Source organism: Plutella xylostella, chromosome Z (assembly GCF_932276165.1).
Source record: "Plutella xylostella chromosome Z, ilPluXylo3.1, whole genome shotgun sequence".
In the NCBI taxonomy this organism is placed as follows: domain Eukaryota; kingdom Metazoa; phylum Arthropoda; class Insecta; order Lepidoptera; family Plutellidae; genus Plutella; species Plutella xylostella.
The window spans coordinates 3,987,415-4,275,772 of NC_064012.1; the positions used below are offsets into that span (position 1 = coordinate 3,987,415).

General features: G+C 37.4%; 6 protein-coding genes and 3 long non-coding RNA genes across 10 annotated transcripts; 5 read left to right on the plus strand and 4 right to left on the minus strand.

Moving 5' to 3' along the window:
* Positions 1-2,912: 2,912 nt before the first annotated feature.
* LOC125491323 lies at positions 2,913-3,307 on the plus strand. The gene is made up of 2 exons (XR_007268228.1): positions 2,913-2,973; positions 3,251-3,307. It is a non-coding gene; the product is annotated as an uncharacterized LOC125491323 (long non-coding RNA).
* Positions 3,308-59,150: 55,843 nt separating this feature from the next.
* On the plus strand, positions 59,151-61,903 carry LOC125491280 (formin-like protein 3). The gene is made up of 4 exons (XM_048632845.1): positions 59,151-59,888; positions 60,055-60,180; positions 60,882-60,960; positions 61,658-61,903. The coding sequence occupies exons 1-4, from the start codon at positions 59,758-59,760 to the stop codon at positions 61,901-61,903; spliced, it is 582 nt and encodes a 193-aa protein (XP_048488802.1). The 5' UTR covers positions 59,151-59,757.
* A 929-nt stretch (positions 61,904-62,832) lies between these two features.
* LOC119694714 lies at positions 62,833-69,808 on the plus strand. Its single transcript, XR_007268198.1, has 3 exons — positions 62,833-63,282; positions 68,733-68,888; positions 69,076-69,808. It is a non-coding gene; the product is annotated as an uncharacterized LOC119694714 (long non-coding RNA).
* Positions 64,750-66,059, minus strand: LOC125491233. Its single transcript, XR_007268197.1, has 3 exons — positions 65,818-66,059; positions 65,538-65,703; positions 64,750-65,234 (listed from the first exon to the last, which is right to left on the minus strand). It is a non-coding gene; the product is annotated as an uncharacterized LOC125491233 (long non-coding RNA).
* A 32,278-nt stretch (positions 69,809-102,086) lies between the features above and the next one.
* LOC105394929 (SET and MYND domain-containing protein 4) lies at positions 102,087-136,296 on the minus strand. 2 transcript variants are annotated; one of them, XM_011566853.3, is made up of 15 exons: positions 136,023-136,296; positions 135,657-135,915; positions 135,057-135,237; positions 134,341-134,488; positions 132,990-133,151; positions 132,252-132,389; positions 131,930-132,140; positions 131,630-131,825; positions 131,271-131,373; positions 127,210-127,396; positions 126,619-126,766; positions 116,941-117,078; positions 103,873-103,952; positions 103,591-103,667; positions 102,087-102,679 (listed from the first exon to the last, which is right to left on the minus strand). In XM_011566853.3, exons 1-15 carry the CDS (start codon positions 136,166-136,168, stop codon positions 102,484-102,486), a joined length of 2,370 nt encoding a protein of 789 aa, XP_011565155.3. In that variant the 5' UTR covers positions 136,169-136,296; the 3' UTR covers positions 102,087-102,483. The 2 variants fall into 2 exon arrangements, with proteins under 2 accessions (XP_011565155.3, XP_037977867.2); XM_038121939.2 differs by lacking the exon at positions 136,023-136,296 and having other exon boundaries at positions 135,653-135,789.
* Positions 136,297-139,146: 2,850 nt separating this feature from the next.
* Positions 139,147-143,724, plus strand: LOC105394941 (lariat debranching enzyme). Its single transcript, XM_011566863.3, has 5 exons — positions 139,147-139,654; positions 139,877-140,043; positions 140,365-140,590; positions 140,801-141,130; positions 141,266-143,724. Exons 1-5 carry the CDS (start codon positions 139,458-139,460, stop codon positions 142,194-142,196), a joined length of 1,851 nt encoding a protein of 616 aa, XP_011565165.3. The 5' UTR covers positions 139,147-139,457; the 3' UTR covers positions 142,197-143,724.
* A 1,251-nt stretch (positions 143,725-144,975) lies between these two features.
* Positions 144,976-229,152, minus strand: LOC105394950 (P-selectin). Its single transcript, XM_011566873.3, has 19 exons — positions 228,774-229,152; positions 196,835-197,020; positions 189,055-189,264; positions 187,564-187,659; positions 175,037-175,159; positions 173,399-173,562; positions 172,553-172,679; positions 171,855-172,004; positions 166,374-166,550; positions 162,356-162,654; positions 160,345-160,579; positions 159,211-159,384; positions 154,240-154,419; positions 149,986-150,152; positions 149,643-149,712; positions 148,185-148,364; positions 147,085-147,270; positions 146,495-146,783; positions 144,976-146,294 (listed from the first exon to the last, which is right to left on the minus strand). The coding sequence occupies exons 1-19, from the start codon at positions 228,865-228,867 to the stop codon at positions 146,018-146,020; spliced, it is 3,384 nt and encodes a 1,127-aa protein (XP_011565175.3). The 5' UTR covers positions 228,868-229,152; the 3' UTR covers positions 144,976-146,017.
* Positions 229,153-246,866: 17,714 nt separating this feature from the next.
* On the minus strand, positions 246,867-250,110 carry LOC105395429. Its single transcript, XM_011567385.3, has 3 exons — positions 249,905-250,110; positions 248,883-249,052; positions 246,867-248,745 (listed from the first exon to the last, which is right to left on the minus strand). The coding sequence occupies exons 1-3, from the start codon at positions 250,026-250,028 to the stop codon at positions 248,017-248,019; spliced, it is 1,023 nt and encodes a 340-aa protein (XP_011565687.3). The 5' UTR covers positions 250,029-250,110; the 3' UTR covers positions 246,867-248,016.
* Positions 250,111-256,998: 6,888 nt separating this feature from the next.
* Positions 256,999-269,234, plus strand: LOC119694294. The gene is made up of 3 exons (XM_048632846.1): positions 256,999-257,196; positions 257,443-258,501; positions 269,158-269,234. The coding sequence occupies exons 1-3, from the start codon at positions 257,046-257,048 to the stop codon at positions 269,232-269,234; spliced, it is 1,287 nt and encodes a 428-aa protein (XP_048488803.1). The 5' UTR covers positions 256,999-257,045.
* Positions 269,235-288,358: the final 19,124 nt, after the last annotated feature.

A 288,358-nucleotide genomic window follows, 5' to 3' on the forward strand; every position in this document is an offset into this window, starting at 1 on the left:
ATTAAGACACGAGCAGTCTTAAAAGCGAAACTGCGTACAAAACTGCAAATTACATAGAAACTGTGAATAATATGTTCGAAGTATTATACAGTAGAAAAAAATATTTGAAGAAAATGTGTAGAGGTTTTAATTCATTAACCAAGAAATTAACGCATGCTAGGAAAGCTATTATAAAAGGAAAATATGTTTTGAAAACAATAAGAACAATTAAAACACCTCGTTTTGATGGCATTCAACAGACCATTGAAGAAATCCTTCAATTATTTAATGAAGAGTTTACAGAAGAATCTACAAAATTCATGATTACAAACAAAGAAAATCAATATGTTTTAGAAAATTTGTTTGTATTATTTAGACAAAATGGCGGGAATGAACAGAAATCCCAGGGCGAGTATTCTTAGCACAATATTTATAAGTAATTTGGTGAACTCATCTTTAAAATTGCCGTCAACCAAAAACTGCAAGGAAGATGGTGATAAATTTGTAAAAACTAGTACTACAAAGGAATCTTTCATTCAGACCCCACCAACTGAGTCGGATGGTTACGAGACTCAAGTAACGGAACCAGTATTAGATGTTGTTACCAATTTAACTGTACAACCTCTACAAAATAAACCTGAAGCAACTTTAGAAGATTACGCTGTAAGCTATTTTGCTGGCTACTTGGCTAAAGTCTGCTTAGATAACTTTAAATGTCATACTTATCAAAAGGCATTGAAGATTTTGAAGATAAAATACAACTTTTAATATTGAATAAAACATTCGCGAGTGAAATATTGGGAAAATCTATCGATTTAGTGCTAAGAGAATTTAAAAATATTGATAAAATGATTCACTTAAGAAATGTAAAGGTCTAAAATCTGTTTAAAAGTTATTTAATATATTTGAGATGCAAGGCAAGATTGAGATTTGATTGGATTTTTATGCCAAGGACATATTATGAAATATATTACGTTCCTTATTGATCATTTAATATTAGTAATAATATATTTTTACTGTAAAAGAGACAAAATTCGTAAGTCCGTTGTATTTAAGCCTCAATCTAAGATAAATAAATTTTAATGAGCATGTGAAGGAACAAGATTTTGAAATGAATACTTTCATCACAAACATACGAACATTCATTCATTAACGAACATCTAAAAAGAAATGAAAAAATGATAATAAATGAATTAATTGAAAAATATCAAACAGTATTTGCCAAACATAAATTTGATATTGGTACAGTTAATGGTTACGAAGCTAAAATTTTATATTCATCATCATCAGCGTAGGCTGTAGAGCAGTCCACTGCTGGACGTAGGCCTCTCCCAAAGCACGCCACTGGATGCGATCTTTAGCTTTCCGCATCCAATTATAACCAGCCACCTTTCGCAAGTCCACCCATCTAGCCGGAGGGCGTCCCACACTACGTTTGCCTAGTCGCGGCCTCCACTCCAGAACACGTTTACCCCATCGGTCATCGGTTCTTCGACAGATGTGACCAGCCCACTGCCACTTAAGCTTACTAACTCGGTGAGCTATATCGGTGACTTTAGTTCTCTGTCGGATTACTTCGTTGCGGGTGCGATCTTTCAGAGAGACTCCGAGCATAGCTCTTTCCATAGCTCGCTCAGTGACCTTCAGTTTGTGAACCAGTCCCACTGTAAGTGTCCCCGTTTCAGCCCCATGGGTCATAACCGGTAGGACACACTGATCAAAGACTTTCGTCTTGAGACTTTGTGGTATGGGCGACGAGAAGACTTGACGAAGTTTGCCAAATGCTGCCCAGCCCAACTATATTCTTCTATTGACCTCTGATTGGAAGTTGTTTCTACCCAGCTGCAGAGTCTGTCCAAGGTAGACATATTGTTGAACAACTTCTAAGGTCATGCCATCAACGGTTATTGGACACGGAATTTGGACACAAAAGTCTTTGCTAGGCGACTTGAGAGCACCCTAATGACCAAACTGCAAACCAGCGATGCACAAAGGGGTATTTGAACGATCTACGCGGCCAAAAGTCAATTTATCAAAATATTAAATACTTCCACGAAATCGGTACCTTACTACCTAATCGGGTACCGGAAGGGTCAGGTACCACACCTGACCCTTCCGGGAACCAAATACAATGCCTCTAATTAACCTTAAGTGCATGTCGCACCGTTAATGTCAGTCGGAATTCAATCGTGTTACCTCGTGTACGTTATCTGTTCTCGGCGCTCTTAGGAAACCTGAAGTTTGAAAGTGAAATTTTAAGTTATTAAGTTCCTCGGTGTTGAAAAAAACTAATGGATCCCCTAACACAAGGTAAATACTATACAAAATCAATTTAATATTTCGAAATTTACTGTTAGTAACGTATATGGGCCATTATTTTATTTTAGGGACCATTATCGGTCCCCTACAAAGAAACATTTTAAAAAAATTAAATAATGAAATTCAGGAATATAGCTACCGTCTGTAGCAATTAAATAAGACACCGGTCACAGAAAATATAATGAATTTATGTAAAATACTTTATTTATTTACAAATTACGGTAACTCTGTTGTTGTTTTTGGTAACGCAATTGTTTTTCATACAAAAATTGTCGGTCCCTCGGAGCGAGTCATATGAAACAAGCACAACGTGTGTAAAAAATTATAATGGAAACAATTTTTTTGAATATTATAACGAATATGCCATAATTTAAACTTTACTTCACGGTAATATTCATGATTTTATATGAACATATTATGGGACAATTAATATTCCTGGCCGAGTCCCCAAGCCTAAGCAAAAATACACCTACACTAGGTTACCCTAGGAAATTCAACCATAAATAAACTTTTTTTCACTTTCTTACACCTAAGATCATTTGAATGGCTGTGTATTTGTATCGGAGTGCAGGAAGGAGAGCGGGACGGATAAAATGACCAAGTCTTTCGGATGAAGAGTCCTGGAGAGAAGCGCGTGTATTTATTGTGACGCCACTGAGTTACCGGCGACATACGGTGAGTTTTATAGATATTTATTATTTTATTTCATGCAATATATGTAATAATTAGTAACAATTATTAGGGCATTTTGATATCCCATGTATGTGTATTCATTTAAGTACTAACTTCAAATAGGTTATTGTTTTACAAGTGCGTTACCGCTACACTTCGTTACTTTTTCAGTAACGCAGTTGTAGCTATAGTAACTCAGGGGTTTTTCTTATAGTTTTCAGGTATCTGTTTCTCAATTTATGGTACAAATATAACATTTGAGCATATTATATTGTTACAGTATAACATTTCAGACTCAATGGCGTAAACAGCGGCTGAAAAACAACGGCTTTATAGGCAAAAAAAATGAGAAATATTTCTTAGTATTAAGTTGTTATATTTTCAGCGATTGTAATGTTTGATATTAAACAAAGAGTTCTGTTAATTTTAGTTTGATAGTTTTTTTCACATTATGATTAGTTTTAATTGAAGAAAGTATAAAGATTGTGATTGAGATACCACTGTGTTACCAATTAACCACAGCGTTATCTATTTGTCCCTCGTTTCCTGAGAGTATTCACAAACATTTTAGCTACTCTATATTAGAAAGAATGTTAAACTAAATATAATAATTATAATTCACCTTATTTAGAGCTATTTCTAAAACTTTGAGCAAAAAATTATGATTATTTTGTCCTTTTTTCGAAAAGTATTGCATTAAAACTTATTGATTGGTAACGCAGTGGGAAACTTTATTATAGAATGAATAACAAAACTGAGAATATTTTGTAATTTAAACTGTTAGATAAATGTTTTTTTTCTTACTTTTTATCTGGTATATGTTTACGAACCAAAATATATGTTCCTATCAATAAAACATAATTTTGTATGAAAGTAACGCAGTAGTATTTTTTTCTCATCGTTCCTCGATTAAACGTCAATAACTTTAAGAAATAGCAAGAAAACATCGCTGCAAATGTATTTAATGAATAATATAAATGTTAATTAACATAAATAAATATTGAAAGGTTAATTAATAAGAAGTTTATTTTTGAAAAAAATATCTGTAAAAGTATGTCAAATTGTACCCAAAATAAAATAATGGCCCATATATTGACCTCTAAAGTAGACCCTGTCACTCAGTATTTAAAAAAAAACTTCTTTTTCTTGTATTATCAAGGTACTCGTAGATCAAGCAAAAATTTTATTTGTATTGTTTAGTTTGTAGTTTCACTTAATAGAAAATCAAAAAATTTGATCCGGATTCGTCCGGATAGACTAACTTTTTGTACTTTGAACATTCTTAATAAAATTGTATCAAAAAATACTTTTTCATTTTATGGTACTAAACGCATTGTTTTTTTTGTTTTAGGGTCACTGGGTACATCGGGGATGAGAATCGTGACTATAAAGTACCTGTTTGACCGAATGACGAGTGCAAATTTACCCAACTTAAAAGCGAAATTTGATTTCTTGAAAGGTCAACTTTTCTCTACTGAAGGAGGTTGTAACAATGACCAAATTGAGACATTGAAACAAAACTTTGCGTATTTTAAGTCACAGTTTAAAAGTCGATGGACTAAAGCTCACAATAAAGAAGACGTACTCCTTAAATACAATGAATCTTGGCTGAACGGAACTTTCGCAACTCCTGTTGCCGATAGTCCGTTAAATCGATCAAGCCGACCGGAGAAATCTTTCGAAGAGCTGAGCGAGAGAAGTAAAAGGAGAAAAACTGAGGCGATTCGCTCCAACTTTGATAATGAAATCATAATACATGCAGCGCAAGTAGAGCTGAGAAAGTCAGGAAAGCGGGATGCTTCGAATGTGCTGAAAGAAATAACAGCTTCACCGACTTGTGCAACTAATTATAAGAGGGCATATTTTCGAACGAAGTCCTCAAAAGATAAAACTAGCCCCTTAACTGTCCAGAAAGCAATCCAAATGTTCACCGATGCGGACCTAACACGAGAAAAATATGAGATTATAAGTCGAACAAATAAGAAATTCTTTCCTTATACTTCCGCAAGTTACGGAAGAAGAAATCAATCACATTAACAACAGCATAAACGGTCTAACTGCAACTGAATTCGATTTATGTGGCAAACATTTTACAGTGTACCATACATTCATAATGACTATGGTGGATGGAAAAGTCTGAAATGCCGCCACAGGGACCACATCGACAAGTAGATGTTATATTTGCGGTGCAACCTCAAAAGACTTTAACAATTTGGATACTGCAAAAGATGTTAACTTCGAGGCTATTCAGTTTGGCCTCTCAGTATTACATGCTAGAATAAGATTATTTGAGAGTATTCTACATTTAGCGTACAAATTGCCGGTGAAAAAATATAGGGAACGGAAAACAGAAGATGAAAAAAAACTTGAAACAGAAAGATAAACAAATAAAGAAAAAAAAAGATATACAGCTAAAGTTTCGCGAAGCCAAAGGCAAATTTTTCGAACACCAATGATGGTAATACAAGTAGGAGATTTTTTGAGGATCCCAAACTGGCATCTGAAATAACGGACATCAATTATGATCTGATTTATAGATTAAAAGTAATTTTAGAGACAATTTCGAGCGGACATAAAATGTATGCGGAAAAGTATGACACTTACGCAACAGAAACTGCTCATTTATACGTCGAATTATATACATGGCACCCCATGACACCCACTACGCACAAAATTCTCGTCCATGGCTTGATAATTATAAAGAGTGCTCTGTTGCCAATAGGACAGTTATCGGAAGAGGCAGCAGAAGCGCTAAACAAGCATTTCCGATCTTACCGACAAGATTTCGCACGTAAATTTTCACGGGAAAGCTGCAATAGAGGCATTTTTAATCGTCTACTTTTAAGCTCCGACCCTCTAATAAGCTCCAGAAGGAAAAGAAAAAAAGAAAACTGCATTTTCTACCAGAATCTTTAGAAATGCTCATAGTTGCCGACCCGAACCCATCACATTTTTCTTCAGGAAGCGACGAAGAAAATTAATTTTAAGACCAATATAATATATATTTTTCTGTCAATGTAATATTTTATAACATCCTTTTTTTATTGTGTATGAATTAAGATTTGTTTGTGTTTAAAAGTGAAATAATTTAATATTTTTTATACTATCTGAATATATGCTAAATATGTAAATTTTATGTAAACCAACGATTTATATTAAATAATTAATATGGTTGTTTTATTTTTTTATATAATATTTAATCACTTTTTTTTTTGGTGTATTCATTAAGCTTTATTTGTGTTTAAAAGTGTTTATTTTTTTTTAATTTTATTTTTTACTCTCGGAATATATACTAAATATGTAATTTTTTGGTAAATAAATGATTTTAATTAAATAACACACGGGAGGTCGCTAGTGTGGGATGCCACGTGCGTCTACACACTGGCGGCGTCACACGTCCCACACACATCCAGGGCGGCGGGAGCGGCGGCTGGTACTGCTGAAAACCTGAAACGGGAGAAATACAGGTCGCTCGACAGCACATACCTATTTCTCCCGTTTGGCGTTGAAACAATGGGGCCATGTGGTCCGGATGCCAAAAGTTTGGTCGAAGAGATCTCTTCCCGGCTCGCAGACGTCTCAGGGGACAAACGAGCCGGGGCGTACCTCCGCCAGCGCCTGAGTCTGGCGATCCAGCGGGGCAATGTCGCCAGCGTGTTGGGAACCCTCCCACAGGGACCAGGCTTAGAAGGTCTCTTCTACATATAGTTTTAGTTATGTACTTAGGTTTAGTTTGTATAATATATAGGTAGTTTAGTTTGTAATTGTAAATTATATAAATTATGTAAAAAAAAAAAAAATATATGAAGATTAAATAACTATTATTATATTATATTCTCTGTGGGGGTGAAAGTGTAACACCATTATTTTTGTAACTTAACATTTCGTTTATTGTTTACAATAAACATTCTGTTTGTTGCACAGGAGTATAATCGTGACAGTTGTGACATTGCGAAAAAGAGACGCTTAGCTACATTAAGCGTAAGAAAGAAACGTTAAGCTGTAAATGTTTTTTGTCCTTTTTGCTGTGGCGCCTGTTTACGTCAGTTCTCTGTGCCAAACAATGAAACAAATGAAAAATCTGTGCCAAACAAAGGCTGACAGTTACAACAAAATTTTCTAAATGCTATTTATTTTTGATTTGCTAGTGATTTGTGGGTGTTTATTAAGTTTATTAGACTATTATCATCACTTAACGAGTGTGTGACATGGGTGGGTGGATTTTGTTCGGTTGTATAGAGCATATTGAACGAAAACACGATGGAATGATGGATGAGATATATTTTCACATGTAAGTAGATACTATCAAGTTTAACAAGCTTACATTCATCATAGTACTATCTATTGGCTCGATTTTAGTATAAAACGATACTAATTTTAATACTGTAAGGTCTTTTAGTATCAGTTTTAAGTAAAAATTACGAGGTACCATATCATAACAAATCACTTGGTGTTGCAAGTTATTGAAAATTTATTTTACCCACAATATGTATGCAAAGAAAATACTAGAAATTGTGACTCGGGTTGGGTTTACAAATGGGGCGCACGAATTCGGTTTTTGTGTAGATTGTATTTTGTAGAAGTCATTCTCCTGTTTCAAATGAGGTGCCTCTCATTGTGAGGAAACGTTCCTTTGTTTTTTTCTTCTATGGCCTGCCTCACCATGTGTGATTTCTTCTGTATAATATAAAGTTTATTGTATTGATACGAAATACGTGTTTCCTTTAAAAAAAACCCCATCACATATTTGGCCCACGATTATAATGCTCATGCTCATCCATTTATCTCTGCTTCATAGGTTTCCGACAGAAAAAAATATATCAAGAAAATGGATAGACATTACCGAACGCACAAATTGGGAACCAAAGAAACATACAAAAATTGTGTTCGGCACATTTTGAAGAGGATTGTTTCGATTGGACGAAGACAATGAATCATACAATCCACTCAGTTTGTGTATATTAAATAATTATATTGAAATCAAATAAGTATGAGTAAAGTTTTTTTTCTTATATCGTCGGTTGACAGGAAAAACTCACTAAAGTGTCAAACCTGAGGCCACTGCAGACCAATTAAGATTACAATTAACAGAATTAGCTACGCGGATGCCTTCGGACGAGGTTATCTACTTTGAGGGAGATGTTACCTGAGAGTTAGAAAAAGTTAAAAACAAACTTAAAGACTTGCAGAGCTCACTTTCAAAACCAAATTTGCAGTTAAAACACATCAAGCGTTGCGAATCCTTAGCAAACCATTTATATCACCGCTTAGGTCGTATTAATGCCGTCAGTAAGGAGGAGACTTGTATGCTCGGGGACTTGCTCTTGCAACTCGAATCTAGGGACAGCGAACTGAGGAACATTTCTAAAGCTTATCAGGAGCAGGAAAAGAAACAGGATATCCCTGTCGTAGGGTGTATAGAGCCACCATGTCCTAAGGTGGACCACACACAGATCCAAAAACTGAACCTTGTCTTTAACGGCAGTGATAGTGTGCAGGCATTCGTGCAGCGACTGGAGGAGCTTTGCCTTTCTCGAGGTATCTCTGAGGAGACGTTATTTAATTCCGTCGCAGAAATTTTTAGCGGTGACGCCTTGTTTTGGTTTCGGGGTGTCAAGGAGGAAGTCTCGAGTTGGAAAGAGGTTAAGGCTCGTTTGTATGAGGAGTTCCTGCCATTCGATTATAATCGGCGTTTATTACAGGAGGTGCGGTTGCGGACACAAGGTTCTGATGAATCCATCATAAAGTACTTAAGCACAATGCGGAATTATTTTTCTAGGCTCAGCGTGCCGTTACCGCAGTCAGAGCAGCTGGAGATAGTACGAGGTAACCTTAGACCGTTTTACACAAGTCAGCTTGCTCTCTCAAACGTCGAGAACTGGAACGAGCTGAAGGAACGCTGTAGGCAGCTGGAGTACGCCAAATACCGAGCAGACTCTTTTGCGGAGCCGCCCCGAGTTTCTGCGAATTCGGTAGCGCCGGACTATCAGGTGGACTTATTTTGCGTTCGTTGCAGGGTTCTTGCACATGGCCTTTGGCAATGTAGTGCACCACCCACCCAATTGTGTTACTCTTGTGGATTAAAGGGTGCCACCTTGAACACGTGTCCACGGTGTGGTCCGTCAGTCGCTGAGCCTCCGAAACCACAACAAAAACCAGATTCTGCTGGACCAACCGTTGCTGGGGTAAGCGTGAACAACGAGCAGCCTGGAACCAAATCCTCCGGCAGTAGTAGTCGTCGTCGTCGCCGTCGCTGCCGCCGTCGTCGCCGCCGCTGTGAAGAGGCAGGTGATGGAGACGCGGACATTGGCTTGCGACCTTATTTAGATGTCGCGATTTACCACCATCGTTGTAGAGGGTTGTTGGATTCGGGTTCTACAGTTTCGGTTATTGGCGGAAAGGCAGCCCAATCCCTCTCCAGTTGTGGTACGTTGTATCCAGCTGAGGAGAAATCCATTATTACGGCTAATGGATCACATTCTCCGGTTTCTGGTTTTAAGATTTTACCGGTGACTGTAGAGGATGTTACGGCTTTCGTGAAATTTTATGTCGTTCCTGATATTTCTTCAGAATTGCTGTTAGGTATAGATTTCTGGCGTGCTTTTAATATTGCACCTGATGATCTGAACCTACTCAATAAAAGAGGAGTCTCAAAAATTAGGGAACCGTATGCAAGTGAGGTTAGACATTTGAACTCATGCAACGAGTTGAGTGCTTCGAAGTGTGTACCGGCTGATAACGCTACTGCCAGTTTGGTAGTTCGTGGTCGTCGCTCACAGGATTGCCAACTCGTCCGGTCAGTGATCTTAACCTTATTGATATTCACTGGGTTTTCCAGCTATTATCTTTGATTTAGGTTTCTCTTAAATGAGTGACCCACATATTCCGATTGTTTAAGGCGTTTAGGATTTAAAGATGGAGGGCCATCTTTGAATTTTTCTCGTACCCTCGAAAAATTCTGGTGGGGACGGGGGTACTGTAACACCATTATTTTTGTAACTTAACATTTCGTTTATTGTTTACAATAAACATTCTGTTTGTTGTTTACTTTGTTAGTCTGGTCAAGTATCAGCTGTCAAATTCGACACACAGGATATAGTTTCAGTTGTTGTCTGTGGTCCTTTGAGACAACTCGTGCTAGATCGTCCTCGGACAGTGGTCAGTGGCGATATGACGCTCAGAACAATGATCGTGTTGACTGGCCACAGAGTAGTTTTGTGAACTGGTATCTGACGATGAGTTGACATCCCCGGTGACAGCTTTTCGATTTTCGTTTTTTTTTTGAGAAGAGGCGATTCATTCTTTGTCAGAACGTCTCGAGTTTAACGTGGTTGGTTTTGATTTTGTGCCCATCCGCGTGGTGCAGGCCGTATTGGTACCAAGTTCCTTGCTTCATATTTCCTGGTGAGTATTTCGATCGTGGGTTCAGGTTATCTGATTGGTCTACGAGATAGAATCTGACTAAGTGGTTTCTTTGCAGTTACCAGATACGTGCCACAGACACCCACGAAACATCACACCACGTGTGCCTAACCAGAATTGCCGACGCTGTTATCCTTGCCCGGTGAAGCGTGGATTGCCAGACGCGTCTCACCTGACCCCAACTCCAAGGTAAGCGCCACGACCTTCCACGTGTCGATTAGGTTATTTTACAAGTGTTGCGTTTAAACAGCAAAGCTACAAGATCTAACCTTCCCATAATCGTTTGGGTTAGTGATTGACCGTAGGTTAGAAATACCCAGGGGCCATTCAAGACACGTCACTTGAGACATGTTAGCTAGGCCTTCACTGTCCTTACCCGACCCATCCTTGACCCAAGGCTGTTTCTCGCAATTCCAGGAGGTGTCGTTGGTGACTAGAGTCGTCAGCGAGTCGCGAGCCATCCGGAGCTCCGATCCGTCTGTCCTGGCCCCGTCCAGCAGTCCAGGTTGGCCGTTATATGTTCGTTGGGCGGATACTGAGGAATTTCCTTAGGATTTCGTTTATCTTCATCGGCATCAGCCTTCTGACGCCCGCTGCTGAGTGTAGGATTGCAAAGGCAGAACCCGGGTGGATTCTAGCGGGTTAAAACCTTTTTTTTATTTTATTTATCGTTTTATTTCTTATGGAGCCCCGCCAGAACGGGCGGTGGTATCTAAATTACGATTTGAATACTTTGTAGATGCTAGGCTATCAACGTCCTTAGATTACACAAGCTTAACGTTCAACCAGCTATCCCATTGAAGTAATGTAGAAGTTTCTTTGTGGTTAATACCAGCTTTATATCACCGCGGCGTGAAACACGGTGATATGAATCTTGGTTTCCCCACTCTTAATATAATTTTCTTGTAATACCTTGGGTACTTCAACCATACAATTCTAAGGACTTAATGGTCTCATTTAAGTAGTATATAAGTTTCTTTGTGGTTAATACCAGCTTTCTGCCACCATAGCATGAACTGCAGTGACAGAAATCTGTGTCAACTAATTTTAGACCTGTTTTAATTAGAACATACTGTGTGAGGCGGGATGTTGATGAATAAATGATAATAATTGTACAACACTCTGATATTTTAATTTTTTACTTCATTGTCCATTCACCACCCGCAATACAGTAGAAAATAGGCTTACATTTGGCGCCCGAACAAAGTTTAATCCGTTAGCTTATAGTCTAATCTATCGCTTAGACAGGCCTGAATCCACCCCTGGGGGGGTAATTAGAAATTAATTTGTGTCTTATAATTTCTTGTGTGTGTTTTGTATGTGTCATCGAGACGTGCTGACAGAGAATAACTGCATGTAAGGCCATATTTTTTGTGTGGATATTGTGTTAAAATTTTTAACCTCTAATTTCCGACATTTCATTTTATTGACTTAACATGCCTTATTTTTTTTGGTTCGGATTGCGTTAAATTTGTATAACCTCTTATTCCAAACGTTATTCAAAGGAAAACCTTCTGCTGGAATCGTATTTTATTCATTATTGAACAATTAAATATTGAACAGTTGGTGATTGTTTTTAAACAATTTTGCTGAGACATTGTTATTGTCTGTTTAACGTAAACACTCAACTTTTAATAATTACAGTTTTGTTTTATCAATTTTTTATAAAAAATATACAATTTTTTTTACTAGGTCAATCTTTTATGAGGTAATGTATTGTTTTACCTAGGGAGGTATAGTTTATAACGTGTTATCACAAAGGTCATGTCAACTAAAGAACTTTTAGGTTGATTAATTAATATTTTCTTTGGAACATAAATCTTATTGCATACTTGTTCCGCTTTTACATTGAACGTTGCTTGTTTTACACATCATTTAACTGTCAGTTATAACTTAACCTTAATATTGTACTTAGACTTACTGAAACACACTTTAATGGGAAAGCATTTATTTTTATATTGGTGTTTATTGTTCGACCTTTACATTGAACGTTGATACAGCCTGGGGTCACAAATTGATTTGAACGTGTGCTACCTTAGGGATTAGATCCATATTGTTGTAACATCATGGGGGAACGTCCGATATGTTTCAACCTTTTATTAAAAGATGAATTGGCATACGAGGCCACAGTCCGAGGTGTCAAACCTGAGGCCACTGCAGACCATTTAAGATTACAATTAACAGAATTAGCTACGCGGATGCCTTCGGACGAGGTTATCTACTTTGAGGGATATGTTACCTCAGAGTTAGAAAAAGTTAAAAACAAACTTAAAGACTTGCAGAGCTCACTTTCAAAACCAAATTTGCAGTTAAAACACATCAAGCGTTGCGAATCCTTAGCAAACCATTTATATCACCGCTTAGGTCGTATTAATGCCGTCAGTAAGGAGGAGACTTGTATGCTCCGGGACTTGCTCTTGCAACTCGAATCTAGGGACAGCGAACTGAGGAACATTTCTAAAGCTTATCAGGAGCAGGAAAAAAAACAGGATATCCCTGTCGTAGGGTGTATAGAGCCATGTCCTAAGGTGGACCACACACAGATCCAAAAACTGAACTAAGCTTCAAAATGACATATTCCAATCTAAAATCGATTAAGGTATGACCAAGATATAGCCAAAACAACCGCATAGGCGGGCAAATCTCAGTAGGGAAACAAACAAGATTTTGTTCAAATTTTAAGGTAAAAAGTATTGTAACTGGACTTATCCGAACCGTTTACAAATTATTGTGTTCCAATAGTGCGGTTCCTCAAATGCACTGATCTAGGACAAGGTTGTTTCACCGAAATAATGCTTGTCCGATAACACCGCCGATTGTAATTTTCAATTATGATAGGTAAAACAAAATAATTCTTCACAACCCTACTGAGATTTGCCCGCCTATGCGGTTGTTTTGGCTATATCTTGGCCCAATTTATTATACTCGTTAGCTATATTGCACACTTAAATTCATTATAATATTCAATAACGAGCTGCAAAGAAATCCGAACGAGGTACGATTATTCAGATAAAGTACTTCCACTTCTTAAATATTTATCACCAGAAGAAGCTGTGCGTCAAAGTGGCAGAGAAACATTTCCGTCATTGCTGCCGCCACTGACCAAGCAATTGCCACGAATAGTAAGTGAATTGGAAATGCAACAAATACATAGATGATGAATGGAGGTTTCTACCAAATATGTACATTTACAGGGTTAGAAATAGGCACATGGAAAGTAGATGAATTTTGGGCAAATGTCCACGATGAGACGAATTGCAAGACTTTAGCAAATTTTGCGCTTGACGTATTACGTCTACCACATAGCAATGCAGATTGTGAACAATATGAAAACAAAATCGAGAAATAAGTTGATAACATCCACTGTTAACGGAGCTCTACTAGCAAGACAAGCAGTTAAAAATCAAGGAGATTGTGCAAAATTTCAAGCGTCAAATGACATGTGTAAGAAAATGAAAACTGCATAAAAAAGATAGTGAGGTTTTCGAATCCATTAGAAACCTATACGGTGAAGATATTACAGATAAAATATGCAAGCTGAAGTGGCAGTGGGCTGGTCATATCTGCCGAAGAACCGATAACCGTTGGGGTAGACGAGTTCTCGAGTGGAGACCACGAACAGGCAAACGCAGCGTGGGACGCCCTCCTGCCCGCTAGACTGACGACCTTAGGCGGGTGGCGGGTAGTGGTTGGATGAGGAAGGCCGAGCACCGAGTGTTGTGGCGCTCCTTGGGAGAGGCCTACGTCCAGCAGTGGATGATTATTGGCTGATGATGATGATGATTACAGATAATAATATTATGTAACATATTTTCTAATTACTCGTAGAAAGAAAGTACACTCACGTGCAAGAAAACAGTTCCACTAACAAAATGCAGACAACAAATAACCTCAATTTTTTAAAACATTGAATAGGATTTTTTTACGAAATATTTACGTTTTTAGTTGGTAATCTTCTGATGCGCCATAAAATATACTTAATCATTGCAGAAAGAGTTATTAAGCTTTTTCTGTTTAGAAGTAATTTGGTGATTTTCTCAATGGAACTTTTTCATTGCCTCTGTCACTCCGCTCGCGGGCGGCGCAGGCGTCTGCGTGGCCAATCTAGTCGTCTGCCGCAAGCGAAAGACGACACACGCGCGCGCGCTATTTAATTTTGTTCGACTACGTTTAACTTTATATATAAAAAAAAGAATTAAAGAAGAATGGCGAAACATGACCCGCTTTGCATAAGTTAGCAGCCACTAACCAAACCTATTTTAAGTTATTGATAAAAATGTCTACGATCAGGGAAAAATATTTAAAAAAATCTAAACCATGGGGTTCTTGAGATATTAGGGTTCAAAAGTAAATTAATTAAATATATTTTTTTCGTAAAATAAGATTTAGATGAATAGTACACGCACAGATAAGTTTTATAATCTAAATCATGGAATTCCCAATACATAGCGCATCACAAAATGTATTACATGATTTTATTTATGCAAATAATATCATAATTATTTTTGCACATTTCACACTCAGAAACCTATTTTTATAAAGAGACCAATTTCAAAAATTATTTCATTTTATTCAAGTTCCCGTTATCCCGAAGTAACATAAAATACTTTTTATCCAGGAAGTCCCACGGGAACACTTTTAAAATTAATTTTTAGCTCGAGGGTAACATCTAGTACAGTAGAAAGACTTGATCTTTCAGCACCTATATCTTCGTTCTCCCATGACTCATAATAATAAAATTAATACCAGTATATGCTGTAGTCACGGACTACACATCAGTGTATGTTTCATCAATGGCCGCTCTGGGTCATGGCGCCATAGAAAAATGGCCATTCTCCTTTACAGACACAAGACTTCCCTCAAAATGTATTAATGAATCGATTATAAAATGTGAGCTGAGTGGGATTCGTGCTCAACTAAACTAAAACAGAACATCATGATCAATTTCATCTCAATATTATCACACATTATGAAGAAAAAAATCATTTTTTGACTGAAGTAAATGTTTTAGGTAGATATAGGTACCCATCTACCTCTTTCTTTTACTTTTACTTCAAATAATAGATCTATGAATAGGTCTTTAACTATGAAATTGCCGTAGCTTTTACTAGTCATTTCTAATATGCCCACTTATACAAAGTCACTGCAAACAGTTTACATCTAATCATCAGCATGGATTCTTTGAAGCTAGATCCACAAACACTAATTTGGTAACCTTCGAGAGCATCCTATCGGAGACCATAGATTCCCACGGACAAGCAGATGTGATATACACTGATTTTTGCAAAGCTTTCGATCGAGTATCACATAAAATTCTCGTCAGAAAGCTGGAATGCTTTGGATTTGCGGGTCCATTGTTGAAATGGTTAGAATCGTATCTCAGTAATCGTAGTTTCTATGTTGTTGTTAACGGATACGCTTCTGAATGTAATCAAATTAGCTCTGGAGTTCCGCAAGGTTCACATATTGGTCCAATTTTGTTTAACTTATTTATCAATGATCTACCACTATGCTTTTCTAATTCCATTCCTTTTATGTATGCCGACGACCTTAAAATTGTCAGAGTAATTGAGTCTCTACAGGACTCAATTTTGCTACAGAATGATCTAAGTATTTTGTGCGAATGGTGCGAAAGAAACGGAATGCAGTTGAATCCCTCTAAGTGCTACCATGTAAAATTTACTAGGAAACATAACGTTATTAATTCAAATTATCAAATAAGTAATTCCCCGTTAGAAGAACTTGAAATTATTAAGGACCTAGGGGTTTTCTTTGATAAAAAACTATCCTTTGTTGCTCAAATAGATAGTGTTTGCAAGAGAGCATCCAGGATGTTAGGCTTCGTAATTAGAAATTCAAAACAATTTAAAAAGGCTAAAACCAAGATAACATTGTATTACTCACTCGTTCGAAGCATCTTGGAATATGCCTCGGTTGTGTGGAGACCACACTACGCTACCCACGCATTGCGGCTGGAACGAGTTCAAAAAAGGTTTGTACGACATCTACTTTACTCGGAAGGCATGGCTAAGAAAATAAAGTCCTACAACGAAGCGCTAAAACACTATAAAATGGTCCCAATTTCCAAAAGATTTGAACTCATTGACATGTCATTCCTATTTAAATTATTTAATAACAAAATCAACTGTCCGCAACTGCTTTCAAAATTCAACTTTAGAATACCTCGTACAATTCCTCGTAGGCCCGTCACGCCACTCTACCCTCCCTTAAGGAAGACAGTTCTTGGGGCCAACTCGGCAATTCCACGCTTATGCAAGCTACTTAATCATCATAGTGGATCTATAGATATTTTCGCAACCACAATAACTAATATGCGAAAAAGTATTTTTAATTAAACTTTTTATATGTACCAACTTACTTCATTTGTTAATAACTTAAGTAGTAGTCACTAAGCACCTTTATTATCAGGCATGCTGTGTTTATTCTTAAGTAGGTAGTGTATTTAGCCCTATTATTTAAAAGTATGTGTGAATGTACCTGATACACTATCTGTGAATAAACCTTAATAAATAAATAAAAATAAATAAATAAATAGAAAATAAGTTTGGAATAGCTTTGTATTCTAAATTCAAATAAATTTTGTTTTAAAATCATGAAATTCTTCTTAGTTTAGTAAACGTTGTAGACGTTGTACTCGTTGTAGTCTGTGGTACACACCACGTCGCAACGACATAATGTGGTCAAGCTGTGGTTACGTGTGAATAGTGTGACAGCGGCTTTTTCAGTTGCGTTGTGGCAGCGACAAAATGTCGATGTGGTTGCGTTGTCGCTGTGTCGTTGCGATGTGGTAACCACGTGGTCGTGTGCAGTAGGGAGCGCAGGCATGTGCAGTTATACTCCAGCTTTAGTAGAGGTAACACGGCTGAACTTAGTCATGGAGGAAAGATTGTTGTTGCTATCCTTGTTATGGGTTTTATTAATAAGAAGAAGATGACGAAATAAGCGTATTCGACGAAATAGAATTTATTGGGTACATCCTTTATTGGAAAATAAAAATCAAAGCCAATTCCGTACTGATTATCCTAAACTTCGAAGGTTCAAGATTAAATTTTATAAAAAATTTAGAATGAGCAAGAATACATTTGACTATTTGTTAAACGAACTGAATAGTGAGTAGCATAAAAAAGACACGGCCATGAGAAAAAGCATACCACCTGTGGAACGTCTGGCAATGACATTGAGGTGAGTAATTATTTTTATAGTTAAATATTTTTAAGTTCTTAGAAAATATAATTAGTTCCATCTACCGGGACGGACTCACTGGGCTGATGAAATTAATTTATATAGTGTAGTATAGTGGCGCTAGCCGTACCTACCTGATTTTGCTCGTGGCACTAGCGCCACTTTCATTAAAAACAAGGTATATTTATTTAAGACATAAATAAAAATATTTAATTATTTTTATGAAAGTGACGCTATTGTTGCGAGCAAAACCATGTACGGCCTCTTAATTCATTAACAATAATAAGGAAGATTGTGATTGTGGGCACGTTTCATTGACATAGTTTCCTATTTTTACAACAATCGTCCTACCCTTATCTGTAAAATTACTGCAACTGAATTTCAACCTAATTTTAAACGTGAGATCAATATCAGCTGTGGTTTTTTCACTTTTGTAGGTCAATATGTCGCTGACTGTACATGCATACTGTTGTAATAATAGGAAACTATAATATGAAACGTGCCCACAATTACACGTGGTAGAGGGGATAGAAAGCGAAAACAAAGAGCATACTTTATATATTTTTATTTATTTTGTCATAACAAAATCAACAGACTTTAACTTATCTCTCAAGTCTTAACTTTAAAACTTACACTTATCTCTAAGTATATATTTTCTAAACTAATACTTGCTTTTATATTGTCCTGGTGGATGAGCGTGGTACCTAGTAAGACAGGCTACCGCCTAGTACAAGGGCCCTTGCCACTTTCGAATGTAACGTGTTTATAATTTTGAACAGAGGAAGGTAATTAATCTCCAAAAATATCCGTTAAAATCTGAGAAGAAACGCTTAGTGGTGATGCTGGCTCTGAAGCATCTCTTGGTGTGGATGTAGTACCAATCGTACGAGCGCCCATCAACGTCTGGGTCGTATACCCCTGTCCATATTCACTGTAATTATCATTACGTGTAGGTGTCTGATATTTTTGAATTACATTCAATATATCTGAGCATTCAGTTTCGAATCATCGCGAATGGATTTAAATCTATCGTATAAACATAGCAAAAAATGCATATCACTGTCACAGGACTTGTCAGTTTCCTGTGTACGAGTAGTTACATGATCGCTCAAATGACTTGTTATTTTTTTTATAAATCCATATTCTCCATCATCTTTTTTTCTTTGGATATATTTTGGTCTCTTCCAAACTTCAGAGTCACTCGTTTCAGTAGTATTGTCGTCTTCATTATCGATTTGTTCAATGTCATCGTTTTTGTTTTGTGCTGGTAGAGACGATGTTGTATTTCGATTTTCAGACAATGGCTTTAAAAATAATAATTGACTAAAGTAGTAGTATCTCTTTGTACTACCTGCTGAACCGCTTCTTTGTGAATTTTGTTTTTCAAGGTCTCTGTTGAAAGAGTCTCTTAAGCTTCTCCATTTTCTTTGTAAGTTGAAAGCTGAAAAAATAATAGTTAAATGAAAATTTGTAAAAAAGATACCTACATGGCCTAAATGTATAAAACAGCAGATTTTTCCATCCGGTGTTATTTATTTCAACCTTTTGTAACTAACAACCTGTATCACTTTCATTATATATTGTATACTAAGTATTTGTTTTAATTTTTTTTTTGTTACAGATATTTGGCAACGGGATGTTCGTTTAAAGATCTCGCCGATTTTTTTAAATGTGGTACTTCAACTGCTAGCAAAATTGTCCACGACGTGTGCCGTCTGATTTGGGATAAATTACAGCCTATTCATTTACCACCATGTAATAAAACAATGTGGATTGATATTGCGAACAAATTTAAAAAGAAAGCAAATTTTCCAAACTGCTTAGGGGCTGTAGATGGTAAACATATTAGAAATATTCATCCACCACGCAGTGGTTTATTATTCTTTAATTATAAACATTTCTTTTCATGTATCATCTATATCGACGGCTTCATGCCAGAGGGGCGTATGCGCAAAAAATCGATTTTGCGTTTTTCATGCTAATCGATTCCTATACTAGTAATACACGTTCTGTAATTTTTTTGAAATTTTCAGTAAACTAGATTTTGAGATATTAATAAATAACATAAAGGCGTATACGATGTATCAATAATTTTGTGTCGTGTCAAAAAGGCGTATACACGGCGCATAAACATCAGTGGGGCGCGTTCAAATAATTATCGCCATGTCATATAGACGTATGTGCATATTGCTAACAAAATATAATTTTATTTATTTATTTATTTAACTCTTTATTGTACAAATATTACAAATAAAAGTACAAAGGGTGGACTTAACGCTAAAAGCATTTTCTGCCAGTCAACCCGCGGGAGGTACAGGAAAAATAGGTAATAAGGTGTACAAAAAAGAATAAAAAAAAAAGGAAAAGAATAGTAAACCTAAGTCACTTAATAATGACAATATGCTTTCACTGTTGATATTGATGCCTAGTCCTTTCCAGTCCAGAGTTTTAAAATACATCTTCCAATGCATCACGGAACAGTATCGGAGAAATTACGTCCTCCTCCCTCACGCCCCTTTGCCTATGGATAGATCTTGTTGCTGGTTCTATACTTGGACAGTAATCGTTTCAGTGTCATTAGGCATTTCAGCGCCTCGATGTATCGTCAATCTATTTGGGATATCTGCAAGGATGCCAGAACAACCCAGATCTCGACGGAGTCAAAATTTTCATAGTCTACGAAAGCTAGGCACAAAGGCCGATTATATTCTTTCTTCTTCTGTATATTCTGCCGAACTGTGTGTATGTGGTCTACGGTGCTATAACCCCCACGAAATCCAGCATGCTCCAGCGGCTGAAATTCATCAAATCAAGTCTCGTGATGACTGTTATAAATGTACATAAACATCTTATTCACGTGGTCAAGAGTGTGATCAGTCTATAGGTTTTTAAGAGAAATTTGTCTCCTTCGTTGAAAAACAATAGACCTTCACATCTGGGGTTCTGGCTGTTGCGCATGTGAAGCGTACAGTCGGGCATAGAAGTCCTTGATCGCTGCGAGTATCTCCAGCTTAGGATCGTCGATTTTGCTATGACTGGTTGACATAGCAAAATCGACTGGTCTTGTCTGGTTGTTTTGTCATTAGGGTCCCTTCAAGTTGCTTAGAAAAGACATTCGATCCCCGGTTTTGTTTAATAGCTTCTTCAATCCGCTGTGTATTGAAGCACCGGAGGTCACGATGAATAGCCTTGCGTATCATTTATTGAGAGCCTCTAGTTCTGACGGAATGGTCCAGCACAAGCCGTTTTATCTCCGTAAGTCCAAGTCTCCCCTGATAGACTTCCTTCCCGTGTGTTACATTGCACAGAATCTAGTGCCTGTAGTGGATTGACCACTTCGTTGTAGGCTTCTTCAATGTCTGTTGTAGTAGTTTCAAATTCGTCAAATATATTTTTTAGCTCCAGCAATGAAACCGTTCGGACCCTGCAGTGGTCTAGCGCAGAGTTGGTCAGAGGGTGGACTTCATCAGTCACCGTTCTTCAAGCTTTAGGTAGATATTCAGAGTTCCTCTGAGTATACGGTGATTAAACCGATTGATCACTGATATATCTATGAATATGTGTCATCTTACCAGTCATTTCATTTTTCGTTTTTCGTGACTGAGTTCGGCTTGCACCAGGTCCACCATCTTTGCGGCTTCTTTTTGAAAAAAGAGTTCATCAAGGAAAGCCCCTGAATTTCTGCGAAGTTTCAGCTGTCATTTCTTTAAGTATTTTTATGTTCACTTAATTTAGAGTTTTTTTTTAAGTAACAGTCGCTCTTGTTTTATTTTGTACTCTTATTGTTCCTAATGAATTATTCTGTGTTTTTTACAGCTTTGTCATCTATTAATTAGGTCCTAAAATAGATTGTTTATTTTTTATAGGCGTATCATCTCTCTTAAATTGAGAACATCCGTTGAATTACGCCATGGCAATTGCAAGCAGTTAATAATTAAAGTTAATAAGCAGTTATATTTTTGGTTATATTTTGCTATCAGTATATTAAATAATTTAAGTTTAAGGGTCGGTACAGGGGAATCGAGGGTTGGCATTGTCATAGAATTATGTAGTAAAAGATGCTCTAAAACCTTGAAAAAAATCACACAGGTAGCCGAAGAGTCTAGCTAGGTTCTGAATGATTCGAATTCAAGCAAATGCTTATAGATAACTGTAAATAAAGTTCAGAATATCACGAAAAAGCAGTAAATCACACTCCCGTATTGTAACAACTGTGTCGTAATTATCAAGAATTTTCATATGATTTTTATCAAATTATAAAGTTAAATGCTTGGACTAGGCGCTAAATACCTTGTTTTTTAATAAACACACACTTATTTTGTGTAAATTAATCCCAAACATGAGCCATTTTTTTCCCTCAAATCTTCATACAAATATCTATGGCGGCTTTCTGTGTTATAAAATCATAAACACAAGCGACTTGAAGCGACGTTTGACTCAGTCGGCCGCTGGCCTCCAAAGAAGGGTCACGTCGGTTTAGGTAGCACTGACAGCTCGCGATCTTATCGTGTACAAACACAAAATCACTGCACATTGGTTGTCATTGCACTTTTTCAACTTTTATGACTCCAACATAATTTGATTTGAAATTGAGGAAGCATAATTCTTATAGTATGTTCAATACATTAAATTAAATTAGATAGTGGGCAATGTTCTCGTGACTTTACAGTCTCGTAAAGGTCTGATGAGGAGCAGGAATATAGAGAATGGATCTAAGTGATTACAATACGTAGGAACATATTAAAGGAATATTTATTATAACCTAACGTAAGTACTTTTTAGTATATTTACTTAAAAAATGAAAAAAAATATGAAAAAATATTTATTTAAATTTAAGATTATGATACAAAAAGTATAGGTATAACATTAGATTAGGATTCAAAAACACAGTCTCATGGTGATGGTTGAGGTATGGTCTCATGAGGATCTGATGAGGGCAGTAACACGGTGGTTACTGAATTTTATTTCAAAGATGTTAATAGCTAAAAGCATCGAGTGTGGGCTATTATTACTTAAGTATGTTTTTCAGAGAGAGAGAAAGATATTTTAGATTTCTTCTGGATTAGTTAGGTTTAATGGGTTTACTAAATTCATTCGTACCGTAAAATTGTCAATGACTGAATTTCTTCTATAGACAGTAGGCACTAAAAAAACCAACGATAGATGGCGTGATTCGCAGAAGTACCTATCTAGTCACCCTGCCACGGGATGACTTCGGTGGGTAACTCAGAATAAATACTATATGTTAATGCATCAATAATAAAGTAAACAAGAAAATATTCAAAGTTGTCATCCTCGCTTTTCACGCACACAAATCACAAACTAATGCCTTGTTCTAGGAGCAGGGTCTACCCTGGTGCATTTCCATGACTACTTTTCACTAGTGTCCCACCGGTTTCGGTGCTCAGCGGAATAGCACCATTAACCATATTATTCTGAGATATCATCACTTCTTATTCTGAGTTACCCAACATAAAATCACGCCATCTATTGAAATCATTTTTTAATTAGGATTTGTCTATGGTGTGATCCCCAAATTTAAAGGTAAAAGCATAATAATTATATTTTAACCTTTTTTATACCTATTATTTTAAAAGACCAATTTAACGATACCCTACCTACACCATCAACATAACCGGAAAAAATATCAGCCCCAATTTACTTGTATGGGAGAGGGAGTACCAATATTTTTTTTTGGGAAGAAAAATTGATATGCTGCCACCAAAAAATATACTATAATATTAACAGTGTAATATTATTAATAATGTAATATTTACAGCGGTATCAAAAAGCGGTAAATACCAAACAAATTATAAACAAACAAAAAACCAGACTGCACGCTAAAAGATGAAAACAATTCCCGATGCTAATGGAAAGTATCGTAGGCGGGGACCAGTAGAGGGTTCACCATTTAGCTGAATGTTACTTAAAAAGGTTGGTCCCCGCCTGCAATACTTTCCATTAACATTGGGACTTGTTTTCATCTTTTTAGCGTGCAGTCGGGTTTTTTGTTTGTTTATAATTAGGTATATATTTTTATTTGTAACTTTTTAGTTGTTTTTATTTTATGAAATAGTCAGGTTTTAGTTCATGAACATTTTTATTTCAATAATTTTGGTGTTGTTATTTAAATACCTAAAATATGCATATTTTTTGTAATGTGCAAATAAAGCCCTTTCATTTTATAGGCTACAGGAGGGAACAAAAAACAGACAAACATACAATCGAAAAACATTACGTTTCATCATTATTAAAAAAGGAGTGAGACAGAGTTCTACGAGTTTCGGAAATTAACAAAAAAAAACCTTTTTCATGGATAGAAACTTTGTTGGACACGTGGCTTTTTACCATGGAAAACGAATGTTTTTTTCGCGAATTTGCAAAACTCGTAGAAAAATAGTTGTTCAGAATGACCCCTTGAGTCATCCCCTTTCGGCTTAGTATACCCTTTTTGCGACACTCGGTATTTACTTTGCTTTGTCGTCGGGGTTCAGTTGGCTGGAGGATGTCCGAAACTTATTATACACTTTAATACACGTAGTTACCTTTCTGCAAGAAAATACCACATTTGTTTGAGAAAGCCAATCCGGTTTCGAGTGTGGAGAAAAGTGGCACCCCTATTAATTTCTAATCTTTCCTGGTGCCTACCAGTGTAAGTAAAAATTATACTTACCTACCCTAAAATCACCCAAAATGTACTTGAAAATAATTGTCAATAAAGTTGGCGAGTAAAAGATTATCGACCCACTGTGCAAACTTACATGTGTGCGTGTGCTGTGTGAAGAGCATTGAAAACCCAAATTTGGCGCGGCACGTCACCTGTACCGGCCCTTAAGGCTGCCTTCAATAGATCGCTCGCTCAAGAAGGTCGTGTTTGTGCTGAACCTATTTGGCTGATAAGTGGTTAGGAGGTAGCTACCTACTTTTTATGCCGGAATTCGCGGGAAACAGCTACTCCTATATTTAATAAATATGTATTTTATACCTACTTTGCTTCAAAGAGGTTGGTGTCACGACACAAAAAATAATAATCTGTGAATGAAGGAATGTGGAACACTCCAGGAAAAAAACGAGCACATAAAAGTTCAGTGTCAGATTTAGATTCTTCTGATATTGATGCAATAAGAAACAAAATCAAAATGAATATTATCTTGTAAGGAAGGAGTTCCCGACATTGAGCACATTATTAGAGGAAATGCATTCTAGCATTGGTTTTAGGGGATGCAAAGAAACTTTGCGTAAAATATTAATTGCCAATGGGTATGAGTTTAAGAAAAATAAAAATGAACGAACAGTTCTTATCGAGCGTTTTGATATTGCTGCTTGGAGACACCGATATTTACGAGAAATTGCTGTTAAACAAGCGGAAATAAAACCAATGATCTATTTAGATGAAACATAGGTCCACAAAAATTATAAGACAAAAATGTCATGGCAAGGACCAACAACGAGTGGTGCCCCACAACCGAGTCCATTGGAACTGGTTCTGTACCAAATGCACTCTTAATTTTTTGTACAATGTCACGGTTGGCTAACTACCGTCATGACATGAATGCTGAAAATTTTAATAAATGGTTACAAGAAAAAATTATACCAAATCTCAAAGAGCCCAGTGTCATTGTCATGGACAATGCGAGCACCCACTACACAAAATAAAAATGGTGATGAACAAGAGTGGCTCGATTCCCATGAAATAAACTACGATGTTAGTCTAACAAAAGCCGAATTATTATCCTTAGTTAAAAAACATAAACCCGAGCCCATGTATGTTGCCTACGAACTTTTTAAAAATTCGGCCATGATGTACTCAGATTGCCACCATATAGTGCGACATTTACGACCTTAACCCGATCGAGTTTATATAGAGCACCGCTAAGCGTATGGTGGCAAAAAATATATGAATCTGTCTGGAAAAGAAACGGAAAAATTAATAAAATCCACATTTGACTGGATAACTGCAGAAGACTGGAAAACTACGACAGACCATATCATACACGTTGAAATTAAGTACAAACAAAGAGATCACATAACAGAATAAGAATTGGGTAAAATTTACGTGGGTGGTCTGAAAAGTTTCCGACCTAACATACAAGATTTTTTTTCTTAAAATGTATTTTTATTCTTCTACATAGCCTGTAAAACAGTAATTAGGCGGCGCCAAAACACGGATTTAGTGCGCCTAAACTGCGCCAACAGAGCATTGGAAATGTTCATTCGAACACGTCGTTGGTCTGAAGAGCAAACGCGGCAGCCAACGCGCGGACAGCTTTCTCATGCCTAAATCTTGATTTAATATGTGATAAACACGTTTTCTGGACATTTTCATTGCCTCTGCTATCTCTCTCACTTTAATTCGGCGGTCGTCTAACACCATTTGGAGAACTTTAGCGATGTTATCGTCAGTAGTTACAGTTTTTGGACGTCCCGAACGTTCATCATCACCGAAGCTCTTACGGCCACGTTTAAATCATTTGTTAGTCGTATACCTCGAAATCAAAAAATCCTTGTAGCTTTTCACCTATTCGCATTTCGCCGCGATAGCGTTTTTTGTTGTAGCGTATAATATCGGTAGTATATTTTGTTACTAGCATATATTTTTAACAGATTTTTACAACAGTAGCAAATTTTTATGTAGCATGTATTATCAATAGCTTATTTATTAAGTTGCATATATTTTGAATAGCAAGTAAGTATTTTATGTCGCATCTTATTTGGGTCGCATATTGTTGTCGTGTAAAAGAAATATCGCGATATGTACCTAATAATGCATTACAAACAAATATCCATCAAGGTGAAAAGCGACTACAGTGAAGGCAGGCAGGAAAGTAAATCTATTATGATTTTTTCAGACAATTGTCAGTAGCGATCAAAACTTATACTACAGGAATAAAAATCTAATCAGAAATTTTGATATCGCGGCGAAATGCGAATAGGTGAAAAGCTACAAGGATTTTTTGATTTCGAGGTATACGAATAACAAATGGTTTAAATTCGGCTGCCCAAAATTTTACAGTGGTAAATGACGGTGAAGAGTCCCCGTACACAGAATCAAACTCATCTTTGATTTGCGTAGGGGTATTCCCTTTCAAAAACCAATATTTTTAGACAGCTCGATACTCGATTTTTTCAATTTTCACAGAAATGCTCACATCGACTCAAACGACTGTAAAATAAAAACCACGCGTCAAAAATGGCTGAAACTTTGAAGTGTTGCTGTCAAAAGATGCACAGTTACATTCCCTGACTTTAATTGATGTGTGTTGCCATCTTCACGTTGAGGTCGGAAACTTTTCAGCCACCGATACAGATGGCTATGAGGCTGAATTTTTGGATTCTGATTTTGAAAATGATTCAAGGGCTTACCCAGGATTTCAGCTAGGGAGGGGCAGCTCATAATTGTTTCGAGATGATGGTCGGTTGAAACTCATGAAAATTTACTTTTATGGTTGATTAACTGCCAGTTTCTATATCTCTATCTATCCATAACGGGTAGTTACTTTCATACGATTTTGACATAATCAAAAGTAACAAATCTGTCAAAATCGTATGAAAGTAACTACCAGTTATAGATACACAAAACAAAATATTACACCGTAATCTTCTCGGATTTGCCGAAAATTTTTCTATGACAATCATTTCAATAAACTAAATAACAATTAAAAAAATATTTTCAAAAAACAAATGTTGTTCAATATTTAATTAGGTATATTAACTTTAAATCTCCCTCGAAACATCCCTCGCCATCTCGAGACTTGGATTTCAGATTGGATTTTATATTCCCCCTTCCTCACTGTTTCCGTAGCTAATGTCAAAGAGGCCCACCTTACCTCATTTCTCTTTTCACAACGGTTTCGCAGTTGGCTTGGATGGTCTTCGACCAGAACACATAAAGGCTCACCACAGCATAAATTCTAGACAAAAGCTACTGAATAGTCTCACAAAACTGTGCAACTTTCTTCTCAAAGGTTTGCTCAACAGAGAAGTATGCCCATACTTATATGGAACTTCATTGTGTGCTTTAGGGCGAATTCGTCCAAACATCATCTTACACGAGAATAAAATTTATACGCGAGTAAATATCTAGGATAAGTACATTTGCATTCTACCAAGTTATACCATGATTAATTGAATGAACGAGGAACGAAACTGTAATGCAACTAAAATAAAAATAGTTGCGTTTCAAAGCATGCAATAGAAATGACATGCCAACTTAGTTTGAATGGATTATAATAGTATGAAATTGTTTATGTTTTAATATTTTATTCGCTGTTGTTATTTTGAGAATTTGCCTATTAACTTACTTTTGTTTATGTTTTGACAGATGTGCTTATATGTCATTATGACGGTTTTCTAATCAGCTGATGTGCCGCCGCCATTACAAAATTACTCTCGGATAAGCTCGTTACACGGTCAATTTTGGCGGTATAACATTTTATTCTTGGGATAAGCTACTTATCTTGGTTTCGGGTTTGGTAGAATGCAAAATCGGCTTACTCGCGAGTAACTGGTAGTTTACTCGTGAGTAAAAAATTACTCGACGTTGGTCGAATCCACCCTTAGTAGTTTTAAGCGCTTACATTATTTGTTTAAACTTGCATGCACAATTTATTCAACACTTATCACACACACGCGCGCAAACACACCTATACATATTCATCCATTGTTTCAGAAACATGAAAACACTATAATTGTTATATAATCATAAACTAAAAAGTAAAATAAAAATTTACACATCCTACACTGACTTTATATACAGTAAAAATATTTTAATAGGAAACTATTATCGTATAACTACCCAACTTGCAACACATCTCCCTTTTTTACACTTTTGTCACACTACAGTCAATACAATTATTGCCACAAACATTCTTATAAAAATAACTTTTATTTATTTTTATCACTAATGGACAATGAAATCTCAAATATTATGGACAAAATAGATAACTACCAAGTTTCGCTTCCTATAGTTTAAACCTGAGGACTGCTTAAGTCATTTAACTATCAATCCATCCAAGCAACTTCTATTAATTAATCAAAACATTAGGAGTATTATAGCTGTAACGATGCAGGTTTTAGAACTCTCCTACATAGATCGAAACTAGACCCAGATATTATGCTGTTTACAGAATGTTGGCCAAATAGTCCATCAAACAGTATTCTGCCCCATTATAATAATTACACACACTACAGTACGACGAAAAACAAGTACCAAAACGACGGGGTAGTTGTTTATATAAAAAATGTTATTAAGGTGCAATGTTACGAACCTACTTTTGAGGAGGCAAATTGCCTGGTAACAATTCTAAATAACAATATTGCCCTTATTTCAATTTATAGGTCTGCCTCATATAAGTAAATTGATAATTTTCTAAAATCCATGAATACTGTTCTAAGTTCCTTACAAAAGTTTCAAACAGTACTAATCGCAGGTGACATAAATATTGATATTTCACCAAAATCACGTGACAGTCATGCCACTTCATACCTAGAGTTAGTGGCATCCCATGGACTACTTGCAGCTCTCGCTGTACCTACACGAATTAATACCTGCGTAGATCATATTATGATTAAATCTCGATTAAATTCAAAAACTATCATAATGGACAACAGTGTTACCGATCATAACGGAACCACCTGTCTTGGACCTCATACAACGTAGGCATTTCTCTATAACTAATAAAACTATACTCAATTTCCAGGGTATTACTGACGAAATATCAAAAACTGATCTAAAACAAGTAGTGGATAGCACTGATTGTAACCAAGCTACAATCCTTTTGATTAATTGTCTACAAAACATAATTGAAAACCACACCACCACCATCACTCTCTCGAGACGTAAAACGCCTATTAAACCGTGGATTACAGAGGGATTACTGCGTTGTATGAGGACCAGAGACAAAATGCCTAAAAACCTCAGGAAAGACCCCCATAATGAGATACTCAAAACCAGTTATCGGCGGTAAGTATAGGAATTTCTGCAATGGTGTCCTCAAAAAAGTGAAACGCCAGTAGAACAAATTCTAAACAAATGTGGCAACAACAAAATCTGTTGCTCGGAACGGAGCTCGCAGTGGACACCATCGAAGTCCGTAGCAGTGAAGAGTCCATCTACGTCATCAGCTCCCCCCCCTCCCCCGCGCGGACTCTAATCGAGTTAGACGTTTGTTTGTTTTTACTCCTACAATTTAATTGAAAAAACTTGTTTATAATAAGTATTAACGAAATCAAACTGTTACTACGTAATCAGTGTGCGAAATTCTAACGAAACCAGTGCATAGAACTTAAGATTGTGCGTAACTAGTGCTTTAAATGTGAAACTAATTGTGGCTAAACGGTCGATCGATGGTCTACTTTTATGTCACCTACCGCACGACTATCGTAAACAGTAGCGCCTATTAAATTAATAACAGCAACAACGTGAGACTGTATCAAAGCGCCTGAAAAGGATGTCATATAATTTTCTACTGCTATTTAGGCGGGATACGAATCTCGTTGATTGTAATAATGAATGTGCAGCGAACACCTCCAGCAGAAAGCCTACAAAAACCTAGTCCACTTTCGGCATCGGACCCGAATATCTCTATGGCACTTCTCTGTAACACAAGTGATGCGCCAAAGCGATGAGCGAGACGCAGCGACGCTACAGTGTGTACGACCATGAACTGCTAGCCATGTACACAGCCGTGAAGCACTTTAGACGTCTAATAGAGGGATGTGACGTCACCATTTATACAGATCACAAGCCACTCACCTACGCAATGAGCAGACCGGCAAGCAGCAGTGACACACCTCGGCGAGAGCGGCAACTCCACTTCGTGAGCCAATTCTGCACGAAGATAGAGTACGTGAAGGGGGAAGACAATGCAGTGGCAGACTCTCTATCACGTATAGAGGAGATACTCGGTAGCATGTCCATCGGCCATCGACTACAACAAACTGGCCGCAGATCAATCGTCGATTGAGGGATCGTCGTCGACGAGGAATTAAGATAGCTCAGATCACAATCTAATCTTATGTTCACAGATATCACACAGCCGGGGCTGAGGCACGCCATTACCTGCGAGACGTGTACAGCGACGCCCAGACCGTACCTGCCGCCGGCATACCGTGGTGCTGCATTCAAAGCGCAACACGACCTGTGCCACCCGGGGATACGAGCCACCAAGAAGCAGATGGCAGCGAAGTTCTTCTGGCCATCGATGAACAAGGACGTGGGCGAATGGACGAGGACGTGCATCAGCTGCCAGCATGCCAAGGTACACCGGCATGTCGTCACTCCACTCGGCGAGTTCCCGCCATCCGCACGGTTCAAGCACGACCACATCGACATCGTCGGGCCGCTCCAACCATTAAACGGATACCGCTACTGTGTGACCATGATCAATCCTAAGACCAGTCCTAAGTGACAGTACAAATATACCTAAGCAGGTACAGTTCACCAAAATTTATAATGCGCATAGAAATCTTCGACATTGTTCGGCAACGGACGTTTTTCCCGAGCGTTAGAAAACTATATGTATAAAGAGTGGTTAAGTGCATTTTCTTAATGCAATTTTAGTTGTAGCAATTGCCAACTTTACCTATTGGATAACCACGATTGCAAATATCACAGATAATGTAATTAACTATTAGCTTTGTATCAGGCGCAATTCTCTTCACTTGACAAAAAACTCGTTTTGTCGGTCATCGTCCGGTGGCGGAGGGGCGAGCGCACTTTGCATCGCGACACCGAGCAGTTGTTTTCGGACCGTTAACGGTGTTTCCAAGCTACTCCGCTTGTCTTCAAACCCGTGATCCGAGCAATAAAATATTGATATAATATTATAAAATTACTTAAATACTTTAATTCTTAAACTTGAACAAAGTTTTATGCTGTGAGTTATCCTAATTTATGTTCTTACCACCCCAGACTTGGGTAAGTGTTGCACAATTTATTAGGGTAGTGTTAACGTTATATTTTAATATTTCTTTTATGATTTACCTTAACGGCTTTCAGATCGTTAAATACTAGGACATCCTAAGCTTTAGCAATTGAAATATGCTTGCATATGTCTTATTTTAAGTAATATCTGAACCTTAACAAAGTGGCTGTAACGATTTTATACCTTTATTATAGTTTTATTTTAGTGTAATTGGTATTACCTGTAATTAATTGCCTATTATAATTTATTTCCTAATTTAATTTAGTTCGTAGAGTGCGCCTCGGCCAACTTCGGGTGTTTTCGGAAGAAGTCGGCTCGCGCGGAGTGGTAGGGCACGTTAGCGTCGGGCACACAATTTTTACCTCATCATAGCGTCGTTTTCCGTGCGTTCACAAGTTCCAAGCAAGCGCTGCTAAAATTATTTTTCTAAAAATAAAATTCAAATAAAACTACCCACTTTAAAAAATTAATTTGTGAAAAAGTGAAAGTGAAGTTTTTAAAACTGCTGGTTCCCTTCGTCATGGAATCGGGATCTAACCATGAGGCCCAGGATGATGCTGTATCGCGAAAGCGAGCTATCGAAGAATCAAGTTCGAGCAGTTCGTCATCGGTGGATACAGACGATGAAGAAGATGCTGCCTCAGCCGGGGAGCCGAGGGCCGAATAATATACCCGTAAGTCAAAACGAGCTCGCCAAGTAAGTGATCCACAATTTGAATTTTTGTCGCAACAAGTCGCATTTTTGACCAATTTAATAACCAAGTCACATGCATCGGGATCGCTTCACGGTGCCAGCAATAATATTAACGAAACAATACAAAACGAGGTTTCAAACAACGCAACTCCAAACAATAATACAGCATTAACTTTGATGCCACCAAATACTGAAGAGAAAGACCAAAATCTATTGAAATTATCAGATCTTAGTACCGTGGTCAAAGATCCGATTTATCCTCCATCTAATGACGTTCATTTGAAAAAACTGTCAGAACTACAAAGATTCAATACAAAAGACTGGAACGGTATACGATTTGCTGAAGTACAAAAGAAATATGTGACTACCCCCGGTTTCGTTGAAGTAGGAATAAATGATGAATTGAAGCGTTTTGAATCACAATCCAGCGAAGAAAATAGACTATATCTACTTGAGCGCTCTTTTGCTGCCATGACCAATGCCCTTCTGACACAGAAGGACGAGTTGTGCAAATCCTTGCAAGAATTAATTAATTGGGCAGGTAATAAAGAAACGGTGCTTAATCCTAACTCACTTTTTCAAAAAGTTGAGGAGCTATTTAGTAAACAATCCGCGTACATGAAGGTTAGTGACGATATTTTGCAAATGACCTGTGGCCGACGAGCTGATTCTATTCAGGCCCGTAGAGAGTTGCTGCTAAAGCATATTTCAGATGAATACCATCGTGAGGCACTGAGGAAAAATTCCACCAAGTTCTGAATTACTTTTTGAAGGTGAGTCAATTAATTCATATATTCAAAATTGGGGGCGGCGAGAAACTATCACCTTTGGCTTCAGCTGCCACAACTAGACGAACGCCACAAAGCGGATACAGTCACCAATATAGAAAAAACGATGATTTTTTAAAACCCTCAACAAGTAAGCAACCAAATGATAAATCATTTCGAAACAATCCTTACAAAAAAAGACAAGACTAACAAGAGTAGACCATCAGCAAACAACAAACCAGCTCAGAAAGGTCGCCACTCCTTCAAAGGTAAGAAGCCTCGATCTAACTCACCATCAAGAGACAGAAGCCGTCGCGCATGACTCGCAACAGTTTCGGGGTGGCTGTCTTCGGCAATATCGTCATGTCTGGGAGCAAATGGGAGCACCGAAGGAAATACTACAACTTCTGGAAGGTATTCGGATCCCATTTGTGTTAAAGCCACCTCTGATTTATCCCAGCAAACAAGCGCTGAACTGCTTCAAAACACGGGTAAGCAACCAAATGTCTCAACAAATAAGAAAGATGATGGCCGAGCAAATCCTGGAGGAAGCAGAGATATCACCAAGCTACCTGTCAACCTTCTTCCTTGTTCGAAAACCAGACGGATCATATCGCCCAATATTCAATTTGAGATCCCTGAACCAGTTCATCAAAACAAAGCAGTTCCAGCTGTTCAGTCACTTCCGAGTACCCAGCTTCTTACAAAAGCAAGATTGGATGGTAAAACTAGATCTCAGTCATGCGTATTTTCATCTGAGCATATCTTCAGATCACCGTCGCTTCCTAAGGATGAGCTACGAAGGAAAACTACTGCAAATGACGTGCCTACCCTTTGGCCTATCGTCAGCACCCAGGACATTCGCATCGGTAACGAACTGGATGGCCGAATACCTACGATCTCACGACATCAGGTGCGTAGTATACCTGGACGATTTTCTCCTAGCAGATCAGAATCGGCAGCGACTCATCAACCACGCCACATTCACCACCAACATGATGCAGAAACTTGGGTGGATAATCAACTTCGACAAATCTGTTCTGACTCCGACTCATCGACTGGAGTTCCTGGGCATAACGTGGGACCCCGAGCTCAACACCAAGTCGTTGTCAGAGCCGAAGTGCATAACGCTCCGCAATGTACTTCGGCAACAGATGTCAAAAGGCAGTTGGTCCCTCAAACAGGCCCAGTCCCTACTGGGGAGACTCAACTTTGCCACGTTCGTGATTCGAAGAGGAAGGCTACACTGTCGTTCAATTCAATACCACAGTCGACAGCTGGCCAGAATGCCACCCCATCATCAGGTAAAAATTCCAGAACAGGTCCAAACCGAACTGAGATGGTGGTCGGCTGCTCTTTCGGGGACAATGCCAATTCACAACGACCCGATCACTCACCTGCTCACAACGGATGCCTCCGACGTCGGGTGGGGCGCTCAGCTGGGCGAATCGATGATGACAGGTCAGTGGACGATACCTCAACAGAACTGGCATGTCAATCTCAAAGAGCTATATGCTGTTCACGCAGCAATACAGGAGCAAAGCCATCTACTAAGAAACGCTCATATACTCGTTCAGACAGACAACCGCACAGTGGTCGCCTACATCAACAAGGAAGGTGGGACCAAATCCAAGAAGCTTCTGAGGTTAACAGAACAGTTACTAACCCTACTAGATCAACTGAACATTTGCCTCACAGCCCAGTACTTCCCGGGCAGATACAACGCAGAAGTAGATGCCCTGTCTCGTCAGAAACCAGCTCCGGAGTGGCACCTCACGGACGAAGCCACAGCAATAATCTTTCGCAAATGGGGAGTCCCGGAAGTAGACGTTTTTGCCTCGGAGACGGCTCACGTAGTGGAGAAGTATGTGTCGAGAGACCCACAGGACATGGCGGCTCTATTTCACAATGCATTTTGTCGCCAGTGGAATTTCCGCCTAGCTTGGATATTTCCCCCACCAAATTTGATTCCGCAAGTACTAAACCATTTGAACACAGCTCACGGACGTTACATAATAATAGCACCGAGATGGATAAAGGCATTTTGGATGGCGGACCTCAAGCGACGAGCCCTCGAACTTCCACTGAAAATCAGAAATCTGCCACAAGTACTGATAGACACGCGGACCGGTGTGCACCCACCACAAATTCAGGACATTCACCTAGAGGCTTGGCTGATTTTGGGTGGTCAGAGATGATGAATGATTGGACCGAGCAAGAGAAATCACTATTAATGTCAAGTTGGCGTTCATCTACACTTAAAACTTACACACCCATATGGAGAAAATGGAAGATCTGGTGTTCGTCAAATTCTATAAATTTCAAACATCCTACACCCCCAAATGTAGCACGATACTTAGCTTATTTACATAACGTTGAGGGCTTAGCTTACCGTACTATATTAGTATACAAGTCTGTTATTGCTACTTTTACCAATATTGATTGTAACGTCGACCTTTCAAATAACTTTTTTATAAAACATGTTCTTAAAGCTATTTCGGTTTCAAAGGAAAAGACAGTCAAACCGCCAATATGGAATCCAAAGTTAATGTTACAGTACCTAACTAACCATACACCAGATGAAACTAATCTTTACCAAGTCTCTAGACGGGCTGCGATCCTGTTGCTGCTTTCATCTGGTAGGAGAGTGCATGACCTAACACTGCTGCAGGTAAGCCCTGAATCTTTAATTGATGAAGGAGACTCAATCACACTATGGCCATCCTTTGGCTCAAAGACAGACAATGCTAGACACCGACAGTCTGGTTGGAAGCTACTTGAAAATGCCGACAAAAACTTGTGCTGCTTATACTGGCTCCGACGATTGATCCAGGTCTCAAATGATCTTCGGAAACCAAGTAAGTTGACCAATTTGTTCATCACTGTTAGAGGTGAGTGTAAACCAGCTTCCAGAACTATAATCGGAGGCTGGGTAAAGTCTGCACTTCGAGATGCAGGTATAGAGGCACCACCTGGCTCAGTACGATCTGCAGTGGCTTCTTTAAATTGGATCGAAAATTTTACAATAGAACAGATTTTAGCCACTGGAAACTGGAAACAAGAGCATACTTTTAGAAAATTTTACCAAAAACAGTTAGAACAATGTACAAATTATTCCAATACCAGCGTTTCTTTATCCAATTACTTTAATGCAGTCAATCATTCGTAAACAATTGTATATAATAATGTTAATGATTATCAGATTATCCATGGTTAAGATTATTATTATAATAATTGTTCCTAAGAACGTGTGTTGATTATAACAATAATAAATACATTGAAAACAGTGATAAAGTATTTACTTAATTCTAAATATTTACAAGAACACATTATAGCGTCTCTATACCGAAAGTACCAGGAGATATCAAACACATCACTCAATTATGGATTCCGGATATCGATTACGGAACAAATAATAGAGAGTTTTAACAAACAATAAAACTTACCTATTATTTTTCCTGAGATATCCGGAATCCAGGTAATTCCTACCTGGTACATCATTGAGTTTTATAATGAGGTAAAAATTGTGTGCCCGACGCTAACGTGCCCTACCACTCCGCGCGAGCCGACTTCTTCCGAAAACACCCGAAGTTGGCCGAGGCGCACTCTACGAAGGGAACCGGAAGGCGCTGAACTTGGACAAACGGAAACGGTGTTGACTCAATTATGGATTCCGGATATCTCAGGAAAAATAATAGGTAAGTTTTATTGTTTGTTAAAACTCTCTATTTTATTCTTTAATTTGTTTATGAAACAAATTAAAGAATATATAAGGAGGAAATAAGGCGTCATCAACAATAATTTTATTAAAGTCGAAATTAAATTCACATTTGAAAACAAAACCAAGAACGATGTGTAATAACAGCTCTATAGTGCGACAAACTTATCTGTTCCGGTGAGAGCGAACTAAATTGATCCATATCTCATTATTTACTAATGAATTGTATATTAATATAGATTAGATGGGTTTATTGAAACCACAAGAGCGAATTACCACTACTGGCACACTTAAAATCTTATACAATGAAGAAATATTACACATTTTCGTGAGCTGTCACCGAAACAGATAAGTTTGTGGCACTGCATATACATATAATTCCACAGAACTGACTGTCAAGAACTGAAGAACCTTTGACTGATAGGTGACAGCCGCCGACAGCCCGAATTGTTTTCGATTATGTACACATGATATTGACTCCTATTTCTTTCAATCAAGGTGCAAAATCCAAGTGCATTGTTTAAGGCTCTTACGATTCAATGATTCGGGTGTTTCCGGGCAGTTTGCGAAGATTTGCATGCGCATTATTAATACGGGAGAACTGTACCTACTGTTCTTTTTTGATGTTGGTGCGGTGACAAAGTAATCTGAAGAAATATAGCACCAGTACCTGAGGCGCGAGCATAGGATTCGATACTATTTCGAATCTACACGAAGGGTCGCTTTTACCAAACGCTAAATTTTAAATACATTTTGTACTAACTGACAGACGTATGACAGGCTACTAAATACGTTTAGCGTTTGGTGAAATTCCACCTAACATGGAAAAACAAATGCCACTTTTGGAACTAACAAATTTGCCTTACATTTTGACAGTGACATTTGACGATACGCAACGTAAACGGAGGTTTCGAATCCTGTGCTCGGGCAACTGCTAAGGTAAATTTCATTAGAATCGGATGATAAGTGCCCGAAATGGAAATTTATACCCGCGGTTTTACCCCTTTACCCACCCTTAGGGGTGGAATAAAATTCTGAAAAAAATGGGACCACCCCTGAGCTGAACCCAATACATCAAAAAAAGAATTTTCAAAATCTGTCCATAAATGCCCGAGTAATCGGTGAACATACATAAAAAACATACCTACATACAGACGAATTGAGAACCTCCTCCTTTTTTCGAAGTCGGTTAAAAATGGCCCACATAAGGTAATATACAAAATAGGATCGAAAACCGTCATGAGATAGATAAGGTAGGAAACCGAAACTAAATATCCGAGTATAATAAAGAATCAGGCGAAAAATTAAATTTGCCAGGAAAAACCCGCTGGGGTGGTTATTGTACGGCACTTAAAAGCATAAGGAATTCAAAAGTAGCATTACAGACATTAGCAGTACACGAAAATGCAGTTATTACCCAGGAAATAAAGTTGAATTTATTAGATCTCAATTTCTGCACCATGACTGAACATTGCATTAAATTGTTGGAACTGATAACGGACAAAGTTTTCAAATTGGAAGGTAACGGGATACTAACAAACGAGGTATTCATGGCTTTCAGAGACATTAAATCGACATTTAATTTTATAATACCCAAAATTAGCCTGTTAAATGATGGGCATAAAGAGTTTATTACTGAAGCTCTAACCAGAAGAACAAATAATTGCATAAAATCAATTTATTATGCTGCATATATGTTAGATCCAAGATCGCAAGTCATTGAACTGAATGAAGAGAGTGAGGTGGATGCTATGGAATAGAAAATTTAACGAAAATGGGCCACAAATTAAAGCTCGTGACTGTACCATATTCACAGCAAATCGGCGATACCATTACGAGATGGAGTTCATAGTTCATTGCGGCGCGGGAAACTGATTTCTATTCGTAGTCATCGCTAAAGCGTCTATGAACTACGAACTCCGTCTCATTATGATTTCGCCGATCGGGTTTCTATGAATACGATACCTGGTAATATGTTTAATCGCAGTGTACAGTATTTTTCACATTGCCGCGGGTAGGTTCTTACAGTCAAAATACGTAATAGTAACAATTATGAAAATACCCGTTGTTTTCCAAATGGGAAAAAACCTGGGTATTTTCATTTAGAAGTTGTTAAGAATAAAAACAAAGTGGTTGTCGGGAGCATGTCTTATCGACAATTTGGTACCCATGTAGTGTATGCATGTATGCATGTCTAATCAACAATTTGGAATTGTGTAAACAAGAAGCATCTGTAACGTTAAACTCTGACATGGATCGAGTACTACGAAAATATTCACACACTTGCACCCCAGATTTTAAAGGAGAGGAAATATAGTGTTTATTGGACGAGTTATTTAAAGAATCAGCCAAACCTATACCTGCCTATAAAGTGTATGAGGAAAATAAATAACATAAAACAGAGAAATATATCGATGAGCTCCCGAACTTCGATTCCCTCCGCAGTTCTCTTTATAGAGCGCGAAATAAACATTTGAAAGTAAACCACGCAAGCTCCTTCAAAAATTTGGCTGAAGTGGAAGTTCCCGAAAAAAATAATTTTGTATTATTTGACGTATAGATACAGAAGACCGCATAATTTGTTTTGTTACACAAAAGGCTTGAGATATGTTAAACTCAAGTACTCATTAGATAAAGATAAAATGATAAAAAGTCTTATATAAAAAAAGATTAAGATAAAAAGCTATGCTTTTTAAATCGACCAGTAGAAATAATGATAAGATAGATATTACTATCGACTGTACGGGCAAGGCACGCACACAGCAACAGCACATCATTTCGCCGCATCATCATTTTACACTTTAACCTAATTTCATTACTTTCAGTACGTTTGTAGACATCAATCACGTCGCGCGTCACTCATTATCATTTAGAAATAGTATCAAGTAATTATTTCTCCCAATAAACTCTGGTAAACTTATACATACAGTTTTATCATTTATCAACAATCTATCATCATCGGCTAGTACCCGAACATTGGTCCTTCGAGCCGGATAAGATAGATATTACTATCGACGGTAATAAAATAGAAAGTGTCGAATCTGTTAAATTTCTGGGCATACATAAACAGGGTGTTAACTAGAATGCGTTTGAGCGGGAAATGGGGGTTAGTATTAGTCTAACCAAGCACGTTTCTAAGAAAAAAAACATCAGAATCTCGAATATTTATGTTTAAAGTCTAAAGTAAAGTGGAAAGTTTTACCTTAATCAAAAACATGGTCACCCTACACAAACACATAACCAATGAGACATTCGATTGCAAAAGAACACACACTGTAAATTTGTTATCAACTTCACTTTTCATAATTTATTTGATGTAACTATGATTGTAATTAATTACACAGTAGGTAATAAGAATTATTAAATAAAATTGAAATTATTCATGGTGATTAATGACATACTAATCAACAATTAAACAGCTGATGTGCATAAAGTTTCATAGATCGTACAGAATATAATTTATGACTTTCTAGGAGCTCAGAACAATAGTTAAACCTTTTTACTCAGAATAAGGTAAGCGTTTAGTATTCACCCTTGATACTCACCACGTTTTATTTTTCTTTTATTACCTAAAGATGCGTACAGACCGGCCCAACGAATGCCCACCGATGGACATTTATCATACATAATACAGGGGCAGATTGAGCAACGAAGGTCAACAAAACCCGTTCGTTGGCGTTCGTTTGGCCGGTCTGTACGCAGCTAAAGATAAAAGACCACAATGCATAACAGGATGATAACAGGGTCTACTTCAATGACGAATTGGTTTACTTACACTCGCTCATCTAGATTTGTGTTGTGTACTTGCGATTGAGACGTCTTTGATGACGAATAGTACGGAAATCCTCATAATAAGTATGGCCTCACTTTGAGTACCAGTAGAATAATAACAATCTCGCGTATCATAACCATCGAGTATTTATGATAGTCATTACCTTCTCTGTGGATCTAGTCTGTCCAATGACAAAGGACAAATGAGTCTGTCAGTCAGTCATTGTTGTTTACTTGTTTACAATCATTTTTTACAATTATTACCTAAAAGGGAAAAGGTACCTACAATTCTATCTTTTGATTACCAAGCCTTGTTCCTCATCTCGTTTTATGTTGTGCTGTGCTGTGAATACGTGTGACCTATGTTATGAAGCATAAAATGAAACTGTTCTGTATTCATAAAAGATAATTATTGTGTATCAATAAAGTGATACTAATGGAGTAAAATGAAATGTCTACAATGGATCGGGTACTTTGAGTACCCAAAATCTCGGTAGGTACCTTGACGATGTGGCTCCAAGTGTGGTGCAGATGCACGCATACTTTTTTATTGACCTTGGCTTTGATTTTTTTGGCCTTGACATTGGCTTTCAAGTTCATGGTCATTCTGTCAAACGTACCTAAACATGAATAGGGTGACTATGAAATTTTAAAATGAACTAAATAAAACTGTTTTATGTTGGTCAGCTTGAAGCAAATAAAATACGTTTTTTAATGTCTTATCGTGTTCAGTATCATCAGCTGTATCTACCATTTCCCGCTCCAACGCAATTAAGTTAACACCCTGTAGATGCCAACTTAAACTGGAAGAAAGAGCTCAATGCGATTGGCAGTGTCTTGAGCTCTTCTTGCTTTGCCTTACGTAGTCTAAGGGACGAATTAGATATAAAACACCTCCTACAGGTGTATTATGCATTAGTCGAATCAAGACTACGCTATAGTATCCAGTTCTGGGGAAATAGTTATTAATACAACATCTTTTTTGTATTATAAGCAAGGCATTTATAATACAAAAAAGAGCAATTAGGACTATGTTGCGCATGTCACAAAGACAATCATGTAGAGAACATTTTAAAAAACTAAAAATTTTAACAGCGCATTGTCTCTACATCCTAGTGTGTACAACAGACCTAGTAAAGCACTTGCACAGATACGAGTCTGCTACAGATAGAAAGGATAGACTGAACACAAGAAGGAAAGACTTAAAAGTTGACATATTATATCCACGTCTAAATATTGTGAAGCACTCTCCAAGGTATCAGGCTGTCCTTCTTTTCAACAGGTTGCCCTTGGAGTTCAAACAGATTCTTTCCACTAATCAATTTAAAAATAAACTTAAAAAATACTTGGTGGGCAAATGTTATTATAGTGTGGATGAATTTTTACATGAACGTACACATTAATTTTATTTTTACATAATTTTTAATTAACCTGAAATAATAATTATTTCTTAAATTATTTTATAAATTTTTACTTTTAAATGTGACTTAAATGTGTTTTTATTTTATTTTTAAATTGTATATTATTTAATTGTGATGAAACATATAGGTATTGAAATGAAACTGTTAATAGTTTTAGTATTTTTAAATTTAATTTTACTCTAATTATGGTTATTTTTATTGACCTTTTAGATGTAATTCTCACAGTGTTTTAATTTGAAATTGTATTGTATATAATATTGTAAATAGTTTTAGAAATTTTCAAATACAATGTACATTGTTCATGAAATAAATAAATGAAATGAAAAGGAAAAAGTTGAAAAGATGCTCGAGGAGTTTATTTCGCCATTTCTTTCCTCCTAAATGACGGAGCCTTTGTGAAATGGTGGTAGATTATGACTTTTGACAAGTAATTCTAATATTCTACGTCGAAAAAATAAACGATTTCATTTCATTTCGTTGTTCAGAAAGAAGAGCTCTAAAACCTACTTTCGGATATGCATCCATGAAAGATTCACCTGTATATTTTAAGTAGGTACTTTGTAGGTACTTACATATTTACCTCTCCATAATCCGTAGAGCAATGGTAGCTCAGTCGGGTTTGCCCGCTTCTCATGCCTGAGATACGTGTTCAAATCACGGTGCGTGAATTTAAGTACAATGTATACCATCACTTTTACTGTGAAGGAAAACATCGTGAGGAAACCTGGACATCTGGATTCTAGATGTGTAACCGAAAAGTGCATTGTTTATTTATTTATTTAAAGGAAACCTTACAGCTAGAGATATCAGTAAAAATATCCAAGTATGAAACAATATCTACCTACTTAATAAATTTTGAGCTGAATTTGTCGGTCAGACAAAAGTATGCCATTTTAGGGTTATTAATAAGTCAAGACCTGGGTATTCTCTGGTCAGGGAGTTAAATGATCGTGAGGCTTTTAAAAGAAATGAGTTCTGTCGGTAGTTTGTGTGAACTACTGGTATATGCAAAATAGTCTTTTGTCTCATTGGACGATCGGGGGCTAATATGTTAATTTTACCTAATAAATCCGGACAGTCAATTTTATTTTGAGCGATCTTTAAAATAAATGCAATGTCTGCTGCGTCACGCCGTATATAGAGGGGCAATAAATGAAATTTGTTACACATAAATTCGTATTGACCTTTAGGGATTCTGAATTTATAACCTAAAAATTTAATAAATTTTCTTTGAATTGATTCGATCTGTGATATATAAACATTATATAGTGGATTCCAAACCTGACTCGCGTATTCAATTATTAAATTACTCCTGAAAAGGGAGCAGTATAGAATTTTTATGGACTTCATCATTTTGTAAATTTCACAGGAGTGAATAAGGGACCACAATGCTTTGTAGGATTTTTAGTTTGAACATGTGTATCAAACATAAGCTTGGAATCCATTGTTACTCCTAGGTCTCTTATTTCGGAACAATTGGAATTTGATTGGTGGTTCAGCTTGTAACTATTTAAATATACATTTCCGACTAAATGTAATAGAAAAGCATTAAGATACGTTGATGTCTAATTTGTTTTGGCGACAGTATTGTTCCACTCTATCAAGGCCATCCTGAAGCAGAGAGCAATCTAGATCATTAACTACTCTAAATACTTTCATATTGTCCGCAAAGAGGAGAAAGTCGGAGTAACGGAAGCAAGTATCTATGTCATTTATGAAAATAACGAATAATAAAGGTCCCAACAATGATCCTTGAGGAACTCCTGACGGAATATTTGTCCATAAAGATTTAATGAGATAGGATCGTACTCACTCAAAAACGGCGATACGGCTCGCGACCTATCACGTGATTACAAATGTACTTACAGCAAAAAGCGGGAGAAACCTGCACATCTAGATTCTAGATGTGAAACCTGAAAGTGACTCGATGATGATGACAAAAACCATTATTTTCGTTTTATGATATCCACGAAATACCTACTCAGCCTTGCAAGCAATTGTAAAATTAATCACGCTGATGCTGTAAATTAATCTGGCAGGGTTTTCCAGTACTCATCGTAGGTACAACTGATCGTGACAAAAGCTTTCACCCATTCGCTTTAAGCGTAACATCCTCTGAGCGAACTGCAGACTTTGCCTTTTTATTTATGGCACTCAAGAATAGTCTCTCAAGAAAACACAATGAAAATTTAACTCCGCATGTGTTCATATCTGATGCAGCCAAAAGCATACAAAATGCGTTCTTAAGTCTTTACAGAGGCAGGTAACGTGATAAGGATGTGTGGGCACATGCAATAAAGAATATTTAGAAAAGAGTTGAAAGATCCGTTGACAAATCATTACACAAATACAATCTTGTCTGGCATAGAAGCTTTACAGTGTTCATCATCAGCTGATGACTTCGCCCGTGCGAGTGAATTTTTCCTGAGAAAGTGTAAAGACCAAGAGGAATTCATTCAATAATGTTGGTTATGAATAGCAATTTGTACTTAGGAGCACTTCCAGGTTGTAACGCTAAGCCAGCCAAGCCAGCCAAGCCAGCCACGAAGCTAAGCCATACCACGTCACGAGTCACGTGACCAAGCGACGCCGCAGCGTCCCGCCACGCTAGCTGCCCGCCTCCGCGCCTGCGCCCCACTACTCGGCGTTTGCTATAAATAAACTGCGAGCTGATCATTCGAGCATTCATTTTTTATTGCCCATATATTCTTTCTCAGTTTGTACCCATAATATTTTTGCCAAATAGTTATGTAACTTGTAGGCACAGAGTAGAGAGCCATCTCTTGTAGGCAAATTATTTTATCCTACCATTATTCTGTGGAACAAACAAAGATTTTTGCACTGGCTCAAAAGGACTCGAATCCAGTCCGGTCATAGAAACCAATAAAAAATACAGTGCTGTTGATTACTTGAGTATTAAGGTTAGGTGACCTTAATACTCATAAGTAAGTCTTAGAGTTGTTTCTCCTATAAAGTTGTAAAAAGACTGATGCAATGGACAACATTTCAAAAAACTAAAGCTGCTATAAATCGAAAACCATTTCGAGATTTAGCTCTAAAGGTCACAAAAAAAATGTTTTTGTATTTTTTGGATGTATCATTTTCGAGAAAATCATGAAATAGTAAAAAAGTGCTGATGACGTCATGCATCAGGTGCGATGCATTTTGATGATCAAAGCCTATAGATTTAAAAACAAAGTAACTGTCACTTTCATTTTTGATTGACGTTGACGTTTTATCGTGAAGTTTTTGTTTATTTGGGTCATTTTCATAAATTCTGTTCTGACACTTTCTGACTATTTGTTTATTTATTATATATAATGGTTAGTACGTATTAAGAGATGACCTCTATATAATATGTCCCAGAGCATGCCACCGCCTACACAGCTGAAAAAATGCTTCTGAAAAATGCTTCTGGTTATTTTTTACATGATAAGTACTTTGTATCATCAATGTCACATTTGAAAATGACCCATTTATTGGTTGGCATGTAAACAAAGTTTAAATGTCACTTGTCAGTGTCATTTATGTTTTTTTCGAGACTAAGGCAATAGACAAAATTAAAAATTGAACCTAATATGTGACGATACTTCCGGTTTTAAAATAATTAACTTTAAAGTTTAAAATAACATGCAAAAATTAATGTATATACAAAATAAAAAAATACGGGACCTCTAATTTTCTATAAATTTTCCGAATAGATAATAAAAATATAGGGTAAAGAAAATGAAATGTTGTCCATTAAAAGTATTCAATCCTTATTCTGAGGTTTGTACGTATATAATTTTCATCCTAACGTCATCCAAACGTTGTCTCGACATCAGATCTATTGGCCTACACAAAAACTCAACTAGTAGCTGTTAAGGAAAATGGTTCATTATGCGTATCATATTAACTTTAATTAAAAATATATCGTTATACTGGCAACATTTTCTTCATTTAAAACCATTAACCATAGACTACTTTTTTAAACTCTTTTGCCGCCAATAAAAAAAATATTAACTTATTTCCCGCCTATAATTTTTTTTGTGATAATTTTAATTTCATTGCGGTGTGTGTAAATTTTTTTAAAATTTTGAAATTTTATAAGTACACACGACCTACAGAACGACCTGCAATACAAAGGTACAAAACTAACTCAAACTTAAGAATGAATATCATGGGATTTTATATTTAACTTTATTTCATCTTCATAAAATGAAGAGTGCTGATAGCTGACTGAATAAATTATTTTTTTTATTCAAACACTTTTTTTCTTTTTTTTCGCGCCCGCGCGCTGTTAGGGAAGCACCTGTTTCTGTTAGGCTCCTATAATAAATTCAAAATAGTTGTTCAAAGTGACTTATCCAACCAGTGACTTATATCCACGTATGGACAGTGAAACCAGCTACATTGTGGTGCAATTAGTTTTGTGATCAGTTACCGGGAACCAAAGTTATAAACCTTAGCATCTTTTCAAAATTTTAACTTTCCAAAAATTTTGAGTTGTAACTGTCAAGGTCGTTGCAACCGCGCGACGCGAACCGACGTGAAATTAGCGGTAGAAGCAAATTTTTATAAGAGCGAATATGTTTTCATTATTATGAAGAAATAAGTAATTTCAGCAGTATACTGTTATCACGACATGCTAGGGAAAGCTGCAATGAACCTATATACATATTACACATTTAACAGTTTGCCCGAAATTAGTCAAAATTATTAATTATAAGGACACTCAATACGGCCGAATATTATTCATGTTTATGAAGAAATAAGCCAATCCAGCGGAATACTGTTATCACTACATGCTAGGAGATGCTGCAATTAACTTACTAACTACTATTACACCATTCAGAGCGCTCCGACAGATTAATAACCTAACAAGTTAATGTCAGTCATTAAAATATATATACACTGCCGGGCAATGAAATAGTTCCACTGATATAACATCAAATTACTCCTAAACGGAAAATGCTAGCTTAATGACGCCTTCTGCAATATTGAAGAATATTTAATTGCGCATCAGAATATTCCCATGTATTAACTTAAATATTGTAATAAAAATTTAAATTCAATGTTTCTCAAAAAATGGGGCATTTGACAAATAAAACAAAATCTCTAATTATGCGTTTATTAGGTGTAAACGTGGTATTTTGATAACTCAGTACTTGGTGTTTCCTCCACGTGCTCTCAATACAGCTTCTACGCGATTGGGCATGCTGAATACCAGATTCCTCAGCATATGCTGAGGAATGTTCTCCCATTCTTTGATGAGCGCGTCTTTCAAGCCACGAAGTGTAATTGGAGGTGGAACTCGGTCTCTCACAGGTCTGTCAAGCTCGTCCCAAGCAAGCTCAATGAGATTTAAACCGGGGCTCCTTGCAGGCCACTCCATTTTGTGGATTCCTACGTCATGAAGATACTCATTTACAACTTGAGCAGTGTGCGCCCGTGTATTATCGTGCATGAACATTGCATTCTCGCCCATATTGGCCAAAAACGGACCAGCATGTTCATTGAGGACCTCATTGATGTATCTCACAGTAGTTAGGTTCCCGTTCTCGATCGGAACTAACGCTGTTCGACCCTCTGCAGAGTTACCCGCCCGCACGCGAAAACTGCCTCCGACGTGTGCCACTTTTTCTTTAAAACATACTTGTGAAAAATGTTCTCCTGGTTGTCGGTATACTCTTTTCCTCCCATCACGATGGTACAGCATGAATTATGACTCATCTGAGAACATCACTCTGCCCCATTCGTCCTCACCCCATTCTGTATGATTACGGGCGTATCGCAATCGGGCAACTTTATGATGCCGTTCCAGTTTTGGGCCATTTGCTGGCTTGTAATGCTTTAATCTTCTTTCGGCAAGACGTCTCCTGACTGTCCACTCGCATATTGGCTGCCTTCGAACTTGTAGAAGTTGTTGTTGAACGGCTACTCCCGTCTGATGTCGATTTCTTAACATGATTTCCGCAGTGAATCGATCTTTTCGGACTGTTGTGCACCTTGGCTTGCCAGTACCTGGTCTTCTCAGGTTTAATCGAGTCTCCCTAAACCTTTAGATCACTCGTTGTACAGTAGTATGAGTCACGCCCATTATTCTTGCCGCATTTCCTTGACTGGTTCCCATGTCCACCATGGTGATGATTCTCGCACAATCCTCGCGTGATACAGGCATAATTTATGGGTACGAGAGCCGCAAGACTTTACAATTTCATAATTATTTCACAACGACAAAAAAAAGAATGAAATAAAAAGCAAAACTAAAAACGAAGCAAATGTTTTCCTAAACTTTCAAACCCGAAAATTTTGCTTCTTATCTTGTTTTGTCCATGGCTTCGAAAATAACACTATTAAAAAGAGTTTGCATTTAAAAATGTTTGCATAATAAACTATATTTCATTAAACTTTTTAATTCATGAATCTAGGTTCTATATCTTAGGAGATATTAAGGTGTTTGTCGGCATTTTGTGGGTGGAACTATTTCATTGCCCGGCAGTGTATATAACTAAATCCACCCAGATGAATGTGCAAATAACGGATAGACGATGGTACATATATATAAATCTATGTATGTCATCTTTAGGTTTGCTCAATTGACTTCAAAATAATCAATCAAAGATAATAATCAATCGAAGCGCCTGAATAAATTGTACAGGCAAAGAAGTCATAAAGTTGCTGTTATGTCGCCGTAAAGTAATTTTGACGTAATTAATCTCTCGGGGCACGCTGTTAAATGTGTTTCATGGGTTCTACCTTTTTTGGCCTAAGATTTATTTGCCTAATCTCGTATTGCATAGTAACGTTTGGTCAAAATCTCGTTTCGCCGAAAATCGTATGGCATAAATCTCTTTTAGTAAAAAGTTATTTCGCATAATCTTGTTTAGCCTAATAATGATATAGCCAAATCTTGAATAGCCTAATAATGCTATGGCATAGGTAATATAAAGTAATCATATTCGTTTGGCTTTAACTTTGATGGAGCGTCTCCCTACATAGCGCAAACTGGTGCCTTGTATTTGTGGCCGCTATGTGGGAAACGCTCCGCTCCGCTTCGCTGCGCTCCGCTTTGCTTTTGACGATAATGTGCACCTAACACGCTCCTCCTCGCTTTGCTCGTCGTCGCACCTATCTTTAGGTTTCGATCCCATGGGGTTTAATGGCGTTTGTAATAATTATAATGGTCATTCACTTTCGATATTTTGATCATTTAATATCGTGATTTACGGGATGTAGGAGAAAAACACCACAATTTGTACATTTATAACATACTTAATATAGTATTTGTAAAGATAATATTAGGAAAAATAAGATTATACCAATACGAACAATTTGAGCATACGAGACTTAGGTGTTTCAAGTTTGTGCCAAAAGAGTTTTAGACGAAACGAGTCTTATGCCACATAAGTCTTGACGAAGTAATGATTCTACCAAAAAAGTTTAGACCTTACGAGTTATGCGAAACGAGTTTAGGGCAATAAAGATTAGGCCAGATGAGGGGAACCGGTTTCATGTCTATAAGTTAATTCAAGTATTGCAGTGCTAACAGAATTGGGGTGGATTGGCTTTTTCTTCATAATTATGAAACAATAGTCGCCCATATAGGAATTTCCATTATTATGTTATGTTAATCAAGTTAAAACTTGATAAGAACTAAATCTACCACTCATCGAGTGCATGTAATAGATAGAGGATGGTATATAGATCGTAGCAATAACTACTTTATGTACGTATGTGGTCAAGGGACTTCAAAATAATGAATTAAGTGTAAGCAGAAAAGCTTTTGGCTCGAAAAGAAAGTGAAGGAATTTTTCACCAAAACAATTATCAGAACCGTAGCCTAGTTGAATTTAGCTCCATTTGATCCTTGAGGTTCGTGGATCGAATCCAGCTGATGATCTTTTTTCTTTTTGTATTTTATTTTAATGGACGTTACTTTCAACTTACAGTGAAGGAAGAATATAATCGGCCTCTGTGCCTAGCTTTCGTAGACGGACGATACTGTTCCGTGATGCATTGGAAGATGTATTTAAAACTCTGGACTGGAAAGGACTAGGCATCAATATCAACAGTGAAAGCATATTGTCATTATATTTTGTTAGAAATATGCACATACGTCTATATGACATGGCGATAATTATTTGAATGCGCCCCACTGATGTTTATACGCCGTCTATACGCCTCTCTGACATAGCGAAATTATTTAAATGCGTCCTACTGATGTTTATACGCCGTCTATACGCCTTTATGCACGACACCAAAATTATTGTTACATCGTATACGCCTTTATGTTATTTATTAATATCTCAAAATCTAATTTACTGAAAATTTCAAAAAAATTACAGAACGTGTATTACTAGTATAGGAATCGATTGGCATGAAAAACGCTAAATCGATTTTTTGCGCATACGCCCCTCTGGCATGAAGCCCGCGATGTTAAGAACCCGAAATAAGTCTATATAAGATAAACTGGTCACATTCACATTATCTTTTGAGAAATTCATCTATTGTTTTTCAAGAAAGGACACAAATTGCTCTTAAAAACCTATAGACTGATCACACTCTTGACCACGTGAATAAGATGTTTATGTACATTTATAACAGTCACGAGACTTGATCACAACCACCTTACAACCAAAGTGATGATCGAACATTCCTAATTTGGAATATTTTTTTCCCCCAAAGAGAACGCACGCTAAAATTTTTATTGAATTTTAATCAATTTAAATCGCACGCAAAAGTGTATTTTTTTTCAAGTATTAACTTTTATTTTATTTATTTTGAGAGTAGTGTATTTTATTTTGTATATATTTAGGCTTATTTTTATTTATTTTCGTAGTTATTGTGTTGTGAAAGGTAGGTGCAGTGCCATAGTGCAGTGTATTTATATTTGGTAAGTAACATCGTTACAATTCTTGTAAAATAAGCTGATAATTATGAACCAAACTGACAAAAAATATCGACTGTTATCGGACTTATTACTTCATAATCACAAATTCTAATGTTAATTCGGTAACTAGAGAAACTTGTGTAAAGATTGGTACAGTTCAAAAAAATAAAAAAGTACACTCTCCCGAATTTATCACAATCCTAAATACTTACGAACACTTTTAAACACAATTTTTTTTTAGATTATCATATAAATAGACATTAACCCGAAATTTTTCAAAATTTGCAGCCTGAAAACAATGCTCTAAATCAGTGTTTTTCAACCTTTTTCATGACGCGACCCCCCTGGTATTGAAAAATATTTCGCGAACCCCTTGACCCTTCGGTTTTTTTTAACATATAGGCATATAAGTACTTGTAAAGGGGCCAAAAAAAAAATTGGGTTTTGTTTTATTGGCTACCATTTAAAAGGACCTAAATATAGTAAAAGTATCTTATTAGTAATGTTAAATACAGGGCGTTGCAAAAAGGGAATACTTAGCCGAAACCTACATGGTGCATCATGGTATATCTAAGCCCAAAAATGAAATCCGAATTTCAAAACTCGCAAAAAAAACCCTTTTTGCAATACCCTGTATAATTCAATTATGTTATTATTAACAGCCTCTGGATTCACTTTGAAAAATCTGAGAGTTGTTCATGTAGAAGGTAGAAGTAATTTTGAAAACCATTATATTTTAATAAATTTAATATTATTTTCTGCCCTCATTGGAAGCAAACATGACCTGAATCAATCAAAAAACCTTCTCTTATTTATAATTTACGGTGGGCAAGTAGGTAGGTAGTAGGCAAGATTTGAAGTAAGAGTAGACTCGAGCTAATTGTATTCTTCTTCTGTATGAAGGTAGGTATCAACGAAAGATTTCTCGGGAAAACTACAGATTTTGGCCAGATTTAGTAGTAGTTTGCTGTAAAAATCCATGCTTGGAAGGATGGAGCAAAATGCCCAGGGGGTCGCGACCCACAGGTTAAAAAACACTGCTCTAAATCATACCATAAATAATTCCACTGTTTACACTCCACTTGGCAACATCAATTCGCCACAGGATTTGGACCACATTGACTGTGGCAATAAAAATAAAGAAATACACAATGCTTGTTTACAGCCTGAAGGCAGTCATGCTCTAAATCATAGCATAAATAATTCCCCTGTTTACTCTCCACTTGGCAACATGAATTCGCCACAGGAATTGGACAATATTTACTTACAGCCTGAAGGCAGTCAATCACAGTACTCTAATTGTTACGATAGTATCTGTACTAATCACACACAATCCTCTTCAGGAAGAATCTACCCTGAAGTCAGTCAATTTGAGAACTGTGAGGAGAGCAAACTGTATTTAAATGCTCCCGCAAGTTTATCGTCTATAATTATAGATAGTTTTAATACTTTTAAACATATCAATCATACAGAATCCACTCCATTACCAATAACAAGCTCTACATCACTACTATTAAAAGATCAAGATATTATAGATGCACCAATATTTGACAACAGTCATTTGAATGATCATGTCTTACCCACTTGTACTGTAAGTAAATGCTACTTAGTTGACGGTAATCAGCCTAACCATTCAATAGTTAACAATAATAATGATATATCAGATGTAATTTTTGACATACCAAAAGAAGTTCAAAATTTAACAATAAATACAAAAAATGATAAAATTTTGCCTCTTAACTCTAAAAATATTTCACCTACAGCTATAGATAAAAAATCAGCACTAGATTATGTAGAGGGAACATTTATTACAAATAATTCACTTTACAATGTCATTGTTGAAGAAAATAAATTAGTTGAAAAGTATTACCCGTATGTGATAAAGTCTTTAATACATAACTACGTCAAAAATACATGTACCTTTAATATATGCTATAAAAGCTATAAAAAATGTTGTCAATTTAAAATTGTGATGGAATGTATTCATACAGATTGTAAAAAAGTCAAAGTATTATTAAAAACAAGTGAGTATTCAGCTGAAGTAAAAAGTAACATTTTAAATTTCATCCACAAAAGTCCTATGACAGGTTGGGTTAAAGGTGTTGAAAGAGAAATTCTTAAAAGAAGGTTACATAATGATAAAGCATTAAATGTAAAAAAATAAGGATTTAAATGACTGTATAGATGAAAAATTAAAAAAAACCAAAAAATTTGGTTTGGTGAAATCAGATGAGGTTTACAGAAAAGCACGATCTGAAGCTCTAGCAATCAATGACAGGTCCAATAATGATTTACTTGACCTGTTGGCATATCAAAGTAAACATGCATCATTTGTTCAACGTATTAGTATTCCATTTCAAGTGATAATTTTTAGCCTTGAACAGCTACAAGTTTTGATACAGGCACCACCTACAATGCTACATTTTGATGCAACTGGCAGTGTTGTACGAAAGCCCAAACTTAGTAAAGGAAGTGAGGTTGAATGTAATAAAGTATTGTATTATTGTGGAGTGGTTAATATTGAAAATTGAATATTACCTATTTTCAGCATGATTTCTGGTATTCACACTACAGTAGACATTTATCAATTATTAATGGATTTCACATATTTTTGTATAAAACAGAATTTCTGGCCAGCTTTCAATGGAGTAGTGTCAGATTTTTCATTTGCCAATTTGAATTCTCTTGCATACGCATTTAATAACAACCGTAATTTGAAAGAATATATTAATCATACTTATGATGTGATAACAGGAAAAATAACTATGTCAGAAGAGTATGTGCCTATATACTTATGTGTGGCCCATTTCATGAAAATGATGTCACAAGATGTGAAAAAACATGTTTCTAACTCACGCCACACTAACTATATTTTGGATATGTTAGGAGGTATGATGCAAGTCCGAAATTGATTTATATGTAAGATGGTTGTACATATTTTTTAATTCTAAATATGAATCTTCTTGTGTCAAGGAAGCCGAAACATCATTGTGTAATTTTAAAGATACCATTGATATAGTTTCAGAAAATACAAATGATAACATAGAATTTGAAGATAAAAATGACCCTCTTTTCAGAAATAACAATTTTTTCTTTAGATATAACAATCTTATTAGTACAATTGACATAGACTCTGAGGTGCCCAATACTGAGTTGAATGTGTATTACAATCCAACTCTTTTTGACATAATTCTCAAGAAGTATCTGACAGTAACACCGCTGTGGTCAAACATTTAAAAAAAAGAAAGAGTTTCAAATGCATCGGTCGAAAATTTCTTTGGTACAATGAAAGCATTAGTTTTAAATAAAAGGTCATATCTGAAATGCACGCAATTTATAAGATTAGAAAGAGAATATATTTTAGCTAAATTCAAAGAATATACACATAATATACCAAAAAAGAGACTTACAAAAGCTAAGGAAGATGAAGAAACCTGGGAGAGGAAAAGGCCAAGAAAATCGATTACTCATTTTGATGGGAAACATTTAAGACAAAAAAAAAATGTAAATAAAATGTAAAAAATGTATTCATGTATCGCAGGGAAATATTAATAACTTACAAATAAAACAATCAAAAAATAAATGTAAAAAATCTTGGCAAATTATAAATAGATATACAAATGGAACAACATCAGTAAAACGCGACATAAAAGAAATTTAATTAAATGATAAATCAATCAAGGATCCAAAGGAGATGGCTGAATGTTTTAATGATTTTTTTATAGATGGTATAACGGAAAACGTATCACTTGATCGCAATAAGGTTAAATTAGAACAATTAAACAACAGCATGTATCTTCATCCCTGCGATCCAGCAGAGGTTTTCAAAACTATAATATCATTAAAAAATACAAACTCGGTTGGTCCAGATGAGGTATCGACCAAAATTTTAAAATTTACGGCCGATTTAGTATCGTCAATTATCAGTTACATTATTAATGTGTCGTTTGAACAAGGTATATTTCCAAACACACTAAAACTATTTATGGTAAAACCTTTACATAAGAAAGGATCTAAATCTTCCATGGATAAGTATAGACCGGTTGCACTTTTATCCGTAATGTCAAAAATATTTGAAAAAATCTTCCAAAAAAGACTAGTACGATTTTTGAACAAATTTAATATAATAAAAGATCAACAATTTGGTTTTCAAAAAAATAAATCCACTACTATGGCGGTTTATACACTGGTCAAACACGTCACCAGCCTCATTGACAGCCGGCAACCTGCGGTGGTAATCTTCTTTGACATGACCAAGGCGTTCGACTTCGTTGATCACCAAACTCTATTAAATAAATGTCAATATTATGGAATTAGAGGCCCAGCTCAGGACTGGATCAAAAGCTATTTGGATAGGAGAAAACAGTTTGTGCGACTCGAAAAAAATATTGACACAGCAATTGAGTCATTCGATTCTTCTACAAGAGAGGTTAAGTTCGGTGTACCACAAGGAAGTGTCCTGGGACCACTCTTGTTTCTGTTGTACATCAATGATTTGACACAGATAACTTCCTACCAAACAACGTTATTTGCTGATGATATATCAATAATCGTTTCAAACAATAAAGACTCCATAGAAAAGGAAGTCAATGTAACTATTAAATCAGTAGTAGACTGGCTTTCAATTAATAATCTCAATGTTAACATAGATAAAACTACATACGTACAGTTTCAAAACTATAACAATGATAGAATACATATTGAAGCAAAACATGAAGATGTAACAATTAAAGAGTCAGATAATGTAAAATTTCTAGGTATCGCTCTTGACAGACACTGTAATTGGAAATGCCAAATAGATATTATCTGTAACAAATTAAATAGGTTTGTGTATGTACTATATAAACTTAACAAGATCTCTGGCCTACAAGTAGCGCTCACAGCTTACCATGGCTATGTGTCATCTATCTTAAGTTACGGTATTTTAATATGGGGAAATTGCACGGACATAAATAAAGCTTTTATAGCCCAGAAAAAATGCATACGAGCCATTTGTGGTAGGAAACAAACAGACTCTTGTAGACCTTTATTTAAGAAATTTAATATACTGACACTGACAGGTATGTACATATTTGAAATTGGGACACATGTAAAACAAAATCCTGACATGTATAAAAAAGTATGAAATGTAGTCAATTTTGACATTAGAAATAAACACCGTCTTGTACTACCCGTAAATAAAAGTGCTCTATACAGTAAAAACTGTCATATAATGACTATTAAAGTGTTTAATCAAATACCAAGCGACATAAAAAACAGTCCTATACAACAATTTAAATTCAAACTTAAAAACTGGCTTATTAAAAATGTATTTTATACAATGGATGAATTTTTTAAGCATACCATATAATAATTATTCAATGAGGCGTTTGTTAAAAAAAAAAAAGTTCCTTTTTGGAGAAATAGATGGCGTTGTCTGGGGTTGTACCAACTTTCAAACCCTCAGAAAACACTCAGATCACAATATGTTATTCTGTGAGGCTAACGAAATGTGAAAGTGACGTATAGTGCCACAAACTTATCTGTTCCGGTGAGAGCGAACTAAATTGGTCCATATAATCTATGTCATGTCAATATGAAATTCATTAGTAAGTAATGAGGTATGGACCAATTTAGTTCGCTCTCACCGGAACAGATAAGTTTGTGGCACTATAGGTAGGTAGAATTGTAGTATTATTTTCTCTATGATGTCGATGTCACTGTTGCTTCAGCGTTCAGTGCGATTGTGCGTAATATATCATGTTATGTAACAATGGTTAATTTACATTACCGCGAATGATTTAACTTACTTACGTGAATGAAAATAACTTGGTATGAAATGATCCGAACACAACCATGAATGTTTTCGCAGTTTCCAATCAATTTTTCGCACATTTATCCGAGTCGCCTTAATCCATTGTTGCGCCTGGCTTTCATCATTTGGAAATTTATGATGTGGCGTGTCGATGTACCTACGCCACATATGCGGACACCCCATAATCAACGAGGCGCTGCATCCTACACCAATGGACGAGCAACCGGCCCGCCGCGGCATCGTCACCGATGGCGTGATATTCAACCAATGGCAAGACGGCTAGATCACGACATCGCGCGCCGAACCAATAGCAACGCGGCACCACTACTACTCCAACTTGAAGATGCGCTTACATAAAAGGACAAGCAGAGGACAGCCCTTCCCTTTTTCTCGGCTTGCGCTTCTAGCTTTCGCATCTCTTTAATTCTTTTTGAGCTTTGCTTAAATTCAATTATTAAAATTAACTATCTAGTTTTGTATCAAATCCTTTTTCCAAATTCTATAAACCTTTTCTATCGCAAGTTCAGTATTAATGTTTGTGTAACGTGTAAAAATAAAAATTACTTAGTGTTCGTGCTTCCGCATTTTTATTAAAAACTTCACATAGATGGTTAGGTCTCAAAATACCATAAAAATTAGCTTGCAAAGTTAGCTTAGGCAAAATTAGGCTAGGTAACTACAGCTAAAATGATGTCCTTTATTTTTACAAGTTGCGACGGCACACATTCTCATCTTGTCTTGTAAGTATTTCTTTGGGATCTTATTTAGGATCATACAATAAATAAAAATAGAAAATCAGTTCTCGCACCCAGCACCCGTTCAAACGGCGCGCATAGAGAAAAGAACACTACGTGACGGCGCAGGTCGAACTATTCACAGAATACTTAGCACTATCCCAAGCCACATGCAGTCTGAGCCTCGGAAGGATGGCTCGCGCTACCACCCGACATTTAATCACAACTAGTGAGTTCTTATTCTGAGTTTAGTACTCTTTGCTCTCTATGTAATTTTTGACAGTTGGTACACTGCGTTTTCACGCCATCTATCGGCTTACCCAAAAGCTCAACTGACAGCTGTCAAGGAAAACGGCTCATTGTCAATCAATATTTAGAATTCGCTAACAATTATTTTTTTTCATGACATTTGCAATTAAATTATATTATTATTATTACTTTATAGGTATAATGTATCAAAATGTTTTAATTATAATGTGATATTGTAATATTGTGTAAATTTTTGCTTAATTATTATTTAATGTGAGCATGAGCATGCATGCATGCATCTGTAAATTTGCATACCGAACATTCGGTGAAACTTGCCAGACACTATTTTATTTTTTAAGATCTCATGTAACCATGTTTCTAGCAAATAAATGTATCTGAATCTGAATCTGAAAAAACAAATTTGCTCTTAAAACACGACAAAGCATTGAATATTGCAAACATAGATCATGAACCAGGATTGTGTAAAATAAAATTAGAAAAAGGTACAGATATGAACATAGATCATGAACCAGTTCATCCAGTATTGTCTGAGATAAAAATTGAAAAGGATACAGATTTTAAACCACCTCAACATATTGATTACTTACAACATAGAAAAAAAATAAAAATGGATGAAGTAAAAATTACTGATACAGATTTTAAATCACCTCAACAAAAAGTAATTGATAACTTACAACTTCACAACAATGGCTTAGTGAGAGATCCATCATATTACATAACTGGTTTAGAGAGGAAATACTATGTATCTATTTTCTAGTATTTTAAAATAGCAAAGCGTGGAACGAATAATCACAGCCTAGACATTTCGTATCGATAAATTCTCTAATATAAAGACATACCAAAACTAGACACTATTCATATTTGTTTGTGTTTTGGCCATATCTTGGTGATACCTTAATCGATTTGATATTGAATTATCTTGTTTGAAAACTTATTAGTTGACCATGTTTTTAAGCTGAAGTGCACAAAAAAATGTCATTTATTTATTTATTTATTTATCAAATATGGAACACCAGCAGTTTACACAACACACACTGATAACATATTCCTCGTTACAAATTTCGTTGCGAAAACCATTTATAGGCGTACACGTCATATAAAATTCTTTTTTAATTTAATTTATTTGTTTTTGCGTTTTGAATACTTTTTCAAAATGTTTAACTATTTTGAGGTATTATGTCTAATTTAAGTCGAATAATGCACATTTGATTATTTTAATTAGTTTATTAAAGTGTTACTTATGCAAAGCAACAAAAAAAATATTGAAATGTGGCAAGTTTTCTTTATTTTCGGTTTTAAGCATAAAATTTTGGCAAAAAATTTAAAAAACCTTAAATATTAAATATCTTAGAAATGGTTAAGTTTAGGATAATGCATTATAGGGTTCAATTGACTGGAAATGCCTTCTTCTATCACCTCCTGAAAGGATCCGGTCTACTTACCAATAACCCTGTATACTGAAAAGCCACTTGTCACATGCAATAAAATTGTGATTTCAGTGCTTTAAAGTTTAAGGAGGTGAGGTGTTTTATATATATATATTATAGCCAAATGATTGGTGTATTTGATGATTTTGTAGTATAATTGTGTTTATAATTGTATAATTTGTACTTTAAAATTTATTTTTGTTATTGCATATTCCACTAGAGTTTCAAAGAAACCTTAATTTTTTTAGTTACTATGCACTGTACTAATCTTTATTTGTCTCAACAAACTAATGTAGATTTAACATACATTTACCATCTGCAAAATCAAAGTTACCTACCTACCTAAAAGGACAAAATTGAGGTTAATAACAAAATAAAATAATGGTACTTACTTTGACAGTGCCAGTTGACACTGACAATTGAAAGAGTAGTCTATGTGAAGGCTCCAGTACACACAGTGGCCGGTGGCGATGATATGCCATTCTTGGCAATGTACTTACCACTGTAAGATTATGATCACAATGGCTATTGGGTCATTGCTACCTGGCTAACCCTTCCTCTTTCTTTCTTTCATTCATATAACAAGTTATATATTTTTTTACAGTAAATCACCTGTGCAGTCGCCGCCGCCGCCGCCGCAGCTGCCCGGGTGAGTACAAAGTACCTTAACACTTCATTTCTCACATCCACATGTTTGGACGACAAACAATTTCACAATCACGCAGCAAATTGCTGGCTAACCACTTGCGATATATGGTTTTACAGGGCCATGCCACCGACGACGCCGCCGGTGGTGCCGCCGCCGGTGATGCCGCCGCCGGTGGTGCCACCGCCGCCGGGTAGGGAGCCAGCAACGGCGCCGCCGGTGGTGCCGCCGCCGCCCCAGCCCCAACCGCACAGGTGGTCAACTAGACATTGTGAAACAGGGCCTAAATGTGACTACCAGTCATCGGTAGATAATAAAGTTTTATACTGGCAGTGGCAAGACAAGTATAGTGGATATAATTATGTCAAATTAATCCGTATCATAATTAATTATAATCATATTTTTTTTATTAAATTTCAGATACCGGTATTTTTCGGTGCCCGCACCGGCGCCGTACCCGGCCTGGCCTCTGCCGCCATTTGCGGTGCCGCTGCCGGCGCCGTATGCGCCGTGGCCGACGGAGGTGGCGCCGCCGTTCGCGGCTAGGTATGTACTAGTGTTGCCCAAATGCAAGAACAAGACGAGACTTAGCCAGTCTTGGTCTTGGTCTTGCGCCAATACACCTGGTCTTGGTCTTGGTCTTGGTCTTGCGCCAATACACCTGGTCTTGGTCTTGGTCTTGGTCTTGCGCTCCCAGTCTTGGTCTTGGTCTTGGTCTTGCAGCAAGAGTCTTGCAAGTCTTGCAATTACCTATTAGTCTATTACTATTTATTAAAGTTTACTTTTTGATTTTAATAGATATTTTTTTATTCGCTATGTTTATGGTATTAGTCGTAATGCGCATAGGTCCAGTTTTTCATTTTCTTTGATACAGTTTTTTGCATCTCATAGAATTCCTAAGCGTACTTACCTATACACCGAACTGTTACACCTAACTACTCAGTGAAATAGCGCTCTGCAAGACGCAAGAGTCTTGCAGGCTATGTCTTGTTCTTGCTCAAGTCTTGCACGGTCAGTCTTGGTCTTGCTAAAAATACGCGGTCTTGTTCTTGGTCTTGGTCTTGCAAAAACGCAAGAACAAGACCAAGACTGCAAGACCAAGACTGAATTTGGGCAACACTAGTATGTACTGTACTAACTTTAACCGCGGAGCGGATGCACGCTCTTTAAAGACACCGAGATCCCGATTAGCACTAGTATTATTTATTACGGAGAATTATAAATAAATAAATAAAACGAAATTTCAGCTACCCGGGTCCGCCTGCGCCGCAGCCGGTACATCCGCCGCAGCCGCCGCAGCCGGCAGCCGCACCTATCCACATTTGTGTAAGTTTGAAAATACGTTATTTTAAAACAATTACGTAAATGACAATGGGCGTTTTGGGACCTATGTCCAATAAAGATGAGACATACATCGTTGGATAGCTCTTTTCAAATGAGCAAAAAAGTATTATGACGACAAATCCGTATAAGTTGTCCATTTTGAAATATATTCGTCGGAAGGAAGTATTTTTCTATGGCATTGCACTCTCTCTCCTGATGACAGTTAGGGCGTAATACACGTATGACGTAAACACGTATTATTGAAATTGGAGAAATTACTTTCAAGTGGTTTTATTTACTTTTACTTTGTTTATTATCTAATAAACAAATAAAAAAATATATGAAATATGATCATTTTGTTTTAAAAATTAAAAATGGATGTGAAAAACTAACAAAAACATAAAAATTACAGAAATAAAATATAAAAACTTTCAAGGTACGATTATTCTAATTGGACAGTAAATCAAGACTAGCGCTTCCGTTATTCATATTCTGCAAAAAAATACCTTTTCAACGATGTATCACTCATTTCTATTGGTGCTGGTCCCAGCTTCCATATATTGGTGCCCATCATCATTAAATTTAATGCTTATGATCAATTTTACAAGTTCTCACTTCACACGAACGTCCGATTACAAATTTGTTATTTTTCTACAGTATAAAAGTAGATAGAATTTGCCCTTTTTAAATCATTTTTCAGTTTGTGGAGAGCCCTCGGTGGTGGCAGGGGCCGCCCTCGTCGCGTGGTCGGGGGCGCGGCGGGCGCCATGGCCGCGGGAGCGGGAAATTTATTAAAGTAAACCCACCGATTTTGATTATTTTGATTATAAATAAATATTATAAATTAACCATAGGCATCCCGTATGCTTGTTTTATTGTTGAAGTAGACCATATACACCCAATGTTTCAATATGTCACCATCCGTTCTTCCTGCAATGACCTCTAGCATGCCGTTGGTGCTGGCTCGCACCCTGGACAGGGAGCGACGCTACCTTTTTGCGCATAATTGCATGGAAGCCATCAGTATGTGCTTCCGCAAACATACTGGATGCACTGCAGTGGCGAGGCAGCCCCAACAAATCCTAAAGGCATTGTTATATTGAACTCGCAGAGCGCTGAGAGCCTTTTGCGTATATTTGACCCACAGGCTGTGACAGGCTGCCCAATTGACAATAAGATTTGAATAGTGTAATTTTTACTTTACGTGAGCAGCGAGCAAACCTGCGGGCCAATACGCGCGGGCTGCCAGCGCCCTGTGCTCCCGTTCAATATCATCGTCATCATGTAGGTCTTTAGTTTACATTTCAAGAAATTATAAATAATTACCAACTGAGCTTTTCTAATATCCTCTAATTAAATAATAACTTGATTGTTAATGAATGATTACGAGAATACTAAAAGACTAAAATAGCTGACGTGGGTGCCAAGACTGCTAAACTGAAGTGGGACTGGGCGGGGCACGTCTGCCGTATGCAGCCGGAGAGGTGGGCAAAAAATGCCACCAAATGGATACCCAACAACGGCCGCCGACGCAGAGGCAGACCAAGAAAGAGATGGCGGGATGACTTGGACAATTTTAACACGGAATGGTGTGAGCAGGCCCAAGAAAGGGATAAGTGGAATGTTCAGTCATGTGTTGGTCACTAGCGTGCATCGCAATAAAATAAAAATAATTTATTATGATAATGTAGTTTCTAATGTGGATTTGAACAAAATAAATACATTTTGTCTCGGTAACTTTTATTTGCATACACTGATAAATAAAATTATTTTAACTAGCTGGTACAGTTGATTTTGATGTTTATTGATACACTTAGTAGTTCATAGCATCATGATGCGTCATCAATTCATCATCAAATACGTATACGTAGCAAAATTGATTTTATCTTAATTGAATTAAATAACTAACACTCTTTTCCATTGTAATAATCTTACTTTGTAATTTGCTTATTATTATTCTGAGACCTGGGATTGACCAGAGTAAAATCACTCGTTGTCTATGGTTTGTCTGTGATTAAAACTGAGGAAGTCGTCGAAGTCGAGTCGGCCATCTTTCTTTATCGGGGATTGTTGTCGTTTGTTTTGCCGCTCCGGCTGCGCAAAACTATTCATTATTTCTGATTAATTGTGGATTGTTCAGGTGAAAATGTTGTAAAATGTGCCGGCGCTATATACACCATGTTCCGCCCAGACAGACCCTGTCCAGAGGGAACCACTTTGAAAGGAGACAGCTGAGGAGCAAGTCCAGCTGACAGAAAGTATGAATATGACGATACACTTGGATACACTTTTGCAAAAGGAATTAATTACCAGCATAACGCAGAGGTAAGCGAAATAAATAAAATCCTGGTTCCTCTGTAGTAGCTAGGAGTTTTGCACATTGACACTATGCATATATGCGGTAAAATATTGAGTATTGATACTAATGACTGTCTAATCCTTTTACCATACGTAAAGTCATGACGTGCAGCAATGTATTATGTTGTAATTGATAGTTTACAGTAAATACTCGTATGTAGCTATAATAATTTATTCCAAAATATATACATTACAATAGGGAATATGCAAGTGGTTCAAATAAAGGTCAAATATTATTTATAATAAACTTTGTTGTTTCATAACTACGACTCCATCATTATTTTTGATTATAATTTATTTTTGAGCAAGTAAATGAAGTTGAAAAGTACAAAAAAACTTCGGTAAATTCTAACTTCCGAGAAACGTCACCCATTTTCTTAGGGCGGATGTGACGTCATAATTCTTTATATATCAATCTCAGAATAATAACTTCTTTGCGTTTGCGTATAGTTAAATAAATGTCAAGTGTAAACAAAGAAATGTTAATGTCACCGAGTATTTGTGATGCTCGTTGTGATCAGATACGATGGATCACATAAAAATTCTTCCAATACGAGTAGATCCTAGCCTCCTATAACCTCTCCACTTCTTGTTTGATATGCTTGTTTGTTTGCAAAGTTTAGGACTTTTTATATTTTTTGTTGGTAGTGTATGGGCTGCCACTAGTTGTTCTATTGTAATGAGGCGTAAACAGCCATTCGCTAGTCAACGAGCCACTCAAATATGCTCTATATTGCAACACAATAAAATTAAATTTGTATTGTCAGTATTATGACATGAACATGACACAAGTTGCTCTTTCTACTTTTAGGTTATAATGGCAGTTAGTATATTTCAAAAGTTGTTATTTTTTTCTAAATTAAGTTATGGAAGAATTCTCGTAATCAGAAGAACTGGAGGGTGATTCGTGTCACAAAAAACAACTTCGTTTTCATCTCGTTTTCAGATTTTTACGAACGAGCTATGAAATTGCGATTCACATGGCACTAAAAACAAGCTACATAGTAAGATCGTTTCGAGATCGCAAAATGAATGAACGGAATGGAGAATGACGCGATTCATGTCATTTTTGTTGAACTTTTTGATATCGCTTATCTGTCATATTTTGACGTTTTAGCGATTTTAAACTTTCGAAGAAAAGGGTGAAATTGTTAGATCGTTTTCAGAAAATACTGCTAAAAGTGAAATTGACCTTGTACGCATCTCTCCAAGATCTTCAAGCCATTTTTCAGCCGGACAGCCGTCCCTACGAGATACGTTTCCATCTTTACCGAATTCGTAATTTTCCTTTATAGTAAGCTTGTATTAGTGATATTTATTTGATTGGTGTGGATTTTGGCCTGAGGTCCTCGCAGAATGAGGAAGAATATTTTAACCGAAAGCATACACATTCCCTCAGTTTGCAAATTGTAAGTTAATGAATTAAACACATTGTAATGCATGTATATTTTATTTATTGATAGAACTAATAAATTCTATGAATTATCACAAATACTAAAAAAATATAGGTAGTAATTAGGTCCCTTTACCACTTAATAAAGCTACAGATAATGGCAATCAAAGATTAAAGTCTTATTATTTTTCTCATATTCTCTCCTATAGGTTGGCTGGTACAAAATGCTTTTAGCCTTTTGTATAAGTAATTATTAATACTTATATATACAATATTTTGTTAACAATTATTAAACTATTATTGTATATAGGAACTTAGGTAATCAGTAATCACAGGTGCTCCTCTGTTTGAATTGACGCATGAAGAAGAGGAAGAAGAGAGGCGTGAGGTCATTGAAGGCCAGGCGCATGCGCAGGGACGGGATCCTCCCGCGCAGCAGCCGCAGCAGCGCCGCGCTGACCGCGCGCTCCACGCCGGTCGCGGAGCCAGAGCTTCACTGGTCGCGCAACTGCGTCGCCGCTAAAATCTGTGGATTTTCAATTTATAGTTAAAACATATACCTACAAAAATATTTTGTACTTATTCCGATATAAATTATGTATACGTATTATTTTACTTTAAGTCTGGTCTTGATTGTTCCTTTCATTAGACTAGAAAAGACAAAATGAAAAGTTCAGTATGATATTGTTCTAAAAAATTACAGACAGATACTAAACAAAACTACGCTGTAACATAAATATTCAACACCAGTTTTCCTAAGACATTATTGGGGTAACAATGAAATTAAATTCTATTCTATTATTTAGCCAAACATTTAGGAATAACCTACCTTTTTCCATATGAGGAACCCCTCCTCAAGAAGCCTCTCATTGACTGCAGCCTGTCTGTTCATTACTTCAGCTAATCAGCTATCATTGTGAGGGCTGAAGCCGTGGCCCTCTCACAACGCAGTTGCTCCTTCTGCTACTCAAGCACATCGGCTGCTGCTTGTGTTTCTAAAACAATTCAAAACAGAAATTGAAGGATACATCGTAAATTACAATACCTTCTTGACTACAACCGGTAACATTTATATTTCAAAAAAAATAGGTTAATACATTGATACTTACATGTCTCAGTCGTATTTCTCTAAGTAAGTTAAACTTCCTTTCTTCTTATTTTCCAAAAAAACTACGTTGACACGAAAATGAGCAAAGAAAATCAATGTTTTTATGGAGAAAACATGGCGGCTGTCAAAAGTGCCACAGGTTATGAATTTCTTCAACGTTGAATTAAAAAGCTGTTTCTTGATACTTGCTATCGACACTAATTCCAACAAAATATATTGTAGGAACAAAATTATTTAAAACAATTAGTGGTACTCAGATCAACTACAAATAGATTCGCAATCGCCGTGTGCACTATTCTCTTTCTCACTCAAACCATAGATGTTGCCGACAAAAAAATAAAACCTAAATATGGGGAAATTTAACTTATCATAATAACAAAAACAAAACTTGAGTATATCGTCGGTTGATAGGAAAAAGACACTAAAGGCTAATTTTTCAATAGCCAGACAAAAGTTTTGCTAGGAAATAATTTTGATGCTGTTGCGTCTCAATGTTTCTCAATGTTTGTATTACCAAGATAACATTTATCTGAATATTGAAAAATCTGCCTTATTGAGTTTTTCCTGTCAACCGACGATATAAGAAAAAAAACTTTACTCATACTTATTTGATTTCAATATAATTATTTAATATACACAAACTGAGTGGATTGTATAATTCATTGTCTTCGTCCAATCGAAACAATCCTCTTCAAAATGTGCCGAACACAATTTTTGTATGTTTCCTTGGTTTCCAATTTGTGCGACCGGTAATGTCTATCCATTTTCTTGATATTTTTTTTTCTGTCGGAAACCTATGAAAGAGATAAATGGATGAGCATGAGCATTATAATCGTGGGCCAAATATGTGATGGGGTTTTTTTAAAAGGAAACACGTATTTCGTATCAATACAATAAACTTTATATTATACAGAAGAAATCACACATAGAAGAAAAAAACGAAACGAACGTTTCCTCACAATGAGAGGCACCTCATTTGAAACAGGAGAATGACTTCTACAAAATACAATCTTCACAAAAACCGAATTCGTGCGCCCCATTTGTAAACCCAACCCGAGTCCGTTACAATTTCTAGTATTTTCTTTGCATACTATAATATTTGTGGGTAAAATAAATTTTCAATAACTTGCAACACCATGTGATTTGTTATGATATGGTACCTCGTAATTTTTACTTAAAACTGATACTAAAAGACCTTACAGTATTAAAATTAGTATCGTTTTATATTAAAATCGAGCCAATAGATAGTACTATGATGAATGTAAGCTTGTTAAACTTGATAGTATCTACTTACATGTGAAAATATATCTCATCCATCATTCCATCGTGTTTTCGTTCAATATGCTCTAAACAACCGAACAAAATCCACCCACCCATGTCACACACTCGTTAAGTGATGATAATAGTCTAATAAACTTAATAAACACCCACAAATCACTAGCAAATCGAAAATAAATAGCATTTAGAAAATTTTGTTGTAACTGTCAGCCTTTGTTTGGCACAGATTTTTCATTTGTTTCATTGTTTGGCACAGAGAACTGACGTAAACAGGCGCCACAGCAAAAAGGACAAAAAACATTTACAGCTTAACGTTTCTTTCTTACGCTTAATGTAGCTAAGCGTCTCTTTTTCGCAATGTCAGAACTGTCACGATTATACCCCTGTGTAGTGGTAGTATTTATAATTTTTGCATGGCAATTAAAAAAAATATAGTTTCATTCATTTCACTCAAGCCATCCAAATACGAACTAGCGATATGAAAACGAGATCAAAGTATGTGTGCTATGAATCGCGTTTTTAAACATTGCGGATTTCATCTCGTAACTCGTTCGTATCGCTTTACAAATATTTCGGTTGAGATGTGAATCGCGCCCCTGGACACATTAAATTTATTACGCAGTATGAACGAGTAAACTGTGGCCAGCTGCGGAAAAGGACAGCAAAGACTATTGAAAAGTCGAGAGCCGTGTGCCCAAATATTAGGGAATATGCATATATTTTTATACTCTTATTCGATAGTTTAGATAAGGGGGTATAGACCTTTGAGATATGCACAATGGTTCCATTCAAGAGAGCCAGGTGCAGGTTCTTACACCCCCACAGATAATAGAATAGAATGACCCACTAACCCTAGTCTCTCTTACTGAGAACCAAAGTTACAGTAAGTACTTACATACAATACAAATATTAATTAATATTCATATTGCCATAATAGCGTAATATTGTGTACAAAGGTCCTCTGGTTTGCGCGCTCCCATTTCAAAAGAGCTACTAGCAGCTATTTACGAGCTCCCATTACAAAACAGCCACTGGTCACACTTTATTACCATTACAAAACAGCCACTGATCACACTTTATACACTTCCTTTTTCGTTTGTTACCATGACAACATTGGTTTGTTGAAAATACAAAAGTACTCTGTGATTACTTGATTAGGTAAAAAATCTATGCCGACTGACGGGACTCATTATTCTGAGCCGTGAAATTAAACGATTATGACGTCACGACAGCCCGCCATCCTGACGGGAATTTCAAAGTGGTCGTGATGGTTGTAATTTTTTAACTTTGTTTAAAATACCTTAAATTACTTATTTTGGCGTTGAATTTTTTTTTACTATAATAAAGTGATGTAAAACTATCCAATAAAAGTATAAAAAAAAATTACGCATATTCCCTATTCCATGACACTCTTGTTTTCACAAGTCAACGACTTAAGTCAGGCAGACATAAAGGCATAGAGGCGAGTGCTCTTTCTAAGCTGCCAGCACAACACTCCCCCTCACGAGCCCTATCCTTTGGGTCTTGGCGTCCAGGCGGTAGCTAAGACCAATATAGTGAATAAATTTATCAGGACCCATATTAAATTATATACCTGTATCTATCCTTCATTTATCACACTTTTTTTAATAATTTCAGAATCGATAGCAGTTTATTGGTGGCGGCGCTATATCCGCCATGTTCCCCTCAGACAGAACCGTGTCCAGAACCACCAGGACAAGTTCGCTGGCTTGCTTGACACCGGCGTCTACTCGCCCTCCGTGCAGCACATCCTGTACGGGTTTTGCAATTTACGTAAGCGATTTTTTTTTTGTTTTCTTCTGTCACCTGTATACATTATCTGTCAAAAGTTTCATGATAGTTTCCGCTAGAGGCGCCACTTTGTGAACGAGAAAACTGAAACTTTTATAGTTTTTAGTTCACACAGAAATGTTATTTATTTGGCACGCCTTTCTATTAATGTATCGTTTCTTGCCAACAGATCACCTGGGTGAAGATGACGATGCAACATCGACATGTCGAAGTACCCAGCGAATGTGACGACAGGAGTTCCTGTCAAAATCTTTGATAGTGCGCGTCTTCTTCTTCTTGGCGTCCTATGACCCCCCCGTGGGGGAAAGGGCAGACACAACGGTTCTCCATCTCAGTCTGTCGAAGGCAGCGGGCTTCACCTCGGACCACGTCATCTCCGTGTCCTGCATCTCGTCATGAAAGTGTGCATCAATGAAAATATAATACCTAAATGGCCATTAGAATTGAATTACGTTCACCCTAGATAACACAGTACACAGTCATGCATGCACTATAATACCACAATAGGTATATTATAATGTTATGCTCTTAGGTATATATTATAATATAATGAGCTCTTAAAAGAGCTATGATATAATTAAAGCTATCGATGTTAACTGTTATTGGTCACACCAGAGTAAAAGTTCTTACTGTACCTTAGTTAATGAAAAATAAATAAATTATGATTATTATTAATAAGCACACTATACAGAAATCTTGAATCAGAATATAGGCTAAGAATTTTGTAAAAAAAAATAATAAATTTAGAAATACCATTGTGATCTTAATCATACCTACTTATAACAATATAAAATAATTTAACATGATTGTGTTGATGTAGTTTCTAATGTGGATTTGTATAAAATAAAATAAATTTGTCTTGGCATCTTTTATTCACATATTAAGAAACCAAAATAAATCTATATAAAATAAACTGGTCACATTCACTGTAAGTTGAAAGTAACCTCCATTAAAATAAAATACAAAAAGAAAAAAGATCTTCAGCTGGATTCGATCCACTAACCTCTAGGTTGAAATGGAGCTACATTCAACTAGGCTACGGTTCTGATAATCGTTTTGGTGAAAAGTTCCTTCACTTTCTTCCCGAGCCAAAAGCATTTTTTAGCTGCTTACACTTAATTCATTATTTTGAAGTCCCTTGACCACATACGTACATAAAGTAGTTATTGTTACGACCTATATACCATCGTCTATCTATTACATACACTCGATGAGTGGTAGATTTAGTTCTTATCAAGTTTTAACTTGATTAACATAACATAATAATGGAAATTCCTATATGGGCGACTATTGTCTCATAATTATGAAGAATAAGCCAATCCACCCCAATTCTGTTAGCACTGCATGATAGAGAATACTTCAATGAACTTATAGACATGTAACACATTTAACAGCGTGCTCCGAGAGATTCATAGCATTAGGTACAATTTCTTCGGCCATATTAAAATTTGTTGCTGACTTAATTCATTATTTTGAAGTCCCTTGACCACATACATACATAAAGTAGTTATTGCTACGATCTATATACCATCGTCTATCTATTACATACACTCGATGAGTGGTAGATTTAGTTCCTATCAAGTTTTAACTGATTAACATAAAATCATATTTTCCTATATGGGCGACTATTGTTTCATAATTATGAAGAATAAGCCAATCTACCCAAATTCTTTTAGCACTACATGCTAGAGAATACTTCAATGAACGTATAGACATATAATAACACATGTAACAGCGTGCTCAGAGAGATTAATTACATTACAATTACTTTACGGCGACATAGCGGCAACTATGAGTGACGTCATGCGCACTCACCCCTCAGCAGCAGTTAAGCAAAGTACCAAGAGTGGTAACTGCTGCTAGCTGCACTCTATAAGGCGCTATAAGGCGCACGCTACGCCGTTTAGTAATTGTGACTTTATTAATCTCTCGGAGCACTCTGTTAAATGTTTTATATGTCTATAAGTTCATTGAAGTATTCTCTATCATGCAGTGCTAACAGAATTGGGGTGGATTGGCTTATTTGGAAAAACATATTCGGCGGTACTAAAAATTGCTGCCGAACTTTCTGCTGCCAAGTTCACAGACCTAAGTTCACAGACCTGCGGTCAACTACGACCGCTACGAAGTTCCGCCTACGCTCTACGAGCTGCTACGCATTTAAGCCCCGCCCCCTTCCCAACTTCAACGACGATGACCTCGGTGTGTCCAGCTGATAAAGTTGACTCGTCCAAGATGAATACGCGGAACAAGAAGGCCGCGCCAGGATCGGCGGATGTGACGGAGTTGACTGCAGATATCCGGCTTCTGTGCCAGGAAATGTCAGTTTTTACTGAAAAGTTGGATTTCATGTCTACTTCTCTCATGCAGAGCAACAAGAGACTTGACGAAGCGGTCACCAACCTGGCCCTCACAAACAAGCGACTGAAAATTCTCGAGGATAGAGAGGTTGAATTTGAAGCGGCGAAACAAGAGGTTATTGAACTGCGCTACCAACTGAACCAGCAAGAACAATCGTCAATGCGGAATGAAATCGAGCTAGTCGGCATAACTGAATCGCCAAACGAAAATCTGTGGCACACGACGCTGCTGACTGCCGCAAAAATTGGTGTCACTCTGGATGAGAATGACATTGACTCTATAAATAGAGTTGGACCCAAGCGCACAATGTCGTCCGTCGTGGCCTCCCAGCGCTCCGAGCACCCCAACCTGCCGCGCCCGGTGGTCGTCAGGCTGGTGAGGAGATGCAAACGAGATGATCTCTTGAACGCAGCCAAAACAAGGAAAAACCTAACCACCAAGGACATCGAACTGCCAGGCTCAACCCAAAAGGTGTTCATAAATGAACGCCTGACCCGCGACAACAGAAAGTTATTTCGTGAGAGTCGAGCCTTCGCCGCGGACAGAGGCTACAAGTTCTGCTGGACCCGACACGGTTCTGTGCTGCTGCGGGAGCGTGAAGGCAAGCAGAGCATCCTCGTACGCTCGCCCGCCACCCTCGAGCGACTCGGCGGCGGCAGCGGCGGCGGCGGCGGTGCGCCGGCCGGCGGCGGTGGCGCCTCGCGTGACGGCGGCAGTGCAGGCAGCGCCCAGGAGCCTGCTACCTCCCAGCACTCATCTGAGTGAGATCATTTTCATAATCTTAACACTTGTATGTACGATTTTGTTACTCATATTTTACTCAACAAAATACTCAATTCCTTATCACTTATTACTAAGAACTCTTTATCTGAATAAACTCAAACAATCTCAAACAATAGATAAAACATGTAATCATATCACTTACACCGAACAACTAATTCACAATTCTTTCCAAATTCGAAACAGTCAATTTATTCATATTCTACCCAGTTTTGATTCACAAAGTAATAAAAATTGTAAGGAGTTTGCTGCAACTTCAATGCTGAAAACTTATAATTATATAAAGAATGGGTTAATAACCCAAAATTTTAACCATACCTTGTCTTACGATTGATCTTCCTGAAAACTGTGGTAAATCTCTGGGTAATATGAACTATAACTTTAAAGTTCTTACATTCAACATACGTAGTATACAAAAGAATTTTGACGCATTTTTGGTAGTTTTAGCTAGATAAAACATAAAATTTGATGTCCTTATACTAACTGAATGTCACCTTGGTACTTGTTCCTTGTTAGGTTCCATACCAGGGTTCAAATCATACTATACTAAATTCACCACCAATAGTGCTGGCGGAGTTGTGGCTTTTGTACGTGACGATTGGCCTGTGACTTGCTGTGAGCCTGGCTTGCTAGAAACTGACAGTTTAATACTTGATCTGCCCAATAACTATAAAATTTTAGCAATATATCGCTCTCCTTCCTTTAAAAATCATGATAACTTTCTGAAATCTGTTGAGTCTCTCCTTGTTGCGAAACAGTTTTCCGAGGTTTGTCCATAGATTTTGATAATATACCTACTTTTTACATTTTTTGAAGTTTATTAAACAATTTGTTGACCCTAACGACGGATTTTTATTCATACAATAATTAAGAAATTAAGGAATCTACAGTTATTAGGGCTAATAAGTACCACGCAAGTTGTTTTCTCAATATTTGGCGACCGTGCTATGGAGCGGGCACTGCTGGAGAGAAAAACCGCGCGCCGCCTCTTCAGTGTGGCGTGCGATAAGTTCGACCAATCTCTCAGTGAAGACCCAGGAAATAAGAAAGCAGTAAAGGCCTATTACGAAAGTCTAACTGTAAAGCATAAGAAGCTACTAGACGTTAGCAATGCAGTACTACAGTTGCTGTTAGACACACAAGGTGCTGCTGCTGACTATGATACAGAGGTGGACGCGGCAGAAACATATGAAGATAGATGGTTTCTGGCCGAACAGTCATGTTTAGAATGGTCGACATCAGAGGCTAACCAAAATTTTAAAGGCGAGGAGTATAAATCTGTTTTTGGAAACACGGAAAATAAAAAAAGATTCAGACTGCCCCGATTAGAGCTACCTAAATTTGACGGGCAGATTAAGTCATGGCTTACGTTTTGGGGACAGTTTATAAAAATTCACAATGACGAAGATATAGATGACGGAGATAAGTTTCAATACCTACTACAATGTATGGAGCATGGGTCCAGCGCTCGAGACCTGGTGGAAAGCTTCCCTCTGACGGCTACCAACTATAACAAAGCACTTGAACAACTGAAGCAGAGATTCGCGAGGGACGAGCTGTTGGTAGAGCACTACGTACGAGAACTCCTATAGCTTATCAAATGGGTACAACCTAACTTGAGCACTCGGGTTTTATATGACAAGCTAATGACACAAATCCTAGCTTTGGAGTCCCTGGGTGTGACACAAGACAAGTATGCGGCCTTTCTTTATCCGATGGTTGAGTCCACACTGCCTGAAGAGATGCTAAGAGCTTAGTGTCGATCGGAGAGGCGCAGCAATGATGGAAATAGCCCTCTAGCAAACCTGCTGAGCTTCATTAAGAAAGAAGTCGAGTCAGGGGAAAGAATTAAGATAGCGAGGGCAGGTTTGGGAAAGGCGCAAACCAGCAACACTCCTACTGTATCCTGCTTCACTTGTTTCACAGCTGTAGATATGAAAAATACTTTTACCCCTTCCTCTTCAAAGCCAGAGAAGAGTTGCATTTGGTGCAGAAAAACTTCTCATATAAGCTCAGAATGTAACACAGCGCTGACAATGACCCTAGAAGAGCGAAATGAATTTGTTAAGAGGAAGAGAGGATGTTTTGCGTGTTTGAACATCGGTCACAGAGCTATGGTCTGCAAGAAGAGAAACAGACGTGTCACTTGTGGTAGACGTCATTTTTCTATTATGTGTCCAGCCATAGCAAACGCATTTCCAGTTACAGAAGAAAAACGTAAGGAAAAAATACAGAATAAGTCAACCAGTCTTCTACAAATAGTTAAGAAGGGTATTATTATGAAGACCGATGCAAGGAGGCAGAGTAAGTCAAGCAAGATAAGTAATGAAGGAAGGCCTAAGCTAAAGTTAAGTTGGAAGGACCTAAGAGAAAATGGTCCAACTATTCACGAAAATACAGAAGGAGTTAAGAGTAAGATTAAGAAAAACAAGAGGAAAGGAAAAATAAAGACGGCTTTCGGTAATAATGGAACTAATATAAAGGAAGATTTAATGGGAAAGTTAAGAACGTCCAGACAAGAAGAAGTAAGTAAGAGATTTGGATGGCGCTGTATGCCGCCTCACGCGCCATGGTGGGGTGGGTTCCGGGACGAATCAGAAAACAGGAGCTCGTCCCAGTGAATCACCGACTACACCTACGGGATGCCACATATTTGTTAGTTAGCACATTTTAGTTAATATTGCATAGGTATAAGGTGTGTTATTTTTGTAGTTTCATTTCGTTTGGGTAGGTGTAGATATAAGTTTAGTTTCTGTAAAATCTAGGATAAGTAAGTTTTTTAGAATTGTTTTGCAATGGTAATTGCAAGGCGCGGAGTATGTTGCGAAACAGTTTTCCGAGGTTTGTCCATAGATTTTGATAATATACTTTTTAAATTTTTTTAAGTTTATTAAACAATTTGTTGACCCTAACGACGGATTTTTATTCATACAATTATTAAGAAATTAAGGAATCTACAGTTATTAGGGCTAATAAGTACCACGCAAGTTGTTTTCTCAACATTCCTTATAAATACAAATGTTTCTAAAGTTATATATGTTCGTGATATTAACATAAATATTCTAGAACCCAACAAGCCTCAATCGAACGAGTACCTCTGCCTCATAGCTGAACTGGGTCTCACCGCTGCCATAACCAATAGCACAAGAGGCAGATCCTGCCTAGACCTTTTTCGTTGACTGTAAAACCCCTACTATTGGACGTGTATGTAAAACCACGCTTACTGACCACGATTTGGCTTTTATCGCTATTAAAACTTCACATGAAAACCGTGCTTCTCAAAATAGATTTGTAGAAAAAATTGACTATGAAGGTATAATGAATGAATTTAATAAAATTAAAACAACACAGATAGTTTTAATGAAGATGAGAGAACGCTTCAATATAATTTAATTTATACTTAATTTATTCGTTTATATTGTTATTACATGTATTTAAGGGCGTCTTGCACAACAAAGTTAAATAAAATTAAATAGTTTGTCTCTTGCTCTGATAGTATAATGTCAGAGCAAGAGGTCACAGATTTAATTTTGATTAACTTTGTTGTGCAAGACACCCTAAGACATTTAAGATAGTCCTCAGCATAAATTTCTTACCTTGTATGTTATTTTATTTAATTGTTCTTCTTATAGTCCGCCATTGGAAAATGCGTCTTATGTAGTGTGCATTGTGTCCGTTTTTCACTCACAGTTGTGTATATATTATTATGAAACTGTCTTACAGTTGCGTTCAGCCGGACGGCACGGGCTGGTCTGAGCGCTGAAGCAAGTCAGCGATGGCGACCGGTCTCGCTCGCGCGCTGAAACGCCGAAGGCTATTCGTTCTTTTCTATTCATACCCACAATTTCTCTCTAATTTTATTTATAAAAAATGTATAGTTACTACTTATATCCAATATTATTACATTATGTATATATACTTATGATATGTATTTACTAATGGTATTTAAGTATCATATATATTTATGTATAATATCACCGTATATTGTACACGTTGTTATCAGACCATAGATAGGAGATGGTCACGGAAGGACGCGACTGAAAATCAGTGCCGCGTCAGGTGGGTGGATGCCACCTCACTTGAAGCGGTGTAAGCTGAGGCGCGGGCCTTTTCGGTGCTGGACAGCACACACCGCTATTAATAATAAGTTTATATTATATAAGGTTTTTCTATTTTTTTTTTGTTTTTTGTTTGTTTTGTTTTACCTATTTGTTATCTTCCTTTCTTTTTTGTTTTTGTGTATTTTCTTGTGTATTTTTGGTGAGTGGTGCTGGACACCGAATAAAGAATTTTTATCTTTTTTATCTTTTATCTAATAAAAGAACTAGCTACTTATGACTTTATTGAAATATTTAAAACATCAGACCCGACCGAGGCAGCGGAAAAAACTTATGAGCATCTTAGATTCAGTTAAATTAAAACACACCACTGCAAAAAGAATCTCTAGATCTAAATTCACTTTAAAACCCTGGATAACTCCCGGACTCATGAAATGCATGCGACACCGTGACCAACTACATCTTAAAGCTCGTAATAATCCTAACGATACAATTTTACAAATTACATATAAAAGGTACAAGAATTTTTGCAACGATCTTTTAAAAAAAACTTAAATTCACACATAATAACAATGAAATTCAAATAAACAAAGATAATCCCAAGAAACTTTGGAACGTTATTAAAAACATATGTGGTTTACAGAAACAGAACGTTCAAGCTGATGAACTTCTCCAAATCAGGACTGACATTAAAGACTCTCTGAACGCCTGCAACTCAACTTTCTGCAATGCGGGTAAAAACCTAGCAGATAAAATCCGCAAAACCCAGGGTAAAACAGAAATAGATTTAGCCACTGAATGTAAAACAACAGATGTTAATTTCTACCATTCATTTTTTATGAACACCACTAATATCACAGAGGTAATTGAACTAATACGTAACCTCAAGAACAAGTCATCTCCAGGCATTGACGGTATTAATAATAAAATTTTAAAAAACATATGTTCTAATATTGTTGCTCCACTAGTACACATCTTTAATCTTAGCTTAGAACAAGGAATTTTCCCTACAATCTGGAAAACAGCATCAATCTCTCCCATTTTTAAGGCAGGACCAAAAAACGAACCCCTTAATTATAGACCTATATCACTACTTACCTCCTTTTCTAAACTTCTTGAAAAAATAGTTAATCGACGCCTCGTTTCTTTTCTTGAGTCAAATAATATACTATCTAATAAACAATTTGGTTTCCGTCGTGGAAAATCCACTGAAGAAGCAGTAAATAGTTTGCTAACGCAAGTTTCTAACGCTCTCGATGGTGGGAAAGCCGGCGTTGGGGTCTTTCTAGACCTTGCAAAGGCTTTCGACACTGTTTCCATAACTATCCTTCTACGCAAACTAGAAAAGACAGGCATAAGAGGTGAGGCATTGAAATGGTTCACAAGCTATCTCACGGAGAGGCAACAAGTAGTGAAAATAAGTGGCCATACCAATGATCCACATCCAATATCTTTTGGTGTCCCTCACGGGAGTATTTTAGGTCCCACACTGTTTATCCTTTATATAAACGACATTGCGGAGATCTTTCCTGATGATGTAGACATAGACGTGACCTGCTATGCAGATGATACTGCGCTTACATTACGTCACCCATCTTGGCCAATATTATTTGAAAAGACAGAAGCAAGCTTAAGAAAAGTAGCAGAATACCTAAATAATAACCTTCTTACCCTGAAACCTCAAAAACACATTTTCTCTGCTTTCATAAAACAAAACCTTCTGAACCACCCTCCCACTTAACCAAAATAAAAATTCATTCTTGTAGCTCTACTAACCTAAATAATTACTGTTCATGTCCATCCATAGAGAGAACTTATTTTACAAAATACTTAGGTGTATATCTCGACGAAAAACTTAACTCCTTCGAGAGAGTAAAATAAGATACTTTGATTTTGGTGCAAGGTAAAATTGGTATTAAGTTCCTATTACTGTTACTTTAAGTTTAAAATTGTTTTAAATTATATACCTAATAATTAAACTAATTATTATTACGTTTAGTTTTTTAAAAAACTTTATTTGTGTTCTTTTCGTTATGCTCAACATTATATAAATTCCGCGATACAGGTTCGCCTAGTGCGGAATTTGCAGATCAAACCACTGTAAACATGTTCTATGGAAATAAATGCTTTTTTACTTTTTTTTTTTTACTTGACTGTATACAACAATCAAATTGAGTCGATGTGGCGGGAATTCGACGTAATGGAAGTTTCGACGTGGTGGGAAATCGATATCGTGGGCTTAGGGAGAACGTCGCTTCGACATAATGCAAATCGACGTACTGAAAACAACTCGTTATTTTCACTACAGCAGATGTCTCTTGCGGAAAGCAAAGCAATGAAAAATAACATTCAGTACATAAAACGTCACGTAGCGAGATGTATTGGCTTAGCACGATTGCCTCCTGAATATCTAGAATGCGGATATGAGTATGTAATGTCAAAGAGCCCATCAGACAAGAAAATTGACGATTATAATAAATACTTTCAGACTCATTGGCTTAAGAAAAAAAAACTTTCCAGTATTATGTAGTTGCGATAAAGTGAAAATCAGGACTACTAATAACTAGAGGGATGGCACAGTAGAATTAACAAATACATCGGACGAACTAATCCTTCACTGGGTCAACTGTTAGAAGTTTTGAGCAAAGAAACATAAGTTGTGGACATTTTCAAAAGTAAAGCTCACTGAAACAAATCTGAGAGAACACTGAAACATGGAGATCGAAAATGAAATAAAAATTTTCACTCGATGAATTAAAAGCGGACAAAATCACAGTCGGACATTGTTTGGAAATTATTTGTCCTTATTTTTATCATTTATAGTTTTTAATAATGTACACCGTATGTACCTACAGTCAGCTGCATAAGTAGCTATACACTTTTGAACCTAGTCAATCTTACAAACCGCCTATCCATACATTGAAGCATTGACGGTTCCTCAGTTTGACAAGGTACAGAAATGTATAACAACTTATGCAGCTGACCGTACATTTAAAACTTAGCAGTTATACTCGTAATGAGTTTAATTTTAGCAGTGGAAATTATTGGTTTTGGGCAGTTTTTTTAATGGTCAGATAAACACTATCTGAGGAATAAAATTGTAGCTGTCACTCACTGTCTAATACAAACAGTCAGACGCTACAGCATCAGAATTATTCCCCAGATAACGCTTATCTGACCATTGAATAATCAGCCCTTAAATGAATAAAAGTGAATTTAATTTAATGTCGACTTCATTTTCTTTTCTGCTACTAGATTTTGTAAAGCTGATAAAACATGATGGAAATTGGATGGATGAAACATTTGGATGATGAATGCACCTCATGGATATATTTATAGAGTAAATTCACCAGTAGTAGTCAGCAATGATTTTTTTTTTGCTGGTTGGAGATTGACAAAATTAGAGGAATGTGAATATAGAAGTCTATTTTGTTTTCACCTTATACACCGTAACATTTTCTTAATGTTTCAACTATTTTGAAGCACTGTGTGTAAAGTAAGTTGAATATTGCACATTTAATGATTATACACTCACGGGCAATGAAAAGGTTCCACTAAGAAAAACACAGAATTACTCCTAAACGGAAAAGGCTAGGTTAATGACACCTTCTGTAAGATTGAAGTACATTTAATAGAGCATCAGGATATTACCAACTAAGAACAATAATATTAGGTCCTTACATATGAAATTGGCGTTTTGTCGTACTGGCCACTTTGATCTCAAATATTACCTTTATGGTTAGGAATTCCAAATTCAAATTCATACAGCTATTTACTCATGCATTTGTGTTTCAAACCCCCTAATTCATTTGTTTTTTCTTCTTTTGTTTTTTTCTTTGTGTCACTCTGTTTACAAAATGGAAAACTTGAAATATCGCGTTATTTACGAGTATGAGTTCCACCGTGGCACCAGTGCTGCAGAAACGGCTCGAAGGATTAATGATGTGTATGGTGACGGTGTCGCAAAAGAAAACACAGTGCGTTTTTGGTTCCAACGTTTTCGTTCTGGAAATTTCGACCTGCAGAACAAGCCTCGTGGACGGCCGGAGACCAAAGTTGATAATGAAGAATTGAAGGCTATTGTGGAAGCGGATCCATCGCAAACCACGTCCGAGTTAGCTGCAGGCTCCGGTGTTAGTGATAAAACTATTCTAATGCACTTGAAGCAAATTGGGAAGGTGAAAAAGCTTCAAAGGTGGGTACCTCATGAATTGAGTGAAGCAAACCGACAAACGCGCGTCGACTGCAGTTACGTTACTCAACCGGCACAATAATGAAGGAATTTTAAATCGAATCATTACCTGTGATGAAAAGTGGATCCTCTACGATAATCGGAAGCGCTCATCGCAATGGCTGAACCCTGGCGAACCAGCCAAATCCTGCCCTAAGCGAAAATTGACTAAAAAAAAGTTGCTTGTAAGTGTTTGGTGGACTAGTGCCGGTGTCGTTCACTACAGCTTTCTTAAATCTGGCCGGACGATTACGGCAGATATCTATTGTCAGCAACTGCAAACCATGATGGAAAAGCTAGCTGCTAAACAACCGAGGCTGGTCAATCGCTCTAGGTCACTGCTGCTTCAGGACAACGCTAGACCACACACTGCACAACAGACGGCTACCAAATTAGAGGAGCTTCAATTAGAATGTCTTAGACATCCACCGTACTCTCCGGACCTTGCTCCAACAGATTACCATTTTTTTCGCAATTTGGAAAAAAACATAACTACTTGCAAGGAAAAAAATTCAACTCCGATGGGGCAGTCCAAACCGCCTTCAAAGATTTTATTGATTCCCGCCCGAATGGTTTTTTTAGTAAGGGGATCAATGAACTACCTATGAGATGGCAAAAGTGCATACATAGCAATGGTACATACTTTGATTAATTTAATATATTTCATTTAAAAAAAAACGACTTTATGTTCCTCCTATAGAAAACGCCAATTTCATATGTAAGGACCTCATATATTTATATATTTTTTTAATTTAATATTTTAAAAAATTGGGTTCGTTTGGCGTCGGTATTTTGTGAGAGGAACTTTTTCACTGCCCGTGAGCGTAATTGTATGCTAGATTAAAATCGCATCACATACAAACCTTTGAAGGCTTATCTGGTGTTGTATATTGTTAAATATGTATTGTATGTGTTAGATAATAAATAAATAAATAAAAATAAAAATTAGTTTTCTTAGTAAGTACGAGAGCCCAGGACCAAAACCATGTATCAAAGCAATACGGTAAAAATCCTATCATAAAATCGTTAGATTGTATGATTCTGAACCAGATTAGGTGTGAAGTAACGGTCGAAAGTGTAGCAACTGAGTGGCAGCCCATTTCTGCTGGTCAAAAAAAGGCAGTCGGTATTATAGCAATTTAGCAATACGTCTGATAGTGAAAATTTACATAGATTTTATCATTGTATTACGAAAAAGTTTGTTTTCTTATAAATATAATATATATATCTTTTGTTGTGTCTTATAAATATAAATACCTAATTGAAAAATTATAAAAATAGAAGGTAAAAAACCGCCAACGGGTACCCAATTTTACATGTGACGAAAGTATGCTTTTATGTAACCACGTAGACAAATGTAAATTCATAATTGAAAATAAAACTGATGGTGCAACCGTCGCCGAAAAACAGAAGGCTCTGAACATGCTGCGTTAAGAATATAACGCCAACACCACTTATGTACCCAAAACTACTGAGAATTTACAAGCTGGGAACAAATACCTGAAAACAAAAACGAAAAAACAGCACTTAAGTTAAAAAATGCAGATCTAAAGTAAGTTATATTATGATATGGCAACAAAATAAAGTTGGCAATAAATCGTATAATAGCATAGAATAACGAGTACAGTACAAGTAAGCTAGGGAAGTTATATATCGAGTTTTTTATACAATGTTTAGCGGAACATCAAGCTGGACACATTTAGTCGAATTTGGAAGCACGACACGACGCACGTACAGCGCCTATGATGGGTATGTAACATTGTAAAAATTATAATAATTCATTTTTTATTAGTACCAACGCTTCATTTATCGATAAACCTGGGTTTAAAGCCCAAGTCGAACATTGTTTACATACCACTGGTTGTAGGTTTGATCTGGTTTAAGTTGAGTCAAACCTTAACATTTTTAATACTTGAAGATATATTTCTCAATTCACATTCTGTAACACTGTCTCTCTTTACTTAAAGGTCAGCTTCAAATAAGCATTTTTTATTTTATACTTAGTTGTATCGGACAGTACCATCCGGCGTGCCTAAGAGGGCTCTAAATATGGAATATTTCTAACTCCTGGAAGAAAGTTGTAATACGCTAAATGGGCTTCTACATGAAAGATAGCAGTGCCCTAATTTAATTTCAGACTTTATAGTTCAGCTGTACATAATCATCATAATTTATAATTTTGATTTATAGATTTATCTATTAATAGTTAAATATATTAGATAATTATTAAATTTATTCAATACTAGCTGTTCCCGCGCGCTTCGCTTCGCCTTAAAAAGTATTCCCGAGGGAATTCCGGGATAAAAAGTATCCTATGTTCTTTCCCAGGGTCTAGAACGTATGTATACCAAATTTCATTCAAATCCGTTCAGTAGTTTTGGCGTGAAAGAGTAACAGACAGACACAGTTACTTTCGCATTTATAATATTAGTTAGGATACATTTTATATAAGTATTATGTAATAGGGAATATTGTGTAGCTTGGGGTCGGATGGCCGTGTGTGAGATGTCCCCACATATTTATTTAATATGCATAAATTTTTTTAATACTTTTATTGGATAGTTTTACCTCACTTTATTACAGTAAAAAAAATTTCAACGCCAAAATAAGTAGGTAATTTAAGGTATTTTAAAGAAAGTTAAAAAATTACAACCATCACGACCACTTTGAAATTCCCGTCAGGATGGCGGGCTGGTGTGACGTCATAATATTTTAATTTCACGGCTCCGAATAATGAGTCCCGTCAGTCGGCATAGATTTTTTACCTAATCAAGTAATCACAGAGTACTTTTGTATTTTCAACAAACCAATGTTGTCATGGTAACAAACGAAAAAGGAAGTGTATAAAGTGTGATCAGTGGCTGTTTTTTAATGGTAATAAAGTGTGACCAGTGGCTGTTTTGTAATGGGAGCTCGTAAATAGCTGCTAGTAGCTCTTTTGAAATGGGAGCGCGCAAACCAGAGGACCTTTGAACACAATATTACGCTATTATGGCAATATGAATATAAAGTAATATTTGTATTGTATGTAAGTACTTACTGTAACTTTGGTTCTCAGTAAGAGAGGCTAGGGTTAGTGGGTCATTCTATTCTATTGTCTGTGGGGGTGTAAGACCTGGCTCTCTCAAGTGGAATCATTGTGCATATCTCAAAGGTCTAAACCCCCTTCCTAAGCTTGGACCATTTCCCACCACGCTGGTCCACTGCGGATTGGTGGGTTCACATATTTAAATGTGCTTAATCTAAATATTGAGGTTTCCTCACAATGTTTTCTTTCACATGCTACATGATTATCCCCGAATTTAATTCTACAAAAATAATAACGTATAACATACATATTATCTTTTATTTATAATAGACGCATTTTTCCTGAAATAAAAATGACATATTATGTATCTAGCCTATCTGAAACCTAGTTAAACATTGTGAGATATGGCGTTTCGACTTTCTCCGTGTTCGGCATCATAAGGGTCACAGTGACAGTTAAATAAAGTCCATTTTTCTCTCCACCTTTAATTTGCAAGGTGCGGGTGCCTATATAAATAGAGTGAGTCGCCCGCGCGCCTCAGTTGTAATATCACCATGCAGAAATGACTAGGTTTCAGATAGGCTAGATACATAATATGTCATTTTTATTTCAGGAAAAATGCGTCTATTATGTAGTCTGAGCCTATCTGAAACCTAGTTAAACATTGTGAGATGTGTTTATTATCGCATGGTGGAGAGAAAAACCAACTGTGACCCATAAGCTACTGATGAGTATATCAGTAGATAAATATTTGAATCTATAAATTTATAATGCATAGATTTCTAGGTAATAGATATACTAAAAAGAAAGGTATAAGTATACATAAGACTTAAGTACTTCCTTATTATTCCTGACTTGTCAGAAAGTTATGGAAGGTATGTACCTATACATATAGGTAGGTATTTATACATATGGATACACACAGTGCCTCTTCGAAAGCAATACTTATAAGTAATTATTGATCAAAATCTTGTTATTGTCAAGGCAATATTTTTAACATACACTAGCCGAATGGATGGAACCAGTGAAATACTTTGCAACAATATTTAAAAGCTGTAAAATGTAGAATATCGATCCAGGCCGCTGGGGCTCAGGTCAGCACATGCTGACTAGGGTATGTAATTCTGGACTGACCTCAGAAATGCAGCAGCCGACCCTGAAGCCTCGAGGACCTGCTCAGTCAGCCCTGTACGACGACACGGCCTGCAACACCTGGCGCGGCATCTAGTCCTTGGAACGAGGAGTGGTGCTTGAAGGGAAGATAATTTTACTAAATATCTCAGCCTCATCAGCTACTGGAAAAGATTAATTGAAGGCTGTGACACTGGCGGATAACTAAGTATTCAGTTTCTCAAAACATGATGCAGGTCACTATATTCATATTCTAGATTGACAAGTAACACACAGTCTAATTTTGTATTCTAACTAACTCGGCGGTTAACGAGTTCCTTTGCAGTCCTACTAGGAAGGAAAGTTATTTTATAAGCCTTTGCACCGATTTTGTGGGCTACTATCATTCTGTATTATCATGTGTGAATATTATGAGCTCTGGCAGCATTCCTTGGTAGATGACATCAATTAATAAAGATTGATTATAACACAACAATAACAATTATAATAGTTGATAAATGAAACCCGGCTAACATGTCTTAACTGGGTAAGTAAATGATCAGTCATGCCACCAGGATAAGTAAAATGTTCAGTACTTCATATGAAAAACATTAACAAGGTCACCTTTAGGTATGTTCGTCAACACTAAGGGCAGGTCTCGGCCAAAACCTTAAGGCTTCGCCTTGTTGCAACTTCAAAGGTACGTAGGTTACTTACATTGTTGTAGGTTCGATTTTAAAACCATTAAGTCAACCTAGATAAAACAAAATAAAATAGCTCGATTAAATAAAGATGAGACGTAAAGATGTTAGTTGTACCAGACCTGATGCAACGACAGCCAACATAGACTCTCTAATCTGTGGAAGCAACAATCATGGTGGCGGGAACATGGACAGTTGGACGAGCCACCTCGAGCCTGACTTATCAATCAGAACTGACAGTTCGCCAACAGCAGATAGCTTGCGGCTATCTATAGGTAAACTTAGGTAGTTAGCTATACCCAAGAAAAATTCCTTGGACATCGATATGACAGTGGAATGGCGAATAACTGTGATTCTTTAAAACAAAAAGGCTTGTTGTTGTCCAGCTAAGGAAGGTTACCTACTTCAGCGACCTGGTATTACATTCTGAAAGAACTGCGAAGAGTTAATATTATGACTAATAATTATTACTTATTTACAAAGTTTTCAGCAAACTCTAATAAATCAAGCAGCTACCACGTCACCGCTGCCCGGTTATAACTCTGTACTAGCTTAGTAGATATATATACCAGTTCTAGCCTTCAGCTAGAGGCCAGAGAGCTCCTAAATGAGATGCGAGTACGAGCATGACACAAGTAATTTTTTTTACTTGGTAACTAGTTACGTAACTAACTGAAAGATCCATAAAACAGTTGAGGATTACTCAAAATGGAATTGTGAAAACGGCACGTCTGCATCTTAACCAGTCAGTCTAAGTAGTTTCAGCAGATACAGTGTTGAAAAATATCGAATTAAAAATACATTTTCATTAGAGAAGCCGTTTAGGCATGAATAGGTACTTTCACCCTTTGGATTGTGCTCCAAATGATGACCTTCGAAATTCATAGAAATTTAATGACGACTGCCATTGTTTATTATCTAGCCCCGTACATTGAGTAGGGCTGCGGCTACACGTGATGTGATACCCAGTACACAGTAGGTATATGCATGTTCCCAGAATAGTGGAAGTTATAATTTTACCAAAAGGTAGTCGTCTCGTGCAAGAGCACCGTTACTCGATATATTCGATACAAAACTAGTAGACAGCTGCTGCGTAGGAGGTTCATGCATTTTTCAACAAAGAGCTCGGATACACACTCACAATCCACTGGGACATAAGGAAGACAGCTAATATGGTGCCACTCAGAAACTGCAATGACACTCCGATCATGATCACCCGACAGTAGGATCATAATAAATTCGGTAACTTGTGAAGCAGTATGGTATAGCAACAGCGACTTTCACGAAATCAGGAATTAGCTCAGTGCTTAGGTTGAACACTCGCCGGTGGGATTCACTTTGCTCACAGCCGAGAAAAGAAAAGACTCAAAGCTGGAATCTGCCGATGTGTCATGACACTTAAGATAGTGTCTGGGGGGTCACTTTATATGACGAAAAACGAACTTTCAGTGCACTGCGGCGCGAACCGCTCTATCTGTTTGTATGTATTAAACGTGCCGATTGCACGACAGCTCTCGTTCGTTCGTTTCTCATCAGTATAGAGTAACGCTCCTGTACTTACCGTGCGTCACCATTCCCATGAGCAGTCCAATGATCTTTAGGCAGTTTAGAACAAAAGCTGCATTAGACTGTTTCTTCAGCAGAGACATCGAAATAAAAAATTGATTGCACAACTATCCCCAGGAGCAGTCTACAGGTCACTTTGGGCAGTTCAGAAGAAAGCTGCTTTAACAGAATACCCTACCTCAGCGGAGGCATCAAATTGAAGTGCTATAACACTTGTAGAAGCGGTGCACGTTACCCGATTTGTCGTCATCCATGCCGATGCGGCTACGGCGACTGCAGGTGGTTACTCAGGCTTCGTTGGTGTGCCCTTGTATGGCTAACATGACCAACCTTGGCAGTAAACGTTCGTCTGCATATGCCAAAATCACTGATGAATAGCGCACGTTACTCGATACCTTCTAAATAAGTCACTCATAATGAAGGCTGATGATGATGATGACCGTGCTAGCAATAGTGCAGGCGGTTCCGCTGAGCATAAAATCTCTTCCCAGACAGGGGGCGTTTGGATCTGGCAACCAGAACAGGAGTGCCAGGTGTGCGCAGCGATGCAGGTGGGACAACACAGCCGCCAGGGCAGGAGTACATGGCTGGGTCTATGCAGCGATGCAGGTAGCACAAACCGGTGGCCAGGGCCAGGACCGGGTGTACGCTGCGATGCAGGTGGCACAAAACGGTGGCAAGGGCCAGGACCGGGTGTACAGCCGCCAGGGCAGGAGTGCATGGCTGGGTCTATGCAGCGTTGCAGGTACCACAAACCGGTGGCCAGGGCCAGGACCGGGTGTACGCTGCGACGCAGGTGGCACGAGACGGCGGCCAGCGCAGGAGCACAGGGCCGGGTGTATGCTGCGATGCAGGTGGCACAAACTGGTGGCCAGGGCAGGAGCGCAGGGCCGGGTGTACGCTGCGATGCAGGTGGCACGAGACGGCGGCCAGCGCGGGAGCACAGGGCCGGGTGCAGGTTACACGAAACTTCAATTTCACCGAATCGGCCTGCCTACCCTCAGCGGGTAGGTACCGGCGGATCACATTACTCGCCGCACATGCCACAATGTCCCAACATACTGAAACTCGGAGCCACGTGCTTCCTGTAAAAAATCCTATGACGGTCCTGGAAAGCTCCTGTTTGTAAAGCCTTACATAAGCTATAATCAAGTGCATTATTGTAATAGCAAAGTTTTTATCAACTGTTTTCTAAAAATATTAGAAATTGAGGGTAGAAAAATATATTTTTATTATTTTTTCCTGTATAAAATTAACATATGCTTTACTTAAAGCGGTCATTAATGTAAGTATCTAGCTATCAAGCGCCACTAGTAGGACCGGAATATGTGATCAATCATCACCACGACTATTGAATCGGACCCTACTGCGTGGGATAAAAACCCCAAGCGCCAGAGCATTATGACCAGTGGCTGAGCTTTTAAAAGCAGTAAATAATAGCATTTTACTCACGGCTTATCAACTCAAACCTTCGTTGCGAAATCCTCAGCAATGGCTGCGTGCGCAGCAGCCGGCAGGTCCCGCTCCCCGACGCCACGTGTCGCGGCGGCCGCGCCCCGCGCCGCCTGGTCCGCATCACGCTACAGCTCCCGGCAGTGAGGACTCCGCAAATTCAATATTATATTTTTCCCCGTCGGAGCGAAGCCGACGAGAACCGTGGCTACATTGAGCCATTTTGCCGAAGTGTTCACTTCAAAAATCAAAAACCAACTGAGGCGCGCGGGCGACTCACTCTATTTATATAGGCACCCGCACCTTGCAAATTAAAGGTGGAGAGAAAAATGGACTTTATTTAACTGTCACTGTGACCCTTATGATGCCGAACACGGAGAAAGTCGAAACGCCATATCTCACAATGTTTAACTAGGTTTCAGATAGGCTCAGACTACATAATAAAAACTTTTCTGCAGCTGGCCACAGTTTACTCGTTCATACTGCGTAATAAATTTAATGTGTCCAATTCTTCTGAATACGAGAATTCTTCCATAACGTAATTTAGAAAAAAATAACAACTTTTGAAATATACTAACGACTGCCATTATAACCTAAAAGTAGAAAGAGCAACTTGTGTCATGTTCATGTTATATGTCATACTTACAATACAAATTTAATTTTATTGTGTTGCAATATGGAGCATATTTGAGTGGCTCGTTGACTAGCGAATGGCTGTTTACGCCTCATTACAAAAGAACAACTAGTGGCAGCCCATACACTACCAACAAAAAATATTAAAAGTCCTAAACTTTGCAAACAAACAAGCATATCAAACAAGAAGTGGAGAGGTTATAGGAGGCTAGGATCTATTGGAAGAATTTTTATGTGATCCATCGTATCTGATCACAACGAGCATCACAAACACTCGGTGACATTAACATTTCTTTGTTTACACTTGACATTTATTTAAGGGAACTATATTTCTTGCCAGCAAAGTTTATTTTTGTCATCAACTTGTATCAGCAAATTAATAGATCAACCGCAACAATATATTTTTGTCCTCAAATAAATAAAAAGTGTCCTCTGGTATGAATCAGCAAATAATATCAATACAAAAATCTAAAATAATAGATGGATTGCCAAAAAATTTGAGTTCATTACATAAATAAAAACTTTGTATGCAGAATATTATTTTTGCTCCTCAAATAATAACTGCGCCCGCAGAATAGTAGATTTGCCAGCAAATATATTGACTCTAGGTCGCATGTTGCGATTTCTTTTTAATTCATATTTTATCAGCATTGCAGTAGTTACATTATGATTGGTCCAGTTATTAAAACATTATAATTCGTTAGCAATTTAATACATGAGTTTACAAATTAGCGGAGACGGTGCTATGGAGAGAGCTATGCTTGGAGTTTCTCTGATGGATCGTATCAGAAATGAGATTATCCGTCAGAGGACCAAGGTTACCGACATACTTAGCTGTCAAAATATGCAAGCTGAAGAGGCAGTGGGCTGGTCATATCTGCCGAAGAACCGATAACCGTTGGGGTAGACGAGTTCTCGAGTCGAGACCACGAACAGGCAAACGGAGCGTGGGACGCCCTCCTGCCCGCTGGACTGACGATCTTAGGCGGATAGCCGATAGTGGTTGGATGAGGAAGGCAGAGGACCGAATGTTGTGGCACTCCTTGGGAGCGGATCTATCTCCACCAGTGGATGATTATTGGCTGATGATGATGATGATGAAAAGAGGAAGTTTAAGTTTTAATTACAATAAGATTGCTTTTGATTAGAAGAAGATTAAGGTTTAAGTTATAATTAGAAGAAGGTTGTTTATGTTGTTTTTAATTAAGAATATTGATGATTTAAACTTAATTTTTTGTTTCATTTAAATATTAAACATAACATCGAGTTATGTGGACATACCTATTAAAATATATACATAAATGTTAACTTGCCACTTGATCATAAATCCCGGCAATTTTAAGTGATTAATTGTTGAATTGATTTAAAATTGTTTGGGGGCAAAAATTTGCTGGCAAATCTACTATTTTGCCTTCAAACCTATTATTTAGCAAATTCAAAACGGATTTAATTGGCGATCGTTTAAATGACACCCTTTATTTAACTTCCGCCGTAAACGCAAAGAAGTTATTATTCTGAGATTGATATATAAAGAATTTTGACGTCACATCCGCCCTAAGAAAATGGGTGACGTTTCTCTGAAGTTAGAATTTACCGAAGTTTATTTGTACTTTTCAACTTCATTTACTTACTCAAAAATAAATTATAATCAAAAATATTGATGGAGGCATAGTTATGAAATAACAAAGTTTATTATAAATAATAAGGGAGGGACGGCGATCAGTCGGTAGACCGCCGACCCGTTGGTCCGATGACATTAGGAGAGTGACTGGACCAAACTGGATGACTGTAGCACAGGACCGTGCGACTTGGCATAACATGGAGGAGGCCTATACCCTGCAGTGGGTTGACATAGGCTGATGATGATGATTATAAATAATATTTGACCTTTATTTGAACCTTGGATTTTCGGGAACACTAGCTCGGGGACTAATAGGAACAATCGCATTCATATGCCAGACAGGGGCTGTAACCAAAAACCTTATCAAAGTCATAAAAGTACCCTATCAAAGTACAAAAACAAAACTCAAACTTTTTTGTATGGAGTGCAGCTATTATAATGGCGCCTCTACACGTCTGCGGATGCGTCCGCAGATGTCATCCGCGGACGTGTAGAGGGGGTGATTTGGGCATCTGTGGTAGGCATGTGGTAGGTATTTGACGTCCGCAGACGCATCTGCCACCAATCCGCTTGTTGTCGGTTTTTGTGACGTTTGTGATGTGACTTGACGTTCGTAAGTCGAGCAGGAGCAATGAAGCCTTTCATTGGCGTAAATTAGCGCAGTGCGAGATGCGAAGCAGAAAGTGCAGATGCAGAAAAAGTTAAACGAAGACAAAACAGGGTGAAGTTTTCAACCTGTTTTTGTCTTTTGTCAATCGCATTTATCGGCCAGACCGGGAGACCACAAACCTAATCAAAGTACCTACATAACATCATAATATATTATGCTGATTTAGGTATAGGTTTATTTATTTATAGTTAAATGTATTATTCCTAATCCAGACTCACGCCGAGAAGTCTCGGCGAGAGGATCGTCGAGATTTCTCGCGTTCTCGGTAAACCATCCACACTTACGGTGTGGTCTCAGTTGTGTTCTCGTCGCTATCCGGCATGGACGTCAACTTTGGTGCAGCTGCTTTTGCCTGCTATATTATTGTGTGCATTAGCGTAAGAACTATTGAGAGTGTGATAACATTCTCTTTCTCGCCCGAGAAATCCCTTTGTCTCGGGCTAAAAGGCCGACACCGATCGGAGAACAACCGAGCTCTAGAACAAGAAGACGAGAAACCCATCACACTATCGCGTCTCGGGTCTTCTCGGCGTGAGTCTGATTTTTTTTTTTATTAGCAATATTTGTGTCCCACTGCTGGGCAAAGGCCTCCGCATGTATTAGGCATTAGATATCAATATACATTTATAGAAGTATTATGTATTGTATGTTGTAGCGGACACCTCGCCACACAATCAACAGATTACGCTCAGAACGCAACACACAGACAATGTATGAAATTGAAGCAAATCTCTAAATCTTACATCGCGGTGACGAAGCTACCCTGCAATAAATACAAAGCCCCAACGCTAACCGTTGGGCAGCTCCCGGCAGACCACACCACTCGGCCTGGTCGGAGGATACTCCCTTTGCATAGGGATTATTGGGGATGCACTACCTCCCAATCCAGCGTCTCCATCCATAATGTATTTGTTTTTAATATAAAAAAATGACATATTCATACATTTCCGTACTTCCCGTGGGTTGAATGGTAAAAGACGCTTTTAGCATTAAGTTCACTCTATGTACAATCGATTCTTCGTCCTCATCAGCATGTACCCAACACGTTGAGATGAGGGTCGAAGCATCGAATGTTTATTCGATCAGCCTGGATTTTCGGGAACACTAGCTCGGGGACTAATAGGAACAATCGCATTCATATGCCAGACAGGGGCTGTAACCAAAAACCTTATCAAAGTCCAAGAGTACATAAAAGTACCCCATCAAAGTACAAAAACAAAACTCAAACTTTTTGTATGGAGTGCAGCGATTATATTGGCGCCTCTACACGTCTGCGGATTCGTCCGCAGATGCATCCGGAGATGTCATCCGCGGACGTGTAGAGGGGGTGATTTGGGCATCTGTGGTAGGTATTTGACGTCCGCAGACGCATCTGCCACCAATCCGCGTGTTGTCGGTTTTTGTGACGTTTGTGATGTGACATGACGTTCGTAAGTCGAGCAGGAGCAATGAAGCCTTTCATTGAAAAATAATTAGCGCAGTGCGAGATGTAGAAAAAGTTAAACGAAGACAAAAACAGGGTGAAGTTTTCAACCGGTTTTTGTCTTTTTTTAACTTGTGAGAACAATCGCATTTATCGGCCAGACCGGGAGACCACAAACCTAATCAAAGTACCTACATAACATCATAATATATAATGCTGATTTAGGTGTAGGTTTATTTATTTATAGTTAAATGTATTATTCCTAATCCAGACTCACGCCGAGAAGTCTCGGCGAGAGGATCGTCGAGATTTCTCGCGTCTCGGGTCTTCTCGGCGTGAGTCTGAATTAGGCATTAGATATCAATATACATTTATAGAAGTATTAACTATTGTATGTTGTAGCGGACACCTCGCCACACAATCAACAGATTACGCTCAGAACGCAACACACAGACAATGTATGAAATTGAAGCAAATCTCTAAGAAATCCTACATCGCGGTGACGAAGTTTCTTAGCTACCCTGCAATAAATACAAAGCCCCAACGCTAACCGTTGGGCAGCTTCCGACAGACCACACCACTCGGCCTGGTCGGAGGATACTCCCTTTGCATAGGGATTATTGGGGATGCACTACCACCTCCCAATCCAGCGTCTCCATCCATAATGTATTTGTATTTCATATTAAAAAATGACATATATTCATACTTTTCCGTACTTCCCGTGGGTTGAATGGTAAAAGACGCTTTTAGCATTAAGTTCACTCTATGTACAATCGATTCTTCGTCCTCATCAACATGTACCCAACACGTTGAGATGAGGGTCGAAGGATCGAATGTTTATTCGATCAGCCTGGATTTTCGGGAACACTAGCTCGGGGACTAATAGGAACAATGGCATTCATATGCCAGACAGGGGCTGTAACCAAAAACCTTATCAAAGTCCTAAAGTACATAAAAGTACCCCATCAAAGTACAAAAACAAAACTCAAACTTTTTTTTATGGAGTGCAGCGATTATATTGGCGCCTCCACACGTCTGCGGATTCGTCCGCAGATGCATCCGGAGATGTCATCCGCGGACGTGTAGAGGGGGTGATTTGGGCATCTGTGGTAGGTATTTGACGTCCGCAGACGCATCTGCCACCAATCCGCGTGTTGTCGGTTTTTGTGACGTTTGTGATGTGACTTGACGTTCGTAAGTCGAGCAGGAGCAATGAAGCCTTTTATTGAAAAATAATTAGCGCAGTGCGAGATGCAGAAAAAGTTAAACGAAGACAAAAACAGGGTGAAGTTTTCAACCTGTTTTTGTCTTCTTTTAACTTGTGAGAACAATCGCATTTATCGGCCAGACCGGGAGACCACAAACCTAATCAAAGTACCTACATAACATCATAATATATAATGCTGATTTAGGTGTAGGTTTATTTATTTATAGTTAAATGTATTATTCCTAATCCAGACTCACGCCGAGAAGTCTCGGCGAGAGGATCGTCGAGATTTCTCGCGTCTCGGGTCTTCTCGGCGTGAGTCTCTATTAGGCATTAGATATCAATATACATTTATAGAAGTATTATGTATTGTATGTTGTAGCGGACACCTCGCCACACAATCAACAGATGACGCTCAGAACGCAACACACAGACAATGTATGAAATTGAAGCAATCTCTAAGAAATCTTACATCGCGGTGACGAAGTTTCTTAGCTACCCTGCAATAAATACAAAGCCCCAACGCTAACCGTTGGGCAGCTCCCGGCAGACCACACCACTCGGCCTGGTCGGAGGATACTCCCTTTGCATAGGTATTATTGGGGATGCACTACCACCTCCCAATCCAGCGTCTCCATCCATAATGTATTTGTATTTAATATAAAAAAATGACATATTTATACTTTTCCGTACTTCCCGTGGGTTAAATGGTAGACACTTTTAGCATTAAGTTCACTCTATGTACAATCGATTCTTCGTCCTCATCAGCATGTACCCAACACGTTGAGATGAGGGTTGAAGGATCGAATGTTTATTCGATCAGCCTGGATTTTCGGGAACATTAGCTCGGGGACTAATAGGAACAATCGCATTCATATGCCAGACAGGGGCTGTAACCAAAAACCTTATCAAAGTCCTAAAGTACATAAAAGTACCCCATCAAAGTACAAAAACAAAACTCAAACTTTTTTTTATGGAGTGCAGCGATTATAATGGCGCCTCTACACGTCTGCGGATTCGTCCGCAGATGCATCCGGAGATGTCATCCGCGGACGTGTAGAGGGGGTGATTTGGGCATCTGTGGTAGGTATTTGACGTCCGCAGACGCATCTGCCACCAATCCGCGTGTTGTCGGTTTTTGTGACGTTTGTGATGTGACTTGACGTTCGTAAGTCGAGCAGGAGCAATGAAGCCTTTCATTGAAAAATAATTAGCGCAGTGCGAGATGCAGAAAAAGTTAAACGAAGACAAAAACAGGGTGAAGTTTTCAACCTGTTTTTGTCTTCTTTTAACTTGTGAGAACAATCGCATTTATCGGCCAGACCGGGAGACCACAAACCTAATCAAAGTACCTACATAACATCATAATATATAATGCTGATTTAGGTGTAGGTTTATTTATTTATAGTTAAATGTATTATTCCTAATCCAGACTCACGCCGAGAAGTCTCGGCGAGAGGATCGTCGAGATTTCTCGCGTCTCGGGTCTTCTCGGCGTGAGTCTGAATTAGGCATTAGATATCAATATACATCTATAGAAGTATTAACTATGTATTGTATGTTGTAGCGGACACCTCGCCACACAATCAACAGATTACGCTCAGAACGCAACACACAGACAATGTATGAAATTGAAGCAAATCTCTAAGAAATCCTACATCGCGGTGACGAAGTTTCTTAGCTACCCTGCAATAAATACAAAGCCCCAACGCTAACCGTTGGGCAGCTTCCGACAGACCACACCACTCGGCCTGGTCGGAGGATACTCCCTTTGCATAGGGATTATTGGGGATGCACTACCACCTCCCAATCCAGCGTCTCCATCCATAATGTATTTGTATTTCATATTAAAAAATGACATATATTCATACTTTTCCGTACTTCCCGTGGATTGAATGGTAAAAGACGCTTTTAGCATTAAGTTCACACTATGTACAATCGATTCTACGTCCTCATCAGCATGTACCCAACACGTTGAGATGAGGGTCGAAGGATCGAATGTTTATTCGATCAGCCTGGATTTTCGGGAACACTAGCTCGGGGACTAATAGGAACAATGGCATTCATATGCCAGACAGGGGCTGTAACCAAAAACCTTATCAAAGTCCTAAAGTACATAAAAGTACCCCATCAAAGTACAAAAACAAAACTCAAACTTTTTTGTATTGAGTGCAGCGATTATAATGGCGCCTCTACACGTCTGCGGATTCGTCCGCAGATGCATCCGGAGATGTCATCCGCGGACGTGTAGAGGGGGTGACTTGGGCATCTGTGGTAGGTATTTGACGTCCGCAGACGCATCTGCCACCAATCCGCGTGTTGTCGGTTTTTGTGACGTTTGTGATGTGACTTGACGTTCGTAAGTCGAGCAGGAGCAATGAAGCCTTTCATTGGCAAAAATTAGCTCAGTGCGAGATGCAGAAAAAGTTAAACGAAGACAAAAACAGGGTGAAGTTTTCAACCTGTTTTGTCTTCTTTTAACTTGTGAGAACAATCGCATAACCAACACATTGAGATGAGGGTCGAACGATCGATTGTTTATTCGATCAGCCTGGATTTTCGGGAACATTAGCTCGGGGACTAATAGGAACAATCGCATTCATATGCCAGACAGGGACTGTAACCAAAAACCCAATCAAAGTCCAAGAGTACATAAAAGTACCCCATCAAAGTACATACTTAAACAAAACGCAAACTTTTTTGCTCTATTTACGAATGTCAACGGTCAATCGTTGACGTTCGTAAGTCGAGCAGGTGCCATGAAGTCAGCAGAAAAATTAAAACGAAGACAAAAACGGGCGATAAATCTCAAAGACGATAATTTACTACAAGTGCATAGACCTACTAAAAGTGTCATATACTATTAAGGGTGAGACCCCATTGGTGCGTTGCGTCGCGTCGTCCCAAAGGAACGTAGGTAGGGTAACGTAACGTACCTTGGGACGCTTGTACCTCGGGACATTGATTGTATTTTAAAAACCGGCTAAATAAACACATTAAAATTCTACCCTAGGCATAGTATTTTACTCGCTTGGCAAAACTAGTGAGTCTCGTGACAGTTTACTACATATTGACAGTTCGTCTAGTGCAGCGCAACGCAACAATGGGGACTCGTACTATACGAGCTGTAGAAATACTCATATTAGAGATGAAATATGGATAAGGTATTGGAAGGGTATAGTGGGTATTTATTTATTAGATAGCAATTAACATATTGGGCCACACATTCGAAAATTAAAATTCATATTTTAGGTTTGTTATTTATATCAAATACTTATACTTAACTAGGCTTGAATATACAGAGTGGTCCTGAAAGTCATGGTCCAAAAAGAACAAGGTGATAAAATGCATAATTACCAGCAATTATACCTCCAGCAGTCAAAATCTATAAATTTGTCGTGTTTTAAACAAACATCCTTAATAATGAAAATTATAGCTGCTATCGTGTGAATAACATATTTTTGTAACGCTACCACTGTGGTTAAAAAGATATGTAGGACTACAGGGCCACCCTCAACTTACAATACATACATCTACAATTCGATAAACAAATAAGTATATTATGATAATATTATTATGTACAATTTGTAACCTAGGTTATGTATGATACTTAAAACCTAACTTAAATACATATAACTACTTAAATCATAAATTATCTATCTCACTGTTTCCTCACTTCAGTTTTAAATATTTTAGGTACTTATAGCCTATTTAAATTCCGATGCACACAATAATAAATTCAGGAGAATAATAACCGAGACTGTGCTAGCTCTAATGCAAAACCAACAAAAAACGAACGATGATCCTTCGTTTTCTGATCGCACAGTCTTATATATGTAGAAGGGCCGCAGCGTAAAAGTCAAACATAATTATTATGTCTTTTATACGACATAGTGTGCGATCGTTCAAATCTTACATGGTTGACCATCTGAAAGCAGTTGAATAAGCTATCGAAACAAAATCTCTTAGGGCGGATTCGACCAACGTCGAGTAACTTTTTACTCACGAGTAAACTACCAATTACTCGGGAGATTTTGCATTCTACCAAACCTGGAAACAAGATAAGTAGCTTATCCCAAGAATAAAAAGTTATACCGCCAAGATTGGCCGTGTAACGAGCTTATCCGAGAGTAATTTTGTAATGGTGGCGGCACATCAGCTGATTAGAAAACCGTCATAATGACAAATAAACACATCTGTCAAAACATAAACAAAAGCACGTTAAAAGGCAAATTCTCAGAACAACAGCGATTAAAATATAAAAACATAAACAATTCCATACTATTATAATCCATTCAAACTAATCTCTAATCTTTAATCTCACGGAATTCTGACAGTTATCAATTTTTGACATGTCAGAGATCACAAACCTTTTTTGGCTGGGTACTTTTTTCAATACGAGTCTGAACATCAGTTGTATCCGGACAATTTTCTATATTATATTTTTAAATATTTAGAATGATCTGGGGGCACTGCCGTGCCCCCAGCACGGCAGTGCCCCCACCAAGTCGAGCAAAAAAGCGGCACGGCCGTACCATCCTTTTCTCGAAACAATTCAGGCCATTTTCGACCCCCTGTAACTTCGTTGTGGATAAAACTAGAAGACTGAATTTTCACTAACCATGCAGGCATTGTAAAGACACGGTATATTTCAAATTTCATTCAATTTGAACCAGTAGTTTAAAAAATTTAACGGGTCAAAGTCATATAAAATATATTGACTTGGTCATCGCACTAAATAATTAAATTAACACGTGTTTCCATGCGATGGCCGAGTCAATATATTTATATAAAACATTAAATATTTTTAAGATTGAGATGCGTGCGTGGATAAGATTTGGTATTACATGGATCTCACAACTTTTTACCATAGAACAACTGAGTTACGAGACTTGGTTTTTTTTGACAAGTATTGTTTTTGATGGGATGGTCTTTACATTAGGCGCAAAAGAACCACGAGGACGCTTCTTTCTGGGAGAGAGAAAGTCTGACTCTTGTGCTCTTTCAGATGGGGCCGCTTCCTGACAAGGGCCAGGTTGTGGCTCCATAACGTTTATAAAAATCAACAAACTATCACAACGCGAAAGGTCAACGATAAGAAACCGGCCAAGTGCCAGTTGGACTCGCGCACTGAGGGTTCCGTACAAGTCTACTTACCTGAGATATTTTTCCTTTTAATTTCATCATTATGTACATCTATATGAAATATTAGCTTGATATCTTTAACCGTTTCTGAGAAAAAGGGTGGTGCCAGACAGACGGACACCAATAAGGGTTATTTGTTTCCTTTTCAGGTACGGAACTCTAAAAAAAGAATAGTAACAATCGGATCAATCGTTTCCGAGATATTCGTGGACAAACATACATACCAACAAACATATAAACATACTTATACAATAAAAAAAATCATATTTGTTTATTAAATTTCATATTGGCTTAATGGATTGTCATATGTTAATATGGTGCAGTTCCAATAATCTTACATAGGTACCTATATACCGAACATATTATGTACTTACCGAATTGAGAATCTTTTATTTGAAATCGTTTAAAAAGGTTTGTTATCCCTGAATTTAGTAGCAAGTGATGCCATGCTAAAGAATAAAATAAAGTAATTAAAATTAATTCGATACAATGGTCGTGAGTTGTGATTTTACTTAATATTATAAATGCGAAAGTTTGTGAGTATGTGTGTATGTATGTATGTGAGTACCTTTGTTACTTCTTCACGTCAAAACAACTGAACCGATTTGAATGAAATTTGGAATGGAGTTAGCTGACACCCTGGATTAACACATAATAGCTTATGTAAAGTAGCCTTTTTATCGCAGAATTCCCACGGGAAAACTAATTAAGATGAAGCGAAGCTCGTGGCAACAGCTAGTATTGAAATATGAGTAGTTTGTAAAAATTGACGTTCATCAGAAAATTTTATATTGTTACAATGAATAAAAATATTTGACTTTGACTTTGACTATGAAAACATTAAAAAAAATATTGCCCTTAAATGGATCCAAATTTTACCTTTTTTCGGTGAAGAGCTTTTTTTGTGGTATCACTAATGAAATGTCAGAATTCCGCGGAATTAAAAATTAGAGTATAAGTTGGCATGTCATTTCTATGAGCCGTTTTCCTTGACAGCTGTCAGTTGAGCTTTTGGGTAAGCCGATAGATGGCGTGAAAACGCAGTGTAAAACTGTCAAAAATTACATAGAGAGCAAAGAGTACTAAACTCAGAATAAGAACTCACTAGTTGTGATTAAATGTCGGGTGGTAGCGCGAGCCATCCTTCCGAGGCTCAGACTGCATGTGGCTTGGGATAGTGCTAAGTATTCTGTGAATAGTTCTACCCGCGCCGTCACTTAACCTCTAGAATGCCGTGTGCCAGATCTGTCCCAACCCCCCTTGTCTGCCTAGTGACAGATCTGTCCCAAGAGCAATTCATCGCGATTTTTGTGATTTTAGTTATTAATTACCATGAAATAGAGTATGAAATCACCTGTAATTTATTCTATATGAATGAAACAACCATCGACAACATTTATTGAGTCAAAAACTTCACTTGTTTACTAGTAGCGCGAAATTCAAATTTCGGTACCTTGAACAGTCCTTGTACTCGTGACTGTTGGTAATAAAATAGTGATTTCGTATGGAAAAAACGTCAAAAGGTAGGTAAATACTATGTTTTCTTGTTATTTATTCAATTTTAAAGGTATAGTGATAAATCAATAGTATAAAAAAATACAAAAAATCGAGTTTTTATCGATCTAAAATTGTACCGGATTATAGCCTGAAGGGTGCGTAACTTTGTAAACTGATTTCTAGACTGTTATGTAAAAACATCAATCAATAATTTATTTCATTTATACAGATAATTTTATTGATAATACGTATTTATATCGGTTTATTCAATAAATAGCCAAAATATTAGAGAAAATCAATATTTATCAAGGTGCATCCAAAATTCACACACACACATACGCAAACAAAATGGCTGCCGCTCGTGTATGTACACGAAGTGCGTTGGATTGTTATACAGCGTGTTTTATTTTTTAGGATCATCGCTCTAGTGAACGTGAAGTTTAGGCTCTTTAGAATGATATCGATGTGTAGATGAGTCTGAGAGGGTGATCACCTGTCCTATTTATATAAATAAATATATGTATTTATATATGTATATATTTATAGTATCATATTTGTTGAAAGTAGGTTAACAAATAAGTAAATATGATTCAGTAAGTAACTTACGTTTAATTTTTTATAATTTAGAATGCTAAAATACGAAACATTATAAAAATTTTATCATTCATGTTTTATTTCATCAAAAGTGAACACCCTTGATTTGGGACAGATCTGGCACACGGCGCACTGGAGCAAGCTCTGGTCACGCACACATGCACATGTACAGAAAATGGAGTCTTTTGAAATAAAGCAAATTATAGTCAGTTTTCAAAATATAAATTATGAATCTATTTCCTCTAGAATTTATACTTTATGGATATCAGTTGATAGCTATATAATCTCTTCAAGTAATAAGTATAAAAAAACCTGGATTGAAACTAAAACTATATTGAAATAGAGGTATTTTTCTGTGATGGGTGCAGTTTCAAGTAAAAATCTGTAATCAATGACCTATAGAAATCAAATAAAACTATTATAACTAATAAAATTCATTGTAACACGTTCATTAGCTATCTGACAATAAATTACAATTGATACATTATTGAGTACCAAACAATAATACCCAAATATTCATATAAATGTGATTCCCGCGCGGGCGCGCTCTACTGTCAAAAAGCGCCGGCAGACGGCGGTTACATGTGTGCGCGGCTGTTCGGCATAGGAAAGGTTAATACAGGAGAAACACAAGGAAACTGAGAAAACTTGAAAAGAACGGCTGTACGCACAATCGCACTGAACGCTGAAGCAACAGTGACATCAACATCATAGAGAAAATAATACTACAATTCTACCTACCTACGTCACTTTCACATTTCGTTAGCCTCACAGAATAACATATTGTGATCTGAGTGTGTTCTGAGGGTTTGAAAGTTGGTACAACCCCAGACAACGCCATCTATTTCTCCAAAAAGGAACTTTTTTTTTTTAACAAACGCCTCATTGCATGCTTTGAAAACGCAGCTATTTTTATTTTAGTTGCAGTACAGTTTCGTTCCTCGTTCATTCAATTAATCATGGTATAACTTGGTAGACCCTTCCACCTGCACACGGGAAGACTTACTCCAGGCCAACCAGAATGCTATCAAAGTTGCTTCTTTTTGGTCTGGACAAATATAAAAAATCGCATTTCACTGACACGAAAGAAGAAGAAGACTTGGTAGAATGCAAATGTACTTATCCTAGATATTTACTCGCGTATAAATTTTATTCCGGTATAGTTATTCTCGTGTAACGTGATGTTTGGACGAATTCACCCTTACAGTGCCAGATATACAGACAGTCTTACCTTCAGTTATCTGAACGCATGAAAATCCGTGTCGTGTGTGTATAAATTGTCCTGAAGGTAAGCTCGCTGTGTGTACGAATCCGATCAGGCAAAACGGTATCAGTTCAGCCTGATCCGATCGTCCTTTCCATGTATGGTAGCGTTAAACGAATGCTCATAATTATATACCTAGGTATACATACAATCTTTTACATATTTTTTCTCTATAATAGATTTTCTTAGATATTTTTTCCACTGTTGGGCAAAGACTATCTGTAGGATTCATGCAGCTATATTTTAAGGTTATAATGAAGGTTGTGATGCACCGAATGGGCTGCATCGGGCGTGCGACTGCCAGCCAGCTGCGCCGCCACCGCCGCCTCCTGCCGCTTCAGGCGCCGCACCAGAGGCTCCCAACCTCCGTAGTTCAACTCCATTAGTTGGTACGCTTTCTTTATGATCTTGTGCGTTTCCAGGCACCAGTCCCTGGAAAGGAAAAGTTTCATTAGATTAATTTCGATTTATACCTAACTATTTGCATATACAGTTTCGTTGTATTGGTCTAATATGTAGGTTAGAACATGCCATGCTTTGCCCTGAGGCGTACCAAATAGATATGAGGTGTGCATCTTGTTCTTAGTGTGTCGGTAACTAATATCGGAACTGCACTAGCGTTTGTAACCGTGATAAGACTTCTATTAAGTAAAGAACTTTATTATTATGTTAATGTTTTTCCATCTCGGGACCATAGGGTCCCGGACATTTGGAAGGCGTGCATGGGGTCGAAGCCAACATGTAGAGGCCCTTTTAACAACATTAATCTATATGAAATGTGACACTAACCAACGACTTTCCCTGTGAAAACTATAGAAGTAACCCTAGGAAAACCCCCGGTTAGTGCAGGACTATTGTAGGATATGGGGAAACTAATACAGGGTTATGGAGTGGGGTGCTAAATGGACTGGGTAACTGGGACTATGGAAGGCCTATGGGCCCCTGCCTGACCTATATGTTTCACACACGGATAAAAAGGCAGGGGGTGACTCGCACACACATTAAATGGGCCCCCCAAAACAGTCGCAAGCACATAACAGTGACGTAGCAACAAGGGGGCAACATGGCATGAGGTGCTAAGGATGGAGGGGTATTCCACGGCTCTCAGGACAATTGCGTTATTGGTCAAGATCCCTATAATCACCTTACTGGGTTATACATCCTTCCTCGAGCATAGCTGCTCTAGTGGTACACCACTTAAGCCAGTGGCTCACTCTGGACAACCAATAAAGGCAAGCCAGAAATGGGGAACAGGGGTTCTCCCCGGCATCGGGTGGGTGGGGTCGCTAATGCCCAACAGCTCGCCATAAGCTGCCCTGCCGCCTTATTATTATTATTATTACCTGTAGTCAGAATGTTGCGGAGATCGAAACATTCGCTCTAACATCACATCAGCCAACTTCCGGAGTTCGTGGGCCACCTGATAATAATTAAATATTATTTAATAACACTAGGAGATAAATATATACTTATCATGCTAATTTAATTAATATCGTGTTGTGATTCAGTGGCTACGAAAGGCGACGTCAGTTTTTGAAAGGAATACAATGGGAATGAAGATGCACGCCAAGTATTTAAAATTACATGTTTTATTTAACTATTGATATTTTTTATGTCCAACCAACCTCAACACTAAATGATCCGTAGTGGTATTCCAAGCTTTGTATATTTTGTTTTATAAGCTCCACACTTTTGCCGAAGTCCCCTGAAAGTAAAGAAACGTATTTGTATATCGTCACCTTAAATCGTAAACCGCCTAACTCCACTTTTTGGCGAAAATGACTTTTTGGTATCAATAGAAGCGTTTTTTCAAGGCGCATCTAATCGTATTACTCGTAAATTTCTAAAAAAATTGTGCTCTGAGCAAATTAAATTTTCGTTTTCCTCCTAACTCAAAGACGTGATTTTTAAACAATAAAACCTCGTAACTCCTCCTACTCCCATACAACGAGCGATGTAGGTGGGAGTGAACGTACGTTTTTGCAATAAAACTATGTTTTTTACTTTGTTTTTATTACTACATAGTACTTATTGATCAATTTATACTTAAATTTTGCTGTTTTTTTTGCCATATTATGCTCTAAAATTAAAAGTTACGCGTATGTCACAAACAAAATATTTTGTATATTTTGGTTGGAGTCAGCACTATACTACGTACTAATGTAGGTTTTTTGCAAACAAAGCAGGACGGCTGCTGCAACCCGTTGCTGACGAATCCTTGGCTCCTCCAACCGATCCCATCAGTCATTCTCTTAGAGGCGATGGACTCCTTTGCGAGGGCCCCCAGATTTGGAAGTAGCCCGTGCACTGCATGGCGTGCAGAGCACCAGCTACTTTTTGATTCCGGGGAACTAACATCTTGAAATGCTCCTCGAATGACCGGCAACTATCTACGACTAGGCTGAGGTAGCACATGTGCCGTTCTATAGCAATATGATCATCACTAACCCGCACCCACAGATCTGGTGGCTCCCTGCTCATTAGGAGTTTGTAGGGTGTAAGGAGGGGCGCTGTTTTAGGCCTAGGCGGTGAATCATGCAACACAGCAACTTTCATCTTCGGGATGTCATCCTCGAAGGAAGCTCTCTCAGCCACCTTCTGTGTGTCATCAACAGAATGCATTGTGCTAACCGTTTGCGAGCTAGATTTACAGGACAGTGTTGTATGCCAAGTTCCATTGCAGAGGTGTCCAAGACCGACCCCTGAGAAACTCCGCAACTGACCTCATTCTGCGAAAATAAACCCTTTCTGATCGGGTACTTAATGTACCAGTTGAACCTCTGACTATTTGCTGGAGGTAGGAAGGCCATGAATGGTATTCCAGAGTGGCCCTAAAGGTTCTCCGAGGGATAGAGTTGAACGCGTACATCATGTCAAAACTAACACCCAGCGCAGCTATCCCCGGCCGCGGTTCACACCCTGCTCTAACAGTGAACGAACGCAGAAGTACTTCTACTTATACGTATTATATCCACTATCGATTGTGTATTTCGTAAGCCAAACTGACAATCCAAAAGGTCAAGACTGTTCAACCAGGGGTATCACTAGTTTAAAGAGCTTGTCAGCCTCTTACAGCAGGCAGATGAGTCGGTACACAGAAGAAGTATCTCCAGGACTGCTTTCTTTCTTCATGAGCTTTAACGTGGCCTCTTCCAGTCAGTGGAGAGCTCACTGGCACTCAGGCTGCGGTTTAACAGACAGATTAACTGTCTGTACAAACCAGCTCTGAGCGCCAGCACCCACACACGGTCTGGTATGCCATTGGGGCAAGGAACAGTCTTTTGCGCTCTGTTCCAACTCTCGATCCGTCACTCCTTGGTCGTCAGATGATGATGTTCCTAGTCCATGGGAAACAGCGTGCTTAATACCAGGGTTTCATCGGCGACGGCGGAACCATGGACTCAGTCTGCCTAGTACTGATTTATGTTTACTACTGCTATAAAGATGATTGCTGATCATACAATCATATTTTTATTAAGTACATCAATACTCTATATTTCAAGTAATAGGAAAAGATAGAGAGATTTTATCTATATTTGAATAGCCTAAGTCCATCAAAGAAAACAATATTTTGCTTAATCGAAGTCCGAAAAACTCGTATTTCCAGGAAAAACACGTATCTCCAATAAAAATATTCACATAGAGACTGGGAAAAGCTCGAAAGTCCATTTTATGTATAAATAAATAAAAATAGCAAATTTTACATAGTCACATTCAATCCGGAACCGATTTTTTAGTCTAGTAATAAAAACACATTAGGGGGTGTCCTAACTAGAAGTACATAATAATCAGTTTTTTTTGTCTCCTGAAAAATTTGCTCGCGTGGAGTTGGGCGGTTTACGATTTAAGGTGACGATATACTATACTATACCCAAATCATACCACACTTAATATGTTGATATGTTTATGTACCTATAATAAATACATGTAACCGATCATTGAAGTTAAGCAAGACATTGCATGGTCACTCATGGAATGTGTGACTGATTTGAAGTGGGACGTTTTCGGGACTAGCAAGCTTATGCTGACAAAGTTGTCGGGTACGTAAGTGGTCAACCCCACTGTCAGAAGGCCTAGCTTTACGACGAACCGAGGAAGCGTCGCGGTTCGTCGTACAGCTTGCAAACTTCGACTTCCTTGACCACTTACCCAACAACTTTCTCAGCACAAGGTTGCTTGTGTTGGGGTTCACTAACCCGCACCAGACCCGTGATTGACTTAGGCCAGACATATGTAAACCACTGGATAAGAAGCGCATATCAAAATGTATGAAAACCGCATCGACATGTTTTGCGGGGCAAGAGGAGGGTTCGCTTGACAGTAGTGCATGACAAAGTCGATATTTTTTTAATCGAAAAGTTATAACGGAAAGAATTAACGAATCACGATGGAATCCTAACTAATATTATAAATGCGAAAGTAACTGTGTCTGTCTGTCTGTCTGTTACTCTTTCACGCCAAAACTACTGAACGGATTTGAATGAAATTTGGTATACATACGGTCTAGACCCTGGGAAAGAACATAGGCTACTTTTTATCCCGGAATTCCCACGGGAAAACTTTTTAAGGCGAAGCGAAGCGCGCGGGAACAGCTAGTAAAATATAATTTTGAAAACTATTTTCCTCTTTAATATACTCTAACAATTATATCGATTCTAAAGGTACAAAATGTAGTTTTTCATACTCATAGATTAAAATTATAACAAAGAATAACACGCATATTACGCGTATCAAGTATAAGTAGTGATTCATCTCATATTTTACTTATGCTTGTGCAATAAAAATGTAATAATTACGCTTTATCGATATCACATCGATACTGTTCATCGATGTTTTCAAGCCATATGCGGCAGAAAAAAAGTATTAGTATAAATAAAATGTATTTTATTATTTAAAGTTTAAATACAGTTGCCGTCCATAGCCAATGGAAAAATCAGAAGGGGTGAATTGCCACATGCAAAAAATAAAGAAGAAATGATTCGCAACACGCAGTGTTGCCAGAAATTACTTAATAATATCTACACTAACTTTATGTTTAAAACATTTTGGTACTAGTAGGAAATGTTTTTTTTTCAAAGTCTATTGTGGGGGCCCCTTGTTTGTGGAGGCCCCGGGGCAGTTGCCCCGGATGCCCTCCCCTAAATCCGGCCCTGGGTAATTGTGTCAGTTATAAGACAGCTTACATTTAATTGTACATTTAATACGGCATCCACACGCTTGCTGTTTGCCACAAACACCGCAAACAGCAAACGAAGTCCCAAACACCGAACAAAATTACCCAACACAAACAGCCATCCACATGCTCGGCGAACGTTCATAACATTCCGAATCGGCAAACACGGCGGACGACAAGCTATTTATTACTTTCGGGTTGACATATTTTTATTATATAAATTAAAGCAAGAGAAAGAAAAAAGGAAAATAAGAAGAAAGTAAAGACGATGGTGGGATAATAAAAATACATAGAAATTTGTTTCCGCAACATATAAGGTTGCCTGTAAGAGATCGCTCTCAGCGATAAGGCCGCCTATTGTACATTAGTTCTAGTCTATAAGTATGTTTTTTGTTTGTCTGATTTATGTGGTGTTCAATAAAGCAATATGCTATTCTATTCTATTCTATCGTACAATGTACTGCTTTATTTGGGCTTTAATTTGATTTATATTTTTATTTTGATAAGCCTCCAAAAATTACAGAATCGTAGGTGCTGATCAATCAGACATTTTTACGCTTTGCGCGCCAACAAAAAAGTGTAACAAGTTGATACGTCAGCCTCCCGCAAGACTAGCGCGCATACTAACCGCTGCCAGACGTGTGGATACGTAGCAAACTGTTCGCCAAACATCCTTTGATCTGGCAAGAAAAACCGACACCGATGCCGAACACTGGCCAACACAAACACAAACAGGCAAACAACGACAAACACCCATCCACACGTCAAACAGTGTTTGCTGTTGGCTGTTTGCCATTGTTCGCCAAGCGTGTGGATGGGGCATGACACTGGAGAATGTAATGTCATTTTTACACATTTATTTAACATGCTACTTTTATTACCAAAGGACAACACAACATTGGTCTCTTGTGGTTCTGCCTTCAAACCTAATCTGTTTGGCAATGGAGATAAAACAAATGATGCTTGACTGCCTGAGTCAAGCAATGCCCTTACAAAGAACTCGCGTCCTTGGACATCAAACAATTTTACCCTTATAGTGGGTAAGACAACATTTTTTAAAGAATCATTACAAGATAATTTAACCGCTTCATCATTATTAGGCTTGGCGTCCATATGGAGAAGCATCTTGTGACCCTTTTTGCATTTTTGGCATTGAGAATTGAATTTACATTTTATTCCAAAATGTGATTTTAAACAAATGGTACATAACTTGTTTGAGGAAATGAAATTATTGACGGACATTTATAGGAGCTATCTTGAATGAAGGACAACCATCTATAGCATGGTTGGATCCATTACAAAATTTGCAAATATTATGAGTGACAACATTGCTCACTGATTTTTGCATAAACTTTTTGTGATAACTTTCATAAGTACCACTATCTTCTAGCACCATAGCACACTTTTCTAAGAATGACAAAAACTCTACCATCGTTGGCAGGCTGTCCGAATCCCGGTTTGTAAATTGATCTAACTTTTAAGTTAATATAGCAATCAGCATCATATCCCATTCATGGGTCGGCTATTTTAAATTTTTAAGAGCATATAATTGCTGCTCTACTTCTGAAATAAAGGACATTATAGAGGTTGCAGTGCCCTTCTGCATGGACGGCAACTCTAATATGATATTAATATGATTTAATATTAATCTTGTTTGATTGTCAAAGTGTTTCTTTAATAAAATTAAAGTTTCTTTGTATGACTCATTTACAATAGGAAGGTTAATGATTACCAACAATGCATCATAAGATAAATATTTTCTGAGATAAAAAAGTTTATGAACATCTCATAAAGTATTATTATGTATTACAGCTGTGAACATATCCATAAAGGAAGTATATTATGTATAATCTTTGCCAGAAAAGACAGGAAGATCAATATTGGGAAATTTGGATGTTGAAACATGACTATTGGAAGAAATCTCGATGGAATGAAGTTGTTTTAACCTCTCATTAATCTTTGAATTTATTGGAAAATCTTTTTCTTCCAAATGGCCCATACTTTCTCCGTCTTGATCAATAGTTAAAATATCTAACTGTACCTTTTCATAGTAATAATAATAATAATAATAATAAATATAATAAATATGTGGGGACATCTCACACACGGCCATCCGACCCCAAGCTAGGCAGAACCTGTGTTATGGGTGTCGGACAGCTGATATATCTACACAAATACATAGATAGATAGATACTAAATATAAATATCAACACCCAAGACCCGAGTACAAATATCTGTAATAGTCTTTAAGTGTACTGTTTAATTTATCCTTGCTGGCCTGTAACATCTCAATATTTGCATTGGAAAAACTAGGATTGTTTACAAAAGATTGCATTCGCGTAAATGTCCCTTTTAATTGCGTGCGGAATACTTTTATTAATGACTTTAGTTCCTTTTCCATCGTTTAATTTGTTTAAATTCACTTCACTTACTGTTTAATGCACAAAATTCAATTCAAATTCAAATATATTTATTTGTGAACACAGGTAGACATTATACATACATTCATAGAACATGATATAATATAATAGATGTTTTAGACAATTCTTGTGAACGCTATGTTCTGTCCAACTAGAGTGGGACATACAAATAAGTACATAATTAATTAGCACATGCACATGCATTCAATTGTAAGTGAGAATAAAATAAAAATATAACAGGCAACAAGATTTAAAGAAAAGGTCGATAAGTACATATAGGTCATAGGTTAAATAAGTTTTATGTCAAAGTTCATCATCATTTAAATAATCATTAATTGAATAATAGCATTTTTCTATTAACAGTTTATGTAGTCTATTTTTGAACATTTGAAGATTGAGAATTTGTATGTCATTGGGAATTTTATTATATACTTTTGGTCCCATATATACTATGCTTTTTCTGACAAGTGCCTTTTTTGCCATCGGTAAACACAGAGTATTAGCATACTGTGATCTCATGGTAACTTCTCTTTTGCGTATTTCAGAGACTTTTAGAAAGAGTTTAGGGTTTTGTTTAACGAAAATTGCTACTTCAAGTATATACAGAGATGGAAATGTTAAAATCTTGAGTGATTTAAATAGTGGTTTACAGCTTTCATCACTCTTTATTCCACATATAGAGCGTAAGCACCTCTTTTGAGCCCTGAAAATAGCTTCTCTCTCCGTGCAATTGCCATAGAATATGATGCCATAGCGGAGCGTAGATGCAACGAAGCCGTGGTATGCCGATAGGACTGTTTTACGGTTCACTATGTGAGATAGTTTATAGAGCAAATATGCTAATTTGCTCAGTTTTTTGCATACCTCTGAGGCTTGCTCTTTCCATGTCAGTTTATAGTCAATTTTTAATCCCAGAAATTTTGTAACTGTGACGTTTTCAATAGGATGTCCATCATAATTTATATTTAAAAAGTCAGTAGTATTAGTATTTTGATAAAATGTCATAAATTTAGTTTTGTCAATATTTACTATTAATTTATTATTATTCATCCAATTGATAATGTCTTTTAAAGCCTGATTAATGGAAGATTCGTATATGTCAATATCTATACATTTAATAGTCACTGTGCTGTCATCAGCGAATAAGACCATTGGGTGAGGTATGTCTTTGGGTAGATCATTAATGTATATCAGGAACAATAATGGACCCAATATACTACCTTGAGGTACACCGCTTGTAATTTCTCTAGAGTCAGACATATATTTTATTTCTTTTTTGGCTGTTGGGCAGACTCTTGTTATTTCCGTTGTCTGTTTCCGGTTGCTCAGGTAAGATTCTAAGAGACTGAGAACATTGCCTCGGATACCGTAGGAATTTAATTTATTCAATAGAATTTTATGATCTACAAAGTCGAACGCTTTTGTCATGTCCATGTATATAGCACATATTGGCCTATTTTCATCCATGCATGTCAATATATCCTTGAGTAGGTCATACACTGCAGAATTTATAGTTTTTTCTTTTCGGAATCCCTTTTGTTCTTCTATTAGGATACTATATTTGTTGAGGTAGGATAATAGCGCCCTGTAGATAATTGTTTCAAAAACTTTAGAGAAAATAGATATTTTAGCTATTGGTCGGTAATATTTCATGCTATGACTATCCTCTTTCTTAAAAATTGGCTTAACAATTACAGGTTTAAGCTTTTCTGGGTATATGCCGTTGTCGATACATAAATTCATAATGTGGCTAAGATGGCCTGAAATTTCTGTGGAAACTAACTTGATTGCTTTTGTATGAATGTCATCGTATCCTACACTATTTTTATTTTTTAGGGACTGAATAGCCTTGTGGATTTCCTCTGGTGTTGTTGGCAACATGAACATTGAATGTAGGCAGTTATCAACTACTGAGCCTGTTCTTGGAGGAATATTGTTAGTTGGACTTTCAGTTTCTTGAATCTGGTCGATAAAATAATTATTAAACGCATTTGCGATTTCTGAAGGATCGGTGATAGTACAATTATTTGTATTAATTTTAGTAATTGATTCGTTTGGACAGGTATTTTTAGCACTTTTTATAATATTCCAGCTGGCTTTGGTTTTGTTATCCGAATTATTAATATAGTTATTGTTTTGTGCTCTTTGTGTCAATTTCGTAATTTTTTTAAATCTCTTCGAGTATTGTTTAAAAAGTGCTTTATTGTCAGTGGTTGGATTTTTCCTATAATTCCATAATGATTCACGTTGCCTTCGGCTGCATACTTTTATTCCTTTGGATACCCATTTGGGTTTGTGTTCAGATTTTATAGTCTTGTTGAGTAGCGGAAAGCAGAGATTATATATTAATGTGAATGTCTCAAGGAAGCGGTTGTAAGCATCATTGACGTCATCAGTTTCATAAACGTCTGAGAAACTTAAACTACTTATGCTAGATTTAAATTTGAGTAGGTTTTCTCCACTGAAATCCCTTTTTTCTACGGTCCATGATTGTATAGTACAGGTTTTTTTTACAGGTACTCTAAGTATTTGGGCTGTATGGTCAGACAAACCGTACTCTACTACCTTACCCTTGCATTTTTTCCCAGCGTTATGGGCGAAATTATCGATGCACGTTTTACTTTTCAGTCTAGTGGGTTCTCTTATTTCTAGGACAAGGTTGAAGCTGTGTAGTAGGTTTTGAAATTGCTGAGTTAGGCGATTGTTTTTTAGGATGTCGATATTGAAGTCTCCGCATAAGATTGTGTTTTTCTTATTTATACGCATACAAATTCTCAGTAAATCCTCAATTTTTTCAAAAAACGTTGCAAGATGTTTTGCAACATTTTTTGTTTTTGGTACTCTATAAATACATATAATTATAGTATCTAAATTAATTAGGTCTATGGCACAACACTCAAATATTCCAGTGATAGACAGTTTGGAAATATCCTTTATTTCTTTATATTGGTGTCCAGTCCGGACCAAAATACATGATCCACCTCGTTTTTGGGTATCTCGAGAATAGTGTGTTGCTAATTGGTAGTTGGGTATTGTCAGTAGATCCTCATGTCCTGCAGTCATAAAGTGTTCTGTGACACATAGTATATCTATTGTTTGTTGTTGTGATGTTAGATCTTCCAAGTGAACTGTTAAGCTATCAGTTTTTTTAAGGAGGCCAGCGATATTTTGATGGAGTATATTGATATGGTTAAACACGAAAAAGATTAGAATTATTATTTACTGATTGCGTGGGCTTTTGGTTATCTTCTTTGCTTGAATTGTTCTGTATATTTTTTGTTACGCTGTTGTTTTGTATAACATTTTGTGTCTTCAATGAGTTAAGTTCTTGATTTAGCGTCGACAGTACAGTTCTCATGCCTCTGTTATTTAGATATCCTCCATACTTTGAAAACATGTAGTTGTCATACGTAAGATTAGCATTTGAGTCGAAGAAATACGCATATCCATGACTCTCCACATCAGAGTAAAGTAGGTTATTGAATATTTCAACCCTCCAATTGTACATGGTTTGATGTCTTCCGCAGTTATATGTCGGTGTACATAGTATAACATTTGTATGACTTATATTTTGTATCGTAGCTCTTAAGTACCTAATTAATTCATGATAGTTATTTGTTTTGGTGAAGTCTTCCTCACCTATCATTATGATACAGTAGTCCTGGTATGTAAAATCAGTCAGTTTCTCATTTATGCATTTTAGTTGTTCTCTTATTCCAGCATTTGGTGTTAGGTAGTGCATGATCTGATAATCGCCTCCGTTGAAAATAGTCTCAGCGATATCCAGTACCGCATTTCTCTTATAACAACTCATAATACATAGCTTATTCCGAGGTTTTACTGTATTTCCGTGCTGTAGTGTATTCATGATTTTTTTACTGTTATCTTGTACAGTATGTGCAGGTTGTTCTGAATCACTGTGTGAAATATAATTTGTATTATTGGAGCTATTGGGTATATTTTCTAGCTGTGACTTTCTTCCCTTTCCTTTCTTCTTTTTCGGCGTCACGCAATTATTTTTAAGGCTTTCTGTTACCTTTCTACATATAATATTTTTTCTGCTCATATCATTCATTTGACTCTTCATCTGTTCTATTTCTAAGTTAAGATTAGCGATCTCGTTATGGGCCACTTTAAGTTCATTTTTCAGTTTTATTACTTCAGATTTTAGGTCTTTCATTTCCTCATTTTCTTCATCCGATAGTTCTGGCATGCTATTAATTGACGCATACGTATTATTTTTTGAAGGGTTACTTTCCTCATCAGTTTCATGGGACTCAGACTGTGTTCTATTCTTCTTTCTAAAGGTGATATTTCCGAAAAAACTCATTTTGTATAAGGTGTCTATTATTAATCATATAACATCAGCAATATTTTTCCAGCAGTTATATTTTTTCGTATAACGTAACGTTTCAGTCGGAAATATTTATTTCATATGGCAACACTGATTGGAAATTGTTATATTCTGTGATTATATTTGCGCGTCAACTTGACTTATGTCGTTCAAGTGTCAATGTTGTTGTGATTTGCGCTTGCGCACGATGTTTATTGGTCCTTATTTTGGAAAAACTATTAAGAATTTGAATAATTTGACCGTTTATATTGCTTCACGGCGAAAAGTATATCATAATATAGTCGATCTCACCGTTATTGAGTGATATAAATGTCTGGAACACACTCGCACAGGTTAGTTAGATGATTCTTTACAGGTTTCACAACTTGATGAGGGAAAAAAGGTAATATTTTCTATTTATTTGTAGCAGAGGTACACAATATCAATGTTTACTTTTTGGCATCACAGACCAACCTTTTATAGGTTTTTTATCACACAAACACTGAACTCGATGTTTTGTTTACGAAGTGTCGTCCGTCATCTGTCAACTGTGACAGATACGCAGTGCTGCCAACCTCAGAAACAAAACTGACCCCTCACATCAATGTGACAGAACAGTCAGGCTACCAACCTCACCGCAAAAGTGAAGTGACGTCACGTTTGTCACAAACGAAAAGGAGGTAGATAGATGCAAAAGCGTCTACCTACACCTCCAGATATTGCTCCGCTAGAAGTGAAAATGTTTAAAAACTCACGATGTCCGTAAGCTTGCCGCCACCGCTGCAATATGTTGTAGTGGAGTTTAAGGTGTATCATCACCTTAGATCAAACTTATCTCTGAATATACTCTGAAATACACTGCAATCCAAACTGTTGAGCGTGCATGCACGTGCCGCTTTGCTCACAACTGCACAACTTTTGCACTTTTTAACTGCAATTTATTATTTGTTAAGTATATCGAAGGACCACTTTCGCATGTATAAATAAAATGCGAAGTGGGTTTAGTGGACTGTATTTTATTAATTTTAAGTTCAAAGATTAAAATAGAGTTGCCGTCCATTACCAATGGAAAAACAAAAATCAGAAGGGGCGAATTGCCACATGCAAAAAATAAAGAAGAAATGACATTTGCAACACGCAGTGTTGCCAGAAATTACTCAATAATATCTACACTAACTTAATGTTTAAAAAATTTTTGAGCAGTATTGAATGAACGAACATTTACTTCGTTCTCATGTATAATCCAACTTAATTACGGATGTAATATCTAGGTTGCAGGTTTGTACAAAAATATGACATTGCAAATTTTGCTGTGTATTGCTTTGTTTACAAACCTAATTTTATTAATTTATCGAAGAATTGTGTAGAAAATAAGATGAAATGGTACTTAATGGTGAAAAGAAACATTTTGCGATCCGCCAGAATAACATTTACAAATCAATACGGCACATTTGCCCATTTTTCATAGATTGTTACTCCTTGGGCAGTGAATTGACACTGACATAGTGGAAGTGAAAACGGTGATTACAAGGCGCCGTTGGTGACAGCCCTCTGCCACCTGTAAAGGCGAAATCGGGAAGCGCTTCGTGTCCAGTGGTTTACTTGTCTAAGACTTAGGCCTAAAATCCTTTCTTCTTTTGAAGGAGACCTGTGCCCCAGCAGTCGGTCGAGATGGATTGTGATGATGATGTAATAATAAATAATGCGAAAACGTATTTGCTATAAAACAGCCATTAGGCTATGTCTGAAAAAATTGAACAACGCTCATAATTTTTCTGATGATAGGAATAACCCTCCGTATCATCCTAAAAAAATCTCAGATTTTTCCTATGCGTCAGTAATTTTATAAAAATAAAAACATTTCAAGTTTCACAAAACGGGGATATGATGGCACTTCAGGACTTTTTCCATCGTCTCTATAGGCATTAAAAAAAATATGACAGGTTTTGATGTGACGTTGTTTGGACGTTGTAGGTCTATGGATAGACGTGTGACCAAAGAGTATCTAAGGCCCGGGTCTCCTATTTACGCCTTAGGTCGCGTCCAGAGCGTCACGCCGTAGGCCGCGTCACGATGCTTACTACGTCTACGCGCCAACGTCGGCGTGTGAGGGAGACCGCATCAGTACATTTCTATAGTGACCATCGTGACGCGGCCTACGGCGTGACGCTGGACGCGACCTAAGGCGTAAATAGGAGACCCGGGCCTAAAAGCTGACGCCTGTCAATTTTTTCTTTTTTATTGCCCATATATTTTTATAGAGACGATGGAAAAAGTCCTGAAGTGCCATCATATCCCCGTTTTGTGAAACTTGAAATGTTTTTATTTTTATAAAATTACTGACGCATAGGAAAAATCTGAGATTTTTTTAGGATGATACGGAGGGTTATTCCTATCATTAGAAAAATTATGAGCGTTGTTCAATTTTTTCAGACATAGCCTTTTGTAGTAGTGACAGGCACTGACAGGTTAACCAATGAGTATACACCCACTATGTTTTAAGGTTCACAACCACAGTCGCGAGCACAACTTTTGATCCTCCGTTAACGTTGCGTATCGTCAAATGTCACTGTCAAAATGTAAGGCAATTTTTTTAGTTCCAAAAGTGGCATATGTTTGTGTAGATTCGAAAATAGTATCGAATCCTGTGCTCGCGACTCAGATCATCAACCATTGATCCCATAGAAAAAGAAATCGCATTGCGAAAAAGGAGTTAGACTAGAGCGGCAGTAGCTCCATTATTATTATTATTATTATTATGACGTACCCATCTCGGCGTGCACCCTGGCCAGGCGGTCGGCGGCATCGCGCAGAGCCGTGTGGTGCCGGTGCCACACCTGCTGCTTCAACTTGAACGCCTCGTGCAGCTTCTCGCACCGCTCTTCCAGTGTTGCAGCTTTCTCAGCTGGAAATAATTACGGCCGTTAAGTTCAACCCGCCAATGCCGTTCGATATGTCACTGGAACTTTTTCATTGCAAGTGAGTGTACCAATGGGGAAGAAAACTTACTGAGACTTTGGCAGCACCAGCGAGTGTGTCTTTCTGGTTCTGACCAATTACATTGTTATAAAAAAAATAAAAAAATTGAGCAGTAAAATAGTAACATTACAATTAAATAGTGTCACTGTTACCCGTACTAGGTCATCCCTGTATTACAGGCAACAGTGCCCTCCATAAAATAGCACAGTTTGTGAGTTTTACTACTACAATTTGGTAGACTTAATATAAATTTAACATGCTTAAAATTAACATGCAGACATAACCAATAAATTGAAACGTGTATTACAAAAACTTTATCACAAATAAGGTAAAACAAATGTTGTAAAATTATTTCTAAAATATAGAACTAGTATGTATTTAATAACTAAATATCTACTACAATAGATTAAATAATTAATGAAAATCCAGTATTGACTATATCCATGAGTAATTAATTAATTAAAATTATTTATTTTATATAAAATTAATTGCTATTTAATTTATTTTATTTAAAATTTGCATATTTATAATTAGATATTATTACAATAAAAATAAAAATACGCATATTTGATTTTTAGATTATTACTAGGCAATTGTGATTAGTAAATTTTCTGTTTCAGCATATGTTAACGACATTAGAAAAGTGGTAGTCCATTTTTTTAATTCAAATTTTTTTTGAGTATACAATGTGTTGAGTTGACTTAATTTATTATATAAAAATTTACTAATGGCCGGTTTAAAACCTCTTGCAAACTTAGTTCTGCAAGTGTCTAAGGGCGCCTTCAAATTAGTCGCTAAGTGTCGCGCGGCTGCAGCGCTGCTGCAGCGCTGCAGCCGCACTGCTGTCAAAATCCATATAAATTTTGTAATTTAAAAGATGCGCGACTGCAGCGCCGCAGCAGCGCTGCAGTCGCGCGTTAATAATTTATATGGAATTTAGACAGCAGCGCGGCTGCAGCGCTGCAGTAGCGCTGCAGCCGCGCGACACTTAGCGACTAATTTGAAGGCGCCCTAAATCGAAGACTATGTCCTTACGCCTTTTATATCTAAAGTTAGTTTTACCATGTTGTAGTGTAATAGAGTGTGCGTCAAGAACACAGTTCAAGATGAATGATTTCCTGATAGACAATATGCATGAGGAGTTGTAGACAATAGTTGTTGGGGTTCTAATAGGCAGGAATAAACAGTTGTTGGGAAGAAAAAATGGCGACTGAACCAACCAATTGGCCATGCTAACTTTCTGAACAAGAATGGAATGCTTAAAACTGTTTCGAGGAATATGCTTTCTGTACAATTTCTAGTTATCAGATTTTAAATTGAGTCTCTATTTTTTAAATTATTCAATAAAAACTAATAACCTTCCTTTGACCTTACCATTACATTTTTTTTGGGATTTATGCACATAATGCATTTGCCAATTAACAAAGTACTCTGTCTACAAAAAAACTGGCATTTATCTACAAAAAAACTGTTAACGTCAAAAGCAAACGTCTAAATCGTGTGTTTATATAAATCTTTGCCATTTGTTACAGTTAGAAGTAGAAAAATTGATTTAATTTATAGAAATGGCAAAGTAGAAGGAAACAGAAGGCCTGGAAGGAGGAAATTGACGTGGCTGAGCAATATAAAAGAGTGGGCCGGTGTAAAAACCGTGGAAGAAATATTTAAACTAGTAAAGAATAGAGAGCGCTGCAAAGAGAGTTCCAATGGTGGAAAGGCACTACAAGAAGAAGATTTATTTTTTCTACCTTGTTTTGAAACTCTACTACGAATAAATAATAAACGAGTGGATACTACGATGGCAACAAGAGAGGCTCATTTCGAAAATGCTGCCTCTCGAAATTTGCCTCGAGCTTAGCCCCTCGGCTGTCGACCAACCTTTATAAGGTGGGCAATAAATAGTCCACATATTATGTCCCGCCATCTCTAAAGATGTTACTGGTCTGCCGTATTTAAGTGAGCGATATTGCCTATGTGAACTACATTTATCTTGCTTTAACCTCAACTAAGTGTAAAAAAAAAAACGACAAGGATGGCATATAACCTATCGGCTGTTAAATCGGCTCCCAACCGACCTTTATATCCTTATAAAACCTGGTGCTCGATTCGCCTCATTGAGGCGCGTTATTGAAAAAATATTAAGTAATAAAAATGATCAATGAAGCGTACTGTTTTAATTTACTGGTGTAATATAATTAATATTTTGTACTAGTTTTCCTGTACCTCCTGTAGGTTGGCTGGTAGAAAATGCTCTTAGCATTAAGACCTCATTTTGTACATTTATTTCTTATATTTGTGCAATGTATGGAAAAATCGCAGCGTGTACTAAACAACTCTGGAAACAGTGTTAAAAAAATGTTGTGATGATTGTATAATTCTGTATAATGGCGTATGTGTATCGTTTTTGAAGGAGCATACTTTGAAGGTGATAAAATAAATTTGGATGAATAACAAACATTTTTTGTTTTATTGACCCAGTCCTGATACTTTTTACACAAAGTAGTACTTAATCTTGTTTCTCGTAATATTATCTACATAAATAATATATTAAGTAGGTATGAAGTAAATATACAAATTGTGGTATTTTTCTCCTACATCCCGGAAATAACGATATTGAATGATGAAATATGCAAAATGGCCGCCGACAGGTGAGGGGTTAACAATGTTATGATTTTAGAGTTAGATGACAATGACATTCTACCTCACTGACGTTAAGTAACACTTTTGCTTTTTTTTGTAGCGCAGGCAAGGATAAATCCTATAATGCATTTATGTGAATTTACATACATTCAGCCGGCCAAATTTTAAATAAATATTAAAAATAGTTGTAATGAATAAAATACAAAAATAACGAAATTAGTTTCTTAAAATGGTCTATATTTTCAAAATAAATTATAAAAAATACATATCATCATAGATTGGTAGCATGGCCAATTACAGCTGGGAATAGGCTACTGGACTCTTTTTTAAAGTAGGTCTAATATGATTAATAATCTCTCTATTAGACCAAAAAAAATAATCTACAATTTTTTTGGACCTTGCAAATCGCAAAACTTTAACTTGAAAGCTTTACTTTTCATATGAAATGAAATCGTTTATTTTTTCGACAAATATTAGAATTACTTGTCAAAAGTCATAATCTACCACCATTTCACAAAGGCCCCGTCATTACGGAGGAAAGAAAGTCAAAGTCAAAGTCAAAAGTCAAAGTCAAATTTTTTTATTCATCGTACAAATATAAAATTTTCTGATGAACGTCAATTTTTACAAATTACTCTCCGTTCGGATAAGGGGGGGCTCTTTCTGTCTAAGGAGAAGAACGGAGGCAAGAAACTCCTGAGCCATCTTTTCAAAAAAAGACTTAAAACTAGTTGGTATACAATACATATAAGCTTAATAATAATTATTATAATAATATGAGCAGAGCTAACTACTTATCACAGCCATGCATTAACGTCCTCTAAGTAATCATCAATTTTATAATAAGCTTTTTTACTGAGTTTCTCTTTAATGTAACACTTAAACTTATTCTCTGGCATTTGAGCAACTTCTGTTGGAAGCTTATTATAAAATCTAATACAGTACCCTAAAAACGATTTATTAACTTTCGCCAGACGCATCGCTGGAAAAGCCAGCTTATGCTTGTTCCTAGTATTAATGTCATGATTACTGCCAACTGTATCAAAAGTGGAAATATTCTTTCGTACATACATTAAATTGGCAAAAATGAACTGACATGGAACTGTAAGGATGTTAATTTCTTTAAATAGTTCTCTCAATGAATCCCTGGAACCAAGTTTGTATATAGAGCGGATGGCTCTTTTCTGTAATACAAATATAGTTTCAATATCAGCGGCTCTACCCCAAAGCAAAATGCCATACGACAATAAGCTGTGGAAATAACTAAAGTAAACTAATCTGGCGGTTTCAACGTCGGTCAGTTGTCTAATTTTCCGTACAGCAAAAGCTGCGGAGCTCAACCTTCCAGCCAATTTGGCAATGTGAGGTCCCCACTGCAACTTTGAATCTATAGTCATACCAAGAAAGACAGTATCATTAACTAGGTCCAATTTATTCCCATCTAGAATAATGTTAGTATCGCATTGTCTAACATTCGGCAGTGTAAATTTAATACATTTCGTTTTCTTAGAATTCAATAAAAGATTATTTACGGTAAACCAATCGTGTATGTCAGATAGAATAGAATTAATTTCATAAAAATTATTTTCACTTCTTTTAACTTTAAAAAGCAAAGAAGTATCGTCAGCAAATAAAACTATATTAGTCAATTTTTCAACCATAAAAGGCAAGTCATTAATATAAATGAGGAATAAAAATGGTCCTAGAATAGATCCTTGAGGGACGCCTATCTTTACATGAGCCCCCTGTGATTTAGTATTGTTAATATCGACCCTTTGTTGCCTCTTGTCTAAATATGAAGCTATCAAATCTAAAGCCTTTCCTCCTATTCCATAGTATCTCAGTTTCGAAATTAAAGTCTGATGGTCTACACAATCAAACGCCTTCGACAGATCACAGAAGACTCCAATAGCATCGTGATGGTCTTCCCAGGCGTCAAATATGTGCTTAATTAACGCAGTACCGGCATCGGTTGTTGATTTGCCTTTTGTAAAACCATACTGCTGGCTATGAAACAATCGAGCTTCATTGAAATGCAAAAGCATCTGATTGAGTATGACCCTCTCAAATATTTTACTCAAAACTGGAAGAACCGAGACAGGTCTGAAATTTGCAGGGTCCTCCATATCCCCACTCTTGAACAGAGGTATAATTTTACTCAATTTCATAAGATCTGGGAACACACCTTCAGCGATACATTTATTAAAAATGTTAGCCAAAATTGGGGCGATTTTATTAATAATAGAAAGAACAAATTTAACTGACATTCCCCACAAGTCTTCAGTTTTCTTCATATTTAAGGACTTAAATGTTTTTATAATAGTTAATGTATTAATATATCTGAATTTAAATTCCTTATCGGTTGAAGGTGCGTTCTCCTTCATCAGGGTTTCAGCTAATGTAGCTGAAGAATCTAGGTTGCAAGTAGTTTCTAAAGGAATGTTCGTAAAAAACTCTTCAAAGACTCTCGCCACCTCGTCATTTGATGTTATTATGTCATTGCCTACCTTTAAAGATAAATTAGTCTCGCGTGTTCGATTCTTCCCCGTTTCGTTATTAATAATATTCCAAATGGCCTTAGATTTGTTAGCCGAGTCTTTAATCTTGTTATTAATAAAAATTGTCTTCGCACAGTGACAGACACATTTGTACATTTTGCTATATTTCTTCACATAAGATTGAAAGTCAGGGCGGAGTATGAATGTTTTCATCTCATACAGATCATATAATGTCGCCCTGCTTTTGCGAATACCATCTGTAGCCCAGTCACAAAATTTAATTTTATTGTCTATCAAAACTTCCTTCGTTTCAAAATTACTCTCAAACTCATCAGCTATTATCTTAAATAAGTTAGTATACATCTCATTAGAATTGCAATCTACTTTAACCTTCGGAAGTTTTTCGTCTAGTTTCTTCAAGTAATTGTCAATTTTCTTTGTAGTAATCGGTCTGCATCTCACCTTAGTTTTATTTGTCTTGTCAGTGTTTACTAAGGTAATGGTCTGCCCACTGTGGTCTGACCTCAGACAATTTATCACACTACTGTCTTTAAACTCACAGTTACAGAATATGTTATCTAGACAAGTGGCCGACGTGGATGTAATTCTAGTTGGTTCCAGAAAGACATTAAAAAGATTAAATGATTTAAAAAGTAACAGTAATTTCGACCTATTAGGAGAGTCACCTAATAGGTCAACATTAAAGTCACCACACACTATTACTTCCTTTTTACTATTGGAAGCTAACCTTAGAACATCCTCCATGACAGTCTCAAAGGTAATGAAATCACCAGTAGGTGGCCTGTAGGTACATACTATTATATACTTGTTTAGCTCTGCACATGAAATTTCTATATGGTGTTTAACAGAAAGAGCAACTATGTCCTTTCGTTCTTTACATTTACAATTTTCTTTAAGAAATATAAGTGACCCGCCATGCTCGTTGCACTTTCTGTTAAAACAGCTTATAAGTTTGTAATTTTTCAATTGGAACATCATTTTATTCTCGTCTAACCAATGTTCTGTGATACATAAACAATCAATGTTAAATTTTTCGGAAAATAGTTCTAGTTCTAACAATTTAGAAGAAAGACTCTGAATATTCTGATGTACTAATTTAAATTCATTCTTAAATGTCTTGTCCTTTAATAGTTTTGAGCCGAGAGAGCAGTGAACTGAATCAATCTTTATATCAACGCTATGATGCTCTCCCGTTGTCTGAGAATCTAATTTAAATCTACTGTACTATTACTATTATCAGTATTACTACTGACGGTGTCAATAGGGACACAAGTTTTCTTCGTTATAATGCTTATAACTGAGTTAATAAGATGAGCTACTTCTGTAGCTAGACGTCGTTTCTGATTTGAGGACAAAAATAAACTGTTCCAAGTCAACTTAAAATTATCTACGTACAAATTAGTATCAAAGAAATTGATACAATCAGATTTACAACATGCATTGTACATTGTTTTATTGAGGCTACATGTCATATAATTGCATTTGTCAGGCAGTGTGCATGAGTAAGGAAATGCACAAACAAATACGTGTTTTGTAGGAAGGCCTTCTAATATAGCAAAACTTCTATGTATGTCAGACTTTGACACCCCTAAACTATTTCCCACCATAATAAATATAGTTGTTTTGTCAGTGTGTGACCTCTCTGAAATCAATTCAACTATTTGTCCGAATGTAAGTTCTGGGTAACAATAATTAACAACTTTTCCATTTACATGATTACCCAACATGTGCCCGAAATCCTTGCCAAGCCTATCGGAATATATAACTGTGCTGTAATCCTCGCTTGAATTGCTACTACTTGTAGTAAGCCTTGTCAAGGAAGTGGGTGACATCTTAGGTAACTGCTTATTACCTACTATTCTACTAGCTGCCTGAGCATAGGTGGGTTTCCTATGAAATTTCTTAGTGGAGGCCTGAAAAACATCTGCTGCCGCCGATCCGCTCTGGATGACCTCTGAGGGTGGCGCGGCCGTCGGGAGGCTGGTGGTGGCCGCCAGGAGTCTGGTGGTGGCCCTCGGGAGAATGGTGGTGGTCCCCGAGAGTCCGGTGGTGGTCCTCGAGAGACCAGTGGTGAGTCCAGTGGTGGCCAACGGGATGCTGGTGGTGGCCGCCAGGAGTCTGGTGGTGGCCCCCGGGAGGATGGTGGTGGTCCCCGAGAGTCCGGTGGTGGTCCTCGAGAGACCAGTGGTGAGTTCAGTGGTGGCCAACGGGATGCTATTTGTGGCCTCCGAGGTGGTGGTGGTGGCCTCCGGAGATGCGGTGGAGGCTTCAGCAGGTGAAGACTTCTCCGGCAGCATCTCAACCCGAACTAAGCCCACACTTCTCAGCACCAGCAGCTGGTTTTCATACTCCACAGTTCTCTGGTCTAGGACAGACTTCAATGTGGCCAGCCTAGACTGTAGCATAGCCATGTTGAACTCGCATTCTTGGTTGTTGTCTGCGAGTTTCTGGTTGTAGTCCGACACAGTCGAAAGAAATGGCGAAAGAAACTCCTCGAGCATCTTTTCAACTTTTTCCTTATATCTAATACAATTTTTTACTCATTTCTAGTAATAATAATCCATAAACAGGCGAAAACGGTGACAGCCATATTTGTTTATAAATTATCACTTATGTGATGTCACACGGGTAGAAAACAATCATTTGACATTTAAATAATGACAACAAAGCTACGAGACTAGATATAAATATGTCAGAGTAATTATTTTCAACCTTTCCGACCTCACATCCTGTCACTTCGTGACCGTAATGGCTGATAGCGTTTTCAGCGTTCATTTTTAGGGTTCCGTAGCCAAAATGGCAAAAACGGAACCCTTATAGTTTCGTCATGTCCGTCTGTCCGTCTGTCCGTCTGTCACAGCCGATTTACTCGGAAACTATAAGTACTACAGTGATGAAATTTGATAGGAATATGTGTTGTATGAACCGCTACAAAAATATGACACTAAATAGTAAAAAAAAGAATTGGGGGTGGGGCCCCCCATACATGTAACTGAGGGATGAATTTTTTTTTTTCGATGTACATACCCGTGTGGGGTATCAATGGAAAGGTCTTTTAAAATGATATAAAGTTTTCTAAAAAACATTTTTCTTAAAGTGAACGGTTTTTGAGATATCAGCTCTCAAAGTCGTAAAAAGTATGTCCCCCCCCCCTCTATTTTTATAACTACGGGGTATAAAATTCTAAAAAAAATAGAGGTGATGCATGCTAATTAACTCTTTCAACGATTTTTGGTTTGATCAAAGTATCTCTTATAGTTTTTGAGATAGGTTGATTTAACTGTAATTTTGGTTATTATATTTGCTGCTACGGAACCCTTTGTGCGCGAGCCCGACTCGCACTTGGCCGGTTTTTAATTTGGTTGTGTAATTCAATTTATGCAACCATCTTAGACATTTATTTCGTCAAATCCATACATTATTTGTAAGGTAAATACTACAGCAAATACTCATTTATGGTGCCAATTTTGATATTTAGTAAAATAGCCTATTAGGCACAGTCGCCATCTGTAATTAGCTTTTAGTTTTTCTCCCCATTACGTGTGTGTACGTATGTGTTCGAACACTACTTAAATATAGGTATATATTTATTACTAACTATGTAGGTTTTATGTATTACTAGCTGTCCCCGCGCGCTTCGCTTCGCCTTAAAAAGTTTTCCCGTGGGAATTCCGGGATAAAAAGTAGCCTATGTTTTTTCCCAGGGTCTAAACCGTATGTATACCAAATTTCAATCAAATCCGTTCATTAGTTTTGGCGTGAAAGAGTAACAGACAGACAGACAGACAGACAGACGCAGTTACTTTCGCATTTATAATATTAGTAAGGATTATATGTAGGTATTTACACATCGTTTATACTTTATATTAATGTAGTTTATAAATATCTCTTCTTTTCACACGATACCCATTTTCTTTCTTTCTATTTCCTATCAATTTGGTTGTCTGGAAGAGATTTCTTTTAGTAATAAGGCCGCCGATTGTGCTATTTATTTTCTCTTCATGTTTGCAATACTGTTTCTGTTTGTGTGCAATAAAGAGTATTTAATCTTTATCTTTTATCCTAACTAATATTATAAATGCGAAAGTAACTATATCTTAATCTAATACATCTGTCTGTCTGTCTGTCTGTTACTCTTTCACGCCAAAACTACTGAACGGATTTGAATGAAATTTGGTATACATACGGTCTAGACCCTGGGAAAGAACATAGGCTACTTTTTATCCCGGAATTCCCACGGAAAAACTTTTTAAGGGGAAGCGAAGCGCGCGGGAACAGCTAGTCTTATATACATTTCGTTTCGTCACCTTGCGCCTCCAGATCGTCGGCGTGTTGAAGCTGCAGCCGGGCGGCCTGCAGCGGCGGCTCGCGGCGGCACTGCTGGCACACCGCGCGCCGCCGCGCCCACAGCACCGGCCCCTTGCACGACGGGCACGCGTACGCGCTGAACAACAACTGCAACGAGAACACCCAGTGTTATTAGCCGGATCTCCCACCAGACGATCGAACGCGATCCGATCGCCCGATCCAAGCAGTTTAATATGTAAAAATCCTTGGATCGCGCGATCCGATCATGTTTTATCGTCTGGTGGGGATCCAGCTATTCTCCAGCTAGAGGCTGTATACAGAAACAAAGCGGAAACTTATAAGCTCGTGGTCACAAAGCTGAATATAGGTATACCATTAATTTATTTATACCTGTATCGACTCTGTAACTATCTATTTTCGTAGTGCTCATACAAACCGTAACAGGTTTCAGAATCACTAACTGAGTAAGAAACAAGTATGTATATATTTTCCCATTGCTGGGCAAAAACGTTGAAAATTTTCCACTCATCCCGATTTAACGCGGCTACCTGCCAAGCCAGCAAATATTCGAGAAATAAATAACAACTCACGACAGCGTCTTTCCTGTCGCCGTCAGCGCATGCGGTGCAGTTGCAGTGGAACAGGTACTGCGCCCGGAGGCGCGCGCGCCGGTCGGCTGCCAGCTCGCGAGCGCGGTGCGGCCCGTAGCAGTTGAGCACCTCCGCGCCGGCCGCCAGCTCGCGCCCGCCGCGGATCACCAGCCGGTGCCGGTGGAACCTGACGTGTTAATACAGGGTTAAAAATAAATAAATAAATATGTGGGGACATCTCACACACGGCCATCCAACCCCAAGCTAGGTAGAACCTGTGTTATGGGTGTCGGACAGCTGATATATCTACAAAAATACATAGATAGATAGATACTAAAAAGTATAAATATCAACTCCCAAGACCCGAGAACAAATATCTGTGTTCAAACAAATATCTGCCCCAGCCGGGAATCGAACCCGGGACCTTCGGCTCAGTAGTCAGGGTCACTAACCACTACGCCATTCGACCGGCGCCGGTTAAGAGGATTCAGTGTGATGTATGTGAGTTCCGGTTTTCAGAAGTGTATGGGACACCGTGACGCCGATGCTAGGGGTTCCTGCACACGATGCCGTCTCCGCGCCGTCGCCGCGCATTTACACTGTAGTAGATACGAGCCGCGCGAAGCCCGTGACCGCGCCGCCACCATTGCCGGCATTACCGTGCACGTTCGTATGCGGCCGGTACTGGAATGAATGCAACGACAGGAAGCGAGGGGAACGCGCGCGGTGGCGGGCTTCGCGCGACTCGTGCTACAGTCATAGAATAACGAGACTAGCATAGAATGACAATCTCCTTAGCGGAACTGTAACCATTGTAATGTTATTCTATGCTACAGCGTAAATGCGCGGCGTCGGCGCGGAGACGGCATCGTGTGCAGGAAGCCTAGCGCCGGCTCACCGCGCAGCCGGAAACAATGCTCGCCGCGTCTAAGCCCGGCGTACAAAGCATACTGTTATTTCAACCAAATCAAAATTCAATTTACAATATAATACAACGCAGAGCAGATTTGCACCACTATCACATCACAAGCAAAGACACACTGTTATTGCATACAATAGATAGTTGATAAAAACTATTTCTTATTATACTTATAACATAAGCACAGAGAGTCAATTAAAACACCAGTAGAACATAAAGGTAGCCAGTGGTTAGACTATGTCGCTGGAATTGCATTTTTTTATCACCATCGCTGCTTTGGCCAGTATTTTTGTATCAGCTCATACAGAGCGCCCCGATTGTACCGACGATACTCAAGGTAAGGATTAGACATGATAGCAAATATAGCACTTCGCTCAGAAGTTGGAAGGTAATTTTTATAGTTTTGAATTGTACTGTATTTAACTTTAGGGAGGACATAATCATTTTCCATGACCGACATTTTCCCAGGCAGTTAATCTGGCCGATTTTTCTTTCTTCCTTTTGTAGCACGTGTGCACTGTGCAATCGGGGCGTTCTATTTTCCTCCTACAAAAATTCGGTCATCAATAATTATGAGCGAACACCCTCGTGGTGATATTCTTCCCTTCCTATGAGATTCTAACTTTGTGAGACTATTTGTTTTCGCAGGTGTGTGCAGACCCCACGATTTATGCCAGATGGTTGCGGGCCTAGCCCACTTAGAACGTGGAGTGTGTTCAATAAAAGTTCCCTTGACAGACCCTGTGAGTATTCATGCACATTAGGCTGCGTCTCCGTTAGATATACAGTTAGGCCGAGGAAGTGAAGTCGTGGCTGTTATATTTTATTACGGTTCCTTTGGGATGTCGTGACGCAACGCAACAATGGCCCTATTGCGGCGTATCGCATTAGTATGCCGGGTGATAACAGTTTGCTAGTTTTGCGCACATTCTACGTAATTTGCAGCGTTTCGCGCGCCTAGTACAAGTGAACAGTCGGCCTACTGGGAACGCACCACTCACAATCACACTCAAAAGAATCGCACAGAATTGGTTATACTTAAATTACTATTTTTGACCATCGCGGATAGCTCAGCGAAATTATTTAATGGTCATATTTTATAATAGTCAATGCGCGTTGCAGTCTTAAGTAGCTACGCTTAGCTCAGCAACCAGTGAGTAACTCGCTCTACACCAATAAAAATGAGTACAATACATAATAATATAAAGTATTTTTACAGCAACATAACCATAAACCACGTAACAAAAGACTCATAAGTACTGCTAACATAATATTATTATTTTGATAATTTAAATAGGACACCAGATGTTTCATAAGTGGTATTGTAAGTCGAAAAGTGGGGTACATGTTCAGGATAACCCCCTGAGTCACCATTTCAGCTCCCTGTGCCATTTTCTAACACCCTTTATCGCATTTCAGCCAGCGCCATGCTTGGGCTTCCCTTCTCTGAGGATGGCATATGCCAGGTCATGCGACAACCATCGGCCACCATTCATCATTATAGACGAGAAATTGGCTTACATCAACGTGTCTAGACAAACTGAAACATGCAGGACTAAATTAACCGTAGTTATCTGGTTGTATTGTTCACAAGCATAAAGTCTACTTCACTTGAATATTGAGATTATAGGTATTTATATGTTGTGTATTGTCTCATTAAAGTTGTATTGTATGGTAAATTCAGTCTCTTTATGCGAAGGTACTAAATATAATACTTAATATAATTAAGTATTATACTAATATAATGATGTTGATTCTGAAGGCAGAAATTATAATTTTAACGCTGTCAAACTAAAAAAATTGCTAGCATAAAATGACATTTACGGAAACAATCATAGAGTCGAATTTTAAACAAAGAAATTAAGGTTTTGACGTCTCTAAATTTAAAATTTCCGCCTTCAGAATCGATATCAATATACTACTAAATATAATTAAGTATTTTACATATAATTTTTGTATAAAAGCCTGACTGAATTAATCTGTTAAAGAAATATGTGTGCTATCCAATGATATTATAACATAAAAGAAGGAAGATATGGCATATCCCTCTCAAAGTTGAAGGGTCCAATAAAAATCTATTGACATTTTCATATACAGTTCTCCCATATTAATAATGCGCATGCAAATCTTCGCAAACTGTCGTATTCCCGGAAACACCCGAATCAGTGCCTTAAACAAAGCACTTGCATTTTGATCCTTGTTCGAAAGAAATAGTAGTCAATATCATGTGACACATAATCGAAAACAATTTGGGCCGTCGGTGGCTGTCACCGATCAGTCAAGGGTCTCAAGGTCAAGATCAATATTACTTTTGTGGAATTATAAAGAGCTGCAATTACACATCGTTCTTGTTATTTTTTTCAAATGTGAATTTAATTTCAACTTTAATTATTTTTGACGATGCCATATTATGAGGCACATTTAAGAATAAAATATGCGTCACATTGATAGACTTCACTTTGCCAATAAAGCCACACCCAAAAGACCAAGTTTGTAATTGTAATATTATTGTGAATGATCAGCGCTGTAAATACTTTTGAACTGAGATTTTAATGTAAACATTTTTATTAATGTGAAATAATCAGTGCTGTAAATACTTTTGAACTGAGATTTCTATTTTTTTATATAAACCTGTGTTTGAAATCCATTTCTCCTTATAATATAAACCTTGTGTTTTTCAAACCTTCTTTCATCCATCTTTACATCAGCTTCAGTAAGACACTTGAAAAGTACCTACTGTAACATTTTCGAAGTAAATTTTAATATTATGGAATATTATGAATTATCGAATCAAATTTCGTTACTGATAAATCAATTATCTCTTTTAGCACCAATTACATAATTCTACTAAAATTTCATGAAGAAAATGCACTTAACCACTCTAAATACATAATAGTTTTCTAACGCTCGGGAATACGACCGTTGCCGAACAATGACGAAGATTTCTATGTGCATTATCAATTTTGGGGAACTGTACTTTATATCCCATTCCACGGGGAAAGACATCTAATACAAACAAAAACTACCCTTATTCAAATGTAATAAGGGTTCTGTCAGATGTCTTTCCCCCCGTGGAATGGGATATAGGTTACCATTTCACTCAGAAAATGGTATTCTGTGTAAAAATTAATTAGTATCTTACGTGTTAACGATGTTGGGGTCGCAGGAGTGGTTCATCATGGCCGCAGACGGGTAGATGGCGGTGGCATGCCGAACCTCTCGCTCCGACAGAGTACGGCTTTCTCCTGAAAATATGTATTGGTATTGGTTCCTGTGTTAGATTTTAAATGATTTTCTAACACTAATTTTTGTAACTGTTTCTATTATTATACAATAAAGTGTTAATAAATAAATAAATAAGGCCTTGAATTCATTAATAGTCGGTTCGTGAGTTTGACAAGGTACAAAAGTGTATCACTATTTATGAAGCTGACTGTACCTACTCAACCGCTACTCCCCTATACGTACAATGTATTCTATTCTATGTACCGTGGTACTTACCTTTACCACTATCATCAAATGTAGCGAGGCTTAAAGCTGCATGGCCATTGCAGACTAGCTGACCCAAGCTTCTCAGTATGAAGGCAGATGCGAACAGTTTCACCTGTTCTGAAGACATGGTGCTGGGCAGTTGACTCGCAAGATAAGGAAAGAATGTCGTAAAAGACTCCAGGTATAAAGCTAGCATTGTTGCAGTCTGAAATAAAATATATTATGATATTAAAATTTGAGTCATAAAAAATATAATAATTATGATTGATAGGAAATAAAAAAGATTAAGGAAGGATGTTGTGAACTTACCAAACCATACTGTATATAATCTGCATTATTCATCTTATCAAAGTTTGTGACTAGATTAAACATCCTGTAGAAGGCTGGGGTGTCTTTTTTGTATATTTGTACATTATCGCAGTCTGAGTAGAATTTAAATAAATCTTGGGCATTTGTCTGCTTAGTTTTGGCGTCCTGAGGTAGTGCTGGAAATCCATGGCTAGCAGATACTAGTAATACCCTGAAACATAATCACAGTGATCACTGTTAATATTTCTGCGATCATTTTTCACTGTATGGCTGATGGTGGTGATTATGATATTTTGTGATTGCTATAACATAATCATGTTACCTTAAAGCTAAGTGAGCGATCCCTATGGTGGGGAAGAGACGGCTCTGCGCGCCGACGCACTCGAAGCGGTGGTGTTGGTCCCACGCGGCGTCGCGGCACCGCTCTCCGCAGTACACCGCACGGGAACAACATTTGCAACTGCCAGGAATAATATATAATTATTTTTTGTATCGGGTGAACGAAAGGAGCTTCTTCAAGTGACTTAGCAACTATTCCTTGAATACTTTTTCTTCTTGTCGGGGACAATGACAAGAGAAAGAGCCTATGATTCATGCGCGGGGCAAGACGGAGGGGGGAGAATCGGCTGCTGTTCTGTCACATCTCTGTCTCTGTCTGCAGGTACGAAACTTGCGACGGGTGGAGCGACGGCGGCGGGGCGGCGCGACGGCGATGTAATTCTTCTTCTTCTTATCGTGTCGACGACAAACCAACAAAGTCGCTAATTAAATGCATTAAAAACATAGCGTTGTGCACGAAACAGGCGACGGCCCCGCCCCAAGTTTTGTACCCGCAGACTCCGTCACGTCTCTGTCACGATGGCAGAGACCTCGCCGCGCATACCTCAGGGAGTGCACAATGAACGATTTACTGTTTATGTATTTGGTGATAAAAAGGCGTAAACTGAAACCCGTGTGTAGGTACTCTTGAGGAGATTTATTGTATTGTACCCTAAGCAAAATAAATATTATATACATATTATTTAAACAATACAGAAACAAATTATTTATGTATACTCACGGCACACAATTCACATCACCACGACAGCACTGTTCGCACACGATTGCAAGGTCTCCATCAAGGGGCAACGCGACAAATGCATAAGGGTCCTCAGCAAACAGGACATCGCCTCGCTGAGTGGCCTGCTTCGTCACCACATATCGGCCGGCTGTGTCACTGCGCCTGATTAACAAATAGAGAAGTATATCAGCATTTTTTTAGTATGAACTATTATTAGCTATTGCTATATTTTTTATGTTATTGAAAATAAACTAAAACATATAATATGGTAAAAGCTTGCAAGAGATCAGGAGCGTAGCGGACTGTATGGTGTGGTGATGAATATGGGCCCTGGCGTTTGCTCATTGGAATTAAATAAACGTGGATATTGGTTTGATCCATGTAGCATTTAGCAGAAATGGAAAGGGATGTTTAAAGAATTGTGACAGTGAATACTAAACACCCGGGACCTTCGGCATAGCAGTTAGGGTCACTAACCACTACACCATTCAGCCGTCAAGGACCCACCACTTAGTCAAAACATAAATCGCAGTTTCAAAGTTAGTAAGTAACAAAAACATCACATTCAATCATACACAATGGGTTCTGCTCATCTCGCATAATCTTTATTGACCAAAACTCATTTCGCATAACTCGTATGGTCTAAACTTTTTTGGCCGAACCATCACTTTGCCAAGACTTATGTGGCATAAGGCTCGTTTCCTCTAAAACCCTTTAGGCACAATCTTTAAACACCTAAGTTTCGTTTGCTCAAATTTATGTTCGTCTATACCTATGTATAATCTTGTTTCTCGTAATGTTATCTTAATAAATAATATATTAAGTATGTAGTAAATGTACAAATTGTGGTATTTTTCTCCTACATCCCGAAAATCACGATATTGTATGATAAAAAAATCGAAAGTTAACGACCAATATAATTATTACAAACCCCATGAGATCGAAACCTTAAATAGGTGCGACGACGAGCAAAGCGAGGAGGAGCGTGTTAGGTGCACATGTTCATCAAAACCAAAGCGGAGCGCAGCGAAGCGGAGCGGAGCGTTTTCCAAACAGCGGAAACAATACAAGGCACCAGTTTGCGCTATGTAGGGAGAGGCTCCGTCAAAGTTAAAGCCAAACGAATATTATTACTTTGTATAAACCTATGCCATAGTATTATTAGGCTATTCAAGATTTGGCCATACTATTATTAGGCTAAACAATCTTATGCGAAATAACTTTTTACTAAACGAGATTTATGCCATACGATTTTCGGCGTAACGAGACTTTGACCAAACGTTACTATGCAATACGAGATTAGGCAAATAAATCTTATGCCAAAAAAGGTAGAACCATACACAATACTTACTTCAATTCAAGTACTGATGAGGCTGATACAAAAGCGTGGTTTTCTCCGAGCAAGCAGCTAGATGGTTCTGGTTCTTCAGTCTTTACATTTACTGGACCCAAGATGTCTAATTTCTTCTCTATCACCTTTAGATGTCGGTCAAACTCATCTGTTGAAAAATATTATCCATATTGCTTTCTGCTAAAACTGCTGAAACCTTTCCCGTGGTCGAAACTACTGGGATTGGTGGTTTAGCAGGTTGATTCACTTGTTGTGCATTCATATTGCCGTTGTGAGGTGATTTATTATTAAAATATATAAGGATTCATCATTACAAATTGTTGAAATTTAAAGCGAGGCAAAAACAGAATTTGAGGGTATGCAACTATTTTTTCGAAGTATGAAGAGTTGTTAGGTGAAACTATTTTCACTGATTTGGTCTAATTTCACTGTGATTTTCAAAGATAACACTTTCACAGGTGCCACTGGTGTTGATTCACACTTCACAACAGGTTTTAGCCACAAATTCACAATGTTTTGCATGAAACTGAAATTATTTCCTAGAGTTTTATTTATTAGTTTCCTAGATGACAGTTGGAGAAAAAAATTAAATACAGTAATGATTGAGATAATCATCTAACTAAATAGAATTAAACAAAAGAAAACTGTATACAATTGGCAATTTGCAATTCAATAATTACATAATCAACTACTAGTTATATCCAAAATGGTCTTACTGGCATGAACTGCAGGAAGTTGCAAACTTTCAGCATGCTCTCTGGCTTCTTTTAGTGCTTGCTGAGCCCTTGTTGCTTGTCGGAGCTCAATCAGACAATCAGCCTGTCTCAAGTAAAGCTTATGCTGTTGTTCTCGAGGGTACCTGTTCACTAATGCATGCTCTATATCAGACATACATTCCTGCAAAAATGTTAAATATTAATAAACAGAACCATACCCACCTAGGCTACCCGCTAGGGTTTACCTAGGCCCACCGTGTATGTTATGGTCATGATATAAGGCGATTCACACACATGACTGTGCACCGCTGCAGAGGGCAGAAAAATGACCGCCGCCGCCTCACCGCACAGAAACATTGTGAAAATCGGCAATCCGCGCAATGAGGCGGTGCATATGTGAATCGCCTAACTGCCTTCTAAAATGTTTTTGGGTAAAGATTATGTGATGTATCATACTTCATCATCATGACCCATTACGTCCCCACTGCTGGGGCACGGGTCTCCTTCCAATGAAGGAAGGGTTTAGTTAGGCCTAGTCCGTATCCCTACCTAGATGTATCATACTTACCTACTTTAAAAAAAAATTTGATATTTACCTACCTGGTACCTTTTCAGTCTTAACAGTGAAGCAGATCTGTTTGCGAAAGCGAGGGGAAACATAGGGCCACCGGGTTCCGCATATTGGACACTTTTTGAATAACATTTATAACTTTCTTCGATGTAGTTGTTTCGGAAGTTCTCGTTGCCTTTATGACGCCAGTGTAAAGAAATCTCATCACTTTTAGTCGCTGTATCTAATTTACTTTTCTTCTTGGCATATGATTCATGCATTTGTCCTAGCCATTGAAGCAATATTTTTCTACAAAAAAATTGATAGGTTATTTTAGGTGAATAATACATATGTATGTACAGCAGGTGTTTTTGTATGAGTATTCCATTAGAACAAAAAGTAAATATAAAATTCACCTGATTCCCTCGTGTTTATAAAAATAAGACATCACTTCAATTTCGCTGTCAGTAGTTCTATCTATTTTCTTTTCTTCGGAAGATAATAATAATAACAATAAATCCCACTGCTTGGAACAGTCTTCTGGTAAATTCATACTATTCATTTCTGAAATTATACGGATCTAAATAAAACTAGACTATTTTGCTATTGCTATTGAAACTATTTTCTAATTTTACAATTGGCGGTTTGATTTATTCCATTGTGGACATCTTTTTTTTTCATTTTTTTCTATTTTTGTATTCCGAATCGGCGAAGGCATCATTCTATACTGCCAGTCTTAGGTACAGCCTGGCAAAAAAATTGTAGAAAATAGAAATGTAGGTTTGGTTTCCCAGAATTTTTTTTGGTCAAATAAATTTTTGCTACATTATAATTTATTCATGCCAATTAAAATTATACAACTAAGTATTCATAAACATACAATTTAAATGTACTCATACTAAACTACCTATATATTTTACATATAAAGAAATAAATAAAAATAATAATATAAAATACCATAGACTTACCCCCTTATTCATAGAAAAGTTACAATACGTTTTAACTAATAAACTGTTTTGTCCCTCTCTGTCAAAGAACAAATTGCACTTTGTCGGAGAGGGACAAAACAGTTTATTAGTTAAAACGTTCTGTAACTTCTCTATGAATAAGGGGGTTAGTGTATACTAAGACTATGTAAAATACTTATAATAACACCCTGGCCTGGAAATATTCTACCCTTAATAAACAGGAGTTTATTAAAGGTAGAATATTTATTGCATTCGCGAAGGCCCGACGTATGACGTCGTTAAGGGCCGCGTGGCGGGGTAATCGGCCGGCGCTGCGCTGACAGGAGAGGCCATGGTGGCCAAGCTGGTCGACGGGGTCCCCGCATAGAACAACGCGGACTCGGGTGTACCCTCGGGAAGCGTCATAGCGATCTTTCTTGATACAAAAAAGTTTCATTTCATCAAAAGTTCAATTTTTGCAAGGGGAAATTTTACCGTTTACCATTGGTTTACCATGATTAGGTCTCATGGGACATGTCATTATGAGTTTTAATTCCCAGCAATAAGGGTTACGTGAAGTGACATTTAATAATGAACACAGTGTCTTCATTTTTCTTGCCAATGGATGTAACAATTATCGATAAATTCGAAAACATGGGTTAGAAATATTAATTTTAAATTAATTAGGCATAGTTAAATTTAATTATGAATGATTAATAAACGAAGTCACCCGATTTTCGCTGTACATTTATACTCACGTGACAGGTCGCGAGCTGTATCGCCGTTTTTGAATGAGTACAATGCACTGAAGTTGTCGGGTAAGTGGGCAACCCCACGGTCAGATGGTTTCAAGCCGCCCCTTCGTGCGGCCTCTGACTAGGCTTAACGACTGCTGCCGGAGCAGCAACCGGGACCCACGGCTTAACGTGCCGTCCGAAGCACAGAAGCTTCCAGAAAAGTACCACTTGAAATCGGTAACCCATGCTGCACCAATGGCTGACCGTGTCAGTTGTTACTTAACCTCAGTGATCAGTTACGATTACTGAAGCCAACTCGACTACGGACGCTTCCCAACTATGACCTTTTTTGTCGATTAATAGGTACATATCTACATACCGGTACATCACTATTGCATTTTTTTGACATTGGTTGCTAGGAAACAGCTAATAACAATAAACCATGACCAAATCTGAGATCAAATCCGGAATCCGGATATTCTATGAATTGAAGCTGTCATTTTAGTATGTAAACAAAACATTTTCTATGAAACGAACGCTTTGCCAACTAGATTGAGTCTAGTGGAAATTTAGACTGCAACTAGTTTTTATAAATAGGTGGGCCATTCTGGCCTACCACCCCGGCAGAGGGGAACGTCTGCCTATTTCGTCTCCAGACCATTCATACTCAATGGGGTCCCCGCAACGGCAGCGATGTGGCTCGTTGGTCTTACAGCCTAGTCTCAAACAGACAATTTTTGCTTACATCTATTTTATAAAGATCGGTACCTAAAAATCGGTGTAGTAGATAGTAGTGAGAAGGGAAGTTTAGTGGGCAGGACGAGTGTGTAAACACGGTATTTCTCATGCCATTGCCATTGCCACTCGCACTGAGCTCCCCACAAATGGCGGTTTTTTGGGCAGAAGTCAAACTCTGGCATAGATCAGAATAATAACGACCTCGTTCATCTTTCACACCTTTCACAGTGGATCTCTGTGTTTTTAAACGCATATGAAAACGAGCATTAGTTCTCAAGGGCAAGAGCGGTGGTAGCTCAGTCGGGTAAGCGCCCGCTTCTCACGCCAGAGATGCGGGTTCGATCCCGGCGCCGACATGTACCAATGTCTTAAATGAAAAAAAAAAAAATTAACATAATATAATTTAAAACAATTTTAAACTTAAAGTAACAGTAGGAACTTAATTATAATTTTATCTTAGAAAAGCTTAGGAAGGCAGTTTAGACCTTGGGGATATGCACAAAGGTTCCATTCAATTCCCAGGAGAGAGAGCCAGGTGCAGGTACTTACACCCCCACAGAGAATAGAATAGAATAGTTCTCAAGGAAATGATAGGTTATGTTTTTATATACATAAAAGGCTGAGATAAAAGGTCAATTTTGGTGAAGAAGGTTTAAGTGTTACCATCTCATAATTCGTGGACTGATACCTAAGTACGAGGCAGAGCGGGGTGAATTTCTAACTAAAAATAATATTATAGAGTTTTGCTGAGTTTTGTCCATCAGTAACTTTTTACTGATGACATTAAAGGCGCCTACACACTAGCGGACGCGGCTTACGGACGTCTGAAAGCTGAAGATCAGTCCAAGGTTACGTGCGCGACTTACATACGAGAGCGATCTGGCACGAACTGTCCCAAAAGACTGTGCACATTATGTGTCGTGGCTGACAGCCGCGTCCGCTAGTGTCACGGCGCCTTGACGTTTTAAAAAAACTCGTTTCGAAACCGCACCAAACCGGCAAAAAGGTACAGAATACAAGAAACACTGCGTAATATCTGGCAACACTGCCATCCACAGAGTATGTAATATAGTTTATGCCATCTGCCATCTCTGACATCTGACATGACTTCACATGACATGACATCTGATAACTGAAGTGGCGGTAGCGAGTGCGTGATGCTGTTGAAAATTTAAAACTATAGCTACCATAGTCCGATAGGTTATCTAGGTATATCTTCATCGAAATCAATAATAAAATAAACCCCCCCCAGCCTGCGTCCTATTTATTTTGCGCATGCTTCCTAGGTCTCAAACAAGGTGACCTATCTAGATGCACTAGATTTTACGATCGATGCCGCAACAAGTGGAAAACAAAGCCAGTTTCTGTTTGGAAAATAAGTGTAAACATTGGTTTTTAAGCTGTGTTTTGTGTTCTGTAGCGTCTCAAAATGAGGATTGCTATAGAGGGATGCGCTCATGGGGAGCTAGAAAAGATATACAAGTGTATTGAGGTGCTTCAGAGGAAAAGGGATTTCAAACTGGATCTACTGATATGCTGTGGAGATTTCCAAGCTGTCCGCAACAATGACGATCTGCGCGCCATGGCAGTGCCTGAAAAATATCAGGATATTTGTAGCTTTTACAAGTAAGTAATGCATATTCTTGTTTTGTAAATAAAATATAATTAAATATCATTAAAATATCATTTCTCAGAACAAGGTTGAAGGTTCTCTTGTATGCACTTATAGATACCAATATAAAATCAATACTCAGCATAATCTAGTTAGATATACTGTGTGTACTACCTAACTATTTGTATTTTCACAAAAACATTTATCCATTATTGATCTTTTTCTTTTGCTCACAGATACTACAGCGGGCAGCGGCGTGCCCCTGTCCTTACATTGTTTATCGGAGGCAATCATGAAGCCTCCAACTACCTTCAAGAGCTCCCGTATGGCGGCTGGGTCGCCCCCAACATCTACTACATGGGCCGCTCTGGTGTGGTTCAGTTTGGAAACCTGCGTATTGGAGGTAATATTTTATTTTAAGCTCTTATTTTTCTGTTACATGAGAGAATCTTCTGAATGTTCATATTAAGTACTGCTACTTAATATGTATATTTGATGCACACTGGGTTGCCAGACAATGATACTATTCTGACTGACCAATTCTTTCTCGGAATTTGTCGCACAAATATATATATTTATTGCACAAATATATATCTGTAGGTTGACTGGTAGAAAATACTTTTAGGTCTGGTAGGTTAATGAGATTAAGTCCACCTTTGTGTACTTATTAATGAAATTTGTGTAATAAAGAGTTAAATAATTAAATATTATGATTTATGTGCAGGTTTGTCTGGCATCTACAAAGGGCATGACTACCACCACGGGCTCCATGAGACTCCGCCGTACCACCGCAGCTCCATCCGCTCCGTTTACCACATCCGCTCCTTGGACGTGTTCCGCCTGAGCCAGCTGAAGGAGAAAGTGCATGTGATGCTCTCTCATGACTGGCCTAATGGAATCACGAACTACGGAAACAAACATGCTTTGATAAGGAAGAAGCCATTCTTCAGGTGAAAAATGTTTTTTTACATGATATGAGATTTTGATGCTTCATTGCTATGTAGGAAGCTGTCACTCTTCAATAACATAATATATACCGAAATTTCCATGAAGAAACCATTAAGGGTTAAGAGAAACTCACAGCACATCTAGTAAAATAGTTCACAACATTGTGTATAAGAATCTATTATAATAATATGTTTACAATTGTTTATTTTCAGGCAAGACATCCAGAATAACCGGCTCGGCAGCACCCCAGCAATGGAGCTTCTTCGTCAGCTGAAGCCCAACTACTGGTTCTCGGCACATCTACACGTGAAGTTCACCGCACTGGTTCGACACGCAGACCAATCCGAGACCAAGTTTCTGGCACTAGACAAATGTCTGATGCGACGGCTCCATCTACAAATTTTAAACTTGCCTCAAGAATTTGATGGGGACAAACGGCTGAAGTATGATGCTGAATGGTTGGCGATCTTGAAGAACACTAATCATCTTCTGTGTGTGAGGAACACTAACCACTACATGCCGGGCCCCGGCGGAAATGAAAGGTTGGTTTTTTAGCTCACCCCTATTTATATTAGTCCATGTTTATAATGTTAAACATTTCTACTCAGTTCTGATGTAATATGTGTATACTTAGAGGCATTTTTTATTGAATAATAATCTAAAACATTTAATTTTAGGTTCAATTTCACTCCCACTGAAGAAGAGAAAGCGCTGGTTACAAACTTGATGGTCAACTACACTGGATGCGAAGCTATGCACATAGATGAAGATTCTTTTGCAAGAACTGCTCCAATTTACATGCCGGACAATAGGGCTCCCGCAGGGGGGGTGGCGCAGGGGCCGGTGGCCAACCCGCAGACAATGAACCTCTGTGAGGTGTTGGGCATCGATGACCCAGTGCAGGTGATAATGGCCAGGTCAGGACGTGAAATGACGCCTGCGAGCATCGCCCTACACAGGAATTACGTGGCGACTCTCAACAGCTACACCCCCGGCTTGGGGCAGGGCGCGGGGCCGAGCGTGGGGGCCTCCACTCCCAGCAGATACCGCATGAGTCTGTCGCTGCCCCCGCCCATCACTCCCTCTGAGGTAGACCAGATCATAGTGGACACGGCTGGCGCCGGCTTATTGCCGACAGGCATCGATTTCGGCCCTGTGTACGTGCCGCCTATCATTGGATTGCCATACACACAAACCAGCGCGTCCATGGCGAGTGAAACTGAAATGGAAACTGAGTCGGCCGCAGAGCCTGGTGACGAGGCTGCGGGCCTCATGCCGCCGCCGCCCGCGCCCGGGCCCAGCGCGCCCTCCACGCCCATCGCCCCGGCTGACCATGCCGAAAACTCGGATGAAATGATGGCTACGGATAGCGAAGCCATGGACACTGACAATGATACTCCAGCTGCAGCTGCCATAGACAACACCAACACAGTCAATGTTGCTACTCCTGAGAATGCGTCCCCTGGCCCTGCTTCAGACTGTAGCACCCCGGTGTCATCAGGGAAGAAGACGTTCAAGCGGCGCAATCAGGCCATGTATACCCCAGACGACGGGGCCGGCACCTCGGCGTCTGACGATGAAGGCATCTCCCCGTGTAAAAAGACCTAAACAAGTTATTAAACTAAACGATTGCATAATTCCTATTAGAAGTATCTTCATTGACACTTTTAATTAACATCAATGTACGAGTATTCTATGTATTTGTTCGGAAATCAATGTTTAGATGTTAGATGTTTCTGATATTATCGGTACGATATAATGTACTTGTATTAGTGCCCATGTGCAGCGGGACCATTCTTCATCTAAGTCGCCCATTCAGCGGCTCGTAATAAAAAACGACTCGAAGGGCATGTGGTTGAGAATTGGCTTTCCCTCACTGGATATATTAGGTGTAAGTTACATACCTACTGCATAACTTATAAATGTTTAATGCACATACATCGTGATCGTGAGTTGGTCCACTTTATCGACTATGTTTGTACCTTCCTGTAAGTAGTTAGTCCCAGTAATGCATAATTCTTAAAGTTTGATCTGCTAAAAGCTCTCAGATGTAAATATTATTTTAAGTTTATTCTAAAAGCATTTAAGTTGTATCATAATCATGCTATCGTGCGTTTTTATTTATTCTCTTTTTGCGTGGTACTGTCCGTGCATTGGCCTGCTGCATATGTTAAGGATACCATCGATTCCGCGACAGTACCTACCATAAAGTGCGTTAGTTTATTTACTTCTATGGTACCTACATATTATGTACATGTACAACATGAATTAAATATTTTTGACTATTATTTTTATGTTACAGCTTTAAGAAATTAGTAAGAACGTGTATAATATTTTTTTTATATAAAATGCTAAATTTAGACTGGTGGTTTATGGATAGTAAAATATTAGGGAAATTTATATTTAATTTTATGCCTTTACCATCGAAATTTACAGTATCATATTTATATTTTCTGTCCTAACGACTGAGGTTTAAAAAAAATTAAAGATGAATATTTTTATTGTACTTTTTAAGAACCTTTATTAACAACATTGTTTTCATAAGAAAATTACAGTAAATAGTGAAGCAGTATCTATATAAGTTAATATTAATTCTAAATATCAGGTGTAGGTAATTTTCACCTAGAACTTATAGGACCTAAAGGTTTGTGTTAAGTTGTAATGAAATTATTTACTACTTATGTACATTTCTGTTGTTTTTGTAGCCTATATTTTAAGGCTATGTCCAGTTTACATTTCAAACATAATTATTCGAAAGTACTTAACTAAATGTTAATAAATGGATGTGTTTCGATGTATGTACTGTAATCCTGACAAATAAACAGGCAATATAAAAAATATCTATATTATTATTACATCTTACTATATACAAACTTAATTTTAAATTATCCGAAATATCCTGATACAGATCTGCAGACATCATTGTTCTGCCTAAGTTAAAATTATACAAAAGATGTAAGTACAGGTATTGTTGTGAAAGCTTACTCTACATACCTAATACACACACATATATATATATATTTTACATTATGGAGACAAATATTATTTATTTTGGCATCAAATTAATTAATATACATTACCTTAATTTTTAGTACGTCTTCCGAATTATCCTGGATATATAATACAGAGTGGCCATGTATATGTCGCAGGCATCTGGTTTAATCTCCTGTTTGATTGAACCGCTAGCCCGTTCATTGGATGACGCTGCTTAGTTGTATGACTAGGCCGAACGTTGATTGCACAAGCGTCACAAAACGTCCAACTAGTTAGCTGACTTAAAATCAGTCAGGTGGTGAACAAAACAAATATGGCGTCTAACAGCTAACAGCTGACACAAAAAGCACCTATATTGTTAGTTTTTTGCAAATAAATTAGCTTCAAAGTGCGTTATTTGTGTTAAAATAGTGTGACAACATGGATTTACCTATTATTACGCCGCCGGCGGATAGTTTCAAAGAAAAAATTGTGGCGTAACTGGATAATTATAAACAACAATATGAAGGTACGTTTATTGTTATTGTTTAGTTAATTTGTGAGATAAAAGCTTTGTAACATAGTCTTTTTGTTGACCCTTGTCTGGTCATGTTCACCCTAACCAGACATTACAAAGTTGCTATACTATATCCCATTCAACGACTCCGCTGAATGACGTTCAGTCAAGACGTCGAACGTTACAATCAACGACTTGACGAGTTGTCCTTTAGTCATACAACTGAATAGCGCCATCCAATGAACGGGCTAGTGGTTCAATCAAACAGGAGATTAAACCAGATGCCTGCGACATATATAATAATGTATATTTTGTTATACACTACAAGCATTAGAAGATGTTGACAACTAAATATTATGTAGGTAAGAAGTTTTCACACCAATTAACTGCAATATTCACGTTATAAATCTATCATAATTATGTGTAGACTAAGTCTTAACTATGACTTCAATAGCTAGCAAATATAAATATATTGTATTTAAAACATATCAAACACATACCTATACATCTTTGGTCAGATACCTAGTAAGGGTTGCTGATATCACGCCATTACACTCCAAACAATTCATTATTATTCGGTACTTATACGTATATATATCTAATCCTAAAGCTAAGCTAATAAAATTTACATAGATAGGTACTGTGTTACGTAAAAAAAACAACGGGTTTGAACACACCAATTCAAAGTAAATACAAGAATATAAATATGGTAACCACACCCAAGTCATCTTTTAGGTACAAATCCCTATACATAGAGGTATATTATCCACTTTTTGCAGAAGATAAAAGCTCTATTTTGGCAGTTATAATAAGTCTTAATGTTCACAGGAATAAAGGTAAGTACCCTAATTATTTATTATAAATACATTATAAAAGTTAAACTTACATGTATGACACATAATATTACTCAATAAGTACGGTCAGCTGCATAAGTAGCTAGACACTTCTGTACTTTGTCAAACTGACTAACAGTCAATGTTTCAACGAATGGATAGGCGGTTTCAGGTTGACAAGGTACAAAAGAGTATAGCTACTTATGCAGCTGACTGTACTTACTTCCATGAATAGGTATATCATAAAATGTGACGTTCCACGTGAAAAGGTAATTTATGGCGGGAGTTATTTTTCCTTTATAACTTTTGTACAGTCTGTTGAGAAGATATCTGACCCCTCAGAGTAACAATGCTCTCTGAGAGAAGTACATACTATTAAAATATAAAATGTACTCAGGCATTGTTGAATAAATTCAATAATTTATTAATTAATGGTGTATATTTCAGTTTTATATACCTAAATGATTTTTATTCGGATTTGAATAGCTGAGTTGCAGACAATAGGGATTTAGAATAAATACCGACCATAGGGTGCCTTGTACGTACAACATCACAATTATCAATGGGAGATTTTCTGATAGTTCATGAAAAAATAGGAGATAGTCATCCGATTAATGGCGGCGGACCAGCCGTTCTTTTTTGTCAATAGTTTTTATGGAGCACTAATGCGGGTACTTATATCAGAATATCGAAGGCAAGGGTTTTGTTTATGAAATAAATAAGTAAGTATAAAACTCACCAGGTACCTATATTTTTTAACATAAAACGTTGTTATAATGCTCCTTCATAATTTAATTAAAAACAATTTAATAATCCTTACTTATCCATTTCAAAATGGCTTAGAAGGCAGCTTTTGATTTTATTTTGACTCCTCCCAAGAACTGTAAACTGCAGTGGGAAACTGCTGGGCTATGACTCTCCAATCTTATGCATTTAAAATAAACGGCTCTCAGATATTTCCAGAAATTAATATGCAATCTCAAACCAAATTTCTTACAAACAAGAATTCTGTTCATCTGACTATAGCTGTGAGCATTCAACTCCGCATATCTAAATCTTAAGATCGTTAATGAATTTCTGATACTTATTTGAAAGCATAGCTAAATCTAACGTACGGCGACGCCATTAATGGTGACGACGGCGTTGGGTCCAACAGGTTCTGGCTCATATGCGGAGTCCGTATCGCTGCGCCTCCCATACGCCGCATTGTCCGCTAAATGTTCGCTATAGGGCGAGTCATACACGTTATCTGTCACGTGGTCGTAGATATGGCGGCCGTTGGTGTCGTGTAGCGTCGAGTAGCTCATGACCGCCGCGTTCTGGTCTTCCTTGCGCTCGGCTCCCTCGATGTTTTCTGTATTCTTCACTGGTGTCGCTTTGCGTCTGTCAAATGGGAATGATGTTAGTACCTACAGTTTAAGATTACTAGACACTACTTAGAGCGCGTGTATAGGGTTGTCACCGCAGCTAAGGCAACAAAAATTTACAAGTGACCAAGCTTTTATGAAAAAGAATTACCTCGAACAAAGAATATTTCAATGTCAATTCGTCTAAATAAACTAAACTAACAGTCTACAACTTACAGTCTCATATAAATGACGCCAAGCAGCATGAGCAGAAACAGCACGATGCCGCAGCCGACGCCGACACTCAAGGGCAGCGTCCCGGAGTCGGCAGCCTCGTTGCTGGCCAGCTCACAGCTCGGCTCTGCCCCGGACCAGGCTCCGTCGTCCATACACTTGCGGAGGAACGGCCCGACCCGCTGGAACTGCGGCAGGCAGTGGTACTCGATGGAACTCCCGAAGAGGGTGGAACTGTTGGCGATGATGACGCGCCCGTTCTCGATCGGCTTCGGCGATTTGCAGTCGATCGCTGAGGATGAGAGCTTGGAATTAATGGGGGTTTGGAATAGGTACGCTAACATTAAAATTCAAATAGGATTCCATCTATACTGTTTTTTTTAATAGTTATAGTTTTTATAGTGTGAGATACGAACGGACCAACAATCTCATTGGAACTGATAGACATGACTTATCTACAGATTGTTTCAAAAGTGGTATAGTACGCTGAAGGGGGTAATTAAAAGGGTAATTTCGGACAACTTTAGTTCTACGATTTTTGGAGAAAGACACTCAGTAGACAGATAAACTATTAGGTTAGTAAAGATACTTACGAATGCACACAGGTGGCCCACCTCCCCACTGGCCCTTCGCCAGGCAGGGCCGGGTTTGATTCCCGCGCAGGCTGTACCCTCGTTCACAGCGGTAGTGGGCCTCCCCTCCGATACTCAACGTCGACGTAACGACAATGAGACCCACACTGTCCTTGATCTGGATCGACGGCTCTGGACACGTCAGCTCTGAAAGTGAAGGAAAATTTGTAGGCCAAATAATAATATTAGATAGATTCGGTATTTCACATGATTATACCTAAGGTATACAGCCTACAGTCATTAGAGCGTGATATCATAATGTAATGACAAATTCACATTTAAAATCTATAAAAATACAAAGCAGCCTGTTATGGTAGACATGTCTGTCTTTATATAGGTATCCACTGATTCTACTATAGGTACTTGTAGGTCACTCCCACTTGTCTTATGATGAAAAATATTTCTAGAAAATAATATCAAAAATAGGTACATAGTAGGCAGTAGCAAAGTGCCTAGATGCATTGGTCACATTAGTGCCATCTAGAGCAATGAACAGGTTTTACTATGTTCCTAGTTTTAGTGAGGGCAGGTAACGCCAACAGCTAGACTTCTGGTAACTGCTTCCTACGTTGTTATGTTTCATATCACATGTCGTATAAATTCCGATAGATGGCGTTAGCAGCTATACTGGGATTTGTGTTCCTGGGGAAAGAATTAGCCACTCAGATTAGCATCAGTATTCGCCGACTGTCCAGGATGCGAAAGATGTTGAATAGGTACATCAGGAATGCATACAAGTTGAAAAAAGGGTAAGTACCTAAGTACCTATAGTAACCCGTTGCAAAGTAAAATATAACTTGTAAAATATAGCAAGTCACGTTTGATTGACAGATACTTATGCTTGGTGAATAAAGTGAATTTTCCGAATTTTCTCTTAAAAACTTAAAAAACCAACCAACGACAGATAAAAAGAATGGTTTTGACAGCTGTCACAGGGCCCTTGCTTTATTTTACAAATTATACTTATACTAAATCGCTTGCGAGTGACCTCTGACCCCTTCGGCGATTACATTCGTGAGCATAATGTGTATCTACCTAATCTATTCAGCAAGTGAACTTACCTCTGCAGACAGGGGCTTCGGAACTCCAGGTGCCGTCGTCCTGGCACAGTCTCCGCGACACTCCATCCAGTTTCCAGTTGACGTCGCACTCGTACAAAGCCGCGGCTCCGTAGTACGTTGCGTTGGTGGCTAGCGTTACTTTGCCGTTTTGCAGCTCCCCAGGATTGCCGCAGTCGACGTCTAAGAAAACAAATTTAATGATTATACACTACTGTATGATGACATGACAGACCTTGATGAGGGTGTTTGCGTTGTAGTTAGGTACTCACTTCCTAGGTATTAGGAGACTGCGGTGGTCATCATTTTTTTTTGTGATCCGACTTTTTGGGAATTTGTAATAGTAACAGAAAAACACGTCATTCGTTGCCTACCACGTAAGTGATTGTGAAAATCCAGGGACGGTTTATAAGGGATGGGGCGTAATTTAAATCCGAAATTTTCAGCGGGAAAGCTTAAAGCACGGGAAACAAACAGTACTAGGTACATAAAATAACTTTCCATTCAAACATAAGATAAAAAAGGCAATATAAGATAAAAAAATAACTAAAAGCATACAGTTTTGCTTAACTTGACGTTCTCAATTGTGAAACAGGCAGTAAATCTACCCAATCTTTTGTTTTCTCATAAATGAATTCTCTTGTGCTTCATTTTTAAATGTTGCGAACAGGTGTAATTTATTCTTTACAACATCGTTTCGTTAGTAGACAGTTTTCAGTTTTCTGATTATCGGTAAAACAGCGGTCTGCCAGAATTCATTGTTTGAGTTAAAATTTACCTGCACATTTTGAACACTATCGAACGTGTTAACGTTAACATGCTAACAGTTTTCTGTTTTAACCACGTAAACTTTACGCGCTAGTGTTTTTACATTACTTTATAACAGGAAAGACAATAGAGAAAAAGTATGATGGCAATGGCAGTTTTTAGATTTAGATATTAGGTACTAGAGAGAGTTTCGATACGTAAATGTAAAGTACGAAATTAAAGTATTGTGACTAAGCGAAAGAGGGTAAAGCTATTCCTATTTTTGCAGTATCCAGGTACAGGTTGTTGCATGGGATTAGGAGAATAACTTTGGTTCTTATTTCACTTACACTCTAGGCTAGACTTACCTAAATGCTATCGGGGGGGAACCATAACTGCCCCGGCCGGGAATCGAACGCTATACATACTATAGCCCACTAGAGACGCAGCCTAAATACTATATACTTATTGTATTTTTTAAGTATCGCATTTCAGTCACACTGGCACTTCTGGTCCCCGGACACATAATCATTCCAGCCTAAATGCGTCTATTCCGATCTGTTACCCTAGCTAGAAAATTCACCCTATAATAGATTCTGGTAAAAAACGAATTTATTCCAAAAGGCCCCATTTTCAGAATCTATCCTAGGGGATTTTTCTAGGTTAAAAGCTCCGAAAAACTGCCCAAATGGTTTTAAATAAATTTTCACTCACACTGGCACTTCGGCGTGACCCCGCTCCACTGACCGTTGTCCTCGCACGTCGACAGACTCTCGCCGATGACCTTTAAAAAAATATATGATAAAAATAGTTAATTTTATTTCAGAAAAGTTTGTGTACAATAATATTAAGCAGGCACCAGCGTAAGTTCCTAAGTAAAGCGCCCGGCACACTTACGAGCCGTGTCGTGTCGTGACGCGCCATAAGCAATCGTTTTCATATAATATTGTCGCGACGACACGACATGCAAATATGCCCTTCCCATATTAAAAGTATGAAACCGATAGCGTCCCGACACGACACGACACGTAAGTATGATTCCGCCATTATTTATTACCTTGTACCCGCGCTCGCAGCGGTACTTCACCAGGGCTCCGATGCGATACGTGCTTCCACTCTTGCTGCTCACAGACGTCCGGATCAGGGTTCTTCCGTGCATCCGGTCGTTGCCGGTCACGGATACGATGCTGTTCTCAGCGACCACAGGCTCCGGGCAGCGCACCTCTGTGAATGTTTTGTGGGTTAAATGGGGGGGTTGGTACAGGTGGTGCAAGAAAGTAGGAAAGAAGGTGACTCAACGAGTCGTTCTTAATGAGATTTTGTTCGGAGATTTAAAAACAAATACTTAGCTTAAATTATAATGTTTTTTTATAGAAACTTCGTTTTTTATATAATATAATCTCATTCGCTCCCTACCAGAATAGAATATATAATCTCATTTATTTTATAAGTAATACATCCCAAGATTAAGTCACCTTAAAAACTAACAAAAAATAACAATCGTTAAATAATTAACAAAAAATAGTAGTAGTAGTTCAACTATGGGAGTAGAACTTAACCTACATATTTATAATAATCTTGTCTTTACGTTACGGAGTAAATTATAAAACCAAGGACCAAGGAACCGGCCACTGTGATCATGAGTGAAGTTTGAACTGAGGATTCCTTGGAAATAAAAAAATAAAAAATAGAAACTTTGTTTGTCAGAATGTAACTTTTAACTAATGAGCTTTTTTTCGATAATTTATATAATAAATAATTGTCCAGGATGACCCAATTTCGGCTTGCTAATTCTATCACTCTAAAAATTTAACTTAGATCATTAATTCAAACCACAATCTTTGCACCGTAAACTTGTGATTTATTTGCACTTGGCAATTGAGTATGTGAGGGTGAGATAAAAGGATAGACTTTAGGTTAGTATGCTCTGCCGACCGCCCGGGAAATTTAATATGTAACGCTGCTATTTTTAATTTCACTGCAACATATTCACAGATGGAATTCTTTATGTCGACGTTAAAATAATTTTGTACCTCTAACTGAGTTAAAGATTTTTCAGTGTAACCGGTTCATAATTTGTGCAGAGTTAGCATGGTTCATACACCGGATATTGCAAAAGTGGAATGGTAACCCGAAAGGCCAATCTTTAAATTTGAAAAGGTATACCTTATACTTTTTTTATAATACAGTTACTTTGTCACCATGCCATTTTAGAAAAAAATAAGAAATTTTGCGTAGGTTGGTTACCTACGTAGGTAGTACTGGAAATTCGTGATAATTACGCCTTTTCGTTGATTCTTTAGCCATAATAAACCGAAAATAGCTAAGTAATTAGCGACTTTTTTACAATTCCGAAGGACTTATTTGAAAAATACATGATTTTGCAAGATAAACTCATTAAAGTATTTACTTTAAATCTTACTGTAAACAAGGCATTTCTGGAAAACTGTAGGTGTATTATTTTCTCAGTTTTGTTGTTCACAAAATAATTAGCAGAGGTGGAAAATTACTTGTTAAGATTCCTACAAGTACAAGTTATTTGTAGAAGAACATAATGTTTGTTACCAACTTGACGAGATGTGTTTTATGCATTTTAGTTAGTTATAAATATATACAGGATGAGTCTATACACGGGAAAAGTAAAGAATAAAACATAGGGTTAATTTTACATTTTATAGGTACATATTTTATATTCATACAGAGAGGTAATGCAGCCAGCATTAATGGGAACCTTTGAGCCAGGTACGATAAGAGGAGGTCTTTTTGATATAATTTAGGTTAAAAAGTTTGTAAATTGAATATTTACTTGTTAATAACATTTTATTGTTTTATTTTTTTATACTCGATCTCTACGGGAGTAGCCTATAATTTGGGACATATTAAAATATGTCATAGTCATAGATATCAACAAAACTGGCGCATTTAAAGGCAAAGAGCCAATTCATTTATCAAAACCAAATTTAAAATAAAATAATTACTTATTAGTCTCAAAAATGGCATTACAGTATATACAAGGGAAATATTAAGCATTTTTTTCCGAAAATGTTTTTTTTCTTATAATAAAACCCTAGCCATTATATTATTTTTGTGTTTTAAATAATTAAAAATGCTATACCTTAGCTAATTAGCTTCTAATCAATGACAAAATTAATTGTCTTCTTGTATAATACATAATTAAACGTACTATTTCTGCCTTGCTCTGTCACTATACTATTAAATCAATAGATTTGAACGTACAAATCACCCCAAGGTACATCCCTAAATAATATGCTTTTAAAATGACTCAGTTAGCATGTGAAAAGTATTAATTTATTGTTAAAGAGTCCGGGTTCGGGGTTTATTTACTCGTGCGTATTTAGTTAACAAGGTACTTGTTGACATTTCTTCATCATCTTGAACATGATTGTGTTACGTAGGATTCCAGTAACTGATCTAAATCTTAACAGCTAGCTTCTGTTTCATTTACAGAATTGTAATATACAGGGTGACTAACGGCAATGCCATATGCAGGGGAAGTAAGTATGTGCTTATTTTTAGTATTATAAAATACTTACTTAAATGAGAAAATTATTAAAAGGATTTTATTTTAATTTTTGTGATACGATAACTACTGTAGTTAGTCCTAGTTATCGTTGGTATTCATTGAATTGACCCGGGAATATTTTTTTAAAGTATACCTCACTGAACTTTATAAGAATTAAATTTTACAGAGAAGAGAAGTGGTAGAGAGCAGAATCACGAGCTGAAGTCTCTTTCGCTTTGCAGTTCCGCTTTTCGAGCACCCTGTATTTATAGATCACGGCAGAGCGGGACGGATCGCCAATTCCAATTAAAGCTGGTGCAGTGGATTTCTATTAACAAGTTAAATAACGACGATGGCGAGCGCCGCTGCAAAAGTCAACAGCATTTAACGCTTTAAAATTTGTACCGAGAGTACCGAGACTGCAATTATAAGTAGTAAGTACCTATACAGAGTGTTGTAAAAAGGGTATACTAAGCCGAAGGGGGGTCAAAGGGTTATCCTGAAAAACTTGATTCTCTTTAGCAACATAATATGTGGTCACGTAACTTTTTTTTTGACCGGTTGTTGCATAGACTTTGTATACGCTAGTACATATATACTAAGTCTATGGGTTGTTGTGATATTTCAAAAGGCGTAGAAAATCTTTTTAGGTTGACACCCTCGGTCATCTGGTTTCGTATTTAAGTAGCACTTTTGCAGAACTTTGTATACATAGGTATGCCTCCAGCTCTTGTGGTTGTCACCAACATGCTAAGAATAAGAACAATTACTACTTAGTTCACTTACCTAAGTATAAAATCAATACACTAACAAATATTTAATACCGGGCTCAGGCAGTTTCCAGTAACACTTAGTTGAGTATTGTAATAGATTACAATGGACTGATCCTCTTCGATGCTTTATATTTTTTTATTTTTGTGTAAATTTTATATTTAATGGTAAGTATCAATGAAAATTTCTAAAAGTTTTTTTACTACTATAGTATCAGATAAAATATCTATATCTACGTATGTCAATATAAATATAAATATTAGAAAGACGTAAAAACATTTAAAAGTAATGTTTCATACATCAAAGTAGAAAAAAAACGATTTAAAATCACGATCAAAGACTATAAGTACTATTCGTAGATGTAGTTTTTTGTATAATACCGGAAATGGATCGCGATATCCTATCGATATTTATCTACTTCGATAACCGTGCCGTACAGCCGGAAGTGATTGGAAATAAATATAAATAATGACCCCGTCAATTAGCAAAGAGTTTCTCTTTGTGAGTTAATAAGCGTCGATAGATCGCGGTCTTTTCTTTGAAGGAGTTACACTGAGTAGAATATTATCAGTAAGCGATCCTATAGTAATTATAGTACACTCACTGACGATGAAAAAGTTCCACTCACAAAATGCCGACACCCAACGACCCCAATTTTTTCAAACATGTAATTTAAAATTTGAACAAAATGCTCTGTTAAATGAACTTGTTTCAATGTTGCAAGAGTCGTCATTAAGCTAGACTTTTCCGTTTAGGAAAAAGTTGGTGCTGTTTCAATGTTTCAATGTTGCAAGAGTCGTCATTAAGCTAGACTTTTCCGTTTAGGAAAAAGTTGGTGCTGTTCACAGTGGAACATTTTCATTGCCCGTGAGTGTAATAATGAATAGATATACTTAGACGATTTTACTTCAATTCAAGTTTTCTCCGTCCGGATTGGTGGGTTCACATCCCACATCTAGATGACTGTGAAGGTTTCCTCATGATATTTAGGAATTTCGGTAAAAAGTGGTCACTTACCCTCGCATCGTGGAGACGAGTCGCTCCACTGGTGGTCCTCTGTGCAGGTCCTTCTCACGGGGCCCACCAGCCTGAAGTTGGCTGTGCAAGAGTACTGGATGACGCTGCCCAGGTGAGTGGTCCCGTTCAGCAGCTCCGCCGACCCGTACGGCATGGGGGGCAGCTTGCCGCAGTCCACGTCTGCAACAGATAACACATTTACTAGCTGTTCCCCCGAGCTTTACTTCGCCTTAAAAAGGTTTTCCCGTGAATTCCTATGCGTTAATCCAGAGTGTCAGCTAACTCCATACCAAATTTTGTTATAATCGGTTCAGTCGTGTTGAAGTGCAGAAGTAACAAACATTCACACATAAACACAAACGTACACACATAAATTACATACATACATTCACACATACCTACATACACAAAAACTTTCGCATTTATAATATTAGTAGGATATCCATACAAAGGAGATACAAAGGTAAACATCACAGAGTGACACATTTAAAAAAACACAGAGAAACGAATGCAAAGTCGCTCTTATTGCTAAAAAGGGATTTCCTCCAGCTAACCTCTGATTGGTTGAAGGAGCTTGATGAAGGAGATGATACTTATATTTATCATCATTATTTATCTATGAGCGATCGATAAAGGCACGGCGGACCTGCTTGAATGACCTTTAAACTATGTCCATGTGTCAACATAAAGTACTGCATTCATTTCACCTAAAGCTTGTTCTTTGCATAGACTCATAATAAAATATTTTTCCAATAGGGTTTAAATAATTATCCCTAAAAGCTTCATTTTATTTTTATATTTTTCAACTCTTTAAGCTGCTTACGAGGGGTGGCGTCGCATCGAGCGGTTTCCAATGGAGGTAAAAACCAACCAAGTGCTTGTTCAGAGCGTAAACTTGGTTCCGCAGCGCCTATCTGTATGTATGTTGTATGTATGCTTCGATATTTAAAACTTAAAAAAACGGTTTTGGATGTGCATTTTTATGAAACCGACTGAAAGTTAGTTCAGAGGAAAAGTGATAGTTATGTACTTTTTATCCCGGAATTCCCACGGGAAACCCTTTTAGTTGGCCGCGATCTAAATCTAAATAAAGCCCCCCCACCAGTGTACAAAAGTATAAACTCAACTATATTCCTATTAGCTATTCAGAAATATTAGCAACAAAATGTCAGGCTGTCAGGGGTCGGCTAGACGAGACGGGGGGATCGGCGGCGGTGGCAGTGGCGGTGGCGCCAGCCGATAGCACGGAATTACGGAACCCTAAAAAGCAGAGCTAATTAATTAAAAGGTATTCCAGATGTCGCAACCACCCATTGGGAAAATGAATTTCCATGTCTGTAACATAATAGAGAAACAAAGCGAGAAAGACAAGTAACTACCTATTTGTCGGTAAGAAGGTATATTTTTTTGGTATTATAAAACCTGTCAGAAAATAATTATGCATTCTACAGAAGATCAGCCACAGTTGTTGCATTTTTTTATGTAGGTGGAGAAACATTAATGGTAGAACACTAATGACTCAAAATAAAATTTATCTGAAATCTGTTCGTTCGTAGAGCGATGTTGGCGTTATGGATAAGGCCTCGTCCTCTCAATCGAGAGGCCGTGGGTTCAAATCCTGGCCTGTACCAATGAATTCTTTAAATTGTGTTTTCAAGGAGTTTAAGTACAATAATATCACGTGCTCTTACGGTGATGGAAAACATCGTGAGGAAATCTGCACACCTAGATTAGACACGTAAAACTTATATTACCCCTGTATTAGTTACGTCATTACTATATTTTACGTACCTATATTACGTCACGTATATTACTATGATTTTCGTCATGCGTTGAATAGAGTGCATGTTCTTCTTTAACGTTAGTTTCTATGTAAAAACAAATGCTCATCACGACTTAAATCTTTAATAGGTAAGGTAAGAGGTGACCTAAGATTTATGGTCCCTTTTATAGCAAAATATCATTGATTCACCCGCCATTTACTGCTCAATCTGCTCATTTATTAATAAGTACTCAACTGAATACCTAAATAATTTTAATCGCCGATATATTTTTTAGGTTTGCGAAATGCATGAATGGCTAAGCGAATCATATTTTCCTTTTTGAACCATTCTATGTAATTGCGGTTGATTTAAATTTGTGCTGCAAATGCTTTGAACGAGGCATCCATTACGAAATCCTAGTCGATGAAACGCACTGCTAGCTCCGCTGTTTGGCTCGGTCGATCTGTTATTACTTAGTGTGGATGGAGGCTTATGTGTTTGTTTCGTCAGGTGTGTAGACTAGAGATGAAAATGACCCGACCTATCCGATACAATATGGCCGAATACCGGATATAGCTACTATTCAGCCGTATAGGTAGGTATCCAGCAAAATAAAATTTAAAAACTGGAAGTATACCAACTTATAAGTTTTAATTGATTTATCATGTACTTAACACAAAATGAATTTTAAGCTATTTAAATTCTCATTATTGGTAGAGCCATCTTTAGAAAAAAACCGGCCAAGAGCGTGTCGTATAAAAAATAATTATTTCTTCATCTTTCATCTCTCCACCAATTTACGTGCCCAATAAGGGTTCCTATTATAGTAGACTACGGAATACGGAACCCTAAAAAGGATGAAAGAAAGTTGATCGAATAACCGGCTGGAATACGGAACCCTAAAAAGGATGAAAGTTGATCGAATATCTTCCCACCGGATCACATGGTTTGTCGGATATCCGGACAAGCTGCTACTTGTTACGTCTCTAGTGTAGACATAGCATAAGCACGTTACATCGTGCCCTTTATACTCTCTAGCCGGACTACGGGTTTCAGTAATATAGCGCCATGTTGAATTATACGGTCGTTGGTTTTCCTTGCAATTGTTATTAATCAACAGTATTAATATCTATTAGAGAAGCCCAGTCGGGTAAGCGCCAACTTCTCATGACAGAGGATCGCGTTCAAATCACGGCACGGTGAGATTTATATACTTATGACTTATTATAAAAATAGGTACTAACAACTAGAGGTTGCACTTATAAGGTTTTACCGTGGATTTTCCGGAATCAAATCAAACAAACGTTTTAAACCTACCCCGGACCTCCACATACCTATATTTCAAAACCGAAATTAACCAAATTGGTCCAAGCTTAGAAAGGCAGTTTAGACCGTAACGGATATGCACAAAGGTTCTATTTGCGCGAGCTAGGTGGAGGTACTTACAGCCGTTTAGATAATAGATTAGCTAGGTATTGTGATAGTATTAGCTTGATGAGTTTCTAGACACATCGCCATTTCATTTTGCTAAGTGTAATCTGATAATCTGTCGCCCTCACATCAGATAATGTAGCAGATAATGGCTTCGCCTATTGTTCTCTACTCGAGGTATTAGCTTCAATCAATACAGTAGTCTAGTACACCTAAGAAGAAACGCATTTACTGTAGAGCCTCGCTTATCCGGACCCCTGCTTATTTGGTAATCACGATAGTCCGGATGAAAAAAACCCAAGGCGTGATTTCGATTGAAATACGTAAAATAATCAAGTTTTTTTTATTCCCAACGACTCAAAAAGAGGGTTGTTATAAGTTTACGTGTCTCTGTGTGTGTGAATGTGTCTATGGTAGCGTAGCTCTACAGGTAATCATTTTCATTTACCTATACAACTTTTTCAGATGTCAATCTGGACACAATAATTAAATAATCCACCACATTTTTTCCTTGTCCGTATAATCAAGGCTCGACTGTACTTAGGTATTATTAATGTTACTTAATGCCCCATTGTCTATCATGACGCTTTTAGACACTTTGTTACTAATATACACTGGATGCATTAAAGTATTAGATGTTGTTTACTCATCTCATCTTACACAATGTGTCATTCTTTTGATAAACACATTCTAGAGAACGAATATAATAAAACAGTCTAAGTAGGTAGTGCTTAGATAAAAGTTCACGTAATAGCGAGTAAATATATTTAAATTTTATTATGTTTCTCACGTTTTCTCACCTTCTTACTTTCTAGTTACTCAACTCATCATTTATAACAGCTGTTACATAACATTAACCAAAAGTCAGTCACTAGACAAAACACATTATAAATGTTAATGAATCGTGCGACCTACTTAGCCATACGTACCGACCGAGTCTCTAATTTGTTTCAAATTTATTACAAATAAAATGTCAACTGTATTTTATAAACATTGTTAGAAAATGCGCGTACAAAACATTTCATAAAATAACATTTTGCATTTGGCCAAAGCTTACACGAGCTCGCAGAGTTACGAACTGTATTGAATAGCTGTGTCGCAGCGACAAGTTAAAAGTTATTCCTAACTCCGTCGTAGTCAGTAAAATAACACAATGAAACTGGGTACTTAGTGCTAGATACTTATGCTACGGTGCACTGTGAGAGAAGGGCGCTGCAAACAGTTCTTTAATGTTTGCACAACTATTTTTTTCAGTCACTGAGCAATATTAACTACGTAGTTGATCGTATTGGGGTGGGGGAGGTATGTTTACGTTATTCAAAGAGCGCTTTATTCTATGCGGGGTTGTAAATGGCAGGCTCACGCAATTAAACCTTTGTGCATAATAATAAGACAGACTGACGTGCGTAGTAAATATTCTGCAACTGTATGATTTTAACTTTATTCGAACCGGAAAACGCGCCATTTATTTTCGTATCCTTTTGTTCACAGCTACACACAGTCACCCACATTGTGAAGATTATACACTCACGTGCAATAAAAAAGTTCCACTTACAACATTTCGACACCAAAACCCCCAAACAAAAAAAAAACATTTAAGGCAATTAAGAATTTGATAAAAATATTAACGTTTTTAGTTGGTAATATTCTGATGCGGTAAAATTACTTCAATATAGCAGACGGCGCGGCGTCATTAAGGTATTGGTGCTATTGTCACCGGAACTTTTTCATTTTGCCCGTATAAAGAGATGAGTTTCCAATTTAAAAATCCACTTACATTCGCATTTGGGTGATTCCCCCGACCACTCGCCGTCGGATTGGCACTGCAGCGAGGTTTCGCCGATGAGCTTATGGCCGTGCTCACAATGGAAGTCTATTGTGGAGTGCACGTTGTAATCATACGCCTCCATGTAGCCGCCAGCCGGGACCTCGGGCTCGGCGCACGTTATCACTGCAATGTTCGATTAGGAACGTAAGATAGAGCTAGTAAAACTGGATTAAGTCAAGTTTCACCATACTCTGTTAGATCATAACAAGGGATTAGTTGTCGACTTTTGACACATCTGTCAAGAATTTAATATGAAGGTGACGTATAATTGATGACATTACAATGTAACAGGGGTGTTAATGATCTAACAGACTATGGTGAAACTAGGCATTATAATTATATCCATAGCTGTTGAATAAAGACTTTATAACTATACTGTAGACTTTGTGATTCAGAAGGACATTCAAAACAACTTCGATCAAAAAGTATTCGTGAATTCGTGGTGCCCGGTAGTGGGTGGAAGGCCGAATAAATAGTTTAGACTATATTTTCCCTGAGGCATTAGATATTACTACAAAATGTCGGGTTCAAAAGTAGGCCAAAACCATTGCTTTCTTCTCATTAGGCGGCGGTCTTTATCAACGGCCGCATGCGGAATGGAATGAATGTACGAAGTACGAATGCTCTCTATGGAAACGCACGGATTGGATTCTCTATGGAATCCTTCGTGCGTTCTCTTTGGCGTATGAGAGAGACTTTAGTGCATTTCCGTAGTGAGCATCCGTTTGAAGCGTACTGGTAGAAAATGCCCTTTGTACACTTATTTTTATATTTGTGCAATAAAGGATTAAATAAATAAATAAATACAGCGTCTCGACCTACGGTGTTGCAGAGAAGTAGTAAGTTTATTGTCTGCGTTTGACACGACATAGTATACAACTATACAGCAAAGTTGCTCTTCTCGTATGTGTGTCTGTATCTATCTATGTTTGCTTTGATCTTTAAAACTACGCAACGGATTCTGATGCAGTTTTTTTAAATACATAGAGTAATTTAAGAGGAAGGTTTACATGTACTTTTTATACCGGAATTCAGGATAACCTATTAGCTAAAGCTAGTTTAACAAACGAAAAAGCCACTTACATTCACAGGATGGAATATCATGCGACCACTTCCCGTCTCGGTTGCACGTGAGCACTTCTGCCCCGGCCAGCCAGTAGTCCGTCTCGCAGGTGAACTGGGCTACGGAACCGTACGTCGTGGTGCCGTTCAGCAGACGGAAGGAACCCTTGTGGACCTGGGCCGGGGTTCCGCAGTCCACGTACTTGCAGGACGGCGGGGACTCCGTCCAGATGCCTCCGAGGGTGCAGGTCACGCTCTGTTGGAGTGTTCAATAGATTTTTAATCTACGGTATATTATAAGGAGATTTGTATGTGTACGTGTGTGTATTTTTTACTCTTTCACGTAAAAACTACTGAACATATATTCATCAAATTTGTACTTTGGAAGCTGAAACTCTGAATTAAAATATAGGCTACTTTTTATGCCGTAATTTCTACGAAAACTTTTTAAGGCGAAGAGAAGCTCACGGGAATAGCTAGTTTATTATAAGAAGGATATGAAGGTTGCAACAGTCGCAGAGCTTAATATTTAATGTAAAATAAAAAACTTTTTATAAAGCTTGCATAAAGCTTAGCCATAGAAAACATTTTCATTATCAACTGCGCACACAAACATAATCCGCCTTAGCACGATGGTACTCTAGTTGTTAACATAAATAAATTGAATTCAAATGAAAACTAAAAATTGTTGGTAAAATTTATAAACACTCCCTCTTGTTCACAGAACAAATTTTCAAACTAGACGACAAATATAAAACGACCGAGTCGAGTCGACATTAGAGATCAGTCCCTATTCTTACAACCTTACATAAAAACCCAATATATTGTTATCTTATAACTGATACATAATTGTAGGTAGGTAGGTACCTATGTAGGTAATATTAAATTGGATTGTTTAGTGCGATTTATTTATTTATACTTACTTTTATTGCACAATTTACATAAGCGATTGCCGAGACAAATGTATAGTTGATTTTCCATATTTATATGCTATGGTGATAATTATTAAGTGATTTGTTGTATAATGATATTATAAAACATCTCGTAATAAATAAAATATTGTACATATCTTTTTACTTTTTTTCCTTTACCTCCTCCTGTTGAACCCACAGGTTGAATGACAGAAAATGTTTTTAGCACTGAGCGTAGTCTTTCAATTCTTTGTACACTTATTTTCAGTCAAATAAAGATATAAAATTTTCTGTAATAGGATTTTGGTAGGATCAGATTAGCTAATTACTTAACCCCTCACATCCCGGTTAATCAATGAAAGTTAAAAATCTATTATGTCTGGTTTATCAATGGGTTACCGGACGTAACCGGTTAATAACTTATTTTACGGTTATAGAACAGAGTTGAGGTATATTTCGAATCCCTAACTGTAGGCAGCAACCAAGGCCTTTTTTCAAACTGTAAGAAACCATGAACGCTTCAGAAACGTCTTGAAGTCGCAACTCTGCTCCTGAATGGAAACAGCGACATTTTATGAATTTAATTTGAATCGTGAAAAATTTCCACTCGAAGGAGTATTTTACATTACAGCTGTTATGCAAGTACTATAATGAAAATTGTGAGGATACTCTTTTTATTGGCACATTGCAATGAAAGTTAGACATAACAACTCATAATATTAAAATAAATGTTCGTTTGGCTTTGACACAAACTTTTTGAAATATGGTATATAGTTGTGTGTAGTTTTATATTGAAGAACGGATAAAAAGTTTGGTTAAAAGGTTTATAGTGACAGGAAAGCAGTGTGGTAAAATTTACATAATTATATAAGTACAGTTAATTATAAAAATGTAAGTACCTATGGCATTTAAAAACTTCACGACAAGAATGGTTAGGTACATACTTGTTTAATAACTTAAGTAATTAAATACCTGTGTGGTAGTAGTTAATTAGGTAAGTATTTAGTAAAGTTAGTGGTCTTCACAGTCTGGATCAAACAAACCTGACCCAGGTAGCGTCAAGCCAAGAGAGGTCAGGTTTCATACCACAGTCTGTGCAAAATGAAGCTGAACACACTTACCGGCGCACCGAAGAGAATAAATCCATTTTGGCACGTGTAGGTGGCCAGTGAGCCGGCCTTGTGCCCGCTGACGGCGACCGTGGCCCCCGCCACCGCCGGCGGCTCCGGGCACCAGTCGAACAGGCACTTGGGGGGCGTCCCACTCCAGCTGCCCGCGTCCTGGCACACCCGCTCGGGCTCGCCCACCAACGTGTGGTTCTGCTTGCAGGAGTACAAGGCCCGGGCGCCGTGTGTCGTTCGCCCGTCGACAAGACTCACGTCGCCATCTTGAATCGCGGTCAGGCTGCCGCAGTTCACGTCTAGAAATATGTTTAAATGATTAGCAAAGAAAAATAAAAGTTTATTTATTAAATAATCCTAATTAATTCCGAGAACGTATTTTTCTAATTAGTGGAAGAAAATTCGAATACTGCTAAATTTATAAAACGAATTTGTATACATAAAGTAACAAATCCAATTTTTTTATTGTTTATCTTCTATCTATTCCCAGAAATGTTTTTAGGAAATTGATAATTCTGTTTTATTTTTCTAATGGGTACGCAGTATTTTGTATTGGGCAAAAAATATTTTTTGGTACTAATTAGTCCCCATCCACCTACGATGATTCGAAATAAAATAAAGTAATGGAGCAAACAAATGACAGTGTTAAGGGATAACTACTAGGGCATGCAATACCGGAACTATTTTCAATACCGGTATTGAGTTCCGGTATTGCAACTCAATACCGGGATCCCGGTATTAATACCGGTATTAGATTTCCTTGTAATAAATGGCATATATTGTGATTAAAGGTCGTATAGGTCAAAATAAAACGAGAAAAAGCAATGAAATTCAGTATTTTGTAATAGATTTTTACGAGAATTGGGTATTAGAGTTTAAATTTTACAATAAATTATTATTTTTACATCCAGTGTCCGTTAACGCATGGTCAACAGTAGATATCAAACGGCCGAAAACTGCATCAAACGGTTGGAAACAAGTGCGCTTTCATAGTACATAGGAATACTATATCTTAATCGCTTTATTATAGCCTAAAAAAGTCAAATTCCGGTATTACTTCAATACCGGTATTAACTTACAATACCGGTATTGAAAAAAGCGTGAATTTTGTCCCTAATACCGGTATTGCAAATACCGGTATTGCGGTATTGCATGCCCTAATAACTACCCACTTATTACACCTACACTAAGCATACCCTGATAAACCTTTTATCTTTGGGTATGGGTGGGTAGGAGCTACAATAATAACTTACTGAATTTACTTGACGAGCCATGTAATGTATATCAACAAAGATTCAATAATTAACTGAAATGTTCAATAATTATGAAATATAATCAACAACTACTCTATTGGTATCAAAATCGTTCCGGTGCAATAACGCCGTGTTTATTTATTTTCCCTTTACGTGTAATGAAATAAAGGTGAAGGTGAACCGTTATACAATTTCAGGGAAACCTACTTATTAAAGTTGTCTCTGAGAACAAAGCGGAACCTTAGCAAACTAAAGAATGCCTGAAAGTGTTTCAAGGTAGAGTTTCAAAGTACTTATATTGTAGAAAATTTAAATATTATTATAATATTTCTTTTCAAAGCAAATTAAATACTAAATTCTTTACATAAAATGTGGCTGCCACAAGGAAGGATATAATAAAATGTGCTTGAAGTACCTTCCACGCTGTCAAAGAATATGTGAACAACCGTATGATAATAATACGTAACTACCTAAGTTTCTCACAGATTTATATGCAGGGTATTCAAAAATCTCAGTGGGTCATTGAGTCACCTCTCAGTGGGTCATTGAGTCACCTCTCAGGGGGTCATTCTGAACCACTTCTCTTCTACGACTTTTGATAATGCGCGGAAAAAATGCTACTCTATAGAAATTTTGTTGGTTACGTATCTTTTTTACTATAGATATTTCAGAAAAAGATTCTGTTAAACGACGGATGTCACGTTTTATTTAGCAGCAGAATATTTGAAAAGTGAAAGAGTATATGTATAGTGTACACACGACTATACAGGTTAAGTTTTTCATTGATCCCAAGGTCTTTATAAGAAAAGATTTTCAGAGAGCTCTGTGTGACCTACTTTCGGATGGAGTCATTCGTCAAGTCGCGCGCCTTAGACTCGCGCGCCATGCGCGAGTTGCCCCTCCCGTATTTACCTACTTTTTTGTCGTCAACTCGCTCGACTGTGAAAATATGTAGAGTCAGCCACAAAAGTTATAATTTATTATGCTTAAGGTAACTTCTTAAAATGTATAGGGTATTTTATAGGACTTTACTTTAAAATAAAATCAGTAATTAATCTCGCTTGGCAAACTGTTCTCTTCCAACACCCCCAAACACAGGAACCATTTTTATTTGTTCGGTCTTTGTTATATTTATAACCTGCACGAAGCAGTACCGACTTTCCTCGCTGGGATGTTATGATTTCATGTGCAGTTTTATTACTAGATGGACCTGCTTGCGATGAACTTCCTGGAAGTAATTGTTACAGTTAGGTCTGTCTCTTTGACCAATGAAATAAACGAAATGTGTTTTAAATTTTAGTGCTAATTCGATATTTAATATAACGGTAACACAACGAAAACGTAACACTGTGTTTATATTACGGCAAAGTAGACTTGGTAATATAGTAAAGTTAATTTATTATAGGCTTACCCCCACAATACATCAAAATCAGTAAAAACTGACAACATTTTAATATTTTTGCGCTGTACTGTAGACTGTAAGTAATGCACTGTACATCTCTGCTTCGAATTAGAAGTAACACTAAAACGAAGTCACTAAAACAATGACGTTTTAACCCTTTAAACCGGTTTTTGCAACAAAAACTTGAAGGACATAGCTATGACAGGTAAAACTTGCGCACGGGATGAGAGAGATAGCAAACTTGGGTATCACGCGTCATAGCTCACATCCCCTTTTGCCTCATTCCGCACTTCCAACATAGGCTTTATTGTATCTTTATCCCGATATCAAAGCATCTACTTTAATGGCGACAGTCTAGTCGGTACCTTCTTATGCTTATCAGCCAGGGAGACAATATTTAACTATATTTTTTAGTTTCAATTCGTTTGCATCTGACCGTACTTTACATGGGCACGCGAGTTGACGATATAAAAAAACAGAAGATGCCAATTCGCGTGGCGCGCGAGTCTAAGGCGCGCGACTTGACGAACGACTCTTCGGATGTGCACCAACGAAAGAGCACCCTGTAGTTATATGTATACATAACAAAACATACCTATTTTAACATAGGTACGTTTTATCTTTAGGTAAAACGTCTTTATTATCTACCTGCGTGCATACGCCTGGGGTGCACTCTACAGTGTAATGCACACGGGAGGTCACATACAGTCAGGGAATTGAGGCACGTTTACGCCGTGATCAAATCGGGTCGAACGGGCTTGGTGCGTGTTTGCAGTGGCATCAAGGCTTTAACTAGTTACGCCTAATCCCCGATAGTACCTATGTTGATTTGTTGATCGTGCTATTGGATATGTTTGTCTACGTCTCTTGATGGAAATCTTGAATTGTTTTCGTTTGTAAATGCAAGGGATGTTACTTACGTAATGTGAGCACTACTAAAGCAAAGCAAAGTAAGGATAGTATGATTTGTGACTTGTATTTTGTTTTAGAAAAAAAGATAATTGATCATTGTTTTCGGATTCCACACTTTTTTATACAGTCTTTGGGTAAAACAGACAGGGTGGAGATGTCAAAAGGGGGTGACTCAGTTCCACAACTTTTCAAAATAAAATGTTCTACCTATAATCTTTATTGCTCAATTACTTTTCTACCATGAGAAGCTGATAATTTTTTCACGCATTTCCAAACCGAAGCTGTTCTGAATCATGAGTTGATTCATGCTCTTCTATCTTACCTTACCTTTCAGCTTACTATACCCTTTGTACTACAGCCGTTAAGGAAAATTCCTAAACAAACCTTGTTTCGGAATTATCTTTTAATCCTGAAACCTTATTTTTATTATTTTAATTTAGCAAGAACTTACATTTGCAAGTCGGCGCCGCGCCAGACCAGAACCCGTCCTTGTTGCACTGCCTGGTCTGGTCCCCCACGAGCATGTGGCCCTCGGGGCAGCGGTACGAGATGCTCGACCCCACCTTGAAGTCGTCGCCCTCGATGGTGGTGTTCAGCAGCTTGTCCGGACTGCCGCATGTGGGTGGCACTGGAGGAGTTAGCGGGAATTATTTAGTTATCATAATAATAGGTATTTACAAAAATGTGAAAACCTGTTATTTGCTGGAAAAAAGTACATATGTATTATAATCAAATAATGATGTAACTTAAATTTGGATTATGGTATTTTTTTATTCAAATATAAGTAAATAATTTGCGTTCGCTTTAGCTTAGGTGCTCCCGAGGGGATTGCGGGATAACAGTAACAAGTAGTTACAGTTTACAAAATGACAAATTTCAATGAAATTGGTCCAGATTAAAGAGCATCCATCCATCCATGCGTACAAAATTTCAAGTTTATAAAATCAGTAGGAAGAGTCGTATAAATACAGCAGAGCCCCTATCATAGGTTAACGTGGCAAATGGCAATACGCTAGCGTTGTACGATACTACACAAACATGAAAAAAGAACAGCGCCAACGTAGTAACTTTTGGAACTAACAAATTTGGCTAGTTTACATTTTGACAGTGCCAGTAATCTGTTGACGATACGCAACGTTAACGGAGGTTCGAAAATCTTGTAATCGCTGCACAGGTGTCCCACGTTAGGGTGCTTACATAGAGAATCGGGTTCCCTACATCTACCTGTACCGATAACCTGATTATGCGAAAGCGCTCACTCACGGAGCATTTCCCGGATTTTTAAATATCATGAGCGGTACAGGTAGATACAGGGAACCCGATTCTCTATTTAAGCACCTTTCGGGAGTACATCCGTAGTGACACAACTCGTCATCTAGACTTTTCAATATATTTGTTTTTTTTACTACTTTACTTATAGGAAATTTGTTAGTCACGTGACTTTTACGTGTGGAGTAGATTATTTTTACGAATTTCCGAAATTCGTCTAACTTAAAAGTTTTTGACATTTTAGAGCTGCAATATAATAGCATCCTTTAGCGTCAATTCACACGTACCACAACCACACCACGTCGCAGCGACAAAATGTGGTCAAGCTGTGGTTACGTGTGAATTGTGTGACAGCGGCTTTTTGCAGTTGCGTTGTGGCAGCGACAAAATGTCGATGTGGTTGCGTTGTCGCTGTCATTGCGATGTGGTAACCACGTCGTCGTGTGCAGTTAATATGGAAAACAGGTTGCCGCGGTGCCGCCGCCGCGTGGCGGCGTTGCCGTTGCGATGTGGTTGCGTTGTGGTTGCGATGTGGTTGCGATGTGGTCGTATTACACAGGTGGTCGATAACAACGGCAAAATGTGGCACGTGTGAATTGGATTATTCATTGTCAATACAAAATATACGCCCGACCACATCGCGTGGTTGTGGTGTGGTTGTGGCTGTGGTGTGGTTGTGGTACGTCTGAATTGACCCTTATGTAAATTGTAAAGTATCGTGTCTAAAGTGTAAAGCTCTAATTATAAGCCGATATAACGATGAGCATAAGTCGGGGGCCGAGAGGAAAGCGCGCTTCAAGTCTAGTCTTAAGCTATTTTAAGTATCTACCTACTAGCTGTTCAAAATAAATAGTGGAGTAAGATTATGATAAAATTAACTTCCCTTATTTTCAGCTCAATCAGGGCTTTTAAATGACGGTGACGTCACAAAAACTAACTTATCACATGCAGCGCTTTGATTTAACTGAATAGTCTTCAATCGTTCGGTCGGTGCCATGAGTTTCGGACTCATGGTCAAACAGAACGAAGTATTTAGCTGAATTATCAGGTAGTATCAGTCATGTTACTGATTCTGCGAAACGTATGTTTGAGAAATGGCCCTAATCTGGGAGAAAAAAATAGAATTTATTTACTAAATGTAAAGCTACAATAAAAAAAATCTTAACTAAACTACTTCTTGAATTTCATGTGAAGAGATTAGGCCCTCTTAGCTTACGGCTGTGAGATACAGAAAAAGCCTCCAAAAGAAGGATTGAAAATCAAAGAAAACGTTTATTAATAATAAATAAAATTATTAATAATCATAATAATTATGCCGCAGTGCAGTGTCGTAAGCAAACAAGCCATTATGGCTGCAGGGCAGCTGTTACGTTTACTTGCGAAATAAGCAACCGAACCGTAGTCGATTCAGCGAAGCTTCACCGATTAAATACGTGCGCGTGAAAAATACTGAAAAGTGTATAACTTTTACTGGGAACAAAAAAGTTTATATAAAATTGACTTAAATGAACATGAAGTAATTATCGCTTAAAATAAGTTTAATAAGTAAAATATTTGCGCCATTTACTTAATGGAGTTTTGTGAAAAGCTGCTTATATTTGAAACTTAAGTAGATTTGCATTGCTTGAAGTTCTCAGTTGTAAAACCGGGTGGGACGTATGCAATAATAATTTTAAGTATATAATGTTTTCGCTGTGCTGGGTTTCAGAATATCGGGAGCAATAATCGCAAAATATCAAACATTTGCATTGCAGACACATAGTAAAATTAAATATTTCGCAGTTTTCTCTAAAGGCACAAATAGGAAGGCATAGTGTAAGTGCGTTACGATTGAAGGCTAATTTTGCATTTAAGTTATACTGATATAAAGGTCAGGTGTTGCCAGAAAGTTTGACGAGTTTCAACTCCCAGAGCAGGCTGATTTTTTAAAAGGCTTTTATACAATAAGGGGCCGTCCATTAATCACGTGAGGTCGTTTTTCTCATTTTTGGACCCCTCCTCCCCCCTGGTGATATTTGGTGATATTTGGGACTACCCCCCCATCCCCCCCTGGATCATACCTAGCGCTTTTTGACAAAAAAATAATACACGTGATGTCTAACGATACCCCCCCCCCCCCTCCCCCCTCGTGATGTTTCGTGAGGTTTTCCGTACCCCCTCCCCCCCTTTCTGCCTCACGTGATTAATGGACGGCCCCTAAGGCAGATTATACAGACCGAATGTACAGTACAATCGCTGAAATAGGGACTTACACCGAATTCATAGAACGAAATGTCAGTTGCACAATAAAGTAATGCTTATGTTTAGTTTACAAGAAGCTGATCGATTAATAATGACTCGATGTTCTACTTTTTGTGTAAAGTCAAAATTCGAGTATCACGATGGCGCATGTAAGCCTTTTTAACCGACTTCAAAAAAAGGAGGAGGTTCTCAATTCGTCGGGATCTTTTTTTTTTTTTTTTTTTTTTTATATTTTTTTTTATGTATGTTCACCGATTACTCCGCCGTTTATGAACCGATTTTGAAAATTCTTTTTTTGTTGTATTGGGTTGAGCTTCCAGGTGGTCCCATTTTTTTTTCAGAATTTTATCTCACCCCCAAGGGTGGGTAAAGGGGTAAAAACAGGGTATGAATTTCAATTTTGGGCACATATTAACCGATTCTAATGAAATTAAGAACGTAAATATAGTTCTTATAACAAAAAAATATGATGGTGACCTTGAGCTGATCTGATGATGGAAACGGAAGGCAGTCAGGGGAACTCCTCAACGGTATATAGCAACTACTTCGTGTTTAGGCTTGAATGATTCGTATTGATTAGTAGGACATTTTGGTATCATTTGCACCTTACTTTTGATTGAAAATTATTACAAATAAACTAAAAACTATTAAATAAAATAATAATTAAAAAAATTAAAAAACCGACTTCAAAAAACCACTAAAATGTAAGAAATAATTTAAGGTTTACACAAATTCTACTCGTATGAGACAGTACAAATATACCTAAGCAGGAACTGTTCTTTTTTGAAGTTGGTGCCATATTTCTTCAGATTACTTTGTCACCGCACCAACATCAAAAAAGAACAGTTCCTGCTTAGGTATATTTGTACTGTCTCATACGAGTAGAATTTGTGTAAACCTTAAATTATTTCTTACATTTTAGTGGTTTTTTGAAGTCGGTTTTTTAATGTTAACAGATAGTTCGTTCTATAAATTCGGGATTTAATATGTATACCAGGTTTTTAATATTTTGGAAACACATACAAAGTGGGAAAGTGTTATACGATTATGTATTCAAGTAGGGAACACTGTTGTTCCCACCATTGATCTATATACAAAGTCCTTGATTCAGACAGAACCAAAGATCTCATAAACAAAGGTTGATTTTCACCAAGATGTTAAACGTCACAGTCACCTGTCAAATGTCAGTCAGTAAAAATGTATTTTAAATTTTATTTCAATAAAATTTTAAGTAAAAGCGTTTGGTAAAATTCACCGTAAAAAATATTCTCGATACCATACCACGTGATTGGTACAGTCAGCTTAATAAGTAGCTACACATATCTGTAGGTACCTCCTAGTCAAACGTATATAAATAGCGTCAATTTTTTTTTCTAAAATTTTCGGGTCAGTTTGACAAGGTACAATAGTAGGTATAAAGCTACTTATAAAGCTGACCGGTCCATACAAAGTTAATACTTACTTCTTATATAATAACGTTAAAAAAAACAAAGCGTCCCTAAACATATTTAGGGCGGGTTTCTCAAAAGTTAGATCTCTATGAGTTCAACCAACTCATTTCTTATCCTAAGTTACATATAAGAAAAATAAATAATGCTCAGTAAACAACATTTATAAACTTCCAAATTACTGCCCTGATATATTTACTGAAAATCCTACAGTTTGTATTTCAGGTAGTTGGCAGTTGAAATAACATTTCCCTACACAGAGATACGCATTACGCATCAAACGTGATGGCTGACGTATTTCCCAATTCCGAAATCTGCATACGACAGGCGGCTTTCAATTCTTCATACACACAGCTAACGCCGGCTGGTCAATACTGACTATCTGGATTCTAGACAATCGCATTCGGCATTGGCACTAGAGCACAGAGAAATCAATGCGGCCTCAACACAGCCTGCCAACAATAGATTCATCAAACAAAACCATTACACGGAATACTGAATAATACACATCAAAGACATACTACATATATGTATATATCAATCAAAACAAAGCTTTACTAGTAGAGATCGATCGACATCACTTGACCGACCGGGAGGTTTTGAAAGCGCAAAGTACTTCTTAATTTTCTTACTTATTCCGTAAAATGTATAGTTTGACGTTGATAAAATTATTTTTTGTGCCTTCAGAATCCGCATCATTATACGATGAATTACCTAAAGGATCGGTCCTATTTTATTATTAATTAGCTACTTAACCAGCTTGTTTCTTTCAGTTATAGAGACGCATGAACATAATAATAATGTATATTAACTAGCAACAGACATAAACACAACAATTTTCACAATCTGCTATTAACCATATTTTGTCGCCATGAAATAGATTTCGCTTGGCTTCGCGCATCAAAGCTTAGCAAGCCTTCGCTGAGCATGAAAGAATACATAAGTATATACCTAGGTATACAGATGACACTCACGGTACTGGCAGATCCAGTTGAGGTAGTCGAGGTTGCAGCCCACGTCGTTCCACAGCCAGGCGCGGCCTCCGTCGAGGACGACGCAGTTTTGCTCCCCGTTGTAATTATTTGGCTGGTCTTTTCCCCAAGCCGGCTTGGAAACTACCTCCCCTGTAGGTAAGACAGAGAGGTAAGAGACGCGTTTTAGGGAATATTCACCAATATTGGGTGGATTTTGGGAGGCGGATGTCCGAGAATTTACCCTTCCCTAGGTAGAAAATATTTCTTTAATATACGTTTTTATTCATCGCACATACCCTTTGAATGTGGCAATAAACCAAATCAAAGAAAAAAAGGTTTTAAAATAAACCTTAACAAATAATTTTTAAATGATCGTGAGTGTAGTTGAACATAATGTAAAACAGCCTGATGTTCGGACAGGAGCACTTAGACGTGAATTCTCTAAAATATATTTAATGCAAGTTTCATGTTATACTGGAATAGGATTAGAAATCATAAATGGAAAACGATTTTCAGTTAACTTAATGTAACGTGAGGCCAATTTATTGTACTGTAGTTTAGGGATGGTACTGTTCGAGATTTTAATTACTGAGATAGAGCGTGGGTAGCTCATTGTTTTTCTTCGACCATAAAAAAACAGAAGGAAGGAAAAAAACAACATTTTTCAATTTCTATAGTGACTTCTCCGGTTCACGTACCATCGACCCACTTCCAAGTCCTGGACGTGAGTCCCGGCTCTTTCTGGGCTCCGATCCACACCAGCTGTGTCTTCAACTGCGGCTTCCGGCGCTCCAGCTCTTGAATCAGGAAACTTGACGTGGCGCCCTGAAAATAAACAACTTGGTATTATTGCACACTACACTATGTAATATAAATGAGAAATAAAAAAATGGGAACTCGCTGTGCCATCAGAGCTACGCAACGCCTTAAAATAAATTCCCGTGGGACCGGGACAAAAATATTTTATGTTAATCTAGGAGGTCTGATTTTAATAAACCTGATAGAGCCGTTTTCCTGTGAAAGAGTAACAAACATGAGTATACACTCACAAACATCCGCGTTTTTATGTAATATTTGTAGGAAGGATTAAATATTGCAGAAACAAAAAATCGTTATAAATAATATTTTGTATTTTATAACTATAAATATTTTAATTCAGATACAAGTGTGCGTTGCGTAGTGGGTATTGGTCCAAACAGCATTCATTTATGAACATGGACTGAGAATTGTAATAACGTTCGCTCCCTGACGTGGTTTATTCCTCTCGCATTATTAACATGTTGCATCGGGTTCGGCAAATCCATCAGTCTGCCTATCAATATACAATGTGTGCAGACGTGGTATAGTAAGCCGAATAGGGGTGAACGTTAAAATCAGGCCCCACTGACAGGCGACTATAGAGCGTTTTCAGACTTGCGTATTTTTGGCGCGTACCTATAGGGCTGTTTCAACACGCGCGCTACATAAAAACGAGCTTAAACGCGCGTATACGCGTGAAACCGATTGTAAAGTAGAGTGGTCGATAGTTTCTCCACTGGTGTTACCTGTAACCCGTGGATGAGGTCACCGCCATGCGACTGGCACTGGCGCCTGGCTTCCTCGAAAGACCCGCCTCGAGCAATGTTGAACTCATAGCAGTTTCTGGAGAAGGCCGCCAACTCAACGTCAGCGGGCAGAGACGCCGACGCGCAGCGATCATTCGAGAATTCTGTCAAAACATCAAATTTTCATCAGGCTGCGTTCCCACTAGGCAAACTATTGCTGAGCTACGACGCGGCATACCAGTTTATTAAGCCGCGAGTTCAAAGCTCACTCTACACAACTTGAAGTGTGAATAGTAACGTATGAAAAGTTTGCCTACTGGGTACCCAGCTTAAGCTAACGTAGGTAATGGAAAATACAAAAAAACAGTGGACTTCTGCCACCGTTGCGAGTGAAATAAAGTTTTCCGCACTGAAACTCAATTTTCAATTTTGCTTTTTTTAAGCTCAATTTTCCACACGGCCAAATTTGTATTGATTCTCTCTGTGTGTTTATTATTAGCCTCTTGTTTACCGAGAAATCAGATACAACATCAATATTGTGTTGTGTCTAGGAAAGATCCGCACTTTAGCAGCTAACAAATAAATAAAATTATGATGATCGCACGTCATACAATTATTTATTTATGGAAATCCAACAGTAACATAATATATTTTAAAATAGACGTGCAATCAGTAAATAATAACTTAAACCTAAAACAGTTTCCACTTTTAATTTAGATTTGTTTTTATTAATATTTATGTTCCGAAATACCTACAAGTAAAAATACTAGCTATAAGGTAGGAATCCAATATACTTAACAAAGATTTTGTCTTGAAAAGTCAGTACTAAGTACGTTCACTTCTCTATTGTCCGAGTACATGTTAAAATAATGTGTGATCCTTCCAATTCAATTAGGGTTCACACACAATCAAAACATTCATATTATCAAACATGCATAAAATACTGCGTCAAAGGGATAATTGATACTGAAAATGGTCACTATACGGAATCTGATGAAAGCTGAAAAGCTTTACATTACATTTTACCGATAATTGAATTCGATGGAGCACTAGCTCCGATTAAATTTTAAATCCATACCGAAAAAGACCGATGTTTACTAAGCATGCATTTTTACAGGTTATTCAGCGTGAAATCATCGAAATAAATTTTTCTACAGCTCTATTCAATTTTAAACCTAAAGCCTGCTTCACACATTGTTTAGTTCGAGTCTTAAGAAGACGTACATTAATTGACTTGTTATAATAATAGCACCCCAGGACAAAAGGGCTCAGCTCAAAAAATGTCTTTCTATTTTATTAGAATGAAAAATACACGAACGTCTATTTTCGTGCTCAACAGAAATACCTATTAAAATATAATATATATATGACTAAGAAACTTTTGGAAATTTCGAGTTGGGCCCCTTTTGTCCTGAGGGTGGCTGTATGTAGGTATGTGCATATTGCGCAATCTATTCTATTCTCTGTGGAGGTGTCAGTACCTGCACCTTAAGTTATTAGATTCAAAATGTACCTATTACTTGTAAATGATTTTTTAAAATTTTAAATGAGGCACTAAAGGTTGAGAATAAAAAAAGGTTTTTTTGAATCTTTTATCTAAATTTGATGCCTTCACAACCGGCCCTACGTGGTTCCTACCTTCAGTGGTGAAGACCTCCACCTCGCACAGAGACAGGGACCCCTCGACGCCGACGAGCTGAAGGAACACGTGCTGACCCACCAGCGGCCGCGCGCATGTGAACGTCTTCGTCACACCTTCGTCTGAAACATAAAACGCTATTTACTAGAAAAAAGAAAACAAAGAAAGAACGAGAGAAAGAAAGAACGAAAGAAAGAAAGATTTATTTGACACACTGAAGCAGCACAAAAAAAGTAAAATTAAACAACAAAAAATACAGATAATAAAAAAAACCAGAACAGACGAAGATATGGGTATTAAACTCAACAAAACTATGTTTTAGAGGTTAGGAACAAGATTAAAATTAAAAATTAAAACAATAATTTTACTACATGAAAAAGAATAAAAAAAACACGAGTGACCGACCAAGATTGTTAGGGGTCAAATCCACATTGCCTTCACATCTTAAAATTATCTCATTAGTGTCCGCATGGATGGCACAAAATTTGCGTTTTTATCACCAACCGCACAATTTTTAAGCTAAGCCGCTCTTCTCTACATAAAGCCATGTGACGATACGAGTTTGTGAAAATCATGTCAAGCTAAAAGTAAAATGGTTTTGGATCGTAGTGTATTCTCGTTAGAATTTCGGAATTCTGATTAATTGAACTAGAGACGCTTTTTAAAATACGGTGTTGCTAAAATGAAATGACACACCTTGTTAAAGTGAACAGCTTTTCTACTTTTTGGTAAAATTACCGAGTTGTATGTCCAAAACAATTTGACATACAACTACAGAGTCCTACAACACAGACCCTTTTAGCCAATGCAGTGTTGCCGCAACGGAGTTCTCAAAGCGCACATATCCAGCGTTGAAAACGTACATTTAGGGTAAAAACCGTACATGAGCATTTTTTTTTACTGAAATCACTCATTTAGCTTTTGAGCTCTTTCGCACCTGCTCGTCTTATGGGATTTTAGTCCCAAACACCTATTTTAATAAGCGTGTAGAGACACATGATTTAGTCACGTTTTGCAAACTTTCAGTAGCGAACAATGCGCAGACGCTAGTCGTCTCGTTGAATAGTTTGGCCTCAAGAAATCTGCATTCGTCATTTAACATCAACCCCATAGTAACCCACACACTGAACCTCAACACTGGTGACACCGACGTGATCAACAAGCGCATTTTAAAAAATGATACAATTTCCTAAAACCTTCAAAGTAGGTAGGTAGTTGATTAGCCGTGGTACATAGAAAATTCCCGCAGTTTTATTATCTTGGTGGAGAAATCGCACTACAAAATCAAAATAGTAATTGTGGAATTAGATACTCAATCTGAAAAAAAAAATGAAGATGGGCCGACTGCTTGACATAAAAACATATCCTTACGTTACCGTTTAGTTAGGGCAACTGCACGTCATAAGTTGGTCTAGTTGTATGAATATATACGGTACATTTTTTCCGAATTATTATAAATAATAGTATTTAAAAAGTTAAGGGGGGCACCCTCTAATTTTAATTTTGTATTAAAATATCTCGGGTTTGATCCACATGGTTTCACAGCATTTTTTTTTATTTAAAGATACCTTTTTAACAATACCTTACACGAAATGGGGTGAGTCGTTTTTTTTTTCGAAACAACTTTCGCTGTATGGATAAAAAATAGATTTTTTTGATAATTTTAAAAACCAATTTTTAGATGCTCAGTATAGGTACATCTCTCCACCAATTTTCGTGGCAATCGGTGCAGAAACGACAGAGAACGAGCCTGGACAGACGGACAGACATGACGAAACCATAAGGAAACTATTAAAAACTAAGTTTAAAAACTATCACCCTTCTACTGAACAATCACGGTCTAAAAAATATTAAAGAAGAAATACTTAAATACTTCATAGTGATGTTCAGAAGAAAGCCGTGGTCGTATGCGACATACCCTAAAACTTATGATCGTTTATAGTAAAATAAAGGTACGTAAAATAGTCCATAAACGAAGATTTTACACATGATATTGGATGTTAAGTTCAAAAGGTACATTATATGGACCGATTACACATGACACATGGGAGGCTCAAATAGTACGTCAAATGTGTAAAATGTACGCTAACGGCAACACTGAGCCAATGACTTACAATATGCAATATTACCCTATAGGCCTCGACGTGCACCGTACGTACAGCCACCGGCCATTAGACAATTTAGATATTAGCATTGTCCGCCGTAGGTGCCTGAATGTCGATCAACAGATCAGTGGAGTGTGCACGCCCTAAAATTTAAGGGGCTTTTAACGTTTGGGCCAGAAAGATACAGCGAGGCTTTTTGGACTGTCTTATTAATTGATGGTTTTGTAAAAAAATTGATAATTCTGGTTCTTCATATAAAAATAAAGAAAAAAATACAATGTGCCACGTTATGGCAGTACGTTTTTACTTTAACGCCCATAAAACTCGGCAAAGTTGACCTGTACTATTAAGCTAAGTACATAATATATTTTTTGTACTTGTAATTCATAGACGGTATATACTTAAATACCTATGTTGTGAAATCGCGACGCTTCTATTCCCAGTATGTGTTGATCTCCCTTTAATAAGATACCTAATTTATTAGATTGCCATGGCGGGTTGGTTGTGGTTGTGATTACTAAGGTCTCTTAGTTGAGTGAGTTAATTGCACAGTGGTTAATTGCACTGTACACATAAGCGTACATACAATAGTAAGTAACTGTAGTGTAGGATGCGAGTTTATTAATCGATATTCTGTTCTGATGTTTACGTTTTACTTGCCGTCTCTTTTTTACATTATTATGAATTATGAGTAGACCAGTAATTGTTTATTTTTTAAACAAACTGATTTCATAAAATTTTGAGGTATTGAAAATATGCATAATATAAGATTAATTTTTAAAGCGGCTACGCCAAATGTTCTGTATGGCGGTGCTAACACGCCGCTTTTTACACTCACGAGCAAAGAAACAGTTCGACTTAGACAACATACGGCCCAATTGTTTTAGACAGACCTAATTACCTAACACACAATGGATCTGAATTTTAGTTGCGCGGACGCATAGAATTCAACCCTTATACATATACTACTCAAATACTGGCATTAGCTTTCACAGATCAATATACCTAATAAACGTTGATATTGCAGACCGGAATTTGAAAAAATATATATCATACATTATCTTACCTAGGTATTTTTTTTACAAACAGACTTGGAATGGAATTTTCACGAAAACAATGTCACCAAAAATAAATAGTGAATAGTGAGAGACCATGTCTGAACTATTCAATTACTACCGTCGAGAGGATTAAAAGATTTTGCCGGGTCAAAAATAGAAATGCTTTTGTTCCATTTCCATACGCTGCGTGCGGCGATTTTTAATGAAAAAAAATCAAAGAACGTACAGATTTTATCTGTATTCTATATAGTTACAGAAAGAGTCTATGAGGTGTAGGTGAGTACCTATGTCGCTAGCTAATGTAACAAACTAACAAAGTTGTACGAGGAATATAAAGGGGAATAAAATCGGCTTCGCGCTGACGCTCGGCGCTAGCTGTTATTGGTAGGAAGTTCAGTTCATGAGCAATTAGAATAGTAATACTTGAGTCGGTGCTTTTTGTTGTATGAATTTGATCAACTGTCAAGTATATATTCTACAAGCTCATGAACTTTAACTTTATCAATTGTGAGTTTCGTAAGGCCATGTCCGCGAATATTTCGCCGCGTGAATATTTTTCCGCAATTCTGTAACACATTGAATACTATAAAATCCGCGAAAAAATTCGCATGAAATAAAATTCGCGCGGTTTTTTTTCCGCAAGTGCGGATTTTCTCAGCCCGGATAGAAGTATCTGCATAGAAGTAACAAAGTTCGCGCGAAATTTTATTCGCGGTGTGAACAGGCGAACTTCGAGCGCGGAATCGCGGAATTAATTTCGCGCGGCGAAATATTCGCGGACACGGCCTTACAGATTATAAGATTTTAATAAACTGCCCTAACTACCATAGTCGAGGTCCACACCACCATTCCGTCTCGATCGTCTGGTGTAGTGTAGACCCGGTTATTCAACACGTGACATTGGCGGAATTTACGTTGTATGTATTTACTTTTTTTAGATTAGCTCCCAGAAAACTTTCAATTCAAAAACACCCGGCAATCAAAGTTTTTCAATTGCAACGTTTCTAAACCAGACAAACCTATTTCCTTTTGCAAAATTGTTTTCACTGCGCGTAGCTTTGTTATGATTTTAAACAGGAAATCGTTTTAACCGTGATCCCGTGTTGGCATGTTACCATTTATCATTTTTTACCCCCGACGGAAATAAAGGGTTGTTACAAGTTTAACGTGTCTGTGTATATCTGCGTATGTGTGTACCTGTCTGTGGTAGCGTTGTTGTTTGATACACCAAACGGCTGAACCGCTTTTCGTTTTTTTCGGATCATAGTTTTTTTTAGTATGTTTTACACTATCTTGGTCGTTTATTGTTTATCAAAGGTAAATAAGATACGATCTCCCGTGTATCGCCTGGTTGATACCTAGTATAATGGAACCGTTGTGGATGTGGATATTTTTGCCCTTTCACCATCCTGCTTTAAAAACCATTGCACTCGTGTACTTATACAGTGTTTGTAAATGATTTCTTGTTCTTGTTCTAATGTTTACACTAAATCCACATTATGCTTATAAATAGTGATTTATTTTATTAACTTTCACTGTTTGTGAGTGTGTGTTTATTTGGTTTCTATTTACTGGTTTATGTTTTGCTATCCTAAGTATATTCTAATAGCGTATACTCTTTTTAACCGACTTCAAAAAAATGAGGAGGTTCTCAATTCGTCGGTATCTTTTTTTTATGTATGTTCACCGATTACTCCGCCGTTTATGAACCGATTTTGAATTCTTTTTTTGTTGTATTGGGTTAAGCTCCCAGGTGGTTCCATTTCTTTTCAGAATTTTATCTCACCCCCAAGGGTGGGTAAAGGGGTAAAAACAGGGTATGAATTTCCATTTTGGGCACATATTAACTGATTCTAATGAAATTTAGAACGTAAATATACTTCTTATAACAAAAAAATATGATGGTGACCTTGAGCTGATCTGATGATGGAAACGGAAGGCAGTCAGGGGAACTCCTCGACGGTATATAGCAACTACTTCGTGTTTAGGCTTGAATGATTCGTATTGATTAGTAGGACTTTTTGGTATCATTTGCACCTTACTTTTGTTTGAAAATTATTGCAAATAAACTAAAAACTATAAAATAAAATAATAATTAAAAAAATTAAAAAACCGACTTCAAAAAACCACTAAAATGTAAGAAATAATTTAAGGTTTACACAAATTCTACTCGTGTGTGACCGTACAAATATACCTAAGCAGGAACTGTTCTTTTTTGAAGTTGGTGCCATATTTCTTCAGTTTACTTTGTCACCGCACCAACATCGCAATACCGCACCGAGTAGAATTTTAGTGGTTTTTTGGAGTCGGTTTTTTTTAAAAATTATTATTTTATTTTATTATTTTTAGTTTATTTGCAATAATTATCAATCAAAAGTAAGTAGCAAATGATACCAATAAGTCCTGCTAGTCAATACGAATCATTGAAGCCTAAACACGAGGTAGTTGCTATATACCGTTGAGGAGTTCCCTTTACTGCCTTCCGTTTCCATCATCAGATCAGCTCAATCAAGTCGGTTTTTTTTAATTATTAAATTTAACCCAATGTATAACACTTTAATGTATAACTGTTTATTGTCCCTAATAAAGTAAAATAAAATTAAATAAAGATAGATTGCAAGATAAACAGTAGAAAATAATCATAATGTAAAGGTTCAGAGGCAATTTTTTCATTTGTAACTAGCCATATAGTCGTTTTCGTACTAAAGCCTCGTATTCACTAAGCGACAAATTGTCGCAGAACCTGTCTAGGCACATGTCGTCTACGTGTCGCCGCGACGTCGCGCTCTGTTCTGCGACGTCGCACGCGACTATACAGCGACATCTACGTGTCGCAGAACAGGTTCCGTGTTTTGGCTCGCGAGACAGAACTTCCTGCGACATCAGTCTAGCGCATAGAGTATATTTTTTTACTAGGTCTAGCGACCGCTTTTGCAGAGTGTGGACGCGTGCGCGACTTCTGTATCACGACATGTTACCAAAATGTTCTGAGAACACGCACCGTAGATGTTCTGTAACAGTCTCAGAACTTGTGCCCTAGTGAATTCGAGGCTTTAAGCCTCGTATTCACTAGGCGACAAATTGTCGCAGAACCTGTCTAGGCACATGTCGTCTACGTGTCGCCGCGACGTCGCGCTCTGTTCTGCGACGTCGCACGCAACTATACAGCGACATCTACGTGTCGCAGAACAGGTTCCGTATTTTGGCTCGCGAGACAGAACTTCCAGCGACATCGGTCTAGCGACCGCTGTTGCAGAGTGTGGACGCGTGCGCGACTTCTAGCACGCAGCACTTACTGCCACAACAACCTCGGGCGACATGTCGGCGGAGACTGCTGGTGTGGACAATCAAAATGTATCACGACATGTTATCAAAATGTTCTGAGAACACGCACCGTAGGTGTTCTGTAAAAAAAAACATATGACGATCATGCTAGTATTCATATTCTACTTGACATAATATTTTAAGTGGTGAAAGAGGTAGGAGTAATTTGGCGCTATGTCACTGGAACTTATTCTTTGCTCGCGAGTTGATAAGTTTATTTTTAATTTAGGAATGTTGCATCCGAATCATTCAGTCAACAGGTGGCTGCTTCCGATCTAAGAAATCCGAGTCCCACAAACCTCGTGTTAGGGTAAAAATATATATTTTTAGGACTTAATCCAGTGTAAAAATGGTCTCATTCTGGATAACATTGTATGTTGCTAAAGGACTATTGCACGCGAAGTGAAATAGCTGTTACTTACCAAATATTTTATAAAGAAGGTAAGAGTTACAATATAACACTTTTTTCCAAATTTTTTGAAGCTTTTTAAGGAAACTTGCTCCCAGTAGTTATATTGTCTGGTCGACGAGAAGTTATTTACAGATAAAATCCCAGCCTGAAGAAACTCACTAATGGTTTTTTTTTACAGTATGCGGATTTGAACACGCACGCAGGATTGCCCCGCACGTGTTCATACAAAAGTATTCATTGTAACGCGTGGAATATGCAAGCGAAACCCTGGAAAATAGTGGGCTATTCTGTTAAAACGGCCTATCTATGTAACCAGTCAATGGTACTTGTCCGTTTATTATTCAAATAGTGAAATCCACCTTTCACGCCTATTTACATCCGCTCTTCACCGGTGATCCGGTTATCCGGTGATCCGGTGATCCGGGCCGTGCGTGCGGCGGCACATTTGTTTACCGTGTCATTAGTTGCCGGAGCGTCCGGGAAATACCGCCGAAATTCAAATATTTTAAACGTGACTCAATTGAAAGCTTTCGCCTTTTGCTGTGGATCAGATCAGTCGCGCTCTCGCTAATGTTACAAAATGTGATATTGAAATGTCAAGGTGCATCCAGAAATAAGTGTAAATGAACAATTAGTTTAACAACCGACTGGGTTAGTTAGTAACCCTAATTGCTATGCCGAAGGCCCCAGGTTCGATACCCAGCCGGGGCACTTAAAGACATATTATATTTGTATGATATGTATACCTATCTATCTATGTATCAGCTTTCCGATACCCATATTACAGGCTCTGCCTAGTTTGGGGTGGGATGGCCGGTGTGAAAGGTCCCCACATATTATATTAGTCCGATTGAAATTTCACTCATATATTTTGTTAAGTATAGTTATTCCGGCTCACAGTTACCTAGTTATCGCATCAGGAATGGGGGGTAGGTGGCATGTCAGTTTTGATTATGGGGTGTGAAGTTGGATTTTTTGGCTGGGCGAGGTGACCGTAAAGCTTATTATAGGTTTTCCGGCAGACATGACAAAAATACTTTTATCCTTAACTCTTTTACTACATAACGGGAGTAGATAATTAAAGCCATAACCTTATTTCTAAAGGCTACTATTTTAAATCATAGTTGAAATCTCTGCGAAACACTTCTCTATAATACTCTATATAGTCTATATAGTTGGCTTCATTGCAGAGATCTACACAAAGAAAATATTGATTAAGTATTAGAAACCAATAACAATTTCTCTAGAAAATTAAAAGTTGATTCCTAGAAGGGCAAAGAGCGATGCAATAATAATAGTGTTCAAATAATATAACTTATTACAACGGAAAGCCCTTTGCTCTTCTAGGAATTAATTTTCAATTTCCTAGCGAAAATATTAATTTCATTTTGATTGCACTTCGATATCACATGGAAAACAACAACACAAACATAATCAATAGAGAGGGAGACAATGCCATCGTACTGCGACGACTGCGCCGAGTCATAAAATCAAAGAGAAATTCCTTCTTTGTCGGTAATTTCGCTGACTAGCAATAAAATTATACACGCTCATTGTCATAGATGCATGGCACGATTGACACGCCAGTTTATTATTGTGGGAACGAAGTTCAATTAATAGTCGCCGTCGCCACACGCGCGTCACAATCATTCTCAGTGCCTCATGGTGGGCTAAATCTTCATCCTCTTTCATCATCTTATTTTTGTTAGTGTGGCAACTGTGTATACTTGCCACACTACCAAACAAAATGTTACTTGTACGAACTTTTGACTTGACAGCTTATGTTATACTATTTTTTAGAGAGGCGTGTCTTAGTGCTTGATTTCATTGACCTCGCTGACGCGGTGACGAAATATCAAACATAATTAGATACGAGTACCCGCAAGCATCAGCAATAGCCATATTCGCTGCCGCCGTGGCGATGGCACTACGCAGCTTGCGCGTTTCCCACGATACAGGAAACGAACCAGTGAGTGAATGTCGGTCCACAACTTCGTTACCTTTGTCTGCATAGACGAATGCAGTTGGCTGAAATTCAGTAATTTCGGAAAAACGGCTTTGGTAACTTTCATGTGCCGAAGGACTCATTTGACGACCTCCCAGTGTACGCCTCTTAAAGTTCATTGAACAGGGATAGATAAGAAGTAGCATGAGTGATATCAAGTCTAGTACAGATCGCAAAGTACTTACATTTGCGGCCCTCTCACACTTCTTGATAAGGAACGTCCGTATTTAAAAAGGTCTTTAAATAAATAAATTGACTCAAGGGGTCATCATGGTCTAAGTTGTCTCAAGTGTGCTGGAAGATTTCCAAGACATCATGCGCCAAATCATTTTATCAGGAGGGAAATGGTCACGGGAAATATTCCATGTGCCCTGGAACCACCAGGTTTAGAGGTGATGGACTGACGCTGGTGCCCTGGGAGCGTGGTAGGAACTTGTTGTGGGATGCTACATGTGTAAGTATGTTTGCAGTTTCGCATTTAACAGCAATAGTTTGAGTCTCGGCGGCTGAGAATGCTGCTATATTAAAGCAACAAAAGTATACAGACTTGAAAAACCGCTACATGTTTGTCCCCGTAGCATTTGAGACCAGTGAAGTTTGGGGTAGTGAGGCTAAAGCCTTCATTAGGGATCTACGCTGCCGTATTGCATCCCGAGGACATGATCGGCGTTCCGATCGCACTTGGCTCAAAGGCTCTCTCTTGCTATTCAAAGAGGTAACGCTGCAAGCATTATGGGTACGTTTGAGCCAGGTAGGTAGGACTCGTGGTGGATTATTTGATTAATTTAATTTTACTTCTTACATGACGGTGCTTGTTGCTGATGATAACGATGTTTAATTATATTGTCAGTTATCAATTTACTTAAACTCAAACAGGTACACGTTAAAAATAAAATGCAGACTGATAATCTCTTTTTAAAAGGTTTAAAACTCTCTTTATACATACAACAACATGTTACTTTATTTATATTTTTATAATACAATAGAAGAGAAAAGAGTTGTGTATTCAAAACTCAACTATTAGGAACTTGAAGTAATTTCGTATGCCGACGGTGGAAACGAGTTTGACGACGATGAAAAGTATAAAAAACGCATAAAAAGAATTTCAGCAAACGCCATCGCCAATTATTAACAGGTATTTTTCCTCAGAGTGCACTGTGCAGTTCGATTTTATTTTGATTTTCTGTTTGCGACTCGATGGAAATAAATTAACTCTGTTTCTAAATTCATTTTACATTTTCCGTTGCTTTCCAAGAGAGTACCGACAACATCTTCAATGCCGAGTATTACGAGCTCAATGTTTTAATTTAAGTAACTATATTTTTGATTTTTACATTGATAAAATAATGAAGTTCTTACTTTCATATTAATTGTACCTATATTTTTTCCATGACTATATGTATCTACATAAAGTCATCACTGTAAAACCGTAATAACTTCTGTATCTAGTCTTGTCAAAGTATTAAAATAAGTAGTTACAAATTCAAACTTTTAATTATTACCTTTCATTGGTTGAATAGGAAATTCAGTTTTGACAAGGTACAAGGTACACAATGTTTAAATGCTGTTGAATGTACAGTACAATATAATATTTTGTTAGTACTGTTTCACTGACAGGCCAAAACCTAAATTGCCTCTTTTCAAGACTTGTTGTATATTATTGTATCCGCTTCATATTGAGTCAGACTTAGAGCTCTATTGACAGAATACAGCATAGGTACTAACGTAATGTACTACTATTACATAGGTTGCACTGGATACCCGTTTACCTCATTCTAGTTTAGAAAAGAAAAACGTGTACGCGCAATGGTATAGCATGTTACATCCACATAATAAGTGTGTGTGCACTCAGTGTGTATGTTTTATGCTGTAATGTGTAGTCAAGCTAAGTATGTATTAACAGATACCTCTGTTAATTCATGTCATACTCATTCAGTATACGATGTATCATATGGTGGCTCGCGGAGTTTCTGTACGGAAAATCATAGCAAAAAATTTAAAGGCAGGCGCTCCAATTGCGTTGTCACAGATTATTGAATTGTAGAGTGAGCGCAAATCTAACAAACTGCGAACAATCGGCACACTAAACCGATACTTCGCTAATTTAGTTGGCTACCAACAGTTCGCCTACTGCAGGATCGGCCTAATGTAAATTTTCAGTCAAAGAGCATAATATAAAACAGAGCATTTGTGTATAAGCCCCGTGAAATGATATTGCGCCTGCCACTGACAGTTCACCGCAGGCAATAATGACCAAGCGTACGCAATACGCATTTCAGTTTTAGAATTGGGAGTAGCCCAATACAAATAGGTTTTACGTCTATTTCAAAGTGGTAATTATTCTCGAAACCTATATCACGGAGTCAAAACGATTAAACATTTACAAAGTTTCTACTATTAGTGGCAAATTCAACATTTTACGTATTTTAGCCAGAAGGAAAAAAGGAATCTTTATAGGATCCCTTTGTTGTCCGTCCGTCTGTCGGTCTGGCTGTCACCACCCTTTTTTTTTAGAAACTGGTAAAGGTATCAAGGTGTTATTTCGCATAGATATACCAAAAACAGTAGTAAAATAATATATTCTAAAAAAATGGTTATGTTATACACGTAAAGTGGGATGAATATTTTTTTCCATAATATTTTATATTGGTGACAGACGATAGCGATGCGGTAGAGCGTTGAAGTAGCTCGCGTAAAAATTCATCGCATTAAAAGCTTTGACTTACGAATATCAACTACTCAACACATTACTCAGTTAAAAACTATGTTTTACGAACCCTCTAAATCTAAAGTGTCGCGATTGTGTGCCGTGAAAATGGTTTTATATGTTTTCAACGAATATTTAAGGAGGAGAGTTCTGTACGCTGTACGTAATAAATATAATTTTTTACCTAATTATTTAATGTGGTTGACGCATAAAACCTTGAAGTTTGCTCACTTTTACAGTATATATATAGAGTATCTTTACAGAAGGTAAGCAATATAAAATTTTAATATTATGTCGTCGCTAAAGAAAGAGAAGGAAACCTATTGAAGACAAGCTTCACAAAATGCTCAAAGAGAAAATGTCGGTACATTATTACAAAATAAAAGCAACTCGTTAATTTTTCTCCGTAAGTAGTTTGGCTTATACTTTTACCGGGTTCTTAGGTCTATATTTACCTAATTAAGTATATTCAAACTATTCTGTTATTTTATAAATAACATGGAATATTAAGTTTTTAAGTATAAAGAAGAGATCCATTGAAAAAAGAAAATAACTTTTGGAAGAGAGCGCGACGTACTGATTTCTTAAAAATGTTACAACAATTTCGCAATGCAGTCACATGAGACACTAAGCTGCAATATTAAATGCCGAACTTGTAAATTCCTTTATTCTTATAAACTGCAACAGTTATTGTTAAAGTCCTGTCCACGCTACACGGGTCCGTTATCGACGTACTATATTTTGATTAGTCGTAAATACATACATACAATACGTTGGCGGTGTGGGTATAAGTGGGTAGATAAATAATAAACAGTCTTGAACTTGAACTGTAACTTACACGGTGCATTACGAGTTTATCATTGTCGATAAAGGGCCCGTGCCGCGTGACTTGTGTATTCCCCATTTCGCACTTACCTATGGTCCCGGGAAACCAGGCGCACAGAGGGTTTCTCTGAAGGTCGGTGCTGCTGTTCCCCACCCTGATCTCCAGGTCCTGCAGCGGTTGATGACCTGACGGACAAATATACACTTTTTGTAGGACAGACACTTTATGTAAAAGTAGGGCAAAATTTTAAAAAAATCCCAATACCGAGAACGGCATAAAATTCGCGAAAACATCCAGTACAAAAAACTTCATAGATAGATCTATCTAGAATGGCTAATGATTCCTCTAGCAGCTCAGATAAATTACCTATATTTTTACTCGTATTCTGAATCAACAACACATGAAAGATAAACATAATTATACTATATGTACACAGAAAAAGCACTAAGAATTTAGATCAATTCACAGAGGTTGAAAGCCTTTGTTCGCAAAATATTGTATTCGCAAACTAGGTAAGGTGGAGTGTACATACGAGTACGATGTTAATTTTGTGCTCAGAATCTTTGTCATTTTCTGCTTCAATTGTTATGTCTGTTCAAATTTCACACGCAAAGCTTTGTACCTATTGAAAATGAAGTGAAATTGTGAGAATTTGCTCACATAATGCACATCGTGCATATTTTATCCACATCGATAGACAATAAATTGCTAATAATAATTATAATGTACGGTGGCCTGCGCCTAAAAACAGGCGGAGTTTTTAAAATGGCGATCCCTGATGATGAAGGGACCAGCTACATCTGTTATAAATCCGGGGACGTGTTGTGTGTGATGTGTGTAGCAGTGGTGTTTATGTGGATATGCTTGAGCAGGATGTGAGTTTGAGATCGCTATTTTAAAAACTCCGCCTGTATACTTTTAGGCGCAGGCCACCGTACATACATTTTAATAAATAAAAATAATAAATAAAATATAATAAATGTTGTTGGCTCTCAATAATCTATAATCTCTGCTTGGATTTTAATAAATTGAACGTCTAGGTCGATAGAGATTAATACTTGGTGGGGGTGTTACTCTCATTAGGCACTTACAGGTATTTTTACAAAAAGTCTAGATGCTCGAATTAAAATTAAAGCTGCTTTGCTGCTTATTTATCGGATTTATCTTATAGCTGCCGTAAAGGACTATTGATTGATAATGTGTCGGCGGTAAGGCGACACTTACATACTTATGACATGACACAGTTACTACGTCATATTTTTAACCATAGTTCAACTACAACTACACTAGCGAGCAATGAAAAAGTTCCACTTACAAAATGACAAACGTAAATAGCTTAAATAAAAAAATAAATTGAATACAATATTTCAGTTTTTGCTTAGTATTTTGATCAGCCAAAATGTAATGTAAGTACTTCAATTTTGAAGACGGCGTCATTAAGCTAACCGTTTCCATAGGAGTAATTTGGTGCTTTTCTCACTGGAACTTTTTCATTGTTCGCTCGACATCGACAACACACAGTTGCTACGCCACACTTTTACCCCCTCAACTGCCACTAAAATTAACCAAAACAAAATTACCGCAGCATCCCCTCGTAGTGACGCGGACCACCTTGACGGCGTAGTGGCGCAGCAGGTCCACCTGCCACCAGGGGGACGCCTCGCGCTGCGTCTCCGTGCAGCGCTTGCCGTCGTGCTCCGTGGTTCGCTCCCCGTCGTTGCCGTTGGCCGCGTGCCCCCCCCGGACGGTCGTCGACTGGTTCGCCGGCTTCCTGAATGCCACGTTCGTGCCTGAGAGATAGATAGAATATTCTTTATTTGTACGCATACATGAAATTAACTTGCATAACTTAAACAAGACGTATAAACAAAAATGGTGGTCTTGTCGTTTAAAGCGATTTTTTTCAAGACAACCTTCGGGTAGAAGGAATTTTATGATCAAAAAGGAGTCTAGTGTTATGAGAAAGAATTCAAGAATTTTCCATATTATATACCCTACAAACTAAATCTGTACACTTTAGAGATTGATTGTTTGATTGAGTGTACAAACAACAACAGACCATGGCAAAATTGAGGCCGATTATTTTATATAGACTGTCCTAAAAGTCAACAAGTTAAAGGTTAATCGATAAAAGGTTATCCGTAATTATCATTTTATTTTTAGATAGTGTCAAGATGATTTTCGTCACAAAGATATGTGGCGACATACAGGGTGGAAAAATAAGTAGGGAACGGAGGAAAAACACCTAGTGTAAAGAAAAAATAAATGCATGCAACGACGGCATTTTTTGCGATTACTGAGTAAGAGTTCGACAACTCTAAATTTTTTGTCAGTATCTTGGGTACACTGACCTGCTAACGCAAATTACACTGATAAAATAAAACCCTATACAGGGTATAAAAAAAAGGTATAAAAATTTAATCCTTCATAAAAACTTTGTTGATTTGCGACGATTTCTTAAAATCGTAGAGCAATCAGTGTTCGGAATTACGAGCAGCGACCTGTCGGCTTAATATTCCCCTTTTTGAACACTCTGTATGTAGAGAATAAAGGGGTGGCTGTGCCCCCCACCTGCCGCCGCCATCGGCCCAGACAGCGTGGGCGGCCGATTCCATAATCTCTGTTTAAACCTATCTGGATAATCTGAATAGTCTATTCAAACACGGTAAGTTGGTATAGGTATATCTATGTGTAGTCGTTGTTTGTTGTTTCGAATTATAATCAACGAGTATTAATGTTACAAAAAAATATAATACCTACTTAGTTTTTTTTGTTTATTGTTCATTTATTTATAATATTTCTTGAAAAGTTATAGTAATATGCTACACTATCCTAAGATTCAGGGCACTATAGGCTATATACTTTTAATCTTAGAATTTCCACTCGGAAGCTGATTGAAAATGATTTACCTTAAAATATTATTACCTCGTTAAATCTTTTGAAAAGAAAATACAAATGGCTGTATTGTATACGTACATTATGCATACGTTAAACAAGTAATTAAAAGTTGTAGTGAGTTGAATCTATTACGAACAAACAACTATAGTACACGTGTAATGTGAAAAATAATTAAACCTGCAGGGGACACCCCACAAGGAACATCAGACCGCGTGGAGCAGGCAGCGGTCGTTATTTCATAGGGTTGCCAGATTGTATGATTGGATACAATGTACGAGTATAATGATATTGCCTATTGCATATCCTCTGTGATGATCCGTGTATTGCGGGTTGCTGCTGTCTAGTCCCGAATAATTGGATACAAAATACACGTCGGATCATTTGTTTGATGCGCTAGTCTGAAACTCTCTCTGGTTAACGGGAAATACCCTATGAATTTCGATTTACAGCCGTCAATATAGGCTTCAGGCCTCAAGGGACGTCAAACACACTGGCCCGACAACACAACATGCAAAGTATTTGTTTGAAAAGTTGCATTGTAAATCGAAAGGCAATGAGACAGCTGGTCATTATAAACAACAACTTATGTTTTGTTAAACTTGGAAACCTGACATTTGGAACTATAACAATTACATATATATGTTGGTAAGCAAACAGAGATACCTACAAATTCATAAGATTATTGCAGACACAGTATTGCATTTTAATACAATGGATAACCCTCCTTCAAGAGTGCCTTGCCCGCACTGCCCTGGCTCATCCCGTAGTTTTATACATGGACTTAGCGTTCATATTGGCAGGATGCACAGAGATGTCCTCACACAACCTTCCGGTAATCTCCCTACAGGGCATCAAAATAATATAAGCATCAACAATGTCACGTTCGATAATTTACCAATTTAAAAAAATAGAGTCTGTGTATTGAGTCACATTCCAAAAGGAGCGAGACACTCTGCTGCAGATGAACTAGCAGCAACTATCGATAAATGCTTAGAGACGAATGACACTGATGATTGGTATCATTTACTTACATTTTCATACACTGCCCTGCGGTGCCAGATAGGACGGATAGGAGATCCCTAACTGCTAAAGTGAAAGCGAACATAAATAGTGACAACGTCTACTTCCCTTCTGAAGGTCCCCAAACAAATAGAAGAGGTATCTGTAAATTAATTGAGTCCAAAGTTTTCGAGGGTGATTTAAGGGGGGCTGTAAGACTACTTACTTCGGATTGCTCCATAGCTCCGAACAATGACACTACATTATCATCCATAATTGATAAACACCCGCCCCCATCCCGTGATTTGTCAATGCCCACGGAACCCAGCTTGACTACTCTCCATCTGACAGTAAGTACAGAAGATGTCAAGCTGTCGGTAGGGTCTTTTATAATGGATCAGCATCGGGTATGGATGGGCTCCGTCCGGAACATTTAAAAGAATTGACTTCTTTTACGGCCGGTGACAGTGGTGTCCGTTTGCTGCAGTCTCTAACCAAATTGTCAAATTTTCTCTTGAAGGGTACCATAAATCGAGAGGTGTGCCCATACCTTTACGGAGCCTCACTGTGTGCTTTAAACAAAGCCGATGGCGGCGTCAGACCGATTGCTGTAGGTAGCGTGCTGAGACGTTTAGTCGCAAAATTGTGCTGCCGGGCGGTAAAAGAAGAAATGGCTGCGTACCTTCAACCGCATCAGCTCGGCTTCGGAACAGCACCAGGATGTGAAGCGGCCATACACGCCACTCGTGCGTTTACCAGGGACGATCCCGATCACATAATTATTAAATTAGACATACGCAACGCCTTTAATAGCGTTGAAAGAGACGTTTTGCTGAGGGAAGTAATGGAGCAGGTACCAAAACTCTATCCCTTCTTACATCAGTGCTATTCGTCTCCTAGCAATCTATTTTACCACGAGACATCGATCGCATCGCAGGTTGGTGCCCAGCAGGGGGATCCGTTGGGACCGTTGGTGTTTAGCCTCGCATTACACAAAACTATATCCTCCATTAAATCACCCCTTAATATATGGTATTTAGATGATGGTGTGATTGGCGGAAGCCCAGAAACAGTATTAAATGAGATACCAACTTTAATCTCGAACCTAAAATCGATTGGGTTGATCCTCAACAGCAAAAAATGTGAATTCTTCGGTAACACCCCAAGGGCCGCAACAAAGCTTTTCGCTATTTGATGCTATTGTGCCAGGTTTACAAAATACAGTTACAGGACCAATTTATGTTACTTGGAGCACCAATTTTCCCAGAAGGTATACCCGCTCTAATTGAGAATAAACACCAAACGTTCTCCAAGCTGACGAATCAGTTAGATAAACTATCATCTTGTGTAGCCCTCATCCTATTAAGGAGTTGCCTTGCTATGCCCAGGCTGACGTACACCGTGAGGACATCTCCCGCCTGGCTGTTTCCTGATGAGGTGGCGGCATTGGACGCGACTGTAAAGCGGACATTGGAAAAAATTCTGAATGTCTCTCTAAATGACACGCAATGGTGTCAAGCATCTTTGCCCATACGACATGGAGGCATTGGGGTTCGTAGGCTGCAAGATACTGCCCTAGTCGGATTCCTTGCGTCGGCGCACGGGGTCGTAAATCTAGTCACTCAAATACTTTCGTTGATGTAGGGTTGACAGAGTGGGCTAGCAGGCATCCGAACCAGAATGTTGTCAAACCGAACATACAGAAAGAATGGAATGAAATTCAGTGTACGGCTCTCGTGGCTGATACTATGGCAAACTCCTCGGGGGCCCACCTTGCACGGATTAAGGCGGTTACGAGACCGGAAGCGGGAGCCTGGTTGCATGCACTGCCTTCGCCCCAGCTTGGCACATATTTGGACAACTGACAGTTTACGCATTGCAGTAGCATTGCGACTTGGCTGCGACGTCTGTGTCCCACACAAGTGCATCTGCGGGGTGATGGTAGAGGCAGACGGCCACCACGCTGTAAGCTGCACGAGGTATGCCGGGAGGTTGCCCCGTCATAGTGCCCTCAACGATATAATACGTAGAGCTTTGGTGTCAGTTTATATCCCGTGCGTCCTTGAACCTCCTGGTTTGTTTCGGACCGACGGGAAGCGCCCTGATGGCATCACACTAATTCCTTGGAAGAGGGGTCAATGTCTGGTTTGGGACGCCACATGTGTAAGTACCTATGCCGCCGCTCATCTCGGCAACACAATTCGTGCTGGAGGAGCTGCTGCCGAGACAGCTGCAGGGGCAAAGCATTTAAAGTACTCTAATTTGAAAGCCTCTTACAGCTTTTTGCCCTTTGCTGTCGAAGCAGCAGGTTCCTGGGGAACAGAGGCTTTATGCCTATATACTAAAGATCATGATGCATCACAGAGATGAGGCACTGGTTAAGGCAATTTCAACAAAATTGGATCATCACCGACAATACTACAAAGATTTAAGAAATTTAGTACACAGTTCAATTAAAAGGGAAAAAAAGGCTTATTACGATTTTTACATAAATAATAATATACATAATCCGAAAAAGATGTGGAGTCACTTAAAGAACTCAACAAATCTAAGTAAACCCAGTCTACCATCTATTCCAAAACATTTAAATAACCCGAACCAAATTAATAACTTTTTTCTCAACGTTCCTTGTAACCTAACTATTGACCAAAATACGTTTGACTATTTTAAAAATAATAAATATTCTACAAATAGTTCAGAATTTAAAATTGAAATATGCACTGACGAGCAAGTGGCAGCCATACTAAAATCCATAGAGACAAATGCAACTGGAACAGATACTCTTTCGGCAGAGATGATTCGGTTAACGCTCTCGATAACACTGCCCATAATTACCTTTATTGTCAATAAATCCATAGCGCTTAAAACCTTTCCCACCGCATGGAAGGCAGCTAAAGTAAGACCTCTACCGAAGAATATCACCGTTGAAGAGTACAAAGACCTACGGCCAATCAGTGTTCTACCAGTTCTGTCAAAGGTAATTGAAAAAGTAGTTTGCAAACAGTTAACCCTATACTTAGAGACTCAACATATCCTACCCAGCATGCAATCTGGTTTCCGAAGCAATCATGGTACAGAGACGGCTCTAGCTCATGTAACTGATGATATAATAACTGAGTCAGATACAGGGAAGGGTAGTATTTTGGTTCTTTTGGACTTTTCTAGAGCTTTCGACTGTATTGATACTGGTCTGCTCCTTTCAAAAATGAGCTATTACGGCATTTCCTCGACAACCTGTGAGTGGTTTCGATCATACTTGTCCGAAAGAACGCAGTACGTAGAAACAGTTGATGAGGACGGCAACATACAGGGATCAAAAATGCAGACAGTACCTAGAGGCTGCCCTCAGGGTTCTATTTTGAGTCCTCTGCTGTTTGTACTGTATACTGCCGATTTGATCAAATGTATTAAGCACTGCAAAGTACATCTTTATGCAGACGACACTCAGCTGTATTATTCTTTCAACTCTAAAAACATTAATGAAGCTATTATTAAAATTAACGAAGATCTGCACGCGATTTTCACTTGGTCTTGTAAAAATTTTTTAGCACTCAATCCGCAAAAATCAAAATTTATGATATTAGGAACTAAACATCAAGTGAACGCTATACATCAGAATAACCCCCAAATATTGATTAATGACATCATCATAGATAAAGTTATGTCAGCCAGAAACTTGGGGCTCCTTATGGATAGTGAACTACGGTATATAGAACATGTAAATGTAAAGATCAGAAACGCGTTTTACAGACTGAAGGTACTATACGGAATCCGTGAATTTATCTCTGAGACGGTACGGGTTTTGCTAGTTGAGTCGTTGGTTTTATCCCTCTTTAACTTTTGTGACGTGGTATATGGACCTAGAATATTTGCGAAAACCGAACGAGCAATACAAAGGGTACAAAACGCATGTGCACGGTTTTGCTATAAGATACCGAAAAGGGCCCATATAACGCCTTTTTTGAATGAAAAGGGCGTTCTTAAAATGGCTGCCCGTAGGAAACTGCATCTAGCCAACCTGGTGCATAAAATCGTTCACACAGAAAGGCCAGCATACCTGTATGACAAATTGAGATGGAAAAAGGAAGCTCACCAATATAATACTCGTAGTAGGGCGCGAAATAATGCATGCATACCACAACATAGGACAGTTGGGTTCAAAGGCGGTTTCAAATACGCTGCTTCAAAAATTTGGAACGACTTACCCCCGCCTCTTCAGAAGAATATGTCACGCATCTCTTTTAAATATAAATTAAAAAATATTTTAAAACAAAAACAAAACTCAGATGCGGCAAGGACATATACTTTTAAAAAATAAAAATGAACCTAACTGATAAAACAGACTGGCTTCAATGACACTGCAAGTTGACTTATAACAATCTACTCTACTTCTAGTTGCGTTTATACATATATGACAATATTTAATTTAATTCATATTTATAAAACTACAATATTTAATTATTATTATTTATTTGTATATAAAACTATAATATTTATTATAAAGTATTTATTTATATAAAAAACTATACCATTTATTATCAAATTAAGCTTGTGTCACTAGTTTAATTAATTTATTAGTATATAATTTAGCACCTAAGTTCAGGGCATACTGAAAACCAGCGCTGCATAGATTATACGAGGTATAACTCGCAGCATTGCTGAGTTTGTCCTTTTGCCACCTTTTAATCTTAAGTTAATTTTTGTATTTGTGTTTTATTGTGTTTTCCCGATTATGTGGCAATAAATGTTTTTTCTTTCTTTCTTTCTTTCTTTCTATGCTTCATCAGAGAGCTTGGCAAGCGCCTGAAGGAAAAAGGTCATGATGCTCGCTCTGGGTCGTTCCTGGTTCAGCGCATTTCGTTGGCGATACAGCGCGGTAATGCGGCTGGCTTGTTGGACACTTTCGAGCCAGGAACGATACGAGGCGGCATCTTTGACTAGTTAGACTAAGTTTGAGGCGAATACTTTGAATTTGTAAAATTTTATCTTTTAGTTCAGTTTTCATAATTTTATTTACAATTAGGTTAGGCTTCATTAGTTAAATGTTAATTTATATTATAACCTTGAATAAATGATCTATGACACAGTATTACATTCACGTGTTTGTAATCTTAAAACTCTTGTCTAAAGTCTAGTATATATGCCAACTAGCTGTTCCCGCACGCTTCGCTTCGCCTTAAAAAGTTTTCCCGTGGGAATTTCGGGATAAAAAGTACCCTATGTTCTTTCCCAGGGCTTAGACCATATGTATACCAAATTTCATACAAATCCGTTCAGTAGTTTTGGCGTGACAGAGTAACAGACAGACAGACAGACAGACAGACAGACACAGTTACTTTCGCATTTATAATATTATAGTTAGGATATGTGTGTCTGATGAGCCTCTTTAAAACCTACTCTCATTTGTGACCTAAATACTAAACCGACAGTAAAAAGGCCCGGCAGCTGACAACAAACGCTTACCACAAAACGGGGCCTCGGCAGTCCAGTCGCCCCTCAGAGAGCACTCTCTCTGCTGTGGTCCGAAGAGTTCGTAGCCGTCATCGCAGACGTACGAGGCCACGGTCCCGGGGACGATGTCGGTGGCGCTGAGCGAGACCCTGGCGTTGGGCGGTACCGCCGGGTGACCGCAGCGGCGCTCGCTACCGCCTGGAAAAAAATGCTGTATTACCATATGGGGGATGCAGTGGGATGACCAAGATTGGGTCAAATGGGGAAATCTTCCTAATACCCAAAAAAAGTTTGCTGTATGGGGAATGGAGTGGGCTTGAGTCAGGATGAATGGATGTATGTATGTTATGGAATCGGTGGTTTTCACACTAAAAAAAGTCTTGACAGAAAGACAGACGCAAAACGGAGATTCTATAAAGGTTCCTTTTAATCTTTTGAGGTACAAAACTCTTAAAATTAACCATGTTTAACGGATACTTAGAAGGGAATTTGACACATTTATTAGGCATTAATTTCTCGCCATCTTGATAGTTTAGAAAGTTTTGATGGTAAGGGCTTTGATTATAATTATGTAGGTCTGAAAACAAGCCGACCATATCAGATTGCTAAGAAACTTCTCTTTACATCTGAGTAGTGATAAATTTATTATTCATCTGTTTTGACAAGATCAGATAACTTACATTCATTTTCGAGCATTTGAGTTCAAACACTTTTCTAATGATCTATTCCAGTTGATTAGTTTAGGAATGATTAAATTGCTTTGACATAATATTGAATAAGTTATATAATTTCCAAAACCCGTATTATCTATGCTATTTATCGAAAGCAAAGTATATTCAAACAAATTTGGGTTACGATTTCAAAAGATTTATTTAATTGAAATTTCATTGAATAAGCTAGTTAAATCTGATAACTATTATGTTACCAATTTAACACAGACTTAAGAATCAGACACGTTTTCAAAAACATCTAGGTTATCATAATTATATAAATGTTGGGTACACTACATAAATCCGAATTACTTTTTTACGAATATGAAAATAACGATTTTTAAAATTACGAATTTCATAGTTCCGAATAATTCACAATCCCGAATTTCAAGTTTCCGAATAACGAAAATCACGAATAGTCAATAAACGAAATTTCAAACAACATATTTATTAAAATCACGAAAGTCAATTTTCCGAATATTATTATTTCGATGTTTTAAAAGTACGACCTTTTATTATAACGAATTGTTAAAATTACGAATCCCGAAGTTTTAATATTCTGAAAATACAAATTCCCGAATGTATCTTAGTTAACAAGAAATAGTTATTAAGAATAGTGTGTTTATTAACAGCATAATCCGTATACAATTTAACAATATTTTTTAAGCTATATTATGTGAAACGCTCCGCTCCGCTTCGCTGCGCTCCGCTTTGTTTTTCGATATCTATGTGCACCTAACACGCTCCTCCTCGCTTTGCTCGTCGTCGCACCTATCTTTAGATTCAGGTCCTAAGGTTTTTAAGGTTAATCACCGTAAAAATCCGAGCAATGTCATTGCTTTGTTGTGTTACTTAACAACAAATACTACAAATAGTTTTCTATTTACAATATTTTTACTCTATATTTGAAACGCTCCGCTCCGCTTCGCTCCGCTTCGCTGCGCTCCGCTTTGTTTTTCAATATCTATGTGCACCTAACACGCTCCTCCTCGCTTTGCTCGTCGTCGCACCTATCTTTAGGTTTAGGTCCTAAGGTTTTTAAGATTAAACACCATAAAATTCCGAGCAATTGTTTTGCTCTATATTTGAAACGCTCCGCTCCGCTTCGCTGCGCTCCGCTTTGTTTTTCGATATCTATGTGCACCTCGCTTTGCTCGTCGTCGCACCTATCTTTAGGTTTTGGGTCTAAGGTTTTTAAGACGTTTACGGTTTTTTGTCAAAATCACGAATTATCACATTTTCGATCGGGATTTGAATTTTTCGTGATTATAATAAATCGGTATTTTATTTTTCGCATGCTTGAGTAATCGTATTTTTTAACGTTCGTGTATTTGACAATCGTAATAAGAAATCTTCGGGATCATAATATTCGAAATTATAATTTACGTGATTTTTAGAATTCGGCATTTAAAAAAATCGATATTGCAATATTTTGTAAATTACATATTCGGTGTTTTCAAATTCGGAAAAAAGTTTTTCGGAATATTTGGGTGTTCCCATAAATGTTAGATCCAAGTCCCAACATCCAGGTAGAGAACAAGTACATATAAGGAAGAATAAATATATTTTTTAAATGTTGAACATTCTTAAATATAGCAATGAAAACAATGGCACGTACACTATATTTATAAGATTATGTGTTACATTACATGTTTATAGATAGGTATTATGTCACAAGTCAATAAATTGCAGCGGTTTACACACCTAGATATAGCTATAATAAACCCACTAAAATAATTGATATTATAAAGATATAAAAAATATATTACAACATACATATCCTAACGATTGTAATCCCCGAAGGGGTAGTCAGATGTGACTCGCAAGCGAGTCGCCAGCTTTTCGCTGTACATTTGTACTCACGTAATAGGTCGCGAGCCATATCGCCGTTTTTTAATGAGTACAGGGGTGCGATCACAGGATTCGATACTATTTTCGAAACTACAGTAAGGGTCACTTTTACGAATCGCTAAACGTATATAAAATACCAACCCGACTGTCAGATGTTTTATTATGTAAAAATATTTATATATGAAAATGTATGACCGTGAAAATTAGCATTATCGTTTTAGTTAGTCTAAAAAATAAAGAAAATTATGAACAATCACAAACGATAGTTTCATTCTATCCGAGTTTATTCTCCGAGGAGTGATTGTTCATATGACGAAACATTTATAGACAGGCTGACAAGAAAAGTAACAGTTTTTTTCAAATTTAAATTTTAAATACTTACCTTTTTGTGTTTACACACAATAAATACGTATAACTACATATGAAATAAAAGCCCCAACAGTGAGATGGGCGGCTTCGTTCAGTGCCCACCAATAGTACTGAACAATACCTATAAACTTTGTGCCGTGGTTTATTGTTTTAGTAGTAGATATATACCTAGTTATTTATATTTGTTATTCATTATTATTTAGGAGTGGATATATCTAGTTATTTATATTTTTTATTTTGGCCTACTATACTCGGCAACAAATGGCAACAAAAACAGCAAACCCGAGAGCAACACCAAAAAAATCGAATTAAAGCCGAACGATGGCGACACCAAAGGAACCGCTGACCTCTAATTCTCGAGCGATGCTCTCGCACTAGACCCGGCGGATACGTATTCAGCCCTCTTGTCCAAATACCCACCTCCAGCAGCTACTTCACAGCTCCCTGATGCCCCGGATGGCTCCGAGTGCACCCCTGTGGTCACGTCTGACGAGGTCCTTGCCGCAGTATTCTCTTTCAAGAATGGATCAGCCTTTCAAGAACGGATCATCTGCTGCCGTAAAATGCTCCCGGAGCTATCGAAGAAGTTCGAGCCGATTCAACTCGGCTTCGGGACTAAAGGGGGCTCTGAAGTGGCGGTACACGCTGCCCGAACATTCATTACCGAGGGAAATTTTCAGGTGCTGCTGAAGGTGGACGTTAAAAATGCCTTCAACTCCATCAATACGTAGAAGCGCTCTGCTGACAGAAATCCGATACCACGCAAACCCAATATATAATTATCTGTGGCAATGCTATAGCAAACCATCAAAGCTCTCGTACAAAAACCACCACATTCTTACTGCCACAGGCTGTCAGCAGGGCGATCCATTGGGACCAGCAATATTCAGCCTGGGTATTCATCCACATATTTCGAATCTAAATTCAAAATTTAATGTATGGTACCTCGACGATGGGACCCTAGGGGGCAAAGCTACCTCAGTGCTGCAAGACCTAAATTCTATTATTTAAAATTTCAGTACAATTGGCTTAGAACTAAATTTTGGAAAATGTCAACTCTACCTTAACAATTCCCTTTCAGACACAGAAAAAACGATATCATTAACAAGTTCAACGTCCTGGCCCCATCAAAATTGTCCATGGACACGGTCTGCGCCAGCCGGCTACGTTCAGGACCAAATTAACAAATTTGAGGAATCATACACCCGCTATAGGCCTTAGACTAGGGCTGCAAACCAATGAGCCACATCGCTGCCGCTGTGGGGAACATGCCAACCGCCGCGGTCACCACGGCCTGTCGTGTGGCCGCAGTGCCGGGCGCATAGCGCGCCATGCTGCGCTCAATGACACCATCCGCCGGGACCTTGCCAGTGCAAACGTTCCCGCCGCTTTAGAGCCAGGGATCATGCGAGACGACGGCAAGAGACCTGACGGCATGAGTCTGGTACCATGGAGGAGCGGCCGCATGAATTAAAAACAGCCTAAATTACTTCAAAATCTATAACTGCCGGTTTCTATAACTCTATCTATCCATAACTGGTAGTTACTTTCATACGATTTTGATATAATGAAAAGTTACAATCTGTCAAAATCGTATTTTGTGCAAATTAGAGCTCTGTGTGTTTCGATCCAATATTGCCTAAGGCTGCCTAAACGATCAATCAAATTGAGCAATATTCGGAATTGTGCTGTATTTGACCGTTTAGGCTATCTATTGAATGGTACAATGATGAAACAAAAGCATCAAAACTTTAAACAAGTTTTGGTTTTTCTTGATTTCGAAAAAATATTGAACTTTTTTACTCGTTTAAATGTATATTTATTTATTTAATCGTTTATTGCAGAAATATAAAAATAAGTGTACAAAGGGTGGACTGTATACTGTATTGTAAGTATGTATTTATATTTAAAGCTCAATATCTACTATGCTTAGGGACAATAACGGTATATATGTACATATAAACAATGTCTTTGTTTTTTTAATCGATGAATGTTTTCCAACAGTACACCAAGTCGCCAAAAAACACGGTCATTGTATTTAACAATTTCGACAAAGCGCTAAAGTGCGCTATTAAGTAAATTGCACCACTATATATTTTAGGTCTACGGACAGCCTTACACGACTGCATTCATATTAATACGCTGTCAAATTCAGCACAGAGCCTCTCTGACGGGAGACAGATTGTACAGGGAATGAATTGGGGATTAATTAATCAAGTTTAAAGCTTTAAGCTGGTCACAATAAACTTTTCCGACAGCATAAAATATAGATACAAAATTTAACAAACTTTCGCCGTAATTTCTCGATAGAATCTGTCAATCCACTTTTTTCGTTTTATCAAAAATTTACAGATTAAAATCTGAATAGGAATACTTGGGTTTTAAAAAGAAAACACCTCCAATTATGCAAACCACTTTTTTACTTTTTATTGTAAAAAATTACTTTATTTTTACCTACTTTGAGTAAATATAAATGTATGGACTGAGGATGGCTCTGTCAGAGCAAGAGACAAACAATTTAATTTTGATTAACTTTGTACTGCAAGCCACCCTAAATGTCTGAAATAAATGAATTGAATAACTGAATTCACTATCACTGTACGTGTAGGTATGTGAAACTCATAGAAGTAACAAACTGTAACTGAGAAACTGTACCAGCAACTGAATATTATAGAATGAAGTAGTTACAAAAATCACAACTTGCACTTGCACAAAACCAGTGAATCGGTTACGTACGTGAAGTAACGCTCACGCTTATTAGCTAAGTTCCAATATTGTGCACGAGTGATATGATGAAATATGCGGAAGAAATCAACAATATGGCGCTTACAGCCATTGCGTGTTTTAAATTGTTGTGGTCGCGGCATAGCTGAAGACAATCACTTAGTGCTCCGCTTCCTTCGTACATTCAACATTCCATGCAGTAAGTCGGCGTCTTTTTAAATTTTAAAGATTATTATGTGGGAATAACTGACCCACTTGTAACTACGGAATGAACGAAAATCAATTAGAATAGATTTACTGACACACATTCGAAATCATTCCCACTGACCCACCGAATTTAATCGATATGTACTATTTATCCTACGGACCGCTCTCTGCGCCCCGATCTCCGACACGTGGAGACTGAAGGTTCTTTTGGAACATGCTCAAATATTTTTTTTATGCATACATAACGGTTCGGTTTTGATTCGTGCTTTGATACCAAAAAGAATATTTGAGTTTCCGAACGAATACTATCCCCGGAATCTGATCGAAAATCCCGACGTTATTTGCATAACTACGTGCCGGGTTTACGTTGCATAAAGGTAAATTTACTCGAAAAGCGAGCGAAAATCTGTATATTTTTTAAAATAAATATTTATTTGATGTTCGAAAATGACATGTTTCCTGTAATTCCTGTAAGTTGTGTTGTGACATCGGCCATTATACCGAGTAGAAATGTTATTGGTTCAGTAGGGGAATACCGAATACAGTGGGTTCAGGGTTTGATTCCCGGATTATTTTTGTAAGAGATTAAGCTTTAAGTTCAAATAAGCATAGTTTTTACGATAGATCTATGAACTAAGACTTTAAAATCTGAGAACAATTTTTTTTATACAGGTTTACAAATAGTATTCGGAAAGGGGCCTGTTTAGAATGACTTTATATACCATTTTTGCAACACTATTGTAACGATAGGAAGGAGACTGTCTGGGATGAAATGAAAATTGCTGGTGATCGGGAAGGAGAAGAAACAGTAAGAGAAAGAAGAGTCACTGAAGACGAAACGCCAATAATAGATGGAATTTCAGATGGTTGTTGGATTGTATTCCCCAATATTCATTTTAATTGTCGAGTCGTTAATAAAAAAGATGGAATTTGTAACGACTGCGATTTCATCTGGGATGTAATAGAGAAGAAACAGTAAGAGAAGGGAGAGTGCGATTGTCGACTGCGATTTCATTTCGTCTGGGATGAAATAGAGAAGAAACAGTAAGAGAAGGGAGAGTCACTGAAGACGGAACACCAATAATATATGTAATGGATGGTTGTTGGAGTAAAAACGAATTATGCAGCACTATCAGAAGATGCGGCCAGAATTGGCAGACGTTTTGTGCAGGTTTTGTTTATGAGCGTAAAAAAACAAATATTGTAAAATCTTTGCCATAGCATAAAAGATAAAAGAAATCGCGCTCGCTGCATGAACACTTTTGAAAAATAGATCATAAAAAGAGACGCTAGATCCGTGAGGGAAAAACACAGCGGGAGGAATCGCAGCCAGTATTATGACGCAAATGCAGTTTGTCAATAAAGCCATAAGTAAAAACCGATAAATATTATTATTTCTCACCTCACCATTAAAGTTGTCGAAATATAATAGGCCCGACAGCTACACAAATTTGCTATTTACTCTTGATTTACTTGATGAAATACATAAAAAGACACATTAATACGGCTTATTTTTAAACGGCTGATAGATGATTATTTAGATTATTTATGATTGATACATTTTCGAGCTGTCCAAACGGGCCTATTATATTTCGACAACTATAGCTTACTAGCAGCATCCGTAATAGTTTTATAGTTTATTTTTGTTTTTATTTAGTTACGAGTACTTAGTTTATAATCATACTTTCTTGATAATTTTATTTAAGTTATTGGGAACCCTCCCACTGGGATCGGACCTAGAAGGGCTATTCTACCTATATTTTTAGTTATCTACACAGGTTTAGTTTGTGTAATATATAGGTAGTTTAGTTTGTAACATAGTGTGTTCTTAATTATAAGGCTTAATAAATGATATAATAGTTATTAACGTATTTGAAATGGTTAATATTTAACTCATCATCTTTCATTGGAAGGAGACCCGTGCCCCAGCAGTGGGGACGTGATGGGTCGTGAATATTATAACTAAATTATATTTTTGAGAACAAAAATTACATTATTTATTACAATAAATTTCTGTAATTCAATTTATTTGTTTAAGAAGGTCTATTTATAAGACGCTAATTGTTATTGTTATGTTAATAATAAATATTAATATAATGTAAAACGTACCTAATAGTTAGTACCGCCCGCAAATAATACGAAGTACGTGGTTAATTGGTACAACCGAACCCAGTGCAAAATATATCTGTTTCTAAGGCTTCAAATATACATAAAATGTGTTGAAAAAATGATACACAAAGGTGAATCAGGAGGTTATTGTAAACAACTTTTGAAAATTCGCAAATGGGTGGGGAAAAACACACAATAGGTATAGTATGTAAAGGAAAATGAATATAAAAGATTTTCATTATTAACGAAAGTCAAGAAAATACTTATAATTCCCGAAAAGCTCATTTGATTGTGACCATCGTGTAGGTGGGAAGGTGTCTGCGAACAAAACAAGCCTGAACCGATACCAGCAATATGTCAAGATCCGTCAACAAGTGTTGCGGAGGCCGCCACAAGGGCGGCTCGACACGGGCGACACCCGATAGTGACAGAATGCTCGAGTTATGACTGAACTAGCTTCTCCCCCGGTCTTTGCTTCCCTCTAAAACTGAGAATTTCAGGATAAAAAGTACCCTGTGTTATAATCTAAGGCATCAGGTCATGCTAAATGAATAAAAAGTCGTCCAGCCGTTTTCCCGTGAAAGAGTAATAAACATCAACCCATTCATACTTACTTACTAACTTTCACGTGTATAGTATTAGTAGGATGACAGTTGGCTAAGCGTTTTACGTCTCCGGGACAAATATGGTACACGCACGTCTGCGTCAGGAGTGTTGTGACACTATATTCTGTTTAGCTATGTAAGTCATGTTTTGCCCGAATTCTCTTGTTTTGTAATAATGCATTACGTGATTCGTATCGCTATTACTATGCATAGCCGTAAGGATTACATAAAAGCTAGAAGTTGTTCTGGCAACTTTAAAACATTATTAAATATGTACAGCTACAGATACAGTATGGAATATGTAAATGCATAAAATTCAGCCGTCCGTGTGGCTGAACAATTGTGTTTACGTGTTTTACCGGATAAACCACACGTCAGCGGCGTTCCCTACTGTTAGGTGGTAAGAATTTACATGCATAATTAATTTCACGTCACTAGTTTCGTTAGCTATTCTCTGTTGCCGTATAGAATTGAGTTTAAAATTTTGTTGATTTTACCCGAGTTGTTCTTTATCAAAAACAATTTAACAATATTTTATTTTCGTATAAAATTTCTTGTTTTTGTAAAGAAAAAAGAACTTTTTATTCAATAAATCAATACCTAACTTACATGGTTTGGATTATCGGTGGGCCGCGCTGTTATACACTAGTAGTTTAGTTTATATAGTAGGTACTTAAGGAATAATTGACTCATTTTTTAAAATCTGAAAACATTAAAAAAACTAACGCATTGTCAACAAATCTCGCAATAGGGTTTTAAATTACGTGTAGGTTAAGTACTATACATTTTCAAAGCTTATCAATCGCCGATGTATAAATTATTATCTATGGGACTTTAACCTGCATACAGCTTACTTAATATATATATAGATAAAACAGGAAACAGAAATTCATGAAACCGGTCAATTGAGGACATTGTGAAATGTATAATGTAATGTATTCATAATAACTATCAGATATATAATTCGATGTAGGAACATGTGTTGAAACATTTTATTTCTGAGCCATGTATAAAACTTAGAATGAAACGTTTTTCTGGCCCTATAAGGATTCGTCGAAAGTTTTATAATGTTTGTCGTGAAACAAACAAAACAAGGTTTTAACTTTTTTATGTTCACCTTTATTTATATAAAATAATGCTGGAATTTACTCCAATAATTTTTTGTTGCTTTCGAAACATAAATATTATAAGTAGTTAGGCTTATATTGTGTTTTTTCGCTTAGAAACATACTTTAGCCATGACACGTTTTTCCTAAGACTCGCCAGTGTCAAGCTAAATTCGATATGGCTTTTAGAGCAGACCTTTTGTGTTGACATAGGTATTATGTAGATACTTGTTTTCAGTGTGTCTTGTCTTTGAACCTATTTCTAAGAACGAGTACGGTAACTAATTTAACTCAGTATGCATTACAAAGTCAAAGTGTAAAAAATAAGAAAATATATTTTAATATCCTAAGGGCGGATTCGACCAACGTCGAGTAACTTTTTACTCACGAGTAAAGTACCAGTTACTCGCGAGTAAGCAGATTTTGCATTCTACCAAACCTGAAACCAAGATAAGTAGCTTATCCCAAGAATAAAATGTTATACCGCCAAAATTGACCGTGTAACGAGCTTATCCGAGAGTAATTTTGTAATGGCGGCAGCACATCAGCTGATTAGAAAACCGTCATAATGACATATAAACACATCTGTCAAAACATAAACAAAAGTACGTTAAAAGGCAAGGTCTCAGAATAACAACAGCGAATAAAATATTAAAACATAAACAATTTCATACTTTTATAATCCATTCAAACTAAGTTGGCATGTCATTTCTATTGCATGCTTTGAAACGCAGCTATTTTTATTTTAGTTGCATTACAGTTTCGTTCCTCGTTCATTCAATTTAATCATGGTATAACTTGGTAGAATGCAAATGTACTTATCCTAGATATTTACTCGCGTATAAATTTTATTCCGGTATAGTTATTCTCGTGTAACGTGATGTTTGGACGAATTCACCCTAAGAATGTTAAGTCTTTCATTTAGATAAGTCATCAATATGTTTAATAATATAGGGTGACGTAACGTACCTTGGGACGCTTGTACCTCGGGACATTGATTGTATTTTAAAAACCGGCTGAATAAACACATTAAAATTCTACCCTAGGCATAGTATTTTACTCGCTTGGCAAAAATAGTGAGTCTCGTGATCATACCAGCATCGAGTGTGTGGTGAAGACAATATGAAGTTTTTTGGAGTCAAAAGTAGCTTTTGTATAGTTTTTTGAGTTGCGTTATCTCATTGAGGCATGCTCAAAATAAAGACATGGATGTCACGTATAAATTTTCAGTTATTTAATTTTATGACATGGCAATTATCTGAAAGATTTCTAAATTAAAAATAAAAATATTTAAATTTTGGTTAAATATTGCTTTTTTGTACCTTGGGACACGATTAAATTTGTACCTTGGGACACTGTTTCCTATGGATTTATACTATGGAAAATGCAAACTTCTAAATAACGCCTTATATCTCTGTTCTTATTACTTCTTATTAGTGACAGAGTGAAACTGGACAGAAGAGAGATGCAGTCAATCAATAAGAACAGAGATATAAGGCGTTATTTAGAAGTTTGCATTTTCCATAGTACAAAGCCATAGGAAACAGTGTCCCAAGGTACAAACGTGTAACGTACCTTGGGTCAAAACAAGCATTTTTACTTTTATCTTAATTTAATAAAATCTGGCCACACCAAAGCTCCAGCACAAATACTAGTGATAATAGATTATATATCCTACCGGATAAAGAAAATTTCACATTAATATCTTAGTTGTACGCTGCGATAGCTTCATTCAAAGTTGGGGTAGTCGAAAATGTCCCTAGGTACGTTACGTTACCCTACTATATTGTATTATATTATATTATAATATATTATATTGTTAAACATACTGTAAATGCCCTGGTTTACTCCTATAACCCTTTGTTTACCGTGAAATCAGCGACATTGAAAATATATGTATTTAATATCGATATCGCGCTGTCGTGTCGGTAGCTGACAGGTTAATCCCATCAAAAACAATACTTGTCAAAAAAAACCTCGTAACTCAGTTGTTCTACGGTAAAAAGTTGTGAGATCCATGTAGGTAATACCAAGTCTTATCCACGCACGCATCTCAATCTTAAAAATATTTAATGTTTTATATAAATATATTGACTTGGTCATCGCACTAAATAATTTAATTACCACGTGTTTCCATGCGATGGCTTGTTTTTTTTGACAAGTATTATTTTTGATGGGATCTCATTTCTTTTTGTATTTTGTAGACAGTTCTACTTTTTTTTCTTTTTGGTACCTTCTAGGTACGTATGTGCGTTAACCTAGTTTGGTAGGTTGCCTACCTACATAAATCGCAAACTTAAAGTAAGAATCCAGAATCTTTATTTTTGGCTACGTAATGTACGTAATGAATAAACGTAACTTTGATACTTCGTACTACATCAAATTTCCCTAATTAAATTTAAACCTTAGTTTCCAATACACAAAGTTCATTGTAACTATAAGTGGTAGCACTGGTAGCCTGATGTGCTTTGTCCGTAGGTAGGTAATCCATCGTTTGCGGATTTAATTTGCATGACGCGAATCTTTTGCTCGTTTTGGCAGGGGCACTACTGTGCGCCTATATTTACTTGGTCGGGGCACTGCCGTGCCCCCAGATATGTGATTATGAAATTGTTTAAGCAGTTATGTATCTATCTAAAAAAGTGGACCAAAATTGAAAAAAAATACTCGAGTTGGTGGGGGCACTACGGTGCCCCCAAATATTTTAGTTTTTCCTTGGTTCATACACCAAATACTACTTATATTCCGCTTCTAGGTCTGCTAGAAGTGCCTTAGAATTTTTATGATCGGTGAGTGAGTGAGTGAGTGAGTGAGTGAGTCAGTGACAAAATTAAGAAACTTTGACCCGTTATAATTCTTAAACTACTGTTTCAAATTTAATGAAATTTGAAATATACAGTGTCTTTACAATGCCTGCATGGTTATTGAAAATTCAGTCTTCTAGTTTTATCCACAACGAAGTTACAGGGGGTCGAAAATGGCCTGAATTGCTTCGAGAAAAGGATGGTACGGCTGTGCCGATTTTTGGCTCGACTTGGTGGGGGCACGGCAGTACAGATACATACAACATGATTTTACATCTAACATGATTTTATATGCATTTTCGCACAAATTATGCTTTTCTGAAATGTACAATATTGTATAACTTGAAGACCAGAGTTACATGTACAGGGTTGCAATGGATAAATATGAGTCATAAATAGGGTACAATCTTCAATCCAGCCGGATCCGATTTTTTTATCCCATTTTAACACCAACAAATACCTAGCACTCGCACGTGCACAATAGTGTATAACTTGAAGATCAGAGTTACATGTACAGGGTTGCAATGGATAAATATGAATCATAAATACGGTACAATCTTCAATCCAGCCAGATCCGATTTTTTTATCCCATTTTAACATTAACAAATACCTAGCACTCGCACGTGCACTCGTTTAAACTATATCACCCCTCTTTTTGCATCGGGGTTTAATAACAGCATCCCCGCTAACAACACCGATTAAAGTTACCCTGTTACCTACAAACGGAATCCTTATATTGAGATTAAGCCAGACTACGTCGATGAGGTTTATTTTCTACCTTTCCGTCGACGTCGCGTCTTGAGAAAGTAATTTAGTTGATAGAAAGCAGTCGCTGTCTAAGGGCCTTATTCTAGAACTAGGACCAATCTCTTCTCTGTAATGAGTAGGATCGATTTAATTTTTATTCAGGTATTAGGTTTTTTTTTTTTAAATAGATTCAGGTACGTATACCATTGCATCCTATCCTATGCTGTAAGTACACTGGTTATGATATAATCAGTACCAAAATATTATGTTTTAGGTAGGTACTTTTTGAATTGTCAGCTCTATATTTTTATTTTTTTATTTAACTCTTTATTTTACAAATATTACAAATAAAAGTACAAAGGGTGGACATAATACATAATATTATAGTACTTACTACGTACCAATGACTACTTGTCACTTAACTGTCCGAGAACGAAACTCGCTACTGTACTTATTGAGTGTAAATCGCCCTTTAGATACTTCAATATTACTTTTCATACGAATGCTTGTTTGTTGGTTTCCGATATTACGATACTCAAACGAACGAACTTGTTACTTTTATAAACATTACTTTAGTCATAATTATAAAGTTAATACATGTACGTGGAAACTAGCAAGTGGTATTTTCCAAGAGGAACCTAGGGTATATAAAATATTTTATGCACAAGAAGGCTATTTTCCTAGTGGGTCAAGAGTTCTTTAGCCCACGCTCCCTCTTCTAGCTATACGCCTAGCCTAGGACCTTATATCTATAAATACATTATGCAATTATTTTAACTGAGATGTTGTTGCCTGTTATCAATACTTACTCTCCCTATAATTATTAACGTAGACTTAATACCGGCGCTGATTTAGAACCGGTTTTAGTCTAGAGATTTCATACAATATAACAGTAGAGTATTTATTTATTTATTTATTTTATTATTGTTAAGGAAACATACAGAGCAGATGGATGCATTAAAGTTAAATACCTAAGTAGTACTTTTTCCAATAAAGTATTAGTATACCCGGGTTTGAAAAAAAAAATCTGTTTAGTATACGTTTTGCTATAAAGGGGACTCGGTGCGGTAATCGTCTAGCAGTTTAGTATTGTATTTCTGTTATTTTGTTTTTTTATCAAATCATTTATTACGCGACAGTAAGTACAACTCCAAGCAATAGCCTAAAGTTTCTCTTCTGTTTGGTTTGATGACGGCAATTATATGATCACATCAAAGTATTGTATTAAGTGTGGGAAAATATCTTACCAACAATAGATACAAGTACCACTCTACCGAGATGTTGCAACCCTGGTTGAGAGCCTTGACTATACGTCAGGTGTTCATACGTGCTGATAAACATAATATATTATATTAGGTGTGTATTGTATATATTTTATGTCGTAATAATAAGTACAATAAAACTTATACATACATGAATCCGACTAAATTTAAAATTACTCATTAATGTTTCACACGTCTTTCTATATTTCTATGAGTACGCAGCCGTCGCCTGGGATAATAATAATAATAATAATAATAATTTATTTATTCATAAAGCCTTACAACAATAACAATCATATCATAAATTTACATTTACATCAATAATAATTATGTTTACATAACAAAAAATTCCAATACTTACTAATAATAATTACTAATGGTATAAAATAAATTAGGCTAGAACAAATTCATTTTGTGTAATAAGACCCCTGGCTCCTAAACTAGGGTAACCTGTATCTTAGGAGCCAGTGTTCTTCTGATGTACATCGCGTAGCCTGAGCAACAATTACAAAATAGCAAGCAGACGGACGGAATTTTAGGGAAAGACAAAAGTAAAAATTAGTCTAAAATTTAAAATATGTTTTACAATAATAATAAGTAAATATTAAAGTAATAGTTAAAATAAAAATACAAGATATTTACAATTAATTATTTTAAAAAAATCGTTATTACAAATATAATTAAAGATATTGATATATGTCCTAGGCAGATTACAATTGATTCATAATTCTAAATGCAAGCACAAGTCCAGGAAATTCATTTTATTTGAAATTAATTGTTCTGTTTTACAGTAATCAAGTTTATAAAGGAAATTTGTAATTTTTTGTTTACATTCATACTTGTTAATGGGATAAATGTTTAAGAGTCTGTTGATAACGTTATAGAGTCGCGCACTAGCAATTTTGTGCTGCGAGCGAGCAAACTCCGTTCTTGTTTTCTCAGTGGGGCACACCAGATCATCCCGGCGCCTGGTAACGTTATGCATTCCAACGTATGGCACTGTGGTGTGCTTACGAAGAACGATAGAGAGCACATAGAGCTGTCTGATTGATAAAACCTTAAGTTCTGAGTGTAGTTTTACCGTTGGGTAAATAAATGGTTTTTTGAGCATAACTTTCAGAACAGCTCTCTCCAGCTCAATAAGGGTTGTTTTAAAACATCCCCCCCACACTGGAATACAATAGGAGAACAAGGATTGACACAAGGAGAAATATACCATCATCAAGGTATTTTTGTCTGCAGAGCCACGCAGTTTTTTAAATATATATATTGTTTTTCGGGCCCTTGCTATCACGGACTTAACATGGACACTCCAGTTTAGGTTTTCGTCGATAAAAACTCCCAGGTATTTGATATTGGAGACTCTACTCAGTGACGGACAGTTACAATCCAGCCCCAATCTGTTACAGTTATGAGCTGCGATGGCAAGGTTATCCAGTTGAATGCTCTTGGTATTTCGCATTCTAAATGCGATATACTTAGTTTTAGCTAAATTTAAGGTCAATAAGTTAAAAGAAAGCCAGTTCATAACTTGATGAATGGCGTTTTCAGCATGGTGCACAGTGCTATCCCAGTCATCTCCATGAACCAGCAAGGCAGTATCGTCGGCATATGAAGAGATGCTACAGTTAGTTAGTTGAAGATTGCACAATTCATTAATATAGATCAGGAATAGAGTCGGCCCAAGGATACTACCTTGAGGAATTCCAAAAGTTATAATTTCAGGTTCACTAATGTAAGGTCCTATTTTTACAGCCTGGGATCTATTATTGAGATAATCTCTAAATATATTTAGCCCTACGCCACGAATACCGATGTCTTCCATCTTGCACAGAAGTCTAGGAACAGAGACAGTGTCAAAAGCCTTCGAGAGATCAAGGAAAATACCGAGAGTTTTCTTCCTGTCATCCAGTCTTTTTACAGCTTCTTCTGTAAGAAAAGCAACAGCGTCTTCGGTAGATAGACCTGACCTAAATCCAAATTGATTAGGGGCCAGAATGTTATTTATTTCGAGGTAGCTGACAAGACGGCAGTTCAGTAATCTTTCCAAGATTTTTGATAGAGCTGGTAAAACAGAGATTGGCCTATAGTTATTGACACTGTCCCTGTCCCCACCCTTAAAAACGGGATGAACTAGCGCCCTTTTAAAAACTGACGGGAATACTCCAGAACTTAGCGCCAGATTGCAAATGTGGGTGATATAGGGGATTAATTTAGGAGCGGAAGATTTTATGACTCTACTCGGTATGTTATCCCACCCTGTCGCACAGCCATGCCTAAGCTCCTTGACGAGCTTCTCTATCTCTGCGTGATCTGTGTCTAGTAGAGCAAAGGAGTTAAGTTGGCTCTGAGGCCTGCTAGGCCGATTTGGGGGTGCTTGATCTGGTAGTTGAATTTTGCTAGCAAGCTTCTGACCAACGTCTACAAAATACTTATTAATGGAGTTAACAGATTGTGAAACATTTTGTGAGCTTTTTAATAATTCAACTGGACATGATTTTGAAAGTTGGGTATCACATATGTTTTTTATAACTTCCCAGGTGGCCTTAGGATTGTTTTTAGCTTTCGTAAACTGTTCCTGTTGATATGAAATTCTTAGTTTTTTTATTAAGCCATTACAAAAATTTCGGTATCTACTGTACGTTATTTTGATGATAAGATTGGTAGGGTTATTTTTAAGTTTTAAGTGCATTTTGTCGCGGTTTCGAATACATTTGAGAAGTCCCGGCGTGATCCAAGGTTTAATGTTTCGGTCCCTTTTTCTGACCTTGATTACCGTGGTGTTATCTTTTATAATATTCGAAATAGTAGAGACAAGTTTCTCAGCTGCCTCATTTGTATCAGATATGCTCATGATTGAGGACAAGTCGGCTGTGTCAATTTGACTTTTTATAGCACAATAGTCAACTCGGAGAGATGTTTTAACTACTTTCTTGGTTGAAGACCTTTTGGCATCAAAACACAAAATAACAGGTTCATGGTCAGTGATGTAAGTTTCTAGGACTATTGATGATGATGTTTTATTGGACTTAAGCATAACATGGTCTAGGCAATTTTTTAATCTAGTAGGGTAAATATGGCCTGGTAAAAGTCCATGAGAAGCTGCAAGTGTTAAGTATTCATGTGAATGAGGATCAACGTTATCTTTTTTTATGTCTATGTTTATATCTCCGATAACAGCGATACTCTGATATTGCTTTAAAGAAAAAAGTACGTCGTTTAAATCATTTATAAAGCAATCGATTTTTTTGTAGGATGGTGATCGATAGATAGATATTACGGCCAGATTTAGGGTGTTAAATTTAATAGTCAAACAGTTTGCTTCGTCAAATTTAGGTTCACTGATCTCACAGGATAAGCCATCTCTAACATAAACGACAACACCATCATTTTGAATTTTATTAATCCTAGTTAGATGTTCCTGGAAACCAAACATAGTAGGCACTTTATTGTATTTAATCAACCAGCATTCAGTCAAAACAATAACGTCAATTTTGTTTCGTAGAGATTGTAAGAGGACCAGAAAGGAATCAAAATTTTTACTATTTACGCTACGAATGTTTAATTGGAGTATATTTAATGAGTGACTGTTGTCTATTAAAAAGTTGAGGCATGAATCGGTTGAACATTTGTATGAATTACACACCGTTAACATGTCAATATCCTCCGAGATTTTATTTAAATCTAGATTAGCCATTGATTATGTTGAGTTAGAGACGCGGCAAAAAACGCAACCAGCCAGCGAGAACAAGTTATTTTGCCAGATAAAAATAAACATTGATTCATGTTGATGTGATAAACAGTTAGTTGTCATTATGATTATGAGAGCATAATAATAATATGTCAATTCAATCAAATAGGCAACCTGAGCAGTCGAAAGTGTCAGAATGATAATTACGATGTGAATAGTTCTCCTAAGTTTAATTATAAAGTGCAAAATTTCCGGGATTTTGTGCTTACAGACAATAAATGAGATTAAGCAACTAATAACACAGTTTATAATACGAAATAAGAATACAATAAACTTTAAAGTCTTGGACTTGCATGCGGAGAGTAGGCATGACACTAGTCATTGTGTCATTGAATTTAGGTTTGTAATACAATTCTCTGAAATAATAGGTATTTGTTTAGAGCCAGCATCCCGGCGAAGGAAAATTTTGCCATTGGAAATCCAGCAAAATTTATAGCCATTATTTTTAGCATACTCTCTGGCCATGTATGCCAATTTCCGATAGTTGGGAGGCAAGTAATCTGCAACATAAATTGGAGTTTTGGTTCCCGGTAGTCCTAAATGTGTAGAATTGAGTTTCTCGTCAGGGCGGCGGCTCCTATTAAAGCTGCGAATGCCGAGCAAGACATCTTGTTTCTTGTGAACAGTAGCAAATTCAGCAACGATAGTTTTATTTGATGGTTCAGAGTAGTTATAGCCAGGCTGACGCGCTGGCTTAGATCGTTGCCAGCCCTCCGGTCCCTTGACACCTCGACCATGCGTGACAGTTCTTTCAATAATCATCACGCTACTGACAAGGGGTTGTGGCCACAACCCCAAAACCAAAAGGCGCAAATATGTAGCTGTCAGACAGAACAGGTGGTCGTATCTTTCATCTGTGACCATAATTAATACAAGAGAGTTTAAATTTCAGCTAAATCATTTCAACTTTTTAAAAGATATTGCGCCAATTTATCATAATAGCCAAGGCTGTTTAAGTTTGTTTTCACCTGTACTACCTACATTTCAATGAGCAAATTACATAGTCGGTAACCAAGTCTAGTATTTTTTGTCTAGGCCTTTAAATGTTTTAGTAAACCTTGTCTCAAATCCTTGAAAGCGATCACTTTGTGATTTGCGCAGTTAATTTAATAATATTATTTCATTTTATTTGAAACTGGGTCTTCTAAATACAACTCATTATTACTCGTATAACAAATATTATTTTAAAACATCGTTTACACTTAATTATCGAAGAATTTGTTTTCCAATGGATGTTGTAAATCGATACAGTAAGCAGAAAAGAGGTAAGGTACTTACTCAGTTCCTCAGTGTAAACAACTTTGTTCAACAAGCTTAGTACAAAAAGAAAGTTCTACTTTTCAATCCTCATAAGTCATTTAAAAATTTCTATAGGAAAGCATTTTTTATTGCGAATTTACCGAAGTTGTGGAATAAAAAGTTATTCACAATAACCACGTGCACATAGGTACTTACCTAAGTCAAGCCCTTTCGTCTTAACCTTCCCTTTGTATAATATCCTGTAGAATTGTAGATTATAACCGCAGGACTACATGCATTCAGATGAATTTTACTTAAAGCTATTATTTTAACATATTTCAGTCCAAACGTTATAAGTGAGCAAGGCCAAGGTGAACATAGTTACAATATCACTATGTTTACCTTTTTCTCAGTTGTTGAAGCATATTGCTAATTAAACCTAAGTAATCGAAATTAAGTACGACTATTTATAGATAAATACACTCACGGGCAATGAAAAGGTTCCACTTAGAAAAGCACCAAGTTACTCCTAAACGGAAAAGGCAAACTTAATGACGCCTTCTGCAACATTGAAGTACATTTAACAGAACATCAGGATATTACCAACTAAAAACGGTAATATTTTGTTCAAATTTAAAATTAATTGTTTGAAAAAATTGGGGTTGTTGGGTGTCGGCATTTTCAGAGTGGAACTTTTTCATTGCCCGTGAGTGTATATCTTCAAATTTAGGTACATAATACCTATAACATGTGGTACTTATCAACCATTGTTTTACCGAATAATACTCTTAATAAGTCATTGAGATTCATTTCGGTGGTAGCTGGCGACTACGACTGGACGCTAGGAATTTGACCACGGAGTGACAGTGAACAATGAACATGTGTTGAACAGATGTCGGGCGGCGACGACAGAAATACTGCCCACTTGTCCCAAGCTCATCCCTTGTTCAAGAACAGACCATTTGACTCATAAAACAGATTTATGAAGAAAGTAAAGGATCTTTTTTTTTTTGCGGACGCTACTTTAATATTTTGCGTCCGTCTTCTCGATATCGGTCGAGACTAGTAGTTTCCGAGTGTGTTTGATTTCACGTGAATCAACCAGGTAATGATATTTTTTTCAAAAGGTCACATCATAATGATAATATTTTATATAGGTAGGTACAGTAAACTGCAAAAGAAAAGAAAAGGCGGATCTTCAAGTCTCTATGGTATTCACTCCGCCGAGCCATAGATCTCTGTTCTGAATCAGTGCATAGATTCCATCGTTGCAGCAGGCAATATTTATTGATATTCAAGTAGTAGCTGGCATAGGCATTGTGAAATTTTAGCATTTGGGACTTCCTTTTAACTTTTTATTTCGTAGATGTTGCCAATTTAGCTGAATCCAATTCGTAATCTTTTTCAAACGTATCTAGGTCAGTCAGTCTTTGTCACAGTCACTCTAGTCTAGTTTTATTGGTCTGCTCCTAATGCCTTAATTATTATAACACAAATACAGTGTTTACAAAGCATTTTATCACAACTCTAACACTTGCGAGGTTGGATTGTCCGCTTATTGTCCATCATCGTTTATGTCTAAAGCACTTTATTCATTTTGCAGATGGCCTGGAAATAGGCTTATGTTATTGTGGCCTAGGAATAAAGACAATGTAACATTCGTATATATATAAAATCTGAACATAGACCGACAAACTGTTTCGGGTGATAGAGTTATACATTTTCCTTCCACATCTGTTGTTTATCTATCGCTACTAAAACACTACACTAAAGCGAATATGGAAATAATCATTAATTTTCCGCATATTTTGGTAGAAGGACTGTTGTTTTATATTTTAATCAACTGTATGATAAGTAATTCTTGACTACTCTGGGTATTTAATTTAGTTCAGTCTTCTTCTTCTTTGCCTTATCCTTATTTAATTTAGTTCAGTAAAACAATAATAAAATTTAGTTTAATTTAGTTCAGTAAAACAATAATAAAAATTCACACTTACTGAAGATTTGTATATCCGCATAACTTATAGAAGGAACCTTGACAATGCTTTTGAGGCATCTTCGCGTAGGCAGGCTATATTCAATCATGCCATAACGCAATAACTAAGTACCCCGATGTACTCAAAAGGAAGTTTCTATTCAAGTTCAACATACCTAAGTGCAAATGCGCGTAGGTATATAATATATATAGTAGAGTTTAAACAATTAATTACAATGGCTTTGTTGGCGGTTAGTGGCATTTACATGGGTTAATGCAGGCATATGACATTCTGCGGTTTTCTATTTGGTTGGAACGGCAAAATTTCAATACATTGGTGTAAATAATTTGAACTATATGCATAATTAGGATTAGAACTTTACAATAGCTTGTCTCCATGTAATCTTCGTTAGAAAATGAGTCAGGTCAAGTCAGGTGAATAAGTGTGTATTAATTATACCTGCTTGATTGTTATGAACAATTATTATGCATTTAATTAACTGATTATTCAACGTTTACGGTTGCGTGGCCACCACGGAAGTTGCACATTGTTCTATGTTCAAATAACTATTTTTTACATTGACTGTCTGTTATGCGTTTTTATACCTAAACATTATATTCATAGTTTTGCTGTGAAGGTGTTTAGTAAAATTGCATTGACTTGGTGGCTTGGCTACTTTACTTTAACCTTGTGACTACTTTCTAATATTCTCACGAACATTGAAAAGGTTCCAATGAAATATTATGGAACGGCAATGGCAGGTGGAACGTTTTCATTGCCCGCTAATGTATAATACACACAATATGAAGTTTTAAGTTTATTTATTTCAACTAGAACACCAGCAGCTTATACAACTAACATTTTTAAGACAGTTATTAAAATTATATTTTCGTTGTACAAGCCAATTAAAGGTATACACAACATTCTTAAATTATCAATGACAACTTAAAATAAAAATGTATACAAATAAAATATATAAAGGGTTTTTCTAAGTACTAAGTACAGAGATAACAGTATGAACACAAATATTTTTATACTTTAAAACTAAAACAAACAATTAGGAAGTGATGAGCAATATAAAAAAAACTTTCAACAACCTGATAAAAGTACAGTTTTTTTTAAATATGGGTGATTTTACACCCAGCGTTCGCAAAGCAAAGTCAATACAAGCACTTTAATTGATTGGATTAATGCTGATGTCGACGCAGAAATGTTTTCAGCGTTACAGATTATAATATGTTTGTTATTGCAACAGTAAAGTGGTAAGATTTATAAGAGACTTTAGTTTGTTAATAAATACTTAAAAATTGGTACGTAGGAATCTGTCACGGTGGATTAGCATAGTGTAGGAAAAAAAATAAAACGTAAAACGAAATTAATGTTGATGACTATAATTATGTAGTGATGCAATATTCGAAGTTAGGCAGGAATCAGTCTAGCTCGGGCAGAAGGCGACTATATGAAAGGCACAGCCCGCCCATTGTCCTCCTCGTCTGAAGACAAAACGTTCTAAAACCATTGCTTCCTGCCAGTGATGACGGTGCACAAAAATGGACCATGACAGTTGGACTGGTCCACCGATTTAAAGGTTCCACCCACTTTATGCTATTCACTGTTCACTCTCTTTATACAGAAATAATAACTTAAGTATAAGCGCCGATGCAGTAACGGAGGGTCAGTCTATATGACGAAAAACGAAGTTTTAAAGAGCTTCTGCGCGAGCCACGACTCTATCTCGTTGTATTAAACGTGCTGATTGCACGAGAGCTCTCGTTCGTTTCGTTTTTCGTCAGTATAGAGTAACCCTCCAGAATCGTATGCCTATAATAAGAGCGGCGAAGGCGCGGCTGACCGTGTGACCATGGCTCGCGCTTTGCTAAGGTCAACTTCTACTAAAACTTGTTTAACTGTTACATATATATAAAGTATATTTTTAAAAGTAAATATCAAATCAAAGTTTGTTACGCTAGTAAAGTTGTATAACGTTTAACGCACAATTTCTGCAACGTTACCTATATTTATAGTTTATACCTACACGGGATTAAAAATTATAAAACTAGGATTAAAAACTATTAAACCAGAAACGACAACGCAGTTTTTGTATAAATGATTTTATTTGTTGTTGGTATTTAGTGACTATAGTTTATGTTTTCGGTGAACAAGAAAGCTTGTTCCCTATTCTAGCTAACGCAGCGATAGTGAGTTTTTAGTGCATTCTTGTGCTTTGGAAAGCTAGATTTATCTGAGGCCACGATGACGTCAGCGAGCGGCAGCACGCACCGCACTAGTCCATATTATTTACTCTATGGCGGAGAATTACGAACAAATCCTCCGCCTCCACAGACTAACTAATACTAGTAATCTGTGGGCGTCGTGGACGCAGCCAGAAAGACATTCATCGACGAGTTCACAGTGGACGTATATCGTGTCGATGTCAACGTTCTTAAAAAACAGTCTATTGGCATTGATAGACACCCATAAATTCTCTCATTCACCCAAAGGTTGCCTGGAAGAGATCGCTTTTAGCGATAAGGCCGCCTATTGTGCTGACTCCTTTTGTTATTTAATGTATGTTGCGTGTGTTGTTAAATAAAGTTAATATTGTATTGTATTGTAAGAGCTATCGATTAATTACTTAGGCTAGTTCACAGTTTGCCACTTTAGTACTCACTATATTATACGCAAATGGAGCACTTAGCGTTGTTAGTAAAGGGAGAACAGGGCCTGTAGCACAGTACGCTCAATAAGACGTGACAAAAGTTCTCCGTCGCGCTCACTCTTGAGGCTGCGCGATGTGAGTGACGGCGATCCAAAACTTTTGTCACGTTTTAAATGCGCCCCGTACTAGCCCTTCAGTTTGCGTACTGGGAACACAATCTAACAGTATCAGATCAGCTAGCTTCTCCGAATATGGTGCCATGCCAGTGCCAGTATTGTAGTGTGTTCCTTTTGTACAACGTCTTCATTAGGGTAGGAGGTTGTGAACAAGCGTAGTATTGTCTACACGCTCTAGCAATCAACAAGTGAATCTACATGCAGCAGAGTTACACGTGTATATGGAATTCTAACTATAATGGTATGACGACCGAATGATTTAGTGGTTATAGTGAATGCTATGCCGGAGGTTCGGGATTCGATTTCCGGCCGGGGCAGATATATTTGTTTAAAGACAGATATTTATACTCGAGTCTTGGTGTCAATATGTATATCTATGTAGATACTATATACATATATGTATAGAAATATCAGCCGTCCGATGCTCTTAATAGATTGGGGTCGGATGGCCGTGTGTGAACTGTCCCCACTTAATATATTAAGTATTATACATATTATCATGTCAGTAAATAGGTATGCGATTGTTCATACACCATGTAATTTTCTTTATTTCACGTTTACTGGCCAAAATCAAAGCAAGTTATTAAGGAAACATAAGTTTTTCTTTTAATTATACAAATATTTTTTTTGTTTAGGAAAACTTACAGCACAAGTTGATAACATAAATAAATCATAAAAAGCTGAAAAAGATGATATACAACCTTTCACTAATTAGGAACACATTAAAATATCAGGTTCACGTCAATACATGTTATTAGCAAACTAAAAATGATATCTACGAAATCAGATATCGGCGGAGTCTATTCAAGCAATACGATAGACACAACACAATATTATTTACCTAGCGCTAAACAGAAATAAATACATTCTGTAGTAAAATACCGCTATGTGAGCCTCTCACCTGCGTCCACACTGACGGCATTTGTGTCAAATTCGTGTCTTCGGAATAACAAAGCACGACTTTATCGGAATAACATTATTAGCCATGACTGTAGGCATTCTCGCGGCCCCGTGCTCCACTATTGGACATCGTGATTCAGGTTACCGACTGTCGTTGCTTACGCTTAGCAGTTGCAAAATTACCAAATAATTAGGAACACTCAAGGTTTTTTTTTACAGTACTCTTTGTAACTGGAACTTTGTTTTGCTTTTGAAGTAGGTAGGTATACTCACGTAAAATGAAAAAGTTTCACTTGGGATTGCAGTTCCATATTATTATGTCAGTGGAACTTTTATATTGCTTGCCAGTATAATAAAAATATTTTTAAGTACATTTACTTTACGCTCGACATTCTTCTTCTTATCGTGTCAGCGGGAACGCTAGAATCAGACAATGCTAATTTCGCAACGGGTAAAATATGGTCTTCTTTAACTGTTATTCCAAAATCAAAGAAGATAAAGTCATAACATGTCAGTGTGAGAAATGACTAAGCCCAAATTGTACTTCTAATAAACTTTTATTGGTGTTGGCATTTGTTTCTGTTGTAGTTTGAGTTGTCGGACTTTAGGAGGTACTCACTCACACTGCCCAGCATCACGTCCAGGTAGATGCGTTGTCTAGTGTTGGACTGTGCGTATTTTCTATACAAACGGGGATACTTATCATTATGAGCAACGCTTTAACACGCATTCACGCAAAATGTAGCGTGTTGGGTGTTGCGTGGCAGTGTGACCACCGCCTATTAGAGTCTCGACATTAAAGTACACTATGATTCGATGATAGTCGCCGCTCGTCATTTATATTTGATAATTAACGGCAAAAGCATCGCTGTCATTTAAAATTCGTTTCGGAACCACATAATAGTGCCAATTTGACACATTAAATTATTATATTGGTAGATTCCACTCACTAGTGATAATTAAATAAATATACAGGGTCTACAAGACTATCTGATGCTTATTACACTCATGCTACATACCCTTGCTGCCCAATCTATGTTTTCTACTCTGTATAGGTATTAGATCTACTTCAGCTGAAAGCATAATTATTATAGGTAGGTACCTATATTTAAATAAAAAAATTGTGAAAAGAACATTAATATTGAAAGACAGCTAGCCCAAACTGAGAGTAATACGAGTATTGCAAGCAATATCCAAATGTTTTTTTTTTTTAATTTATGTTGCAATAAAGTCACCCGCTTTTCGCTGCAGATCCGAACCCACGGCTTCACGAATGAGAACCGAGACCTTATCCGTTGCGCCACCACTAATCTATAATGTTCAATCGATAAAAAAACTTACGGGTAGGTAGGTACAATGTAAAAAAATATTTAGGAAATATGTACTGACTTGATATGACTACTTCTGAGTTCCCTATTTCTTATATGAATAAGTATTAAAAGAAACGTTAAAATGACTCCGTTACCAGTCCTTTGTTTTCTTTCACTATGACATCTTCTAACGGGCTGTATGCTGTAACCTAACAGATTAACGGTAAAATAAAAACCATCCATTATCTCTAATACATGAAAAATATTTTCCATTATAACAACTACGGGATTTGCTTAATCCGTATTAAATTTAAAAATATTTTCTAATACACAATTCTTTAGCGCAGACAGTAGCTCTGTAGACAGTACCTAATAAATAAGCTTATAAGTCCAGTTTTTGACCTTTGTTTTTTACACCAATGTGATTCGCTGTAGTAATAAAAAGGTTCTTTTCAAAAGGTGACTTTAGCCTTGAGGTACAGAATGGTATTTGATTTGGAATAGTAAGAACATTAAAGAGGACGTGTGCTCCATACTTACATAGGCTAATTAGCCCGTTCAGTGGGGCATGCTGGCCGGTTACCGGTTCCTACAAGCCGCAGTGTGTCAGGGGGCCTGCGCCGCCGCCACCGCCGCCGCCGCCACCGCCGCCGCCGCCGTGCGTCGCCGCGACACTTAAGGCGAAGCGCAACAAAACCAATATGATGCTGGCACTACACTTGGCTATTCGTGTTTGTTATTGGATGTTGGACGTATTTGCCAAATACCAAAAATGTGGGCAAATTCAGTAATAATGTTGGCGATTATATTGACCGCACATGGCAGTTTTGGCAAATACGCAAATATGAATAGCCAAGTGGGGTGGTAGCATTACGGCTAAGGCTCCTTGGTGTATGTATCATTTAAGTCGCACCTGCGCGATTTTCGTCCTTTTTACCTTATACTTACCCAAAGTAATATAGAATTCAAAAGTTAGCGTGTCGGTGACAAACACTAGAGCTTATCTCGCGTTTGAAACAATGGTTGACATGGCTTAATTAACTCTAGCTGCACTAAAGGTTGTTATGCAATCGGTTTGTTTTATACTACGATATAATTATTTAAAGTAGTTGTATCTTCTTATTATAAAGTGACCTAGTATAGTGACAGTTCAAGGGACACTATTGGGGAACCTCCCATGCACCTCTATTCGGATACATCATCAAAATGTGGCAAAAGAGGTATTGCGACGAAAGGGTTTTGCCTGAGCTCGTCATTCTAAACAACTTTTGGGAAGTTGTACAGAGGAGGTTTACACTTATGTCGTTAAAGTTAATCTACGTATTTATGTCACTTTCTATCCGTCCCTATACCGTCAAAGGCAGCGATATATCTAAGGTCGTCCTGAGTTATAAGTTGCTCTGTGCTGCAACTGAGTAGAAGTTGTGCATTATGTTTTAACAAACATACGTAGGTATATGGATTGCTTTTACATTCATTCGTGTCTTATAGAACTTTGCGTCGTGATGTCATCGTTCGTTAATTATCTCGAGCCGCCCGATGGGCAAGCAAAGCTTTCAATTTGTAGCTGCGAGAATTTAAAAAGTTCGTGGGAGAGTGTTTGTGACATAATCATTTATGAATAGTTGTATAATCAACACAATATTATTATATTTAAACAGCGAATACAAATGTTTTCGATTAAATTTAATACAAAAAACGGATATTCTTAAATAAATATTAACAGTTAAGAACATAGACTTGGTCAATATTTTGTTTTCTAAAGATGTACTTACAAAACAGATTACAACCGGTCGATGCCCTACTAAACGGCTGACGCACACTTTTAAATGAACTTTGAGTCATATTGCCGGATTACTATGAATGGTCATGTAAGTATTACTAATATTTTTTAATTATATTTATATTTACAGCATAATTCATAAGATATGGTAAGAGACTTAATAAACGGTAAAATAATGTACATTACATGTGCACCACACTCATAGGTAATAATTAACCTTATATTATTAATTGGCTGCACAGAACGTACTTTTTCATAATCTAGCTAGACACTTTACACAAAAACATTGCATTGCGTAGCCACAGTAAAATCTAACTTGTCTGCATTATGCACCTTAACTGAACTAACACATGCGCCGAGCGTGGTGTGAGTGAGTGAAAGCAAACGTTCACAACAACAGGGGGGTCACTCTCTAAATCGACGAACGAACGAACGAGAATTGTCATGCAATCGGCACGCCTAATGCAGTGAGATAGAGTGAGTTTGGCTTTTCCTAAAGTCCGAGAGTGACCCCACAGTACCACGCAATAAAGAGGACCATAACCAAAATGTATTGAAAAACTACGGTATGTAAGAGTTAGATTTTGCCATTTTTAAACTGATAAACACTGGACAATAACTCTACATAATGGAAGACGCAGCAGTTGTGAGTTCCAATTTACCTAGATCGTCATATTGTGATCATATTGTGTGTAGATTTTGTAAGTAGATGCAATATTTGATTGATCAGACGTACTACGGTACGGTTTGCTATTGCAACATTTCTAAAATAACATTTAGTGTAAACGTCAAGGTTATTGGTTTGCAAAATACTTACTAAAGCCAGAGCACCTGTTACGGATGTACAGTTGAACAAAAAAGTTATATGGTATCAAATGGCTGCACCAGTTGGCGCTATACAATACTATACGTATGTTGTAAAAGAGGGTAATGTAAGTACCTGTAGGTAGTTCTTTCAACAGGAAGAGTTGTTATTTGTGCAGTTTTTGTGTAAATAGTATACAAGACCTGTAAAATGAAACTTATTGATTTCTTAACACTCGCATCAACAACGATTTACGTTCCGTTCTTTGATAAACCCTAGGAACAAGATGAAGTCTCGGTGAAAAAGAAACACCTTGACAAATAACACCTAACTTTACAAAGTGAGCTCTTATTTTTTTATTAGGTCGGTTAGAAGATTTGTGACTTTACTCATGTACAATTGACAGTATTTCGCTTTGTTTTTGTATGTGAAACAGCATCTAGTTCAGTATTGTTTATAGAAGGTACTCACGGCAAAAATGCATAGTTGCATTCACTTTCTCAACTTATCAAGATATCGAGACACAGCAGCTATTTATAAAAATAATGAAAGAGATTATTATTTCTAACTAATTGCTAACTTAAGATAATAATTAGAGAACAAACCTGAATAAAAAAGCAAGTTAGTACTTAACTACTACGCTTAAGGGGATCAATTTATTTAATTTTTAATCCTACCGTCTGCACGATAAACAACGTCGGTCTAGGTTTAAATCGGTTTAATCCTATTTAAAAAAAATAAAAGAATAGTGAAAACATTAGAACAGCTCTACGTTTTCCATTTACAATTTATTAAGCTACGAGTATATTGATGATAAAAGCTGACATGAGTCACGAGTTCTTAGCCGACCAGCCAGCCATACCATATTGATCGCATATGCGTTTTGGTTTCGGCATTAGTCTACAAAAACTGCGAACTTGTTTAGTTAGGGACACAACATGACGTTGCCATTGACCATTGTTCACAACAATGCCCTTCCCCGAGACGCTAAAGTAGACTATGTATAATTCTTATGGAGTATGATTCTTATGTACCTATGATAAGAAATACATAATCACGCCTGTATTGAGATGGGCAAGTATATATTTTTAAACATGTCAGACCCCCCTCTTCAGACCTGGAGAAATTGTGGTAGACTAGACTACTTATATTATGACTATCGACAAACAAAAATGGTTTTTTATTAAATTAAATCTTCTTCATTACCCCTATATAAAAATTCACAGGTGTTTGTTAGTCTCTTTGTTGAGGACGGCGCTGCACCAATTTTGTTCGTTTTTTATCGGTGGAAAATAAAAAAATAGTTTGGTTTGATTCCGTAAATTCCGCCCTAAAATCGAAGCAAATCTTGTCTGCAATCTATCGATCAGACAGCTCAGTTTTCGGGACAGTTTATTTTACACACAGTAAACAAAGCTAGATACAGAAATAGGACTACTCGTTCGCTGTACCGTGTCAAGCAACGCCTGACGGAGGTGTAGTGTAGACGGCTCTCAAATTAACAAATTTTACAGGTTTACCAGAAAAAGAACCTCTGTATATAACACACTGGTTAAATTCATAGAAATACCAATGACCAGGGTCTTGAGACCCTCGAGTCTTTAAATCCGTCGTAACGAAAACGTTTGTAATTGCACGATTTTTTTTAGTTAATTGTAAAATTAGAATGTATTAAGTAATAATAAAAAATATATAAATTAAATATAATATCGTTGACTTTAATTTCATACCAAATACGAAGAAAATTAGACTCGGAAAAGGAATTTGAAAAATGATTATTTTCCATAAATATGAAAGATTCAAGTAGTAATGGTAGTAACTATATAGCCGGTACTGGCTGGATGAGGAAGGCCGAGGACCGAGTATTGTAACGCTCCTTGGGAGAGGCCTGTGTCCAGCAGTGGATTATCATTGGCTGATGATGAGGGTAAATGTTTACATAGAGATAGATTTGACCTTGATGAGTCAATAGATATTTTTATTCCGGGGTTCCTAGGGGAAAGCTCGTATTATCTGATTTGATACTGTTTACCTAAACATCGCGGTATCGCTAACACTCATGCAGATTAAGTGTCCCCGCCTAGGACTTATATTCGTGTTTATGGTAAAACATGGCTTTAGAAAGTGTGAGTAACATAGGTTCACGGTTCACCCTATTTAACGAAAGTAGCACACTCGGACACTAGGACGATGTTACTACTTAGAACACATTAAGTATGTAATGTAGAAGTAAGTAGTACAGAAAAAAATATTTAAAGGATTCAATTTAATAACGAGAAGTAAAAAAAACCATATAAAGGAAAAAAAATACCAAAAAATAATTATTAAACTTTGCCGCCTCTTGCTACATTGACTTGAATTCATAATTTGGTAGGTATACTCAGGGTTAATTATTATAGATATACTTCATACCTTTGTTTTAAAAACTTTAGCTTCTTAGACTAATGCCATAACGGGTTTGGTCAGTTTTCAAGTAGTTTCTGTGTCTGTTTTATCTGTGCCATTCTCAATGTGCCAGCAAATAAAATAAAAACATTTTCCACCAACCAAGATTGACTCACTTTTTGTAAAGGTACCAACTTACAATGAAAGCGGCCTATTTACTAGGCATTTGCTAATTACCTAATACCAGTTCAGCAAGTACCTACTTTTTTACATTTTGTAACATAATAGGTAATTAGCAGTATTTGGGTGACGTAAATAATCATCCACATCGTTAGATTGATTGTATAGATATTCAACTACGCAACGAATCCACCGACCATTTTCCTCTCAATAATAGGACACAGAACATAAAAGCGCTCGCATTTTTCGACATTCGCGAAGCGAAGGGAGTTAGGTCTTTATTGTTCTCTTACCTTGAGCAGAAACCGGCACTACGGCGAAGGCAGCGCACCAAATAACAACCAGACACCACACTAACATTGTGAAATTAATAATATTTGTAAGCATATAAAATGTCACTGTTACTTTTGCATATTAAACACAGTATTAGGTAGTCACTCCGCGCGGGTTTGAAAGGAAAAGTTTCCAGCTAACATTTGTTGACCTCCCTGAGCGGGACCGGCGCGGGGACATGGACGGCGACGTGGCGGTGCGCGGGCGGCGGACTGGCCCACTCATGCGACGGAAAGTCCACCAGCCCCCACTCCGGCGCGCCTTTCACCGTTACAATTTGGACTCGAGAGGACCGCGACTCCGACGCAGCAGAATGGCGGCGGCGCCCCGCGTCTCGCACTACACGCGGAAATGGCAAGCTGAAGGTCAAACGATAATGTCGTTACATTTACCTTATATCCACATAGTAGGGTCAAATTTTGTACTATTCTTACTAGCTGCAATGATGGAGAGTATATATTTTTTTGAGAATGTTAATGCTAGTATGAAGTGCGAGGTGGGACAATGCGTGTGTTTAAAAAAAATGTTACAACGTCGTTGACCGATAGATGCTAGACAACGTTTGCAAAACTACCTATTGTCTAAGCTAATAATAAATTGAAAACTATTTACTTTTGATTCAACTACCTTGGGAGACTGTAACCTACTTTAAGTGTTTTTTTGAGATTACGAAGAAAATCGGTGATCTTTATTAATTCAGACAGGAAAACGTGTTCGCAATTTAAGAAAAAGTTGGAAGCAGTTTTAGAATACCTTGGTCCGTGTTCATCATAAACGGAGATCCGTTCAGGTATTGGTCTTATTAATTTTAGGGTAAGATTTTACTGTACCTAACTACCTATATCGTAGCTAGCACAAAGTAGGTATTGTTAAAATAAGTAGGTAGGTGCCACTATTGCTAAGTAGAGTAAAATAGAATCACTTTATTTGCACCTTTGGAGCCACTGGTGGCAGGCACCATAAAGAGTTACGCTGAAAAAGTGATGCCATCCATGAGCCACTCAAATATGTTCCCTATTTCAAGACAAAATTACAAAAAAAATGTTCTAAGTGCATTACCTAATGACACCGTAACCATTATTGTGGGAACACCATGGACATCCCAATTAAAAAAATAACTAAGACGTGGGTCCCGGTTGCTTCTTCGACAGCAGTCGTTAAGCCTAGTCAGAGGCCTTCGGGTGGCTTGAAAACATCTGACAGTCGGGTTGCCCACTTACCCGACAACTCTCTCAGCACAAGCTTGCTTGTGTTGGGGTCCACCAACCCGCACTAGGCCAGCGTGGTGGACTAGGCCTAAACCCTTCCTTCATTGGAAGGAGACCCGTGCCCCAGCAGTGGGGACGTGATGGGTCGTGATGATATAGGCATAATGGAATAACGGACCCTTTAAAAAAAAAATTTGGTTGAGATGATGCTCCAGAAAATATAAAATTGAATATTAAATTCGAAGGTTCGCAATTCTGTTACATATTGAACACTGCCGTCATACGAAGAAAGGCCATAACTAAAATCTTTGGTCAAAATGAGTATAAGTATATGACTGAAAAGAGCAATAAATTTCATATCTTATATATGCTCTATGTAACAAAGTCTAATTTCGCTTCATACCAAATATACCTACAGATAAAAGGCCATAAGTTATTATACTATAGACCGAATTTTAACATGAAAAGCCATAATTTTCAAATTAGGGCCCTCCTTGTTAGTAATACGGTTTTTCAAATGTTAAAGGCCATAATTTACAATTACGCCTTTTTAAATTAGCAAACAGCTATGTTTTATAAATTAAATCGTACTAAACAAAACCATAACTCCCAATTATGGCTTTTCATAATAGTTTTGTTGTGTGTGATACATTGTAAAGTTACGCCTTAGAGAATGGTGATAGAGAGAGAGACGTGAGGGAGGGGTGGGGGGCTCGACTCGTTTCGGCAGTTTCTGATCGATTAGTGTGCGAAATCGACGTGCATTTTGTTCTGTGTGAGTCGTCGGCGTCGCCATAACTTGAATAAAGTATATAATGTCGCAGTAAGATAGTTATAGCCGTAATATAGTTATATCCCTAGGGATATGATTATATACCGGAACATAGTTATACCTACGAAAGCGATTCATTACTATCTCACTAGGAATATAGTTATAAAACGGACCAAGTTTAGTGATATAGTTATATTACTAGATTAAGATCAGTGTTATAAATATATTACTTGATTAAACTTATTGAAATAGAAATCTACCACATAGAATTAAATAAAACGAGAGTATATTGGTTTTATCTTTATTAAAAAATCAACATTGTGTTTCTGCAGTAAGTTACTTTGTGTCATTAACACGTATTAAAGCAATTTAAATTATAATTAAAACAATCATATTTTTTGGAATTTTAACAATAAAATCAAAACTAAACAAAATTTTAAAAGTCTTTTAAAGTTAATCAACAGTTTTGAGATATCCTTATCTCTTATCAATTATCAACTAAGGTGAGATCATGGTTTCATTAAAAATATTTTAAATTTTTTGTTCGGACAAGTAGAGGAATATTTATTTATCAAATTAGATATAACTCTGTCCTTATCTCTTATCAATTATCAACTAAGGTGAGATCATGGTTTCATTAAAAATATTTTAAATTTTTTGTTCGGACAAGTAGAGGAATATTTATTTATCAATAGATAAATAAATATTCCTCTACTTGTCCGAACAAAAAATTTAAAATATTTTTAATGAAACCATGATCTCACCTTAGTTGATAATTGATAAGAGATAAGGACAGAGTTATACAGAGTTATTGATTAATTATAACATTGCATCACAAAAATCACAGAGATTTGTCCGTGATGAATCATTCTAAGTAATTAGGTACTTAATAACTAATAATACTTATTTATATTTTATACAATACAAAAAACTTATTCAATATTACATGTTAAATAAGTACAATAGCGGGTAGTTTAATAATAAACCATCAGCCAAATATACAAGATAGTTGGTGCATATTCGAACAGTGTACTCGTATGTTAAAGTAATGATTACATAGTATGATTTTATTTTGTGCTTGATATTTTTCGGTGTAATTAGATTTCTAATATTTTGGTCCATTTTATTAATGAGTTTTGGCATTAAATACGCACAGTGCCGTTCGCCGTAAACATTGTTTGCTCTAATCATGCTATACTTGTTTTGTGTGACCTTTCGTGTATGTATAGGGTGAGATACTTTTTTCAGGTGGTCTAGACAGAAAAATTGTTCCTTGAGGAGGTTTACTTCTACTTTTTGGTAAATTGGTAAGACGTTGCAATGTTTGAAGAGTTTTAGTGGGTTGTTATCATTTTTAAGTTTAATCTGGGGCGAAACGATGAGTTTTAGTATATAGTAATAAGTTTATTAACCAGCTTGGCATCAAAGCAACTAATCAAACAAATATTTTTAAACTAATCAACAGTTTTAAATATCTTTATTTCTTATCAAGTAAGGTGAGATCTTGGTTTCACTCAAATAGCTATTTCACTAAACTTAATCTAGTAATATAGTAATGAATTGCTTTCGTATAACTATGTTCCGGTGTATAATCATATCCCTAGGGATATACCTAACTATATTACGGCTATAACTATCTTACTGCGGCATACACCTAATAATAACCAGAATATCAATGAATATGATTAACTCGTGTCTGTTAGTTGACATAAGTACAAAAAAGTAGTAAATTAATTCCTACTCGATCGAAATGTACGAAACAGCTCATATATATTTAGCAATTTCAGGTCTGGCCCCATAGTAAAAGTTAATTATATTTATCGGTAGCAAAAAGGTTATAACATTTTCAACTTGTATGCCTATTGGTTTTTTAACACGCTTTTATCAGCTTTACTGGTAATTAACTAAGGGAGAAACAAACTAAGTAACTACTTTCATTTGCTTCATTTGTAACTTTTAAAATAACTATAATAGATAGGTTTTTACCTACTAGTTCTCAACATGACGGGAGTACGGGCGAGTACAGTGCCACAAACTTATCTGTTCCGGTGACAGCTCACGTAAATGTGTAATATTTCTTGATTCAATAAGATTTTAAGTTTGCCAGTAGTGGTAATACGCTCTTGTAGTTTCAATAAACCCATCTAATCTATATCAATATATAATTCCTTAGTAAATAATGAGATATGAATCAATTTAGTTCGCTCTCACCGGAACAGATAAGTTTGTCGCACTATACCTACATACACGTCAGTATGAAATCACCCGCCATACATATTTACTCCATGTCGCCTGCACTTCTGCGTGTCGCGTAACATGTAGGTAGGTATGTTTGTAACACTTTTTTATTGTTATTTCCATAAATTTTAAAGTGGGACACATCTTTTAAATGTGTGTGTATTTTGGTATTGTTATAATAATCATAATTTTTTACTTTAGGTAATAGTCATGGGTTCATCTGAAGATTCCCAAGATGTTATCGTAAAATGGAAAGATGGTAGTCAGAATTGCGTAAGTGTAAAATAATTAAGAGCTGTAAAAAAAGATGACCAAATCGATAGAATTGGTACTAAAGTAAAAATGTATTACATGAAACGGTCGCACTTTGGAACTGTAATAATGACCGAGCGAGATGATAGTCAACCAATGTCAGAACATAGCACAAATGACGGTGACGTTGTATGTCCACACAGAGATGAAGATTATATTGCTGATAAGTTTGGTGAAAAAGTAAAAGATTTTCCTCCAACGGACTTCAATATCAGCCGTGTAGATGAAAACCGGGATGCTGACTGCGCATTATATGATAAACCGCTCGTTCATCAGACCAAAAGTCAAAATATCATGTTGCTATCAAATGAAGAAAAGTTCCTAAATGTAGCCCGTGAAGTTGCAAACGAGTCTCCTCTGCTAAATTTGAATATAATAATTGAAAAGAAGACTGCACCAGCTCAAATATTCGAAGAGTTGGATGAAAATGAATATGAAGATCCCTATCGTGATATGGATTTGGAAGACTCGGATGATCCCGATTATCAATTACCTACAGAAAAAGATAGAAATTGTTACCCAGATAGCGATGACACGTATTGTGCTAAAGATTTGAGGATTGACCGTATTATTGAGAATGAAACGTTTCAATCTGAAAGCATTCTACAATTAAGAATGAATGAATCAAGAAGCAATGTACAACCACTGCAATGTTATTGGATGTAATGAAGAGGTATTTGCTGCTTGTGTTCGATGCGAAATCTTCAATTGCTATATTCATTTTTTAAATGATAATTCATGCAAAAATCGTCACCAATGTCCATTACAATCACTTAATAATATATATAACAAGGAAAATGAACTGGGTGAAGCGCACATAGAAACTGTATATAGGTACTTAAAAAGGAACGTTAGGAAAACGAAAACGATTTGAAACTAGTTTAGAAGAGCGGACAAAACTTAAAAATGATGCAAAATTTTTGAAACATGCAGTAAAACCCTGTTGTGAAGATACATGTCGAAAAAAGTGCAATAGTCACATTGATGAAGAGCAAAAAAAAATTATTAAACAATCATATTGGTCAATGACGTGGAAAGAACAAAGTTTTTTTTTTTTAGAAGTAACGTCTCTTGCGTGAATCACACGTATTGAGATGTAGTGTCCACAGCTGATAGCATTTGATGAAAGACGTCAGATCGGATGACTAGGCCTGGGTCTCCTATTTATTCCGTAAGTCGCGTCCAGCGTCACGCCGTAGGCCGCGTCACGATGCTCACTATAGAAATGTACTGATGCGGTCTCCTATTCGCGCCGACGTTGGCGCGTAGACGCCGTAGGCTGCGTCCAAACGCCGTGCGCAGCGTCTCCTGTCATTTTGAAGCATTGTTGTGTTTGGCGTCAGTAAAAAATGTCGAATTTTAATAAAGAAAAATTTTATTAATTGAATCAGTAAGATCTTATAATGCACTATACAATAAAAGTGACAAGGACTATAAAAATAATATATATAAACACAAATGTTGGGAGCAAATTAGCGAAATTGTCGGATTGCCAGGTAAGTTTGTACAAGGTTTCTGGCCGAACACAATCCGGAATGTTGACCTGTGGAACGTGTGTAAGCAGACCTCCATCGAACAAGAAATCGCATTGCGAAAATGGAGATGGATTAGCCACACCATCAGAAAAGGAGCCGAGAGCAAAGCGAACATTAACTTCGAATGGAAACCGCCTGGCGGCCACAGTCGACATACATATTATCTTCCTCAGGAATCGTAACACAGACATTTTCTTTGTCATCTTCAAATAAAACATCATGGAAATTCGTCAATAGACCCTTGTCATCTTTTTCGCAGTTTGAGTTTCTGCTATGGGATGCTGACATGCCAGAAATTATACATGTTTTTAGTGCAGACATAAATGTTGAGCAGGTCGGATTCTTATTTGTCGGGCTATGTTGTTGGATGAGCCCAAACAAGTTCTCAAGAGCATCTTGATTGAGTTGCCGCAAGTTTAAGTGGAGAGTTTTTTTCTGTACTCTGTCCACACTCTGAGATGTTCAGTTTTATCAGACACATTCTGGCGTATGCCCTTTTTCATGTATTTTATGATAAGCTGGCTGTTACCGCCAGGATCTCCTTATAATAACGGAGGAGGCCTTTTTATATACTTTTCTTTATTTTTTAACTGTCAAAGAGTTGCTTTTTGGTTTGTTTTTGTGTTGTAAATAGCCTAGCTCCAAAAATACACGTTTTTATTTTTCTACAAATCCTGGCTTTCCTTTTCCTATATAATTCACATCCACCGCCAACACTGGCCATTTGTGTAATCAAACAGTCTGTTCAGATCTTCCACAATCGAAGCAGTCTCTAAGATTGCATGGGATCTGTGTTTATTTGCTTCTGTTTTTGACAGTAATTTTAAAACCACCGAGACAGTCTGGCTAAGAGCTTGGGCAGCATACTTCATCTTCATTTTCGCTCGGTACTTTGGTTGTACGTGGGTAGGGGTAATTTTTTGAGGTAAAGGAAAGTCCGGTTCTGCTCCTCTACCTCCACTTTCCTGACCGTCCCTCCATTATAGAAGACACTAAAAGAAATTGTAGTATCAGCTTTACGGAATCAAAAAAGGAAACCTCAGGGGAAAAAGTGAACGGCGAAATATAAAATAACTGCTTTAGCTATTTTTAATCGGTCCCCAAAGGCGTACAGATATCTGCAGCATATTATACCTTTACCGTAGTGTAAAAACTCTCCAGATTTTGATAAAAAAAGATACCAATGGAACCGGGCATCAACCCTACTGTTATCCAACATTTAAAAATAATTGCTAATTCTTTTGACAAAAGAAGTAAGATATGCTCTCTAGCATTTGACGAAATTACTCTAAAAGAGAGGCTCATGTATACTTCTGCAACAGATAAGGTTGAAGGGTTTGCGGATGCAGGAGAAACAAGAACTAGTGAAATTGCAAATCACGCTCTTGTCTTTATGTTACCAGGAGTAAGAAAAAAATTCAAGCAACGGCTAGCTTTTTATTTTGTAAAAGGAACCATTTCCTTTGAAAAATTGGCAGTGCCAATCACAGAAATCACAAGGAAACTGGAAAAAACTAGGTTTAATATATTGACCACAATCTTAGTGGGTGCATTGAAACTGTTTTCTATTTCTTATCATACAAATGTATTGTTGCCTGTAATATTTTAAACGGCGATTAGACTAGACTATATGTAGTCGACTGCAGATATCTGTACGCCTTTGGGGACCGTATAAAAATAGCTAAAGCAGTTATTTTATATTTCGCCGTCCACTTTTTCCCCTGAGGTTTCCTTTTTTGATTCCGTAAAGCTGATACTACAATTTCTTTTAGTGTCTTCTATAATGGAGGGACGGTCAGGAAAGTGGAGGTAGAGGAGCAGAACCGGACTTTCCTTTACCTCAAAAAATTACCCCTACCCACGCATATAACTGCTTCTGGTATTCCCACCTGACAGCTGGGAAAAAGCAGCCCACAATCGCAACGAATGGCGCTCCACAGTCCACTCCAGAGTAAATGAGTTCGAAAAAGCCCGACTAGAAACTCTTGACTCCAACCGCCTGCAGCGCAAGACTCGTCCGAAGCCCACTTACAACTACACCTACAACGGCCGTGGCGAACTATTCTGCAATCCTTGTAACCGGACGTTTGCCACGAAGCTGGGTTTCGCGAGTCACATTCGCGCCCACCGCCGCAGAAGTCCTACTAGCCCCTGAGGTCGCCGTCATCGGATCACGATGAGGAGGACATCATCATCATGTAGTCGACTACAAATTGGCGTCCTACAAGTTGGAGTTAGGACGTTCTGTTTACACTTGGCCTATGTAGGATGCCGATTTCAGTCGGCTAGTGGTATCCGAAACGAGTGGTCTCCACGAACGTCGTGGCACCATCGCTGTGTCTTTCCTTCATTGTTTTTATTGTAGATTGTAATTTTTGTATATTTCTAAGAGAACTCTATATCCTTCGTGTCTCGCAGACTTGTTTTTATAGTCCGTATGGCTTTTGCTCCACAAAAACGGCATATCTTTGTACATATCTATAATGTTTAAGAAAACGTCTTTTTCTTTTTGTGACGACATTTTGTCATCGCAAAACAACGCATACATACACACTCACGCATAGAACGTTGGCCGGCGACTGTATTTTACTACTTACTGTATTTTAGTAGCTCTTGATATTTTAAACAAAAAAATCCCTTCATAGGTCTCAAGGCAGTAAAAGTTCGTTACGTAGTCGCCGCCGGAGTACCTATCAGGTAAATAATGAACATTCATGTGTGGTGATACGCACAAATGGTAGGTAATTTTATTGACTACTACCTTTTGCGTAATTTATTTGACCTTTTAAAATATTATAATATATATTTTTAATAGCCTGATTTGTGTCCCACTGACTGCAAAGGCCTCCTTACATTTGGTCCAACGATCGCGATCCTCCGCCACTTCGGACTACCACTTTAAAATATTAAATTTATTTACATTAATTGACAAAGTACTTTAACCGTATTGCTTAATGCCAATATACAGGGTTATTGGTAAGACCGGATCCTTTCAAGAGGTGATATAGGAAGGCATTTCCAGTCGATTGAACCCTATAATGCATTATCCAAAACTTAACTATTTCTAAGATATTTAATATTTAAGGTTTTTTTAATTTATTGCCAAAAATTTATGCTTAAAACCGAAAATAAAAAAAACTAGCCATATTTCAATTTTTTTTTTGGCTGTTTTGCATAAGTAACAACATAATAAACGAATTTAAATAATCAAATGTGCATTATTCGACTTAAATTAGACACAATACCTCAAAATAGTCAAACATTTAAAAAAAATATTCAAAACGCAAAAACAAATAAATTAGATTGAAAAAAAAATTTCATATAAAAAAATATTGTGCACTTCAGCTTAAAAACATTGTCAACTTATAAGCTTTGAAATAAGACATTTCAATATCAAATCGATTTAAATTTTATGGGATTTTTTTACAGGTGTTTATAATTTTTACACTGACTAAGGTATTATGAAATGCATTGTTTTTGTTTCAAAGACCGACCGTGCCATTGCGAACTAGAATCTTGCCCCTCCGCGCCATCTAGTGAAATAGTTACAAACTATTACAACAGAAAAGTTCTACTACCATATACGATTCTCTGCGTGTGGCGGTGGCGCTGCGCCTGGGCTGCGATATCTGTGAGCCACACTCGTGCGCCTGTGGAGCGACGGTGGACCGGCTAGGCCGGCACGGCCTCCATTGTGTTTGCAGCGCGGGGAGGCTCTCCCGGCATCAAGCCATCAACGACATCGTCCGTAGAGCTCTCGTCACAGCTGGCGTTCCAACGGTTTTAGAACCGCCGGGTTTATGCCGTAGTGACGGGAAGGGCCCGGACGGTCTCACTCTGATTCCGTGGGAGCGGGGCCGGTACGTGCTATGGGATGCGACGTGCGTTTGCACATTTGCCCCATCCCATGTAGGCCTAAAGGCAGTAACCGCTGCTGCCGCTGCAGAGGCGGCTGCAAGGCAGAAATGCAACAAGTACAGATAGTTGATGGTCACCTACATCTTTGTCCCGTTGGCGTTGGAGACTGCGGGGGTCTGGGGTGAATAGGGAAAGGCCTTCGTAAGGGCGATCGGTCACCGCTTGAGGAGTCGAGGCTACGACAACCGCTCTGGGGCATACCTGATGCAAAGAATATCCCTGGCTGTGCAGCGAGGTAATTCTGCTAGCATCATGGGCACATTTTCGTCAGTTATGTCTCGGGGCGGTTTATTCACTTAATATCTAAGCCTCGTTAGATTTATTTTCTTTTATTGTTTTAGAATTATGTAGATGTATCTTTATTTTTTATTAATGAAGAAATGTCAGATGAATCCATATACTTCACTATGTAGGTATAAAATATGAAGGAAGTGCAAGTATTCCTCAAACATCGAGTGATAAATCTATAACACAGGTCAATCTATAATAGTTTTTCTCAGAAATATTGGTGAGGTCTTCGGTTGTCTTAAACATAGTAAGGAAATTTTGTAGCTGTTTGTTCTGTATTTCTATTTAAAAAATACTTAACTTTTCTCCAAAGGAAAATATTGTATTGGCCATATTGGAGACTATCTTTTCCTTACCTTGCAAACTCTGATTCATATTATTTAATTTTTTTCAGTGATATCACAAAGAAAGGCCATAAGACACAGGGTAAACTTGCAATTCAGGGTAAACCATAGACTTAGTATATACGCTAGTATATACTAAGTCTATGGGGTAAACTTTATTATTTTGTTCCAAGCATTAGCAACAGCATTATTTCATAGCGCAAAGAAAATACCTTTATAAAACTTTTCCTATCCTATCTCCTGTATGTAAAAGGATGTCGCTATACTCACTTCTCAGTTCTTCCACTTACCTACTTAGGTATTATTACTAGTATAGGCCAATTTTGTAAGTAATAAAATGATTTTGTAGGTTACGTCCTAAACTACACGTACTACTTTAGTACCTACTCACCTATGTACCCAGTATGCTTGCAGATCCATGTTAAAATATAATGTGTGTTACCTACCTACTCAAAACCGCATAACAACCTACTGTTATATGTTTTATTACTACTACTTACTTAATTTATGTTTTAAATAGCAAATAATAACACTAAGTTTATATGTTTTGTAAAGGTGTATCAATCTAAAAAAACATCATTTATCTTAATTTTCAATGTACCTACTGTATTTCCACAATATTCAGGAACCATTGTATAAATTTTTATGATAAATAAAGACCTTTGAAAATCAATCAGTTCTTCCAAAAGACTTGTTATATAACTGGACTCATAAACGAGTTCCAAAAAAGATTTCAAGATCTAAGAAAAATAAGGAAATGTTTGCTGCTGGTAGAAAATCCATGGCATCTAGAAACAACAACTATTGGTGAATTGGCTTCACTTTTAAACTGTAATTACTCACAGTTGTTTGATGAATTTATCGACTTTAAAAACGATACCAACCTAGAAGTTCCGTCTAAAGAAAAAAAAGAAAACAAAGAATATAAAAAAAAAACACGCACTCACGCCTTGTACTACTGTACTCCCTTGCGGGGTAGGCAGAGGTGCATTGCTGCACCCACTTTTCGCCAGAGTGTTATGTTAGTCCCAATGTAATAGGGGGCGGGCCTATTGCCATTTTACGGGCACATCCAAGACCCGAGAACAAATATCTGTGTTTAAACAAATATCTGCCCCAGCCGGGAATCGAACCCGGGACCATCGGCTCAGTAGTCAGGGTCACTAACCACTACACGCCATTCGGTCGTCAATTGTCGTCATTGTATAAATTTTTATGATAAATAAAGACCTTTGAAAATCAATCAGTTCTTCCAAAAGACTTGTTATATAACTGCACTCATAAACGAGTTCCAAAAAAGATTTCAAGATCTAAGAAAAATAAGGCAATGTTTGCTGCTGGTAGAAAATCCATGGCATCTAGAAACAACAACTATTGGTGAATTGGCTTCACTTTTAAACTGTAATTACTCACAGTTGTTTGATGAATTTATCGACTTTAAAAACGATACCAACCTAGAAGTTCCGTCTAAAGAAAAAAAGGAAAACAAAGAATATGTGGAATTTTGGAACATTGTTCCCAAAAATATAAAAGTGTCCAAAGAAGTGCTCAAATCCTACTTACTTTCTTTGGGTCTACGTATCGGTATGAATCTTTTCGAAAATGAAATACATAAAGAACGCATATAGAAATAAACTCAAAGATTCTCACCTGGATGATGTAATAAGGTTAGCATGCAGCGAAAATCCAGATCTGGACAAAATTATGAAAACGCGCTCACATACTCAAAAATCTCATTGAAAAATCAACATCTTAGTTAAAAAAAATTCAAATGTTTTTTTCTCACTTGTTGTTATCTTGCCTAATATTTTATTGTTATTATAAGTACCGTCTCCTTTTCCACTATTATAGAAATATCTAATTTTGAAAAACGTTTTTCTTTTACTACATGCAAGACCAAAGCCCCACAGGTTGCCAGCCTTTTGAGAGGAAGAAGAGAGGATGAAAAGGGAGGAGGGGCCTTCAGTGCCCCTAACTCACTCGGCGAAACTCAGCGCAGTGCTGTTTCACGTACCTAGTTTTCTGTGAGGCTGTGGTATCACTCCGGTCCTCTCCGGCATGAATGGGGTAATGTTTGCTTGCGGCCCGCGACACCGTGACTTAAACGTGTTTGTGGCCCTTATATAAAAAAGGTTGAGTACCAATGCACTAGATCAGGGATGCACAGACCGCGGGCCGCATGCGGCCGAATACTGGTGGCCCGCCGCCGACAGCAAAAACAGTAGTCTCGTACATTCGAAAAATATTTAATTATAAAAAAATATGTTCGAAAAGTACTCAATCACAGGCAATTCAAACAATTCCTTGATGACATCGGGAGAGAATATAGAGATTTATTATATTATACAGAAATAAGGTGGATTGACACTGGAAAGTAGAAATAGAAATTGGAATTTTTCTGGCAAAAAAGCAATAAAAATCCTGATCAATGCAGTTAAAAAGAAAATTGCTGAACTTTTAACGCTGCATTGATAAAAATACGTACAGAGAGTTGCGTATACACTCTGCTCTGAAAATGGGCCAGCTTATTTATATTATGTGAACAAACCTTTTCAATACTAAATCGACAAAAAAATCGAAACTGCCTTGCAAAGGAATGTTTGGAAGCAGTTTTACGTGTAAATTTAAGCCAAATAATAAAAAAAGAATGTATAAGTTTAAGCCAAATAATAAAAAAAGATTGTTAGCACCACGAGCCACGCTTCAAAATAAATCAATTATTCGTAAATTTTGACATTATTATCAATTATTTATTGTCTTTAATTACCTATATTTCTGGTGGCCCGCCATCAGTTCATAATTTGTCCGAGTGGCCCCTAGCCTTGATAAGTCTGTGCATCCCTGCACTAGATCATCTACCCTTTATTTATAAAACCCATGGATTGTTTTTTTTTTCAATATTTTTCGTCCCAGTAACCACTATCAATTAATTAAAATAGGTTAGTGGCCAATAACTAATAAAAACTGGTCGAATCTGGCCATTCTCCTTTCATCATCATCAGCCAATAATCATCCACTGCTGGACATAGGCCTCTCCCAAGGAGCGCCACAACACTCGGTCCTCGGCCTTCCTCATCCAACCACTACCCGCCACCCGCCTAATGTCGTCAGTCCAGCGGGCAGGAGGGCGTCCCACGCTGCGTTTGCCTGTTCGTGGTCTCCACTCGAGAACTCGTCTACCCCAACGGTTATCGGTTCTTCGGCAGATATGACCAACCCACTGCCACTTCAGCTTGCATATTTTGACAGCTATGTCGGTAACCTTAGTCCTCTCCTTACCTCCTTACCTTATTCTCCTTTGTCCAAATTGTAACCTAATTGTAGGGTGTAACCTAAACCTTTGATTTATTATAAAATTTGTTGTTTTCGAACCCGACAAACTTTAAGGATGTATTCTACGAGTGATTTCATCGAGAAAACACCCCCATATGTGGGGTCAAGTCTCAATATTCTAGAAATGGCGGCCATTTTAAAGTTTTAGATACTTAGTTTTCATATAAAATCATATCTCGAGATTTAAACGCCTTACGGACATAAAAAAAATGATTTTATCCGCCTAATCTAGTTTTTTTGACAAAGAAAAAACAGCCAAAATTTACATTTACTTGAATAACTTTGAAAATAGCCCCCCTTTGATGGTATTTTTATGTATTTATTTTTCCGTTAGGTGTGTTTTGAACGCCTGTCTTCAGCTTCTTGTCTGACTGCCTCGACGTAGTGATACGGTTTTGGTATCATTGTTTAGCTTATTTCAAATTCTTTTTAATAAATCCTAAAATACACCCTTAAAGTTTGTCGGGTTTGAAAAACAACCCATTGTATATGGATAGAAGTTACTCAAATGCCAGAAAATAAGTTCTAGTGTTACATTAAAGAGAAACTCAGTAAAAAAACTTATTATAAAATGTATGATTACTTAGAGGACGTTAATGCATGGCTGTAATAAGTAGTTAGCTGTGCTCATATTATTATAATTTATTATTAAGCTTATAAGTATTGTATATCAACTAGTTTTAAGTCCTTTTTTAAAGATGGCTCAGGAGTTTCTTGTCTCCATTCTTCTCCTAAGACAGAAAGAGCCCCTTATCCGAACGGAGAGTAGTTTGTAAAAATTGACGTTCATCAGAAATATTATACACTCACGTCACGGGCAATAAAAACGTATGATTTGACTTTGATAGACATACTCTACTCTCTTCCATACAAAGGTAGAGATTTCTATATAAGCAATAAGGCCGCCTCTCTGTACTGTATTATTTTTAAGTTTTTGTTATTATTTTTCTTTGTGCAAATAAAGTGTATCGAGAAAAGGATGGTACGGCCGTGCCGCTTTTTTGCTCGACTTGGTGGGGGCACTGCCGTGCCACCAGATTTGTATTGTATAAAGATTTGACATTAGCTTAACGTCATCACTAGGCAAACTGTTAGCGAGATACTGAGATAGTCAGCGCGCGTAACGCGGCAAACTGCGTACTAAACTAGCAGACTGTGGACACTCCATTTCAAATATATGGAAGAGCGTACTAAATCGATACGCCGCAAACTCAGTCGGTCGCTCTGCATTTAGGGTCAGGGAGGGTACAGTTGCTCGGAGGGAACAGTCACTCGAATGCACTGTGCTGAAAAGGGAAAGAGCTTTATGTCTTCTACGTCAATGAGAAGCGTTCGACATACGAATATGTATGAACTAGTCCGCGAGCCGCTCAGGCGCCGTGCGGTTGTGTAATGTCGCATTCTGTTTTTTACCCTGCCAAATTTACATTATCACGTATGTTTAAAAAACTTAGTTTTTTAATTACTACTAATGATTATTAATTACTGTTTTCTTATAAAAGTGTGTCTAACCTACTTGAATATTTCACTGATAATTAAATGCGCTAGGTCTTTCTTTCTTTCTTTCTAGTTTACTAGTCTTTGGTACTAGTCACTGTGTACCTGTAGTAGTACACAGACTACACAGTGGCTCCATTCCCATTTAAAAAAAAGGTTGTTACAGATTTTTTAGTGAGAGCAATCGGAAATCTATTTTACTACATATGAAACTTAAATCATGGACGCTATTTTGTGCCTACTAAATATTTCAGGCGCTTATACTTTTCATGATATAGGCCGTTAAAAAAATCCGAGCGACTGTATCCTCCTTGACCCTACGCTATTCTCTTAAAATAGTTTTTCCCGAAGAATACTTTGTACCTACTTCTATCTAGTAATATTTGTACAATAAAGAGATAAATAATAGGTAATAATAATGCTAGTAGTTCAGAAGTCGTGTTCGCAATAGGTTTAGGTAAGTCGCCATTATAATCAGACTAGATCAATCAGGTTGTAGAGAAAATAGCCAAACATAGTTACCAAGATTTCACAAACATAATTACCAAGATTTTCAAAACTTATACTTACCAAAATTTTCCCAACCATACTTACCCAGATTGGCAATTAAAACATACTTACCAACTAGCTGAGCTCGTCGTGGACAGCACTCAGCAGGGAGAGCCCAGCCCATAAACACATCGAAAAACTAACAAAGTTGTCACGCTATCGCTTGCCGATATCCTAATCCTGACTAATATTATAAATGCGAAAGTAACTGTGTCTGTCTGTCTGTTAAAGAATCACGCCAAAACTACTGAACGGATTTGAATGAAATTTGGTATATATGGTCTGGACCCTGAGAAAGAACATAGGCTACTTTTTATCTTTTTTGGATAGTCATGGTTAGCTCCTAAACTTCATTTTCTCTAAGCTTCAGATCGGTTCGCTAACCACTCTACTACTCTACTCGTTGTATTAAAGCGTTTGCATGGCAGCTCTCGTTTGTCGTGTGTTTCTGCAGTGTTGACCCAGGCCCAGGCCGTTCACTCTGTCTCTATACTGACGAAAAACGAACGAACGAGAGCTGTCGTGCAATCGGTTTAATTAATACTACGACATAGAGTCGAGACCGGTAAGGTGGCCGGTAGACACTGGACTAGATTCGCACAGGACCGGAAGAGATGGCGTGATAGGGAAGAGACCCAGCAGTGGGCAGATAACATACGAGCTGAAAATGATGATGAAGATGAGTCGTGACCAGAGCAGCAGCGCTCCGAAACTTAGTTCTTCGTCATGTCAACCCCGACGGAGCTGGGCGCCCGCCGCCCCACAGAGTCAGCTCGGGTGCTTACTCAACCAACACCACGACCTCTTTTGTCATCCGGCTGAGAGGTATGGACAAAGTTGAGCTATTCCCTGAGATATCCTGTCCATGTTTTTTTTATATTTTTTTCTTTGAATGGATGAATGATATAAAGGACATTGGGATGCCAGAAATGAATATAGGTAAGTTACTTACTTAATTAAAATAAAATTAAACTTGATCTTAAATATTTTATTACTAGTTAAACATTTATGAATTAATAATTAAATACGAAACATTAGCGTTTCAATTTAAATACAGTGTTTCAAAACAAACAAAAATGTTGCCAAGTTTTTTAATAAAATGCAACGTTCAAAGAGAATCTAAAAAACATGACATTATTATATAATCTCATTCATAAACGACTAGAAATGCACATTGCACATATTTAATAAAATATTATTTTAGAAATAATCATGAATACAATGTAATGTATGTAATTATTTGATAATCTCAAAACATTTTAAAGTTCTTAATAATAGGTAATAATATCTAAATTTTAAAAGACAATTTCAAGTGTGTACGTTTATAAGAATACACATACAGACTACTACGAAGAATTAATAAAATTTTAAAATCTAAACTATTCAGGGTGTCGCTAAAGTATTACAGTAAGCAGATGGTTCGTGACGATGTTTCTTTAGTGTATAAATTTGGAACACATAGGTACTTAGTCCAAGTTGCTACCATCTATTAGTCGATAGAATAGTCTGCTTAAGGTATGGTGGTAAATATATATTTTTTATCTTATTTTTTATTGAATAATATTTGATGAACTTATAGCTTATAGCTACATGAAAATCTACTTAATAGCTACTAGCCAGTTGCCAAAAGTTATAGACTACGAATAGCAATTTTTTTGACATTGCAGAAAAAATATGTTGTTTTTCTTGTTTAATTTAAAAATAAAAAAGTTACGAGTATGTTATGACTATGACATACAGAAGATTAAAATTGGGATAAAGATATCCTCAATAACATTGTGCATTTTAAAAGAGCTCGAAAAAACGTCGGTTCATGTACCGAAGCGAACACCCTGTTTGGTAACCCTCACCCTCCGGGGTCAATTGACTAAATTAACTTTAAAGGTAAGTATTTTTTACTTTACTTATGTCTGGTTTACGATAGTATCTAAGTGACTATACCTACTAATCTAAAAGTGAGAAAACTATCTTACCATACCAACGTTATAATATATATTTCAAAATAGATCTATTTGATAACACAATATATTTAAAAATAATTTTTTTCGTGGTAAAATAAATTATATAATGTACCTATATATGAAAATATTCCGCACCTCTCGTATAATATATATCGGAGTTTTTGGATTCTAGGTAAAATTTACAAATATATTATAATAATATATATGTAGGTATGTCGGGTATATCTTGGTAAGACAAAAATATATATTCCGGTTGACCTTATACCTACATTAACATTGTAAATATGATAGAACCATTTACAAGTAAGTGGTTTTATCTTTCCTAACGTTAGATTTATTAAAGTATGATCTAGAATATCGTTGTCTTTTCGGTGGTTCGGTAAACTCCCAACAGTTGCAAGGGGACACAGCTATGCCAGAAACAGAGAAAGAGGGATCATCCGGCCCGCGAGCGAGGGTGCTGGTGTCGCCGCCACAAATCACACACAAGTCGAGGGGCGGCGCGCGTTTTCTAAATCGCTTCTCAACAACACTATGCTCGTGAATTACATCAAATACCTCGTGTTTAATGGTAGGCAATACCCTTTTAGGCCCTGGGTTTAACTCTTGAGGGAAGGCCGTTTCAGAAATGGTGGAGAAAGTTGCCGTGTTAACATGTTTTGAAAATAGAGACAACGATCGTAGTCGATTGATCCAGAGTCAGAAAGACTTGAACGGCCTTTCATCAGGAGATGAAGCTGGCCTTTCCGATGGTGAGGGCCGGCTAACGGATAACTGATACTCAACGATAATTTCGTCCAAATTGCTCAGAGTAGGTCGTGCGAGTGGCCGTGGAGTAGCGATCTGCAGAGGATCAGGAACGGGTAGCGGAGCAGGTGTAGCCAGGTCGGGCGACTCAATGGACAGGGTGGCGGGGCGAGGTGACCGACGGGACGGCGAGGGCCGGGGGGAATCTGGCCTCGGTGATTTAGGGCGTTGGGGTCGGTACGAAGACGGGGGTCGGGGCGATAGTCGGGGCGAAGGCGATAGTCGGGGCGAAGGCGATAGTCGGGGCGAAGGCGATAGTCGGTGCGAAGGCGACGGTCGGGGCGAAGGCGATGGTCGAGGTGAATCCGGTCGCGTAGGAGATCGCGTTGTATGGACTTCAACGGCTATTTCGTTGGTCAGCGGAGCTTCATCGTCGTAATCAGTTTTATCGGGCTTGTAAACGACTCTGAAGTTTGTCCTATTAGGACACCTAGCCGTATCTCATGGATCTCGTATAAACCTTGATGAAGTCTCAGCACTTTCGTTTTCATTGAGAGTAGCGTTTACCGGGAATGAATGCTCAGGGGTACGAGGTTGTGATGCGCCCTCCCGTGCCTGATTGAGAATTATGACGGCGTTCCTCCTGCGCCTATTATGGTGGTGACCGATGTTGATTTTGAAAAATACGTACTGGAAGATGTGACTGTAAGATTGTCGAAAAGTACCGTCTCTAAAAGTTGTTAAAAAGGTACAACATACGGAACGAAGCACTCCCACCAACGCCACTGAATAATAAGTCAAGTCCGATGAATCCGGATAGAATATAACAATTATCATGTAAGGTATCCAGAATAATAAGAAAGTTCCGTAACATATCATAATAATTTCCATAGTAGACCGATTGTTGATATAAGTTTGGGATTTTGTATAATACTTTTCGATTTCCATTCTTCTTTTCATGAGGCGGAATGAATTGAATATATTAGAGCATGTCAACATAAAAGGAATAAAACAAAACACAGTGTTAGTAATGAATCTATAAAAGTAATTTCCAGTGTGGGTCTCCAGGGCGGTGCGACCGTAGTCCAGGTCCAAGAAGGTTCCGATGGCAGCAACTGTGACACTCGTGATCACCGCCAACACTGAAGCAACGACACTTCGGACTTTAGTAAACACACGGAACGTTTTCGAGTAGTATTTGATCTGGAAGTAGATTTCCGCTGAAGTCAGCTGAAACAAAAAAAAACACAATTAAGAAGAATTGTGATTATTTTGTTTTTAATTAATTAATTTTAATAAATAAATATATTTTTTTCATTTTTGATGTTGTTAATTATGACATCGAAATAATTATGAACAATCCTTACGGTAATAAACAAGTTGTATGAGTAAAAACCGGCCGTGACGACGAATTGTGGTATCTTTGATATCCCGAAAATGTCTCTGCGTTTTGACAGCTGGTAGTACAATATGGTGAAAGCTGGGATAGATGATACGGACAGGTCAGAGGCCCCCAAGAAACACTGGAACAACTGGTCTGCAATAAAAATATTATAATTATTAACTAGCTGTGGAGCACGAAATTCGCTATGGCCTGACATGTTGTACCTAATTACCAATAAAGGATCGTCTTTAAATAATTTCAACGTTTCTGAATTTTTCACAAGCTTTAGAATAAAAATAGCTCCACATTGTTAGGTCGCGAAAAAACTATATTTAAATACCATTCGCATGGCCATAGAGCTTGCCACGTTCGCTAGCACAGCTTGAAATATTTTAAACAATTAAGTACTATTATATTATATAATATATGTCAAGTCGCGGCATACCGCTAAACAATTATCGCACAATAGCAAATAACAGGTTACAAATTCCTTGAATAATTCGCACTCAGCAGTTCTCTTCTACTACTAGTCACATGCGACACGACTTCAGCAACATTCGCTATTAACACGGCTACATTTCAGTATCGCGTTTAACTATTTGGAAAGTGTTAAGGTTAAGGTATGAATGTCTTAATGCACATGTCTGTTCTCTAAGTGATAAGACCAATTGGTGATAGGACCTAGCTACTCACTCCATGACTATTAAAAAAATATTACCTATGTATTATTATGTTATACTGTAGACACAATTAAAAATTACATCGATAGTACTTATAGACTTTATAGATAAATAGATTGTTTGAAAGCGCAGTTATGTTGTGGTCCAGCATACGTATAGTAGACCGAGGCAAATCGGATCAGTTCTAAGTACTTATTCCTTATTATATTAAAATCATAAAATAAAACCTAATAACATTTTTAAACAAAAAAATAAATAAAAAAATATCTCTCAAACCCGAATTGCCTCGGCCTACCCCCTATGTCTATATTAAAATAGCACTTACCGACACGGTGACTTCTTAAAAAGAAGGCCGTGACATGGAATGAATTGCACAAGATTCCCATCGCTGCAGAGAATGCGGACAGTAACAGGACGGTTACGGGTCCAAAGATGTTGTAGTGGCCCATGACATGTATTGAAGCATTACTAGTCGTTTCTGAAACTAAAAAAAATAATCAAGTAACAATAGATAAATGATGCCTATTTTTTATTTATAAGAGACGGAACAGTAATGTTACAATTATATGAATTAAAATATTAACAGTCCACAGTTACTTAAAAACAGTTACTTAAAAGCTGTTGTGTTTTAGTAAAACTTTGTTTGGTTTGATTCTGGTCCATAGTATGATTTCATCAATTATTGTTGAAAATCAAGCCCTCCCTACAGGCTTTTCAGTTTTTCATTATAAATGTGAAGAATAGAGTATATTTTCAGTTCAGTAAAATAACTTCAGTACTATTTAGTTTGGAACCCGAGCTGCGCCGGCGCATACTGCAGGCAGCAAACACTACGATATCACAGGCAATTCTACTGTTGTAACGATTTATTACACAGCCTCCAGGCTGCTCGGCTGAAGACGCGTATAATTCCAGCTTTATGGTACTTTCCCATCATGTGCCATCACGGTGCGACACCCTGTATATGGATTTAACGATAACTGTTCATTTTTTCTTAGAATGCATACGGTGGACTGTTAAACTTTTAATATACATTTACTTTAATTGCAGGTCTGGTAATAAAGTTATTATTTTAACGAGGGACCTAACATTCGGGTTTATACGTTTCTACGAAATAAACTATTACATACCATTATACATATACTAAATATATAATTTTTATTGATAGACCATTCCGTCGCCGACCGAAAAATGGATTTATTAATAAATAGGGCGAAAAAGTTGATGGGGCATAGCAAAAATCTATACAAATGTGCATACTGCATAAATATTAATATAATTATGTACATTCGATAGCTAAAATAAATACAAGTTTAAAACGAAAATTCGCGTACAGCCTTGAAATTGTAATAAATGTTAAAAACGCAGCAGCATAATAAGTACATAACTATTACATAATATTATAAAAGAAATATCCATCTATAGTTATATTAGTAAACGAGTAGTCCGTTATGCAGTAAGGTTTGAAATCGCTTGGCTAGCCCGTAAAAGAGACACCCACTGTAGGTACAATGGGTGTCTCTTTTAGGGGCGTGTTCAGTGAAGTGGGACGGGTATAACGTAAGTACCTACTAAATTTTTCAATCGCGCCCGGGTCTTATCGATCCCTACGGGTGAGAATAAACATATAAATCATTCACTGTTTAACCTATCCTTCAATCTTCATTAGAAACGGCAACAGCTAAGAACTTGTCAGATTCTTGTTTATACCTATTTACAATGGAATGAAACCCTAAAAAGTCGTCCCTCGCACGGAAAGAATTTATTTATAAATTCAAGCCCATAAATAATATAATATGACGTATTTCAAAAGGTACGCGCTACGAGGCATGATACTTAGCGCAGCATAGAGTTTGAACGATAAGGCCACTTTTATGCACCTATTTTTTTACCAATATGTCTAAATTTACATACCTATTGATTAAAATAAATAAACCGTAAAACAAATTTTCCTATAGTGTTTCATATGTGAAATCCTGGACCCGATGTAAAAAAAAAGTTAATTGTTACTGTCAATACTAAGGGCCGGCTTTTAGGTCCGTAGTTAACTCAAATATTTGTATAAGTCGTATACGAGACAAAAGGTCTTGACAAACAGAAAAAAAAGTTGTCCTTAGGGTTCCGTTTTTACATTCTGAGTTACGGAACCCTAGAATATATTTAAACGTCAACATTAGGTAGGTACTCTATTCCATCCCATGTTCTACTTTTATTTTTACTTATGACCGTAACATACATACAGACTAATAATTATAAATATATTTATATATAAATACAGACAAGTACAGATAGAATATTAATATTTATTATTAATTCAAAAGATTTTTTCCACCTGAAACCTTTTTACATTACCCTATTCCCCCATTTTACAATACCCTATTCCCGATCTTAAGGGCGGTGCAAAACGGTTTTAAGCTGAAGTTATATATTATTTTGTGACGTACTAAATACACATAGTTTCTCGTCTCATAAGACCCCTATAAATACCTAAGCATTTCCAAATACATAATTACATTTACAGGCAACGAATCCAACTAATTTCCGCAATAAAAATTAAAATTTTTACGATGACCTTGATAAGTTTTATTCTTAATTCATCAATTTTAATATTTCTAAAAACAGTATTTTTTTAAAATATATTTTTTGCAAAAAAATACGATTGCGTCGCTTGTTTTGCTGCGTTTAGACAATCGTGTTCAATGCTAAAGAATTCAACGCGGGAGGCGGCGCAATCCCGCCCCACGCCTAGCAAACTGTTCTCAGAGATACCTATGTATATATTATTATATTATATGCCACTAAGACAATCATGAATTTTCAACATGACCGTATCAGTAACAATAGAGTACAAATAAGGTATAAACAAGCCAATTTTGTATATTTAAAAAAGTTGTTTAACTATTTTTTTTTAGGATGAGCATTTTGCCTACACCGTAGACAATTGGGATATCTAGTAGAAAGTATGCAGATTTGTCATTCTTATCGCGACGCGTAGGGCTAATTGCTGTAATTAAGATCCATACGTACCATCAGATAGTTTCTCAGCGATAGCGTAGTAAGAATTATTGTTGAAAGGGATTTCGCGTGGTTCATTTGAGGAAGGGTCAGTGTGTGTGAGATCATAGAGCACATGGTATAGTTCGTTGTGTGATTTTCGTTCTTCGGACCTGTTGCTTGGGACTAACACAACTACTCCCACATCATTGGAATTGATTCCATCTGGATAAATTTTTGTTGTGCCCTCAACGTAGTTTTTTTTCTGCCAGCGATCATCAAAAGAGTCTAACCGGAGTTTATTATTAAGATTAGGTTTAAGCTCTTTTGTCGCTTTTCTAAGTTCTGTGATGACATCGTATACGTAGGGCCGGTCGGCGATCGGTGCGGTCTCGAAAGGCAGACTATTATTTATATCCTTACTATTTTTTCCGTTTTTGCCGAAGGTGAAGTTTGGGAGTTCATTTCCAGTTTCCAAAGCCGCTATCAACTTTGTCACCCACGCCACAATAAAAACAACAATAATATTCGTCATGGTTGAGACGCAAATCACAAAATAAGTAAAACAAACACTATGAGAAGGTATGTGAACTTGAAATTTCCCGGTAAATAAACAATCACTAGTCCCGCTCAGGTGTGATGGATCGACGTGTCTACGGCAGCGGGCGCCGAGGCACTGGCGGGCCCGGCGCCCCCGGCCGCTTATATACGGGCCCTCCCCCGACGCGCCACCCCGTGCCCACCTCCCGTGCACCTAAACCTTGTCATTTGTAATGTCCACCTTTCAAGGTCAAGCTCGACAAGGATGCAGCTAGGGATGCGCGCGCTTCACGTCAGGGTCTCCAGGCTGGGAGTATTTTCCCGTAAATTGTGAAAAACTGAGGGGTTTGGTGATCCCGTTTTTAAGGTAGGAAAATTTGGGTTGAAGTATTTGAGTAAAATTATTCATTGTCAGTATGTTTTAAGATAATTTACAGCACTTTCTCAGTACGCAGGTATTGTATTGACCATATTTGTGGGTCGAGATAGCTTTTTCTGTTGAAAAGAATAAACAATGTATTGACCTAACCATACAGAGTTTTTTTTTATATTAGATGGTCATAATTATAACATAAAAAATGGGGGAAAATATAATATATATAGTATCGGTTTGGGGAAAATTTCAGTGTGATTTGGGGTAAATTCGCATCCACGACCTGGTCACTCTGCGTCCTTCCCGGCGCGGGGGGGACGCAACACGTTAAAGGTTACACGTGCGCGGTAACGATCGACGTCATCTATGTACTAGCGACTATGTACTGTTTCACATGAAGGGTTTCAAGTTTACAGGTGCGATGCAAAACGTGTATTGTATTAGCTCACCTATTGTACCTTTGAATTTGTTACTGTATTCTAATATAATCATTATGTAGGTAGATTCTTGGCTTTTTCTTTGACATCTCGGTTACAACAGTCGCATATTGAAGTAAATAAATATGGCTTTGCTTCTTTTGGATAATCACATCCACCGTTATTGTTGTCACGTATTTTAATTACTTTAGTGACACAGATTTTATTTTTTTAATGTATGTATCCTGACGGATCTTTGATCTTTTTACCTAGATATGATAATGATGATACTAATACATAGGTTACTATAATGTAGGTACACAATGAATTTTAATCTAAAATAATTTATTTAAAGTACTATGCTACCAATTATTGTCTTATGTTCTTAGGCAGTTCTTTTGTCAGACACGGTTTATTAGAAAAGTCGTTGATTTCCTTGCACTTCAGTTACATATGGCCACGTGAAATTCAGCGCAGTTGCCTTTATTGACAGTGATGGCTGAGTTGGGTCCATATACGAGCTGTATATAGGAAGGTATTTATTTTATATTGTAGGTACATACACATTTAAATAGTTCATTATTGTTGTGGGTGCTTGTAAGTTTCCGCAAGTATATACATAGTTAATCGCTGTTGCTATCACTGTATCAAATGAATGTGTATTATTCTACCTAGGTATTGAAAATTTTACTTGTTTTACGTGTTCAGTGAGACGCAGGTCCGAAGTTATTGATTGGGCTTTGTTTATGGTATAGTTCAATGTCAACTCCCACAAGTCTGTCTGAAATTTACCAAATTGGAGAATTACGAAACTATTATTCAGTACAGGCTTTTAGCAAGGAAATAAATGTGTTTTTTCGTTTGATAAGATAGATATTTACGAAGTACCTAAGTACTAGGTTTTGCAGAACTACGCAGTTACAAAGCGTCATGTACGCCTGCGCTAGGACGCTGTGAAGGAGGGACAGGACGGGGGGCGAACAGGTCTAAATTTAGCATTTAGCTGGCCCTGGGAACCTAGCTGTATTGATCGTAGAATCATGTGACCTAGCCGTATCTCACTCGCTGTTGGCATTATTTCAAGGGTAGCAACAAAGTACGGGTATACCTACCGTAATGTACCGATAGTATGTGGTGGTGGTAGCTCAGCTGGGTAAGCGCTAGCTTTGCCGGATTCAAATCTCTGCTCCTGACGTGCCAAAAATTTCTTTGGAATTTAAGGACAAAGAGTACTATCGAGTCTATCGATCATTGTGGTACAGGAAAACATTGTGGAGAACATGTGAGAAGTGGACCAGCGAGGTGGGAAATGGTACAAGCTTGGGAAGGGAGTTTGGACCTTAAGGATTATTTTTTTAATATTTGTTTTATTCCACCCGTCTCTGCGGTTGGGCCGCTCATGCTGTTCGGTATGTGCTACGCAGTAGGCAGAGGGTAGGTATTATAAGGTGAGCTTCTCTGGAATTACTCGTACATATCAAAATATTTGTATTATTTATGTTTTTCAAATTCCCTGCACTACGTATAATTAAAAAGTTCCACTCACAAAATGCGGACTACACCAAACAATCCCAATTTTTTTGAATATTTTATTTAAATTTTTACAATTTTTTTATTTGATTTTTAGTTTTTAGTATTCTGATGCGCTGTTAAATTAACTTCAATATCGCAGAGACGGCGTCGTTTAGATAATTTTTTCCTCTTTGGAGTAATTTGCCGCTATGTCACTGAAACTTTTTCATTGCTTGTGAGTGTAAGTATGTAAAGCAAGGACATTTTAAAGATAACGTTTTGACGGAAATCGCATTGAAAGCAAATATTTACATTATTATGCGATAAAAAATATACCGGTCGCATTTAAGACGTGACAAGAGTTTTGCATCGCGCTCACTCACATCGCGCAGCCTCAAGACCGAGCGCGACGGAGAACTCTTGTCACGTCTTAGAACCGCCCTGGCCCTGTAGCACAGGGCGCGGTTAAGACGTGACAAGAGTTCTCCGATGCGCGATGTGAGTGAGCGCGATGCAAAACTCTTGTCACGTCTTAAATGTGCCCTGTACTAGCCCTTCTGATCCTCTAACTAATATTATAAATGCGAAAGTAACCGTGTATTTCTGTAACTCTTTTACGCCAAAACTACTGAACCGATTTAAATTAAATTTGATTTACACATGGTATAGACCTTGAGAAAGAACATAGGCTAAGAACTTGGGAATAACAATTGATAACCACCTTCAGTGGGAATCTCATATCCTTAACAACGCAGACAGGATAAGAAAATTAATATGGATTTTTAAAAAACTTAGAAAAGTTGCAAGTGAGAAATTAATATTGTCCACATATAAAGCACTCGCTCAGTCAATTATCAGCTACTGTATCCCAGTATGGGGCGGAGCCGCCAAAACCCACTTAATATTGCTGGAGCGTGCACAGAGAGCATTAATTAAGATTATGTATTTTAAACCTATTTTATTTCCTACCTTTCAATTATACAATTAATGTAAACTACACTCAATTCGGCAAATTTACATCATAACTACAGTAATAAAAAAACATAAAGTAACACCTTTTATCCAAAATCACATGCACAAACGTAGGAATGACATAGTATGTAATGTCCCAAACTGTAATACAACATTTTATCAAAAACAGTTAACATATCAGTCTTGCACTATTTATAACAAGGTGAATAGAATACTTAAAATTTACCCAAACACAATATCAGAAATAAAAAAAGTATTATCTTTGTATTTACTAGATTTAACCTATGATGTTACTGAAAACATTGTAAATTAAGGATAAGGTATACTTAGTTCTTCATATTATTATTATTATCCAGTCTTCGTCTCCGAGATTTATATTATTTTTAACCATGTAGTAGCTCTGCTGCTGCACACAAATATCGCACGTAGTATTTAGCGCCCTCTAGTGTATAACTCCGAAACTAAAAGTTTCGTCACACCGGAGCGCCCCGCCCCGCGGCTCCCCCTGCCGGCAGCCTCATTCTGTTCTGTGCGCGCACGGCGCACGCACGTGGTCTGGAGGGACTAGAGCGAATAATTTGAAATAAGTCATATTTAAGTAATAGTGCTACCTTAATATAGTAGGCAGTTAAAAGTGTAAGTGAAGTTTTTTGTTAATAATGCCGAAACGCAAGAAAAATCATAAGGAATCAAAGGAAGAACGTTGGAGGCGGAAATTACAAAAATATGAAGGTAGATTGGAACACAGAATACGTAGCACAGTAACAGCGGTGGTGTATCCCACTGATGACGAAGATATTCAAGTTCAAGGTTAGTAATTTGAGGTTAACTTAGTGCACATGGCACAGAAAAAATTGTTTTTGTTTTTTTCTTTAGGTAGTATCTACCTAGAAATACTTTACCTCGGAATTGTAATACCCAGCAAGGCTTTATTACGCCATTTATTGTAAGCTCCCGCATTGACACCCAGTTTCATTTGCATATTGCATTTGTTGGTTGATGGTTACTATGTAACCTTTATTATTCTTTTATTTATTAGTTGTATGATGGTTTCAGATATATTACCTGAATCATCGCAATACCCCGTAGACAATCCGGTGGAAAATCCAATCGAATCTCAATCAGTGGAAGGCTCACAAACAGAAATTCCGCCGTTACCGCCCCCGTCCTCCGGGGAACCTAACAGTGGATCCCAACCAGTAGAAACCCAGATATTAGAAAACGGGATCACAACGGAAATCGGACCGGAACAAAACAATAATAATGAGGATTTGTTTGATACTGAATTACTCAACATCTTGGGGGACTTTGAAGTAACATCAGAAGAATGGGGTGACGATCTTCAAGAAGGCGTAAGCAAGAGATTTCAACAAATCTTACAAGAAGGCCTTAAAAAAGAGGTGAAAGAGGAACTTAACAAGAAGTACTTGTTTCCAAAGAATACACCTTTTTGTAAGGCGCCAACTCTAAACCCGGAGATTAATACTATGCAGGCCATGACTGAATCCTTTAAGCAAAGAGACAAACACATGATGTCTAAGCAAAATCAACTCGGAAAAGCATTATCCGTGTTAGGAGGGGCACTAACTGCTGTTTTGAAAAAAAACCCAAACATTTCAGACGTGGTTCGTATTCTTAATGATTGCGGCAAACTTATCGCCGATTCACATTATATGGAGACATATACTCGCCGATCAATGGTTATACCATTGTTAGATAAATCACTTGTCGAACCGTTTAAACTTAATGGACATTGTAAAGACGTCCAATACTATGAAGAAGACAGGCACTATGATTCAATCACAAAATACCCCCACAACGAGTGGTTTAAACTTCCAAGGACCACCATTGCGGGGCCGTCAGCGCTATTACCAGTCTACTCCATACACAAGGACTGGGGTGCAGCGGGGCCAGCACATGAACAGTGGACGGCGCCGGGGACATCCTCTGCCAGCGCAATTACCGCAAATACGGCGCCCGCTGCAACCGCCGCCGCCGCCACTGCGGCGCCAACAGGCTCAAGCTACCGACCTTATAAGAAATTTACCAGCCAAGAATACATCGACCTAGACAGGGAAATATCCCATTTATTGAATATAGGAGCTATTGAAATATGTAACCCCGTGACTGATCAGTTTATCTCTGATATCTTTTTGATACCAAAAAGCGATGGAAGCCGCCGATTTATACTTAATCTTAAAAAATTTAATCAGTTTGTTCAAGTAAAGCACTTTAAACTGGAAGATATCAGAACGGCTATAAAACTAGTTAAAGAGGATGATTATATGTGTAATATCGATTTAAAAGAAGCATATTTATTACAAGCAATACACGAAGACAGCCAAAAATATTTAAGATTTTATTACAATAATTTTCTGTTTCAATTTAAAGCATTACCTTTCGGATTATGTTCAGCTCCTTTCATATTTACTAAAATTCTTCAGCCAGTGTTTACATACTTGAGGTCACGTGGTTTAAGGTCGACTAGGTTTCTTGACGACGCCTTGTGTATAGGGAGTTCAAAAGAGAGCTGTTTGTATAACACTAAACAAACAATAGCATGCCTGGAAAACCTTGGATTTATAATCAATTACAAAAAAAGTATATTAATTCCTCAGAAATCTTGTAGATATCTTGGCTTTATTATAAATTCAGAACAAATGACTTTAGAACTCCCTGAAGAAAAGCGACAAAAAATATATGGTTTTGTTTTAGATATGCTTAGCCAAAAAGTCATAAAAATTAGAGAATTAGCCCGATTTCTTGGATCTCTCACCGCAGCTTGCCCGGCATTAACCTATGGATGGTCTCATACAAAATCATTAGAAAGGGCTAAATATTTAGCTCTTCTAAAGAATGATGACTGCTATGAGAAAAACATGACACTTCCATCCTACATAAAAAGTGATTTAATATGGTGGAAAAATAATATTTTGACCGCAAAAAGATCTATAAAACCAAACAATTTTGTTTTAGAGATATTTACAGACTCTTCAACTACCGGTTGGGGTGCGGCATGCGGCGGTGAGAGAACTGGAGGTCAGTGGACACAGGTTGAGAGAGACAACCACATAAATTACCTAGAACTACTGGCGGTCTTTTTCGGCTTAAAATCTTTCGCAAAAAATTTTACTTGTTGTGATATATTGCTTCGTGTAGATAATACTACAGCTATCTCATATGTCAATAGAATGGGAGGAGTTCAGTTTGAACACCTCAATTCGGTTGCCAAAAATATTTGGGACTGGTGTGAGGAAAAGCATATCTTTATTTTTGCAAGCTACATTAAGTCATCATTAAACGTAGAAGCTGACTCGGAATCCAGAAGAATTAATCTAGACACAGAGTGGGAATTAAATACTATCGAATATCTTAGTATCGTGCGGAGATTTGGAAATCCCGAAATTGATCTTTTCGCATCTCGAGTTAACGCAAAATGTTCCAAGTATATATCTTGGAAAAGAGACCCATCTGCCTACGATATCGATGCTTTCACAGTTAACTGGAACCATTTTTTCTTCTACGCCTTTCCTCCTTTCTCTTTAATTTTAAAGGTGCTTAATAAGATAATAGCCGACAAAGCAACAGGTATAATAGTAGTTCCAAATTGGCCCTCTCAACCTTGGTATCCACTCTTCAGATCATTATGTATTGACGAAGTAATTATATTAAAACCGGACAAAAATCTCCTTTCATCATCATTCAGGTCGACACACCCGCTACATGCCCACCTTTCCTTGGCAGCGAGCATATTATGCGGGAAGCATTTATCAGACAAGGAGTACCGGAAACGGCGTTAGACGTCATGATCTCGTCTATAACATCAAGTACCAAAGCTCAATATACTTCTAGTTGGAAATTATGGTGGAAGTACTGTCACGAAAAAGCTTTTGATTTTTATAATGCTAATGTAAATAACATTCTTGATTTTTTATCTAACTGTTATCGTTTAGGATCATCTTATGGGACGATAAATTCTCACCGTTCTGCTATAGCATTAATTAACACCAATAAAGTTTCTGAAGACGAAAGATTAAAAAGATTTTTTAGGGGTATATTTAAATTAAGACCTACATTTCCAAAATATAACGTTACTTGGAATCCTAACATCGTGCTAGATTACCTAAGCGGATTGTGTAACGAAACAATTAACTTAGAACTTCTCACTAAAAAGACTGTAATGCTATTAGCATTAGCCTCAGGGCAAAGAATACAGACTTTGTCATTAGTAAAAACTCATAATATTAAGGTATTTAGTGATAAGATAATAATAATAATTGATGATTTAGTTAAGACATCGGGGATTGGTCGTGCCCAGCCTGTTTTGAATTTGCCATTTTTTGTACAAAACCCTAACATATGCCCAGCAACCACCTTACAAGCTTATTTAAATAGGACCGCAGACCATAGAACTGGTAACAAAGTATTATTTACTTATAAGAAACCATTTAGACCAGCATCGACACAAACTATCGGCCGATGGCTAAAGGAGACGCTGTCGGCAAGCGGTATAGACACTACAATATTCAGTGCCCATAGCACTCGGCATGCAGCCACTTCATCTGCAGCTCGAGCAGGTGTTAGCTTTGATATAATTCGTAAATCAGCAGGCTGGACCGAACATTCTTCAATTTTTGCCAATTTTTATAATAGGCCTATTGTTGATTCTGATTCTAACTTGTTGAGTAACAGTCAATTTGTTGAGCAATCATAAGTAAATAAAAATACATATTTTCAATATTCATCATGACTTTTTATTTTAGTTAGCAACATTGTTAATATTTAAATACTCCAAACATCTACATGGTTAAAAATAATATAAATCTCGGAGACGAAGACTGGATAATTGAAAGATCAAACGAACTTACCTGAAGTGAAGTTCGATCACAATTATCCTGTCTTCGTCGAAGAGATTTAAGGTCCCTCCCTTCCCATTATATAGTTCCCTTTACAGTACAATGTTGCTGGATCCTCTAAAAAGAATGAGGCTGCCGGCAGGGGGAGCCGCGGAGCGGGGCGCTCCGGTGTGACGAAACTTTTAGTTTCGGAGTTATACATTAGAGGGCGCTAAATACTACGTGCGATATTTGTGTGCAGCAGCAGAGCTACTACATGGTTAAAAATAATATAAATCTCTTCGACGAAGACAGGATAATTGTGATCGAACTTCACTTCAGGTAAGTTCGTTTGATCTTTCAATTATTTTTTGTAACTATCTTTTCATACCAAAATAAAATGTGTAATGCTTAGTTTTATATTTCATGGGATGTGTAAATATTACTAATTAAATATAAAATTGCCATCTTAAATTTATAAATTTTAAGAGTAGGTATCTTTAGAGTCTTTTTAGTTTAATTTTGTTATTGTTCATTTTGTAACCCGTGCTGGTGTAGTGGGGCGGAGTACCCAGTAATACAGGTTTTTAACCTAGCACAGGGGCTCTGGCTATTTTATTGTACTGTAATGTTTTTGAACAATAAACTATTTTTCATTTAAATTTTTTTTTTTTCATAGGCTATGTTTTACTACGAAAAGGGGTGGGTGACAAGTTGTATGTATGGGATTTCTTAATTTTAACTTGAAACTTCTATTTAAGCACTTGATAAGAAATATGTAGGTTATTAAATATTTGTTCTAACGTTTTTGAATTTAGACCTGTGAGGGGATGAAATAGGGGTTGAAAGTTAGTTTGGTGTTCGTCAATTTTGAAGATAAAAACATTAGGTAGGTAGGTACATTTTGTATTTAGGCACTTAATAATAAACAAAAAATTGTTTGATCTAGCATTTGAAATGAGTATTTTGCCATTTCCATACAAGTCTTTGCTGCTGTATGAAGTCTTGAAAATAATTTTTAGATAAGTATTTGTCAACTCTTCATATAATTTAATACCACTATGGCCCGTTATGGGGTCGGTATTGTGGAAAGCGAAACTCGCAGGCAACAGCTAGTAAACTATAAAATGAATTATAAAATACGTGAATTATAAAACAAAGTAGAAGTAAATGAATTATAGAAGTAAATGAATTATAAAACAAAGTAGACAGTATTTTTGTCTCCTGTAAAATTTGGTCACGAAAAGTTACGATGATTACGATCTTATGTAACGCTGACGCTATACAAGGTGTTGCAAAAAGGGTATACTAAGCCAAAAGTGGACTCAGGGGGTCAAAGTTGTTTACTTTTCTTTTACAAGTTTTGAAAATTCACGAAACTTATTCGATCACGTGACTTTTTTAGTATCAAGAACGAATTTATTTTTCACGAATTTCCAAAAGTAGACGTAGATCAAAAGTTTTTCAGAATAACCCCCTTTTCGGTATACCTTTTTGCAACACCTGTAAACCTGTACTTATAGGTAATTTTATGGCGATTCCAAAATTGAATAACATTAAAAAAAAAACATACTACGACTAGACTATACTTAAGTTAAAATCTAAAGCTGAAATCGGTTCACCCGTTCCGTTAAACTAATAACACCCCTTTACTTCCGTCTGGGGTTAAAAAGCTATGTTTTTAATTATTAATTGTAAAAAAAAATGTAAGTTTCTCATTTGAATACTAGGCTCTTATATAGTTATACATATTATGCGGTATTTTATTTTACTTGTAACGCATGTACAATTCATAGCTACAGTAAACATTTAGATTTTTTTTTGCGAGATTAAGTCGCACTTAACCGCTTTTTTGCAAATCTTGTTAAATCAATAATAAAAAAAATATGAAAATTATAGTCCTTCAAAGTTACCGACATAGTTGTCAAAATATGCAAGCTGAAGTGGCAGTGGGCTGGTCATATCTGCCGAAGAACCGATAACCATTGGGGTAAACGAGTTCTCGAGTGGAGACCACGAACAGGAAACGCAGCGTGGGACGCCCCCCTGCCCGCTGGACTGACGATCTTAGGCGGGTAGCCGGTAGTGGTTGGATGAGAAAAACCGAGTGTAGTGGCGCTCCTAGCCGGGAGAGGCCTATGTCCAGCAGTGGATGATTATTGGCTGATGATGATGATGATGATAGTTCTTCAATTTTGAACATCCTGTAGTAACAGACTACCACATCTTATAATAAAATACCTACATATATATTTTTAATTACGTTTTTTTGTCATACAAATTGTGCACTTACTTTTCTTCACCCTGTATATTTACACAATATCTTGTCTAGCATACACATACGACACGTTAAAATAAAATAAAGTTAAATTAGTAGCCCTCAGAATATTAACGAGCTCGCGTTTTGGTATACTGCATTGACCTCATAGTTCTTATTCGGAGAATCTAATAAGTGTCATTATTACGTGTAATGTTTATCTTTTTCTATGCATGTGTAACTCTATAGTAAAAAAATGTAAACAAAACGAAAAGCCGAAATGTTTTCTAAGAATTTTCAGCTTTTCTCCATCTAAATGACCAGAAAATTAACTTTTCATAGCAAATACATATGTATTATAGTATTTGTAGTCATAATTTGTAAATTTATACAGTTTTTGTGAAATATTTGATAAAAAATAAAATGGCGAGAGGATCGCTCCTAACAGGCCGCCATCATCAGGGCGACGACTGAAGAAATCTGAAATCTGTCACGGCGTCATCATTTTTAAAAGGGTATATACTAGTTTTTTTGCAAAAAAAGTTGACTTCTGGTCCATTAAATCCAATTCTTTAAGGTAACTTTGTAAAGAATTTAATTACCTACGCATACATATAAGATTTTATGAAAATGGGCCCTCTGATTTCGAGGGTTTTTTCAAAATAAGTCGAAAAATGGCAAACGACATGGTCTGTTTGCATTTTTTTTAAGATACTTATTAAAATCCTGCACCAATTTCTAAGTAACTAACCTGTACTGTATACTGTATATGTTTTTTTTTTTTTTTTTTTTTTTTTTTAGGGTTTCTGCTCGAGAATTCTCGAGCTCGAGAAGATTCGAGAAATTCGGCTTGGTTCGAGACGAGAAAAAAATCTGAAGACTCGAGAATTTCTCGAGCCTTGAGATAAAAATTAAGAATATTCAATTCGAATTTACCTGCGCCGCTTAACAACACACACGCATACCATGCGCGTGTATTATGATTTATTATGTTATGTTTCATCTCCATTTAAGTTAGTGCTGTACTGATAATACCAATGGATGATTAAAAGATAACGTAATAATAGTTACGTGTACTGTGTATCTTAGTTCAGGTGGACCAAAAGAAGTCATCCGATGTTGTTTGGCTCTCATTTTTTTTTCTAAATGAAAAACTGCGATACTGTTTTTTGATTATGTTTATTTGAACCTTTTAAATTTTATTGGTAAAGTCGAGAAGATGATATCGGCCAACTGGGCGCCATCACAATGATTGCCATACGGGCTCGCTTTATGGCATTTCTCATCACTTCAGCGAAAACTTCGGGCGAGAGATTCTCGCACTCGTCTCGAATGTTATCGGGCTTCCACGAGCTTATTCACATAAACATGGGACTTCCAAAAACCCCAGAATAACTGTCTGAAACGGTTAAATCGGGTGGTATTGCAGGGAAAAATTACAGATAAAACGAAAAAAGGCGACCTGTAAACTGAATACTTAAACACAATTATTAGAGTATATCACTCCACAGCTTCTGAACTTGTATTCTGCATTTGTCTAGTCCACCAATATCAAAACTGATTTTAAATTGGCGATTATTTTCACAAATGAGAGCAACTTCCAATTGGGTGATTACCTTGTACTATAGTAATAAGTAGCTAGCTAGACAACTAATTACGAGTATCAGTAGACTATTTTCTTAGTGATTAAGTAGACAAAGTAAAAAAAGGAGATTTTGTGTTTTTTTTTTTATTAAGGCTTTTTTCTAAAGAAAGGCTCGAGACTCGAGAAGATTCGAGAATTTGGGCTCGAGAATTAAAACAGGTCGAGAAATCAGAAACCCTACCTACAATATATATTTTTCTCAATGTGATAGAAGTTACCGTTTTTTCAATCTAATCAAGTATATCAAGCCGACTTTAGCATTTTAGCCTCAGTTCTCCCCTTAATGGTCGTCAGGGGTGGCACAGAGCAGCTCGACTAGACGACTTCTTTTGGAAACGTTGGATGCGACGACCATTTACAACCCTAGACGGACTCGTCTCATACATCGCCTACATTGTAAGCAGGCCAATATTGTATTACTTTTGTGAGTGACTGTACTGTCATTCCCTCCTGTCATGTCATTGAGTGCATGAAAAAATGTGGCAACGTAAGTAAAATTCTTCTAAGTTGGTAGAAAATTCATAATAATGTGATGATATTTTTTAGGAAAATTTAAATTAGTTAAAATCGTTTACATTATGATTTATCCGACTCACCCGACTGGGTTACATTTCACAAAGTATCATTTCACAAAGGCTCGGTCACTGAGGAGAAGAAATGGCAAAATAAACAGTCTAGATGGTTTTTCAAATTTCAGCTAAAATCTAATATACTATATTATTTTGTTACAATAAAATTAATTATGGTTGCCTTACCTAAGGTAGACAAAACCGCACGTTTTTATCATTAAAATTATTATTGGATTCTCCATGGTATTAATTTTCTTCTCTTTGAATTTGCTTTTTAAATAATTTTCTTTTTGAATTTACATTACTGGTCAAGTTGTCTAATTTACACATGTGATAACATCGTATCATTAAATATTGCCCTGCCACCAATCTTATTATATTTATTTGGTGCAGTGAAGCACAAATATGGTCAGTTGTGACAGCAAACAAGTTGTTATTGCCTAATTTTTTTTCAATACTGTGTACATTATCTTTGCATGTATTATACTGGAAATTTTGAAATCCTGTACACACATATATTTTCTCAAAACTTCTTCAGTTATTTTGCAAACATGGTACCTACGTATCTTGTGAGGCGTACACCAAACCTCCTTCATCTCTCACACTTACAAACTTGTGAAATACTTTTTTTTCTTTTGCCAGCAGGTATTCAATACACGCAGTACATTAGATTTTTTTTAAATAGGCTCGTTGTGACATAACCAGCGATGTATCCTACGACCTGTTATTTGTAATCCCAAAACTGTGTGTTGTGTAACAATTGTGACGCATGTTCCAGGTTTTCACCTAATGATTCCTGTTCACTGGTTTCGGCCTCATCATCATCTGGCCGCGTTGAAGCAGCGGTTTCATTTATCGATTTTAGCGCGGAGGACACATCAAAATAGATATGTGCTCTAAAGGGACACAATTATCCGATTCCGCTGATTTTAGTTCCATGTGACACAGAAGTTTTCTGTAAATGCCTTTGAACTGACGAGCATTTGGGTTGTCGTTGTGTCCGCCATGCATTCGAATTGATCCGAAAAACAGTTCAATATGGTCTTGACTTAATCTATACGTGGTCAAGTACCGCAGCCGGTTGGATTCAATTAGAGTCTCATATAACGATTCCAAACTTTTAATACACACAAGAACTCCAAGAAACCCGTTGAAGCAAGGAGATTTTAGTCTAGGTGTACAAGTTTTTAGTGTGATTTTTTTAGAGGTTTGGTGCTCTGTATAAGTTGCGACAACCCGCGAGATGGACGGACGATATAGTGAAGTCCGCGGGGAAGCACTAGATGCGGGCCGCCTCCGATCGGACAAGGTGGAAATCATTGGGGGAGGCCTATGTTCAGCATTGGACGTCCTATGGCTGAGATGATGATGATGATGACTATTTTCAAAACCAGGAAGTTTAAGTTCTTGTCGGCAAAACTCAATTGCTTTTGAGACACTTCTACTCAGCAGTTGGGTAGCTAGTTTCACATTCATTATCGAGTTTCTGAAATGTACATGCTTTTTGGTCAATCGGTTTGCCAAATTCCAACCAATTTGCTCTTGCATTTCTTCAAGTTTCTTAATATAGTCCCACTTTATTTCCTTATCTTCATGCATAAAGGTTTCTTTCAATTCGAAATGATTTCGTATAAGCTTTAACATATGACAGAAATCCAAAAAGAGAGCCACCTCATAATTAACGCATGGGTGTTTAAATGTAGTTTTGAGATTTTTAGGGTCATGAAGATTACAACCTAGTACCTTCATTGCTGATAAGTTAGTACTTTGTCCATCAAATGTCAAAGACACGACATCGACTCCAACTTCATAGCATCGCCTCAGTATTGTATTAATTATGTTTGCCTTTTGTTCTCCTGTCAATCCGTGAATTAAAAAATAGGCTACTGGTAATTTCCATGACTCATTTAATGATACATGCATAAAGGCATAAGCTTCGGAAGCGTTTACATTAAGGTTCTCATAAGGACCAGTTCCCATATCAACAATGCCTTCATCTTGCTTAGTTTGTCGGTTAAAACACCTTTGCTGTCTGGTAGCCATTTCATCAGCAATTAATGCACAGGTCATATTAGCATTAGACTGTTTTCTTTTAGCTTTTAAGATCTTAAATGCATCATCTGTTAAGTCAGGGGAGCCATCAATATTTGAATACCATTTTGATATTGTCTTTGGATGAGGGAGACAAGTTTCAAATTTATTTCTAATGTATCTATAAGCATTAGGCGACAAAAAATGGAGGGTCAAGCAAAATTTTCTAAATTCTGGTTCATATTTTGATGCATGCTTTTTAGATTTTGCTTGTATTTTTTTCTTCAGTTTAGCATACAAGTCTGCAGCAAACACGTTACTACTCAAAACGTCATGAGTGTCATCGTTAATATGTCTTTCTGTTTTTGAAGTCTCAAGAATTTGTTTGAACGAGGCTAGTTTTTTTTTGAGTCGCAAATTTTTGCGCCTGAGCGACTGAATTTTAAGTAGGTATGTATCTTTTCTGAAGTGCTATTTTTTTTCGTAATTCTTTTCTCAACTTGGATTTTTGGGGTATCAAAAACAGAATGTAAGTCTGAAAAGTCTTCAATTTCCGTCTGTTCTACTTTTGAAGTTTTAGGAGTTGGTTGGTCATCTGTTTCTGTGTTTTTTTTTTCATATTGATTTGATGTGGAAGGCATCTAAAAATGTAGATTAAAATCTTGTAGACAAAAAATTATCATGCTATATAATTTACTAGCTGTTCGCATTAAAAAGTTTTCTAGTGGGAATTCCGCAATAAAAAGTAACCTATGTGTCCTGGGTATCAGCTAACTCCATACCAAATTTCATTAAAATTGGTTCAGCCGTTTTGACGTAAATATGTAACAAACATACGCACATACTCTAAAACTTTCGCATTTATAATATTAGTAGGATGTATTTATATGACAGAACTTTATCAATGTAATTAATTCGGTATGTTAAGTAAAAATTTTTGATGCTAATTCCAAAACCGTTTCGAGATATTATCTTCTTAAGGCTGTCACTCAAGCCAGAAGAAAATCAGAATCTGTCAAATCTAGTGAGGGGAGGTTGAGGTATGCGGGGCGTTCTACGGACAATGACATGAAATTTCAACATAGTACTCGAAAACATAAAAGTGAAGACATGCCACTTTGTTAAAAATATACTAAGTACCTACTAATCTTCGAAGTGGAACTTCGATGGTACTAATATCCTATTGTTTTGTACGTGATACGAGAACATTTATTGTTAGAGTTAACATCTAGGCATTAGTTTGCATTTTACTTAAACGTGCGACCTGCTTAGACTTAGCGACAATTGTACCTACATAATCATATTTCAGTGTTCAATATACCGTTCACACATTACGACGTCTTTTCATTATCATACGTCACGCGGCGGTTCGGCACTCACCCTATCAAACTATCAATTATCATTATCAACTATCAACCCCGTTGTTGTGGGCAGCAATCAACCCCAACATCGTTTTGGTCCTTCGAGCCTTCGGAACAGGCGGGATCAGTCGCGAGTGTCGTGAATCTTAGCATTTGTGCTTCGCGAGTGGTTTACCTATTGTTTTGCAAGGATTTATCATTTGGAGACCTGTGGAGTCAGGGAACCATCAAACTATCATCTTCAGCCAGCTTTATCAAGTAAGATCTTTCCTTTTTTTTGCTTGCTCTCAACTTAAAAAATGGAAGTCAAGATGGAAGACATCCTAGCTACGCAACAGCAAATCATTGATGCTATGGAAAGTCTCTATATCAACTTTAAAAAAGACCCCAAGGATCGTAAATCAAAAACTGATTATTTCAAGCGGAAATTAGATGTGCTCAATAGTTATTGGGGCGAATTTCAAAGTAATCATATTAAATTATGTGGATTTGACGACAAATCGCACGAATATTTCGTCAACAACATCTTTGAGGCAGTACGCGTTCGTTACGAATATATCATGAATCAAATTAAGGAATCAAAATCATCATTATCAGCACCTTTTATGAAACCACCCGTCCTAAAATTGGGAACGGGAACAGCACAACAGCTTGAGCACGTCGATGAGGCGTCAAGGATGCAGCAGCCGGCCTCAGCAGCACCTGGAACTAGTCGGGCGACGGATTCGGTACCTGTTGACAGCATGAACATGAAAGAGTCAGGAGCCGTACCTCGAGACACTTCAACATTGACCCCGGCACCTATCAAATTCAAAGTGAAGACTAGTTCACACGACGCCGATGACGATCCCTCAGAACAGATGCAGCCTGAGAGATGCTCTGAGAAACTTATCAAACAAAATAGCAATTTTCGAGCTTTAAACAGAACATTATCAAGCATTAATTTAGACGATTTATCAGAGAGATGGGAATTGGAAGATTGTCTTAAAACGCTGCAAATCAGGTGGCGAGCTATTGATTCTCTTCATTGGGAGTTGGATGGAGAATTGAACGGCCAGAATCTGGAGTATGAAGAAGCATTTTCTGAGTACGAGCAGTGTTACAATGAGATGAAAAGAGCTATCAATAAGAAAATGTGGAGCACGCAGCATCGGGAGAAGTCTACACCAGTTCTGGACATTCCTCAATTCCACGGAAATTATCACTTATGGACCTCATTCAAAGATCTCTTCATGGAGGCCATACATAACAACTCATCGCTCTCTAATGCGCAGAAGATGCAGTTCCTGAAATCTAAAGTTAAAGGTGAGGCGGAGCGCCTTATACAACACCTCAAAGTAAGCAGCGATAACTACGGAGCGTGCTGGGAAATACTTAACAATAGATATAATAACCGGAAGCTCATCTTCTCAGCTCATATCAATATCATGTTAAATCTACCATCGATGCAAAATCAAGCTTCTATCAACCAGATCAAGCGACTTCATGACGTCACCATCGAGTGCCTGAACGCAGTCAAAAATCTAGGAATCGACACTGCCACTTGGGACCCATTACTAGTCCACATTTTGTCGCAAAAGCTAGATGCGAGTACAAATGAGGCATACATCGATTCTCTCCAAAAACCGTTTGAGTTACCCACCCTTGCGGAATTTTTATCATTTCTGGAAGGCAAATTCAGGAAAATGGAGTCAGCCTCCGGAAAAACTAAAATCGAGGAAAATATCACCCCACAAAAATCTAAAATATCATTTATCAAGCCAAAAAATTTCAACAAAAATTACCAGCAATCATTTACATCATTAAATAAAAGTAGCGCACGTCCGGTCTACAATAAAAACAACAACTTCGCAAAAAGATGCCCGATTTGCGACACATTCGAACACGCGTTATTCTATTGCCCTCAATTCTTAGAAATGGACAATAAATCAAATTTAAACATCATCAATAAGCATGAGTTATGCAAAAATTGTCTGTATTGTCACTTTGGAAAGCCGTGTATATCAGAAAAACGCTGTCAAAAATGCAATTTAGATCATAACACCATCTTACATGACGCATTTTCGCAAGGCCATCAATATGGCCAAACAGCATCGCGACCGCCATCATCGAACATCAAGTTTGAGCCAAATAGGAATAAAAATACTCACGTGTCACTACAACGTGATGTTCCACCCGAAGTACTGTTGGCCACAGCTATGCTAAAAGTAAAATCAGCGGATGGTACATATCATACATTAAGGGCACTTATAGATCAAGGATCACAAACATCATTAATCACAGAAAAGGCAGCGCAGGCATTGAGACTATCGAGAAGCAAATTCCACGGTATCATATCAGGAGTAGGTACTAAGGAAAGTACTTGTAAAGGTATCACCAAAATCTGTTGCTCATCAATGGACAACAATTATCAATTCGAGACCGAGGTGCTTATCATGAAATCTCTTATCAAAAATTTACCCAGTGTCTCATTTAATGAACCAGAATGGTCATTTTTAAACAATATCAAACTTGCTGATCCACAGTTTTATATAAGTCGGCCAGTCGATTTACTGCTCGGCGCTGATATATACTCTATCATTTTGTTGGAAGGAATATGCAAGCAACATGAGAACGTACCTATAGCCCAGCAAACACAGCTGGGTTGGATTTTGTGTGGTCATGTTAAAACATTACAATGCAACGTAACATTATGCGATATTGACGAAATAAAAAGGTTCGGCTCGAAGGACCAAAACGATGTTGGGGTTGATTGCTGCCCACAACAACGGGGTTGATAGTTGATAATGATAATTGATAGTTTGATAGAGTGAGTGCCGAACCGCCGCGTGACGTATGATAATGAAAAGACGTCGTAATGTGTGAACGGTATATTGAACACTGAAATATGATTATGTAGGTACAATTGTCGCTAAGTCTAAGTAGGTCAACACGTTTAAGTAAATGCAAACTAATGCCTAGATGTTAACTCTAACATCTTCCCCACTCAGAGAAGAGAGAAAATGATATTGAAACGAAATGGAATCTGATTACAAAGCATTCATTCATGAGTACCTATCGCTCGGTCACATGAAACTATCAACATATGACGGCAATATGAAACCTACCTTCTTTTTGCCGCATCATAGTGTCACACGCGAAGAATCAACAACTACTAAGACTAGAGTAGTATTTAATGGGTCAGCACCTACCTCAACAGGACATAGCCTTAATGACCTTATGGAATGCGGGCCCAATCTTCAACAAGACCTTCAAACGCTTATCATTAAATGGAGGCAATATCAAATCGCGTTCACAGCCGACATAGAAAAAAATGTATAGGCAAATCTGGGTGCATGAAGAAGATCAGAACCTTCAAAAGATCATATGGAGAGATTCACCAGAGCATGTACTCCAGGAATATCAACTAAGATGTGTCACCTATGGACTCCGCTCATCACCGTTCCTTGCGATGATGACACTGCGGAGACTAGCGGCAGATGAAAAAGAAATCAACCCAAACAGCATTGCAGCAGATGTCATTGAGTCCTGCTTTTACATGGACGATCTCGTGCATGGCTGTCATACAGCAGAAGAAGCTGAAGAACTGAAAGAAAACCTTATGTCGGTGCTCCAGAGTGGAGGATTTAACCTGCGCAAGTGGAAATCAAATCACTTACCTATATCAACCACATCAGAATCAGAACAAACAGAATTTGACTTTAAGCAAGCAGAAACATCAAAAACTTTAGGGTTAAGTTGGAACCCCATTCAAGACTGTTTCACATTCCAATCAAAAATTGAAATATCATCAGAAGTGGTGACAAAGAGATCATTCCTATCAGACCTTTCGAAGATCTTCGATCCCATCGGATGGCTCTCCCCACTAACTACAAAATTAAAAATTATGTTCCAGCAAGTATTCATGTCACAGATTGGATGGGACGATCAACTACCAAAAGATTTAACCACAGAATGGATGGTGCTTAGAGAGGACATCATAAATATAAACTATTATCAAATACAACGATGGCTTGGCACTGTAAACGGCGACGAGATTGAGTTGCACGGCTTCTGCGACGCGTCTCTGAAAGCTTATGCGTGCGTCATCTACTGTAAAATCAAGAGAGGAGACCATGTATCAATCAACCAAGTAACTGGAAAGGCAAGACTAGTTCCAGCTAGCAGCACCAAAGAAGAAAAGGTATCATTACCTAGATTAGAGCTATGTGGCTCTCTTCTACTATCAGTTGTTATGGAGAAAGTCATACAATGTCTATCAGAAGACTATAAAATATCAGTTTACGGATGGTGCGATAGTAAAATAGTGCTAGGATGGCTACAGGGTGAGCCGGCACGTTGGAAAACTTTCGTGGCCAACAGAGTATCAAAGGTGGTGAAGATCATCCCCTCAGACTCATGGAGGTATGTGGCATCAGCAGATAATCCGGCGGACTGTGCTAGCCGAGGACAATCAGCCACAGAACTCAAGAACAACGCCCTCTGGTGGTGCGGGCCGGAATGGCTTCGAGAGTTCGAAAAAACAACCGCTCAAAAGGAAACATATCAAACCGATCAAGAAATCAAAAAGATAAAACAAGTAAACGTGACGCAGCAAGACAACAATGACGTCACCAATAAGGTCATCAAGCATTTCAGCTCCCTGAAAAAAGTTGTACGTTCAATCGCATGGTTGAAGCGTTTCGTGCAATATTTATCAAACAAACATCACAAAAAACAGCAAATTTGGAAACCTTATCTGTCCATCAGCGAACTCAGAATCAGCAAAATCATAATAATAAAGCACACACAGCAGGCTGAGTATAGCAAGGAGATAGATAAATTACAATCAGGCCAGAGTATCAGCGGAAAGAGCAAACTGTTGTGTCTTACGCCCTTTTTAGACGAGGAAGGTATCCTCAGGGTAGGGGGTAGATTGAAACACGCTAACATGCACCCCGATATGAAGCACCCGATCATTATACCAGAAAAGTGCAGATTATCAGAACTTATCATAGATCAAACACATAAACTCACATTCCACGGTGGACCTAAAATGACTACAGGAGTTATCAGACAAAAGTACTGGATTATTGGTGGTTACCGTGTTGTGAAAAAGCAAATAAGTTTGTGTGTTAAGTGCAGAAAGCACTCACCATCAAAACATCAACAACTAATGGGCGACCTACCGGAGCCAAGAATCAACACCGCTAGACCGTTTTATCATACAGGTGTCGATTACACCGGCCATCTTTATGTGAAAGCTAGTAAAGGTCGAGGCACCAAAACATCAAAAGGATATGTTGCGGTATTTGTATGTATGGTGACAAAAGCCGTGCATCTCGAATTAGTTTCGGATTTATCAACATCAGCGATGCTCGCAGCCCTAAAACGCCTATCAGCAAAAAGAGGGACACCTGGGCACCTGTACAGCGATTTTGGATCCTGCTTTATTGGCGCTGACCGAAAACTGAAAGAAGAATACGAACAGATCAAAGAAACATTCGGTACAGAGTTCATGAGCGAGATAGCAGATATGAATATCGAATGGCATTTCCAAGGACCATCATGGCCGTCAGCAGGAGGTTTGTGGGAGAGTCAAGTCAAACAACTGAAACATCACCTAAAGAGAGTTGTCGGCGATCAAAAACTGACATTTGAGGAGTACTCCACGTTACTCGCTCAGCTAGAAGCCTGTTTGAACAGTAGGCCCCTGTGCCCAATCACAGAAGACCCGAATGAGCTAGATTGTTTAACACCTTCGCACTTTTTGGCAAGCGGTCCTTCTCTAAACGTGATTGAAACAGAAGAAGATCATAGAAGTAGATGGTATCATACTCAAAAAATATTCAACGACATCTGGAGGCGATGGAGAAATGAATATCTCACGCAGTTATCCATCAAGGGTAAATGGCGTAGCCCTCAACCAAACTTCAAGATTGGAGATATAGTTATCATAAATGACGCGAATTTGCCAGCTGGGAAGTGGCTAATGGGCCGAATCTTAGAGGTCCATCCGGGAAAGGACGGATACGTGAGGGTGGTAACTGTCAAAACGAAAAACGGCATAATAAAACGTCCTATTGTTAAATTATCAATACTGCCTGTAGAGCAAAATTATCAAACTATCAACAACCAAGCAGCAGAAAGCGATGACTCATCAAATGCTCAACGCAACTTGCCTCCCACTGAACAAAACAAAAGGCCAAAAAGAACAATTAAAAAGAAGAAACCATTCAACCTATCATTACTCGTATCAGCATTATTGTTCTTCTTCAGCCTAATATCAAACTCCGAATGTGCCTACAACTATACAACGTTTAAAAACAATCAATCAGTCTATTTTGACAAAATATCAAACGCACAATTAATAAGAGATGAGTGGCGGCTTATCGTTTATTATGACATGAACCCATACCGAGACGGCTTGTCGACAATTACAGAGTACTTATATTACATAAACAAAGTATGTACCAAGATAAGAAGTCAGTCACACTGTGAAGAGATCATGTTACAACTGCGACACGAGTTCGGAGAAATAAAGCACTACGATGGTGTACTATCAAATCAACAGACGGTGAGGCGCCGGCGCAGACGAGGCTTAGTCAACCTCGTGGGAAACGTGGCTAATACCTTATTTGGTGTACTAGACAGCCAGTTTGCAGAAAAATATGAGAATGACATCAACCTCATCAAGCAAAATCAAAATCATTTAGCTATGTTGTGGAAAAACCAGACATCGATAGTTGAAGCAGAGTTTAACTTTATCAAAAGATCTGAGGATATTATGGATAAACATCATAAGGCGATCAACAAGAGACTGTTGAATTTAGAACAGAATCAGAATAATATTCAGAAAGACTTGAACAGCATATCATTAATCAATGACTTCACGATGTCTGCTGCTATAACCAGTAATCTAATTTCTCAAATCAAATCTATGCAAAATGACCTACTCGATACCATTACCAACATCTATCACGGGAAAATAAACTTACATCTAATAACACCTGAACAACTACAACACGAGCTCAATATCATATCATCTCATCTTACCAAGGACCTTACACTGCCTGGTGAAGACTCCAACTTAGCGAAAATTTATCATCTATTAAAAACTAGAGCAAAACTATCAAAAAACTATATCATAATTGAAATAACCATACCCTTAGTCACCAGAGACTACTACGAGATTTTAAAAATAATACCAATTCCCCATCAAATACAAAATAATAAAGTCAGCATAGTTCCAGTATCAAATTACATTGCTATCAACCTAAGAAAGGATACGATGATTCGAGTGTCTCAAAATGAATTACAGTTATGTATGGAGAGGGATCAGTCAACAATCATTTGCAACCTAAGGTCTCCAGTATATTCAATCAAAAGTGATGAAGATGTGTGTCAGAAGAAAAATGGGTCAAGTCTATGTAAAACAGCTGTCCAGCTATGCGACAATGAATGGATAGAGCTGAGTCAAATAAATACATACTTTTATTTCTGTTGCGATAAATGCCCGATTAAATTATTATGCCCAGATCAGATTACATCATTACAATTACAATCAGCTGGCATGTTTGCTGTCGGAACCGATTGTGCTATAAAATCAAAAGAGTTTACATTATACTCACACAATCAGAAATCCAACAAATTAGTACTGCACTCAGAAATAGAACTACCAAAAATGGCTGCTATTAATCACATGTTTAATATAACGCTGCCATTAGAGAATATCACCACAGAATCAATATCAGACCAAGAGCACCAGCAACAATTATCAGAAGTTCAGAGACAACTGGATGACATGAAGCAGAGAGTACCTCTGGTATCAAGCAGTATGAGCAATCATGACATTCATCACTACGTGGCGGTGTACGGGATAGTAGCGGCCCTGGCGATCGTCGGCGCAGCGGTGGCGTGGCGGCGAGCGTGCGGCGGCAGGCAGCGCGCCCGGGCGCCGGCGGCCCCGGCAGCCCGCCCAGCGGCCCCCCGCCCGGGCTCTCCGGTCCTGGTGGGCCACTCCAGTGTGTGGTGTAGTGACAACATTCGATTGCAAAATCTCTCTTATGAGTGCAGTGATAGTGGTCATAAAATACCAGTAGTATGTGCGCGTAAAAATAAGTACAATCGATCAATGTGATTGGACAAAATCATTTTCTAAATATCATTAGATTCTATTTACATTCTGTTAACTTTAGATTCATTCTATTAAATATTACAATTTTTGGAATAACTTCTATTTAAGATATGTATCAATTTGAGATCATTTACTTAGTCATTACCTTATCCGTAGATCATGTATTCAATTTTATCATTTCCTTTTAATATCATTTTTTCTCTTCTCTGAGTGGGGAAGATGTTAGAGTTAACATCTAGGCATTAGTTTGCATTTTACTTAAACGTGCGACCTACTTAGACTTAGCGACAATTGTACCTACATAATCATATTTCAGTGTTCAATATACCGTTCACACATTACGACGTCTTTTCATTATCATACGTCACGCGGCGGTTCGGCACTCACCCTATCAAACTATCAATTATCATTATCAACTATCAACCCCGTTGTTGTGGGCAGCAATCAACCCCAACATTTATTTTTAATTGAAAGTACTTTTAATATTTAATATACTTACTTACCTACCTAATCAATTATATGTAAGTATAGCTGACATGGGAGCTGAGTTTAAATTGTACAGGGCCTCTGTAGTGTGCATTGTTAATCGTCTAGCAATTAATAAAAGTGCAGTTAAAACAAATAATCAACATATTATTATAATTCAAGCGTATGATACAGTCCCGCTTCGCTTCATTCTGAACAACTTTACTTCTACGACGTTTGGAAAATAAAAAAAAAACAAGTCAAGAATATTTTATTGCTGTCAAAGTACAAACGTACCTAACAAAATACATATCAAAATCATAAATGTATGTAGTATACAAGAAAATAAAGCGTGTTAGTGAGATAATTAAGTAATACCATCAATAAATTATTATTATTATTAATTATTTCTATGCTCGGATTCCTTATTCCAAGGAAAAACTAATTTCGCAACACACCTCCTCGCGGCAACGCGCGGCGCGCGCTAAAATGAAAAAAAAAAAACACTTATTGCACCTATGGTTTATAATTTTAAAATATTCATCACTAATACCTATTTGTTTTCGAAAATAATTCTTTAAAACTGGATATTTTCCTTTGTAAATTAAAAGTACTTAATTAAGATAGTATAAATTATAGTTTTTTGTCTTATTTCAAAGTATTCTGTAAATATTTTTTTCTTATTGAGTTAGTTTAGTTTGTGTTTATTAGATCCCTAAGTACTAATTGTAAATAAAAAAATACAAGAACAAAATATAAAATGCCAAAACGCAAAAGTAAAACAAGAATGAAGCAAGGAAAACAATTGTAAGTACATCTTCTCTCTTTGTATCAGTTACGGTTTTTGTCAGTTAAGTTTTTCAATCATCAGCCCGTAATCGACCACTGCTGGCTGATGCTGGATGATAGGAAACAATGAATTTCCGAACTAATGAGCTATCGCTCATGAGTTTTTCGCAAAAGTAGTTTTCGCACAAACGTTACATCGGGTCAATAAAGCATCGATGGAATAAAATATCGCGCTAATGAATTATCGATACATAGTGTTCGATATAGTAAAAATCGAATCAACAACTTTCGAAGACTGCTAGGGATGCCTTGGGTAGCCCACATGGGCGGCAGAACCGCTAAAATTACAAATTTATATGGGCAAAGACTTCCGAATCAATACGCATTCAATACCAAAGTCGATAGGTGACTGGTGATCGCAATTTTTTAACCTCTGCTTTAGTATTCCACCACGGGCACATGTCTCTCCGTATCTCAAAAAAGCCGGAATCTTAAACATGAAGCAGAGACAAAAGCTTCACCTTGCAACATTGCTATTGGAAGTGGTACACAAAAAAACTCCTATCTATCTGTACGAAAAGCTCGACTGGCGACGTAGCCGAAACGCAGAAGGGTACCACACGCCACTTCTTATATTGTCTCAGAGTAAAACTGCATCCTTCCGAGGCAGCTTTAAGTACCAGGCGACAAAGTGCTGGAACAATATTCCCCCTCCACTGCGCAAGCTTATGTCCAAGCACCTATTTAAGCTTTAACTCCGCCAGTACCTGACGTGTATTTAAGCTTGCAGCACTTATCGCCTTATCGTGTATTTGATTTTAATTTTATTTTTTAATGACAAAGCAGCAAACTTTTATGAATATTTGTCCAAACTGCACTAAAGACCTTATTATAAATTATGGTATGTATATAAATATATTATTCTAAACTATCAACACTGTCTTATTTCATAAATCTTTCGGAACAAACACAGACGTCAAACATAATATTATATTTTAGCCGCGTACCACTCCAACTCGCTGGTTCTGGCAGAATTACCAGCGCTGTATAAATAAATAATGTGTCTATGTCTAAAATATATAGGTATTTAGAAAAAACATATTAGCTAGGACTAAGACTTTAATATAAATAACGTATAGCATGCTGTCATCATATCCTTAAGGGTTAGTCACTAGATTGTTTGTTAAATAACATATTTACTTACAAATGTATTGTGTCTGACCTGTTTTATGATACTTTAAAATAAAATAAAAGCTAATTCTGACATTTAAACAAGCAGGAATGCTTGCAATGGAGGTATTCCTTTAGTCAGTGAAATATGTATACACTAGTTCAGCATTGGTTATGATGTCCCCGTTATGTGGAGCGATATTTCCCCGTGACTGCATTTTGAGATGGCTGGCAAGCTCAATCTAGAGATTGTTGATGTGATCAAGATCATCAATGCAAGTACTTGCTCTGGCAGGCAGTACCTAGCAGACTCTGACATGGCATGGTCCATAGTAGCTGCCATATGTGCGACAAAACGGGTCTCTGAACAGGATGCAAGAGACGCAATGATAACAAAGGTTGTAAAACAATACTCAGCGAAACATAAGAAAATCGAACATGATAGGTACGAAGTTTTCTGTGAATATGCACTGGGAGGATTGCCTCAAGGATAGGACGCTTATAGATAGTCACCGTAATATACAGTTGCAAGCAGTCTCTAGGAGGGTGGCAGCACAAGCTGTTGCTGTGTCCAAATCAAGAACTGTAAGTGTAGAAGATGGGACCCAGATGACAGAGACCAAGGCAACATATTCCAGTAGCCCTCTTGGACCCAAATCTACGCCTAAACCCTAGCCATGTATAGGGAATTATTATATGAATTGTGACGGGGGGAATAATGGTTAGTACCAGTACACATTTCATGTTTGAATTAGGTTAGTTTCAGTATATTTCTTTAATATAAGGGTTAGTTTTAATGCAACATAGCAGTTGATAATGTATCAGTTTGTTGTCATAGTTTAAGTAAAAAAAAATATGTAAACCTCTTTTCTACTGTGTTGCGAGTGGTCAATTGATAACGAAGTGGAAAATAAAAACACCAAAATGCTATACAAATATTACTATTTAACACCTCACACAGTATGTTCTAATTGTGTATACAATGGAAATAAAAGAATCAATCCACTGCAATTTTTTTTAAAGACTGTCAGGGAAACGCAAACTTAGACAGGTATGTATGGCAGAATTATTTGGATAGATATTGGAACGAAAGAAAGAACGACAGTATGTATAAAAAATAAGAATATAGTATGGAATTCTCTAAGTAGCATTGTGGGGTCCGTATTGCGACGTATGAAACAAAATGTTTTTATTTCACACTAATAACGTTCACAAACCTTGATCATAAACCTTACCTATAACATCTATATTTTCATAAGGTATAATATCCAATTTGTATACTGTTAATTTTATGTAAAATTCACAAAATATACTATAATATGACATAATCTGTGCAGAATTACACAACACTGGCAAAACACCTAGCACCAAAATATAAAGATAGGTGCGGTTAGGTGCACATGTTGGTCAGCTAAGCGTCCCCCTACATAGCGCCAATAATAATAACGCAGTCAAAACTCTTTGCACCAAAACCTAAACATAGAGCGTCTCCCCATGTAGCCCCGCTTCGCTTTTGATGAACATGTGCACTTAACCGCTCCTCCTCGCTTTTCTCGTCATCGCACCTATCTTTAGGTTGTGGTGCTAGAGGTTTTGATGGTGTTGCGTAATTTAACACAGATTATGTGATATGATAGAATATTTTATGAAATTTATGCTTAATCATAGTATATTTTTATTGGTATAATAATATGAAATGTACATGTTATCATCATCAGCCTATAATCATCCAATGCTGGACATAGGCCTCTCCCAAGGAGCGCCACAACACTCGGTCCTCGGTCTTCCGAATCCAGCCACTACCAGCTACCTGCCTAAGCTTGCATATTTTGACAGCTATGTTGGTAACCTTAGTCCTCTGACGTATAACCTCTTTTCTGATACCATCCATTAGAGAAACCCCAAGCATAGCTCTTTCCATAGCACGCTGAGTGACTTTAAATCGGTGGAACAGTCCCACCATCAGTCTCCACGTCTCTGCACCATATTTCATAACTGGTAGGACGCAATGATTGAAGACTGTTGGATGCGCCTTTCAGCCTCCTTGTCGAAGTTGCTTCTGCCTAGCCGAATAGTCTGCCTCCGGTAGTCATATTATTGCACAACTTCGATAGTTGTCTCAAGAACGATCACCGGCTCCGGTTTTATGTGAACATTCTACATGACTTTTGTCTTGCCCAAGTTCATACGGAGGCCTACACGTTGCAAGCAGCATTAAGGCCACTTAGCATCCAGCTGAGTTCCTGCAGAGATGTATGTTCTATTATATTCTATTCTACTATCTGTAGGAGGTGTAAGTACCTGCACCTGGCTCTCTCGAATGGGACCTTTGTGCAATGTGAATATTCTATTCCAAGGTCTAATCTACCTTTCTAAGCTTGGACCATTTCCCACCATGCTGGTCCACAAGGGGTTGGTGGGTTCACATATTATCTAGATGTGCTAAATCTATAGGTAGATATGCAGGATTCGTCACGATGTTTTCCTTCACCGTAAGAGCGATGGTATACATTGTATTTAAATTCAAAGGAACACATTGGTACATGTCAGCGTACCGGAATTCGCACCCGCATCACTGGCGTGGGAAGCGGGCGCTTACCCGACTGAGCTACCACCGATCTTATTTATACATAACGTTCATTATAATTATGTTGTGATTGTTATTATTAATTTAATATTATATATTTCGTTTTTATACATCGCGATACGCACCCGTTTTAACGCACTGCAAAAAGAGGTAATTTGACTAGTCCTGTAGGTAATATGTCAGTGATCGGTATTACCTGTATTACAGGTAAAAGATGGTAAAGATATGTTACTTTGCCTAAAAGTCACGGAAATGAATAACCTGGCCACGGAAATGAATAACCTAACCACGGCAATGAATACAAATTATTTTACAAGACATGGCAATGAAATTTTTTTCATTGCCGTGGCTTTTTTTTCATTGCCATAGCAAATATTGGCCACGGAAGCCACGGAAATGAAAGCATGGCGATGAAAACCAAGGCATTAAATATAAATAACTAAAAAAGTATTAACTATTCGAAGAAATAAACACTTTATAAGGTAAATATTTTCAAAAAGGTTTCTTTTGAATGTTTACTCTAGAAGACAAACTTAATTTTATAGAAGTTATATCTATCCACGGCAATGAAAGAAAAAATGTCCAGTCCCCAAAATTTTTACTGATTTTCACTATAGCGCAAAAACGCGGGCACTGATGTACCTCCTTCCACGTCGAGCAGTTAGGCGACACTTGTAAGAAACGATTAGCGCACTGAGGGGGGCACCCAAGTTCATAGGTAAAACAATATCCTTGATCATGTTTAGGACACGGCGATGAACAGAAGTTCTGGGACACATGAATTTTCACTTACCGTTCGTTATATTCTTTATATATTTCAATAAATGTATTCCGTGACAATACTTTAACTATTAATGTATCAAATGAAACTAAGTTTAACTATCAATACTCAATATTTTTTCATCAATGAAGAATAATACAAAACGTGGTGACGTGGGGACAGACACGGCAATGAAAGATTTGGAGGTTTAATATATTTTTTAAAAATATCCATTAATCCTATTAATAAAATATTTAGTGCTACACATAGATAACTATTTCACTTAACCGGAAAAAAATATTAGAAAATTGTAACATGGTTTTTTAGTACCGATTTCATTGATGCCACGCAATTTTTGGCTGCGGGAAATTCACCCAATTATACTACTATCTACTATCACATACATATGGCGTCAACTTATGCGCACTACATGAAAAGGATGGGGGCATAAGACCGATCGCGGTTGGTAACACTCTCCGCCGCATGGTGTCAAAAATCTGCTGCAAGCACATTTTAAATAATCTTTCGTCGAAATTCCAACCAACACAGCTAGGTTTCGGAACAAAAGGAGGCTGTGAGGCCGCAGTGCACGCGGCGCGCAGCTTCCTGCAGCACGGCGGCGGGGAGGTGCTGCTGAAGGTGGATGTAGCCAATGCCTTCAATTCGGTCGACCGGGGCGCCCTGCTGACAGAAATTAAAGACCACATCCCCGACATCTTCCATTACATGTGGCAATGTTACAGCAAACCGACGAAATTAATATATAAAAACCATCTCCTTCAGTCAGCCGTCGGCTGCCAGCAGGGCATCCCGCTGGGTCCGGACTTTTTTAGCCTCGCGATACACCCACATCTCTTCCCACACACTTGGCACAATCACACCTACCAGCGACCGCGACCAAGGCAGGTGCGGCGGCAGCGACGGCTGAGGCGGCTAAAAGGCGCAAGTATGTAGCCCTAGGACAAGGCTACATGTTTGTGCCTTTCGGCGTAGAGAAGCTGAGGTCCGTGGGGGCCGAATGCAAAACCGCATATTTAAAGAAATTGCAACGCGGCTGATCGACGCCTCCGGCGACCAAAGGGCTGGCACATACCTAGGACAAAAGATAAGCCTCGCCAATGCGGCCAGCCTCTTGGGAACCCTGCCAAACGACGGCGGTGAGCTAGAAAATATTTATTATTTACTAAGATAGGCAGTTTTATAATAGTATTATATTTATAGTTTAAGTTGTTAATTAGTTTTAGAGCTTAGTATTTTTATTTATTGTTTGTTTAAATAATAAAAAGTATAATATAGATAAATACAATATCCTCAATACATAAGCCTCCGCGCATCGAGTAGTTGAATTGAACTCGTGGCTCGCATTCTATTTCTTGACGACTACCGAATGCAGGCTACTCTTTGTGTCGAAGGCTCTGAAGGAGTGGAAAAAAACGTGTCCCGGACAATGCATACCCTCGAAACCACAGACCCAGCGACAATGGGATGACGAGCACTGCCCTCACCCAGCTCTTGGAATCCGCCACTGGTCCAGAGCTGGCACGCCTAAAAGCATCTTCCACCCGCGTATCCGGAGCCTGGTTGCCCGCCCTGCCGTCACCACAGTTGGGTACGCTATTAGACAACGATACCCTGCGCGTGGCGGCAGCGCTCAGAGGCGGATGCAACGTAGGCGAAGAGCATCGCTGTGTAAGTGGAGCCGCTGCTCCTGGACTTGGTTGCACGAGATGCGCCGAACGTTTTCCATGGCATCACGCCTTCAACTTCGCCTTTTGGGTTGGGCTGTAACTGTTCATAAGCTTCAAGGTACCACCTTGAATAAAGCTGTCATTGACTTAGGGAAGAAAAACTTTGCCAAAGGCCAAGTGTATGTTGCCCTTAGTCGGGTGAAGACATTAGAAGGTAGATTTAGAACCAAGTAAATTACTTACACATGACGAAAAAGCACTTGCACTTGAAAGCGTTGTCAGAACAAGGAGCAGAATCGCGAAAAAAAGTTTCATGTTTATTGTTCATTTATTTATAATATTTCGTAATAATACAGTCAGTTAGGGAACATCACTCTAGAAAAAGTCGTGAAGCTGCCATGTTTGACCTCTTCCATAAGGCATTAGTTTCATCCGCCCCCGTCATCTCAGACTTTGGGATCAAAGAGAGAAAGAAAAACTCCAAAAAATCTCCGTTACGAGTACCAGCTGATGCAGTAAATTTACTTAACTATAGAATAGAATAGAATAGCCGTTTATTAAATTTCATTACATTGACATAAGTAAGTTGTTCTTAAAATTATTTAAAAAAAAAAATTTGTCTGTTAAACGGCCTCCCAGTACCATAATAGTGCAGGGGTTGAGTTTGGGAGGCCGTTTAACTTAACACTATTGGAGGTGAAATTCATCGTCGAGCCTGCGGCTGCGGTGTCAGTCAAGCCTGCATCGGTCCATCCGCAAGGAGCGTGATAGCCTCCTGACCCCGAGAGGTATAAATGTAAACACTGTTATTAAATTTTTTAAAAATTAAAAAAAATAACTACTGAACTGTTTTGTTACTTTTCAAAGAACAAATTGTTTAAGGGATAGGTACTTTATAAAACTTTAAAGGAATAACAGTGATACTCCATAAAACTTTTAATATACCTAGGTATTTTTAAACTATATATTATATTTTTTTTCAATGTCCTACTCATAGCACGCCAGGTGTCAGGAGGTACAGAAAAATAAAAATTCTGTGGCGGCAGTTCCCTTGGCCTCAAGTTCATCCTCAATTGAGGCGGGAATCATTTTACTAAATGAAGCTTTTGCTGCAATATGGGATCGGCCAATTATGGAATACATTTCAATGGAAACAAACTAATATCCTCATCAGCAATCAACAGCCATGATGGAAAAAGGTATTGGTCCAAATGGAAGAATTACAGAACTACTGCTTCGTACTGCTTCAACCCGCCCGCAGCTCCGGTGGGGAGAGTGAAAAACATAATTTTCAACACAGCAAGCCTATAAAATTCATCTTTAAATTTTGAATGAATAATGGTTTAATTTAAGGGTGTTGAAAACTGTAAACGAGATCAATATTTGGAGGTTTTTGCTATCGATGGCTCTCTCGCTCTATGACAAGTAAACCGGTCGCATGTATTACGGAATCATATTTTTATTTTGAAGCGGCATCCTCTCTATTATTTACTAGAAAACCCAACAAAGGTTGATAATACAAATGGTGAACTTCTGCGACGGAATCTGGGAAAGGCAACGCTAACACTTGTTGAATTAACCAACCGTGAATGAAGTAAAGTCGTTTGCAATAGAATCCAACAATCATGTAAACAAATATGGCGGACTGACATTGACAGCGTATTGTTTATGCCCATAGTGATGTCATAGTGTTCTAATTTAATTTTAATTAAATTTATTTTTCTATTTTTTTTAATTTTAAGTCATAGACTATGGCCCATAGTAGGATAGGTACTAAAATAAAACTGACTAAATAGATTAAATATATAAGCCATAGACTATAAAATAAAACTGATTATACAGGGTGTCCCAAAAGTCAACGTCATCCCTTAAAGGGCTGATAGGTCAGCTCATGAGAGGCCAGAATATCGCAATATGACCTTAGTAAAAACTCGATAATTTTCAAGATATTGACACTTTTATAAATTTCCTGAAAATCGACACCTTGGATCAGTTTTTTGCGTGCCGCCGGTACAAAAATCCATATTGTTAGAATTTGTTTGGTGTTGCATCACCCTGTATAGCCCTGCTATTGATCGCAGTCAAAAACAATATCGAGTAATGCTGTATGTTTAAAAAAAACACGGTTTTCAAAGTCATAAAAGGTAATCGTATTTTTTTATAAACAACTTTGACTCAACATACTGTAAAAAAAATATACCACGCAAACCTGGCACCTTATTTGAAAAGATTGCTCATTTAATGCAGTTTCCAAAATGGTATAAAACGTTGCTATTGTTTCAATTAACAAAAAAGTTATTGCTATTTTAGTACAAAACGACCTCCATGTAAAATTGTTTGAAGGAAATTTATCTGACTGAATTTATTAAGGGTAAGTCATGTTGGAATGAGTAAAAGTAAAATAGGTGGTGTGGCCGGGGGTGGGAAAAGAGACAACGTTGTCACAGTTAATAAAAAAATGGACTCTAGCAACTCCACATTCCCCATAAATGTAGCGCATGGTAACGTACATTACTGAGTAGTGCTAATGTGTGATATTGTACAAGTAAAACGCTTACACATGTACATTGTACACCCACAGTATCCAAAAAAGGGACAGATCAGTTTGTCATTAACATTACCTCTAATTACTAGTTATTTATTTTAAAGTTATTGTTAAACAAAACCAAACTCTCAAAATTATGATTATGACCATTAATGAGTATTATTTTTTGCTGATTATGTACTTAATATAATAATGTGGTGTTATAATTTTGAGAAATAAAAATAAAAGTCAATAAATGTTTGTTTTTTTAAATAAGTTGTAAAAAACGCAAAATATGTTTTATAAGAGTTTGGTAAGTTTTTTCTTAGCTATTTTTGCGTCATCTATGTTGCCACGGCTTACCCCACCACCTATTTATTATACCTTTACTCATTCCAACATAACTTACCCTTAATAAATTCAGTCAGATAAATTTCCTTCAAACAATTTTACATCGAGGTCGTTTTGTACTAAAATAGCAATAACTTTTTTGTTAATTGAAACAATACGAGTAGCAACGTTTCATACCATTTTAGAAACTGCATTAAATGAGCAATCTTTTCAAATAAGGTGCCAGGTTTGCCTGGTATATTTTTTTTACAGTATGTAGAGTCAAAGTTGTTTATAAAAAATACGATTACCTTTTATGACTTTGAAAACCGTGTGTTTTTTAAACATACAGCATTACTCGATATTTTTTTTGACTGCGATCAATAGCAGGGCTATACAGGGTGATGCAAAACCATACAAATTCTAACAACATGGATTTTTGTACCGGCGGCACGCAAAAAACTGATCCAAGGTGTCGATTTTCAGCAAATTTATAAAAGTGTCAATATCTCGAAAATTATCAAGTTTTTACTAAGGTCATATTGTGATATTCTGGCCTCTCATGAGCTGACCTATCAGCCCTTAAAGGGATGACGTTGACTTTTGGGACACCCTGTATATAAAAAAGTGTTTATTAAAACAAATTTAAATCTATTTCTTCCTCTTCCTTTAGCGAACCCACAGAACAGTGAATGACTGTGAATGACAATTCCCACAAAATGGCCACCTGTCAATTTTTTAAAACTAAGCATTATTTTCTTCTTCTTATCGTGTCGACGACAAACCAACAAAGTCGCTAAATAATACATGCCCAGAACTGGGCCACTGATACTGCACCGCTGGTA

Coding starts and splice junctions, on each gene's coding strand:
- LOC105394929 (XM_011566853.3), bottom strand. CDS start 136,168: ATGAATAGTATGAATTTACCAGAAGACTGTTCCAAGCAGTGGGATTTA. Junction 135,238..135,656: donor TAAGACTGAAAAGGTACCAG/GTAGGTAAATAT, acceptor ACATTTTTGCAG/GAATGTATGTCTGATATAGA. Junction 131,374..131,629: donor ATTTGATGATAGTGGTAAAG/GTAAGTACCACG, acceptor ACATATTTTCAG/GAGAAAGCCGTACTCTGTCG.
- LOC125491280 (XM_048632845.1), top strand. CDS start 59,758: ATGCCACCGACGACGCCGCCGGTGGTGCCGCCGCCGGTGATGCCGCCG. Junction 59,889..60,054: donor CCCCAGCCCCAACCGCACAG/GTGGTCAACTAG, acceptor ATTAAATTTCAG/ATACCGGTATTTTTCGGTGC. Junction 60,961..61,657: donor CCGCACCTATCCACATTTGT/GTAAGTTTGAAA, acceptor ATCATTTTTCAG/TTTGTGGAGAGCCCTCGGTG.
- LOC105395429 (XM_011567385.3), bottom strand. CDS start 250,028: ATGGGCCACTACAACATCTTTGGACCCGTAACCGTCCTGTTACTGTCC. Junction 249,053..249,904: donor TTTAAGAAGTCACCGTGTCG/GTAAGTGCTATT, acceptor TTTTTATTGCAG/ACCAGTTGTTCCAGTGTTTC. Junction 248,746..248,882: donor CATACAACTTGTTTATTACC/GTAAGGATTGTT, acceptor TTTTTGTTTCAG/CTGACTTCAGCGGAAATCTA.
- LOC105394941 (XM_011566863.3), top strand. CDS start 139,458: ATGAGGATTGCTATAGAGGGATGCGCTCATGGGGAGCTAGAAAAGATA. Junction 139,655..139,876: donor GATATTTGTAGCTTTTACAA/GTAAGTAATGCA, acceptor TTTTGCTCACAG/ATACTACAGCGGGCAGCGGC. Junction 140,591..140,800: donor AGGAAGAAGCCATTCTTCAG/GTGAAAAATGTT, acceptor GTTTATTTTCAG/GCAAGACATCCAGAATAACC.
- LOC105394950 (XM_011566873.3), bottom strand. CDS start 228,867: ATGCTTACAAATATTATTAATTTCACAATGTTAGTGTGGTGTCTGGTT. Junction 159,385..160,344: donor TGATATTCCATCCTGTGAAT/GTAAGTGGCTTT, acceptor CGAACATTGCAG/TGATAACGTGCGCCGAGCCC. Junction 148,365..149,642: donor GGTCACGCCGAAGTGCCAGT/GTGAGTGAAAAT, acceptor TTGTTTTCTTAG/ACGTCGACTGCGGCAATCCT.
- LOC119694294 (XM_048632846.1), top strand. CDS start 257,046: ATGCCGAAACGCAAGAAAAATCATAAGGAATCAAAGGAAGAACGTTGG. Junction 257,197..257,442: donor CGAAGATATTCAAGTTCAAG/GTTAGTAATTTG, acceptor TGATGGTTTCAG/ATATATTACCTGAATCATCG. Junction 258,502..269,157: donor TATAGGAGCTATTGAAATAT/GTAACCCCGTGA, acceptor TGTTGTGGGCAG/CAATCAACCCCAACATCGTT.